We start from the raw sequence: 288,358 nt of genomic DNA, 5'->3' as shown, positions 1-288,358 counted from the left end.
AAGTATTTTTAAGGTTAATATGTTGAGTTGACACAGCTTTCCTGTCTTAAGTGTGACAATAATCCCCACTGTGGTGTCACAATTCTCATAGAATCATAAAGGAATAGAGGGAAAAAAATTATTTAATCCAAGTCTCTACAAATCCCTGTTTCTTCAAAATCTAAACTTTCTCTGTTGGAATGTCTGTACTTGTTGCCTGAAAAATTCAGAGGTGGAATTTTTTTTCTTTAGTCCCCACAGAAAAATATGCACATCCTCTTCTGTCAGTTTAAAGGTTTTTCATAATGTGCAACCTAAATCATTCTTTCTGCAGTTAAAGTTTACTATACAATATTCTAAGAACTGTAGCCATGGATAATTAACTATTTTCTCCATCTATGAAGTTCTGTTTTACATGTTTGAAGACACATCACGTGTCTTTCCACATTTCTTTTCTAAAGGGTAAACAAAACCTCTCCACTTGGTCTTTTTTTTTTTAATTCAATTCCATTGGACCATTCTCAATCTAGTTTATATGGCAGCCAAACCAAGTACATCCAACCTGCTGAAGGACAGGGTCAATCTTTGTCCTGAGGGTACAAACTGCCCTGGGCAGAACTCATCAAGTCAACTTTGGTGTAAAGTCCTGTGAACCAACAGTAATGGAATCCCCCCACAGCTGATTTCCAGACGCTTAAATGACTAGTCTGACCTCAGCAACCTGGTCACAACCATGTCAATGGAAATATTTCCAGTTGGAAATGGCAAATGTATTCACTATGAGATAATATTTGTTGTGTTATGTAATAAAATGCTTTTTAGAGAAAACAGAAAATTAAGTTCATTGAGGAAAAAAACCACCCACAAAACAATGCTGGATTTATACTCAAAGTCGAAGAAGAAATATAAAGAAATCCAGATACCTTTCATTACTCTGAGCTGCTAGTGCTGTTGCAAGATATGGTTCTGAAACTAGAAACATTCACTTCAAAACAGCATATAGACTACTCAGAATATCAGCTCTAGAGTGGGCCTGTTCCTGAGCACGATGCTTGATAGTGATATTTCTCATTTATTGGAAAATCACTGGGGTTTAGGGTATATTATGAGAATATAAACCCTATCAGAACAAATATCTTGCATCAGTAAATATTGCGTACAACAGATAAAAGAGCCAGTATTGCTCAGCACCAGGAAATGAATCCTTGAAATTGAGTTTAGTACTTGAATGAGAAAAGTTAATTTAAATGTACTGCCATTAAATTAAACTTCCATTTCACAAGAAGCTACTGTTTCTCTCCTCTAATATCTTAGGTTAAATTGGTGTCACAGCTGAATTCTAGCTCATGGTTAGGAATCATTGAGTAAAACACTACTACCCTAAGGTTGATCTATTAGCTTCTGTGTCTGGTCTTTCTCTCCAGTTAGAAGAGATTTCTCTATTTATTGTTCTGCTGTGGAGGGTATAAAGCAGTGCAGAAATTATGTGTTATAAAGCACTTAAATCCATACTGAGCAAAGGAACCGTTGCTTCTAAATGTGCTGGGACAGGGCACATTTCTATTACATGCATGTGTTCACACACAGTCATCTGAACTGAAAGGCTTTCTGAATCCTTTAGGGAGAGAATACCATTTCCAGGGCATTCATTCAAAGGAGATCCTAAAAAACAAATGCAGGTTCAACAGAAACTGCACTGAGACAGGCTGTTGTAAAAGGATAGCTCACTTAAGCAAGGCAATTCAACATAACTGTCTTCAGAACATAACTGACTCAGATCTTGAGAAGTTCATCCTTGCAAAACCACTTGTTACTGTACTTGTCATAGAATTAACTGCCTCACTTTGCCAATATAACCATTTGGGAAGTTGTGCTGTAAATTAAACTGACTTTGGGTCAAAACTGTCTACAAATGGTTTCTCAATGACCAAGAAAAATCCAACACTTCCTATTTGATAAGAAGAGTCTTGATATAAAGATTCTTTAAAACATTTTTTCCTTTTAGAAATTCACTAGATAGGCCCTCTCAGGTCCACTATATATCAGTGTTCTGACATATATGGTATGATCTTTTACCTAAGTTTTTGAAGTGTCTGGATGAAAAAAATTTTGTATCTATATGAAATAAACAATTATTTAATATTATTGACTTCAGATTCTACTGAGATAAATTAAGAAGTCTTTGTAGCATCTTAGACTTTCCTATTAAAATCTGTTTTGATGATATGTAAAACTAAATTGCTCCTTTTCAATATTTGCTCCAGCTCTATACTTCCATGGAATACCCACTAAAGGATGATTCCATTAATTATAAATTTGGTTGATTTACTTATTTTTTGTATAATTCAGAGAGCAAAGTTCTATTCCAAAATTGTCTGGGTCTAAAGTTGCCTTTCTTGGTTGGGGGATTTCTGTCATTGTAGAGTTTAGTCAGGTTACAGTTTGCCACATTCTGCAATCTTGTCAAAATCCTTTGACTAACAACCCTGGCTTCAAGTGTATTGACTGCATCCTCCTTGTGTGGCTTCACCTCCCTTTTGACAGGTATACTTTCTTTCTCCTTCTCCAGGATGATTAATTAGGATAAACAGAGAATAAGGAAGTTATTTCTCTAGAGAGATTCTGACTTTCTGTTCTTTTACCTCTGGTAATTCCTCACTTTCTTGAACCCTGACTCTGGGCATAAAAGAATAAAAACCCTGGCTGGTGAAGAGTCAGGTTAAAGGACATCTGCTATTTCAGCCATTGTTGTGATTGTGACTAATACACCTGCCTCATCGAGTAGTACCCCTCATTTCCCTTATGTTTTTTACGATAATATTGTGGCCCCTGATTTCCTTTGCTAGTTTTGTCTCCAGTTGTTGTTTGATTTTCCAGAACTTTTCCTATATGACGATGTTTCTTTATTCTTCATTCACAGTCCATTCTCACTTGCATCTCATATATGTATATATTTGCACTTATATTCATACATACACACACACATACACACACACACACTCAAACACAGAAACACACACTCACACACACACACACACACATATATATATATCATATATATAACTTTTCTGAATGGAATCTTCCCTTGAGACTTGCCTGCTTAGGCAAGTTTTTTCCTTACATTATCGTCTTGTTTTTCTTTGTACAGGATAGACCAATACTCATTCCACTTAGAGGAAGTTGTCCATAAAAGACCTGAGATTTTTTTTTCCCTTTAGAACTGCCTCCCCACAAGACCTAATCTAATTCTCTTAATAAGCAAACATCTGTTTTCCAGAAGTCCGAAGTACATACTCTGCTAATTTATTTTCTAATTACAGGACCTTGAAATCCCCAATTTCTGTCACTACCTTTAGAAGAAACCTATATTCTGTGGAGAGAGAAGACATTAAATACAGAAAACCATACAGAAGCTTTAGTTTATCCAACTGCATTTCCCTAGTAGTAAATGACATTTTCCTCTCCAAGATAAATATTTCAAAACCAAACTCGATCTGAACACAAATTCACAGTCCATAAGGATACTCAGTTTCACTTAGTAGCCAGCCATGAAGATGAATGGAACTTGGAAGAGCACCTGAATTTTTAATGGTCAACAAGCTCACATCCTCATCTGCGGAAATTTAACACGGCTAGTCTGTCCCAATTAAATGGGGCATCTGCATTTTAAAATCTTGGAGCAAGACTTGATGAGAAAAAGAGAACATATATGAGGTTTGTTTATAGGTCAAAAAATAGGAAAGTCTCTTATAACTGACAATAAGTGGTTCACTGAAAACCAAAGAAGAAAATGTTATACGTTGCTTAACTCTGTGCATTGGTTATGAAAAGGAAAGCAGAAAACATTGTATTTGAACCACTCCACACCTGTGATGAGAAAAAATGCTTTTCAGTCAGACAATTGGGATTTAGCATCAGGAAAAAGTTTATGGGTACCTAAACTTCCACCAGAACCAATGAAAATCAGTCAAAGTTGTCATCAGATGTGGTCTGTGGAGCCCTTCAGATGACTAGCCAGTTAGGGCCTGTCTTAGGATGACCTGCAATCATCATCTTGGACCAGATGTGGATGGCTAAAAGTGAAGCCATATGCAAATGCCTCAACTGAATATTTAAATTTTAGAGTGAATCCCACAGAAGTAAATATACTTCACAGAAGTACTTACTAAGGAAAATGCACATTAGTTCTGTAAGAAAATTTAAGGTAAATTTATTTTGTTGTAAAGTACACTTTCCCGTTGCATATTTCAATACAGCATCTATTCTCTCTTCTCAGAGAAAAAGCAAAAAAAAAAACCCAAACCAAACACAAAAACACATAATTCCCCACCCCCACAAAACCCCACAAAAATAGCCCACTCCAGGCAATTTAGTGAGATACCTTTGTTAATTCCAGATTAAACTGCCTCAGTTATGCACCTGAAGGAATGAGAACAAATGCAACAAAATGACATTTGCATTCAAGGCAATCAAGAGAAAAGAGCAAGTAGCACCTGTGTTTCACTTCCCACTACGTGGAAAATCACTCAGGATGATACACACATAACTGGTGAGGCTGGTAGGGATTTCTGGCTGTTGTCTAGTCCACCTCGTGCTGCTCAAAGCAGGGACAACTACATCAGATAACAGAGAGCCATATCCAGTCAAGTTTGGAAAGCCTCCAAGGACAGGGACTTGACAAAATCTCTTGGCAAAGTTTCAGGTGTTTGGCCATCCTCATTTACTTAAATTCGAATGTAATTTCCTGGTTTTAGTTGGTGCTCATTGCCACTTGTCCTATACCTGGATACTACCACTGAGAGGCATATGACTCCAATCTCCTTTATTTCCTCACAAGGTACTTATACACATTGATAAAATCCCTGCCTGAGCCCTCTCTTCTCCAGATGATGGATGCAGCTGGGATCCAGAGAGATCTCAGTTCTCTCACCCTCTTCTCACATGAAAGATGCTTCAGTCAATTAACCATATTTGTGCCCTAAACTGGACTTGCCTCAATAATTCCATGGCTTTCTTGCAGTGGGTAGCCCAGAACTGGACACTGTAGGACACATGGGATCTCCCTGGTGCTGAGGAGAGAGGAAATATCACCTCCAATGACTTGCTGCTCTTCCTAACACAGCCCAGGTTATTGTTGGATTTTTTAATCTCAAGGGCATGCTCCTAGTTCATATTTACCTTCTTGTCCACTCACATGCCCTGGTCCTCTTCTGCAAAGTTGTTCTGCAGCCATTTGGCTCTCAGACTGCACAGTTGCATGGGGTTATTTCTATACATTTCCTGTATTAAACCTCATGCAGTTCCCATTTCTCCAGTCTGTCAAAATCCCCCCAAATGGCAATGCAGCCATTTGGTAAATCAGTCACTTCTCCAGGTTTTGTACCACCTGCAAATTTGCTGAGGACGCACTCTGCCCGACCATCCAGGTCATTAATGAAGATGTTAAAAAGTGTTGATTCAATATTGATCCTTGAGGTACACCATTAGCAATTGGCCTCCATCTGGATTTCACTCTGCTGATCACAGCAGTTCAGTCAGTTTGCATTCCACATCACTGTTGATTTGTTTAGCCCATACTTCACCAGATTGCCAAGGAGGATGTTATAGGAGACAGGATCAAAAGCCTTACTCATTTTGAATTACTGTTTGAAAAGTCTAATTATTTAAATGGAAAAAAAAAATCATGCAGTCAAAAATTCAAGAAGTACAAGGATTATTTTAGTTCCACTTGCTCATCAGAGTGTACTCTCTTAAGTTCTGAAGGAAAATATCTAAGTGTAACTTGCACATTACAGTGAACAGGTAGACTATATTTTTGTTTTCTATCCATCACATAGTACAAAAAATTTCCTGAGTTACTAGAGATCCGTTTCATTAATAGGCAATAAAAAGAAAGAAATTCAACAATGCCCATCAATTTGTCTCGGAAAAAACCTACAGTAAAATGTATATATTTCTGTTATCCCAGGAATAGCTAAAATTTTTTAGCAAGAGAAATTATGCATTTAAAGAGAAAAGACATTTGTGACAGTATAAAAAATTCAATGTGCAATATCAATACAAAGAAACTATCTCACCTAGGACTTCTTTTCAGATTGATACACAAGAATGCAGTGTCTCAGTTCTATTGATGGAAAACATGCAGTAAAAAGAGAAATTCTCAAACAAGAAAGAGAAATGAAAATATAATATTGAAAAAATCTGAAGACTGTGAATTTAAGTAATATTTTTAATTTTTCAAGGAAGACAGCTTGAAAGATCCAAAAGTAGATTTTCACCTAGAGAAAACTAGTTAATGCAGCAACAGAGTAACTACAGTCAGCATATGACTCCAGGGTTTTTGTCTAAGATATCCCAATATCTAAGATTTCCCAAGATCCTAACTGTCCATTACTAGTGCAAAGTAAAGCTTTTTGTATGTCTCCAAAAGCAAATACATTAGGGTGGAGATCAGTAAGCCTAAACAACAAAGAATCAGAATATTAAACCTGACTACATGCAGATAAATTAGGAAAACTGCTATTAAACATTATTTAAGTAGATTCATTCATATCAAGGAGAGTAACACCCTTTTCCAAACTTATGTCCTTTCCAGTTGTGGGTTGTAAGATGTCTTAAGATCACAGTAACTTAATATGACATTGCATATGACATTGATAACTATTATGCAAAACCCCATTCAAAAATCACTGCATTTATGGGTCATCTTAATCACAGAATCACAGAACATGTTGAGTTGAATGGGATCCACAAAGATCACCATGTCCAGCTCCTGATCTGCATAGGAAGATCCCCAGGAGTCACACCATGTGCTCGAGTGTATTGTCCAAATGCTTGAACACCCTTCAGGCGTGGAGGGTTGACCACCTCCTTTGTGTCTGACCTGTGAGAAGGCTGCTCACCCACTACAGGTTGTGTTTATCCAGCTGTGTGCTGGATATTTTGTCCAGAAGGATTCTGTGAGACACAGTATTGAAAACTTTGCTGAAATCCAAAAATATCCCATCAACAGGCTTCCTTGCTAACTGGGTGGGACACATTGGCACAAAAGGAAATCAGGTTTGACAAGCAGGACTTTTTCTCTCATGAAGCCATGCTAGCTGTGACCAGTGACTACATTGTCTTTCAGGTGTTTTTCAATGCTTCACAGAATAATCTTCCCCATAACTCTGCCAAGCACAGAAGTGAAACTCACAGGCCCTGTAGTTTCCAGGGTCCTCCTTCTTGTTCTTTTTAAAAACCAGGACATTAGCCAGTTTCCAGTAAGCTGGGACCTCTCTGGATTCCCAAGACCACACAAAAAGCACTGAGAGAGGTTTTTTGATGACATTAGATAGATCCTTGAGGATTCTTGGATGGATCCTATCAGGTCCCACACATTTGTAGAGATACAGCTGAAGCAGAAGATCCTCCACAATTTCAGAGTCAACTGGGAGCCTTGTACATATCTATTTTGTCTTACATATAGTTGCCTTTACCCAGAATAATTAAATTGATTATTTGGTATTTGCCTCCTTCCCATGCATCTGTAGAAACACTGGCCCACATTTTGGAACTTATTATTATTATACATCCTATGCTGTACAAACCCAGCTTGGGCAAATCAAACAATGGCCCCCAGTTTTGTTGCCCCATCTGCATCATTTTCACCAGTGTTATCCAGTGTTACCAAGCATTGCTCAGCACAGGAGTAGCCCTCCAGCAGAGGGGCACTTATCTGATAGTTCCCTTGATTTTATGAGTGGTCTGTCATAGGCCTAGAAAAGATCTCAGACAAGGCCAAAAACAAGTTTGATTTTCTTATATTTGCAGAGGTAGTTGTAGAAAAATTAACCACATATTTGAAACATGACCAATTAGATTACAGTAAAATTACCTCTAATTAACTCTCTTGGAACGGGTGAATTATTTACCAGCAGTTGGAATGACATTCAAAATAAATCCCTCTCTGCTTTCAAAAAAATTAAACAAGTTTCAGGAGTAATAAATGCATTTCTTGACTTGTACCTATACATGAAAGCCATGTTGATCAGTTTAAGATCAGAGACATTAGCTTTTAGATAAAAAAATGCATCCCTAAAAGTCAAATGAGATCTCAAGTCCCTACCAAAGTTACCAACTCTTTCACACATCTGATGTAAATATATACATAAAGCAAATTTCACCCATGCCCTATACAGGTGGATTAAAACATTCATTAACCCCTTCTTTTTTTTTTTTTCCCTCATCAGCTAGTCAATTTTCCAAGTTGCAAATCAGCCAACATTCCAATTCAAAATTCCTCCAAGCTAGGTCCCATGTGTGACTGAGGATACTAACAAGGCAAGACCAGCAGTTGCTTTTTTTTTTCCACGGCAAGTGAAGGGATGCAGAAGCTCCTGTAGGCCAATCAAGCACAACAAACTGATCCCTGGCATATTCCACTGCAAGTTGAACTCTTTTCAAGAAACTGTAATGGAAAACAAAAAACCTGTTCTTCACAATAACTGAGAAAGCATGTTTAATTAACTCAGCTTTTATTTACTGCAATTTCCTGAAGAAAAGTTAATTGTATTGGTTAGCAGCCTGTTGCAGCAACAAGGCATTACAAAAAAATATTACATAAGCACTAATAGGAGCTTGGACAATACCCAGGGTTTATTACATTGCTTATCCCTATCCTCTCTGACTTAAGCAAGCCATCCTTTCAGTTCTCCTTGTTTAATCTTTGCAGAATTTTCCCTTTCTTTAGTGGCTCAGTACCAAGCAATAGAGAAAATGGAGAAACTTTTCCCCTTAGCATCTCTCCCAGGCTGGTGGTTTCTGATTGTGCTGGGAATCTGGAAACTGTGGTCCAGACTTCCTCTGCCTAAATGTAATAAATGTGTGCTTCTCATTTCATAAAATGTGTGCTCGTTTCCTCAGTTGAGTGTTCAAGTCACAAGGCAACCCCTAAAAACAACTCTGGCTCTTCTCACATTCCATATGAGGAGTCATCAGAGTCCACACACTAGAGAGACAGCTTGGGCACTCAGATCTAGGACTGGCATTTCAGTCAAGAATCCAGCCTTGAATAAAGACTTTTATTGCCAAATATAGGTCAGAGCTTACTTTAGCAAAGCTGCTTTTGTGTTACTTGTTGGCTGATGTGAGAACCCAACTTCATATGCTCATAGTCACACATCTGATTTGAAAAGTTAAAGTAACCATTGATATGATTCTAAATTGATTGTTTTCATATTTCATGCATTCCAATGTTGATATATTTTACAAAATGGAAAAACAAAGGGTCTGAGTAAGTCGATAGTTCATCCTTATAACAATGTGGCTGATTTTATAAAGCACAAAAATACCTTAGTCACAAAGGAGCTTTTTTCACTGAGTTGTATCATGATCCTGTGCATATCACTTAACACCTGAGACTGAATTTCTTTACTGATGAAGTGGAAGTTGCTATGTTTGCATGCTAAACCACAAGCACTGTGAGTAACGTTGGTTGGAACACCCTTTTACTGTAGGGTATTTGAAAAAATGAACCTTTTTTCAAGAGAAGATGATTTGCAAAAAAAAAAAAAAAAAGCACATTTGTTGAAAGAGAAGAGAAGAACAGATTGATTATTTAAGGAACTAGAGGCAAAATCCTTAGCCTGTCTGATTCAACATGTTCTAGCAGGAAAAAATCTGTTTTGGTTCACATAGAACAATGTAATTGGAGCTGGATTTCCCCTGTGCCAGGCCAGTTCCCAAATCACATCCACATGTTTTGATACATAAACATTTATTTTGATAATTCCATTTCAGCTGAAGTGTTCCAAAAGGTTTTGGTCTTGTTCCAAGGTGGAATGAAAACAAATGTTATAGTTTCCATGGAATGGAATTGCTCTAACTGTGACACACAGCATAATACATTTTAACAAAGTATATTATATATAAATATTAGCTAAGGGTGCTTATGTAATGCAGTGTTTGGGTGCTCTACATAGGTGTAAAAGACAATTTAGACCAAAATATAAATTGTAGGTACTAGCTTAGCTTGATGTGATGTCTCTGACAAAAAAAAAAAAAAAAAAAAAAAAGACTACTTTGATACCTCCACAATTTTGTTAAAATCTACTTTGTATTCTACTTAGCAGACATGCTTATTCTCACTGTGTTCTCTGGCAAATACAATAAAAACCAGGATTCAAAGAATCTTGTTCACTAATTTGACCATTAGTGTACTAAATAAACATCAGTAAGGTACATCTGTTCCTGGATATACCTGAATAGGAAATTTTTCCAGAATAACAAAATATTGTTGAAGTTTAGTCTGGTAATGGATGATGGTATTGGAAAAGGGCAAAACAGGGGGAAGTAGGAAGACGTGGTTGTTGTCCCATCGTTGTCATGACATAAGCCTCCTCCTACAAGAGCAGTACAGGAACAGTGGGAAAATTTCCAAATATTTTCGAGGAATAGTTAAGATGTTCACACAGTTAAACACAAATACACTTCAGAGTGTTCTGGTTTTAGGTTCCAGCGATGTTTCTTTCTAGTCCCTGCCGCCTCAAATTATGCTGCTCTGTTCAATGCATTTTTCTCCATCTAGCAGTTTTTTCAACCTGGATGCATTCACTTACAGGTTTTCTGCAGGAAATCTTGGTCTCAACTGTACCCATGCAGTTGTATGTAATCTCAGTAAAAAGAGTGCCTTGAGAACTGGAACTTAGCAAGGGCAGATAGAGCATTGCTGGATGTGTCTGTGATGAATTCTAATTTTTTGGTGTAATGACAGCTCTTGTCAAAGCTAGCAGTAAAGCAGGTCTCATTCAACTATCTCCATGAGGCCCTACTCTGAGACATGGTGACAATCTGGTTAAAAAAAAAAAATAGACTTTTAAGGAAATTAAATGAATTGTAACATTTGTCCATATGAAATAGCTAATGACAGAGTAAGAAAAATTCTGACATATATACAAGATTCATTATTATTCAAAGAATAAGACAACTACCTAGCCATTTATAAACACAGGTGTGGGCATATGAACTTGCTTTCTCTTATAAGAAAGTATTTTCTTTTACTTTTAGGGATTTGTGTAAAACCATAGTTCAAACCATCTTTAAATTTGTCTTTGAATGAATAAAATCTTTTCTTTTGTGTCACATCTGTTTTTGTTGTTCTTAAAGTTATTTTGTGTTTTTCTTCTAGAAGAAAACCATAACTATTGAGAAGTAATCTTCTCGTACATTAAACTATATATTGCATGTTCAACAGCTCAGTGCATAAAATCTTAATCTTAGTTAAGACAGTTAAACAAACATATATTTCGCCCATATATGCTGTAATTTTTACTGTAATCTAACACAGACACCGAACCTTCTTGAGAGCAGAGGGGCGAGAATGGAAAATAAGAAAAATGAGAAATGGTAAAGAGAGGAAGTCTTGTATTTTTGTAATAAGTACCCTACATTACTCTTGAATTTGAAAAATAATCATAAAAATCCAGTTGATAAGGACATATTTGATTTTAACAAAAGACTTTTTTAAAGTTTCTACATTCTTCTAGAATTAAAAAAGATTTATGAATATAATGAATTACTATCCATAATATTATTTGGTTTTTTTCTGTAGACTTCTCAGTTCTTAGGAAATCACCACCCTGAATTTCTGAATGTGCATGAGAAACAGATCAGAATAATTGAAAATTGGACTGAAATACATTCATATCTATTTTTTCCACTGACCTAAGCATGATTAACACATAAGCATCTACATTTATTTCCCCTTCCTGTCAGTAACCATTAGCATCCTGTAGATTCTGAACAGATAATCAGTAACTGAAGTGGAAAATCTACATCTGTCACTGAAAGTTATCACCTGTAATTACAGAAAAGCTTCCAAAATTGATATTATTCTCTTCATATTTAAAAATTTTGCAGCCAGGAAAGGGTTCACTTTGGAAGGATGTAGTATTACTTTATTACAGGTGGGAATGATAGAAGACTCAGATTTTCATAGAATCACCAAGCAGACCAGAATTAGAGCTGGTGACAGAAAGTGATTCTCCTCAATGTGAATGGTCATGTGCCGTACCCAAGTCACACTGAATTTGAACAAGAGAAGAGTGTGTTGTTTGTTAACTGTGACTATCAGACCAAGGTTGGAGGTTTTGTGTTTGGCACCCCTGAAACAGAAAGCTCAGAGGCTGTCTAGAAGATGTAGGAGGACTTGTCTTTTTTGTCTGCTTTGAATTAGGCACATTTATTTAAATTCAAACGAATCTCAGATTAACTTTTTACTATAGTTGTTAGGAAATGTGACTTCCACAGGAATCTCATGAGAAAGAGCATTCCTGCTATCCTGGTTTTCCATTATGTCTTGATCGGGAAATACTTTATCATTGCTGGAGTAACTGCACTGAAGACACCATACCCTTCAAGAACTAGAAAGGAAGTGGTTGAATGTTCAGATATTTCCTTAATTTTGGAAAAAAATTGCTTAAAGAATACCATCAGGTCTTCTGTGCAAAAATTCTTTGGAAAGTGATAGTAAACATTATTGCTGTGTTATCTTGAGATTGGTAAAAATTCCTTCAGCTAAACATTTATATCAAAATCCGTCTCAAGCCATAAGAAAACTTTCATTGACCACAGCAGGCTTTCAATCAAATCTGTACTCTGAGTTTCAGGATCCAAAATAGATTGATCATTTTAGTCAAATATCTAACCACAAAAGGCATACACTCTCCAGCATTTATCAAGCTGACCTGGACTTTGTTTCTAGCATCAGAATGTCATGTTAGGAGCACAACTTCATATTTATGAAAAGTAATCTAACCCTAATAATGTTTATTTTAGTGGAAGTGAGTTAATTTTCTGTTTAGCTTTCTATATCAGTGTGTTTGTTTGTACCTATACATAGCTATAGGCACATATACCTGTAACATACAGAGGCCAATGCATTACAATACTGTAGCACTTGCCAGAGCATCAAACTGACATGTTTTCTGAAGCAAGCTACAAGTAATTTAACTAAATTTTGGACTAGGAATGGTATATTTGTATAAGTAGGCTCCTAAACTTCAAATTTGGTCCATTTTGTATATTCATAAAAACATTACAATACATAATATTACTCAGATTCAAAATTCCAAATGTTATTACCTCTTACATCCTGTCCACAGTCTAACACTATATTTGCCATAAATAGACAGAAGCTCAGCTCTCAGAAGACAAGTGAATGAGTATTTTCTTTCTGACCTAGGATGGACACTCAAAAACCCCTTGTTCACCAGTTTTGGCAAAAGTATAAAAATACAACATAAATTACAAAATATGTTGTGATAGGAGAAAAATAAAAATGTGCAAATAGAGAAGTCAAAATTATATTTTAGACTTATCAATGCCACCAAAGAGAGTTTTAAAAATCTGGGACTGACAAACCAGAGCATTCCAAAATTCCTAGTTTTTATTTTTGCAGCTTCATTGGAAATCTGTCTTAGAATTGACCATAATTACATAATTATGAGTATGGTTTATATCTATACTTGAAGCAGTAATCCCACTTTTAGAGTTGAGAGAGAGAGAATTTCTCTTATCTGAATAATCAGATTTTATAAGTTTTATCTTTTCCATATGCTCATGGACAGGAAAAACATGAAGTCACTTGTGAAAAGATTTCTTAATCCTTTGCCTTACTGCTTTTTCTTGTATTAAATTTTGATCTTTTAATACTCTTGAGCTTAACATCTAACTTCATATTCTAATTACATCATTAGGTTTCTTATAGTGTAATGTATTCCCCTGAAGATTTAGGCTAATATATAGTACAGAATTTCTTGATCACCCGTTGTCAACACCCAGTAAATTCTCATAGGAAAGTTCATAGATGCAGGCTTAGGCCATACAGCTAAAAAGTATTTTTTTCTAACTGAATTTTTATCCAGAGGCATCTTAGTTGCCAAACATTTGCCAAGTGAAAATCAAACAAAAACAAAACTGTTTCTGCCAAAAAATGAGTAGTTGGTGACAAAAAAATTACTCATCTCTTTGAATTCATAGTATAGTAATACATACTTTTTTAAATGTACTTGTTAAAAAATATTTTCAAAATTTATAATTGAAAAAATATCCATTTTAAATGTAAAACCTTAAAGTGTATTCCACTCACAGAAACATGTTTCCGTCTAAAAGCAAAGAGAGAAGAGAATACGTAATAACTTCCTGACTACCTGAATCTGGCTTTAGATTTTAAAAGTGAAAAAAAAAATTAAACTGTCAAACCAGAAGAAAATTAACGAAATCAACAAAAAAAAAAAGCATCAATCTATATGTACAAATCAAGTCAGGTTAATGTATCTTTGTAAATCTCCCTTGAAAGCATCCAAATGCAAACCTACTCTTCTAGATAAAAGATCAGGGAGGAAGATCAGACACTGAGGCCCTAACCACCCATGTGGTCAGGAAATTAACCCACCCCTGACCCTGCTCTGAACTCATGCAGGCAACAATTTACAATAAAATTTTTCTACAGCTACCAGTTATCAGGCTAAGAGTTAAGCAATGCAGATATTAACTCTTGGTCCTCATTTTCTATTCAGGAATATAGATGTTGGCAGGGTGTTTCCCTGCACGCCAGTTACAGTTCTGAGCAGAACACACACTCTGTGTGCATACAGGCTGAAGGACCATTTTTCTAGTCATAAAGTATTTGAGTACTACAATAATAAGCACTAGAAGACACAAAGAGGCACTAAAATCTACACCATTACTCAAAAAGTCCGGGCCATGCACTCCACTCTAGAAGTCACATTTGTGAAATACAGTCATTTAAAGCCAACATTTTGAAGAGTGTCTCAGTCACTGAGACATAAATGAGTTTTTTGTGAATTATAAATTACCAGAAAAGGGGGAATATTGTGTTATTTGATGTGTGTATAGAATGAAAAGCAGTTATGAGCAGTGATGAATGAGATGAAGTTCCTCAGCCACTGGAGATGGCAGTTCTTTGCACTACATAAGCCATTCAGACCTCTACTTATACTGATTATGTCTATTATCACAGCTATAGCTACAGCTCATTCCTGGTTTTGTGTCAGACCATAATCCTACAAGAGCAAAAAAAGTTATAGAATACCTTAAGCCATATTTGCAAGTACACTTTAAGCCCAGTGCCTGGGCTGCAGATGAAACTGAAAACTGTGGTACAGTTTAATATATAGTATCCAGCTGCTAATTTTGTAAGGCTTCTAACTAGTCACATCAGCAAGTCCTTGTGTATCAAAGACTGCAGATCATCTGTACCCTCCAGCATTCTTCTGCTTGTAACTTTGGGTGACAGAACATTTGTATCGAGACCTGTCAGATGAAAAGTATCCTCTCATCTGACTGGGCTTCTACCTGGAAAATGTAAAGTCTTTTGATTCTTGTCTTTTAAACAGAACGTATTGTCAAGCATTTTTATGACACAGTAATAGATGCATACCAGTCAAATATCTTAGTTTGATGTAAGCTCCTCCTTTCATGCATTAAAATGTTTTTTCTCACCAGTGCAATTCAGTTGTGTCAAAACTTGGTGGCATGCTAAAGACTAGAACAATAGATATTTCTTTTTGTAAATCAAGTGCAATATGAAACCAAAAATTGCATAAGCTACTGTTTGATTTTATTGCTCATTCTCTATGCACTAATCATAAAAGGAACAGTCTAATTACAATCTAGACCACATTCATGTTTCCATTCATGGTTTGATAAATGGATTATGTAGCACAAGCCACCAAGACATCCACTTCCTCTCTTTTCTCTCTTTCTGAAACTGTGTTTGTAAAGCTTTTTTTTTATTGTTGTCGCTTTTTAAAAAAGTGTCCTGAAATCATCAAATTACCTCTCTGCCCTTGGAAGCGTTGATAATAATGAAGATCTTATGCAGAAATAATTGCCAGACTCCAGTAAAATACACAGTATATGAATAGGAATTATTTCATGTGTTTATATATAAATTAACAAAAGTTCTTGTAATGAATGTAGAACTGGAAGAATATTATAATGAGACACAGATTTCATCTGAAGCTGTGTGTTGCCTGTCTCTACATGCAGAGCAATGGGAACGACAAGTCTTCCTGCTCTAGAAGGTATTCACAGCCCTTTACTGAGGAGACCCTCAAGTTGTCTTCTCTACAAAATAATAGACTTATTCTGTATATCTTTTTAGTGGACCATTTTTATGTTCTTTTCCATGGAATATTTTAGACGCATTCTGCCAAACAGTCACATACAGAATATTTGTAAAGTGAGGAGAGAGGGAGAAGGGAGAGCAGATAAGAGAAAGGGAGAGCTCAGGCCTTCTTTCCATAACAGAAAAAAGGTGTCAAGTGCACATGGGAACAACAGATGTTGTTAATATTCCAGCACTAAGAAAATGAGTTAATCTAATACTCTTATTACAGGAAACTATGAAGCTGTGAAAGTGCTTTATCTGCAAGCAAATGGAATCCTTAACAATATAAGATTCTGGCTGTGCCAAAACCGACCGTGATAAATTAGAAGAGATGTTGAATCTCTTGAAAGGACATATGCTGAAGAGATTTTAGGGCTTCTGTGGCTAGTGATTAAAACACCCATGACATTTCATAATGAAGCTGAACTGTCAAAATCTTCAGAATAAATTTAAAAAATAGAACTATTTACAGTTTACTGCAAGTGTGCCTGTACACAAAGGGATTGCAAGCCTTTTGTATGCTGTAGCCTCAAATAGGCAATAAGATTTTCTCCAGTGAAGCTTTAAAACCCAACAGAGTTAGGGTTTCTCAAGGGTCCACGCTTGTGAATCCAATCGTAGTGTCAGGATTTATTCTTGTTCTCTCATTACCCAGCCCAACAAATTGTGCTGCTAAGCAAGAGGTTAATCACAGCTTTTCATCAAAGATAGGCCTGAGTTGCATCAGACAATATTATAGTGATTATAGTATGTCAGACTAATTCTATATGCTGGCAAGGGTCAGTATTATATTATATATAACCAAGATAATTCATAAGAAAATTGTTTACAAGACGTAATTGCTAAAATTTGAGAAAATGCTCGGTTCTCAGTCCAATGAATTTTGATTTTACAATGCAGTATTGATTCTGCATTAAAGTCCCCAGTCCCACTTGCTGCTGTAATCTCTTTATCTCACTTCAATGAACAAGTGACAACCTTAGGAGAATCATTAGTCAAAAAAAAAAAAAAAAAAAAAGCACTGAATACTGTTACTTACCCCACTTCCTCTGCTGTAAACCAGTTTAACAGGAGACCATAACTACAGATTAAAATGACAACCAATTTTAGCTGCTTTGCTTCTGTTCCTGTTCCTTCTCATACGTAAGCAGTAAATATTCTGGGTGATATTAGAAGTAATGGCTTACTGGTTTCATACAAACTAAAAGCCCAAAGCATTATTTAATTAATATGCAATCAGAAGGCTTAGATGGGCAGTTGCATATTTGTTACAGCCATTCTTACACAAGAACACTGAGTTAAGAATAATTTGGAAAATACTTGTATTTTTATACATTCTTCACTCAAGAACCCCTTTATAAATCTGAGATAGCATTTTCCAACATTAGCAGCTTTACCTCTGGTTTTAGCATAGATACAGATTAAACTTTCAAGTATAATAAAGCATGTTCATGTCCCTGCAACATAAGGCAATTCAAGCATCAAGACATTAGAAAACAAAAAAATTAGGTGGCCTTGATTCAAGGTATTTTATGCAAAATCTAGTTTAAGGGTAACTAATGTCATGATGATTTTGAATTTTGATATTACATTATTTTCACAGAACCTTTTGTTTCATTCAGAATTTAGTGGGCAGGCAGCTTAAAATACCTTGTTTTCTGACCACTCAGTGATTGCCCACTCACGGGTTGTTTGCAACACGTGCACATTCTGTAATGGAGTACAGGATTAGAATTTCTTTTCAAGAATTGCCATGATACATTTATTATGCATATGCTTCACAAATATTAAATGTCTTCTGGAACCTGGTCTTATAAATTTCTGTCTCTGTAGCTGTTTAGGGTATTCTGTGTTTAGCTATTTAGCTGAAACTTTTGGTGTGGTATGGTCTTCATCAGTCCCCAGTAGTTCTTCATTCTGCCTCATCACTCACTATTTCATATTCTAGAGTCATGAATTTGACTCTTAGACACAAGAACTATACATTGAATTTATTAATTTATTATTAATTATTTTCACTTCTTTTGCAGCTGCAGTTCATTATAAAATACCATTGCCTATTAATCAGTGTCTGTGGGTAGTTCATATAAATTAATCAAGGAACATATTTTCTTACTTGAGCTTAAACAGTCAAACATCTGTCTTGTGTTTATGGGTGACATAGGTCAAAGATGGAAAATTAAAATATGTACACACACACTGAAGTTCAACACCAGCTTCAAAACAAATACACCCATAACTTATATTCCTCCTCCTTATTCCTTGCTCTTTTTCCTTTCCAATGAAGATTTTGTTTCTGCTTCTTCCCCTTCCCTGTCCAGGAATCATAATTGAAAGAGGGGGACCAGGAGGGAGTGAGGCTATCAGGGAGAAAAGGCAAAAAGGAAAAAACAACTCCCTTTTCTCTGTCTGCTCTCCCAAAGGAGATGGTGACAGGCACTGTTTAGTTTGGAAAGAAAATTTAGGATTTTACTTAATGAGAATCAGAATTTTTATTCAGTCACACCATTTTAAGTTATAATTGGATATGTACCCTTTCTAAACTATCTTCCACCTGGAAAGAAAATCATTTTACATGCATCTGTAAAGAATCCAGCAGTCATAATTTCCTTCCCTGTTCATACGAGCAGAAAGCCATCTCTGTATTCCCAAACAGCCTATTGCCATGAAAACTGCTTGATTTTCAAAAAATAAAAAGGAAAAAAAAAATTAAATACAATTAGATTTAATAAATTAAGTTTTTAAAAAAGAAGTTGACTTAGACTAGCTATAAGGAAGAAATTCTTTACTGTGAGGATGATGAGACACTGGCGCATTGCTGCCCAGAGAAGTCATGGGTGGCCCATCCTTGGGGAGGGTTCAAGTAATGTCAGATGGGCTTAGAGCAGCCTTCTCCAGTGAAAGGTGGTCCTGCCCAAAGCAGGAGGTTAGACTAGGTGACCTTTAAGGTTCCTTCCAACACAAACAATTCTTTGATTTTATTTTTGCATTGATACTTTAAATTCAGTAAGAAAAAAACAGAGAAAATCGAACGACTGACCACAGGATACAACCAACTAATAAAAAAGAAGACAGGTTTATATGAAATGGCAGAATTATATAAACAATTAACTAAGAGTGACAAATTTTTCAAATAAAAGGGAAAGGAAGACTTACCTTTCATGATTTTATAAACACATAAGGGCCTGCTTTTATTAGAATGGAAGAACATGCATATATGTACATATATATATATATATATATATATATATATATATATATATATCTTTTCCCATTTTCTTGTCCTTAAGATACCAATAAAAAGCCATGCATATTATAAAAAAATACATAATTTCTGGTTGTTGGCCTATGTCTTCTACGTCTGAAAGAATTTAAATATATTATTTTCTGCTTCTTAGAACACCAACAACTTTCACTCTGAATGAAGAGATGTGTCAGTGGACATGAGAAAAAGAAGCTTCATAAATAGACAAGCAAAACTAAAAATTCTAGGAAAACATCATATGACATTGAAAAAGGAGAGGGCAAATCTGTATCTAATATTTGCTTGCTTTCCTCCTTGTCATATTCTCGTGCTGGGGAAGAGATGAAATACAGTAGAGCTGATTGATTCAGACAGGCTAAAAGTGAGTGTAGTACTGTTTGAGAGACTCACAGGAAAAAAGGTGCACGTCAGGTCAATCTGCGCTGACTGCTAGCAAGGGTAATGACACCTGAATATTCTTTTATTTACCACCCCTGAAATTCTGGTTCTGAATGTGACGTTTTGACGTTCCCCACTGAACTGTTTGATCTGATATGAGGCAGAGCATTGTGATCCTCTGCTTTCTTAGGAAGAGAGATGCTCATCAAGGAGCTGAACAATCACAGCAAACAAACCACATTTCCTTATATATAAGAATGGAACAGTTATCACATATCTTGCCTTTAAAAAACCTTTTCCTCATGTTGAATACAAGCTGGGAAAAATTGTCTCTGTGATATGTGTATACAAAATTACTTGAATAATATACACAGAAACTATCATCAGCGTTTGTCAACACTCCTTTAAAGCACTACGGATTCTTTGAGGTTAAACAGGGATATAGAAGGAGAAATTTGATCAATCAGTACAAGCCCAAATTTGGATATTTCCTTCACTGAAGAAGAAAGCATCAAAATGAAAAGAATGTAAAGAAGAGCTCCTTTTCTTTGACAGGCATAGGGAGAATCCTTCTCTGGGCTAGCTTTTAGGAGATGGCTTGTTCTTCCTTCCCTTATAATGATAAATAATGCATACACAGTGCAAGAGTAAAGTTATTAGGTAAAATGATGTGACTTTCAATTTTATAAAATTTCAATTTTATAAAGTTAATAGAACTGTGACACACTCCCATTTCCACTAAGAAATATACAAAGACTGGTAGAGATGATGTCTAAAAATTATGACTCACTCAGTTACAATTCCAGTTTTACTAAAGTCAAGTAAATGGTAAACAAAAAGAAATAGAACACTGTGAAAAGCAAGTTTAGATTCTGTAAGGATGGTGATTGAATGCTGTTAATATTTTAGAACATTAAATTCACAATTTTGAATTAAATAATTTCATTTCTTCAAAACTGAAGAAGAAATAAAAAGGACAAATAAAATGAAACAAAATTAAGAAAATTGGCAGTAAATTAATTAGGCCATAGTTTTTTAATAGCTGTGGTTTTTAATGCAGCTTTGTAAATTTAAAACTGAAAAAAAAAGCAAATTGGAAAGATTCCGTGATTGAGGTTACAAGAATAATTAAGAATTTAGAAGAATAACCTCTTAAGGAAGTTGAAGGACTTTGTTTAGTCTAGAAAAGAGAAGACTGAGGAAGGAAGGACATTGATAACAATCTTCTAATAACTAAGCTGTCATTAAGAGAGAGACAATCGTTTTCCACGTGTCTGGAAGCAGAATATGAAAGAATCAGCATAATTTGTAGTAAAAATTATTTATGTTAGATAGCTCGGACATTTTTTCCCTCCCTGAAACATACCAGTAGGTACTCTGGAGACACTGTGACATCTCACTTTTGAGGTTTAGAAGGCCACCACCTACGCTAAGTAAACTCAATCCCGCCACTTGCAATGAACTGCATCACTTCTTGAGGTTTTTCCCTGGCTCTTCATATTTTTTCATCATTCCTCAAAAAGCTATCACAGCAAACTAAGAGAAACTACATACTTACTCCTCTAAGCCCCTTTCAAGTGCTTAGGGACAAAACTAGGAAATTGTCACAACATACATTGATTTAGCTTACAAGTAACAACAGGCTTTCCTGCTAGTGGTGAATACACTGTCAATTGGAAATAGAAACCTACCTCTTTCTGTCTCAGAAAACACTCAGAGGAAAACAAAAGTGGGATTTAAACATGTACAGTAGGCCTTCTGGCTCTTCTACGCTAAAATAAATTTCCTTCAGTCTATAAAATCATAGTATTCTTCCTTAATTAGAAAACATGTTGAAAACAAGCAAAAAAATAAAAAAAAATCCACCAAAAAAAAAAAAAAAGGAGAAAGATGGGAACTATAAATATTGTCACTTACCTTAACTTTAAATAAATAAACGTTTGCTGGAAGTAACCTTTATGCTTAGATCTTCCCAGAAGATTTTACTGGGAAGTCATTAGTACACAGTTGTTTGCAACTTCATTATGGCTTTGCTTTTGCAAGAAATTATTCTGAGAGTGACCACAAATATACAACAAAGCATATTGACTCCTTGTGTTTTAAATCTTTTATGCAGTAATTACTTTGACCAAGTTTAAGAATAGAGCCAACAAACTAAGAGCAGAAAGCAAAACAACTAAAAAAAAATAAAATCAAACAGATTTGCTTCCATGTTTTTTGAGGAGTATCAGACATCAAGTAATTCTAACAAAGCATCTTCACTAATTAAGGCAGTAGTGAAGTATTCCAACTTATTGTGTTAGTAAAACTACTTGCTATTCAAGACTGTAACAAATAATGGTTAAAATGTTAAAGTGATTCTTGAACTAATATTTAAATAAGAAAATTTAGGTTTTGACTAAGATATTTGCATAAATACATACAAGAGCTTTTAAGGACAGAATTTGTGAATTTATCTAAGTGAAATACAGTATTTTGATATATGAAGGTCAACAAAAAGTTAACTTAAACTAAATTAACATAAAAATACTCTGTTGACATTAGTCACAAAATTATTGTCAGCTTATTTGAAAATGCATGTTTATCAACTCATCCAAACCAGAAAACTAAGCAAGAATCTTCTTCCCAGCACATAACCCTTTGAGTTGGTCAGTGTTTTATGGGGACCCAACAGGTACTTGTATTCTTGCTTCTCACAAAACCCCTGAATTCAGACCACACTGTATTCCCTTTAACAATCTTTAACAGACTAGAAAGAACTCTTAAACAAGACCCCAGTTAGCCCCTAGTCTAGGTAGTTGCATAATAAAATATAGAATATGAGGACGTGAAATGTCATCACTCATAGAAGGAGAAAGGCACATGAGAATTCTGAACTAGGGAGATTGTGCTGGAAGATGTCTATTAGTTTTTCTTATTAGGAAAGGACTAAGATGTGAGGACTAAAATGTGTTTTAATATGTTTTCAGTAGTTTACACTAAGCAATGTAGCAGCATCATTTATTTAGAAAAATAAATCAAGGGTTTGGATTATGGTTTTGATTTTTTGTTGAGAGCATTTTTACAAAATGTGTTCTTCTGTGCTATTTTAGTAGAGTATTTAAAAATATGAGATAAACAAGCATTATTCAACACTGAAGTTCATTATAAAAAGTGTTCAAGAGGCATCTGGATTTGGCACTTGCAGACATGATTTAGGAATGATAATGATGGTGCTGGGTTGATTATTGGATTAAATGGTCTTGAAGATCATCCAGTCTTGATGATTCTATAACTTTGTAAAGTGCAAAAATGTCATGCATTGAGAAATATGTGAATAAAAGAACATGAACAACACTAAGAAAAAAAAACATCCAGCCCTGAGAGAGCAGTGACAATAAAGATATTTCCCAAGGCATGAAGAAGTACAGAGTTGGGGAACATGACTAGGGAAAAACACAAAAAATGCTCATTCTTTGACAAAACAACCTTCAAACTACAGACTTGGATATGCCTTCAAAAGAGAGCAAGTGTTGTGGATCAAAGCATCAAATCTCTGGACTGTGCTGTTAGCATAAATTTAAGAAAAATCTAAATCTCTGCATAGGAAGGAAAATTTTTGTTACTATACATAAATTTTAAGGATTTATAAACATTAAATGGCAAAATCTAGCCTTCTTTAGCTCTCAGAATGAAATAGTTATACTTACATAGCTTTGAGATTTATCAGATTGTATCTCTATGAGACCACTCTTTCTTTCTCCATGTTTCATTGCTGTTTTCATATTCTCTTGTTTTAAGTCCCTTAAAGACTAAATCCAAACCGCCATGGACTTGTGAGATCACAGACTTAGATCTGATCTGCCTTTTATGAATTTCATTTAGTGAAGTGACATTATTCAGTTTCCAAGATCATTTTGTAAGAACATCAGATAAATTATCAAGATGTTAGCTAGGTGTCCTCTGCTAGTCTTCATTCTTATTAAGAACCAACTACTCCATCAAATATTACTAATTCTGTTCACTATCTAAGCCTTTCCTCCAATATAACTTAGTGTTAATTGTAAAATAAATAGCTTATTTATTCTTTTACTGGACCAGGCAAGACTACAACTGAGCAGTACATAATGTATGGCTGGTTTTTTCCTTCTTTTATCTTTTTGAATACAAAACTTGTTCAAAGACACTTTTGAAATTGAAAACTGCAATATGAATGAAATTTTGATTAATTTCTTCAGATGATACTAATCTAGAAAAATAACATCTGGAAAAGCTTGTAAATGCTACAGGTATAAAATAATAAAAAATACTTTAATAAGAAAAGTATTTTTCAAACTTCTAACAAAAAGTATCTAGGACAAGAAGAGTAATTGCGATAAAAAAGACATGGCTTAGAACTAATTTAACAAATGCAGAGTAAAATATGGGTACTGATAAGATATAAAAAAACCTAACAAATTTATTCAGGAGACTATAATAGTGGGTATTAAAGGTATCATTGCTGTGAATAATTCTCCAGAATTTCTTATCACTAAGCAGTAAGACCCAAGTATATGTAGAATCCCATTGCTTTTATTTGCATTTTCTAAAATATTCATGAAATATAGTAATGACAAAATAGACCCATAAATGTAAAAATCTAACCTACCTTGGACTTTTGTAATCATTCCTATCTCATGGGACCAGTAACTTAATAGTGCAAACATGAAAGGAAAAACAAGAGACTGAGAAAACTCATGCCTGGTAACAGCTCTGACAGTGGAAAAATTGAAGACTTGCCTCACAGAAAGGTTTTAGAAAATGTTACAAGGATCAATTCTATACATTTCTATAGTAACGTATTTTTACAAATGCTGACTAAGAAGTTTTGATTGTTTCTACTCATTCCAAATGTTACATTTTTTGAACATTGGCTCCCAGATGACTGATACTCAGGTCTCGCTGAACATCTTAATTTTCCAAATTCTGTTTTAGTTCAAATACCCCAAAATAACCAGCTATTTGCTCCAAATCTCAACCTGGGTAGGCTGTGGTCATTATAGAATATTGTCATCATTATTTTTCTGTCCACCAAGCTAATGATCAGATAAAATATCACATAAATGAAATTTTTTTCAAAAAAAGGTCACATTTTCTGACTTGGCGTATGACAACCAAAGGGAATACAAGAGAAGAGACAGAGCAGTGCACTCATGTCTGTCAGTCGTGTCTGAATACCTGTTTAATTTATTAAACTGAGATTCACCAACAGATTTAAAACTTATCAGGAGAAACCAAAGGCACAGAATTCATTGCCACATGCATTGCTTCTTTCTTGAGAATTTGGCTGAAAATAAAATCATGCATTTCAGTTACAGTACAATGTGATGGTTCCATAAGGAAAAATAACATTTAGTTAGGAGATTTAATAATTTGATGCTTACTGGTATATTTTTCTTCTGATTTTAATGAACTCAGAAGCTCCATACTGGTATGGCAACCCATACTATTTAGAAATAAATGAAAAAGTCCTTTTGTTCAAATTGTCTTGCCAAAGCATCATGATTTTCATTGCAGTACATTTTCTTAATACACAGTGTTGTTTTAAAAAACAGATAGAGACCACTTTGTCAAAATTATTTCGGCTTTTTATATCCAGTGATAAGTTTTGTGACACTCACTAATCAACAAAAGTTAATCTCCCGAAAGCTCATTAGCATTCTTATTTCACCATGTAGAGCAGAAAAAAACATAATGGAGAGAAAAAGTTTCTCTTCCACACATTTAAGAAAGATTGTCAAAGAGCATAATCTGAATGGAAAGAAAGATTGCAAACACTCCTTTGAGGCCTTGCTCTGAGACCAGACACAATACATGGAAACAAATGTAAGTACTGCGTATTCTGCACTGGATGTCTCAAAATGACACGGCTGGGAAGCCCTGGAAAAGAAGTTCACTTGTTGAGTGTTAACTCTCCACACAGGAATAACAGATAAGTCTCTTAATGAAGAGATAACTAATAAAGTGTTCACTCTCAATAGCCTTTACTCTCCAATTCCTGAACCACTGAATTGCTTTTTAATCAAACCAGAACCAGAAAAATTAGGAAAAAAACTCTTACAACTTAGATGTCTGTGTTGTTAAAGAGCAAGGGTTAACTACATTATTTGAGCAATAAGAATATACTCCAAAGAGGACTAAAATAGTGTCTTTGCACATAGGGAATTTTCAAAGATGGAAGTGTATTGAAAAATAACATACCCTGTACAATAAAAACATAAAGACAGCCAAAATCTTCTTCCAACTTCACGGGAGCTGCAGGAGCTTAAATATGAAATGAAATGCATTTAGGAGAGTTGCCAGAACAGGTCTGAGAAACAAAGGTGGTTCACCCTGCTTAGATATGGTCTTGAAATAAAGGCCCCTTATCCACAATATACATACACAAGTCTAACAACACCCTGAAACATGGGAAAAACAGTGCAACACAGATAAAAAAGCAAAATTCTCAAGCATAGAAGCAGTGTCATTTACTGACAGAGGTTTTGTTGGGGGTTTTGGGGGGACTTGTTTTTTTCTGTTGAGTGGCAATTTCTTATCCAAAGTAGAATTCATTGCTATAATAAAAATATTTGAGTGAGTACAGATTAAAGCAAATCTCTGCCATATAGAGGCCGCACTACTCCTTTAATAAAGGTCATGATGACCTAAAGTGTGGTATTGTATTGGATGAAAAGAAAAAGGCAAAGTGGAGGAAATTGAAAATAGACTAATACACAGAATTAATTGCTATCCTTGATGGAGCTGAACTTGAGGTGTGTTGTATTTGCTTTCTTCCACTCAGATGCAGGATAAAAATGACAAACCACAAGCTCCTGCTTCAATGGACTGTGCACTGAGGACGGTTCTTCTCCCACCAAAATATTTCCTTAAAATCATCAGTACTAGTTCTTCATTGAAAATTTTTTATATAGTTGTGTAAATTATATTAAGAAATTTCCCCTCAATTTCATATCATTTTCTCAGAGAATCACACACCTACAGCTACTTCTGTCACTTCTGGTAGCAACCAGAAATTGAGTGTCAAACAGGTGCTGCTGGCTGAATACAGATATAATAAAAAAATGCAAGTGAGAATAAGGCTGTGTCTGCCATACTTCCAATCATCCAGCAGGGAAACAGAAACTAAAACATGCAGAGCTTTTCCTTTTTTCATAATCCATTTTTTTCTATTTTTCTGTATATCTTCACCAAACAACTGCAAAATGTTTGTTTAATACTCAAGAGCCATATTTTGTATGACTATGATAGTTTTTGTGGCTTCTGCTGGATTCCCTGCAGCCAGTCTCCCTTTCTTCAACAGCAGCACTCAAAAATGAGCACAGTATCTCTGCTTAGAAGGGTGGGAAGATCACCCATAAGCAATTTTTCTACTTATGCTTTCTGTTCTCTAGCATCTTTCAAAATCACAATTTCCTGACTCCTGTACCTTTAACCACTTTCAGAAAAATTGTTGTTCATACCTGTTTCATTCTATAACTCCATAATAGTTTGTGAGAGCAATTTTTTCTGTCATCTTCCAGCCAAACAATTAAACACCAGATAAAAAAATTATTGTCCAGAAAATGGTGCTCTAGTGGTTATAGATAGAAGCACTAGGCTAAGCTGCTAGAGGGTGACAGGTATTCCATGGGTAAAAAAATAATATTAACAAAACAAAGCTTTACATGTGATTAATGAGTCAACTAAAGGGGAAAGGAGCACTATTTATACTTGCCTGTTGTTTCCCTGGAGGGAAACAAACACAAAGTGCTGCAAACTGAGTCACCTCTGTTTGCTACTGCTGCTGACAGTACAAGCCTGAAGACATGTGAACTGACCCAAAGAACAGAGAAAAAGTTTCTGAGAACTATGATTCCCATAATTTTTCCCTTTAAGCTGTATTTTTTTTTCGAACAAGAATTCTGAAGCAAAACCAATCCACTCAGACTTTACCAGCTTCAGCAAGCTAGAAAATGAAAGGACACAGCTTCCTTTTTCTTGGCCTTCCCAGATCCCCTGAACTTTAGTGTTCCATTTATTGCTCCTGTATAGGAGGCAGGAAGCCCTCTATCTGGCTTCCTGCAGGGTAGACCTCTATTATCATTCCTGAGCAAATAGCCTGAAAGTTGTTTTGATGGGGCCCCAGGGACAACAAAATCTCACTGGATTGTGCACACCCAGGCAGGCCCAGAGTTCTGCTGGGAAAATCATTTAGAAATATTGGCATTGGAATCAACCTCCATGAGTTGCCAGAAGTATGCTGATGGTAAAAATTCAAAACAGGATAAAAAAAGTCAGATCTTTCATCCTATGCTTTTGATGACACAAAGGAGAAAAAATGCCTGAAATTGCTGACAAGAATAATTGAAAAGAGATAAGATCTTAGTGGATAAAAGAAAGTCACAGGTGGGGTGAAAATAGATGACCTCTTGAGAAAATTTTTTTACAAAACCATAAAGATTACTTTCTGGAGCCTTGTTAGGGCTTTTGTGTTGGCCTTTTTTTCTGAAAAACCAAACCACACATGGCAAGGGGCATATGATGGCACTGTTGTGTAATCACTAAACAGTTTAGTGATTACACAACAGTGCCATCAAATGTTCAAAGTTCATGCATTTCAAATGTCATTTGAGAATCAAAGTGAGACAAACTAACTAAAATAAAACAAATAAAATGAAATAAAATGAAATAAAATAAAATAAAATAAAATAAAATAAAATAAAATAAAATAAAATAAAATAAAATAAAATAAAATAAAATAAAATAATGAAATACTATGAAATAAAATAAAATAAAATAAAATAATGAAATACTATGTTTTAAGTAACTATGACTGGTGTAACACAAATAGATTTTGTGCAATCAAAAGTTATACATTTGATGATGGAAACAGTTCTGCTGGGTCAGTAATAAAACCCAATTTCTATTTAGCTCAAAAAGCTCATAGGAGACTCAGAATTGAAGATCTGTGTGCACAAAAACCTGATGAGCACAGTCTCTGGAGAGAAATCCCCTATGTGTGCAACCTAGAAATAACAGAAACCAATCAGCCAAGGAACAAACAATCCCTCCACACATAGTTTGTATTCTTCTCTTTGTAATTGTTCTCTGTGTTATTGCTAGAGCTGAGAAATTTCGTAGGTGTTCCTATTCCAAGAATTCCTGAAGCTTGGAAACATCCCCGTATTGGGCTCTGTTGTTGCTTTCCCTAAAGAGCCAAACCTGTGGCCACAAAGAAAAGCAACCCCAATGCCACTGAGACTTCTCAATTCGACCAACTCTGGAAGATCTTCATGGCAGTCTAAGATCTGTTAAGGAAAAAGGATTCTCTATAAATGACTTGAACATGAATAATCAAACCAGCAGATAAACCTTAAGCTTTTTTTTTAGTTGGTTTTAGACTCTTCCTGGCATATTCAACCTTAGATCTTCCATAAGGTTTTTATAATTGATAAAGTTTGCTGTTTCATAAAAGCTGCCAGGGGAAATTGAAGATTTTCTCAGTAGGATATTGGGCAGCTGGACTTTTTGGCACCTAAAAAAGCAAGGAAAACAGCTTGCAATTGAGAGATAAGCATGCTAGTTGGATTCTTCTGCTCAAACATTTGGAATAGAAATTGTAAGCAAGAGTGACATTTCTCTTGTCATTATGAAGTTCCAGAACAGCTACACAATACAGCAACAAACACCGCTCACATATTCATTCTTTCAGGTTTGAAGTGGGTTTGGGTTTTTTCCAAATTCAAGAAGTCATTACTGTTCCAGTAATGGTGGTTCAGATTTTCGTTTTCACTTTCTGATATTTTCAAAATTATAATTCTTGATAAGTTGTTCTGAAACAGCTGCATTTATAACTAAGGGAGTCCACTGCATATACTAGGGAATACTTAAATCTTTAGGTTTCATTCAAACCTAACATACCCAACCCAAAGTGTGCTGAATACATGGTTCCCCACTTTAAGTGCTTCTCAAATTTAAAAGTAGAAACTGTAAAAACAAATATTTGACATAAGGCATGGCAAGTGACAAATTGACAAAATTTTCCCCACAAGTTGAGATAAAAGACTGGGAACTTATTTACAAACAAAAACATGTACATGTTGTGTTCTGGAGTATATATAGCCTATAAGTGTTTATAAGTTTTATTTAACAGTTGCAGCATTATTATTATTGTTAATAATAATAATAATAATAATAATAATAATAATAATAATAATAATAATAGTTTGAGAAGCTGGTTACAATATATATTTTCTACAGGATTGTAAAGATAGATTAATAAGCCTTCAGCATGATAGCAGTTCCATATTATGTGGTGGACTTACTCTGACTTACATTAGATAAAAAACGTAACAACCAGCATAACTCAACTGCATACAATTTCTGATAAATGAATAAATTTAAACACTACATCATGCAATTTGCTCAGTTGAAGGTAAACTATGTCAGAAAGTTTTTCCAACAACAGATTTGACACCTGCTTTGCTGTGATGATGTTAGAGCAAGGATATTAATGTCAACTTGTAACTAGTTCAGTAATGAAGGGATCAAAAAAATTCAAAGACAAATCTTAATCTTCAAAAGAAAGTGAAATAAAACACAGGTCAATGTAAATTTTCTAAATTGTAAAGATTATTCAAAATTACTGCTCTGCCCACAATTTCATGAGGTAAGGTGTCTTGTCCACCAGTATCTAACTTGATAAAGCCAGAATCCTGCCTAACAGTTCAAACATAGTGTCAGAGAAACAAAAAGGAAATAAATAAGCATTTGTACAAGTATCTCAGCAGAATTTCATGTTTTCTGTTGGGTTAAAAAAAAAAAAAAAAGTGGTGATGGTGAGAAAATATTAATTCTAGTCCTACTGTAAGCTGTCTGTTTTCCAATTATTCTCCTCAAAATATTTATGCTTCCCAGTGCAAAGAAGACAGGACTTTTATATGTGGGATTGCACACATAGTTGCTTTGTTATGTGTTTGCTGGACAGATTAGGTGTTTCCAGAAGAGTAAGGGATCCACAGTACTTCAGAGAGCAAGAAACACTGCTTTGATAGTGCCAATCACTAGCAGCTGGATTTGGCTAGTTAAGTCAGTTGTTACTCCTATTTGTCCCACTATCCAAAGAGGAATAGTTATTATCATGGAATAAGGGAGTGCAAAATTTTAATATTAGGGAGAAGAATACTTTAAATTGGTGAACTTCATAAACTTTATAAACATTTTTCTTACTCTCTAACATATACTGAACCAACCAAATTGCACACGGTTACTCTAATGAGAAAACCTGATTTATATTACAAGGCTAGATACCTAAGTCAATATACTGCTATGATATTTTGATTTTCATTTTCTGTTTAAACTGTGTTTAAGGATCAATCTATATAGTAACAATTTAATAGGCAAGGTTATCCATCATCTCAAAGCCACAGCTCCAGTACAAAACTGTAATAGTATCAAGCCTGTATTATAATTTAACACAGTATGAATCAGCTAGATTTGTATGATTCATGGTATCAATAATTATTACTCTCAAGAATGCAAAACATAAACTTTTACTTCAGCAAATAAGAAGGAGTTTTTAGGGGTAAAAGATCATGGCAAACTTAATTTGTGTTGTGGGAAAAAACACAACTGAATGTGTTTTACTCAAACACAGTTTGAGTGAAACATATCCAATTAGTAGTGACCAGGAACAGATTTTGAACAAAAGATATCTAAGCAATCAAAGTAGATTACAAAAATAGCAAGGGACTACCTTTCATATCATTTCAGAAATTAGCATGTAATTGTCAATTTCCAGAACTTTTTCTCTCAGATAACACAAATGCCTTCATCCTATCCCCGCTCATGTGAGGCAGCATATGCTCATCTCATGAGAATTGTACCTACCAAAGGCCTGGATTCTCACCTAAACTACAAAACTTAGTATGAGCAGCTAAGATTTAGTCTAACTTTTATAGAGGAAAACCACAGAAAGATGTTTTCCTTTCAAATATTTTTATTTTTTCATCATGCTTTTGGCTTTGGGCATTGAGGGTTTATGTACTTTCATAAAGACTTGAATTACAGCCCTGGAAGTGTGAATTCACTCTCAGTTATGTATAGTTTTTTTCAGCAATGCTGTTAGATAACTTTTGAAGAAGTGAAATTTGATCTAAAGGCTTTGCTGATGTGGAAATGTTTTGCTAATACACCCTGTGGGAACAGCTGACTACTGCCTAGGCTGTGGGAATGACTGTGATTTTTGGATGGCGCTCTTCAGAATTACTCCATCCTGAACATTCTGGTGTCTCAAGCTATTAAACTTATCCAGAAAAGCAATTCAGAAATGTGCAAAATGGTTTTTTACCTCTTCTCATATAGCAGATCACCTATGTTCCCCAGGTTTTCCACAAGATTTAGTGTGATTGTTTGCTGTTTTGTTTTGGGTTTTTTTCCAGGGGGTGAGGGCTAGAGGTTAATATCATCTGGAACTCTATACACATGGATTCATGCATGTAAATTCTTAGGTATATAATCATGCTGCCAGAAAGGCTTAGTCAAAAATAAAAATCCTCTAGAAAATCACATCCATTCCAGAAAAAAAAAAAAAGGAGGGATAAAAATATCAATGTTGATGTGTTGAAGAGCCATTCTGAACTCTGGGGTGCATAAGACAGGATTTTTACAGGAAATTAAGCACCTAACAGTGACTGGGAAAAAGCTTCATAGGAGAAACAACCACAGATTAACTCTAAAGAAGACAGAAGAATGAAGAAGTTATTAACCACTGAAAAGAATTTCATTACTCCTTTTTCCTTACACTACTTAGAAACTTACTGAATTTATTAGGCCACTGGCAAGGTTAAAGACTATATTTTTTTTCCTAGACATGTTAATGATTCCAGTGTCGCAAAATTTTTGCTTCAGTATCACCACTGTGGTAACCACTATAAATTCCTAATAACGATCTTTCTGTTTAACCATAATCAGATATTTAATGTATTTTACAAGTAAAGGTCAAAGAGCCTACTTGGTACTTTTTTGTCATGATTGGAAAGGTGAATTTAGAAGACTAAGACATCATTTCAGAAAAAATATTGAAAAAACATTTTCAAACACAGTTCTCTAAAAGGTTTTGAAATAGACAATTTTTCTGAGGCCTTCAGAAAAATTAATTCCCATATTAGTTCTGCAAATGTCTGTACGATTTCCAAAATGATTGTTACTAAAATAGGATGTTAAGGAAAGTATTTAATAATTTAATTTAATAGAGCCACAGAAATAAAAGACATGAATTTCAATAATTATCACATAACACCAAAAAACTCAACCCATCTTTAAACAGAATTGGGTTCAAGAGAAACAGAAAATAATCTTATCATTTATACTGCACTAAGTGAGGAAATACCTTTTCACAGGAACACCAAAATTATTGTATTAGCCATGCAAAGAAGGTTGGCCTCAATATATGGAGAAATAGGCTGATGAAAACATCATGAATTTCAATGAAGTGCAAAGTCCTGCTCCTGGGGAGGACAACTCCAAGCTCAGGGCATGTGCTCAGGGCAATCCACCTGGAAAGCAGCTTGGCAGAACAGGGCCTGGAGCTCATGGTGTGCACCAAACTGAACATAAGCCAGCAATCTGCCCTTGCACCAGAGAAGGTGAGTGATGCCCAGAGCTGCTTTAGACAAAGAACTGCCTATAGAAAGTGATCCTGCCCCTCTGCTCAGCGCTGGTGAAGCCACACCTGGACTGTGATCCGGACTTTTCAATATGAGAAATACATGGAGATACCAGAGGGAGTCTTACAAAGGGCTACAGAGGTGATTAATGATCTGGAACATCTGTCTTGTGAGAAAAGGCTGAGAGAACTGAGTCCCTTTAGCCTGGAGAAGAGAAGGTTCTCATCAATGGTTATAAAGACTCAGGGGATGATCTACAGAGACAGGCTCTGTTGAGTACTATTTCCAGTCAGTTTAGGAAAGTTTAAATTCCATTCTTAGAGGTTTAGAAGAAAAGAAAAAAAGGGGAGGGAGGGAAGGGAATTCCCTCTGTCACTATGGAACTGCCCCAAACACAATATCAACAATAGAACTTTTATTTAATATAATATAATAATGAGGAATATGCTTGAATATTCCATAATTTAATCCTTTACACAGACTAGCCAATTTACAAAGAGATCCAGCCTCTGTTTTGAGGTGATTTTTAAGTCTGGGATGTTTTGTGGCTTTTATATGGACCTAATTATCAGTTGTGTAACAAGTAGATTTGCAGCTGAGGAACTTTATAACAAGAAAGAGCCTTTTCAGAGAGATCAAGAAGTCTTTTGACACTGCATTTCCACTAAAAGTTTTACTTGGGAGGTCAGAAACTGAGACAGTCTAGAACCGTGGGAGTTCAGAAGAATCTTAGTGTTGGATGCCCACAAACATGAAAATAATTAGCTGTTTCAAGGGGATTGTTTTTGGGGGTAGAGAATGGGTTTGTGTAATCCCCTTTTTACTAGCTCAACTGAAGCAATTTTTAGAAGCTCCAAATATATTCATTTACCAAAGGAAGCCAGAAGAAAGAAGGATAAATATCACCAGAAAGTAATATTGTAAGATCAAAGAATAAAATACACAGGGAGAAATCCTGAAGTTGTTATTCATCCTTCTGTTCAGGGAAGTCAAAAAACCACATGTTGAGCAGAATTTGAAGAGGACAATTTTTTTTTTTTAATAATCAGTTCAATTTTATGAAAACTTTACTGTCTCAAGCTATTCTTCTAGTTCCTCTGAAAGGAAGGATTTCCAGAAGCACTTAACATAATTTCGCCTTGCTTCAGCTGAAATTAGTAAAAGAGCAGAGGCAGGTCAACAGTGAAGAACTCTGAAAAACTCCTTGCCATAACTTCAATGGATTCTATTTTACATGCTGTAGTCAGGAATACCAACCAAAGCTGGGTGAGAAAATGTCCAGAATCCTACAGTAAAATTAATATGCAATTCCTTTGTGTAACTAGAAGAGCACCGAAAAGTCACTGGAAATTTTTCATTCTTTGTTTGGTTTAGATTTTAATAGAAGAGAACAAAAGACTAAAGCTCTCAGTAAGACAATTTTATGAATTTACAAGATTAATCAGAGTAATTAATTTTAATTGCACTTTATACTGATTGTGAATCAATTGTGGAACTTTTTGTTTTGTTTTGTTTTGTTATTTTAGAAACTGCACATACAAAACCTGGTTTTACCACTCCATAAAAAAAGACCTGTGGCAAGATCACTAGGGAAATAAACTGGGGTAGAAATTACATTCCCACAAATGCTTACACAAATATTTCTGCTGGGAACAAGGATAAGCAGGGTGGAGACCAACATGCTTTTTCAGAGCTACATATCTGTGCCCCATGAATTTTCTAAAGAAAATAAAGAGTACTGAAGAAAATAATGAATTTTCTGGGTAAAAAAGAGAGCTTCAGAGATCCCAAATTAATCATCAGTTTGGGTTTAATTTAGGTAATAATTTCAGTGGTGGGAAAAATTAAATGCACGTATAATGTTATTATCATCAGAGTTTTCTGAGTGAGAGAAAATTTTAGTTGAAAATATTTTCTTGCATGTTTTGCACCAAAGTAATGTTCTTTGTTTAAAACAGGAAATACATTTAAAATCAATGTTTAGCTAATAATGAAAAAATGTATGCTTTCTGGTCAATGAAAGAATTTCAAGTGGCATTTCTTAAATACAATTTTTAATTTTTTTTAATATTTATCTCTGAAAAATTGTCCAAACTCTCTAGCACTAGATTTTTAAAAATTGCCCAGGTTTGCTAGTCAGAGGGCATCTGGACCAGCTCAGTGTATATTCTGGAGAAACTGATCCATGCCAGGGTCCCCTAGGACCATTACAACAACCTTGCATTACAGTTTTGGGGATAAATGGAATTTTCTTCCATAGGAAGTTCTTTCCTATCCTTGATTTGTATTTGAACCTGAGTCTGGTCTTCAACATTGGCTCAACCTTCAAATTACATATGCAAATGGTCCATCCTCACCAAACTAGGTAGTCTGTTTCTCCCTTCTGCCCAAACAAGGCAGGAAAATCTCAAAAGAATCTTTGAAAGAAAGAAAGAAAGGCAGTAAAATGCATCAGCTTACAGGCAGCAAAACAATGATCTGCTGGCTAAAGGGAAGCCTCCCTCAGACCCCTGGGACTGTCAGCAGGATCTACAGCCACAGGCACATCCACCACCAAAGATCCCTTGTCTTCTCCCAGCCAGTAGGAATTTCTGAACAAGTGTCACCCATCCCTTCTGCATCCATCATGACCAGAGTCTGAACTCTCAACTCTTGGTATCCCTGGCACTCGTTCTTTGGAGGAGTTCCTTGAAAAAGACTTGTGTCATCATGCTACAGGAAGATAATGATCTTTGGATTTGTCATCCTCATACAGAAAGTCTTAAACTGGTTGGAGTAAAAGAGAATTTTTTTCCTCTTTTCTCTCAGAGGGTCTGAATCTTCCTGACATATTGAAAAGGCAAGAGAATTTATAACCTCATGGTATGCAGAAAGCTCAAACTGTATATTTTCACAACCAATTTATGAATTCATATTCGCTCCAAAATAAGTTACAGAAATTTATCCAGAAATAATTCAAAAAATTAAGAAAAAATGTGCCTCCTTTTTGTAATAGCAAAACAGCTTTTCACAGCCACAAAGGTCATAGAGCCATGCTTTTGATCATCTTCATTTTCAGGAAACTGATTTTTATACACTGTGTTTGGCTGCATAAAGAAATTATACCAGAAAAATTATTTCTTTCACTAATGTTGACTCTGATCACTGATTTCTTCTACTTTGTTAAGACTTGGAAATGGCAGATTAATATTATGCCAGTTTTATTTTCACTTATTTGCAATGCAGGGCTAGAATTCTAGGTGTCATAAAAGAGAGACTCTAAACAGGAAAGAACTAGTCAAATTGTTTTTTTCTCTCCAAAATAAAAATACTAAAATCATGTGGCTGTTTGTGCCTGGGACACCAGGGAAGCTCCAGAGAAGTGTTTTTTCTTACTTTCATCAACCCACGGTAGGTACATTTCAGGATGAAATTCACTGGTTGCCTGAACAGATTTAAAATCAGAACTACCACAGTCAGAGCTCTTACTCTTTCCCTTGCTAGTCACCTGATAAAGCAATGAAGTAATTTGAGAAGTCATATGGTCTAAAAGCCATTTTTAGAATAGATTTTTTTTAAAACAAATTACTTCTCTGAACTTGGTTGCCATGATCATCTCACAGGAATACTAGCCCAGGTATAAGGGAAGATGCAGCATGAATGCTGAAGTTGTGTTTTAGTTTAGATTAAGATGCTTTACAGTTATATCCTAAATCCAAGGCTTTGTATGTACTTTAAACAAGCAACCCTGTTGTGAAGAGCAGCCTCACTTTAGTCCTGGCTGTTAAATCCTTCTCTGCACCATCCTTTCCCTTACAGCAGGGCATGAGTTTGCATCAGTTTGGTAAACTTGATCCAGACTAGAAATACCACAGGTCAGCTCTTTAGCTCCACATTATTGCCACACAGATGTTCATGCTGACAGGAAGGGAGGGAAGTGGGCTGAGGGTGAGATTGTGTCTTCCAGAACATGACAGCATGTTTGGAGAAACTGTGAGCTGTCACTGAGCAGGGTGGTCTCTTCCCCAGCCCCAGCTGCTGTTTCATTTCCGTGCATGAGATGTAACTAATCCCCAGCTGCAGGATGAGTCACTTTAGCAACCTGATCTAGTGGCAAACTAATTTTTTGTTTGCTTTGGGTTTATTCTTTTAGTGGTGGGCTAAATTTCTGTCATTGGATCTGGCTCAAGGGAAATACTGGACACTTGCAGCCAAAGGCAGGAGCAGAGAAGGGAAGGAGTTTCTTTTAACTCAGCTCACTTCTACCACATTAGGGATAACGTACTATCTGATACTGAAAGACAGAAAGTATCTGTTGACTACTCTATGCTCTCCAGTCAATTTCAGGCAAGCTGAACTCAATGATAGATTGCTACTATACTCATTATAAAGATGGAATTGTGGTGTTACTGAGGGCTGGCATCATCTCCAACAATTTCCATTTTCCCTTTTTTTGGAATGTAACAGTCTGTTTATACCAAATATATAAGATATTTCAAAAATATATCAAACTTATTTCTCAGCAACAAAGAGGTTTATATCATTATCACCTCTCACCCATTGTCAGCTGTTTGCTCCCACATTTCTCTCCTGCCAGTTATGTAGCCACAACTGTTTAACCCTTCCCTAACGAAGATCTGTGAAATTATCTCGGTTAAGGAAAACAAACACTGCTTTAAAACACCTCAAACTTAAGTAAATATTTGTTTTCTTCTAGACAGATTATTTGTATATGCATTTGAATACGCAATTCAATATGTACTTTTGTCAGCAGAAGTGTGGGGATAGAAATCTCCAGCAGAGTTACAGAAATATTGGGGGCAAGAAGGCAAAAGACATCTTTGATCCCATTTGGTTTTGATTCCAATAGAATCATTCATATGTCCTGAATGTGACTTTTATTACTAAAGCTGTACAAATACAAACCACCTTTCTAACCACTTATAAAGTGACTGAGGGTTTATACCACTTATTTTTTAGTGACAAAGTTGAGAAATATGACTTCTGAGGCAATCCTGTCTAACTTACAGGACTCTGACAGCTGTGTTGAAGTTATAAGAAATCAAAAATACTATTTGCCTTGTACTTTGCTCTCCTCATTTACTGACAAGTCAAATCTACTTGTGATATATTAAAATATATTAAATACTAAAATATTAAATATTAAATCTTTCAGATATTATAAATTCAAAGTTCCATTCACAATGTCACTAACACAATTTTCCTCATGATTCCCACCTCCTTACAAAATCACACACACAAAGCTCAGCACAGACACAGACTGGTAAACAACAGTGGCAACAGCACTGTCTGACATGTCTGGAGGACAGATTATTCATCATCTTGGAATAAACAATACATCATGACTATGAGCATGAAAATAAGAACAATTTAGCTATTTAAGTGAAAAATATTTTGAAAGTAAAAATAGCTACTTAAAGTGATAGAACTGTCAGTTACATCAAACATTTGGCTCATACTGTGTATAATACAGTAAGATCTCTTAAGACTCCACAGACTAGAAAAAAATGGGCCAACCAGAAAGGGGAAAGCAAACAGCCAAATTAAGGCTCACTCTGTTTCTAGTACAAGAACAATATAGTCAAAATGTTAAATATAATTTGAGTCAGTAGAATCGCTGTTATAAGAAATAGACCATGTCCTAACAATAGTGGTTAATGGATCAGTTCTTCAGCACTGACAAATTCAATAACGTTAAGTTTTAAAAAAAATCATCTGTATGAAACATTCAGTTTCTCCAGTAGTGTGCTTTTTCTAAAAGTAGAAATCACTTAGAATAATAAAATATGCGCTTCCAGTGCAGTCTAAGTATCAGGTTTTCCTTTTTTTTTTAATATTGGTGACACTAAGACAGTGTGTACTGCACTAATGGGTGTGAATCCAAGATACTTCTTTCTAAATAATTTGCAGCCTAAAGATGTAATCAGAGCAAGAGGAACTGATAAAAAAAGGAAGACAATTGCTGAAAATTCCAGATCATGTTCCATATGTTACTATTACGCTTTTCTCATGCTTGGAATTTCCCCTTAGATCTATTTAAAAATATTTTTCCCTTAAAAATCAGTGGCAAAATTTATTTTTTATCCTAATACTTGCAGTTTCTCAAATATTCTTATTAAGGTCTCTATCCTAAAAGGACTCATACTCAGCTTTTAAACATCTCCAAACTTCTTAAGGTAAGTATCTGTATCATAAATTTACATCTACACACTGACCAGATGATTTTGGTGCACTAAAACATAAAAGGAAGCTTTAGAAATGCACCTAAGAAAACACAGCTGTACACCATTCAGGCCACTCAAGGCCTTCTGTTTTAAACTTCGATTTTTTTAACTCTTTAAATTCTTTTTTAAAACTTTAATTTAAAGTGTATAAGTAACTCTAATACTATATAAAAAAGGAAAGGAAAATATCATTAGTGAAAGAAAGAGATGTATATTTTGAAAGGGTTGTCTGCATTTTGGTAAGAAATCTAATTTCTTTAGCTAGCCAGCAATTTGAAATACAAGAAAAGGTCATCTCTCCAGTGAGTACAAAAGTGTACTGAATAAAACTGTCCAACTTTTGCCCAAAGTTACTTCTCCTATTCCAGAAGTAGCTCACAGGTAAGCTTTTTTGCTTACAATGTCACGGAGCTCATGTTTGGGCTTAAAAATGAAGTAGTTTGTTTGTTAACTACATTCTTTTGGAAATTAAATCAACTACCTTATATAAAAAGGTTTTACTACTGATTCTTATTCAGAGCTTGCCTCATTGGTATTCTCCTCCAGACACTGCAACAAAATGACACATCTGTTTTAATTTTTCTATTACTACAATTATGTTCATTGTGGGTTGGTTTTGGGGGTTTTTTTCCTGTTGACACTGTGTGGCAAAAGAAAAGATTTGGCTCTAAGCTATATTTGGATCACATGGCTTGCATCACAGTGGACCTCACAGATCCTCGGCTATTCAGGGCACCATCATACCTTCAGGCATCCTGCATAAAAAAACACCAATCATTTTCCATACCAGAACAACCCACCACTCAGGCAGCCTGAAAGAAGTTCTTAGTGGAGAACAGTACATCAATTTTATGTTTTTAGACTCTAAAATGTTTTTTTGTTGAAGTCTGTGCTTAGATCACTTTTAGTAACTTTTTTATTCCTTCTATGTGCTCCTTCAAGATGAGTCTTTGAGAGCTTATAAAAAATATTACTCAATATTGTGTGCTGGGAAGAAATTTCCAGAGCTTCTGGAACTTTAAGTTTCGGCAAACTTCACAGCATCAGGTTCAAAACAGCAAAGCCAACTAGTAAAAGTGACCAGTTCTGAATTGTTCATAAGACTGATGAAGACATGCGATTATCGGACACTGAGAACCTTGTGATATATGAACTACAGGTAACAGTAACTGTAAAATCCAGCTCTGAATTTAAGTTTCACTTACAATTTTTGAGGTGTGAGTACACACACCTAATTCAGCCTATTACTGAAAGCAGAAAAATTTTGCAATTTTACACAGTATACGCCAAAATTGAATAATCTTCAGAATTAGGGGCTGCTCATTGAGGTATGCAGGTCTGAATCTACATCAAATCTACATCACCCTGCATCCTGAGCTGAAAAAACCCTGTGCAATGTGTCCCCAAGCCATCATGTAGCATCCGGGTTGCGCTGTATAATTGATGACAGAGGCCTCTAGGAAACAGAATCAGCCTTAGCACCCACTCACACATTTTGCATAAATTGACTTTGAACTGCATCTTTTCCTTGTGGTTAAAATTTTCATCTGTCTGTATGTCAGTGGCTACTCAATAAAACCCTTCCCACAGGAACTTCTCAAGCACATCAGATTCTTCAGGCAACCAAGTTTGATTTCTCACGTATTTGTTCTTTTTCCATTTGCATTCAAATATTGAGAATAAATCCCTGCAAATCAGTGTCAAAGTTCCTCAATTTTATATTTTAGCACTGCAGATTAATACCCATCATTAGTCAAGGCCTAAGGGTCTCATCCAGGATCCATCTGCAATGTGCTATCAAAGCACATTGCAAATGTTACTGTTGCTTAAAGAGCTGATTGCATTACATTTGTCAGAACTGTGAAGAGAATGAATGATACACAGAAACTTTCTGCTTGGAATGGAGTGAGTTTTCTCCATAATAGCTAGCATGATGCTTTGTTTGGGATTTGCAGCCAAAGCAGTGTTGAGAATGCAGGGAAGTTTTGGTTACTGCTGAGCAGTGCTTGCACAGCACCAGGGCGAAGAGGATGGGGTTGCACAAGGGTGGGCAGGGGACACAGCCCTGAAAACTGGTTCCAACTGACCAGAGGAATGTTTCACACCATGTAGCATCATACTTCTTAAAAAACCTACAGGAAAGAAGGGGGAACATAAGGATTTCTAGTGTTTGTCTTCACAAGTAAAAGCTACACATGATGAAGATCTGCTTTCCTGGAAATGACTATGAACTACTTGCCAATGGGAAGTAGCGAATAAATTCCTCATTTTACTTGGCTTGTGCACACAGTTTTCTTTCCCTATTAAGCTGGGGTTTTTTTCAGTTGGCAAATTTTCACACTTTTACCATACAAATTCACCCCTGAGGAGGTGTGAGGGAGCAGCTGGATGAGGCCTGATTCCTCCTCAGAGGTAACCCACAAGGGTATTTTCTGTTGTCTTTGAAATCTGTTAGGTGACATAGTGACTTGCTCATCTAATTCTTTTCATCTATCACCACCACATTTTACCATTCCCCCATTTATAAAATACATAATTCTGAAATGTTTTCTCTTTATCTAAAACAAACACTCATTTCATCTTTTAAGTCACTGTAAAACCTTTGCAATATATAAACATATGTACTTTGCTATAAAAAGGTAAAAAAACTGAACATTATTTTATGAGCTGAACATCATCACTTATAGTTTTGCAGTATTAATAAGATGCTTCATTAAGTCCTAAATTTAACAAAGGGAAGCTAAAACCATGTGTTTCATCACTTGCCCATAGAAAGAAGCAAATTAATGGGACAGAAGGAAGATGTTAAAGAATGTAAATGCCTGAATAAATTTTAAAAATGTAAAGAAGACCATCTAAAATTATCAAATGGAATTTTCAAAGGATGCTCCTTTCTCTAAGAGCTTATAGTAGATTTAAATGATACATTTCTGGCTTGCAGAACGCCAAACAAACAAGACACTATAACACCAAAATGATGGATTTTGATTCAAGCCCTAAAGCAAACATGATGCAAGTTTATCTATTGTTTTTCTCCTTACTGTTTCCCACAGGTTTCTAAGACAATAGGCCAATGAAAAGGAGATTTAAAGTTTCTCTTTGGTAAATTTAATCACTGCAGATTTTCTTAAAGTTTCTCTCCCTTCTGCTTTTTTTCTACTGGCATTGTATAACTGTCACTTCTATATCCTGTATAACCTGAAGATGAATTTAAAAAGAGGCACTGACTAGACAGAAATAAAGACACTTAATTAAGTAATTATATACCCAGCCTGGCTCACCTACTATACCCTCTCTCCCTCATTTTTATTTTGACCATGACCATTACCTTGTCAGGTTTTACAAACCACAGACCAAACTAGCTCCTCCCTTGGAGAGACAGTCTGTTTGCTCTCACTTGGGAAATAAATCCGTTCCCACTTATTTATTTCTTATATTACTGCTCTTCATCTTCTTTAAAAGAGAGAAAAAAGAAGATTAATTAAGCCCAGTGGTGCCAATACAATTTGTGTTTCACTTGATATAGATTCACCAGAGGAAGCTATTTGCACATACATGAAAAATGAAATAACTACACAGGAAAAAAAAGGTTGCAGCATGCTGAACAGAAGTTATAGATGCCTCAGAAAAAGGCAGCAGTATTTTTAAGATATCAGTTAAATTAAACATTGACTCAAAGTCATTGATGGTAGGGAAATTATCATCTATTGACACTATAGCCATGTCAGGATTTAATTTAACCTTCAATATAGTGTCTTCATCAGAGTTTTGTAATTCTTAATAAAAAAATATATGCCAAGAGTTCTGATATAAGTATAGTGGTATAGCTCCCATCACAATGTTTATTTTGGTTCTAAAATATTTCTTCCTTGTATCCAGTATGAATTTATCTTCTATTAATTTAAAACTGCTACCACTTCCCTTACAGGAATAGGCCCTATTAAAAAGTTTTTCTCTATCTTATAGCACCCTTTAAGTACTCAAAGACCAGGCAGACGCATCTCTTCTCCAGGCTGAACTCCAAATCTCAGCTTTTCCTCACAGGAGAGGCACTCCATCCTTTGGATCACCTATTTGTCCTCCTCTGGTCCTGCTACAACAGATCCTTATCTTTCCCATTCTGAGGACCTCAGAGGTGGATGTGGTTTTCCAGATGGGTCTAAGAGCACAGTGGAGGGTCAGAATCACCCCGTTGAAGTACTGGTCACACTCCTTTTGATGCAGCCCAGGATGCCGCTGGCTTTTCAGATGTGGGTGCACGCTGTTGACTTAAACACAGATTGTCATTTACAAAAATTAGACTAAAATAAACGTTTTAATTCCCTCCCCTTACCCACATAAAAGGATCCCAGATTTCAAAAATGGCCTTGTGTTTCTTCCTTGGTAGTCAGATTTGTGCAGCATGGTTTTCAATTCCCCTTCTGAAACACCTCAAGGTAAACATGACAGTCAGTCACTGTGTGCTTTAAAAGTTGTGAACTACCACCAACTGCAAATGGTTGAAACCAGTTTTGCACTGATAGCCAAGAGACAGTCTGTTATGGAAATTTTGTCTGTCAAAACAGTGCACTGTCAACTCCTGGGTGTCCAAAGTCATATGGCACCTCTTTTCTTCTCATGGCTGTTTGCTCCAAGTGGCTTGCAGAAGCAACTATGAATCTGAGAAAACTGGAGGGCACTGCTACTAGTAACAGGGACAAAAATCAGAGCAGAAGACTAACAGGGAGGAAGCCAGAGAATTAATAGTGAGCCTCTACACAATAACTGTACATTCCATTCACAAAGTAAATACATAAAGTGCTTGGCAATGATCTTATCTCTGTATTGCAATAGTTTTGTGTCCTTTTTGCTAGAAGGTGAAATATTTGTTATGTGAAAGATAAGAAAGGTGGGAAAGTGGGTAAACAGGAATAAGTGAGTGACTACAAACATCAACATTTGGAAGTTGTCACTAACATGCAAACAAGAAAAGCTGCTAGCAGCAGTTAGAGCCTGGATGTCAGAAATGTTTGTTTTTCACTCTTGTAAAGGGCTCTTTCTGTGAAATTTAATTACACAATTAAAATCGTAAGTGTTTTCTGCACATGTAAGATCCACAATCTGCTGAGCAGAGCAGCTCTGTTTTGCAGCTTTATACTAGACAAACTCTGCTGTAGATATTGTCTCAAGCTAAGCCAAATGAAATGCTTATATCTGACTGGGGTCTCTGATAGCTAGTAAATAAAGACACTCCTTTTACAAATTCCACAGCATAAATGGTGGTACTGGGAAATAAACACACATTTCCTGATACATCTACAACAAATGTATTAAGTTTGCATAACAAAATCACATTAACACCTCTGCTAAGGCAAGACTCACTTGGGAGAAAAGCAAGCTGTGGCACTTGCGTATGAGATGAGGATAATTCTCCAAATGCTATCAGAAAGACTGAGAATTGAATTTATCAAATGTAAATTTAACTCTATTTAACTCTATGTCATTCTAGTACCAGGAGTTTTCCTGGCCAGTTGCATCAAGTGTGATGCTGTGTACATGAGAAATGGAGCCTTAATAACATGAGTAAAGATCTGCAATTCAATATATAGATCTGAAGACTTTGCTGCCTATCATATTACATCATCATAGTTCACTCACAAGTACAAATATCAGTTGCATTTTAAAAAAAATTATTAAAGACAGGGACCACAGCAGGAAAATGGCTCAAAAGGCTGCACATGCATGGAGTATGGAACAAAAGTGAGAAGGCAAAGTAGTTTCTTAGTAGTTTGCAAAGGTGGCAAAGGTTTAACATAAATTGCTATATAGATTCACATTTAAATTTTGAATTGGGTATGTCTTTTAAATTTGGACTTACATTCAAGCCCACTTAAACCAGCCCAGGATAACTTTGTCTTCCACTCGACAAGTAAGCATTATTTTTTAAAAAGTCTCAAGACAAAGCTTCTAACAGCATGGATTTTATGCTATCACAAGCATATCTTTTTTCTCAAAGTTTAATTTAACTTTCCAACATTTGGGAAGCATTGTTGGAATCTGTTGGAAACTGTTGGAATTTAACAGTTGCAGACTAGGAGAGCCTTTGACTACATCTATTTCACTTTGATTAAACAGATAGCAATATAGATATTTGTTTAAAGGAAGGGATTTCTACAGCTGTGAACAGGCTTGCATAGTGCAAAAACATGGTTTTCCAGCTAACAAAAAAGACTTAAACCAGTTCAAAAACCTTTATCTGAACAAAAGCTGAATTTGTTGACATAGCACTCAGCTAGTGTCCATAAATTGCAGTGATGAATATTAACCAGCTGTTACTGTCCTACTCTGGGGAATGCTGTTTAATAAAGCTGTCGTCCTTATGAAACTGTTTTACTGGTACCTTTGACACTGCTTTTGAGAAAATGTGTCAAGAGTTTAAAAACTGGCAAAACACAACAGGCAACTTGAAAAAAAAAGGCATAAAGTCAATTTCCCAAACCCATTCTTTCTAGTCTTTCAGATTCATTAAATTTCCTATATCTTTAATTCTTAAAATTCTAATGGTTTTATCTGAATTGTGATTTGTCCTTTTAGGGCTTTTTTTATTTTTAATGTAAGGCATTTGAAAAACAACAACCAACTTCATTTCTTTTTTTATGAAAAAAGACTGTGTAAACATTTTCCCTGTAATGTGGAAACCGCTCCTCTAATCTTGCAAAATATGTGACCGGTTTCTGCTTTCATCTCCAATAAGCTGCTCTCCCTTTTTCAGTTTGAGAAAGTTTATTAAAACATTGTCTTTATGTTTATTCTTTGGAGGGTAAAACTTTGAATTTGGTTTGATTAAGAAGACTGGTGTAGATTTTTTTCAGTATTTGAGCATTGTCATTAGGATCATTTATATTCCTCAGAGAAAATTAGAAAAAAAGAATAACATTTCTACTTTCCCAATTCCCCTGACATCTAACAGGATAGTCCACCAAACAATAAACAAATTATGTATATCTTCATTTATTCATTATACCCTGGATTTAATATGCCTATAAAATTGTTAGCTTGTTTATCTTCTGTTCAATTGTAAACTCAACCACACAGGATGTACAACAATGATTTAATAGATTATCCAGAATATATTTCAGAGACATCTTTCAGTGCATCAGGAAGAGTCAAGGCTTCTGCTTCAAAATACATGGATATATAATTCTTCTGTCTGAATCTTGGACAAAATCATCACTGCTGATACTCTTCTAATCTTGTAAGGAAATAAGTAACAGTGCCTGGAGTGCTGTCATTTATTGAATATCTTCCTGAAAGGAAGGGGATTGACTGACTATGACTGCTACAAAATTCCATAACTGTAAATACTAGAATAGATTATATTCCAAATAATAAATTTCCACAAAGGAATTAATTCTGTCTGACATCCATCTCCCTCTGAGATATGTTAGCTTAAGGCTATTGACTGGGCTGATTACTGCTAAATATATAATACATTCTGAATGCTCTTTAAGAATAAAAATTGAGAACAGTTTTGATGCTGTGTTCTCTGTATCTGCCAATATATCTTAGCATATTAAAAGTGCCAAAGTAACACCAGATTTTAAAACTTTCCTTGTAGGAGGCAGAACTTGCAAGTTTGAATCAACTTCTCTACCCTTACATTCCTACCTTGGGGTCTTCCCATTGCAATAATCAACTCCACTCAATTGTAAAAAACTAGTAAATTCATACGGGGTAGGCTTGATTTTTCTCGATCAAGCTACAAGTTGTGGGCTTAACTGAGACCTTAGATAGAATATAAATGAAGATTTTTTTCCACTTGATGAAAAATAGTGTGGCCAGCAGTACCGGGCAGAGATCCCCCTGTACTCAGCATAGGTACAGTCTGCACATCAAATCCTGTGTTCAGTTTTGAGCCCCTCACTACAAGAAGGACATTGAGGTGTTGGAGTGTGTCCAGAGAAGAGCAACAAAGCTGGTGAAGGATCTGGAGCACAAGTCTTATGAGGAATAGCTGAAGGAGCTGGGGATGTTTAGTCTGGAGAAAATCAAACTCAGTGGTGACCTTATTGCCCCCTACAACTCCCAGATAGGAGGGTGTAACCAAGTGGTGGTCAGCCTCCTCCCAAGCAACAAGTGACAGGACAAGAGGAAATCAATTCTAGTTGTCACAGGAGAGGTTTAAATTGGATATTGGGAAAAATTTCTTCAGTTGTCAAGCACTGGAAGAGACTGGTCTGGAAAGAGGTTGGATCACTAACTCTTGAGGTATTTAAAATACCTGTAGATATGGCACTAAAGGAAGTGGTTTATACATTAATCATTAGATACAATTATATTCTAGTCTATCTCAGCCTAAATGATGCTTTAATTCTATGACTCTTTGTTTCTCCTGCATTTGGACTACTTAAACATCTGCAGATACATACTTGTCGGATCTGGAGATACACTGATGTAATTTGGATTATTGAAGATGTCAGAATTCTAAAAGACTTGAGAGAAGAAGAATACAAACACCTTTATTTATCTATCTATCTATCTATTTATTTATTTATTTTAAACTTGTAAACCATAACTATCATAGGCCATATGCCCATTTCTCAACATTCAAATCTTATTTCTTACTTCAGGCTGGAGACCAAGTCATTGAACCACTGACCCAGGTTGAACTGCTGACCAGGTTCTACTGCTGGCTGTGGCTCCCACTTAGTGGAAGTTGTAATGATAAAAATTCCCAGCTGTATCTTTGCTGCATGTTGCAGTACTACTTAAGCAGCCCCAGGATAACAAATCTTTTCACTCTTCTCACCTGGCATATTTGTATGAGAATCTGTATGACTCAGCCCAAAGAAACATGGCTAATTTTTAGTAGCAGAAAGATCACAAAGAGGTCACAAAAATATGCTGTGCCATCCAGTGTGCATTCCAGGCCGCAAGCATAGGGAGCAATAAGAATTTAACCATGATAACTGTGCATAGTTCCATGATGAATGGTGCAGACTGTCAAGTCATTCTCTACCCTACATGCTGATGGCTGAGTCTGCCATCCAAGTCTTCATTAAGTAGACTTAAAACACACTTATCCACTGGGCTGATGTGGCACTATCAGCGAGACATCAAAGACAATAATCTGAAATTAGCTAGAAAGCCCAGGAGAAAGGAGGGGGTGAGGGAGAGAAAACTCACAAGCATGGGAACTCTCAAGACACTGGACTCCTGGTGTTGGCCCAGGGTCAGCAGAACAGAATTGGGTTAAAAAACTTCATTTGCTGCAGTCAAAAGACTTGGATGCCGTGAAACAGCAGCTCCAAAGGTACAATCAAGAGTACTACCTCCCAAAATACCATGTAAACTACAAGACAGAAGACAGAAAATCATTTCAGAAATCCCTCCTCGCAGATGCATGAAGACTCCATAAGAGAAATTACTTCTTTTTTTCTACCTTTAAGTCCTCTCCAGAAAGAAAGGATAGATGGATATATGTCTGTTTAAGAGGAGTCTTCAGATTCACAGCCTTGAAGCCTTTCCTGAAATTAACTGCCTAAATTCCTACAGCAGCAAAAATCTCCAAACTCTTTGAAAGTGTAAAATGATGACACTTGCAGCACTTCAGGCCTTCTGATGGACTCTTTATTTGACATATTAAGTGTGACTTCTCATTTTCATATTAATCTGGGTTTTCAAATTAGTGATGGCAGCATTTTCTAACTCCAAGTACCATAGAAGTTTTTTGTTCCCTTTCCTCATGCTGCTGTAGGCCGTTGCATCATCCCCCACCAGGTTAACTGTGGGATCTAGTTCACTGGTTTTCCTTTAATCTTGACCTGTCTTGTGACAGAGTTTTTCACAACATGGGGACCAAAAGAGACCTTTAACAAGTCTGTTGTAGAGAACTAACTGAATTATGTATGAAAAAATAACAGTATCGTGTTGGCCACTAACATTCGAACTGCTTTTTGGTATATATGAAGTGCAGCTTTCAAAGAATGCCCCTCTTAGGATTCCAGGGTTGACCTCCATCCTTTCTCATGTGTCATATAATGATTTATTAAGCAAGATACTGTATTGGTCATATTTTTATTGCAGTAATTCCACATGCTGAACATAGACATCAAAGGCAGAAATCAAAGGCAGAACACAGCAGTACATTAAAAAAAAAAAACATTCATATGATCATATCGGAGTTTTATAGGAGGAGGAAATGTTTGGGGCAGGAAATCTTCTGGACATTTTGCTTCCATAAGACAGGGAAGAGACCTTCCCAAAATATTGGGAAGCAGTAAAGCAGTAGCAAAATATTCTAAGTTGGATGCAGTTTGCGCATAATTAAGACCTTGCATTCTAACTTCAACAGCTCCTGAAGAAAACAATCACACATTGCCTCAAAGCCTGAATTCAGTGGCAGGAAAATCTAAATATGCAAATACAAGACTGCTTTGTTCAGTGCTATTGCTGTAAGGCTCTTGTCTATAATCTAGCAATTTGCCTACTACTATAAACAATTCTCTATACAGCACTCTGCAGCTCAGCCTGATGCAAACAAGCTTAAGTCTTGATGCCAGATTTTGTCATTTTGTCTTGAGATGCACATGCAATAATTCCTCTGATACACGTAAGACAAACTTCTTCCGAAGGAAAAAATGAGAAATTTTTCACAGGCTTGAATCCCAGTCTCTGTCAGCAGTAACAAGAGTAAGGTAGAGAAAGAAACAGAGAAAGCAATGTCACTAACCCTCTGTAAATAAAATTATAAAACATAAAATAAATAAAATAATAAAGTTAAATACATTTGAGAAAGCTAATAGTGCGAGGATGAAAGTTACAGCGCTTAATTTAAAATGTGTTAACACAGCTATTTCACACCTTGAAGTTTTATAAGAGAATCACACTCAGCAAGATTTGTAGCTCTCCTTGGAAGGCTGTGAATCTGTAAATCAGGGTATAATTTGATCAATGGCCTAAAAATGTAGGGGTTTTCTTTCCACCCAAACTGTAGCTGTAAAATACCAACAATTTTCTTTTCACTTGTGTTTTATAGAGGGCTGTTTCTGTGAGAAAACATGATAGGACATAAAAAAACCCAAAATGAGCAGAGCTAGAAATAATTCATCATTAAATTAAGATATCAAAAGCAATACTTCTACAAAATGTACTTTTTAATTAAAAGAAAGGAATCAAGGTTGACATTTAAGACAGAATAATCAGCATCTATGAACAGTGATTCCTCAAAGCAGATCTTTATTCAGCAGTCTTAAGAGTAATTGAAATAAAAATTAAAAGGATACCTTCACATGAAGTTTTATACTGTATTTTCTAAACAAAAGTGAAAATTTTGGCTAAAAAATTTCTAGAGGTATCTAAGAGAAGGCAACTAGATATTTGCCTGAGGTTCAATTACTCAAAAGCATATACATTTTTGATTAGCAACTAACAGAAATAATTATTAAAAATAAGTCTTAATTGTATATAATATTTTCAGATTTCATCTTCTACACATGTTTACAGCAGGCACACTTGCAGACTAAGTGCTGAGCATAACGTATTTCTGAGGCATCTTTTCTTCACTGATATTTTAATACCAATTTAAATGTCCCTTTTAGTCCAGACTCCCTACTGAATTTCAGAAATACACTCCCAAGTATCCATATTTTTTTCTGCATGTGAAAAGTGCAAGATTTACTTTTATCACTTGGTTAAAAAATTCACTAAATTGTTCTTCTTTGAAAAATCTGACTTTAAAGGAAAATAACTAATCATTCCTATGTACAAGAAAGTATTGTATTGTGTAAGAAAGAAGGGAAAAAAATCGAACAGAGACAGAAGTTACCACCACTTAGTAGACCACATGAAAAGTAATGCTTGTCAAGGGTTACAACTCAGGTGCAAAATATGATGTGACTACAGTGACATATGTGTACTTTCTCATCTGCTATGTTCTTTCTATACAGCTCACATTTTTTGCAAACAAAATTCAATAAATAAAAGCAGCCACACTTTAATCTTTCCTTCCAACACAGAAATTCAGCTTCATGCTGAGAAGTGGGCATGTATAACCAAAGTTTTGAAAGGTTGGACAAATGAACATCTCAGCAATGAACAGATGTTTCTGCTCATGCAGAAAATGCATTTACCACTAGCTACTCATCTTTGTCTCCTCCAGCTGCTCAGTAGTAAAGCTTGACCAGATAATATCTTATGTTCTTCCTTTGCAATATCCCTCAAGAGCATCAAGAAAAGAAAGAAAAAGAACATTCCACTAAAAAAAAAAAAAAAAAAGAAGAAAGAAAAAGATCAAAAGGATTTTTATTGCCTTTTGAGATGTGCTTTAGTAATTCTTGGCAAGACATTATTTTCTCTCTAGAACACTTTAGGATAAAGTTGAGTAAACTTTTGCTTAGCTCCTTGCACGTACTGTTTTTAAAAGTTTGTTTCTCCGGAGGAAATACAACTACTATCTTAAGACTAGAGTTCCCATAAGAATATTAAGTAGTTGACAAAAGTATTTCAAAAATAGCCTTTACAGGGCACTAAAGAGTTCAGGAAAAACAGTACTCATCTCTCATTCAAGTGTGTATGGAAACTGTTAGTGTCATCTCTGGACACCTACAAACCATGAAAAAATTGTGGTGTCCTGCCAGGGTACAAAGACACAGAAGACTGTCAGCTGTCATCAGTACAATTCCACAGTTGTTCTATGCCGTACATTCCCAGCAGGTGTGCAGTGATATAACCATGAGAAAGTAATGAAAAAAATTGAAAAACAGTGGTGGATGTTACAAAGAAACTACTAGATGGCAGTTCTAAGCCTAAAAAGGAGGGAAAATTCTGCCATTATAGTTGATTCTGAAAGGAATTTTTGAATTTCCCAGGAACATTGTTTTTTCCTCATTTCTCCAGTCAGCCTAACAAAAGACACTGAGAAATTTCTTCTGTTATGTTTCACAGATATTTTTTTTTGTAATTCCCTCTCAGAGGAGGTAACACTTTATAATATAACAGACAAGCACAATTTCTATGCATTATTAAGTAAATTTATTCAACTACTAAAATTAATAAAAAAGTTATGCTCATAAAAAAAAATCATAACATCGTATCGAGCAATCCTGTGAAAATCAACAGACTTGAAGTTGTTAAGATCAGTCTGGTATAGTTATAGGTATATAGATATATATATATCTTTCTTTACATGCTAAGATGATCCTTCAAACATGTTAGATATAAAAATAGTCCAGAAAAGAGCATATTTTATTGAAAGAGGAGAGGGAAATTAAAATCTATACCTTCCACTTCAAGAAAAAAAATCCAAAACAAAACCATAAAAAATAGACTAACTAACTAACTAACTAACTAACTAACAAACTAACTAACTAACTAACTAACTAACAAAAAGTTTCATATAATTTAAAAAACATCTTAATATACCCATAGCTGGATTATTTTGTCTAGATCCTATCTTGAATAAACTTTTATTGGAATTATTTAATGAAAAGGTCCTAAGATGTTCCAAATTAAAAGGTTATTACCATCAATAAATTATTCAGACACAATTTAAAATTCATGCTGTTTCCAAAGCATTTAATTTGGATACATGTGGTACTATAAATTTTCTCAGTTTGTGGTAGAAAATCAGAGCCTGTATGGTTACCAAGAGAAATTTATTTTTTCACTTGATAAAATGAAAGCTCTGCTAGTCAGAGTAGTTGCAGGAATTTAGTTCAAGTATCAAATCTACTCTCCAATACAGTGGGATTGTTAGGAATTCATAAGAAAATGGTTCTAAGGTACCAGGCACAGTTGTGGATCTTAGTTTTCTTTGCTCTACAAATATTTGAAAACTGCATTCTCCAATACCTATCATAAACACAACAATGAATTATATCTTTTTCCCCATCTGAGAAGCTCATTAATAAGGAAAATTCAAAATTTTGTAGTCAAGACCAAGCAATTACTCTCATAAACATCACCAGTTTGATGTTTCCCCTGGCAAACCATCAAATAGCCTTTTTTCTTTCAGGAAAAGGAGAACCAAATAGGCAAGCTCTGCATGAAATATGTGAATGTGAATTAGTTTATGAACTAACTCAGTCTAGACTGCAAATTTCATAAATATACTACAAATTCTCTTCAATCTCTCTGATTTTCATACTGACAGACCTATGGCTGCTCTGGCTCTCTATATGAAGGACTCCTCAAAGGCAGTGAAAATAACAAGTGTGTTGAACCAAAACAAAGATGTCTGTGCCATAAGAAGCATACATTATTGAGTAAAAATAATTACATCCTTACAGTTTCTGTTGGGAAGCTTTTTTTGATAGGCTGGTTTGCTGGTTTGATGGGGCTTTTTGATGGGGCTGGATTAATATTTTTCCTTTTTTTTCTTTTTACTTAAGAAAAGAAAAAAACTTATCACCATGCAAATGGCAAAAGAATAAAACTGATGAAGATGTATGTTTGTTGTGTAGCTGTTAGTCTCTTCTTATCCCCAATTCCCCTCACTAATTATCTGAAAGACCATGGGACTACTTTATGAAAAGTAAGTTGTTTGGAGAGCTGTTGGCATGCCTCTAAACATGGCATTAATTAATGTATGGGGTGTTTTTTATTTTCTCAGATGAAGCAAAAACGTTATTTAGAATTCCAGATTTTTGCTAGCATCAGGCTAAATTGCAGAGCTGCTTTCATACTATCTTTTGTGCCATGTATTCTGTGGTAATTGCAACCTTGGGTCACATTAGGCAGACTACATTCTGTATCTTCTAAGCTGAAAAACAATGAATAGAGAGAAAGGCTCATAGATGGCTAGATTACTGATTTTCCAACAGTGTAATTCCCGCAGATTTTTGTGGGCAGATCTGTCATGTAAGAGTCCATATTTAAAATTTAAAAAAAAAAAAAAAATCAAACAGGAATGCTGCTGCAGCAGAGAGAATATTTGCTTTTCCGTTGGACGGCATACTGGTATATAACAGTTCTATCTAAACATTGCCAGCACTGATGAGGCCATTTCCTAGTAAAATTCAATCTCTCCATTCCCAGTCTTTTCTTACCTAGATTTCCTGATACCAGGAGGACTGACAGATTTTAGCAGAAAGAGTAATTCACTCATATCTTCAATATCAGGGTTCAGGGTAAACTCTACATGACACGGTAGCATTAACTGAAGCGTGATCCATAGGAGACGTATGCATGTCATGCTGGAGCTCTCGTGTGGGTGACAAGAGTTTTCTTGGAACCTGACATAACACATGGAAAGCATTTGTATTTTTATGGTGTCCTGGTTCCAGTAAGGACAGGGTTGGTTTTTGCAGTAGCCAGGTGAATAATAAATAATGTCTTCAGAGAAGGGGTTCCTTCGAGTTGGGTAAGGGTGGGGAGGGAGAGAGTGGGTAACGCCAGATCTGAGCAGCCACATTTGAAGCCTGTGCCTCCCTTGTACACTTTGTTATTGATATTGCAGCTGTTACAGTCATTTTCTTATCTCATTGCTGTTTCCAGCAACCTCTTTTCATCCCAATCTATGATTTTTACCTTTTTTGTCTCCAATTCTCCTCCCCAGCCCACCACAGGGAAGGGAGAGGGAGACCAAGGGAACAGCACATGGTGTCAGTGGCCACAATAATTTGGGGAATAACATTCCTAAACCACAACATAAGGATGCCTAAAAAAGAAAATAAAGTTGGAAATAAAGTTCCATTTCTTAGTACAAGACATCCTTCCAAGCAAACTGCTCATACTTTTTCCTAAGTTTCCTAACAAATGGCCAGAGAGAGGAATGACATTAGCGATCAATTTAGCCTGTGTGTGTCTGGACAGCTGTTCTAACACATTTTTAATATATTTACACATAGGAAAATAATCAAAATTAGTCTCATTCACAACAAATTTCCAGAGTGTGAACAGGATGAATGCACATGTGTATCTAATTCCCTTGTTGCTGCTGTTTTAATCTGCATTTTGCTATTTATAAGAGTCCGGGAAGAAATGCATTTAATTCCCAAGACTCAGAAACTGAGAATCCCTATTTGTCTTCCTGAAGGAAAAAATACTGTAACACAAAGCACCAAGCATTACTACTTGAAGCAAAAAACTACATCTGTCCTATTGAGTGCTGTCTATTTTAATTGATCCTATATAAAATAAAAATCCATTCCTGCAATACTTCTTGCTTGCTCTAAGGATTTATGCTGTATATTTGTAGCAAGTAACAAACCCATCAAGTTAAAAATGAGGCACCTTTTCTTTGAGTAGCTGATTCTGCTAATGGATTGCTGATTTTCAGAGTGAAAAAGCCACCCTGAATATTCATGAAATATAACATGTTCATAGAAAGGTTCAGGTAGGAAGGGATGTTTATATATGATCTAGTTCCAACCATAGGAACTAGTCCCAGCCATAGGCAGGGTCACCATGCAGCAATTAGGTTGCTCAAAGCTCCACCTAAACTCATGTTAAAGACTTCCACAAATGGGGCATCTACAACTTCTCTGGGCAACCTGTACTAGTGTCTCATTACCTTCATTATAAAAAATTTCTTCCAGATGTCTACAGGCCCCAGATATTTAAAAAAAAAGAAAAAAAGAAGTCTCTCTTCATCTTTTTTTTAAATCTCCTTTAAATATTGAAAGGCGATAATAATATGTTCCTAGACTGTTCTCTTCTTCAGGCTGAATGATTCCAGCTCTCTCAGATGTTCTTCTCAAGCAAAATGTTTAACAGGTCCATGCCTTTCTTATGCTGGAGACCCTGAGCTGGATGCAGCATTGCAGGTGGGGTCTCACCACAGCAAAGGAGAGGGGAAGAATGGCCTCCCTTGACCTGCTAGCCACCCTGCTTTTGATGAAGCCTCAGCTACAACTGGACTGAAAGCACATTTTTGATGGCTCAGGTCCAGTTTTTCGTGTACCAATATCTCCAAGACCTTCTCTGCAGGGCTTCTCTCAATGCTTTAATTCCTCAGCCTTTACTGATATTGGGGATTTTTTCATCTCAACTGCAGCACCCTATATTTGGTTTTATTGAAATTCATGAGACTATGAGATTAATATGGACCCACACCTTAATCTTGTCAAGGTTCCTCCAGAAAGCATCCCTTCCTTCCAGTGAATCAGCTGCACCACTTACCTGATGTCATCTGCAAAGTTGCTAAGGGGGCACTCAATGACATCATCCATATCATTGAGAAAGGTATTAAGTAGTGTTGGTTCCAGTACGGATCTCTGAGGGACACCACTTTTTAATGGTTTTCACTTGGACCTTAAGCCACTGACTATAACTCCTTGGATGTGACCATCCAGCCAATTCCTTATCCGTCTAATAGTACATCTGTCAAACTCTTCTCTCTCCAGTTTAGTAGCCAAAATGCTGTATGGAACTACAGAAAAGGCTTTACAGAAGTGTAAGTAGATTACAGGGAAGTTATTACCTTGTCTACTGATGCAGTCAGTCCATTGAAGTTGCTGTTTTACTAGAAATAAAATAAAAATTTGAATGATATTCTAGTTTCTACCACTGTTGTACCACTGGGGTTCTATTAAAGGCATAACAATACTGAAGATAGGGAGAACACAAGTGTGCTGGTCTTGCATTGGAGCCAACCATGGAAGTGATTTCTTCTGAGGGAAGCTGTTTAGAGCATCCTCTGTGCCAAAAACTGGCTAGCTCTGAGAATTGACAACCAATTAAACCATTAAGAAAGCTAGATCTGCCTCTGTGAGATTCACATTTTAAAGATGGGCAAGCCCAGGAAAAGCTCATTTTCTTCTGACCTGGGAACAGGACACTGGCCCTGCCGAGGCCTGCAAGGCCTGGCAGGACCGGGCCAGGCCCCAGCGGCTGCTGGGCAGGGGGAGGGGAGGCCATCGGCCCCGGTGGGCTGCAGCTGAGCCCTAGCCTGGCTGATAAGATCCTAGCTGCTCCCGTCCCCCCTTTCCTCCCAGCACAGCTGCTGAAGGAACTTCCACCTTAAACAGCTCTGGGGCTGGCTGGGCAGTGGCCCAGGCTGTTGTCATATTGCCGAGGGGCTGTCCCGGTGAGACAGAAAATCACGCAGCTGAAACAAGATGAAGAGAGCAGGGGCTGGGCCCTTCTCAGGGAGCCCGCCAGGTCCTGGGAGCGGCCCTGGGCCTCCTCCAGGAGATTCTGACACAGCCCCCCCAGTGCAGCCTGAAAACCCATCACCGTGAGTGCTCCAACCACCACCCAGCAAAAATCACATGAACATATGCAGGCCTGGGCAAGATTACTCCTTTCAGTGCTGTAGAACTCCCCAAAACAGATGAGACTTGCAAACACCAATCCTCTCTCAAGCGAGAGAAAAGGACAGAGTGAACACATGTAGAGAAACAACACGAAGACATCAAGGTCAGTAAAGAAGGGGTCAAGTTCTGGGTGGGAGGAGAATGAGGAGATGCCTTAATCTTAGGCTGAAATTCTTTTGGTAAGGCCATGGTGACAGACTATGAAACACTAGAATATCCCTTTAATTCATGAAAAAGCATGGGGAGATGAAGCTTTCAAACTGTAGACATGAGCAAAAACATTCATACTGAGGCAAGCAGATGTTGAAGTAGTTGTGATCCAAATGAGAAGCTTGAACAGAGAGAGATAAAAGTGATGAAGACCCTTTTTCCCCAGGGAAAGAAGAAGACCACCTCTGTTTCCAGAGATAAAGATGATCTCAGAAGTAGCTAAAGAGAACCTTTGATTTGAATAGCTCATCCTTAGAATAGTACCCCATAAGCTTAACATGGCCCATGAAAGCAGCTGTGGGAAGGCTGGAAAAGACAGGAGGAACTTCATGATTGCAGATTTGTGGGTGGTAGCTATTCATTGAAATTAAAAGCCACAAGACAGCTGTTTCTTCTGGAGAAGTCTCCACGGCATGACAAGAGAGACTCCTTTCCCTACCAGAACTGACAAAAGACTATTTTAGAGGTGGTAAACTGACAGAAAATCCCAGGTTTTGTCTCTACATTGTCAGTGGGAAAGGAAGGAGCTGTGGTGGTGAGAAGTGTTCTGAAGGTTTTATTCTGATTATTATTTTTTTAGTTTTGTTAATAAAGTTTTCTTTATACCCTTTAAAGTTTTGAGCCTACTTTGCTCTTCTCCTAATCTTATCTTGCAGAAAAGGAGTAAATAATTCTAGTGGGTGCATAGGCATTTGGCCAAAACTAAACCCACTACAACAAGGATCAGTTGAAAGTGCTTCTGAAAACAAAAAGAGAAGTTTGCAAGAGTATGAACATACAAGACTGGAAAACACATTTATTTTTACTACATATCAGACTTGTCTTTTAGAATTATCTTAGAAGTCTCCTAACACCAGATTTAAAACAATTCTGAATATGACTGGAGATTGCTGGAAAATGACAGCACATATGCCTAACAGAAGTTGCTGCAATTTCCTACCTACCTCACCTGACTACCTTCATCTCTTGGATTTCTCTCTCACTGGTGTCCCTGCTGGGTTTAGGTATAAATGTTTAGATGTCCCCTCTTCTATTAATTCCATCTTTATTCTTGCTGCTGATCATGACCTGCTTATCATGGAGCAATATAGTTATGATATCTTCAGTATGCTAGTCAGTCACAGCAATGTGAAACTTATTTACCACTTTTTGCATAATGCAATCTCTCTGCTTAATATGCCTTTAATCTTATTTTTAATTAGAAAATCAAAATCTTAAATTTAAAATTTTTGGATCTCTTCACATCTATAGCAAAAAAAAAAAAAGTGATTTTCATGATATTTATCTCATCCAGAAATCAGAAAAGTAACTCATTGCACATGCAAACAAGTGAGCTTTGGCATAATCAATGAAATCACTGCATTAATGAAATCTGTGCCTGAGGTACTTCATGTTTACAAACCTTGACAATCTAAGACTTCTATTTTTCTTTAAGGACAGAATTCTGTGTACTTATGTTGTTTTACAAGACCATATTGCATTAAAGCATTTCATACAAAACACATCTATATGTGTGCAGGACTTAAGACACGATGTTGTAACTTTATTAATACAACCAGCTATATTTTTGTTATCACTAGATTCATTAGTAGCACAGATTTCATTATCATGAGAGTTTATTTCTCAAGAAAGTATTGTCAAGTAATTGAATCTGTAAAAATATTTATTGATGTGACACACCCTGACTTGCACACTCTATTTTTATCAGGGTTGCCATTTTAAGCAGTGTGTATTGGAAGAGATTATCTTCTCCTAAATAGCATTGAAGGATTTTATGAGTATTAGAGAAGTGAAGAAATATATGTGTGCTAGAATACATGTCAGTTTTAAAAAGCTGTCCTATTTCTTTAGTGTTTCTCAGTATAAATACTCCCAGCCTCAAAGTGAAAATTTTGCACATTAACACAGGTGGATTAAGAAACTGAATGCAGAATTAGTCCAAATATGTGCTCCGCAATCAAGAAAATCTCCTGGAAGTGCGGGTGTGGATTGATGTCCAGCCCTGAAAAGGCACCTGCAAAGAATGTCCTGGTTTGGTGGCTTTGCATATCTGGTTTCCCTGTGACATAGCTCGCAACAGACTAGACTGGAACCATACAGTCTCAACATGCTACTCTTAGCAAAGAAACAGATCAAAAATTCCCATCTTTCTTAATCTCATCCCTGTTTCTGCCCATATGTTGCTTTCTGTGCTTTTTTTCAGAAGGTTGTCTTTTAGCTTAGATCAGCCTAGTGATTCAGTTCTTACTGAAGACGGAAAAAACCTGCCAGCACAGCCAAGGAGATTGAGAATTCTTACAGAGGGATCAGAAGAAGAAGTAGGACAAATTCTTTCATAAATTACTTCATAAACTACCTTTGCTGTTAAATCCAGCATATCTTGAAGTACAGTCCTGAAGAAGAGAACACAAGAGAAGCAACACAGCAACTAAGGCAGACCTATCTAGGTCATCAATCAACAGAACTCATAATTCTGCTAAGGTATATTGCATGTGGCGGCAAAAAAGAGGGAAGCATGATATTCTGGCATCCCAGGAGCTGAGTGAACAGACCAGGGACTTAATAGCTTTCATTCACTTTTGGCTCAAAGCTTTTCAAGACTACAGCCAAACAAGCAAATACAGGTAAAATAAAAGTAAATCCTCTTACAACTGAAGCCAAACTCAAGTCTTTATAGAACACAGCAGGAGCACCAGAGGTATTTAAATCTTTTGCAATTTAGATGATACCATCATTTTCACAGCCTGATAACATAAAGCTCTTCTCTTGCTACCATTAGAACAGCTTTTTGTGGACTGCTGAGCCCAAAGTGTGCAAGACTATAGTGAAAGGCTTTAAAAAACCAAAAAAGGCTGTTATTTTCTAAGCCCAAAAAGAGCTGCTTTGTCACTTTCCACCCAGTGCTCCTCACAGAGAACGGTACAGACCCCCTGGGATGTTCTCAATTCCAAAATGATAAAGTGAAAAACCTAATATCCCCAAACAGCTACCACTTTTTATTTTGTATTTTTAGATAATGATAATTTTGCCTTGGTACACATTAAAAATCTTAATGGGAAGATAGAGTTGTCTACAAATTAATCAGCAATGACAGATGCCACGGTCTAATTATAGCACTGAAATGTGCAAAGGACTGTAATGAAAACTGATTACTATCCACATAATTTCTACAATTTTAATTAAAATAAATACTTTAAATTACTAATTATACAAGTAAGTCACATTTGCCTACTCCATTTCTCATCATAAAATTTATACAGCAATGGAGTTGCTATGCTATATTTTTGTTGCATTAGTTCATTTATTCCATTATGACCTATTTGAAATGTTTTTTCTGAATCAGAAAATTTAATTTGCATGTTATTTCTCTAGGAAGATGCTTAAAGAAGTAACACACAATACATTTAATACTAAGTAACAATTTAATACTATTAATATTTAAGCCACAAATAATACAGAAGAAATATATCTTTGACATAACATTGAATGGACAAGAGGAAATGGCTTCAAGTTGAAGATTTAAACAAGGTAGTAGGACAAATTTCTTCACCAAAGGGTGGTCTGGTCAGGCACTGACAAAAATTGTCCAGGAAAGTGGTCAAGTGGTTCCAGAGACCATTTCCAGTGATCTCTGGAAATGTACAAAAAATGTGAAGATGTGCCACTTGTGGGCATGGTGCAGTTGTGAACATAGCGGTGTTAACAGTAGGGCTTGATGATCTTAAAGGCCTTGTCCAACCACATCCTATGATTCCATCTTCTCACTTTACAGGTAGAAACAGTCAATAAACAACCTAAGATAAACACCCTGCAAAAAAATTCCCTCTTTTTATTAGCCTAAGAATATCTGGCAAGTCCTGATAGATGTCCGCCATGAAAGGCTGATTTCAGGCTATGTGAGAGAAATTACATGAGAGGGCAAATTGCAGAACTCAGGAACTCTTCATGAAAGTGATAAGAAGCATCTTCTAAGCTATCTTCAGTTAAAACACTTAAGGATGATGATTGATAGAGGAAGTGGGGCTAAGAAACCCTAGAAAAGCCCTGAAAAGAGCAAAATGTATACCAAACAGAAAAAAAAAAACCTCCAAAAGTGTAGAATTTCCTTCCAAAAGAGGAATATTACCTCCTGCAAAGATAGAGTTGAAAGAACGATACTCACATGGGCACTGAAGTTCTAATTGTAGTTAGAATTCTCATTACCACCTTAAAGTAGGACACTCAAGCAAACAAACCAATTTCTGGTGAAAACAGTGGTACATAAAAACTCTCTTGTGCATCTTAGCGTCTTAGTATACTGCCTTAAGAGTTAAAGTTTCTTGGTAATTGTGGAGAAAATGGCTGGATAGAATCCCAAGTGGGCACTGAGTCCCTTATGAGATACTAAATCAATTTTAACAAAACCAAATTTAAATAGAAGCAGATCTCCTAATACACAGAGGGCAAGGCATGCAAGCAATACCTATGCAAGGATATACACACACACACACACACACACACACACACACACACACACACACACATAAAAGTCATTTTTGTCAAATGTAACATTTTCCCTGCACACTTTTGGACATATCAGGTAGGAGTATCAACCCCTTCTGCAGCCCTCCTCTAAGTGCAGTTGCACCCTCACTCTGCATATACACACCCTCACATGCAAGGAATTTGTATGTACACGCTAATTCAAGCCTATACAAAAATAGCATTCTAGTGGTAATGCCTCTAGCTTTCAGAGGCTGGCCCACAAATCTTTATTGCTTGATAAAACATGCACTTCACCAAGACAGCCTTTGCACATAGTTGAATATGTGTCTCCTTTGAAAACAACCCTGAGTATCCTCCAAGTGTTCAAGTCACTTTTTTGAGATTCATTCACATTGAACTATATTCTGCATATGCTAACACCTGTTCTGGAACTGAAAGAGAGAAGAATGTTCTAATGAGAGAGGGAGAAGGGTGGAGAGAGATGCAAAATGTTTAAGGCAAAAGTTCTGAAAACATAAAAATCTAAATTGGCCCAGATGCTTAACTGCCTTGAGGATCCCTGGGCATGCAGCTTGTGCCTAATGAAGCAGCATTAGTTTAGCCTTTGGATGTGAGCAACACATTCAGTCACCCCTGACACATCACTGGAAATAATTGGACCATGCTACAGGATATCAGATGAGTGCCAGAAATATATGTCATTCAACATATAAATGTCATAATTATTTCAACTAGGAGAAGAAATGCCAAAAATAAAACATTTATAAAGGCTGGTAAAAAAAGGTGTTTTCTCATTTTGAATATAAATGAATTTAAAAATAAAACGGTTCATTTTCTTCTTAGATTTGCAGTGCTCCCTGTTTTTATCCATAATTTACTGTCATTCATTGCTTAATTTACTTTAATTCTGGTAAATTAGAAGGCTAGTCAGTTAAACAGACAGAAAACTGTCAGTATTAGAAATATTCTTCACTGTTCAGGGTTTTTAATGTGTTTTCCAAACAAGAATGGATGGAATAATGTCCTTCTTGTACAAGATGATGACCCAGAAAGAAGCAGTAGGCACTTGACAGCATTAAAAATAAAATGTTGAGGGTAAAATCTTATCTCTCCTGTTGCTGGTGAACTGGATGCAAGTTTTGTCACAGACACAAAGAAGTCTTAATCCAATAATTTCAAAGTAACCATGAAACTTCAGCTCATAAAAATTCTGCTTCCTCAGCACTCTTCACTGCAGTCAGGTCTACTCTGCCTGATGCTCCATCTAAGGACAGCAAGGAGCCTACTGCAGCCTTGAAAAAAGTGGGTGCAACAGCTTAGCAGGTGCAACACCTTAGCACAAGCACTAGCTGTTGATTATTCTAGGTGTAAATTTTTCAGATATGATCCTCCCAGCCTGTGAGATTCTTGTGCAAGCATTTCACTTCATCAGGGTGCATAGACAGAGCCAGAGAGACAACAGGCATAATTTGAAACAAGGAGGTTCAGACTGGACATAAGCTGCATTTTTTTCCCTCTGACACTGCTTGGAGTAGGAGGCTGGATAGACTAGAGAATTTTTGAGGTCCCTTCCAACCTGAATCGTGGTTATGAACATGCCAAAGAAATAGGAATATGGTTATTTCTAGGACTTGCTTAGTGCATTCAAATGAATTGATACAGCAATAGTTACTGCTTCTCCATCTGACTACGTCCCTTTTTGCTAAACATTCTGATAAAAGCTGATTTCTAGCACACATGGATTTTTTAAAATGTTTATATGAATTTTTAGAATTTATGAAAATGAAGATCATCACACAGAATAAAACATATGTACACCTTGCACAGGCCTGAATTGCTACTATTTCTTCAATAGCCATAAAAGTATTTCAGGCTGTTTGAAGGAATACTACATCAGGGAAATCAGACCTTGAAATATCTTTGGCTGCAAAGGAAACATTCAATTAGAGTCAAGCATCATATTAGGTACTGTATATTGTTTGAGTCTCAAGCCAAGACATTGTTAAGGTGGGGTTTTTGTGGTTTGGTTTGGTTTTCTTCCAAATGTAAAAGTTCCTTTCTGTTCCTTTCTCTTTCCCAATTCTATTTCAATGATTTGAACAAAAAACTAGCTATAGAGGACAGTCAATGTGCCACAAATATATAATGAATTTGGAATAGGTAAAAGGTAATTATTTTCTTGCTCTCTTGATTATTATTCAAAAAAATCTATGCTGTTATTTTTTAAAAAGCAAGGAACTGCATAAGAATGAATGTGATTTTAAAGTTAACAAATCACCCAAATGGTTTGATACTTATGTATTACAAATAATTTAACAAGAGACATAATTTTCTCAAAAGGAACTGTTGACTCAGATTCCTAGAAGTATTTCTTCAGGAGTAAGCATGTATCTTCAATCCTATCTAACATCTAGAAGTCAGTCTGGCTAGGATATTAAATGCTTACTTTGAGCACATAGATTTTCAGCTTGTGTTAGAAAAGAATAAATCTAGTGTTTTATGCTGCAGTCCTTAACACTGGACTGGGGTGTAAGAGGCCACAATGCCAGTGTTGGGGCCTTTATGTCACACCCATTGCTCAGTGTGACAGTAATGGATGTTCAGTGAGGGGAATGAGCAGGAAGAGGATACAGGCTCTGACCGCAGCCTGAGATGTCAGAACCTGCAGCAAAAAGCATAAAATAGGTAGTAGGATTTCAGTTTGGGGGGAGTGCAGGGTGATGAGGTGTTGAAATGTGAATGTATGTCTTTTCTTAGCCTAGAAGGCATGGGCTGTTTTGTTGCATAGTGACAGACTTCTAAAGAATAGCATGTGCTCCAGGGTATTCTTCAAGTAAGGGCAAATATGGGTGGAAATATCACAAGCAGAAGCAAGCTTCAGACTTGGTCTATCACATAGAAATCAGATTTTAACATCCTGGTGATTCATGATGACACTCTGCTAAACCGCCAGAACTGAACCCTAGACAGAGTCATCAGAAGGTTGTGAGGTAGGGTAGAACACTGCCTCCAAACTAGTTGAAGGCCTCAAAATAAAGATTTAAAGACTAAAAATTAACAGTGGTATTGGGACACAATAATTTCTCAAAGATCCATTATTAAGCTATTAAAAAAAAAAATCCAAGCAGGCATTTTGCTGCCATACAAGATTTAAAATCTTCACATGATGAACAGTTCATGAGTAAAAAACAACAGGTTGTGACAGCCATTGCCTGTTTAAATCTTCAGAAGGATCAAAGACCTCTTTGTCTTTTGCTTTATGCTCCTGGAATTGGTTTCAGACACTGTCAACACAAATTAAGATGATGAATTTATTGTTTCCAATCCATAGTAGTGATCAAAACATTTCTATTCTTGACAAAGATTTCTCAAGAAACAAGACTAAACCACTTACATATTCTAGCAGAGGAAGAGAGTCAAAGAGAAGGCCAAGGTCTCAGCAGAGTATTCTGAGGACGGAGATGAATGAAAGCACATGCTTCCAATTACAAATGCAGAAACAAGTAAGTGAAATCCTAGAAGTTTTATTAACTGATGTTATTCTAAAGCATTTTCTTTTCACAGATTGAACATCTCATAGTTACAAACTCGTAGCTAATGGGAATCAGTGTCTTGACATGCAGTTTCTGCTTTGGAACTGCAATAGGCAGGGCCCCCTGAGGTTTCCCCTAAAATTACAGGAGTGGAGGGGAGGGATTGTTATTCAGAGCAACCTCTTCCCAGTTTTACCATCTGCTATCTCATGTTTAATATTTACATAAAGCTTAGAGAAAAAAGTAATTATGCATCCAGTAAGAAAGCCATGCATAAACATTTCTCATAACATTTTACCAGTTTCTTCTCAGAAGTCAGTAAAAGAAGAAAGAAGCTTGAAGCCAGGAATATGCTAATTGAGGTACCCAGATATTAATCAAGAGACTTAAGAAGAAGAGAGAAAGGAAAGGATTTGGTTTCCTGCACTGGAAGATGATATCCTGGTGTTAATTCACAGGAAATTACAGGAAATAAACAAGAAAGAGAAATGCAGATAATATCATCTGGGACTGAAGAAGAAAAGACTTGCCCCAAACCTTAACCTGAATGACTTCAATAAATGCCTTCCAAAACAGAAGTCAGGCAACTGCAGTTTCAAGAACTCCCAAAGATATATCAATCCCTAAATTATTTTTTGGCCTGTTTGAAGAGTTTGAAGAGCTGTCATAGATACAGAAACTACTAGGGAGAATCTCATTGTTAAATACATTTAAATAATTTATTTATAATCTTTCGAATTATTTGATTAAGTTTTCTACAGCTAAATCTATTTAATTTCAAATCCTGCTACATGCAACATGACTAAATAAGCAAGGCATTTCTTCAAATTGAGTAGATAATTTTGGAAAACATCCTGCATCACCTTCTTCTGTTTCCCCTGCGTACCAAGCTGTAACAAGATTTCCTATCTCCCAGCTGCACAGTCAGGCTCTGTACAGCTCCAACCACTTCAAGGGCTGAAGGATCATCAAGGAAAGCTATTACTTGTAACAAAGCATGACTGGGAAGATGGAGACTTCCTAGGTTTCATTTTGCCAAAGTTCAGTATAGAAAGTAGTACCCCTGGGAAAAACTGAGGAAAGAAGTGTTCCTTCACTACCCCATAAAAGCACCTAATATAAAAATACTCAAAGAATAAGTGTTTAATAAATACGATGCAGCAGATCTGCTGTCCTTTGCTACAGGCAGCTGTGAGAGTGGGGCAGGAACCAAATTACAACTGACACTGAGCAGCACCAATATTTCCAAGTTTGCCAGCAAAACTTCCTCAACTTTCTAAACTTCCAGGTGCAACTCTGCTAATAAAATGCTTGTCTGGTCTTTTAATCTTTACACATCATTAATCCCTACTCACACAAGAATCTTAGCTCTTATCTCTCTTGTTTCTGAACAAAGAGTAGTTCTGGAAGAGTAAACAAAGAGAGCAGAGAAGCTGAGATCATAGTTGGGCCAATTAATGTGAAGTTTTAATTTCAATCAAAGTGCCAATCACATATTGCTGTTTGTGTATTTTTCCTCCCTCTCTCCTACCTTAGTCTTTATTATGTGCAATTCACAAAGCTTCCCCCAGATTTCTCCACCAAAATGTATTTCTTATTTGGACTTCATCCTAAAAAATTATATTTTTCTGTGACATCCAGGAATACAATGCTAAAATGTTTGTGATGAAGCCAAATACTTTACTCACATTGTTGCAGGATGGATTCAGGGTCTGAACATTTCACTTGAAAGGGCTTACAGAGTCTCATTGTTACCATGGAACACCTGCTCCCAGTCCACAGCCCAGAATCCTTCACTGAACATCTCCTAGGATATCAAGAGCAGAAAAGGTTCTACTTTTAAAGCGTAAAGAAAACAGTTCCCCTTTTTGGGCACAGGCTTAAAACCAGTGGTTTTATACATAGACTTAGAAAAGTGTACCTTTTTTCATAGGATTTTCCCAGTAAAGGATGTAAATGTCTAAACAAACATTGAAGAATGTACTTATGAATGTAAGCTCTGGACCTTAACCGGGGATTAAATGAAACTGAGGTTTATTGAAAAATAAAGTATTTGTGTGCATTTTCTGAGTCTTTATTACATCTCAGTGCACATTGGAAGTTTAAGTGTCAGAATCTTAGTAAAAATATCAAGAATTTTTCAGTCTTAACATTTTGAATTCAGATTTAAGCCACAGGAATCTCAGTTTATGGGAAGGATTGAGGAATGGCATAATTAAAATCTAATTAACTCCACAAAGGAGGCTGCTATGGATGAACAAAAGACACTCCTTGATGTCAGAGACTATAAAATACAGATTAATTTGGAAAGTTTAGATATTTTCTTTAGCTATTTTGAATTATAAGATATCCTACATATGAAAGATAAACATTAATTTGTAGAAAACAGTTTCAGCAGAAGTTGAATAACAATGCAATTATAGAGCTGCAGTAATCTAAATTCTCTTTATCTATTGCTGTAGAAGGTATGCACTATAAAATTGTAGCAGTTATGCTTAATAGAAGCCCAAAGCTATTACAATCAGAGGGCAACTTAGTCTTCCAAAGCAGCCTATTATAAGTGAAATTACTAGAAGAGTGGAAAAAAATTACACACTTGCTTTGTGGGGGAGGGCGTTATGGTCTGTATGTGTCTTTTGTCTGGGGCTTTGGAAAGGAGTGTTGCATGAAAGTCAGGATAATTAAATTGATCCAATAAAAGGTGAAGTTTCTTGGACAGTTTTTGATTCATTAAGAATGTTTTCATTCGGTGTTTGTTCATAAGTCCAACATTCACAGTCATCAAAATAGCCTCAAGCCAGAAATGTTTACTTTTTTATTTTCCGTAGTATCTCATGATCAGGAAGGCAGACATCCTGCATGCATAAAGATGATAATGTTGGAGATATTATCCTGTGAAGGAGAAATATATAAGAGGCCTAAACAGCCTCAGAAGCAGCTATAAATCTCATAAATTAATGCAAGAGGAATAGAGGAGAAATCTGGAGAAAATAGAATTAGGTACTGTCTTTTCAGCTCATGCAGCTTCCGGCTTCCAATACCTTTTTCACTGTCTCAGCCACAAAAAAGTATTATCCTGGGCATTTACTAATATTTCAGAAGATTAAACTGAAGAATGATCACATATACCTTACCACTGAATACCAAAACACTTTGGTATAATCTAAAAGCACCTTCTAAAATATATTAATATATCTCAAAAATTTACCAATAGCTCTGTGACTCATGTTGCATTTTGACAGAATAAATATTCTATAGACACTTTAATAATAATTAAAATTTTGAAAGCAAGTGTACTAAAGCAAGCATGTTACTATGCTAATTATCTTAGTAAAGTAACTCCCTCAGCCAAAGATAGGCTACAGTTTCAAAGTAAGGTCACAAGGAAGACTACATTCATAAATAAAATTGGCAGATAATCAAGCTAAATGTTGCTCTTCATGCTACAAGGCAAGGGATCCTGAGTGCTCCTTTGCCTTTGTAGTGTTCAGTTTTCCATCTCCTCTGCCTCAGGGACCGCCTTTTTACCTTTGGATTAACCAAGCAAATATAAATGTTGGAAAAAAAAGCAACCAACAAAACAAAAAAACCTGCTGCAAATCCAAATCCTCCTATGGTGTTTGTTCCACTGATTAATTATAAGTTTCATCACTTGAGAAAGAACTCAAGCCACTAAAGATTATGGAAGATTTAGAGACTATTCAATTTGGAAAATAGCTAGAATATATTCTTAGAAAACACACCTTCACCTTCTAGTTGACTTTATCAGTTGACAGTAGCACTAATTTGATTTAAAAAAATAATACTCTAATGAATGCATTTTCTCTGCAAGTTTTGGCCATGGCTTTAAGTGCGTTTTCAGAATTTCCCAATATGATCTGGACTTCTGACTGATAAATTAAGGGAAATAACAGCACTAAATTCGTTGCTTCTCAGGGTGGCATGTGTTCTGAAAATATAAGCTGCCTTTTATCTTTTATCAAAGCAAAGTCTATTGAAAAACAATTAAAGTTCTCCCAGGTTTAGATCATATTGGATTCAAATCTCACAAGGGTGTACACTAGCACTAGAGTGACATATGAAATACTATCAGCAACTGAAGAATTTCAGAAGGAGAAAAACTGTGGAAAAGAGTCCTTTGGATAATAGAAAAGAGAGATGACATTCTCATAGCAAGCAGAAACCCGCTGAACAGCTGTCCACGCCAGAGAACTTACTTAGAGAGACAAAGAAACCAGGACATGGTTTAAAGAACATGTATTTCATGAGTCCAAAAAATGGTATGTTAGCTACAGATAAATAGAAAATTCATCAGAAGCAAAATCGCAACAAAAGAAAAATCCTCAATACTGCAAAGAAACATCTAAGTTATGACTATATTTATTTATTTATTTATTTATCATTAATAATTTTATTTCTTTCAAGGGTTTCGGATTATTTATAAGCCTTGTAAATAACCAACCTCCTGAGAAGAATATCTTTAAAATAAGAAAATCGAGGGAGCCTAAAAAGTATTTGTTTATTTGGCAAGACAAAAATTAAACCCAATATGCAGTTCTTTGTAGGTCAGACGAAGACTTGCCCCATAATTTGAAAGTTATTACAGATTTGCCTGTTTACTACTCTTTCAGGCCAGAGAATAAGAATGAACAAAATTATTCTTGCTGTGCTGAATAAAAGTTGCGTAAGAATTATAATTTATATATAAATATATTTATATTTTCATATAGATATATACTTTATGTGACACTTTGGACAGATGACATGACTTTGGAATTATTCTTTCATGAGAAGACACTGGCAGCCAAGGGAGCTGTCCAGATACAGATTGGGGTTTAATATTTTCAGCACATTAATTAAAAGGTCTAAATAGCATTAATTTATCCCTCTTCTGCAGAACAGACTTTCGTGACAGACAGGTATAAGAATGATTTATTTTAAGGAGCTTCCAAGAGAAGCTGTTGTTTTTACAATAATGAACTCTGAAAGTGTGCAAGCAAGATGACCTTCAAGGTCCCTTCTAACCCAAACAATTCTATGGTTGAATGACTTTGTCCCCACTTGGCCTAACAACACATACCCCATCAAACTCGACATAAGCTGATGGTTGCCTAGAAGAGCTAAATCTCTTAATTTCAAGGCTAAAGTTTTAGATTTCTGATAGAAAACATAAGATTCATCAGGTCAGTAAGGGGAAGTTTCTTACCCAGCAACTCCTTTCTGGACATGACACCTGCAAGGCAGTGATCCCTGGGATCAGCCTTTACATAGTGCTTTCTCATTGCTGAACTTGCTTAGTGCCTTATGGCTTAAAGCTACTTCTCACATGTGTCCTTTATGACACAAAAATGAGATCTTAGAGGCAATATTGGGAGAGAAGCTGTTTTATACCTCCTTGCTGAAGATGGGGGACTAACCTAGAAGATAAATCTGAAATACCTCCATGGTTAGGTGCAACTAGTAAGAGCCTGATAGACTCTATAGCTCTAAAATGCTTTCTTAGACTTCAATTCATACTTGTTTTTTGCTCTTTAACTAAAAAACATAAACTTGTCATGTAATATCAATCAGATGCTTCAAAGTATAACCATGTCTCTTTATGAGAAAAAAAAGTATTTTGAGACAACAGATAGACAATAGATTTTTTTTTTATGTAGGCCTTTTAGATTGTCTGCAGGAATTAACAGAGAAGTTCACTGCAAAACATAATTATTCACATTTTGAACATCCTGATCATGGAAAATGTCAAACTCCTATGCAGTTAAGAGGAAACAGACCAATTACTTCTCTGCTCTACTATCTATAAACACTGAATTTTCTTCATTAAAGGCAAGCAAAAATAACTGGAATGAAGATGTGTCAGGAGTTTTAGGCTAGAAATTAAGAAAAGGTTCTTTGCCCATGGGGTTGTTGGACAGTAGAACAGGCTCCTTAGGGAGGGGGTCGCAGCACCAAGCCTGAGAGAGTTGAAGTGTTTGGACAACACTCTCAGGCATATGGTGAGATTCTTGGGGATGGTGTTGTGCAGGGCCAGGAGTTGACTTTGATAGTCCCTGTGGGTCTCTTCCAACTCCAGATATTCTATGATTCTGATATTTAATCCATATCAACCTTCGCTTTGTCTATGGACAAAAAATTATTACTGTTTAAATGCATTGCATTTTTGCTCATAATATTTTTAAAGAGATAATTTCTTAGGATTTCAAGTTCCAACTTTTTATTGGAATAATTAGATCCAGTTGAAAAGAGTTCCCTTCTCATAATGATACTCTGATCCAGAGAATAAAAAATGAAAAGCAAAATTTGATCTTGAGAAGACAGACAACTTGACAAACATGTTGTTGTACAAAAATAGAATTCATCTTTTAAAATTGGTTACCACTCTGCTGTGTATGGCAGTAGAGATCAAGAGGGCATTTACAAATTATGGAAAGCAGAATGCCAGTAGATAGTGAATTTTTATAGATGCGCTTGACTAGAAAGAAAGATGAATTTATAATTAATAATTTATAAAAAGGATCCTTTTCCTGGACTTATTATTCAAAGATAGCTGTGGGGGTATAACATCCAGGAATAGTTTTCAGTGGAGCAGTGAAGCTGTCTAAGCATCATTTTAAGAACAAAATTGAAATGTTTCATGGCAAAAGACTCTAAATGTTTTATGCTCCCTTAGAAGTTTTCCAACATTATAAACACAATGTATAGACATTTTTCTATCAGAAGAGTACTAAAGCATAAAGTCTCATTCAAAAGATTTCTGAGGGTTCTTCAATAGAAGTCTAATCATTTAGTCTAAATAGAAAAGCTAATTTAAAAACTGTAAAACAAAAAATCTGGGTTACCTGTTAGTCTTACTACTTTGTAATAGAATAAACAGCCAAATGTTGTCATGTAGATAAAAGATATGTTGAAAAATACATTTCTTCATGAAAAATTTCTTTAATGAAAATCATATTTTTATGCATATGGTAATCCTGTAGTTTAAGCATAGTAACAAATACTTGGGGCACAAAATTTTATTTCACATTTTAAAATTTTAGTTATTTTAACTTGTAAATTATTCATCATGAATAATTTACTGCTTCATTAAGCTGGTGGAATTTGGAAAGTATATTTTTTTCATTATAAAACTTTCTATCACATACTCAGCACCACCTTAAATAACTTTATGTTATATTCCATTACTTTTTAAGGCATGGTCAGACCTTACCTCAGTCTCCAAACTGATGATGAAACTGCTCTCCGTTGCTTTTATGCTATTGTGATTTTTAAGTCAGAGTGTAGAGTGATAATATGGGAAAAATAATCTAAACATGTAGGGGAAAAAAAGGTAGAGAATTTAAATTATCTAGAAGATGTAGTGAATGTACATAAGAAAGAATATATCCTTTCTTGCACTGCATTCTATGAGATGTTATTTTCCAGCCATCTCAGAAAATCTTAGAAATTTTCACTGGAGCTGAGAAATTTTCTCTTTTCACTGAGTTATACCCACATAAACCAGGGCCAGACTTCCATTAAAGGGTAGCTTTATTCAGTATTATTAATCTGGTGAAGAGCTGTGGAGGTGACAATTTTAAACACATACACACACAAACACACAAACACATACACACGCAAACTTTTTGTTTTTCTCAATTTTATAATATCGCACTTATAAAATGCAATGAGTCTTGACAACAAAAAATATTTATATAAGTGACTCACATCAAGCAGAGAAGCAGCATTTGTTTTGAAATTTAAGGATAAAGGACTTTTCTGGAGTCTCTGCATTCAGATCCTACATCCAATGGGAAGTTCATTTTGATATTTCCAGGACAGAATTTTTAAAATGATTTTGAAGCAGATGTAATTTCCTTCAGAAGCACAATAAAAAGGAAACAAAAATAACTTGAGTACCAAAGATCACTATTTGGCTATTTCTAACATTATACATTGATAAATTTCCTTGAAAATTGGAGCAGCAGAACAAGAATTCAAGCACCTATCAAAGGGCATTTGGGATAGATTTTCTGCTTTTACTGAATAATATACCCAATTGCTTTATGTGAGATCCTCCCATTAAACTTCAGTTGTCACCAGACAAAAAAAATAAATATAATGTGGGGCTTGTGCAATTACCTTGATTTTACCGGACTCCTATGAGGGCATTGTTGTGTTTTGGCCTTTTTTTTTTTTCCTTCTTTTATGTGCAATGAATACATTTCCACAAATAAGTATCTCAAAAGCACCATTCACAACTGGCTTTCAGCATGAAACAGCACAACACACAAAACATGTTGGAACATTAGTCTGGTTTCATACGGTGCTTTTCAAATGTTGTGCTAAGAGGTCTTTTCCTAACCAAAGACTGAATGATGAAAGCATATTGACTTGAAGGAAAGATCTGCCTTTTTTGTTATTCCATGTGTCATTACAAGCTTTAGACATTAGAACAAGGTTTATATAAATGATGCACTCTGCAAGAACTGCCTTTACTCTAAGAAAAATATCAGAAGTCAGGTAAGATAGCTAGGCAAAAAGCAGTCTAATTTAGAATCTGTCAGAAATAGTCTCCTGGTGAGATACTCTGTGACAAGGTCTTAGATAGGCAATCACATCCAAACCACAACTTCTGTATACGAGTAACAGCTTCAATTCAATTGCTTTTATAGCCCCTTATTTACACCAGAATTGAATTATATCTACTAAAGAGCAAGCCTTATCACTCCCTGTGGCTGAAGAAGCGCGTGCTGCTGAGTTGTGCAGAGACTTAACTAAGACAGTAACCAGGGTGATTCCCCTTAGTGTTCACCTGGCAAAGGCAGCAGAATACTGTAATCAAAGCCAATAGGATTACACCAGCAACCAGGACTAGAGAGTTAGATTCTCTGCTATGCTATACCCAGCAGATTTGTTCATCTACAGAAAGTCTACATGGGGAATTTTCAATAAGATCTGAATGGTGCCATTTTATTTTGTGGTGTAAGCATAAGAAGCATATCACATATAAAAATTGTATTCCCTTTTTTACAGCCTTCCTGAATGACAAATCTGTTTTCCTGGTTGAACATTTTGCATCAGAAAGTCCAGTTCCCTGTTAACACAGACACCTATCGCTCTCTCACTTGTGTGTAGCACCATCTGTACAGCAGCTCGTCTCTTTTCTCCAGTGCTGTGACCCAGAACCCCCCTGCCATTGCAAATACAAACTTTTTTGTGGCCAGTCTACACCTAACATGAATTAAGATAACGCAAAAAAGCAAAGACCTTCATCATCATCATCATCGTCATCATCATCATCATTATTATTATTATTATCCTTAACAAGTATTTATTATAAACAAAAATATTTTTTGAAGCGATCACACTAAAGTCCAGGTTTTATTTCTTACATAACCTACAAAATATTTCAGGTTCATTAATGGCTGGTATAAGTTATTCTGCTCTTTCATGTTGGTATGTTATCAAGTGGATACCAGAGCCCAGAAGCTTCCTCTTCTTTTCTGTTGTAGAACAGAAGTATTTTTCCTCTGTCATGGAGAAAGGCAATTATTTCAATGATAGACTAGAGAACATAGGCTGCATCAGCAACAAAGATAAGGTGAGCTCTCCAGTATTCACAGCCATTCCTGTTTGACTGTAAGCTCTGAAAATCCCCACCAGAGTGCAAATTCCTCATAAACTCTAACCTATGGGAAGTACTAGGGTGCTGGAGAAGGACATCTTGTTCTTTCAAAATCACCAGAATTCTCTCACAAAATCTTAGTGTACCTTTAATCACAAAACTTGTTCTACCTCAGATTTCTCATCCATCCTCAGATTTCTCATCCCATTTTCTGCTGACTCAGAAATGGTATGAAAATTATTTGTATATCTGCCCAGTTAGAGCAGTTGCCTGAGACTTGACAATTTTCCTTACACAACGAGCATAACAGTATATATGCTTTACTCAAAGCATAAGAGTATATTTTAAAACGTAACAAAGCCTATAAGTACAGGAAAATTAAAATCTTCTTCACTTGTGAAGAAAAAACAGAAGTCTTAATGACACTCCATGCTGATTTCTTTTCGAGGACGATAAAGTTTTACATATAAAATGAAAGTGATTATGAGATCCATGACAATTTAATTCATACGCTTAGGCTGGTATGCATTCAAAGTCATCTGACCTGTTTTAGGAGTTGAAAAAGCCCATAAATACACTTTTTTCTTTATTTTTATTTCCATCAGAGGGAGCTGATACAGGAATCTAAGACTTAGACATTCAGGTTTTAAATGTCTAAGCTCTAAGACATGACTCATGGTCAAGATGCTGTCACTCAGAGGAAGAGAATGGTAGAATTCAGCTTATCCTTATTCATTTACCTTCTTCTCAGATGGTCCTCTGAAGCTAACAGTAACAGTGCCTCAGATGTTACACATTTGAAGACAGCCATCAAAAGGTATATCAGTGAATTGAAGGCTTGTGAAAACAACCATCAAATCCACTATTAAACCAGACTTGTTTCTTTCTTCAGTTGATTCTGTGCATACTTCAGTTGATTCTGTGCTACTCCAACTGCAGTTCTGCTGTTCCCAAGACTTTTTACAGATCTGAGGGCTTTAGTTCAGATGTTTCTCCCAAGTTTCACTGGTATACAAGTGAGAAAAATCCATGCTAATCCTGGGCCTGAAATTCAAGTATCTGGAGACCACAGAATTCTGTGCTAAAGTTTTGCAGCAATCCCACATTGTCATCACTGTCAATGTCGGGATGGTGGGGAAAACAAGACACTACTGTCTTCAATACTGTGATTCTGTCCTCAAAAACTAATAACATTGGTACTGTCGTTATCTTATTTTAAGACAGAGAATAAGCCATAAACTGGGATCATAGCACTGGAAAGTGGAGTCAAAGGAGACCACAGATCTTAAGTAAGATCTCCTTTCCTGTTCTGGACAAGAATGTGCTATGTCCCTGTACTTTCCCCACAAAAATTACTGAATTTATTCCAGCAGAGCAAAGGAAGGAGATGTCTAACCCCACTGTAATCAGAAAACACCTTTTTACATTCTTTTTACCAAATTTCTAAGACAATCCAGATCCCAGCATCCAAATTCAAGAAATTCCATAGATGTTGAGAAAGATCAAGCAACATGCATAGCCATGCAATAGTCCCAGTGCACTTTGAATTAATTACAAACCCAGCAGGAACTCATAAAGCATCACACTGAACAGCAACAACAATTATTCTTAACTGTAGGCCCAGCTGGCTCCCAATCTTAAACCAGCACGAGTTTTGCTAATAACCATGGCAATACCAGAAAAATAAATACCTTTGCTTAATACAATCATTATTTACTTGCATCCACCCCACTGATGTAATTTAACTTGGACTCCTTATTTTATGTGCTCTCTTCTCTCAACAATGCAGTTGTTCAGCATATACTTTAGTGTCATATGTCCTGGATACCCAACCAGGGTATCCAGGACATATGACACTAAAGTATATGCTGAACAACTGCATTGTTCCCACACTGCAGAAAATCCAGCAGCTAGAGCTGGGAGCACTGAATTGAAAAGTAACATGCAAAAGTCTGTATAGGTCTCTCTTATTTAATTAGTTTACCTCATAGACTGAATATAAACTTTTGTATAATGTTAGGAATATCATCAGTCATGACAGCATTGGGGGCTATGATTTTTATCAGGAAAGATGATCCCATAGCAAGTATCTAGAATTTAATTTTTATAAAATGAATAAAAAATACAGTTTGCCACTCATAACCCTAAAGTTTTCAAGGAATGGGAGAAAAAAATACCAAAATCAGCGTGCAACTGAGTAAGAATATGAAATTTTCATGTCTCCAGGCTGTTAACTCAAGAGAAGGTGTAGACTGGTAATTGCTAGAAATCAAATGGAAAGTAAGTTGTGACATTCTGTCAAATTTCACCTGCAAGTGCAAAATACTGGTAAAAATAAACTCAGCTCAACCCTTCTGTTTCCACAATGCATCAAAAACAGAAGATTGAGGTTACTTTCTCAGTGTAATAAAAATGAATCTCTTTAATAAATTCAAACTGAAAAATGTGGTTTTCAATTCTAACTACAGTATTTGTCACACTTCCTGCATTCAGGAATGCAGAGTAACATTTTCAAAAGTGTCCAAGATTTTTCACTGACCAGACTTTTAAATTCTCTTTAAAAGTTTGGTTTTAGATCAAAGGAAATGTGCAGAACAGCAGTTCCCAGCCATCACTGGAACAATTCTGTGAAAGCAGCATTTTCGTAGCAGCTCTGCATTGTGTCCTTCCGTGATCAATTTTAAGTTTTCAGTTTCCTCTGAATGCGAGCAATATCACAGGATCATAGACAGCATTTCCCCTCAATCTACAAACTGGCTTTGAATCAACCTCAAGAGAAGCAAAGAAATTAAGTTAAATATATCAGTTTTACTAAAGGCATCTTAGACTACTAGAGCTTTACTTTTAGTGTGTATTCATTGCTCACACCCAGCCATCCAAGGTGATACAGGAAGATGGGCTCTAATTCTTCCATGGAGCCCCACCAATTTCCGTGAAACTTTTTTCAAGCATCTAGTAATATGACTAACACAGACTAACAGCTCTTTGCACCTCATTCTTTCTGAAACAAAAACAGATTTGAAAGTACCAGTTTTCTTTATGTTTGCCTTTTATTGGCTCTAATATAGCAACATTTCTCTTAAGATTCATTGTACTACCGTCTGTCTGTTTACATGTTTAATATGATGGAATTTTTTAAGATAAACACCAACATGATTCTCTTCATATAACACTTCTTTAACTCACTCTTGATCATCCTTTGTGCTTTTTTTCTGTAAAGTTTTGCAATGATATATTTTAAATTTTTTGCATAATTATTTGGCAGAATGTCATTGTAGTGACTTCTGCAATTGTGTAAGATCTTTGGAAAGTATTATTAATTCTGGAAAACAGGACTTTTTGTGACCCAGAGGAGTGAAGATCTCTAGTTTGTTTAAAAGTAAAAAAGATTTTTTGAGAAAAAAAAAAATTGCACTTTGTTTCCCACTCAGACAAAAAGGGAAGGGGGGCAAACAGAAAGGAAGTTTTTGAAGTTTCCATCAGATGGTTTTGAAGTTTCCATCAGATGGTTTTGAAGTTTCCATCAGATGGTTTTGAAGTTTCCATGCCCTTTGCAGCCGTTTCTGGTGAGATGGTACTACACAAATCAGTTCTTCTCAGATAAGTTATGACTCTCCCCTCTCTACCTGAGATTAACTGCTGTAATCTTTCTTTTGTAAGTAAAATACTTTACTGGACAGAATATGGGCACATGTCACTGCATGTATCTCACATGTTACTATACTCTTATAGTAGGGGAAGAGGAATTGAGAGGGAGTGGATTAGTTCACTTATTGCACTAACTTTAAATCAGTATGAATTTCTAGTGTAAGCAACACCTTACCTGGCTTCAGCAATCACACTCTAGTGTGTAGGAGGAGCTTTTCACACAGGAGAGCCAGACTGCTCGAAACTCTTGCAAGCTCTGAGAAGGCATTGGGAAAACTGGGACTGAGAAAACACAACAATGAGAAACATTTGAGCTTTGTGAGCAACCAGCAAACTCCTGAGTGCAGAATGCCAGTTATTGGAAGTAGACTACCCAGCGAAAATACCCAGAAGGACTTTGGTTTTGTGTGCAAGAAGAGTAAAATCTATTTTCATATACTTTAAAAAATAAAAAAGTATATGCAATAAAGTGGCTTATATCCAAAACCAGAAAGTTTTTCTTTCACAAACCAAGATCAGTGCTGCAGCTGACCTATATTCCTAAAGGATGATTAGATCAAATGTCAGATTTAAGTAACCTAAATTTCCCTGGATGATGCAGACAGTCAGAACTGCACCATTGAACAAGGAACATATCCTGATAATGTTAAATTAATGTGAAATAATGCTAAATTGATGCTGGAAAACATTCATTGCTATTGCATTTCTTTCAGATAGTCCATTAAATAGCTTGTAAGTAGCAAACCACCTACCTTCAGATGGAAAATTGAGAATTAAAAATTACATTAAAATACTCCAAAATTAGGACATTATAGAATTAAGATTGCCCATCAAATCTTGATACACAGTCTTCGCTGTGTATGGTGAAAAGATCCCTTGGTCCTCAGGACATCTGTCTCATTCATTCCTAAAAGGAGACTACTAATTAATTTAAAGAGCATACATACCATGCCTTGTTTTGCCATAACTGCAATTTTTTTCTAGTTATTTTTAATTTGGTAACTGTACAGACTTAAAAATCACTGTTGTCTGTCTCATACACTGTTAATACCACAGAAGAACTTTGCAGAACGGAGCAGCAGGGTGGCACTGGTTGCATACAAGGGTTCCCTCTATGGCAAACTGGGTGGAACAGCAGCTGCTGTTACTCATATCACTGGTATCACCCCAAGTTATGGGACTAATGGCACCCGCGACCACCGGAGCTCCCCTCCCCATACGCACTCACTGCTGTTACCAAATATGCCTCCGTGGATTCCTGGAACCTGAACTATAAATTAAGCCACCTGACAAGAACATGAGATAACATAATGGTGATACCGTCGACCAAATCTTTTGTGGTTTAAGCCCAGCCAGCAGCCAAGACCCAGGCAGCAACTTGTGGGGAGCTGATGCCTATGGGATAGACTCACATTGAAGAAGCTCATGGAGAGCCATCTCCTGTAGAACGGCCCCCCCAGTGGAGCAGGGCAAAGACTCTTCTCCCTGAGTAGCAGCAGAAAAACAGGTGATGAACCGACCATAACACCCATTCTGTGTGTCCCTGCATTGCTGCTGCAGAGCAGGTAGAGTTGAGAGGAAGGAGAAGTGAGAGAGAGGTGGGGTTATTAAAGTCTTGTTTTACTTGTCATTATCCTGCTCTGATTTTGTTAGCAAAAACCTCAATTAATATCTCTAATTCTAGCCTGTCTTACCTGTACTTGTATGTGGTGAGTTATCTAAACTCATGAACTCTTTTTTATATTTTCTCTCCCCTTTTCAGCTGAGGAGAGCAGTGAGAGAATGGCCTTGTAGGATCCTGGGCAGCCAGCCAGGGTCAACCCACTACATGATTTTGGCATATGGTCTCATCCATACCTAAATTCAGGTAGAGGCATCTCTCAATAATTGGATCATCACACTAACCTTAAAACTGTTCTCTGAAGGGGGTGATTAAATTCCTCTGCTCATCCTGTGGTGCTCTTCCTTCTGACAGGTGCCTGAGAACTGATACTTTTTTCCCTTAAACTTTCTCTGTCTGAAAATGACTGAGGATAATCCCCATTTTACAAATAGAGAAGGCAATGAGCCAAATGTCACCAATTCTGTACACTTGGTGATGTCCTAAACAGTTGAATCCTCTCCTAGGGGTTCCACGAGCACTTCCCCACACTATGCACATATCTCAGAGGGTGACAAGCATCTGCAAACTACAGTTCAAGGCCTTCAGTCAGGCCCCAGGAGACAAAATATGAGACATTTGGGGATCAAAACAGGACTGGCTTCAGTGGCTTGCCTACTATCAAATGGAGCTCTGTGAACCAGGCAGAATCAGCAGCCACTTCTTCAAGGTGAATGCGTATCATTTGGAAGAAGGCTTGGCTTGCAATGCCATCTTATTCCATACTTTGTTTATAACTGAGGTGCGGAAACCGTAAACTGCAGTGTCCTTCCCACACATTACAAACCTGAATCATGATTACACTGGTCACCACCCAACACTACATACTGAATAATTAATCCTAACCTATCTAAATCCTAACCAATTAATCCTAACCAATCTTAATCCTAACCTATTCTATAATTTCCAAAGTTAAGAGTTCACGCATGAATTTAAAAAAAGCCAGAACAGACGAATCTCACTGTGGGACACCCCACACAGCTTTTTGGCAGTGTTTTGGAGAGGCATTAGGACTTTCACGAAGTCCTGCATTAAAACACTGCTTGTTTCAAATCAGCCTATTATATAATTCAGAATCTCCCACTGCAAAGCATCCGATTTTCTAAAATACATGTAGAGATGCTGTATGTAAGTTTTTAATTGATATAGAACTGCCTAGTTGAGGAAATGGGATCATTTTTATTTGCTCCAAGCAGGCTTGGATTTAAGACTTTAAGGATTCATAGTCTTAAGAAACAAGTCTCCCAAACTTTTCTGGTCATTTCTGAGATCTATTTAGAGACAAGTCACAGAGAGAATCATTTTAAATGGTCTCACCACAACCTCAAGTTACTCTCCTAAAATATCCCTCAAGTATTTTCTTCTAAAGCTGGCCTATAAGCCTCTGACCATAAGAATGTCTTTGAAGCTCAATAGCAGGAACTGTGGAGTCTCTTGCTGGTGTTACTCAGAAATCCAGTAATTTGAGGAGCAGATCTTGAAAACAGTTCTGTAAAACTCCAGACAGCTGCTTTGTTTTCTCCCAGTGCAGATTTATCAGGCTTGTTTGTTGCTCATGGATTTTGCATTCCTAAAACTGTCCTAGTTTTAGGAATGGAGGAAAGAGCTTGGGACAATTAATTATTTCAGATGGTCCACAGAGATGCAGGAATACTTTCTTTCACCAAGTAGGCCATTTGTCATTATAGACATTTCCCAGATCCCCTGCACAATACTGGCTGACAGATAAGTTGCACCCACACAGCCTTCTGCCTAAAGATACCAACATATAGTAGGGATGGTTTTCTTTTCAGAACGTTCTTCATCAACCTATTAAGATAAGATCTGATAGAACTAGTAGAAAGTTATATAAACATGCTAAAGAGCAGTCCAAAAGGCAAATCAATATGAGTCCCTGAGTCAAGAGTAACTCTGTACCATTCCATTCCAATAAATGGAATTCATTTGCTTTATGTATTGGTACATGGCGTTGGTTTGGTACCATGCAGGACCGTGTACATTGCACAGTTTATAGATGTCTGTCCAGTTCATCATGGCATCCTTGACAAAAAACATGTCCCGCACCAGGCTGACAATTATCTGAAGAGGTGGCAATAGAAAATGAATTGATGAAATGTTGTTTCTGATTCTTTTTGGGGAATCAAATCTGTCTCAAATGATGTTAATGTAAATTACTGTGGCAAATGTGACATCTCTGTCTGAGAGCATGTTAATGTAATTTACTACAGTGAATATCACATCTCCATCTGCTAAAGCAATCTGTTAAAATTCACTAAGATTATTATCTTCAAGAGGAAGAGGTTTTTAATCTTCCAGGTTGTTGCTTTTAAGTTTCTTCCGATGGAAGTATTATCTAACATGTGATGCTGACAGACAGCCTTTGATTAAATTAAAAATGGAGTATGTAAATTCCTAGCTCTTACCAGATCACTGTAAAACAGCAGCTGGTAGAAAGTTAAGGCCAGAATTTCAATAGCCCAAAACATTTTAATTTCAGACAGGACTTCTTCATGAGTGGTAGGTAGACACCAGTGCTATGAGAGTAATATGATACATTTTACATTTGCCTAAATTGCGTCAACTTTTCACAAGTCTTTGCTTGGTATCAGAGACCAGAAAAATTTCAAAGTAAAATGTTCTACCTCAATAGGCTACACAAAAATAAAAAAAAAAAAAAGTGAAACAATGCAATGGATATGAATATTTCATTATTAGAGTTATGCAGTGTCTAAAACATAAGGATAAATCTTGCAGGCCCTACCACTGTGAAAATCAGGAATAAAATTCTGAAATATGTCAAGGATCCACATTCCTTTCCTGAGAGCTACCCAATCTGTGTTCATTATCTAATCTATAAAAATATGGGAAGAAAGATGTTTTTACTACTAACTGAAGATATTTTATAGCTGAGTCTAGAAGGACATAATGTAACTACACAAAATATTATAAAATTCTATTTCACAAAGGCCTAAAATGGGTTAAAAAAAAGGAAATACTTAAATTCTGACATTTTTTGTTGAAAGCAAATTTCATTTCAGAATTTTTTTTTTTATTTTAGCAATGAACAGGTATCACAGAAAACATCCAACAGTATGGATTAGAATAACATTTTCAGGAGAAAAACATATAGGATGCAATAAAACATCAACAGCTTTGATTAAAGTACATTGCACTGATCAAAATCACCAAGTATCCCACTTTTAGATGCTTTTCCACTGTTTGGCTCTGGATTTGGCTAGGATGGATAGGGAGCACAGAGGGGCTTGAAGACTGAAGTCAGAGACCACAAAGCTAAGCAGTTCTGGGGATGGAGAATGAAAATGCTAGGGTCAGTAGGAAAAGAAACTAAGAGGTTTGCTATGGGACTGGAGGATTTGCTTAATTTCCCTCTCCTCTTTCTCCTCAAAAGACGACTTCCTTTAAGGTAGTGACAAAGCACTTCACAAAGTCACTTTCAAAGTGAGACATCCGAAATACTTACACCCCCCGTTCCAGCCTCTTTCTAACTGGATCCGCCTGCTGGGCAGCATCTTCACTTTGGGGTATTGACACCTGCTGGCCGACGTAAAAATAGCAAACTGTTTTTTTCTCAGGAACAGTCCCAGTGCTGGGTGCATATGGTTTCATGTTCTCTCTCTGCCATATGTTAGAAACTTTCTGATTCAAACTGGTTGCAAGCAAAAATCATAATTTTAAAAATATCTTTAAAAAATGTCTGGCTTGGATTTTGTTTTACTACAAATGCCAAGACACAGTGAACAATGGAAACATTACCAAGTTCTCTCAAAATTCTCCAGAATGATATAAACATCAAAATTATTCCTTAGTTTCTGATTTTCACGAATTCCAATAAATCCAAAAAACCACATACTCTGAATTTTGCTGGAAGATAATCTGAAATTAAAGAAAAGGTACATATACTGATTTTTATATTTCTGCTCTTCCTATGTTTATGAAAACCTTCACCTCTTCAAATGATTTACATTTATTTAGTTTTAGAATTTAAATGAAGGACAACATCCTTTTAAACATAAGTGAAATATTTTCAGTGAAAGGCTAGAGAGATTCATGAGGGAAAAACCACCAAGGGTCAGTAATTGCACAGGAATTACATTTGGCTAAATTTTAAAAATTTAGAATCTGAGATATCATCAGATATATTGATGTTATTTCTGCTTTCACTCTTTGTACAAGTTTTCCTGGGCATCCTCTTCTGGTTATTCTCAATGGCAGGATTTAGGTTAAATTGCGTTTTGGTATGGTCCCATATGAACATTCTTGACAACTGACAAATATCTATTAACAAATACATGATAAATGCCATTACCAGTGTCCTACATCTTGCAAGTTTGGGCTTAAGGATAAATTGATTTATATTCCTCTATAATCCCACCAAAATCTGAAGTGCAAAAGAATTTTCTCCTTAACTCTATGTCAAATATTCTCCCAGTAAGTGTCATTCCAAATTCCAAAAATAAAGTTTTACACGAGATATCCTACTATTGATAGTCACTTGCTCCTATTTTAAAGAATGAATATTAGATATTCAAAACGGTAAGACAAACACATCAAGGATGTAAATTCTGTTCTCATCTTTAATGTATGTTAAATCCCTATGCAAACATCTTCATTTAAGAGATTGAAGAGTAAAATGATTTAAATTAAATGCAGAATAATCTTTAGAGCATTGACACTGCCTTCATGATTTTCATAAATTTTCTTCAACATTTCTGAATGTTCCTTTTAAACAAAGCAAAAAAACAAACAAACAAAAAAAAAAAAAACCGAAAAAAAAAACCCTTAAGAATGTTACCTTTGTTTCTCTTGATTTTTATTTTGGATAAACTATTGTATTCAGAGACTATAAAAGTTAATTAGCCATGTTGCTGAGGAAGATTGTAAGATGATTTTCATCATATTTTTACTGCAGGCAAGATGGAACTACTCATTTTCACCATTTCAGCTCACTTTATCTCATCCAAACATTCTGAGCTACTGCAAACTGAAATGTCATGATGCATGACTGAAGGGACATTGCAGCGCAGTAAATTTTTAATGCCAGCTTTTTACATTTAAATTTATACAGAATTTTCTCCACCTCCTCTAGCATTAGCAGACTAGTTCTGTACCCTCTTTCATGAGAAGAAAGAGAAAGAATTATAGTCTTTCCTAGACTGATAGGCAAGAATTGAAACATTGATCAGAATAAGGTAAAAGAGGAGATGAAAGACAAAGAAAATTTATTTTCAACCTTCATAAGTGATAATAAAATGTTTAAATAATCAATGTAAATCCAGACTGTGAAAATATATAGCTGTCTTGTTCCTCATTGTTAAAAACTCATAGTCTAAAAGAGGACAGGACAAATAAAAATCAATAGCATATATGCAATATTAATAAGGTGAGGGACAGAAGAATCCTAAGGAAGAGTAGAGTGGTCAGGAGTGGTACACTGGTCATCAGCAACCTGAACAATCAAAACCACTGTGTATTTTAGCAGAATTTTGTAGATGGAAGAAACACCCTTTTAATACTCACAGAGATTGAATAAGTTTCTCCATCAGCATCATCAAGAGGATCTGCCTGTAAAAGTGCTCTTAAAAACAAATGAATAAATAAAGCCCAGAAATGAACTGATTCCTTGCAATACAAAACACTGGTTAGTGGCTTAGCAAAAATACAGACATGAAAGGATGGCTGACTGAAAAATAAGCTCAAACATGGCATGTGATAAATATTACTGCAAACCACTGTGACTGGAAAGATAAGTAACTTATATGAATGATTCTGATTATCACAATGCTCTTCTCACTTAATTTAATTTGTAATTCTTTTACCACACAGTTCAGAATATAGCACTGTTTCACCCCAATAATGATGTCAGGTTCCAGGTCTTGCTGAAACCGACCAGAATTGTCAGAGGGGACCCAAGGGGAAGTAAATGCATAATCATGACATTTGGGGAGTTAGCTGAATTTTCAGTCTGGTGTTAGAAACTCTCTGAAGAGCCAAATTCTCTCAGTTATCTTTCCCTGCTTCTTAGCTGATCTGTTCTTGCAATAAATGGAAAGGAATGGCATTTGGTTGTGTGTCATAGGTGGAACAATCCTAGATGATGCTTAAATATTCATTGTTAGAAGAAAAGAGTTCTGGTAACACTGTTGATTTGCTAATATTTTTGTTATCCCTGATACCCTTACTGAGACAAAGAAACAAGGAGTGAGAAGACATGAATTTAATACACTTATCTAATTCAAACTTGACATACCACTTGAAAGATGGTAGTTTTCCACCTCAGTTTGCAGCATGTATTTCCACAACATTTTTTCACAGTTAGAGAATACTATTTCTTGCATTATTCTTCATACTTCTAAGGATGATAGCAAGCAGCTGCACTGTTTGTAACTAAAAAATCCTCAACATACTGTGTGAAAGTTCACTGGTATGGAAGCAACTATATGAAAAAATGCTAACTACTAACATCATACCTTAGGAAAATTCTGTATATATCAAGTTTTGCTAATGTTTATGGTCCACCCCTTTGGTTTCCTGTCTCTTGATAGGTGTGCCTCCTCATTCACATGCAGGCTATTTTGGTGTTCAAAAGCTAGGTGTCCCAGCCCTATAGAAATGCTAAGCTTCAGCTGTCCCCATTAAACACACGGATGTAAGAGAAAGAAGTGCTGCCAACATGATACCCTAACCCAGAACTTTCCTCTAGAGAGCAGGACACCTGAGCTTTCCAGATAGCAGAGACTTGTCACCAGACAAGTGAGGCTAGGGTGCTGTCACTGCCCCCAAAAGAATGCTGTGGTTACCAAACTGTTCTCACAAGTACATGAGGACTTTTTCAGTAACTGCTTGGTTTAAAATGCATAAAATATCCTTAGGGGCAAGGAATTTGGAGTAGCCTTTTCACCATTATGCACCATAACATTAATGCAAAGGCATGCTCCCTCATGCATGTCTTCTTATACTGCCCTGGAATCTTGTATTCCCAACGGCGTAGTGGTTCAGACTTTCCAAAAGATGGGAAAACTACCATTTCTGCCTACCCTGCCTATACTGGTGCTCTTCCACAACACAGTAGATGTGACTAGAACACACAGTACCAAGGAGTGCACCGACCCTAAAATGACTGTTTTGCTGGGTTTCAATGACTCTCTTACATGCCAAGAATAATATCACTTTGCTTTGGATTAAAGGAGCCAGGGATGATCCAGACAGTCCTGCCCAAATGCATTTCCCCAGTAATGAAATTCAAGCAAGGCAGAATTTCAGCAAGGTCCTACAGTGTGACACAAGCTGCTGGCCTATTTAGGCACCTGGCCCTTGGCATGTGCCTGTAAGTCTCAGTGTAGGTCTTGTGAAGGCATGTGCATCAGAGTACTTATATATCTTTTTGCATCCAGAACTTCTGAAACCTTAACCTATATCTACCTAGCTGTATTATCAAGCTGATTTAAAAATATTAATTTTAACTGTTCTGTCCCATAATATACTCTGAAATGTCTTGTTTCAGCAGCTCAGAATTTTACAACTTGGTTTTAACTACCCTTGGATTATAATTTTCATGTCTTCTCTAATGTTACTAATATGAAGAGACACAAGAATGCCAGAGGGGAGAAAAGAAAATAATGTATTTACAAATGCAATAATTAGAGAGCTTATATATCAAGAAGGGTCCTGTGTTTATTTTGTATATTTTGTTTGATTGCTCACCTGTCTGCATGCAGGCTTTGCTTTTTGCCTTTCTGAATATCCAGGAGGATTTTGTAAATATACACATTGACATTTTGCAAATAATGTAGGGAGAAAGGGGGAAACACCTAATTAGTTCGATATAAATTTCAATCACTTCAAATGATTCATGCAACCCACAAAATATATATCCTAAAATGAAGGTTGCTAATCTATGTTGGTGATGTGAGGTGTAATACAACAGCCATCTATAAGCTTGATTTGCAGAATGTGGATTTATAATCACTATTTCTCTTATCCTTGATAAAATACACGGCTTTGTGAAAGAGAAGATTTTTCTATTCTTTGGAGCTTCTGCTTTGGAAGCATTTTGCATGCAGTAAGGGAGTGAAAAGGAACCTGAAGTTTATTTCTGATGCTTTGGCGGGTTAATACAACTAACTTATTTTGCAAAACATTATGAAGAGATTCCTGATGGCCTTTCCCGTGTAGCTCTAGGCTTTGAGAGTGTCATAGGAAGCAAAGTTCAGTTTTCACAACATGGCTGCATGTACCTCTAGCTATAAGTCACTGAAAAATTGCACAAAATATGTGTGTGAAGATTTGGGATAATTTTTTCTACTACAAGGAAGTCTTACTTAGAGTGGAACTTAACCTTTTTTGTGTTCTGACACTACACAAAACCATATACCTCTGGTTATAACGTTTTACTGGTTTTGAACTCTGGTTAAATTAAGTGGTTTAACTAGTATATTTGATCTTTCTTTGCAAATGGTGTAGGGCAGAATTATGATTATGTAATTTTCTTGGATAAGTATTTCATACTTTTACATAGCTGGATCTAAACTCATTCCTCCCTCTGAACTCCCTGGATAAACAACATTTGGCTTCCTAGCAACCTCATTTGTCCTCATCCATTCAGACAAATTATTGCAACTCAGTTTTAAAACAATATGATTTGAAATTATAAAAAAATACCTGTGTTGTGAATGTGCAGTTTCTGTTACTGCAAAATTCTTGCACTATGCCATAGAAAAAGGCAGGAAGAGAGGCTTTATGTACCCTCTTCTGTTAATTTCTCTCCTGCTCCTTACCTTCAGTAAGAGGAAGTTGGAAGCATACACAGAAAAAGAAAAAAACAGAAAGAAACATTCATTGCCCTTTGTGCATAACAGAAACTTTAGGAGGGATACAGAGAAGTGAGCTCAGCAGAGGCCAGACAGATGGACAGTGGGCTGAAGTCCACGGCATGCAGAGTGAAGCTGAGAGCCAGGTTTGTTCAGTTTTCAGGAAAAGGCAAATGGTGACCTAGCTGGAGATGCTGCCCAACAAGGCAGCAGGACAATGGAGTGTGATAGCCCTTGGTGGTGCACAGCAATAACGTGATGGGTGACAGACACAGGATGTTGTGAAAAAATCACAAAGCCGATCAGCCACAAGAACAGCTTACCCAGCTGACTAATGTTCTTCCTTGAAGGTACTCGAAACTTGACTGGACAAGGCCATGAACAAATGTCTTAGGCCATCCTGGATTTGAGTAGGGATTGGATGAGATAAGCTAAAGAAACCCCATAGTTATTTTAGAATTCCAGTTTTTGAACATGCTGCTTTGTCTGATACAGCTGTGTTTTAACTACATGGATGTGCTAGACAGCGCTTACTGTACCAAGCAGGTCCCTCACTTTGAACACTAGAGTCAATTTGGGGTCTGCACCTGACTTCAGCAAAAGCAGACCCTAGTTTCTGTTTCAAATATTTGCATTTATTCATTGACGCAAATTTACAACTTCTGATGCTCATAAAGAAATGCTTGAAGTTGTTTACTAACTGTTCTACTTGATTTAAGGCATATGCAAGAGCAAAGTAATCCAAATTGAAGAGGCTTGAAACTGCTGTTAATCTCTCTCCAAGATGAAATAGTCTTTTCATTTCAAAACTCATTTAATAGCTTTGCTTTTCTGTCCTGCATTTGCCTCCATCCCTACACTTCGTTTTTTGCCATGGTTTTTCTCTGACACTTCAAAGAAGGAAAATAGAGCATGCAGTATAAATCAAAATAAGTTTTGCCCTGGTACCTACATTAAAAAAAGACGAACTAGTACAGAATTCCATAGTTTCCATGGCTGATACTATCCTACTGAGATCAATACCTCAAGTGAACTCTTATAGAAATTCCAATAGTCAAACACAGGAGCCTGTGTACTCCTAAGTCTGAGTTTACAACATTTGCTATTGCATTACTTGGGCTATGTGTTGCCATTGTTTTATGCAAATATGCCTCAAACCTCACTCAGACTTAAAATGACTCTGGAAAGATGCACAGAATTTAGAAGCTCAAGTTTTTATGACACTCTTTTACATCTTTTTGAACTCCTTCACTCCACTGAGATATAAAAAAAGCAAAAATTTAGATTGTAATGACACAAAAAGATCAGAATTTCTCCCAACAAATATACACCAGGCAGAGAAGGAGAACAAAAATATGTGCATAACCAGCACAGAAGCATTCCCCAGATATGTTGCCTCATGATCAGAAACAGTATCAGTTTAGATTGAGTCGGTTGTCATTGCAGCACCTATAAGTCAATGAAAATATGACCAGTTGCTTTAGGAAGAGGGGGAAAGTGACATGGTTACACTGGGGGCATTGCACCCCACGTGAGCATCCACTTTGTTTCAATAGATTTCCAGAGTAATGTGTACATAAAGGTCATCCCTCTCCAGGGCAGGCTGCCACTCTGAGAGACTGAGGAAAATCTGTATTCTCCCTGTTTCTCAGTGTAAAATATGAACACATCAAGTATGCTAAAATTTATAGAATCAAGCAATATTTCATGTGTGTATTTGGACAGTGTAATTCAAAGTCAGCTTTTGTTTCAGCATAGTACTATTTTCTATCTAAAGATGTTAATAAATAAGGCATTTCTGAATGTGTTAATGACATTTTAAAGAGGCAGCTAATTTGTTTCTGGTTCACTGAATCATATTTGTTTGAAATTTGCATTTCACAATTTCACATTAGTTCCCTAAAAATGATACTTTAGGAATATCTTTGTAAACATTTTCTCACTACTGCTAAACATAATAACTTCTTGGCATTTATACACAAACACAGTTGTAACCATGAGTAGAGTTCTGACTAGTGAATTACTGCACTGCTGTCAAGGACAAGGACATAGTAGAAACCAGATGAGATGGAGCTTTTTGCCACCAGCTTAACAAGTGTGCCTGATGGGTGCATATTCAAAGGAACATCCAAAACAGAAGACTGCAGTTCTCTCTGCGTTCATGTTTCCTACAGCAAGACCTGCTAAATCTTACTGCTTTCAGTAACTTACCTAGCCTAATTCCACCATAGATATTCTGAGTATTGCTACATTGCCGTGGACAGACCCCAGGTTACTAGGTTTTCTTGCTACTGGGGTAGGAACAAGAAAATTCAGTCCTAAGGAGGAAAGTTTTACTACTGTTTCTACTCACCCAAACTTATTTCTGCACTCTGCAGAGCTTAGGCAGAAAAGAGAACCTGACAGAAAATCGAACATTAAATACTTTTCTAGTGATAACTGAATTTTTTATAGTGACAAATTAGATATATACAGATTTTTTCAGATGAGGAAGCAGAGCAATTACCCTATTCACATAACACAAGTAGTACTGAGAAACCCGTCTGAAACTCTGAATGCTGAGGTACACAATTTAAATGAAAGATTAGTAATCTTCTCACATTAAAAAATGGTGATAATGATCTTTTAAAGAGGGTTACTGGAGAGACCTAGGGAAAGCTGTCTCCAATCTTAGCTGGACTATTTATTTCCTGGTCTTACTCTCTACTTTTCTCACTGAAATAAGTGAGAAAACTTTTTATGCCTATTTGCCATCCTTTGAATCTCAGTATGCAGGGCTGCACATCTCACCTTTAAATGCTCTGAACACTAGAAACTCAAACCACTAATAACTGCCTTTTGTAAGTGTCATTTTCAGAATGTGACCAAGGTATTTATTCTATTGACTGCACACTTTGAAGTGCATAGAGAGATATCCTGCAGAGACTAAAGCAACTATATATACTTCCCATGGGTAAAACTGCTGTCATCTTTCTTGTATGGCCACTAACTGCCCTGGTTACCCTCACAATGGAGCAAATTTTGCACTGGAACTATTCCACTATCTTCAGAGAAGGTTGTCTTCATTTAAATTTAATCTGAGAAGGAGTGTCAGGCTCCAAATATGATTTAATCCACAGAAGGTTGAAGTGAGTCTGTTTAAATCTTAAGCTATTTGATTCTATCTCTTTTAAAAGAAAAAAAATTCTTCTAGCCCTGATGAAGTAAAGTCAAGAATTTTACCCACAATAATCATTTGAGTTACATAGGCTGTTTTCTCCACCCTATACTCCAATGTTACTAAGTTCCTTCAGTTTTCTGCTTTTTTACTTTACTTCAAGGGAAATGAAGTTAGCACTGAAAAAATTTGTATTTTTCAGGCTTGATGTCTCAAACACAAAGCATTTTGAATTCTCAGCAGAAATTCTCTAGAGTTATAAAAGTATTGCAGAAGTTCATCAAGGCAGAACAGAAAAAAACTGGCAAGGATCACTTAAAATAAATTAATGAGACAAGAACTCTAGTACTGGGATGTACCTTATATTAGATATATTTATTAGTCTTTCAGGGCTTCCTTTTCTCTTTCCAAAATGTTGATGTGACTTTTTGAGTAGAATCAGTGTGGTTCTGAGCATTGACAACACAGAAATTGCTTCAAAGCCCAAATTACTACAAAATTATATTAGACACACGATGAAAGTCCTAAAGATAAATCTAAATAATTCTTTTTTGGGGTGGGAGGGTGGCGGATGTAGTAAAGAAGAGTGTAGCCACTACTTGCATCCCAAATTATTTTCTAAGGAGAATAGCAAACCTCTTTGATCACAGAGTGTGTGCAACACAGCACCTCTCCCAACGAACAGCAGCAGCATATTTTGTTTTCATCTTCTAGATTCCAGTCCAGTCCTGCCTCCTGCCCAACCACTTTGACGAAGCACAATCCACCATGCAGTTGGTTGATTCAGAGCTATGGACATAATACCTGTTCATAGATTTCTTGGCTGGCTGATTTCCATTTGATCAGCTCACAGTTAACATCTACCTGCACCATCAGCAGGAACACAAATTCAGACCTCTCTCCAACACCCTGAGAGGTTTATACCTATAAGTTTATTTCAGATTTGTCCACACAACCCAACAAAACAAAAATTACTGCGGTGAACTAAAGACAGGCAACATGTCTGTATAAGCCAGATACTATTAAAAAGTTAGGCTAAAAGCATTATCCCTTTGTTGTTGCAATCAATGCTATTCTGTTACACTTTGTCTCATTTGTATTGGGTAACTGAAAACTGCAAAATTACAGAAATTCTGAATGGGTATATCCTGAAAATCCCAACAAAACACAGTTAATCATCCACTGAAAGTACTTTCTTCTTCTGATTCTGGGAAAAATTTTCATGATGTTCTAACAGCTTAATGCAATGGTCTGTGTAACCTAAGCCTTAAATTAAAACAGAACAATGGAAATGCTATATTTGCAGTATTATTTATTTGACCTGAGATTGCCTTGGGGTTTTATTGTAAGTTTGGAGGCTGCAGAGCTCTGAAAGAAGCTTTTAGCAATTAGCTAATTTACTGTCTTTGGACATATCCTGAAAGGTAGAGATACACAATTCATTTTTATTTCTTAGCTCAGACTTGGAGTCTTTTATGCTTACATTGGCAAACACAAAATCATTTATAAGCAGAATAAATAACAACTTTCCAAGAAAGTAGTGAGGCTCAAAAATGAAAGGGCTACAGCAGTTAGCTAGAAAAGATTGTATGTAGGACTATTATTACTTAATTTCACAGTGAGTGATACCTTCAGAAAAAAATCAAAACATTATTTTTAAGTATTAGAAATAGAATAGAACACATCAAGAAATTTTATACCTGTGGAGAGAGGAGAACTAAAAAGCTATTCTTACATAAAGTATTAGTCACCTTATCCATAAGCACGTCTAATGGTCACCGGGCACATATTTCCTACTTCCATCATGTCTTAAATAATTCAAATTCTATGGTTGAAGTTACTTTTCTTAAAATTCCATATCATAACTCAAGGAGATTAACCCACTTGAAAGAAAATATGAAATTGATCCTGACATAACCTCTTTGCCAGGTCTCCCTCCTACTCTTCTTTTTTTTTTTTTTTTTTTGATTAAAAAAATCATCCCTTGATTAAATAATAGTTCCTGTCAGATTCTCCATGTGTTTTCCCAGAAAAAGTTCCATTTTCTTGAAGTAACGCATTCCCATGTAAAAAGCCTTTCCTGTGGAAAATTCCACACTATCTCTAATCCAACTCTCTTCCTTGAGGTCCCAACAAGATTCATTCTTGCTATGCTTTCACCATAATTTTAAATTGGTCATGTTGCTGTCCTAGAAGCCCCGAGTTTCTCAGGTATTTTCCCCATCTAAAAGCCAGCTAAAGCTGAAGCTTTCACCCTCCCTGTGTTAAAATTCCTGTTCTTGATCAGACAAGGTTTAGCTTCTTGCCATCTGCCCTCAGCTGTGGTGCCTCTTCCAATCTAGTTCAGCCATCCTATGGATCTGGGAGAAGTCGCAGCAATGAATTCCTCCTCACGGATACTTGCAAGGCTGGCATACTTATATCAGAAGCTGCTGCAACGCACAGGTAAAAATTCTTTTAAAAGGCACAGGTTTTTTTTCTTCAGAGCCTTTTTTCCCTCCTACACTGCTTCATTACAGCCTAATTCTGATTTTGTGACATTGCAAGTTTCAACAGGTTTGTGCTACCAATAAACTAGGAAGTCTACAAGACCCTTGAGATGCAGCAAAGATGGAAGATGACCAGGCTTGTCTCTTCAAATTTTTGGCACAGTAATAAGGAAGAGTTCTACAAAATATTTGGTCAAAATAATATATTTTCATTGTTTCTTATTGAAAAAATAGCCAAAAAATCTACTTTGAAACTGAATTGAGACATACCACCATCCAAGTTCAATCAAAAAGGAAAGAAATTCAGCACTCAATGAGTAGCAGTCAAACAATTTGCTTTGTTGGCAGATATAAACCGCTGAAAATATAGCACTCAATATGTATGGCATGTGCAATACAATGCCATGTGAAAGCTTATGTATCTGACAGTGTCCTTAAGGATAAATAAAATGGACTTGACAAGGACAGACTTAATGATGTGGCTCTTCATTCAAACTACTCTTCTGTCTCAGGACAATGGATAAGAATTCATCCATTCCTAAATGGGTCCTTCTACTAAGAACTCCTATTAACCTCTTGTGAACCTTTTTTAAACTGAAGAGTATTGAAAATGTTCTAAACCAGTAAATGGGGAAAATGTGAAAGAAATGTTGCAGAAACACAAATCCACTGAGATTTTTGTTTTGAAATTTTTCACTTTTCGCAGATTTGAAGGCAAGAACTTTTTTCCTTCACAATAGGTATAATTTGATTGGTTGCATAGTTAAAAATTAAGCTGAGTAATTTTGAAATATGCATTGTTTAAGACCCTAATTTATTCGAGCCTACTTCTGTTTATAGCTCAGTAACTGCTCCACTATCTTGCTTTCCAAGATGCAGCAATTTTTTCCCTCTGCTTATTGTCAGTTTCTCTAGAAAACTATGACTCTTGTTTAATGATTTTCTTCTCAAAATATCTGTCAAGTAATTTAAAACTTTTTCTCTTGAATAAAAAAGTATATGAAGAAATGCTATATAAAAATTCTTATCCCAAGGGATTGCAAGACTTATGTTCCTATCCAAGTACAAATTCTCATCACGAATACAGTAGAGTCCTTGATTCACGAATCCTAAGGGATTATTGGAAAGCATTAAAAATATATACACACAGTCATACTTCTAGTCAGTAAAACTACCAAGAGAAAAATTATATAGAACAGAGAAGAGCCACAACTCCTGAGTTTAAGGCTTCATAGAATGAAACATCATACACAGAGAAACAAAGTGTTTTATATGTTTAATTGGGTTTTTTCTCCCAGAAAGACATTTACTGAACAATTAAACAAACTCCAAAACAGTGTGAGAGCCCACTCACCGTGTGTTTAAACCACAGCAGAAATGGAGGGACAGTTTTTAAGTTTAAGATGCAGTCCAGGATTAAGATGCCACTGTAAGCAAGTGAAAAGATGAAGGAAGTTATTCCTCTTTTTCTCACAAGCAGACTTCATAGCATCTGGATCTATCAGGACTCTATCTATCATGAGTCACATTTACCTGTTTGTCCTAAAGTGCAGCCATGTATAATCATCATGCTGTCTATGGAACTTTCTCTATAGAAAATTCTCTCTTCACAATATATAAATGTCTCGTTATTTTTACCTTCAAAATTCTGTGAAAATTGCTCTCTTGTCTTAGATTGTTTTTTATACTGATTATCCAAATAGCCTCTTAGCTCTTGCAGTCCTTGCAGTCTCATTTCCAATGGCTTATTTAATTGCTACTTCCATTCTCCTTTCAATCATTCATACTGTGATCAACTCAGGCATGGAACATAACATGTTCTCTTCAGCTAAGTCTCTGCTAAATTCAAGTGAGAACACTTCATTAATTTTTTTCACATATGTGCGTATTTCTTGAATTTTTAAAAATATCCTGTCCCTTTGACTACTTTTTATACCATTAACTCTTTTTAGCAGACACCATGTTTAATTTGTCTATTCAGAAGCTGAATAAATATTTGTACATCCTGTAAAACCATAATGTCCTTTATATATGTTGGATCATAAAGTGAACTCTGCACTTTCTGATCACAAGGATTTCGGGTAGTTTTCAGTTTCCAGTACATATTTGGCACATTGGTGTTAGGAAGTGTGGGTCTGTTAAGAGATACTGTGGCTTTTGAGGAGCTGGTCAAATGAGAAGATAAGTGACATAACATTCACAGCCTGCATATTATGGGGATGTTTTTAGCTCATGTCACAGACAATAATATTTTGGAAGTCTAAGGCAGGCAGCCAATGGAGATCTGCATATGCAAAAGGGCAGCCATCTAAGATGGTGTGACATTGACAGTAACCTTTCCCACACTAAGCTGCCCTGACTTCTGCACCTGAGAAAGTAACAAGAATGCATGTCAGTTCCTAATAGGAGTAAGGAGAGAGAACGTCCCAGAAATAGCCTCAATTCTTCCATATGTCCACAATGCAAGACCAGCAAACTTGATCATCTAATGGGATCTCAATCCTAACCCACAGACTTGCCATGATAGTATGGAATAGATCCACCTCCTTGAAGCACTAAAATTCAATTTTAACAACTTTTCTGATAGATCATAATCCAACATTTTCCACACATTTGTATTGCATATACCCAGTAACCATGCCTGGTATCAAGAGTATAATAATTCTTTAGAGCAATTAAACATCCAAAGTTAGCAGCCATTTTTGGATTTTTTTCAGTCTACATTAGGAAAGGAAGACCCAGGGAACTACAGGCTGGTCAGTCTAACCTCCATGTCCACCAAGTTTATGGAGCAGACTGTCCTCGAAATTATGCCAAGGCAGATGGGAAATAAGGAAGTGACTGGTGACAGCATCTCTAAGGGAAAATTGTTCCTGGTAAATTTAGTGGCATTCTATGATGTGGCTGTGGATTTGGTGGATAAGGGAAAAGCAATCGATGTCATCCACCTGGACTTGCATAAAGAATTTGACACTGTCGTACAGTGTCAAATTTTCCTTTCTCTAACCTGGAAAAACTTGAATTTGCATTTGATGGATTGACCAACTGGGAGATAAGGAACTGACCCGATGGTCACTTTCAAAGAGTTGTGTTCAACAGCTCAATGTCCAAGCAGAGACTGGCGATGAATGGCTGAGTTGACAAGCAGGAAGCTACAACAACCACAAAATCACAGCTGAAATGTAAACAGTGCATTTATTTCCTTACCTTGTTAACCAGAGGATCCTTAAGCAGTGCCCAGGCAGACACACAAGAGGGAATGCAGGTCCCACCAGGCTTAGTCTATCCTAGTGAAAGGAGGGGCTGTTCTTCCCACCAGTTTATCAAGGGCCCATGCACTCGTAATTTGCCAGCATGCTGTGACCTCCCCTGTGTTTTTTATGATCTCTGAGCTTTGATCTTCTTCCTCCTTCTTCCTCCGAGAATAGAGAGCTTGAGCATGCCCATGAGAGTGCCTCCAAGTTTCTCAGAACACCTACATTATCTCTATGTAGAAATTCCACTTCTCAAAACAGAGGAGAAAGAGCAATAGGCATAAAATATGGGCTTTCCCACACCCTTATTCTCCATGCTTTGGCATTCCCAGCTACAAGGCCATTCAAGCAAGTCTAACATCCTCTTTAACATTCTTCCACTTTTAACCCTTTTGTCCCAAAAGTGACATTCCTCAAGGATTGGTGCTGGGACCTACAACATCTATGTCAGAAGCACAGTCAGTGGGATTCAATGCAGCCTCAGCAAGTTTGCCAAAAACACCAAGTTGAGAGGTGAGATCAAAACCCCAGTAGAAAGGGATGCATCCAGAGGACTCTGACAGGCTTGAGATGTGGGCCTGTGAGAATCCAATGATGTTCAACAAGAACAAATGCAAGGTCTTGCACCTGGATTGGGCCAATCTCAATCACAAATACAGGATGAGGAATGAATTGAGATCAGACCTTGGCAAAAGGACTGGGAGATGTTGGTTGAATAGAAGCTTGACATGCCTTGCCATCACATGCTTGAGCCCAGAAAGCCAGCCGTACCCTGCACCAAAAAAAATGTGACCAGCAGGATGTGGACTGGCTGCAGCAAGTCCAGATGAGAGCCATGAAGATGGTCAGAGGGATGGAACACTGGAACAAATTGACCAGAGATGCTGTGGATGCCCCATTCCTGAAAGTGTTTAAGACTAAGTTGGAGGGGACTTTGAGCAAGCTGGCCTAGTGGAAGATGTCCCTGTCCATGGTAGGGCACTGGAATTATATAATCTTACCTTTCCTTCAAACCCAGGCCATTCTGTGATTCTATGATTAACAGCCCATCTTTTAACAAATGAAAGTACAGGAAAAATGCAGACACCTCACCGCAACCCCCCCCTCCAAGTTATTCTTTGGATTATCTTTGCAAAAATAGCAAAATATTGAAGAGCAGCTGTGGCCCTCCATTTCACAGAGAGGAAAAGACATAAGAAGATGATGCAGGAGAACTCTACAATGCAAATTATACTAAGAGCAGGACTTGGTGACTCAGTCCAGAACACAGAAAAGCTGTGCATCTTCCAAGATGAGACAGAAATAGAGGACACTCTCATCCTTGAGTGCTACTGCAGTATCATGCCTTCTGTGCTATGACATTATAGAGTTAATATGCATCACTGAGCAAAATTTGCCCATCTGTTAGAGAAGAAATCTCTATATTTAAATTCTTGTGGCTTTGCTACAAGACCTCTAAGAGACTATGCCAGACACTCACCTGCATTGTCCAACTCCAGAATTCATTTGTCCTGATGCCTTTCATAATGCTGTGAGAAGAAAGGCACAAATGAGCCTAATCTCCCTTCAGGAGGCCTACTGCTCCCCCTTCAGATAGTTAGGATGAATCTCAGAATCTCAGTCTCTGCACTTTAAGACGAAGCAAAGACATGAGAATAAACATGTTACATTTAGATGACCATACAGAGAGTTTTTTTAATACAATGTTTATTGCCAAATAAAATTCTTTTCCACTTTTTCAATTTTAAACTCATTGGACAGGTGTGTGTGACCAAGAGAAAATCAATGTAATAGAGCAAATAAAATATAAAACCGGATTAAGAAACAATTAATAAAACAAAAACTGTTGGCAGCAAAGTGACAGATTATTTGGAGCCTGATATTTACCAAAGGCTAAAGCATAGTAGGTGGCTGAGGTTATTGTATTTTCTATTAAGAAAGAACAGTTTCCAGTCAGATTCTGTAGGCAGTAAGCATCTCAAAGCCATTTTTAGCTTTGCATGCAATTAGGCTGCTGAATTTAGTGGGGATGCATGAACTCCCCTGTGCAGCTCATCTTGTAGAACGTATTTATCTCATGTTTTTGTGTTACATAGCAGTACAGCAAAAAGTGCTTGCTCCTATTTAAAAAAAACTTAGGAAACATCTATATTGAAATGTTTACATATTCTGTATGAAATACTTTTTTTACATACAGAAACCGCAAAATGTAATTTTCAGTCTATGTTAAAAGAAACTGTAAAGACATTACGTTATCCTAACAAACAGGCTGCTTCTCCTGTGAGTCCAGGATCATATTTGCACAGAGAAAATGGGTGGGATTTTTTACCACTTTTTGTCTATCAAAATACAGACAGCTGAGCGTATATGAAAAAAGTACGCTCTTGTCCAGCTGACAGTGGTGCAATTATCTGACAAATTTCCCATCACTTGTGCTTGAGGACACCACTAAAGCAGGAGCAGTGCTGAAAGCAGAGATTGGTTATTTGTAAAAAAGAGCAGGACAAATCCATAATTTAACTACAGGCTACACAGCTTTTTAGAAAAACCTTGAGATGGGAGAGTGTAAACCTAAATTTTACTAGTGCCTAAGATGAAGTTTGATTAATTTCCAGAAGACTGCAATACATACCCATAAACTTTAATAAGGAGGCAAGACCTCAATGACACAAGAGGTACCTTCTCACGCAACATTACCTACTAGAATAAATTAATACAAGGAGAGTTTTAAGTAGTACTCAGCAGGAGAGTAGAGGCTGCAGCAGGAAGCTCTAAATCTGTAGCATTTGATTGTAAATTCAGCAGATCTGGTCCCTAAACATTCAGGATTACAATCATGAAAGGTATTTCTGTGTGCCTTATGCTGTAATAGCCAATCAGTATTTATTGACCTGAAAGGGAGGTAAGCAATGAAACTTCTTTGCAGATGTAACACTTAGCTCTTAATCAAAGAATAGAGCACTCTAAATTACTGACATGGAAAGCATGTACTCAGTCTTTTGCTGGGGCTGTAGCACTACCTTCAAAACTGCTCAATGTGTGTATTTTTAAATAGCAGGACTTTCCAACTCATGGTCTGCAAACCAGTTTTGCTCAATTCTCAGAAAAAAAACATATCTGTCCACAAGACCATTTTCATCCCTTGCATGGTCTAAATACACTTCTTATACAAAAACCTGTCTGAAGAGCACTGACTGTGATTTGCTTTGTGTATTAGCAGTGCAAGAAGCTCCACTTACTACTAGAAATTGCTGCTGCTCTTGCTAATAAACCACCAGTGGATATCCCAAAAAAACACAACCATCAGCTTGTACAGGTGGCTGTCTCTCTGACAGATTTGACAGACCAAAAGTAAAAAGGTTATAGAAGATTAACAGAAAATAAATGTTGGTGTGTTCATATTTGTTCATATATATGTTACAGCAGGTCTCCTTCACCTGAAGTAATTCAAAAATTCATATTTTGAATTACTTCAGGTGAAGGAGACCTGCTGTAACATCTGGTGTGATTTTTAAGCAGGACACAGCATTGAAGGTCTGACAGGAGGAGCAGGTCTAGTGGTCTCAGAACAAAGTGACCCTGGATCTCAGGATTCTCTGGCACTGGCATGGTAGGAACGAACATGAAATACCCAAGTAAGAATATAATGTTTATGGATTTTAAACAAGGTGAAGAGGGAAATCAGAAGATTGAGGAGACATGAAAGAAGGAAAATATAGATCATTATGCAAGTAAAAATTAATAACTGTATGGCTGATAGCATGACTCATGGGTTTTCTGGGTTGATACTAAGCTGGAGGTGAAAAGGGAGGAAGTTTTGGTAATCTAATGAAGAAACATGGTTCTTACAATACAAAGGTGCTGAGGATGCAAAAGGCATGGGAGGTATGAGTAGATGCCATCCTCCATGTTCTTATACACTCACATGAAGGAAGTAGAAGAATGGGATTACCCTGGAGCTCACAGTTTCTAGTCCCTCTCTGTCAGGTGCTCTTAAAAATATGAGGTCTTTGCTAAAGACCAAACAGAGATTTATAAACAAACAGGATAGTTATAACTAAGTACTTTTCCAGGATTTTATCTGAAGGAAAAGCAACTACTGATCTGCTGCTTTATAACTGGAAAAACTATAATTTTAAAGAGAAATATAAATCTTCTCTCGCCTTGATAAAATTTACTGCTCTTCATAAACTGCTTAATCATTAACTTACTAGTGCTTTTGATTAATGGCTGGGGAGAGAAAAAAAGTCATATTTTATCTGAATAAGAAATGGCAGTTTTGCAGCAGTAAGAGCCATAACCAAGTTAAATCTATAACAGAAAGGAAATGGCTTCTTTCCAGCTTGTACAGCACTGATTGAGCTTTTAAATACTAAATAAATCTATTTGCCTAAACTGCAAGAACTTTCATTTTTCCAAGAACAAGCTTAAACCTGATATCAAATATATTAGCAAAGTCTAATGCAGGAGGGGAGAAAATAGGTGCTCTATTTTATTCCTTTAAATTCTTCAGGTGTTCTTTAAAAGTTTATTTTTTCCTCCTTAAATAGAAGTACTAGTGACTTAGAAAAACAAATATTTTACTGCATTTTACCTCCAAACATGTATATCACCTTTAGAATCTCTTTATCTAGGTTTCTGTCCACACACTACTGCAGTCTAAGAATGTTCATGTATAACTTCTAACATTTAAGACAGTTTTTCAAAGATTTATGGACATAGTGAACTTTAAACAGAAAATTAATTACATCACTTTTTTTTTCATTTACAACTTCAGTGAAAGAATTCACCTTTTTTTAAATTATCCATATACACGTACCCCAGGAGAACAGAATCAAGAAGTGTGACAGATGATGACAAGAAGAAAAATCACTTGTGCAAGTAACTGTCTTTCACAACTGTTGTATGCCAACAAGAACCTTTCCAGTGGTACACAGGAACACGGGAGACAGACTGACATTTCAAATGGGTGCAAGCTTACTTCAGCACATTGAGTTAAAGAAAGTTAAGCCACCCTTCTCCTTAAATTATCCGGCAGGTGTGTAGAGGAAACCTTAACACTAATGAAAGATGCTTTTGGAGAGAAGTGGAAATATTGAGGTTAAAGAGATAGTGAACTGAAATTAAGAGAAATCATGTAAATTTTAAAATATTGTTGTGACTAGCAGGCCCCAATAGATGTAGGATTTTCTTACCTGTAGAATGGAAATGTCAAAATTTGATTAATTATATTTCATTAGGAGAGGATGTGCAAGTAACAACGTATCAATTTAAAATTTGCAAATAAAGAACACCTTTTCATTCACATTGCCCCCAAAACATATTAGTAAAATGGAAATATGTATTTTTCATAGCATTACCTAAACATAAGTAAACCCCTTCCTGCAGACATAAAGTGAATAGAATAGGTCAACCAAGCCAATAAAGGACTTTTAGTTTTGTCATTCAATACCCTTTTCAAATCTACCTCACTGTATGATGGGAGTGTCTCTAGCAACACTAGCCTATACTGCTTCCCTTGGAGCTGATCACATTTTACCAGAAGTATAATCAATGTTATACTTGCAAAAGAGAGGTGCAGGACAAACTAGAAATAGAGTCTGGCTTGCTTATGGAGTCATTGTTCTCCTGCCTTTTATTACTGAATCAAATGAGTTGCTAAATCAAGTCCATCATTAACATCAGACCCTCGTGAACTGCAGGTCAGTCAGGTCATGATTACTCTAGAGTCAAGGCTTATTAAAAGATATTTCCATTTGATTTTCACTCCTACAAGTTTTATGTATTTTATGCAGTAAGTGGAAATGAAATTATTTATATAAAATTCCCCATCTTTACAGGGGAAGTTACCAGTCTGCTCTATGCTTCCCAAATGATGGAAGTGCAGGGCTGACACTTCCTCTGGCTCTCCTTCTAATCTTTGAGTTATAATAGATACAGCTATTCAACAGCAGATGTTGAGGATAGTTATTTTCATCTTTACCAAAGGTCAGCTTAGTATTACAAAAGATTGGGAACTGTGAATATGAATCCCTTTATGTCAAAGGTCATTACCAAAGACAGGTCCTGGATTTAAGCTTATGATAAAATTCACTAGATAATTGCATTAAAATATTCTCAATGCTCCCTTTTAAAAGAAGATGAAAAGAGAAAGCAGAAGCCTGTACAGCACTTGGAACAGTTTAATTATGTTAGACACTACTTTTCTGAGCCAAGCTACTTACATAAAGAGTTAATATTTCCTAATGTGAATGTTTTCATAATGTACTATCTCATCAGCGGAAACTGCAACGTTAAGTACCATTAATAATGAATTAAAATAATAATAACTCCTATTCCTTCCACCAGAGGTTTCCCCATCCAAACAACTTATTTGTCAACCATGGCAACTCTAAAATTCGCAAAAAAAGGGTTGGAATTTTTAAAAAAATACGTAAGTCTTGGTTTCTGCATGACAGGGAAAGCCTCCTCACACAGTAATTACTTTTAAGGAGGGGAAAGTGCACAAAGGAAAAATGCAAACTGCAAAAATGCAGTTTGATGGACTGACTGAAACTGGGGTAAGTCCCAGTTCAATGCTTTATTAATTATATCAAACTACCTCCATGTTTAAGGTGCTTAGGTTTTTTCTCTGCTAAGGCACTGTTTTTGCAGTACTCACTTTGCAGTTTGTTGCCATGTTGTTGACTAGATGAGGTAGTTTGTGTTGGTGGCATGCTTTAAATATTTATGTTAGCAGAAACAGAAGTCTTAGCACCACTGCAGTGGGAATAGGATGCTCTGAGGGTACATAGAAAATATGATGCTTTTAGAGGAATACATTACACACTTCTGAGAGTTTTTCTTCTTTTGATTGCACAATGAATTTCAGTTTTCCAGAAGGGATGCAATTTATAACCAAATTTTTATTTCCATTTCCCACAGATAAAGTGTTAACATACACAAGTGTTAGCATGGCTGGCATGAAAGACTCTAAGTGTACAACCCTCTAATCCTCCCCTCCCCACAGTGATCATTTGCTTGCAAGATAGTACAGTGGCCACAGATGTTTTTCCCCCACACTTATTTCTGCTCTTCCCCAGATACCTGTCTTGCACCTCTGGGTCCTTTTTCATCTAAATCAAGCCATGGTACCATCTCCACACTGCCTCTTCAAGAAAGTATGTCAAGCTCTTATAACTGAATTGAGAAGTAGTCTTAAGAAAAAAAAAAAAATAAAATAGGGGGACTGCATCACTTAAGTTATCACATTTGCTTCTGTTTCTCAAAATTCTCATTTTTATTAGAAAGGAAATTTTCAAAAGCCCACAGATATTGAACATGAAATTGCGAATCTATTCTGATCACCTTCAGATATTTTTCAGTGTAAGAAACTATTTCCTTCTCTCTTTCTCCCCACCCCCACTTTACTCCTATAAGATAATATGATTGCAAAAAGTTGAGATGATATTGGACAGAAACCTGGCACCAAGAATGAGATTATGTACTTCAAGTATTCTGAGCAAAAGACACTTATTTCATTGGTTTTATTTGTTTTTTGTGTTCTTTTGGTTGGTTTGTTGTCTGTGGATTTTTTGGTTTTGTGCAGTGATTTTTTTGAAAGAAAAAAATTCCTTTTTTTAATGGGGGGTTCCTTTTCACCTCATATTAGATGGTTCTGAATTCCAAAATGAAGGATTTAGACTTAAACCTTATCAAAATTTGAGATCCAGGTGTTCAAGAATATCTCTTCTTATCATGTACAATGAAGTTTCGTTTTCCTGATACACTCACACATGTGAAGAACAAACTCACCCAATGTTTTCTTAGAGTTTTATTTAAGGTAATGAAATTCTTTTCTATCACTCTACCACCCTTGTTATCCATGGTATTCTACATAAGAGAAGCAATGATCAGTGGTTAAATAAGTAAATGACAACCTGCTAGTCTGGTGTGAAATCATAGTTTACTATATAAATATAGTTTTTCTTTTGAGTTTTAAGATACACATAAAGCAGTGGTTCTGAAACCAACATCACAATATCAAATTTTTTAATAAGAATTATTCCAGATTAATGCTATTTTATAAGGCTTGAAAACAAAGCAGCAGAAACACATTTTTTGGGAGTTTTGACATTTTACTGAAATTTTCGACAGCCTATTACTTTAGTGTGTGCTTGCACAGTTCAGAGATCTTATTGCTCCTACTAGCATTTGAGGGAAAATAATTTTACCAAAGTGGCTCAGTTTTCTAACTCTTGATGTAAATACCCTTCAGGCAGAAGAAAACTACTAGTCCAGTAGTTTTCAGTAAAAGTTTTTAAATTTGGTGCAAACCCAGTCCATGCAGCTCCACACTGAAATGCAGGCTCCAGTCCAGGAGTCAGAATTTTCAAAGGACAGGGTTGTGTCCCCTCCCTGTTTTCCTCCTGGGGCTTCCTGCTGAAGACATTCAGCAAAAGAGCCCTTGTCAACTTCCCTACTGTAAACAGGTACAGTGTGTATTCACCAAAAAAATTCACAGTTCAGAATGATGTTTGAGCTCATCTCACGTTGTTGTTTGAGAGACAAGTGTTTCTTGTACAGTTCCTAGCACTGTTTAATTCTGTACCTGTAACATCATGGCATGGTTTCAGCAGAGGCCAGTCTTCGTTTTTGCCTTTAGGAAAACCACACCAGGCATTGTCTTCAGCAGGTGTTTTTTTGTTTTGTGGTAAATACCCTTTTGTGGGTAAAACACTCTCTCTTTTGTACACTCTTTTATTCATATTGTTGTGGTTATTGCAATTTATTAGCAAATTGTGCTTCCATCTTCTACTCTCTCAAAGTGTTTCATCCACTATTGGATGGGAGGAAAGGGGAGCAGCTTGAGTGGGTCTGAAGCTCCCACTGGGTTTTTAACCAGCACAAGCATATTTTTAAAAACTCTAGCACTTGAACTTCATATTTTGAATTACTTCAGTTTCCCTTGAAGTGCCTTACAGACAGAGGGTTTCCCCTGGGAAATATCCAGCAGACCCCATACAGGCAATTTCCCATCTAAATGTTGTGACAGAAAATTAATTTCCTTTTATAGCAATCTATTGTTTTTCATGGAGATGAAAAATAAAAGAAAAGAAAGGGGACTATGACCTCAGCAGTATAAGGTTACTAAATGGCTGAATGTGGCATGAGACTAATCTTTTTTAGGTTTTGTTTGCTTCTGACACGAGAGTGACCCCTTTCACATCCCAGACAAGTACTGTGCACCCATGAAGGTACTTGAGGAGTCCCCAACTTGCTGGTTTGAGATTACGTGGTCTTTGTGGGGGGGCTGCAGGACACCTCATTCTTTCAGTGATGTAGCCCAGGCTGAGAATCCTCCAAGTAGCTTTTGCAGCTACTTTTCTGGAGGGTCTGCTCCTTTTTGGCTCTAGGTTCAGAGACTAATTTTGAATACTCATTTAAGTGAGACACTTTTGAGCTCTAGCTTAGCAGATAAGGCTTTCTCATGTGATGAGTCACATTTTAGGCAGTGACAATGATGTTACTAAAGAAATTCTGCCCATAAGGACATTTAAGAAATACAGATATAAACATCTATTTATGGTGCCTGGGTTTGGTTTTTGTTTTTGTTTTTTTTTTTTTTGCTCTGAGGGAAAAAAAGAAATGCCAAAAAGGTAGGGGAAAAAATAAGAAAAAAAGCCAGACATGCTAGGGGAAGTGTACCTTCTACTAATAGACAAGAACCTTTCCTCAGCTTTTATTATGCCTGCAGATGAATGTCATACCTAAACCTAAAGCGGTTTGCATTTTTCCTCTGTCTTAAATCCCACTCCTTTAACTCAAATGTCACTTTCATCAAAAGCGGTCACTAGCAAAAAGTGGCATCAGCCATTATAACTTTGGCTGGCTGACAGTCCATTTTGTCACCTCCTACAACCCACACATCACATTACAGCATGATTCTGTGATCATACTCAAAGCTAGCCAGGATCTGGTGCAGGCTCTAGAAAATGAGCCTTTAGCATATGGCTCTCAACTTAACTAAGCCATTTCATACAGTGGACTGTGAAAGGGAATAGGAAATAACAACATTTTCTCTCTTTTCAGCATATTGCCAAAGAACTGCTCTGATCTCTTCTTTGTTGCAAGCTGAATAAATCCTATGATCAGATTTTACAAATAAAACTGAATTTAAAAGGAAAGTCTGCATTCCTAGAAGTCCAAACAATCAAGATTATTACAAATTTTCAGATTCCTCCAGACCATAAGACTTATTACTGCCTCAAACTTAGGATGCAGAAGATTTGTGGCAGCATATAAACTGCAACATATGAAAAGCCTTATGAATCAATGCAAAATTAGATATATTAAAATGGTGAAGGAATCATCATGTAAGAAATCTTTGTAATTTCTTTAGATATCTCACTGAATACTAAGTTTTAATGCATGCATCTAGCCATGACTGTCATAATATTCCTAAGGAAATAGATTTCCATTGAAAGCATGAATTCATTTTCTTTATTAAGGTAGAGTTAGTTAGAAGATATTATCACCTCCATTTAGAAAAGAAGACAAGAAGTAGATATGAATAATCTGAGCTCCAAAACCAATTTTAATCTGAGGAAAAAATAAACTAAGTCTTTTAACAAAAACCCCGGCATTAAGGAAGATGGATAAATTACTGTTATAATTTTCATTAGTCCACAAAAATAGTGAAAAATTTTCAAATATTACACTGTGAAGAGGCAAAGATTATGAAAAGAGCTAGATTCAGCTTTTGTCTGAGTACTATTACAGAGCTCTAAAGAAAGATGTGCTACTCTCAGCTGTCAAGATCCTTAAATCACAAAGATAAACTGAAGAAAGATACCTATGAAAAACATCTGCACACTACATTTTGCATCTAGAGAATATCTGAACAGAAGTGGAACCCAGGCATTGATCTTTCTTAAATGTTACACATGACTTAATACAAAATAAATATTCCAAGTGATAGCTATTGATCTGTACATTCAAACAAATGGAGCAACTGACACTACCTTGGGAGGGATGAAAATCAGTCCCTGGAATTCAGTCTGTGCCTATTAACTACATTGGGAGCAAAATCTGTGCTTACAGAGCTTTCAAACATTTTATTACAAGTTCCAGGCAATAAAAGACCAACAAAAACCAAACCACTTCAAAAAATAGTCCTGAAAAAAAAGGAATCTCTTCCTGTTAACAACTCTCCTAATTATTCAGAAAAAGAAGTCATGCTTCCTTTTGCACATTCTTATTATTTAAGTATTGCACTCTTTAAGATTAAAAATAAAATCCTTTGAATAAGAATCGTATGAAAAGTTTGAAAAGCCAATGCATATGTCACATTTTTTACTGGAAGACAAATATTTCCTTGAAGAAAACAAAAAAAGAGATAGGAGGCAAATCAATAATTGATACATGATATAGTCATCCTGTAGCTAGAGAATATATGAGAGAGGCTTGAAATCTCTGTACCCTCTGGTGTTTACCATAAATACAGCACCTAGTAAGCCCTGGCTAAAGCCAATGCAGCTAAGAAGCTAACTGCACAGAGTCTATCTTCTTTTCTGCTGCACTCTTAATCTTCTTACTTACCAGTGCATCGCAGTGTTCAATTCCCTGATGTGCTTTTAGTATGTTCAAAATGTGGTAAAAATACCTAAATAGCCATTTCACATAGAACAAAATAGATACATTGAAGCAGATCAGTCATTTTATCAGGGTCAGACATGAATTTGTACCTCTGTTGGTATCAAAATACATGTTTTGTTGTAATCTGCTTATTCTTTACAAAATCAGATCACATGAAGGGGTTTTGAACACTTGTTTAATTAGTCACAGACTAAGCAAATATAACATTCATTAACAGTGGACATCCATAGTATGAACATATTCCCAATGGCCCTTTCCTTTTAATGTTTGCTACATGCCTTTTTCATGCTTCTTAATTATAAATTATATACTGGCATAAACACTATATTTACAAAAAAACATTTAAACATATTGTTTCACATTTTTAAAAAGATGACTGGGCATAATTTTGCAGGAATTCTTGAGAGATACATATTTTCTTGTGAGAGATTACATCTGAATGCTACATATTTTCATTTCATTATGGTTTTTTATGCAGAACTTAACCATTTTTAATAGACAAGGAACAAAACTACCTGTTCTAAAAGATTTTAGAAATTAGGATTTTTTTTAATGAGAAAATGGTTACTGTCAAAAAGGCTCAGTATTCAAATATGGTTTGGATGTGGCTATTGTTTAAAGTTACCTTAACTGGTCAATTTAATCCACTGAAATGCTTAATATTCAATACATAAAAGATTAGACATTGGCTTATTCTAAAAAAAAAAAAAAAAAAAAAAACAAAATCACTCTCCTCTGACTTTTTGCATTAAAAGTGGAACTGTATATTGTGTAACTGTTAAGACTAAAAATAATTTACAAATAAATTATTCTACAAAATAAAAAGAAAATGTGCTAATGCTGACCAAAACAATGTCACTGAAATAGACTGTGCAAGAAATTTCTCTAAGGCACTAATCAGACCTAAACCTGATTAACTGTCTAATTGGCTTGATTACTGATGGCAAGAAAACATGTGCTATAAACCTGTTCCTGGTAAAAGAGTCATAGAGGCTTCAGGGGAGCTGAAGAGGCAAGATGTTTAGAAAACTAAAATCAGTATTTTCTAGACCAAAATTAGCACCTGAGATAGCAGATTGCAAGAATGAAGGTGCCCCTCCACCACCAAAGGCACCAACAGGCCAGGTATGGTTTTCCTTGTCTATTATAGACTCATTAATACTATCTTTTTGTTTAGAAGGTATTTATGTAAGCAAATACCAAAGGTGAGAATTTCAAATATACTTACTGAATATGGTATCAATCTTTATTTAGAAAAATGAAATAAATGTTTTCATTCTCCTCCACCCTACCATCTTTCCTTTATGAAGAAAATATAATTTTTTACTTTTGAAAGCTGCTTTCTGACTAGGGCTCACCTGAAATAGTACAGGCTTATGAGAGGTCGTGATCAACATTGCAAATGGAGAATTAGAGATACAGGCACTGCTGCTTTACATATGATGATATATTTTATGCATCCTGTTTCCTTCTGGCAGGAAATGTCAGTGTGTCCTTTCTGAATATTAGAATGTCATGCAGGTATATATCAGCCTGCTTCCTGATAAGCACTGGAAAGACAAAGTAATTTAGTAGCTGTTTAAAGAAGCCCTTTTTTCAGCTTGGTTTTGATAATGTAAATCCTCTTGGAAAAATGAAGTAAGTCATGTTAGTCTACAGTCAATATTTTTATATAGTATTTCTTCACCTTAAAAGTTAATTCATTCTTTTCCATTTAATTAATGAAACATTTTAAATAGGAGCAAAACAATAAGTACTTTTTCTCTCATTGCCTTTGAATTTTTATCTTTTCCCAATAATTTCAAAAAATAATTTTTGTTTTTTCCAACTCGACATAATCCAAATTTTACAAGACAAAATGGCAACAATTTATGGCTTCACCAAATAATTTATGTGAAGTGAAGTGACAAAGGTTCTTTAGTATCAGCCTGAGCTATTAAACATTCATGCCTGTTGAAACAGTCAAAACCCCTCTATTACAAAGTTAATTTTAAGTGTGCATATGCATACTGTCATCCAATGGCAGTAAAAATGTCTAAAAATATGGCAAAAATGTCTATGTTCATTAACCTTTATATACTGCAGATCTACAGACATTGTTCATGCTTTTACACTTCAGTATTCTTGCGTCAATAAAATAATGTTTTGAAAGAAGAAAACTCCTGAATATTGACAGGTTAGTTCTGTGCAGACTGATGCCTCACTTGGCAAAGTGCTCTAGTAAAACAGATCTATTTAGTTTTCACTGGAGACAGGGATTACTTGTTTGGAGAGAATAATTTCGTACATCAGTGCAACATTCAGGTTGAATCACCATCAGCCTACACTCTTCAAAACACTGCTAAAATGGAGGCACATGAATGAATTAAGGATTAAGACATTTCCTGCCTGCAAGGAGATACTGTCTAAAAAATAAAGAAGAAAGAGAAGAAAGTACATAATATCTGGTAAATAGTTAGTATACTAATTAATGCACTAATTAATGCACTTACGCTATTAGGAGGGAGCCTGAAACAAAGAAAACAACCTTAACAACAAAATATCATGCAAAAACCTTCAGTATGCACAGACCTTTACTGGAATTTTAATATACTTATATATAAATATGTATATAAAATTTGTAATTTAGTTCTCTATACATATGTATATTAGAACTTCAGTGCCTGGTTCTTCGAATAAAAATGGACAGGAAAAATATTTTCCTAGGAAAAAACCACAAAAACCAAACCAATTTATTCTCAGAAACACAACCTAAAAGGTCACTGACCTAGGAAAGGAAAAAAAAAGTGCCTGAAGGTCTGAAAGATCCTAATGTCAAATAATTTTTCCATATGTTGATACAACCCAACACCCTTCTCTATTAATAAGCATGCTGCACACCGGGAAAACTCATTCTGTGTGGGATAACAAATGCTGATGGGCTTGATTAACACAAAGCTGTTACATAGTGTTGTGAAGGCCTCGGACTCCCCATGCACATCTCACTCCTTCCACCAAAGGCCACTCTGTTAAAACTGACGTGAGTCAAGGTACAGGTACACAAGGATTTGGTTAATGGATCTAAGTCAGCAAGAATGGGAGGAAGTTAATTCTTTTGCAGTGAAAGCTGATACTATTTCAGTATTTTGCAGAGATTGAGGTATGTCATTGTGGTAAGGTAACTCAAAATATACCAGGTATGTTAGCCCAGAAGAAGGTTTAGGCAGAATCATGACTAACTCAGAGATGCACACTGCCTTGTGAGAGGCAGCACTGAACAAGACAGCTCTGCAAACTCTAAGCAAAGCAGCCGGGTTTGCACCGAGGATGTGAAGATAGCAGTGTTTGATTTCAACATCCATCACAAGGCCTTTGGCAAATCCATCTGGAAACACACAGAACACCCAGGAACAATGGTCCGTGTGTGGCGGCTTAATCAAATTCCTACAAAAATGTTGCAGATATCAAACTACCCTTATCATTTTCAACAGTGACAATCTACAGCTTCTAATCTTGTGTGTTTTTTTAAGGATGAAAATAAGACAACAAATGAACCACAGAAAACAGAGGTCAATAATAAAGCAGAGCCTAAACCAAAGCAACAAGGTCAGTAATAAGCTATTTATGAGTTTTCAAAGATTATCTGGACATATTATATGTATACTCTATAGGATTGCAAATGAAACTGTTGTTCTTCCTAGTGCTCTGACAGGAACTCTTATTTTTTATTTGTAGAAGAAATTAAGATCTCTGAATTGTCATTGACCCCAGGCCAATGATTTGTTACAAATATAGGAACAGTATCCAACAATAACAAAAGGCAACAAGCCTTCAAGCACACAGTGCCTTCATGAGCTTGCCCCCTCTGATCAGCTAGTCTAGGAAGCTTTATTTCCTCTTACTGCAATTTGACTCCTTAGAAATCCTAAAATAAAGGTATTTAGTGCCTTAAGAAAAAAAAAAAAAATAGAGCATATTTTTAATGTCTCTTTAAGTCACTTTTCTCACCAGAAGAGATACCGGAAAAGATAAGAGGTACCAGAAAAGATAAGACAGACTTTAAACTATCTGATATTCAAATATTTCCCTGAACAACCAGTCCAAACTTAAAAAAAAAAAAAAAAAACAAAAAACAAAAAACTTAAAAACAAACAAGAAACACCAAAAAAAGAATGAAAAAAAAAAAAGAAAAGCTGTTATAAATATTTGCCATCCCCGTTCAGAAGCTTTTCAGGACTATTCAGGACTGGTATTTGGGACCACAGAACTCAGGGCAGTAAAACAAGGTAATTTTCTGCCTAAGCAGCTGGTTTCTGGAGACAGAGGCTGCTGGTCATGGCTATCCTGCCCCTCTCTCCCCCCACCTCCAATAGCCAAGCCTGTTTTGTGTATACCAGAGCACGAATGATTGCTTAAACCTGCTGCCAAAATAAAGGCTCAGGATGGGTGAAGCAACAACTCCTGCTGGGCCATACCCCCTCCTCCCTCCCTCACAGCATGAGGGGTGCAGCCCTTTCCTTTTCCATCCTCCACTTCTGGAGAAAAACAGAGTCCAATCTTCCTGTCACCTCATGCTTTTCCTTTAGGAGAGCAGTTCATGTTCCTGTTCATTTCACTGAAGCAGCAAAGCAAAGACTGAGGAGTCTCCAACTTTCTGTGATAAAAAATAACTAAGAGTGAAGCAACTGGAAAAAGATTAAAAGGAAATTTTCATAAACATGACTTGTGTTTGTGTAATCATAGCAAGTGTCACAATTTGTTTCCTCATATAATGAAATTTTAAAAAAAGTTCATTTAGAGCAATTGTCTTGTTATATAATGGCTGTAGCATGAAATTAAGAGAAAACAAAGTCTGACCTGAATTAACTGTAGCAGCAATGGAAAAAACCAAATTTGATATTTGGCTTTTTTAGCAACACTAAGTCACAGATACTACCCCATGACAGAATGGACTATCAGTACAGAAACTCTTTATTTCCATTAAAAACTTAATCTGATTTTACAGAAGAATATATCTCATTAAGATATATTTTGGCATAATAAACTACTTTTTTTCCTTCTAAAATAGAAGCATGGTGGTGATATAGTAGCAACTACACCATTAGTTACTTCATGAAATTATAATAGCAGAGTTAGAGTCCATGTGTTTTGGGGTTATTTTTAAATCTACCATTCTTTTGGAAGGTATTTCAAATCTCATTTTCAAATAGCTGCAACAAGACAGGAAGAGTATTAATTAATTAGATAGACAATGGCTATACAAGTCAGAAAATTTACTGAGACCACGCCTCAGGAGAAGCTTATGATTTTCACCACTCTGAATGTAAGTCCCTGTCATCTGACCCAAATAAGGAACTTCTTTATCTGCGGACAGAAAACGGAAGCTAATCTAAAGCAGTTCACAGGAGGGTCTAGATAAACTTCTGTAAAATTTTGTGAACTTTGTGTCAGACCTAAAATGGTGTGGTTATCTTCTGGAAGAAGAGAATTTGTGTGGTAAGCAGAGGATGAGAGATTAGAGAAAGCATTTTATGCTGTATGTACAAATCTGGAGTACAGCCAGAGCTCAAACAACATTAGTTAAGGCAGATCAGCTTAATGGAGAACTTCAAATGTGTTAGAGAAAAGCCTTTCCAAGGTCTCTCATTACTTTCTCTGGTATAATCAAAATAAAATAGACCAGGAAAACCCTTAATCATAGTATCAGTTTGCAATTCAATAGTGTTAAATACAAACCAACAGACTGAGTAGAGCTTATCTTCACCCCCTTCTTTTCAAATCACCAAAACCAGCCATTACCTTCTCCCTTTCTCTATGTACTTCACAAAGCAGCATGATGTTTCCAGCACACATGAGAGTCCAGCAGGAGGTACCATTGGAGCCTGCTTGACTAAAACTTGGCCACTTAGGTCAGTCAGGAACACCTGGTACTTTTGGGTTCTTTGTTGGCTACTCACTGCCCTATCTCTACATCCTCAGTTGCCCTCTATAGCACTAACTTGTTTTATGCATAATTACTCCACTCTGTAATTAATTCTCTGTGCTTAGTCAGTTTGTTCCATAATGGATTCATTTTTTAAATTTATTCCCTGCATTTTTTTGTGTACTTAACAAAGTGTGATTCACCTAATTACAGGTTCTCTGTGATATTGAATCCAATTGCTATAATTTCCTTGCATATTTATCACGTCCCATAATTGACTGGCTATACAAATGCTTCCCTTGCTTTACCCACTGCTATTCAATAGCTCTGTTGGTGGTTATGTTCTTTAGGAGGACATATCCAGCCTCCACCTGCTAGCTGGTGACTGCATTATTGTTCTCTGTTTTGTAATTTCTTTCATCCTCCTGACATATAATTCCAGTTTGACTCTTTTCAACTACATTTTAGTATTTCCCAGAAGTCTGTCTTCATCTTTACATTTTTCCCATACTAGAAACTTGACTGTTTCCAATATTTCGGGTTTTGATCTTCTACTAAATCAACAAGTGTCTCAAAGATGTTTTCCAGAATCACAGTCCCATTTATCCAGCTTTTACTAAAGAATATACTGACATTGCTTTGTTCTTGGTAGGACTTGAGTGAAAAAGCTAAAGTAAAACTACTATAGGTATTTCTATGCATGCTGGAATTGCACTTCTACTCCCTTCTGGGTGATTACCATGTTAATGTTCAGTAATATTTAAGATATTCAAAGCCTAGATGCTTTGGAAGGTATCTCAAGTAAACAGTGCAGAACCACAGAGGAAGGGCTGCTCAGAAGGAACTTCAATTCACTCCAGACTCCCTCTTCTGTTCAGGTACCTCAGGAACACTTTTCCACTAAGAAAACAAGTAAAAGCAGAAGCTGTTGATAGCTGTCCCCTGTGATATATTAGCCTACCTGTTATACCTTGCATCTTTCATCATAAAAGGGTTCAAACCCATGTCTCTCCCACTCCTGTAGAGCTGCCTAACTACCTGTGTAAAACCTAGACTAGAGGAGAGGAAGGAAGTTCCATAGCCTTCTTAGCTCCTGGGCCATTGTGCAGAAAAGAATGCAAAACCCCGTGGAATCTGAGAAATTAGAATGGAGCATGTAACTGACCTACACATGGATCATGGAAGGAACCTAGCAGTTAATCAAAACAGTAATAATGCAGGAAGAATGAAGGACTTTTATTTCAGTATGTATTTATATTGTAATTGTTGAATCTTTTAAAAATGGGGGGAAAATCCTCTCACCATGTATTTGACCCTCTTGCAAATAAATAGGGCCCAGAGCCAAGAGGAGAGTCTTGATCACTAGTTGTTATACAAAATATGGTTGCTCTCCTTCTTGGAGACAAAAATAAAGCAGATGTATTTATTGAGGGTACCAAAATCCTATACTGTAAAACCTTGGCTAATTCTGTTTAATTAGGTACCAACTAACTCTGTATGGATTACAACTGAGTTAAAACTCTGAGAAGGGTGATTTGAATTAAATGTGAAATTTTGGGAAAACCTCTGTTTGGCCTGTTATGAAACTGACTTCTAAGTTGCCCTTAAGCAGCAAGAAAAGACCTGTCTCTTAGCACCAGGAAATCCAGACTTAAATAAGTGGTTTTTATTTCAAAAAATACAAATGAAATATGTGATTTTATAAGCTGCAGCCCAATAGACTAAACCTGCCAAGCCAAAGACACTTTGAAATAATCTTATTCCTTGTCACCTTATCCTTTATGCTGGTCACTGGCACTCAGAAAACAGGCAGCTATTATTCCTATAAAACAATATAAAAAATAACATATTTTTTTCAAAGGTTACCAAGGGCTTGAATATGTTTAATCGGCTTTAATCACTCCTGCTGATGTGAAGTCTTTTAACTCCTCTCAGATCTTCATTTTTCACATGAGTGACATATCTAAATGTTAGGAAAACAAACTCAACTTCTTCATACAATCTTTCTTTCCTAGAAAATAAATGTAAATAATACTTTTGTTAGCCACTGAAGTTGAGGGTTAAGATGGACCTACTTACTGATTTTTTATTTCACCTCTGCTGATTTCTGAACTTTTTTTCCCCTGCACATAGCATTTGTTCAAGAAATGTTCCTTCAATAAATGCCATGCTCTAACTGTTCATATCAGAAGAAGAAGATTACAAAGGTGTGCATTTTGTAATGTCAGAGCTGAAGTCTTTTCTCTCTTTCATCCATAGGTTTTCTATGGTTTTATATTTTCTTGAGATCTTTGTGACCCTATAGCCATTTTCAGATATTTTGGATAGCTCAAGAACACCTCTGTGAAGCAAGGATAATCAGGCAAATAACTATGTCAGAAATATCACACAGAGTTTGTAGACTGGTTCTCTTATTCCCATTGCATTGGTCCAAATACAAAGTCAGTCTAAACTCCAGCTATTCAAGAGAACCTGCTCTCTATGCTAGTTTGCAGGCAATACCACTTAAAAGCCAATCTGTGACTTCTAACATATTTTGAAATGTCTAACACTTTGCAAAAAAAGAGGAAATGTCAAAAAAAAAATCACTGATTTTAAGTGCTTAAAATTATGTTTCTAAGGCATATGATACGTCACTGCTAAAAAGATTACTCAAACATTAGTCACTCTGCCTCCTACTAGCAGATTCTAACCATGTCTTTATACACCTTTTCCTGTTTCAATGCTGTCTACCCTCAAGTGTTTCCATGCACCATTAAAATTGGCACCATTGTTTGTATATTAACTAAATTAATTTTATCATGTAAGCATGTTGCAGTTTAACCCCAGCCAGTACCAAGCCCCACACAGCTCCTTACTTACTCCCTGACCTCTGGGGAGAGAATCAGAAGGATAAAAGCTAGAAAACTCAACTTGGGTTGAGATATTTTATCAGCTTATTAGGAAAGCCAAAAGGCAAGCACACAAACAAAGCAAAACAAGGAACTAATTCAGTTCCCATTGACAAGTAGGTATTCAGCCACTTCCAGGAAAGCAGGGTTCCAATTGTGTGCAATGGTTACTTGGGAAGTTAGATACAACCACTCCCAACTTCCTTCCTACTTCTTTCCCGTAGTTTACATACTGAGCATGGTTAGTATATAAAGTTTCATATGGCCTGGAATATCTCTTTGGCCAGTTAGGGTCAGCTGTTCCATCTATGTCTTTCCCAGGCTTCCATGAATCCCCAGTCTCCTCACTACTGTGTAAGCCCTGCCTAGCAAAACCAAAATCATCTCTCTGTTATCAGCACTGTGTTCAGCCCAGATCCAAATGCAGCCCTAGCACCAGCCACTGTGAAGAAAATTAACTCTACCCCAGCTGAAACCAGCACAGAGCACAAACATCAAGCTACACAAAGTTTTCAAGTAACCATAAAATATATATTCCACAGAAGAAATAGGAAGTATTCCTTTATCTTTGTCTTTTTGTTCTTCTGCCAAGTATTGGAAAGCAGGTCAAGATAGCTCAGGCCAACCAGATTTGCAGGATTATTTTTCATTACTGAAAGAACAAAAAAAGAGCAACATTAAATGTTCTTTAAATCAACATTGCTTACACTAATCCTGGTAATAAACATCAGAAATGAGTGGTAACATTTACAACTGCATCACATACACAGCAACTAAACTGTAATTAGTACTACACTATCATTGTGCAATCATATAGTAGTTTTTAAGCAACAGTGTATTTTAAAATGACTATGTTTTTGTAAAAGTCACTAAGAAGTTAACAGTAGAAGGAAGTATTTCACCATATATATTTAATTAATATGAAATAGACACTATGCGTGGGTGTTCTGATGGAAATATTGTTTCCACAGATGAAAAAGAAGATTAAGGTGAGTCAATGTTTTGTGAATCACCCCATAAAACAAGATATTGTGGATTCAAAATTAAATAAGATTATGTCAGTGGATGATTAAGTTGAACTAAAATGTGCTTTTGAGCAGACAAAAGAAGCAGCTCAGGAAACTCTTGCTTCTTATATTAGTAACTGCTAGCCATGACAAGTTCTACATTTATGTATATCCAACCAGTAGAGACAGGAGGGGAAGCATAAATGTGACACTGGTCAGACTGCTAGTGCAAGGCAGTGGACCTGGCTGGGAATTCTAGGAAATAAATTCTTCCCTTCCTGAACTATAGCATAGCAACAGAAAGTAAAAGCACTTTTTCTGTTCTGTACTCAGACTGCCACTATTCAGTAGCTGACATTTATTCATATCTTAATATCCAAAAAATTTATCTAAGAGAGGTAAGCAAATAGGTTTTATAAATTGCATCTTGTTCCTTTCTCCTTGGAGTCCTAGGCAGGTCACTGGTATGATGAGGTTTCAGTGGGCTTAGAAATTTAATCAGATTTATTTGGAGTGATTCCATTATGCAGTGTTTTTTCCACAAAATGATGCTTCCACAACTGTCACTTTCCCTTTCCATCTTAAAATAGAACCAGCAACATTTATCCCAACACAGTTTTAAACTACATTATGCTTATGGGAAGGCCAAATAATTACAATGTGTAGACTCCAGTGGGCTTCATTCCTTCAGCTCCCACTAGGAATGCATTGGGAACTTCATCCACCTATATGCCAGTAGAGTGGGAATGCAAATAATTCAGAAAAACTCAAACCCTTTATTTTGTTGGGTAAGCACGGATCTGTATGTTTTGAAAATTGCATTCACTGTTGGTGCCTTGGCATGGTTTTGCCTTTTTTCTCATGATTTCACTACAATGATCAAAGTTATGCAAAGCTGTCCTGCAAACCTGCCACTTGCCTTCTGGATCAGTATTTATTCTGGAAACAAACAGTTGTAGTCTAAATTTTCCTTAAAATGACTACCACACTGTTATTAAGGGCAGTCCATTGGGCCTGGGTTCAAGAGATAAAAGACAGTGAAGAGCAAAGGGTTTGGTTTTTCAATATGTGACTATGCAGACAGCCCTCTCAATTTCACACAGAAAGGAAAAACTAAAATTTGACACACAGCTAGTACTGGTGCTAGGCCCTGATATTCTAATATTAATGCAAATAAGCCCTGCTAGAAATTTATTAATCTTTGTGTGTAAAAATTTGGAATATTCATGGGATTGCAAGGTTTTCCTTCAGGCTGAATGCAATCAGCATTTGATGGTCAGTGTGGGTTCAGACATCAGACTGAATACCTTGATAATATTTATCAAGCTCAGAAGTTATAATCCTCTGCACAGGAGTGTTTATGTGCAAGCACCATATATTTCTTTGTGCTTTCTGCTTCTCATACATGTTGTCATTCCAAAGATGGATTATCTTATTCAGTAGCCTGTTACACTAAACAGTGTAACTACACTGGCATTTTGTTTCAATGAAGAATGCCCTTCTGAAAAAAAAAAGCCCTCTTGATTGTCCACTGATTTCCTCTTTTTTTTTCCCCCCAAAAAACCCCAAAACCCTTTAGGAACTCATAATTGGATTCCTTTAGAATAAAATCAAACCAGAAGAATAAGTCCATGATTCAAACTATTTTATTCGAGCTGCTGATTGTCACTCATTTCAGTGGATATCAATGTACCTCATTTGAAATTTATCTGCCAGATATGCCAGATATTTATGTGTGACAGATATAAATTCAATGTCATGCTTTCAGCACCATTTCCCTGTTCTAATTGTTCTTATCAGATTGTAGCCCATAGATACAGCTAGCAGTAACTACTAAAACAAAAAAAAATTCCCAAAGTGAGGTGATTACAGAAATGTTGAGGTTAACTTTACTCTCACTCTTGATTGAGTACTTGGCTTTTTGGATTTTGGAGTCAAGGCAGGGAGAACTGGGATACTACAAACCATTAATTCAAAAGGAAGCAGAAACTGCAACAAGTGCTGGAATTTTTTACTTATTTTAAAGGAATAACTCTCTAAATATGGAGTTTAACTATCAGGAAAGTAACTTTACCCTATCCATGTAAAATATTCAAAGTTTGTTTTTCTTTGAGCTGTCTCAAGCTTAAAATACAGCACATATAACAGGCTCCTGATTTATTTGTTGCCATGTTTTGCTGCCAAGTTTTTCCTCTATCATCATCTTACTTAAAGTATTTGTGAAGGCTGAGCTTGTTCCTACATTATGCAAAGCATCAGACTGATGAGAGCTATCAAATTATTTTTCAACATGAAAGTTTAAAAAAGGATATGGAACTAATTATAAGAAAGCATCACTTAAGGCCACTTAAATGGCCTTAAGAGACCATGCCATTTGCTTCAAATTCTACAGACTTCCTACTTAGATGACTTCAAAAAAGTTACTAGTAACAGAAAGGAAGAAATAGACTAGACAAAGTACAACATACTCACATCCTTAATGATATATTTCATTTATGATTTACTCAGCAATGAACAGTACTGTCATGGTAGCTGAAGCAACATCTTTGATGCAGTACAAACACTGAAGCCTAGATAATTTTATTACCATTTCTATTTATAAAAAAATTAGCTACTCTTTACTCCTCTTCCTGTATTTCACAAGGCATTTCTGGACAGATCTACCTGTCCTCTACCTTGCGGTATCACTTCTTGCCCCTCATAAATAGAGAAGAGCTCTGACTTGACCATTGTTGAGCTGGCTACTGATGAATTTATTTAAAAACCACAAGCAGATTACATATTCTAAAAGATGAACTTATCATAAATGCTGTGCACAGTTATCACTGAAACAGATTTAGGCAGGATATTGTTCAGAGGTCAGTTTCCAGAAGTTGTGTCTTTTAGTGCTTATCTACTGAAGAAATAATGTCAGAGAGACTGTGATTCCTTCAAAAGTATTAATATAATTATTTAAAAATTTATTTTTAAAAATTAAAACCTTTTTTTCTAGATGCAGAATCAGCAAAAGCACCTGAGCCTTCAAAACCTGAAAACTCAACTGAACCACCTAAGACAACTCAACAGGAAGAGCATGAACTCAAAGATGGGAAAGAAGATGTTAAGTGAGTAAATGCAATTTAAAAATTTGAAGATTCTACCTGGAATCCTGACTTAACATTTCTGTGTGCCATATATCCATTCTTTAAAAGTCCATCGTGTAAGGATCTGAAGAGCTTTATTTCAATTTCAAGGCAGTATATATATGAGGCATTCATTTACTATGTGATTTTGATAATTTGTTGTGTACATCATCCTAAATTGCAGGAATGAGGAAAAGGATTTTCTCAGCTACAGTTATATGCAAATTTTAGCAGTGCTGCTGCTTAATTATTACTATATCTTAGCAAAGAAGAAAGTCCCAGAGTGCTGCCCTGAGTACCTAGGATGTTTGTCACATCATTTCAACTTGAAACTTTTTACCCTGCACATTTTTTTCCTGAGCTATGCCATTAAATCAGCATTAGTCTCCACAATCAGAAGATTAGTACTATCTCTTGTGGAGAAGAGACAAACAAATTAAACAGTAGTATTCCTTCAGGAGAGAATCTAGGGTCGTTCAACCTTTGTAAAAAGCTGAGGTGACTGTTTTGCAAAAATAAAAACAAATATGAAGTCTAGAAAACAATAAGCTTTGAATAGTTTATAGTCATTTCAGAAGCAGAGATTCATAGATTCATAGAATCATAGAATTCTTTGGGTTGGTAGGAACTTTTAAAGGTCATCAAGTCCAACCCCTATGTAATGAGCAGGGACAGCTATAAGCGGATCAGACTGCTCAAAGCCCCATCCCAGCTGACCTTGAACGTTTGCAGGGATAGGGCATCCAACACCTCTGCCTAACAGATGCCAGTGTTCCACCAGTCACACTGTAAAAAATTTCTTCTTTAATCTAAATCCACCATCTCTATGTTTAAAGATGTTAAATCTTGTCATGTCACTACCCCTGCTAAAATGTTTCCCCACATCTTTCTTGCAGGCCCCATTCAAATACTGAAAGGCTACCAATAAGGTCTCCCTGAAGCTTTCTCTTCCCCAGGCTGAAAAACCTCAACTTTCTCAGCCTTTCCTCATAGGAGAAGTGCCCCAGACTTCTGATCATATTTTTGGCTCTCCTTTAGTCCTGCAGATGACACCACCCAGCTTGGTGTCATCTGCAAACTTGCTGTGTGCACTAGATGACACTCTCTGTGTCACCATGGAAAATAAAGATCTTGATAGAACAGCTCAGGTTTGAAGGCTTCTCCAGAGGGAATGAGGTCCAAACTCCAGCTGAAAATATTTAGAGGTTAGACCCAGCTCCCAGGTTAGATCAAGGCACCCAAAATTTTTTCAGTAGAATTGTCAATCTGTGTCACCAAGAATGGAGGTCCATGGTTTCTCTGGGTCATCTGGTCCACCCTTTGACCACTGTTATGAAAATGAAATGGAATTCAATTTTCCTTTGCTGTGACTTGCTTCTTTTGCCTCTCATACTCTTGCTGTGCACCTCTGGTGTTCTTTGTAAATGAGAATGTGTAGTTAGCCCTCATTACTTACTAGAACACAGTGTGGATTCATGTTCAATTTGTTGTCCACCAGGACCCCCAGATCCTCTTATGCAAAGCTGTTATCTAGTCAGTCAGCTCCAAGTCTTTATTCTCACATGGCCCATTGCTATGCATCATGAAGGTTCTGCCTTTTGAGATAACTTTGAGTGGAGAAAAACTGATACACTCAATACAGAACAGGTAGAAATTCCTCCTGCTTGTTTTTGCCTTCTATTATTTTGATTGTCCTAATGACACAAAGAAAAATCTTTCCCTGACATGGACTTAATTTATAAAGATGATAAATTAACTACCTACTTCCTCCCCTTTACTAAGACAGACTTCATGTCTGGAAATAATCAAGCAAAATGCTACTGCACATGCCTCTATAAAATAATAGATGCAATTAAAAATAACTCTGACTAGAAAGAATGGAAAAGTTATTTATAACTTAGTCACTCCAATGTGAATCAGTAGGTCAAAAATGAAAACCAAGATAAGAATCTCCTTTTTTTTCTCATCATACAATATGCTATTCAATGCTTACAGTTCCACTGGTAAATCTTGTAACCATGGTTAACCCAATTATGTGCTTGTGAAACAAAAGGGTATGTTTCTTATTAGTAGAAACAAAATCTGTCTGTTAAAAGAAAATTAAAAATATTTACATTAAACATTGCTTTCTCAGAGGTGTTCTGACTCAGTGTCACATGTCTATCCAGATATACCTAGTCAGTCTAATTTGAGCAACAGATTCTAAAAATACAGCAAATATTTGTTAAAGTCTCCTGCCAAAATAGTTACTCACTAAATTCTGCAGCAGAGTCTGGAAGTCATGGTACTGGTGTCATTGCACTGGCATGAAACTAAACAGATCTGTTGTATGACTGTCGGAGCTGAAGGGAGAATGAATTTTAAAATGTGCATTTGAGAGAATTTAATTCATTACTTCTTAAGGTTCATGAAAGTCTATTAAGACACCACTCCTTATCAAGGTTACTGCCTTATTGAATCTATGTGTTCAAATTTGCCCACTAAAATATTTTTAGGGAAATCAACTGCCATTATCACATTGAGAAAAGATGAGAATCTGAGTCAAATAGATACATGTGATCTACAAAAGTAGCAGTAAATGAAACATGCTCAAACCACTGTCTAGCGCTGAGGCCAACTAGAACAATAAAATATGCCTCCTGAAGTGTTTGGTCATTGCTAATTTCTAGGTATTTCCATACCTGGGAGTTATTTGGAAAAGTGCTAGTTTTGTTAGTCAAAGCTGTTTCAAGGACTGTTAGGATAGTCAGGATAGTCAACTAAGAGTCCAATTGACCAGGAATTTTTCATTACTGTTTAACCCATGTTTGGATACTTCTCAAACAGAGGTTAGTAACGAGTGCTACCCATTGGCCAACACCAGATTGTGTGGTGCAGCCTACAAACTGGAGAGAATGGATGCCATCCAGAGGGACCTTGACAGGCTTGAGAGGTGGGCCTACACAAACCTCTTGGAGCTCAAAAGGACCAAGTGCAATGTTCTGCACATGGGTCACGTTACTCACCCCTTCCCGCAGAGCCTGCATGATGAACAGACTGAGAGCAGCCCTACAGAGAAGGATGTGGAGATATATTGGTGAATGAAAAATTAGATGTGGGATGGCAATGTGTGCTCAGATTTCAGAGAGCCAACAGTACCCCAAGCTGCACCAAAAAAAGTGTGGGCAGCATGTCAAGGGGAGGTGATTTACCTTTGTCTACTCCAGCCTGCTGAGATTCCACCAGAAGTGCTGCATCCAGCTCTGGAGTCCTCGGTACAGGAGAGACATTGACCTGGTCTAGAGAGAGCCAAAATAACCAGAGAAGTGGAGCACCTCTCCTATGAGGAAAGGCTAAGAGAATTGTGATCTTGCAATTCCACCGGGGGTGATGATTTTAAAGAAGGCAAATTTAGACTAGATATGAGGATGAAACTTTTTGTGATGAGAGTGGTAAGACACTGGTTTGTCAGAGAAGTTATGGATGTCCCATTGTTGGAAGTTGTTCAAGCTCAAGGTTGGACATGGCTCTGAGCAACTTGATCTAGTGGGCAATGTCCCTGTCCAAAGTAGATGGGATGCACTAAATGATCTTTAAAGGTCTATTGGAAATCAAACAATTCTATGATTCTATGATATTGTTATGGAAATCAAGATTGGCAAAACCAGTGGTAGAATTTTCTTAACTGGAATTTTAGACTTTGTCCAGATGTATTTCAGGTTGCCACAAGGGCTCTCTGAGAGAAGAGGGGATGCGAGCCAAGATAACCTCAGCAAAAACCTGTTCTTACCAACAGGGTTCAGCCTCACAGGGTTTGAACACAGCAAGCACAGCAGCATCCTAGCAACAGGCTCCATCAACAAGGCCAAGTGGTGGACCAGGTTTAGAGTCCATCCAGGGAGTCCAGAGACAGGGCTGGAGACAAGGCTACAAGGCAGGCCCAAAATCTGTCTGGGGGACAGGACCAGAGACAGAACTGGAGGCAGACACATTTAAACAACCCTCAAGCAGTGACCAAAGCCTGACCTGAAGTGGACAACAGAGATCCATGGGCATAGAGTGTGGGTGGAAGTCCTGCTGGGAGTCTCAGGGCAATTAATTTATGTAGATTATTTTCTTATGCTAATTATCTTTCAAGAGTCAAAGTTTAATCATAAGTCACCTGATTTGCAAGAAATCATCAGTATGGCCATATGCCTGAGTAATGTAGAAAATGAAATAAGGTTCATGGATATATATTTTTTTCACAAATCATATGCATCCAGAGCTCATCAATTTTCATGGAAATGTTAATAGAAAAGTTTTCTCCTTATCCACTGTTACTGTGGCATTTAATTTTTTAAAATACATCTGTACAGGCTCAGATACATAGAGTAAGGAAGAGGGAAGGAAGGCAATTTTACTGTTAGGAACAGCACATTTCATTTTCTATAAAAGAGCAAATACTTTTTTTGCTTGCTTTCTAAGTGAATGAAACTTTGACAAATTCTGCATTTGCTCCTAAAAATTCCCATAGAAATTGTTCGTCCGCAAAAAAAAATTTAAAAAAAAACCAACAAACCAACAGTCTTCCTTTCCCCCTCAGCACGTCCTCATTTTTTAAAATACTCCAGTACACGGTGATGGACTTTAATAAAGACTAGACAGACACAGCACTGGTCTCAACCACCTGAACACTGTGTCTGAAAGAAGAAACCCACAAGAATGGATGATGTACAAAGCACTGAATTAGGCCCTAGTGACTGAAACATTTAATATCTTTTTCCTAATGGCTTGGATAGAATTGCACACAAATTGGTTGTGTCTGCCAGTATTTTTCTCCCCTCTATCTTTATTGATAATGTAACAGAGCAACAGGTAATTTTCATTAATGGCTAATTGCTGAGCAAGAATAAGCTCTGGAAGGGTGGGCTAGGACTACTCTGTCTCTTCACAGCAAGAAATAAGGGAGCAGAGGAACACTCAGCACCACATTTGCGCTCTAATAGAGGAGTGCAACAGGGGAGCCTTATTAACAAGAAGCTTCAAGGTATGAGACAAAGTTACACCAAGTCCTGGAAAACACAGAGTATGGAAGAAGGTAAACAAAGCATCTGGGGGTAGAGATCAGAGGAAATGGAGAGACAAAAAGAGCTTTTGTGACCTCTTCTCTTTTCTGCATCTTTTAAAAGCCTTTAAGCCCTGTTGAATTTGTAAGAGTATTTCATCTTCCCAGATTACCAAAGAGATTACAATGTACTATTTATACTAAGGCAGCACACTGAAACCCCCAGTCAAAGATCACAAGCCCTGCCGTGCAAAATACTGCATAAAAAAATAATCCATATTTGGAGGCTAAATAGTCAAGACCACAGAAAGGAAAAAAAATGCAGTAGGTAACTGGGACTTTCTTTTCATCTCAAAATCTTTCACATTCTCAGTTATGTTTAGAGAGTAACAAAACATTATATTTGATATGCCACCTTCAGAATCTAGCTATTGCAAACAAAATATAAAAATAAAATATAAAATGCATTAAATACATTTTAATAAAATAATAAACTTATTTTTAAAATATCAATCCCACTCAGAAAGCATACTCATCTGTTTTTGTTTTTTCAAATGCAGAAACACAGCTTTCAAAGTTTTCAAAACAAAGGAAATCCAGTACTGCAAGCTTCCATATGACCATGGGTGGTTCGGGCAAACTGAACTTCACGCTTGTGGTTTGCCTTTTTCATAGCCACATCCTATTACTTAATAGACTCTACCAGTCTTTCTAAAAAGATTTTTTTTTCTTTTTTAATTTGCCTAATAGCAAGAAAAGAAAACAAAACAAAGATTAAGAGGCAATTTGATACGTAGTGCACAGCCAGGTTAATAAAGAGAACTCCTGCTGGTGGCATGTTCTTAAGTGAGTAATGCACTTCATTTACCACAATAACCTCGAAAAAGAAAATTACTGAGCCTATTAGTGCTTGCTATCCACTAGTTACAACACATCAATTCACCCAGTAGATGCACCTTAGAGAAACTATGTCCCACCACAAGCACAAAATCTCAGCACATTAGTGAGACAGACTTGGCATCAACCCTCTGCAGAGTCTCTAGAAATCCTTGATTACTGTAGGAACACCAGGGATGTTCCAAAACGACACTCATGGCAATAAACTCCAATCAAATTGAGATGAAGTAAAACAAGGCCAGTGCTGGGCCTTACGAAAAATCCCAGTTTAAACACAGTTACAAGTACATTTTATGGAGAGGCTAATACATTTCCTTAGTGGTTTTCAGCTAATCACTGCAGTACTTAAAATCACAAACAGATGGAATGCATCTAGTATACTTATTAAGCCTGACTGAAAATACATTATTGTGTTAAAAAATAAAAATAGTTTTCTTAGCACTTATATTCCCTCTGCTTAGGCCCTTTTTTCAGAGCCTTCTACTTCTTGGACTTGAGTTTCTGAAATGACTACATTGAGAACCTGCAAATTAAATAGAAAGGTGATGGTGTACTGTCTGTACCAAAATGGATTAAACTTGCTGTAATCTTTGCTGACATGTATTTTCGCAGAGCCTTTAAATTCTATCTGATCTGCAGGATGCAGTTACCCTTGCTATTTAATTTCACTCACTCTGCATGGCAATCGAGTAGGTAGCCTGAAATTAAAAAGTAGTGAATTCAGAAGTTCTTCATTGAAGAATAAATGAAGTGAGGAAAGGATAAGAATGTCATTACAGAGACTGAAACGCAGGAATTTTTTACCCTTACATTGTTTCAAATAATATAATATTCATACATATTTATTGCTAACTATATCAATGGAAGAATTTGGGCTTTTTTGAATATGTAATAAAGTAAGGGTATTATTTGTCATAATTTGCTGCTGATTGATTTGTTTGGTTAAAGGCAATTTCTGTGCATTTTGTGTAAATCCTCCATTCACTTAATATTTCTTAAAGTAAGAAGAAACATTTTTGTAAAGGGAGAAATGATAATGTATTCAAAATTTTATCTCCGGTATTATATGTTAAGTCATTTTCAGGGAAAAAAGCAAAGCAATGAGCATTGTGACACGTACACTACTATGTGTAATATAAAACATTTACATTTAAATTGCATTTGTAGTTAAATCACATTTGTACAAAACAATTGCAAATATATCAAGGCCTTTATTGATAAATCTAAGAGGAATTTAAATCTAAGACATAATGCTTATCATTTAGTAAAAGAAAACTGATTATTACTTCATGACAAGTGTAAGTATTCATGCCTATGTTTAATCTTGTCCAACATATTTTATTAAAACACCCCATCTATTAGAGTTATTAATAAAGAGTTATTTACTCTTTTTCCAAATCTTAGCAATTTAGGATGAAAACATTCCATGTTGTACAGCCCAAGAGAGGAACAGAAGAAACAGTGACAGGTGGAGATATGAGGGTCAGATGAGAAGCCAAACACATCAGGCAGCCCAGTTTTATTCAGTACCCTGGGTAAATGATACTCAGGAGGAGAAGTGTGATGAGCAGGGTCTGCAGGGAGCACACCTGCTTTGCTGCTGCTTTTGGAAAGGAATGTGTCAGGATCTTGCAGAAGGGGAAAGGATGGTCTTAAAAAGCAGTAATTTGAAGTCATCTCAGAGGAATAGGTTCTTTGTCTCCAAGTTTCTTTGTGATCCTGGGAAAGGTCCATGTAGTCAGGTCCTACACAGGTGGCTGTACAGCAGTTTACCCTAATGAAGGTAGATTTGCAACAAAGATGGTCACACCAAGGGAATTTTATATAATTAGCATAGGCAACAATGGCCCATGGCATGAAGTTTGGGAACACACAATCATAGAATTAACTGATATTCTTAGTAATAATTGTATCATCATAATTGTATGATGATACAATTATTACCCTTGTACCAAATCCTTTTCGTTTGGGGAAAAAAAAAATTAGAAAATGAAAAAATAAAATGTGTAGATGGACAAAAAGTGAGAAAAAAGAGAAGGGACCATAAATTTTACCCCATGCATGGTACAAATTATACCAAAAGAGATTTACATTGAGGAAAAAGATGAAGCTAGTGAAGCACAGAAATAAATTCTTTAGGAAAATTATGGTATAGCCATGACTAGATATGTTTAAGAAAAGGTTAGATAAGAATCTTTCAGGTGTACCTCATCCTGCTTTGAGCTGTGAGGACAGGATATCTAAAACTTCTCTAGATCCTTATGGTTTTATCATTATTTTAGGGACTCTATGAAAACAGATGACAAATGAAAGCATGTATTGGAAATGAATTTTTCAAATTGGAGACTTTTTTCTTACCTTTGAAAACATTCACAGTGGGAAATTTTATGGCATATTTATTTTAGTTTTTAATTCCCTGCATATTAAGAGAAACTGAAAGTTAGAAAATAGGAAGTATTTGTGCTGTGCTCATGAATTCTGTACAAACATACTTTGATTAAATTATTTTACATAGTCATAAATTAAAGGCTTATGTAGATAAGATATGTGTTTGTATTTAAATGCTAAAATGTTAAAAATTCCTGATAAATGGTGGATGACCGAGACAGATTTAATTACTTACAGATAAGAAAGCCCCAATGACATAACAGCACCAGATAAGGAAATAAATGAGAATGACTTCCTTGGACTATCATACCTTTGTTCTAAAGCAATTAGTATTAGAAATTATTCTGTCCTTATTTCTCACATCATAATAAATAGTGCAATTAAAAACCAGTATATCACCAATTACCTTAAGGAAAGTTGATTTTTTAGCGAATTGATACTTTCAACATTCCTACTACTTTCTTTATTCTTCTTTTATAGTTCCTACTGTAGAATTTTTAATTAAAATAAAATCTTTTTCACATTTTAATCTGGTACCTCAGTGAGAGTTCCATGTGTTCAGCACTGACACAGACTTCTCCTTAGAGAGTACTGTAAAGAAGATTAGAGGATTCACAGATTGCTGTGACTGAATAACTAGGAAGATTGTCAGAGAAGCTGCTGTGAAAAAAAATAATTGAGCTAAAAACCAGGAATCTCTGCAGCCTAGATTATGAGATTTCAGTCTGCATTTCATCAAGTTTATTCTGAGTTCAATAACAGTGGGTAAATCTGAAAGATAGTACCTTCCTTGAACACTGTTTCTTCTGTACCTATTTTGCTTTATGAACACAACATGAGGTCTGGGAAATGGATGATCTATGCATTTTTTTTTAAGAACATTTGTAGGGCCCAAACAAGCATGATCTCTGTACAAAGATTCTGAACTAAGGGAAAGTAATGAATTCCAATGGAAAGATTTTCTTATATGTTGTCTGCATAAATGCCTATGGTCCATTCTTGTTTATACATACATAAAACCAAAACCAACCAAAATATTATGGTATCACTATGTTTAAATTAATGAAACAGGTAATAAAATATATAGTAAGACAAAGGAACATCAGTATAAATTAAAATTGTGTTGTGAAGAACAACTCAATCCTAAAATGAAGTTAAATAAAAATGTGATTTATTCTGTTTTATTGCAAAGAAAAGTCAACATAACATCAGTATTTAAAAAATGCAGCAAATTGAAAAGGACATAATCTTCTCTATCAGAAAATGGGTCTTTATCAGACACCTTCCCTTGCTAGGAGTGGTTCAGATTTGGTATTAGGAAAAAAAAAATCATCAGTGAAAGGCATTGGAGTCTGGATGTGGCACTTGGTTTAGGGATAATTATGATGACGGTAATTATGGATTGACTGTTGGATTAGATGATCTTGAAGTTCTCTTCCAACTTTGATGATTCTGTGATTAAAGGAAAAGATGATTGATCAGAGGAAGACACTTGTTTCAAGACAGTTAAGGAAAATTACAATTTAATTAAGAGCTTTTTGAAAGTCCATGGAATCTAATGTGTGAACAGCCTGTTCCAAGACTTCAGGATAATCTATATATCTTCGAAACTTACTTTCTTAGGACTTGAGCTGTTAAGATTTTTGGAAGAAGAAGTAGGTGCTAAATATACAGGTGAAGTCACTTATCCACTTCCCAAACCTTTATATATGTCAGGTTTGTTTGCTGAAAAGGATTTCATGTCATGCTGCATACATTCTTTTGCTGTCTTGGGAATCACAGCCTACAAAAGTCTTCATGATTTTAGCTAATGTAATCTTGAAGTCTATCACACTTGCTTCAACTGCTCCTCACTCATAATGAAAGCTGCCCAGAATTCTGTCATTAAAGGCTTGGAAACTTTCTTTGGACCTTTAACTCACGATAATTCACTGTTCCTCTATTCACATTTCTTCTTCTCACAACAGTTTTTCTCAGCTCAAATACCTATTTTCCCATGATTCAGCACCGAAATTTGATCTCAAGAGAGTGATCTTATTATGTCTCAATCTATTTTTTTGTCCTTTTCAAAGCCATGTTCCCAGTAACCTTGGCCATTCTAAGACACTTTCTAGTGTCTTAGACTCTGGGAATGCACCTTTTGAGTATAGTTGGTCAGAATAATTTTCACATTGGCCTATATTCTAATATTAATATTTACTTCTTGTCAGTATGTAATATGCATTCTACAATTATATTTGCACCAGTGTTTTTCATAGCCAGATTATGTATGGCTCATAGGCAACTTCCCTTTGACTAAACACTTGGACATTTATCCTTTTGTCACCTGCAACTGATGATCCCAGCATTTACAAATAAAATTCTTAAAATTTGATTCTAAGTATGTGTCTGTAGGATGGGGCATTAGATTTGTCCTCATTTCTATTACTTGGACTAAATAACTCAAATTTTCCTGTATAGGAATCATTCCTACTTTTAATCTTCCAAATCCAATGTCCCATTAAACATACTACACTACTGTAGTACACTACTAGATTTTGTACCAAAATCATGAAGGAGACTATTGAAGCTCACTTCTAAAATCCCGTCAGCATTCTGTGCAGATAAAGGAGAAAAATAGTCTCTCTTCACAGGCAATTCAGAGCAGAAAGCTACCTCAGTCATTCTGAACCTCTCCTCAGGGAAGCCTTCTTTGGACTATAAAGACAGTATAATAAAAATAGGGGAATTTAGCTTTTTGGAATACCTCTCTGGCTGTACCAAGCAAGTGACTTATATGTTGGATTTTTTATATTACTAGTTTTCCTAGTAATTTAGGATGACTGATCTTAGACTTGGAACTCGGGGCTTCTATACTATTACTCACACTGGGATTGTCAGCAAAAATTGAGGATGTATTTTTGAATCAATCCAATTCATGATGCCTGGAATTATGTTTTTCTGTCTCTCCAAAATCTTTCACATCTGTGCCATCATGTTTTTTGTATTAACATATCCTTCTGAAATCTGATTATCTGAGTCAGAGATTTTCCCTAATTTATTCAGAAATTACTTTTTTTATTTTCATGACACAGATTGTGAATGCAATCATAAATCACAACATCAGAGCTCAATAAAAGCATTGAAAGATCTATTGCAGGACCAAGAACTCTATTTCCATGTAATTAGCAGAAAGTTTCTTAGGTGCTGCAAAAAAATAGGGTTATAACTGAAATCAGCAAAAAGTATTATGATATTTTCCAGGCAGCATACATTTATGAAATACATTTGCTCAGGGGTCACCGGGTAGATTAAACATGAAATTGAACTCAGGTATTTGTTTTTCAAGGCCGGAAACAGAGAAGAATTAAAACCCTAGATTGCAACTTAGAAAAGGGCAAATCTTTTGAACTATTGCATTTCTTATAACTGTTTATTTGAGCTCTTAACACAGAAAACTTTCAAGCCACATTACTTAACAGCTGTTGTATACATTAGTATACTCAATACAGTATTTCCATAGCCTATTTCAAGGTAATATTCTTTAACTATGCTATAGGTGTCTAAATCTTCTCTTGTGGCTTGGGGAGAAAAATGGCACTGCAATTTTATCACTAAATAAACAAGCTCAAATCTACATGTTACAAAAAATAAAATCTAGAAGTGAAAAAATCAGAAAACTATATTATTATTATTATACTTCTCATGTTACATATATTGCTATCATCAAACAAAATATGTTTGAGGTATTAACAAGACTGTGTGCATAGTACATGAGTTGCCATCCTGATTTTCATTTCCTAGGCCACATGAATTTACTCGCCCAGGGAATAAGCATTTCCCCTCTGTAAAGGACTACATGGAGAGTAAGTAATATAGAACTAGGCCTGCTGCAACATACTGCACAAAGGTCAAAGATAAAATGCGACAGAAGGAGTCAAGTTTAATTAAAAGTAATTTAGTGAAGTTTAAATGGCCTTCATTTGCCCAGGCAATTTAAAGTGCACCCCCACACAAAGTACATATACAATAAACATCCTCAAATTAGCAGTGTTCAACATGCAGTCTCTTCCATCTGTATTAACCAAAGAAAATTTAAAGTAAGCATTTAATTACAAGACAATAATGGAGTAGGAGGCAATGCAAGCCAGATGAGAAGTAGGGCAAGGAAAATCAATTTCTCATCAACTGCAGGGCAAATAACTTTAAACTAAGTCACATAGATTCTAATGGCAACACGGTTCCTCTGTGCTACATTGCACCAAAATCATGATAGAGGAGACTTTAACTTTTGTTGGAAAAAATCTGTGCAATAAGAGGAAGATCTCAATCAATTTGCAGCTTATTCCTAGAAAGAATTTATGAGGGGCATTCGGCATGACACTTGTGGTAAGGGTACCTAACTATAAGATAGGTAACAACCTGAGCAAATACAGCAACAGCAAAGACTAAGATCTATTTTAAATTCTTTGCATAGAAGCAAAAAATGAATTGTAAGATGTTAGCTCAAAACCAGAAAGGATGTCATTACATTGCAGATGGCCTGAGCAAGGGACAATGTGACACCAAAGGAACTGTGATGAAATTACAAAATGTATCAGAACTGTTTTGACTGATCTCCTATCTGAGGAGTTTTAAGAAAAAGACAATATACAAGGCTTAAAATAGAGGAATGATAAGCATATACTTTCAAACCTTTGCTTCTGCTTCTAAGTGGAGCATATCTCCACTTTATCCAATGATTTTATTGCTGAAGGATTTTTATATGTTTAAATTATACTTCCTTGGGCACTGTGATTTGTGTTTTGTCTCCAGAAAACTGCTTCTCAAAAAGCTAGACACATCCCACTCTGACACTCTCCTTTATTTAGCTACAGCTCCTTCTGTTAGACATTTCAAAGTAGGTTTAGGTCTTGAGGAGACATGGTGTTTATTCAAAGAGCACATTGCAGTGGTGTTCATTTCTTCCCAAGGTACTGTCATGCCACTTTTTCCCTATTCACATTTGTGAAGATTTTCTCAAGAATCTGGGCACTTCAAGCATATGTCACTTTTGATCTGCCGCTACTCTTGCTGTTGCCACATCCCTGTGGTACTTGGGACAGAGTTGAAAAACTGTTAAGAAAGAAAGAACCATTTCCTGCTGTATCTCCTATATTAGCTTTCAGAATTTCAGTACAGGGTGGCAACTGTGACCTGTGGCAATTGGGAGGAGACCTCAAACTGCCCTGTGCTAGGCACAGCTATTTCCAGCCATCTCTGACATACATCCATGTGTCACATCAGCTGAGAAGGGTTGAGTCAAGGATACAGAAAAAATTTCCATGTCCTGGTCACTACATAGAGGAAGTCCACATGTGTGGCCCAGCTGCCAGCTGAGCTGCACTCAAAAAAAAAAAAACCCCAGTCTGCAAAATCAGACAGAAGCAAATAATCAAGGATGAAATTTCAAGTAAGAATAAACACAGAAGAGTTGATCAAGAATCACTTTCATCTGAATTTTCCATTTGATTGCCCAGCATGCATAAAACTTAATGAAAGCATTAGTTTCAGTGCAGAGTATGAGTCTGCAGGTGTTTGAAAATCAATAGTTCTCAGGTTTGAACAAATGCTGTGTGTGCTGCAATATCAGCTTAGTGTTACTATGAGTCTGAGCAAACTCTTAGCAGAAAAAGAAGAAACCATAAAAATCATAGATGAAATAAATTTTCCCAACATCAGAAAGTTTAAAGCAAGCATAAGTCCCTCCTCCTCCACCTGCATTTCCTGTCATCACTAGGATATTGTTATATCACAACGAGAACATTTTTATACAGAGATATGAAGAGGATGCCTCATAACCTAGTGAACACATCAGGAAAGCTCTAGGCCTGACACAGCCACAGTAGAACTTTGTGAAAAGCAGCAGTGGGAAGCCATTAGTGCAGCAGGCTGAACAGGGTACCCTGACCTCTGCCTGAAATAACACACAGACTGCTGCTGACATGAGCAGGAGGCAAGAGGAGGTAACTTAGGTTTCCATGTAGCATAAATTAAGTGATCTGAATAAGCTCTGTGCTCAATAAAGATCCAGTCTCAATGTCTGACTTCAGTTCAGAAATAGAATTACCAGTTTCCTTCCATTGATTCCAGTACATGAAGCCTTTTCCCCCCTTTTGTTTTATCCAGCTCACAGAAGCCAACACATCCAGGTCCCCAAACAAATGAGTTCGCTGACGCCCAGCTTCAAGAGATTGTTAAAAAATTGCGTGAAAGGGCAAATGTCTACAAGGAAAAGCTGAATGACCCAGTGATATCTTCACCTGAAGCAAGTCCACCAGCTTGTAAGTGCCTCTAGAAATAGCTGTGCATTTGTTCAGTTTTAAACTGAAAATAATTTTGTGGTAACAGCAAATACTGCGATAATTTTTTTGGAAGTATAGTGTGTTTATCCACTGGAAAGGATCACTTTGTGCCCCATGAAGTCAATGTATCCCTATTTCTCTACAGTAAGCCAGAATCCTTAAGTACAACCTCCCTTTGAAGGACATCACTGAAGAATTTGGGGAAAAACCTTATAGAGGCAGTATCTAGAATCATTCATGTCAAGAATTTTTCTGTACTTTGAAATAGCCCCAGAGATGTTTATTTATGGAGATGAATCTGAAACATATGAAGAAACATATATCTTATGAGTGGATGTTAGTCACTTTGATATGAGATCTTCTGTGTAAATAAAGTAAATGAAATTTTAGTCTTGACAGAAATCTGGACACACTGAAGACCTAAAGTCCACACCTTAAATACAGCAAACTCATCTGACATTAATTAATTAATTAATCATTGACTTTTGACAAAATGTGAAACATAAATCCATTTTTCTCCTCTTCGGAGGAAAGTTTGACTTTCCTTTTCCTTTCCACAAAGAACTGAGTGTGGTGGGTTCATGTTCTGGCACTTTTTAGAAGCTGTTCATTGCATTTGTAGTTTTTAAAAAGCTGTAAAAATGGTGCCTGAAGAAAAATAAACTATACCAAGTGATAAAGGATTTTTTTTCCTAAATCATATACTTGCTGATCTACATCTTTTGTTCTCTTTGTAGAACTTATAACCTTTATTTCCTAACTAATTATAGATCCAGTTTGTCAGTTTACTGCTAAGACCTTGTATCCTAATCAGAGGTAAAGCCACCAGAATTAATAGGACACATGTGCAAACAAGATTATCCAGCTCAAAGATGGAAGAACTGGGTTCAAAGGAGTGCTACAAGACTTTTAAAAGCCTAGAAATGTAAAAAAACTATAGGCTTCCCACAAGTTTCACCTGCTGCATCTTGCATATCAGATCTCAGAAAAGGGGAGAGATCAGCCCATGGCACAGGTGTCTTTTCTTATCTCCATCCTCACTGCATTCATTCTTTGCAACAGTCATGTAAAGAGAAATGCTCAGTTGTGTTAATTAATGCTAAATTATGAATTAACAATTTTCTTGTCAGTTTTGTAAAAGGTATAACTTGTAAGCATTGTCCAGGGAAATTCAGCAATATAGATATTGCACTCTAAAACATAAGTGCCCTGTTCAGAATGCAGATGTACATGTTCATACCAGTGGTGATTTTATTCTTCAAGTGTTTTTCTATGTTTCCTATTTTCATTCTTCAAGTGTTTTTCTGTGTATTTCATATAATGAATTTAGTCACTGCCCAGTGTTTTTAGAAGATATTTTAACATGATGAAGCTTTTCTTCATGTTAAAACAGGGTGAATTATTTGAGCCATTATTAAAATGCCAATGTTTTTGGTAATCTATGTGTCTAGCACCAAAAAAGCCTCCACCTGAAAAAAAAGATGAAAAAAAAGATGAAAAAAAGGATGAAAAAAAAGAAGAAAAAAAAGAGGAGGCAGAAGCAAAGCCAGAGGAGGATCATTACTGCGATATGCTGTGCTGTAAATTCAAAAAACCTCCACTGAAAAAATACATGGAGTATATGAAGCTACCAGATACCATTGACTCATACACAGGTAAATTTAAAGCTGTGTAATAGAATGGGGTAAAGTCATACTGAAGTGACCTGGTATTATATGCTGGCTTACACAGGCTCACACCAGTGAGGCACCATAAGATACACATTCTAGTTTGCTGCTCCCAGGGATACAGAGGTCCTGTCCTTAACAACAAACAGGGAAAAGTGACATCAGTTTTAAAGATGGTATGCAAAACAGTGTAATGCAAACTGGTGAGAATTAGAACCCAAGCCTTCTGTTTCTTGATGTGGAATTTGTACCATTCATTAGGGCCAAATAATTCTTTTGTCAGTTATAATATACATGAGCAAGATGCAATATCTTATATGCAATAATTGTATTTGATCATATAAGTTTCTTCAGATGCATTGAATATGCTCTCATTTTTGCAAATTCCTTCTGTGACTCCTATTTCCAAGCTGCATCACTTTAGCAGCCTTCCACTTGCAAAAGGGAGAATGGTAGGTTGGTCTGGGCTGAAGCATTCCCGGAGACTGCAGCAGAATGAACATGTCTAAAAACCTGGAAACAGGCTCTGAGTTCACCCCTGTCTGTTCAACCTTCTTCCTTTCAGATCGCCGTTACGTGGCGTGGCTCATGCTCGTGACAATCGCCTACAACTGGAACTGCTGGTTCATTCCCCTGCGCTACGTGTTCCCCTACCAAACCCCCAGTAACACCATATACTGGTTTGTCATTGATGTCATCTGTGACATCTGCTACCTCTGCGACTTGGTGATTTTCCAGCCCCGAGTGCGGTTTATCAAAGGGGGAGATATAATAGTAAGTATTGAAGTGGGACTTCCATGGGCAGTAGTGGTGTGTTAGAGCATAGATATTCATCAGAGCTGACCCTTCTTTCTATCACAAGGTCAAATCTATGTCACTTTTTTTAACTATCAAAGGATACACATATTTTAATCATTGACCTTCCATTCTAGACTGACATTCCATTATCCTATGTAGGAGGAAACATATCCATGACCTGAATTCTTAAAAATTGAAAAAACTCAAGATTTCAGATTTGAAAGTAACAGATGAGAACAAGTGAAACAGGCATACAGTTCAAAACAGATTCCTCACTGGAATCAGTTGTCATATGTACTTGTGCATATATATATCTGTTTGTATATTTGTGTGAAACTTTCACCTATTTGCCTTGTACCAGAATCACAGTTGAAGACAGGGCATATTCTGCTAGGGTTGGACAGGATATGCATGCTTAGTAACAGATTGTGACATGGTGGTTTTATTTTTTTCCGAAATCAGAACAAATCCCTGTAATTTTAGGATACTTTGAAAATAATTTATTTGAGATAATCTTTTTGGGGGAAATAAGTATGTTCAATTTTGATTCTTGCTGCAATTTTTGTGTTATCTTTTCATAGAAAATGTAAAATAAAATTTTAAACAAGTATCTGAAAGTTTGCCTTTAATCTACCAAAGGGTATCTAGAATGTTAACTTTTTTTTAAAGTCTTCCCTGCTTTTGATTCTTTGACATGTTACAGAAAAAAGATACCTAATTCAGAAAAATAAAAAATTTGATAACTTCAGCCTGACATTACTATACCCAACAGACAGAAAATTCAAATTTATATATCTTCAAATCTAATTTGGAACTAGCTTTACTTCAATGCTTTTACCAAAAAATTTATACATCACATATATACGATATTGCTGATACCTTTACAGACCAAGCTGTGCAAATATAATTTCAATAGGTATTAAATGCAGTTCAGTGGAATGTATTTTTCCACACTAAGACATTCAGTAACTAGATCTTGCCTAAATCCACAAAACTCAATTTTTATGAACAAAGTTAAATCTCTGACAAACGAAGCTCAGCTTGTATTTCCCTTGAAGCTGTTTCTACATTTCACAGATTTTAGTGCACAGAAACCATTTCCTGCCTGATCTCTTGCATTTAGTTTAATGTTTAAACTGATAATAGTGAAAGTTGGAATGGAAATACAATTAAGATCTTAAAGCTATTTTTAAAGTTTCCCTGATATAAATACAGAAAGTACAAAAATAGATAAATTTCTTGATATAGTTGTGATTATCTTTTCTTATTATATTAGGATCAGTTCCCGTGAAGAACAATTTAAAAATAAAAAGCTAATCATTACTAATGAATGCAGTGTTGATTATTGTAATGCTAGTAATGCTAGCATGTTAATGTTGGCTTTCAAAGAGCTAATTTTGTATGGCATCATTTGAAAAACTCTTTGAGGTTTTTTCTTGGAATCACTGCAGATAAATGCATTTTTTGCCATGAAATTGAAGGGGGTTGGGTTGAACATAAAGTCGTACAAATGTCTTGAGAGGGAAGTTTTGTGGAAAAAATATAATGCACTTTTCTAGACCAACATCCAGATTGGAAAAAATCAGACAAACCCCAAATCTCATTTTTTCAAGTCATTCTAATACAATCTGATCTAATGTAAGCTAGACTAATAACAGTACTTTTTCTGAGAAATACCTACAGATATTTCTCCATTCATACTTTTAGACCATCATTAATTTAACAGTCATCACTCCTACTGTACCGTGGAGTAGCAGAGGCTCATCCTTGACATTTTGATCTTGACTGTGTCTTTTTCTCCTTTCATCATCACTGTAGTCAGACAGAGCGGAAACAGAGAAATTCTACCGCAGCTCTGTGAAGTTTCGGGTAAGTAGAACCTGTGTGACTGATACCAATATAGAGGTTCTGGCTGTTCACAGGAATTTCATTTTTTCATTCACTGAAAATCACTGTTGGTTTAAGAATACCACCAGAAAACATTGGCCCAATTGCATATAATGTAATGGCATATAATGTAACAATGTCTCAGCTGAAGACTGACATCTTCGTAAAAAGTCTTTAACTGGAAGAGAGAATAGTTGTAAATGCAATTCTAAATATTATTTTGGAATTATAATAAATTAATAAAATAGAATTTGATTAGTTTTTGAGAGGTCATCCCAGCACACACTAAAGACAATAATACCATTTGTCAGAGATTCATTAAAAAAAAATTAAAACTCCTCAAGAGAGGTGATAACTCTTTTCTGTAAATGCTTTTGAAGTACCTCATTGAACTGTACATTTCATCACTCACAGGAGGCAAAAATTCAAATCAAATTTTTTTTATAGTCATGACACTTTACAAAGACAAATATCCATTTCATTTAGGAAAATTCTTAATGTTTCTCCTAAATGTTGGGGTCTTTTGTCAATTGAAAATAGGTAGTTTACTGAATTCCTGATGAACTTACAACTCTGTTACAACAAGCACACATCTCAGTTATTGCCCTCTCCTCTTCTCTACTTTTGCACCTGCCTTGTTCAGAGTTATTGTTTTCTCAGTGACTGTGGTATCATTATTTAAATACTTGATATTAAGCTATCCAAAAGTGCAGGATATACCCCATACAGTCAAATATGTTCAACAGAGTGAAACTTAAATCAAGAGACCAAAGTGAATTTGTATGGGTTTATTTTAAGTTCACACTTGCTGTATGTTTAGGGCTCTTGATTTCTGAAAAAACTAATGAAATTTGAGTGTACTCATGACATGCAAGACATAGATATAATGTGGGAATTTCTCAGATGATTAAGTACTAATTAGCAGTTACTGATATTAATGCACTTTTGACTAAATTTTCTCTCCTCTTAGACATACGTCTGAGAGATGGAGAGAAAGAGAGACCATAAGAGGCTGTATCTCTCAATCCATTTTTTAGTTTGCTTTGAACACTGTTCAGGTATTAATTTCCTCTTTCCTGCATCTAATAAAATGTCAGAGCTGCAGGCTGGTTGCTGACAACACGATTTACACCCCTCAGAGCAAAGGCATTTCTGATTCAGTGAGATGAAGCCCAGAATTCCACATCCCTCTCTTCCTTCCAAGCAATAACAGCAACAAAGCAAAGTATCCCAAGATCTTTAAAAAGGAAAAGATAAATTTGTCACAGCTTTCCTTCTCTACCTTAGGAAAGAATAAACATACACATAAGAAGAGTAATCACATAGTTGATGGACTGCAGGGAGATATTGAAAAGCTTAGTGGTATGGGAAGAAGCAGCATACAAATTTGATAGAAGAAAAATCTATTTAAAAAAACCCCAAACCAACCAAACAAACAAACAAAAATAGCCCAGCCAAACTTATCATCCTACGATGAATCTGTTGTTTGCAACACATGCCTTCTGCAGGTTGCAAGCAAGAAATCTAACCCATTGTGCTACCAAATTTTTTTAGGTAGCCTTGTTTTAAAAACTTTTAAGAAAGACTTTTAAGAATTGCTTTTAAGAAGTGTTTTAAAGGACTTTTAAGATGTGCTAGTGTAGTGGCCTTCCCACCTGCACTCACCAGCTCCATGCCAAACTTTTTAGTCTGATCAGAACTACAACTGAAAAAACAGAATGTATTAATAATCAAATATATGAGATACTGTTAATAATCCACATGAAACAGATTAAAATCTCTGGCACAAGGGATTCAAAAGCAGAGCAGAGCCAAGCTGTTGGTGTTTTCAAGGAGATAATCTTACCTGCCAGTACCTAGGAAGCTACATGCTTAGCATGCTGGCTCTTCAAGTATTATCACCGTCATGATTCAGTCTAAGCAAGTTTTTGGCAGCAAATAAATACATTATGATTACTTTGAAGTTTAAATTGACCTCTCTGCTCTTTAACAGCTTGATGTGATATCAGTGTTTCCATTTGACATTTTATACTTCTTCTTTGGATTTAATCCAGCACTTCGAGCAAACAGGATGCTAAAGGTAAGAACTGTGTTAGTGATGGTTGGCTAACCATGCCTAGATGTTTTTGCAATGCAACAGAAATTTTTTTATAATATTTAGGAATATGAAATTTAGAAACTGTAAAACATCTTCAGGCTAAGGTACAACATAACTTAATAAAGAAACAAAAAATACAAGTCATAGTCTAGCCAAATTAAGCCCTTATTTTCTTTATTTTTTTTTCTGGCTTTATTATTTCTTAATATCAAAAAAGTATTTTTTGATTAAAGCTAGGTTTTTCACATTATTTAAATTAGTTTAATCTCAAATTACCTGCTTAGTTTTCAAAGATTAAAAAAAAATCACTAAGTAATGCCAATGTACCTTCCCCTTATGCTGCTTATGTCAGGTGCTTAAAAACATAGGACGTAATTCTGAGGACAAAAACTATACACAAAATACCTATCAAGCACAAACCTACTTTTGTTATCAACTCCAAAGACCTTAGAGTTGTGTAATAAAAGGTCTGAGGAGGGATTAGAACACAGGCCACTGTGTGGCTCAATGCATTTCTCTGCACACAATCAACATGTTGACAAATAATTGGTTTTCATTTAAAGCTGGAGGGGGATACAATAAAAAATAAAATAAAGGTGAAAATAAAACGAAAATGCTCTTCACTTTGGTGTTCCTTAAAACTTCAAAATTCCTTAAATAAGAATGAAAATAATATGAAAAACAGAAAAATTAAATAGTACCTTGCATTAGGCAACCAGCTGTGTATTCAATAAAAACAAAGAAAAAATCTACATGCGATCACTAATGATCCACTGCAAATACTAAACAGGAAGAATTCTATACAGCTGCCATTGATGCAACAGAGCATCCTCTAGTATGTGGCTGTTGATACATATGATCACTTACAGGAAAATTACTGGAATTTCAGGACGAGACAAAATGCATATAATTCTTTGTGATCATGTTGCCCAAGCAATTATAAATATATGAGGAAGTAGAAGTCGTTCACCTGCAGTACTCTGACCAAAACAGCAAGGTTATTTCTGTAATCACTCATCCAGAAAAACACTTGACTCAAATTTATCTTTGTTTTTCAGCTCATATTTTTGTTACATGTTTGTCATGGTTTAGGAATAGTGTTCTCCAATTTAGTACTCCCACTAAAACTGTATGCCTGGTCCCTCTCCCCCTTCAACAGGAGGCACAAAAGGCAATGATCACAGGTAAATTGCTCATAAGAGCAATTTACTGGAAACAACAATGAGACAAGAAGAGGAACACTAACAACAGCATTGCTAGTGACAGAGGGTGTGAGAAAAGAAGTGATTCACATGGAAAAACTCCCCACTAACAAAAAATACCAGACAGCTCCCTCTGCTAGATTTTCTCAACAGGAAGGAACACCTTTCTTCCCTAGAAGTAACAGACCTTTTATCCCACTCCCAGCAATTACCTGAGACTGTATAGAATAACATGAGTCCTAGCCATGCCCCTCCCAGCTACTGCAAAAATTAACCCTGTCCAGGCCAGAACCAACATTTATAGAAAGTCTGATTACTGAAAAATCCATTTTCAAAATGTGTATGATGCCAGTACTATTATAAAAAAAAGGTGCACTGAAAAATAATGATTGGATTGCTTTCATTTGTTTTCCATTCAGCATAACACATTCTTTGAGTTTAATGATCGTTTGGAAGCTATTATGGAAAAAGCATACATCTACAGGTATGTGCTGATAAAACTCAAGTAGCATGCAAAGCTTGGCAAAGAATGCATTTCAAATGATTTCATGAGCTGTCAGTTAAGCATTGGGTGGAATATGATACATCTTTAACTGTTTCATTTAAAGAGTTTTTTAAAATATCTGCCTTTATGGCAATCATTAAAATAATATATATATAAGGCCTCACTTATGTATTAAATCTAGCTCAGTTCAGCTGGCCTGGTTCTGGCAAAATGTTCCCCGAGCTGAAGCTTCTGCCAAATTTAATTGATCAGCAGTTTCAGAAATTTTTTTTACTGAAAGAGCTAAAGAACACTTTCTTTAAGTTGCTAATAGTGGTTCCAAATCCTCAGAAGCTGTTTATTTGTACTTAATAGGAGTTATGAGCCTGAGCCTGTGTCAACATTTTTCTTCAAACATGCTCTCCCCATGAACCTGGCATATACAGAAACTTGATCCTGCACTGCACTGACTGCAGCTGCAATGAGGATCAATTCAGCACAGTTCACAAATAGTGATTATAACCATAGCCTGCTGAACTGTGTTCTCACCTTCTGCAATGACAGAAAGAATTTTGGATCCAACTCAAGTAGTCCACAGACATAGCTATGGCAAGTTTCATAGGCTCCTCAGCTGCCAGTGAGGCTGCTAAGATCCAGTGAACCCATCTGCTTTGTCATCATCATTGTCAATGTCATCAGGACTGGTTTACCTTGCATAATTCCTACACCAACAAATCCTTTTCCCTATCCCAGTTTTGGGGCATGCATTGTTCCTGTCTGTTGGTGCTGTAGAAATATGTTGGTCACCATCTTATTTCATTTCAGAGATTATTGCCCTTAAATAGTACACTTGATATTAATACATTCAAATGAGATACTTTATGAGATTTTAAAACAAGACAAAGTTCAAAAGGAGGTTCAAATATCTGCTTTTTCATTTTTTCATGTACCTGTGAAATAAAACAAAACTTAAAAGTTTGAAAGTTCTACTAAAATATTTTTGAGATGCTGACCTTCACAAAACTTATATTTACCTCTCTTTTAACTTATGGAAGATTCCATTGTCATTTGATTTGGGTTTTCTTTGGTTTGTTTGGTTTTTTGATTTTTTTTTTAATTATTTTGGTTCAAGAGAGGACTGAATTTCCACAAGATGAAGAAATTTCTTGTCAGTTTCTGAATCTCTGCCTTCTTCAGTTTCTAATTTCATTTTTTAAAAAATGTGCCTTCATCTGCTTATGGTGTTTAATTTTTTCTAATATTGATAAGAATTTAAAATTAATGGTTTTAAAATTAATTATTTTACATATTATATCCTTTGCTTTTTGGAGTCATAATTCAATATTTTTTCTGTATCTCCTATAATACTTGCAGTGAGTATTGAGAGATACAGAACATATAATATAGATAATATATAATATTATAGACAATTCTGAATCAAGTAATTAGCTTTTATGTAACCATACTGTAGTATGTATATGGATTTCAAAGAAATAGGAACAAATTTAAAACTCATTTTCACCCAAATAAAGTTTTTCAAGGGTCAGAGTTTCACATCATTATGAAAATATGGAATGGGAGATGAACATTCAAAGAACAAGTTGTAAAGGGCATGCGTATATCCTCAAGCTAGACCAGCTTTGAAGGATGTGATGTTTATTTACATGTCAAAAACAGGAAAGATGCTCATTTGAAAAGGCTAAGACACACAGAGCAAGATCTGACTGGTCCTGTAAAATGTATGCAGCAGTAGAGCCAGCTACTCTGCCCTGTCAGAGGTTTTTTAGCGTGATATTGGTTAAGAACTACAACTGTGTTTGCTGCTTGTGTCTTTGCTTCCTGGCCAAAGGTCCATTCAGATCTCCACTATTAAATCACTTGCAGAATGTAAACTGCAGAATCTAAATGTTTCAAAGTGAATCTATTTTTTGCTTCATGCTTCAGAAAACACTGACTCCTGGTTTTCTCATTGACAAATGGAGAACAGAGGTAGTTATAGAGGACAGTACAAGCAGGAGCTAAAAAACCTTTAAACTGTAGCCTTTTTGTGCAAACTGCTATATTTAATCTTAATGTGGCAATCTTGCTTTGGTCTGAGATTGGTATAACCACACTTTGAGCAATAAGGCACCAATTAACAAGATAATATCAAACTAAATTTCTACAGCAAGTGGGATTCTCTTTTCAAACTAACTAGTTTGAGTTTGTAGAAATAGAGCTAGTAGGAGTCACTTACATCTCATTGTGATATAGTCAACGTATGTCTGGAGAACTATAACACAGCAAAGTTTTCTTGAATCTTCACTCAGACCTCAGGAGTCCACTTTCATGGATTCAAACTTGAACAGAAGATCTAGCATGGAGAATGTTGCAAGAATACAAGATCACAACAGCTCTCTGCTGTTCTCTGTAGCTTGAAATCCTAAACAGAGATGTCCTGGAAGCACACCAACTTTTAAACAGAGAAATAGCATTCATTTGTGAGCATCATAAAGAAGAAGAATACACTTAGGTAGATTATCTAATGGCATGGAAGGGCCAAGGAGGGCATAAAAAGGCACCTGAAGAAGCAGCAAAGGAGTGCTTAATGAAGTAACCACAGAGATATTAGTTCCTATTACCTTTGTTTATAGACCCAATTTAGTTAGATCTTATTAAATTCTCAACAAACCACTTACTCATTTATTCGGTATTGCATCCTGCATTGAATTCTAGCTGCAGCAGATAAACTCATTAACTATTGCCATGTGTTTAGGCAAGTCTTGCACTTTTCCTGCTTATTTAGCCCCTGCTTATATGAATATTTCAAAAGAGATCTAAATCCAGGAGACATTTCTTTTGATCCCCATGCTCTGAACAGAGGTTACACAATGAGATCATTATTGTATTAAGCAGAAAGCTGCTTGATGCTTAATCATTGGTATTCTTCAAAACACCGGCCACAAGCATAAGAACTGGGATTAGGAATGATATAACTCCTGCTGTAGTGACTAAATCATGCTATTTAGAGGATCTACTGCAGGTTTTATACTAGAGGTCTTGTAAATCAGTTAATTTCTGACCTCAGACATTTCTTGGCTTTTGTGCACAAGTCTAGAGCCTATCTTGGATAGAGTTTGGGAAACACAATATTTTTTACCCTGTACCCTCATAAATATAGCTTCAAATTTCTGGAAATATTCATAGCCATTTAAAGAAGTGGACAATAAACTCCTCAGGGAACCATAATTTAAAAATTACCCCATGTCAAATATTCTAGGGAAGATATTTATTTGACCTTGGACACATGTGAGAGATGGGTAACTGCCAGCTATTTTTTTCATAGACTCAATACAGGTGGGGAACCACTTAGCTAATGCTTAACATTACCATTGTTAATCCAAAAAAGTTATGGGCTCTATATGAAAAAAAAAAAAAAAAGGAAAAATTTAAGTTGCTTTACAGGAATCTGTTGACTTTTATAGGGTCATTCGAACAACTGGATACTTGCTGTTTATCTTGCACATTAATGCATGCCTCTATTACTGGGCTTCAGACTATGAAGGAATTGGCAGCACTAGATGGGTGTACGATGGCGAAGGAAACATGTAAGTCCTTTTCTTTTTCAAGAGATTTTTTTTTTTATTATTTTGCTCATTCCTGCCTCCCCATCCTTCTCCCATGCCACTGCTTACTTTTTAAGTGCTTGGATAGCAAACTTTTAGTATCATGACTGCTGATAAGCAGCTTTCAATACTAACACATATTTGGAGGCCAGGTGCAGTGAATAATCAGTTCACCACTTTCAGCTTTTATAGGTTTATGAGTCAGTGCTAAGTGCTGTCTTAATTAAACATTTAGAAAGCAACAAGGGTCATAAATTGAACTTGCCTATTGCATATGCATGTGGGAACTGTCAGAAGGATTGTATAGCAATCCCTCAAAGGAAACACAGGGACAGTTTGGGAGGTTTTTTTCGTTGTCACACAGCATTGTGTCATTAAAGTGCAACATTTTAGTCCCTCTACACGATGGTGATTGGTCTGAAAAAATTCCACCAGCTCTCTCTCATCTTTTAAGAAGGTCATGTTTAAACATGTGGCAGAGTGTCTTCAGAGGAAACTAGTGGATTTTGGCACAAATTTCCACAAACTCCTTGTGACAGAACGGGTTGGGTGCAAAGGACCATTTATTAAGATAATAGAGGGGAAGTAAGAGAAAAAAGCAAAATCATAATATTTTCTATGTCTAGTTTTGTAAAGATATATCTAGTAGGTTCAATTGTATGAAATTTCATTTCTTTCAAAGGCTATAATATAGTTACAGCTACAGAAGCTCCATTTGTTCTTTGATTACATTCCTTGCAAAACCACATATAGTATCCTACTGCTGTCATAAATTGCCCTCTAAACAACTTTTCACCTTTCGCTTGGACGTGCTCCTCTTGTTTGTAGTTTTGTCAGACTTCACAAGTTTGGTGTCAAGTCACCTCTTTGAAGAGCAAACCACACGTTATGTAAACCAGCACCAATTTTTTATATATAGGGTTATCTCTTGAAAAAAAAAAAAGACATATCTGAAGTCTCCACACACCATTAAAATGCAGCTTGAGTACTGAAGTCAGACATGTGCAAGCAGGATCATGGAGCTTAGCGGAACCATTTATGTAAGAGAAGCTATGGATGGGTGTTTATTTGCAGGATTGAGGTTTCCAGAAATCTGACAAGAAAAATGCAGAAGCAATTTCCATTATAGCTCTTTTTTTGTTAATGTGATTCTTGGGAACACTTGCCACATACCCAAAAAGTAAGGTACATAAGAATAAGAAACCTGCAAACTCTGAAAGTAGAGAGTCTTCTAGTTTTTAATGCTTCTTTAGAACAGTCGAGAGAACAGGCAAGAAAGAATTTGTCTGTTTTTCACAGAAAAAATATTTCACCCTTTTCTCAGAAAAACAATTGGTCAAAATTATTTACTGGCTTTACCAGAGACAATGCCTTGTGCATTCACAGTGGCCAGGTTTTCTAATATTTTGTGCTACTTTTTCTGTGAGGAGACAAAAAAAAGTTCTCAAATGAAGTCACACTGCAATCACATGGAATTTAGAGCAGATTTCTTTTATAAAAAGTGATAATAAAATGATAATTCAAGTTCTTCATTAAACTGAGATTCTTAAAAAAAATTCATGTTTGGATATCCAAATAGCCAAATACAAGAAAAACATTGATCTGTTGGAATGAGTCCAGATGAGGCCACTAAGTTAATCACAGGGCTGGAGCACCTCTCCTGTGAAGACAGGCTGGGGAAGTTGAGACTGTTCAGCCTGGAGAAGAGAAGACATGGGAAGAGCTTATAGCACCTTCCAGGACCTAAAGGGGAGCCTACAAGAAGGCAGCACAGGGAATTTTTGCAAGGGCATGCAGAGATAGAACAAGGGGGAATGGCTTAAAACTGAAAGAGGACACATTTAAATTAGATATTAGGAAGAAATTCCTTACTATGAGGGGAGTAAGGCACTGGAGCACATTGCCCAGAGAGGCTGTGGACTCCCAATCCATGAAGGTGTTCAAGGCCAGGCTGGATGGGGCTCTGAGCAACCTAATCTAGTGGAAGGTGTCCCTCCCCATGGTAGGAGGGTTGGATCTGAAAAATTTTTAACATCCCTTCCAACCCAAACTATTCAATATTTCTATGATATATCCATCTAAACCTCATTAAGACATTAATCCACTTCATCTTGACAATTGTTTGGTGCGTGTACGATTTTATTCTTTTGCCTGTATCTAACTCACACTGAAATATATAGTGCCATGAACATGGAACCCCAAAGAGTATTCTACAATGAGCTGCATTTCATGAAGTATAGCTTTGTATTCCACTAACAGCAAATGCTGACTATGTGGAATAGTGATTCCCTTAGAGAACTAGGCGTGACATAAAATCTAATCATCAAATGTTTGAGGATTTTTTCACACACAGAGGCATTGTGTGAACATTAGTTATAATTGGAGATGTAAGTGTATTTAAACTTATCAGACAAGATACTTCTAGGTATATTCATTTATAAGAAAGCAGATATAAGAACAATTTGTAAGCAGAAGTGACTAGTACTGCAGCATATATTATGGAACAGCAGTGAACTTATAATTTTTCTTTCACAGAGCATTCAGGATTGACAATATTTGAAGCAAAATATGCCAGTAGTCTCACAAAGAATGGTAACATATTCAGGAAGAATATTAGGGATACATAACTACTTAGATAATTTTGAAAAATGACAGTAAGCAGTTTGACAAGTAAACCAAAATTCTAGCTGTCTCGGATTTCATTGATTCACAGAAAATTATCTGGCACAGATTTAGTGGCCCTAATGCTTTATCTGGAATTCCTGCTTTGTCCATAAAATGTTGCTAGTTATGGCCAAAGCCAGTTCTTAAAAATGTCAACACTCCTAGGATTTTTTTTCCTTTTCCAGGCTAAAAAGAATTAACAGACAGTAGTTCCCGTTATTAGTTTGATTACATACATGTTCCTGAACAGGCACACTAGCTTGTGAACTAAATCCATAACTAACAGCCATACACAACATTCAAACCACAAGCAAAATTATCAAAGTAGCTCTTCTGCAAATTTCTTCAAGCCCTACTCTCTTCTGGTTCTTGTCCAGGCTGTAAAGTGCTGGTGTCAGTCCAAGATTTGAGCTCTTTTTGCATAGCAGCCCTCAGTCAAGGCCTCTGACTTGAGATATAAAAGGCAGTCAACTTTACCTATGTGCAACACACCCAAATTAGCCACACAGGCTGTTTCCAGCATTAAAAGAGCACAGCTTGAGTTAGGCAAGACCTCAGTCCCTCCTAAAGCAGAAGCACAGAATCACTAATGCTACACCAAAGTGTAGAGTGTATGCAAGGACAGTAGCAGATATTGAAAAGGTCTCTTAAGTGGACAATTTCAACTATATGTATTTATTTACAATCTAATTTAACTACCTAAATAAAAGAGCCATCTCCCTAATTCCTGAGGAAAATGCACAAATCTTTTTTCAGGGATTCAACGTAATGTCATTGTTCTGAATTTTTCCAAGGGAGTATCTCTCTTTCATCACTGTTCACAGAGAAACTAAAACTAGGGATCTGAAATTCTCATGCAAACCCTCCAGGTCAGCAGTAAGTTTAGGGAAAACAAATAATTTCACTTTGCTCATGGTGTACGTCTGCTGTTTGCAAGTCATCCACAAGAAGTCTGCAAAATTCTCTGGCAAATCTGAGACATCTATTTTCATCCCAAACATGTTTCTCTGTAGTGTGCTGCCTTCCTGTTCTGGGCACAGACTTAGTGGATATCTCTAAGTCCCAGAAAATGGTCACTGTCAGTGTCTAGAACAAATCCACTCCTTTGGTATGCATTGCCCAATTCTCAGTGAGACTGGCAAATCTTGAAACATGTCGTGTCCTGTGGCTTTCAGCTGTGCATTGCTCTTGCAATGGGTCTGATGTGTCACGATCTCAGTGCTTGCAAAGACGGTTTTGTGCCGCCAGGCAAGCTGTGAATGCACAGCCTAGCTCATATGTCAGACCTTCAGACTTGCTACCCACAGCCATACTTTTTAAAGTAAAAGCTTTGCAGTTTGCTCTGCTGTGTCTGAGTTTATCAGACCCACAGGAACCTGATGAACACACCACTCTAGAAGAAGTACCAAGAAGGAAGTCATTCATTTATAAAGGCTGCTGCTTTCCTCTGCTTAAACTCATCCTGGCTGTAATCTGAGAGGGGTCAAACATGATAGGCCTGAAACAATGCCTCCCTGGGCTGAAATGAATATGTGAATGCCACCTTGAAAGCTGAGAGAAATATGCACAAAGACGTGATTTACCTGCACTAACCAAAACCAGGAAAGAAGTTTCGTGCACCCTGAAATGGACTTTTCTGAACACAGATATTTCTATTGGCATAATACTACAAGGTATCTTATTTGCAGTGTTTCTGAATGTTTTCATACCTATGAATTTTTTTTAGGTAAAAATCTAGTACTTTGATTGCCTGAAGGATAAACATACTCTCTATGATGTGCAGAGGAAAAAATCTCTTTCTTGTCTCATGACTGTTGTTTACTTCAACAGTAATTTTATAGCAGGCTGGTAAGCCGTAGAGTGAACAGTGATAGTTTCCAGACACATGCTGGTAGGAAGCACAGCTGCTAATACTGTTGAAATAGGAGTTGTTTTTTCTGGCTTTCCTCAAACAAAATTTACAATCTCATTTCCCCCCTTGTTAGGGAAGAAAAAAGCTGCTCTGTATTTCAGCTGTGCAACTTCCATTTCAGATTAAAATAAAAACAAAAATGCATAAATGGAGAAAACATGTTCCAAAGAGATAGAGAATATCATGTACCTTGCCAATAGAAAGTTTCTTTTGAAGTAAAATCACAGAAGAATACAGTATATTAACCAAATCTCAAGAAAGGGTAAAAAAGATATTAAAAAATCCTCACATTTTGGACATACAACACTGCAAAGAAGAATGTGACCCCTAAATTGTTCTGAGGAGCTGCTTTCATTCTTTGTAGACATTCCCAGAATAAAGATTATATTGTCTGGCATGGTGGAGTTTGCAAACTTGGCACACAGAGCCATTGAGGGTGAGTGATTTGCTTAATTACTTTTTTTCCTAAAGTAAGTACCACAGAAATATTGCTAATTTCTTTACTTATATTACCCAATTATACATGTTTCAAGCACCACAGCATTCTCAGTTATGGCAAATCAATATATTAATGTGCTTTACATAATTCCCCTCAGCCCAAGCTAGAAGCATCATTTTATGCTTAAATCTGTAATTCTTCCAAAATGGACCTCAGTCTTTTTCTTATTATTTGTTTATGCTACAGAAGTCTATGAAAAAGCTGCCACTTTGCTAGAAACATGCATATGTGATTCTTTTTTATCTCAAGTGAAAATATTAATGTGGCATAATCCAGCAGTTCATTTTGCATCCCTAACAAGCAAAAATATTAAGATAGAAAATATGCAATGAATTTTTTATTTTAGGACTCTGAACTAAAATGGCCAGTTCTGACTGTTAACATCTAAAACTAGAAAACTGTGGTAAAAGTGATTATTTTTACTGTATTTTCTTAATCTGCAACCAAGAAAAAATGGGACTTTGTAATGAAAAGCACATAATAATTGCTTGGTAAAGCCTCGTATTTTGGGTAAAAAAACTTGAAAACACTTTCAAGTGATTTAGGAAAAAACAAACTTCATTGGAATTGGTTGTTTTTGTGAGTTAATTTTCTCATATTTGCACAAAACAGACCTTGCAGCTGTACTATTACATGAACCTCGTATTATAGTGGAGTTCATATCTTATAAAGAGAGAAGTCTGAAGTACACCTAATGTCTGCAAGCAGACCAGGTGTCCTCAGGTTCAGAGCAGGCATGAGAAGATGCACATGAGACTTTCTATTTCAAAACAATCTCCAAAAGTATTTCTTCTGTGTCTTAGTGCTGGGCGTGGGGGGGTGTCTGGGTTTTTTAATTATTATTTAAAATGCAACAAAATTCAACACACATCATTCAACATCATTGCATCAGAAGCAGTAGTCACAGCTGAAGTAATAGAAAATCCCAGTTTATAATTAAGGGAAATGAAGTTCCATTCCTAATCATCAGCAAAGATGAAGTCTAATTGTACAGAAACTTGAGAAGTCGAATTCTAATCAATAGCAGGCTTTTAAAAATATATCTAAACCAATTACTTGTTTGCTCTGAAAAGAAGGAAATTATAGCATTCTCCCAACAATAATTTGAACTAGTTATTCCCCACAGCAATGCTGCATTCCTTGTGTACCATGTTCTGAAAAGTGATTTAAAACAGAATTTTAGACATGGCAAGGCACTTTTTTAAAGCCTTCTGTCCAGGTCCTTTGCTGCTTTCATAAATTTGTAGTAGAAATACACGACTTGAAGGCAAAAGGCTCTGTAGTGAAAAAGGCAAGATTTTGTTAAGGTGACAGAAGGAGTTGTGGAGACCAGCAGCTGGGAGATATTAACAGAGAAATCAACCTTTCAGTGCTGAATTAGTGGTTCGGAAAAGCTGCATTAACACACAGCTTGTGGAAATGTGTAATTTTTTTGACATAACCAAGGAGGTAGAGCCACTGAAGGGTGCTCAGAGGCAGGGTGGAAGGAAGACCAGCGCAGCAAAAGGAGTAAAAATGGACACAAGAAGAACAATATTGCATTTGTCATTCCCACCATAGGGCTTTGCACTGGTGTCATCACACTAAAGCCATGAAGGGGACCTTCAGGTGTTTGAGCATCTACTGTGCTGCTACAGAGACACTCTGGGAAGTCTCCAACACTTTTACACTGCTTTTGACCATCTTCACTGGTAGCATTCTAACACTGTAATGTCCATCTTGGCACTTCTGCACACAAGTCTTCTTTAATGCTACCCAGAATTACTAGAGAACAGTAAATTTTAGCTGCATGTCCCATACATTCTTATTCTTCTGTGAGTGAGGATATTCAACTCAACCTGACCTATGTAATTGTATCATTTATAAATTCACAACCCTTTATAAAATGCTGAAAGTCCTTTGGACTGAAAAGCATCACTGAAAGGCCCAGCTCAGGTAGGCAAAGGCTTAACTTCAAACACATCAGTAGCTACAGTCTAACAGAAATGCTCTTTGTACCCACAGGTACCTGAGGTGTTACTACTGGGCAGTTCGCAGCTTAATCACCATCGGTGGCCTTGCAGAACCACAAACCCTGTTTGAGATAATTTTTCAACTGCTGAATTATTTCATGGGTGTCTTTGTCTTCTCCAGCTTAATTGGTCAGGTACATAAAAAATCAGTAACAAGTTAGATTCAAATTACTGTCATGTAGTGATAATATATTCAATTTAATGGGCTTTAGTTCTGAGAAAAAGTTTCGTTTCCATCCTCTATTTTAACGTCAAACATACTTATTTTTCTGATCGATACACATGTTTAATCAGTTCCCTGTTTTGTAGCTCTTTTGCACACCAGCTGATTAAAAGCCAAGCCTCTGCAGGACACAGATGAAACTATGTATGATTCCTTTTTTTTCCTTACTCATAGCCAAGGAGACAAATTCTTGACATTCAAACTATACTTTTAAATCTGAAATAAAAATTGTGATTGTTGAATAAGTCATGCTCAGAATTACTACTGATAGGATTCTGTTAATGGAAATCCCATTATTTTTGTCGAAATAGAATTCAGGTCTCTTCCACAAATTACAATATATTTGTCAATATGAAAACTAACTGGTTTTTATTTCTCTTAGTTCCCATTTGGCAGAAGGGAAAAAAAAAAGCCCATAGCACAGCAAATCAGTTATATTTCCAAATGAACATAATTGAAATATTTCTAGTTTGTAACTATTAAACTTGGGCTTTAGAACATGGGTTTTAAAACACATTGCCTACAGAAAAGTAAATGCTGAGGATTCTGAGTGACACTGTTCCTTATGAATTTCTGTAGAAACCATTCCAGACTTTTTGATTTCTCCATGTCTGTTATAAAATTAGTTATTAAAAAAAAAAGAAACCAAATTAAAACTGAAATTTAATTCTTATTTTGAATATAGCATTTGAAAAGTTCAATCAAGCAGCTAGAGACTGCATATGTATCTTGTTCTTCAGAACTGTAAGAAGGGGTCACTGCCACTGAAGAGACTCTTCCTTACAGGATTTAAAATTCCTCCAGAATAAACCAGAATTACCAAAAATAAAACATATAAATATCAACATACATATAAACATTTAAGTATAAACATATATATAAAATATTTCTTCTGGAAAACTAATGAATTCAAGTATATAGAACTAAACTTCAGAGTTTGCATATTTATAACTTTTCCCTGAATTGTTGTAACTATCAATGAAAGCCTCATTTCCCCAGGAGGATTCTACAGATGACTTTTTGTAACTTTTTGTGTAGTCATTTGCAGTCTCAAACTTTAAGCCTTAACACACAAGCTGCTTCATTGCAGTGTGTTTGTTATAATTCCTGTTTACAAAGAACCCTTAAAATTATTGAGTTATTCCTGCTTTAGCACACTTGCCTAAAAATTGTTCTTCCCATTGAAATCAACTGCATTTCTGTAATAAAGAGCAAAATTCAGCCTATGGCACATTAATCCTTGGCAGCTGCCACATGAAGCCATTCCACTAAAATCGCATCTTATTCTTTTGAAGAGGAACATCTATGAAAATTAACTCATCCACGTTCTTAAAACTGAATCCCATTTGAGTTGAAATGTTAAATGATGTTCCTGCGCTAAAAGCTTTAAGGTCACCTTTCAGCTCTCAGAGCTTAGCACTGATCTCAACTATTCAAACAGCAGCACAATCTTAGCTCTAGTGGTGTCAGAGGATGCTATTACAGAAATTCAGCCCAGTTTGCTTTGCTTCTGGACTTGCATTGCATGCCAAATACAGAGTAGCTTTACTATGGATTTTTAAGAAAAGTATTATCTACAATTTGCATCCATGTCCAGAAATACAAGACATAAGAATAAGCTAAAACCTGGAAACAATTCCTCTAAAATCATGCTACATATCAGACAATCAGACTAATTCTGTAATGTTTCTGGAAAAAGCGGATGAAGCACCAATTCAAAACATGCAGCTGAATGCATAATTTTTTGCAAAAAAGTGTTTTATTTCATAAGTTACTGACAAGATAAAATCAAGACTATTTTTTCTGAAATGTGTGGTAACAACAATTGATGTTTGCAGATGAGAGACGTAATTGGAGCAGCAACAGCAGGGCAGAACTACTTTCGTTCCTGTGTGGACAACACTGTCTCCTACATGAACACCTATTCTATCCCAAAATTGGTGCAGAATCGTGTTCGAACGTGGTATGAGTACACATGGGACTCTCAAGGAATGCTGGGTGAGGATTTCCAGTTCCAGTCACTTAGCATGTCTCAGTGAGAGTGGTTGTACAGATACAGATATAGGGTGAAATTCACATTTCTCCTTCTCTGAATTGTATGGGGGAAGTGAGAGAAGGCTGCTCAACTTACTTTGGAAAAGAAAGAAACTACAAAGCAATATGATTCTTACTACTCCACAAACTCCATTCATTAATATAATGTTTTGGAATAATTTTAGACAAGATTTATTAAGCATCTTAGTAAAAGCATATTAGCTGCTTCCTCACTTGAACTCATAAGTGTTAGAATAACTCCATAAAGTTATTTTTGCTCATTTTTGTTCTCATTCCTTAATTTTTTTTTTCCAGATGAATCAGAATTACTGGAGCAGATGCCAACCAAAATGCATTTAGCTGTTGCAATTGATGTGAACTTTGCCATTGTCAACAAAGTGGACTTATTCAAAGCAAGTAGTTTTACAGGAGAATGCAGAAATATGTGGTATTCTGTACAGAAACCTTGTTTTGTACATCTTGCAACTCTTAAGTACATGTTTGTTAGTTTGCAAGGCAAAATAAGTCAAAGAAATATCTCAGTGAATGGAGACATCATAACAAACCGAAGTGCCTGCATTTGGATTTCTTTTGTGTCGATGCAGTGATCTTGAAAGAAACAAATGAGATTACAACAAAGTCCTGTTATGACCACATCCTATAGCTGATGGTATGGTCAGACTGTGAGTGAGTTCGGAGTATAACTCCTCTCAACACTCAGAGAATAATCTAATTTTTGACACAGTTCACCTTGCTGTGGCCACCCAGGTGTGCCTGAGAGATCACGCATGCTCTATGTTCTGGCAATGTAACGCCGGTGTAGAGGATGCTGCATCTCAGTTTTTGTGCAAAGGAGCTTTCTCTTTACTTACCATGGTAGTTTTCCAGAGCTGATTTTTAAATGTGTACTTAAAATTGGATTTCTGGGACAAAAGCAAGGAGACCCTGAATTTTTAGAAGTACACACAGAAAATTTTCTTGTTAGGATATTTGTAAGAAATCACATGATACACCTATATAAGAATTACATGGCTCTACATTTTTTCCTACATCTACTGAAGACATGGAATTCATAGATTCATATGAGCATTTGACAGAATCTGTTGTTTTCCCCTGGACTGGTTTAAAAAATAATCCCATAACATCCCCATAAAAGACACATAAAGCTCTGAACATAACACTAACTGAGCTTTCTCAGAAAATCTAGATGTACAGAAACTCACGTTATAAAAAAATGAAAATATGTTTAACCTATAGAGAACTTCATCAGTATTAGAAATAACAATTTTCAGTCCTTTCTAAGCTCTAGTAGCTGATCTTTATGGTGTTTTGAGTTTGCATTCCAATTATGGAATCCCTGGGTTATTCCTGTATTGTTGGCTTTGGAGGCACTAAAAATCACTTTTAACACTGAATTAGCAGAGTGACCAACTCTTTTTTAACAGGGCTGTGATACCCAGATGATATATGACATGCTGCTAAGGCTGAAATCTATTGTATATTTACCCGGTGACTTTGTCTGCAAAAAGGTGAGAATTCTTGTTTTATTCAAATAGGAATTATGTGGTTTAGAAAAAGAGTTCAGGTATCGGTCAACAATGTCCTTGAAATAAACTTAATCCTGACTGAATTAGAAAGCATAAAATTAATTAAGCTAGTCTGTGTAATAACAACAAATATGCTCTCAAATTTCAATCTAGAATAAGACAATATGAATTTTATTACTTACATTACCAACCATGAAATTATAGTAATATGGGAAAGTATTTAACGTAAATATGGCTTATCTAATGATACCTCATAAAATTTTAATATTTAAAATGGATCAAACATAATGTTTCTATACTTCTATGCATTCAAACCCAGCCTGCAGGTCTCAGCCTATCACACTTTGTCTGTGCCTCATTTGTGTACTCAGACACACTTAAGTAGAATTATTTAAGAATGTAAAACACACACTTCATCCCGTAGGCTCCTTCCAGCAGGATCTGCTCTGCCTTCGCTCACAGCTCTGAGCCATCTCCAGGTTTCCAGCTGAATGCTATCACACTGTCTCTTAGCAAAGATGTCTATCTTGTCTCAGCTTTTTGGCTTAAATCTGGCTAGACAGATAGTTCACAGGTAAATAGCTCAGCTTCTGACCAGGGAGCCCATGTCTCTTTCCAGAAGGCATGTAAACATAGGCAAAGTCAGATGCAATCAAAGCTTGGGGGGATGAACAGTAATCCATACTACTACTGCTCTGGCAAGTGACCCACAGGTCCCAGCACCTACACAAGTGACCATCAGAGGCCCTTAACTTGTCTTCAGCAGTTCTGGTCCAACGTGCTCACTAAGGTTCTGCTCCCTCCCAGAGTTAAGCTCACAATCCTCCTCCAGAATGCTGGGCTAGCTCCACTGACTGCACTGTGCAGAAGTTAAACATTTGTGAATGCACCAAAGGATCTTTGTGTCCCTTCAAAGACCAACCCCAGAACTGCTAATTGCTATTGGCTAAGAAGAGTGGAGGAGTAGTTTGGTGTGTTTGCTTATACAATGCACAGCATGAAAGGATCTCAGACTACAGCTGGGATTCTGACACAACAGAGGGAATAAAGGACAGCAACAGATTCAATGTCTTGATACTGCAGTCTGATGGAAACATTTCTTAACAAAGACAGGCCATGAGAAATTGATCAACTAACTACAGCTTGATTCAGAGCTAAAAGGCCTCTCACTTGTATGTCTACTATGTGATCAACAACCATGGCAATCTTATGAATGCTGCAACATGTAGTAGGGAATGTTGGAGCCACCTTCCCCCTGGATGAATGTTGGTCTCACCCTGTTCACCAAGGAGAGGCTGCATGCAAGCTTGGAGCACCAAGTGAAGAGATCAGAAGTGCAAGTCCCTTCATTTTCAGTCCTGGCTCTGTTGCTGCTGCTTTTTCACTTTTAAAAATAAATTGCCACTTTGCCTCATAATAGTGGCACACCCTCTGCTCAGGAGAGAGTAGAAAGATATTTAAAGAAGAACCTGTAATGTGATTCTAATAACAAACACCATTGCTAAAACATGGGCTCTTTATGTGTTTGTATGCCCAGGGAGAGATTGGCAGAGAGATGTACATCATCAAACAAGGTGAAGTTCAAGTCCTCGGAGGCCCTGATGGTACCAAAGTCCTGGTTACACTAAGAGCAGGAGCTGTATTTGGGGAGATCAGGTAGGTCCATCACAGTTTTAATACTTTTTTTTAGAACTTGTCAAATAATCAGTGGTTGTTTAACTTCTCTGTGGTAAGTGTGACAGTGGGGAGGCTAGAAAGTGGGTAGGATCAACAAAGAAGACACTGAGCAAGGAGATGCATGTAAATGAAGGAAAATCTAAGTGAAGCATTAGTGATTAATAGGGTAAGATCTGAGACCAGTGTTTTGATCAGTGCACACAGGGATATAGAGACAAATTTCTTCTTTAGCATGTTAAAGATTAACACATCTCCTTGTCATGCTGTCTGCAACACAGTAGGACCAAATGCATTTCATTGTCTGTATGATAAGTCTAGGTGCTCTCAAACGGCAGATGGCAAAGATGAAAATCTCTAACAAAATAGATACAAAAATTTAAAATAGCAATTAAAAATAGTTCATTTAAGAGCTAATTAAATTGCTGAAAATCAGACAACCCAATTTGAAAAAGTATTTATTTAAAAGTATACAAGACAAGAAAAAAAGTGGATAGACCAGATATTTTGCCTGAATTTATCTGGATGAGAATTATTTTGCTGGTGACTACAAATGGTTTTTATATTCTGCATGTACTTTCTATGCAAAATCCATCAACAGTTATGTGCTAAGTTCCCCCGTTAGCCAATCAAGTGCTAGTTTTTAGGCACTGCATCCCTCTGCTGAGGTTGGCCCAAGGAAAAGTAATAAAATAAATGTGCTGCTGCATGTGATAAACTGGATCCTTGGTTTCTTCCAGCTGCCTTCCTGTTATTGTTAATGCTCTTGCTGGTAGCTTTAATCTGCCTTTTGAAAAGCAATAATCAGCTCTGGTCCAGGTTTACATTTGTCCTCTAGTTGTGTCTCCCTTTGTAGTAGGGGAAACATTCCTGTTTATCCAGTGATGTGAGTACAGACTTGCTTAGACCTCAAGTGGAAAACATCTGATACTTCTCAGTTACAGAACTTGTGCATTAAGTGGGAAAGTGAAATTATATCAGTACTTGGAGAAGGTTATTTGGAAGGTATTTCTCTGTGTGACAATATAATTACCTGAGCAAAGCCTCCAATAAAAAGGCTGTATTCTAAGTTATGCAGAAAGACTGAGGATGAACTCATCAATAAGGTCTGACTAATGAAAAGACAGAAGAAAATCTAAAGCAGCCCCCATATGTAACACACACATGGTTCTCAATTATTTATTAGTCTGGTATTTGAAGTGAGAACTTTGTATTATAAACTGAGAAATGATAACTGTTGGCTTCAAAACAAGGAAGAGACTTTTACACTTTTGATCTAACACAGGTGAGCTCTTGTTTCCACGTGAGAACCACACAACGACCTTTAAAGATTAATTTCCCTGTACTTGTTACTCTTTACATAATTGCCAATATGGCCAGCAAAACCCTCAGCAATGCTATAACACTACACTTCTAGTTTTGTTTTATTCATCACTGACCTACTGCAACAGCAAACCCATTCAGCCACGTGTAATTTGCATATAAAACATCAGGCAGTGGATAAACTCAAGGAGAAAAAACCACAGCAACTGGCAGACACGATGCACTAAGCTTATCAGTAGAGATATGCTCTTCCTAGTGGCAAGGTGCTAGAAAATAATGAGTTTGCATTGTGCCTTTCTATATAAATTTTTTCAAGGTCTTCTGAAAAGAGAATCCTGCAGGCAAATAGAAAAGAATATTCTTTAATAGATTAAGTACTACTTTTTCTAGGACATCCAAGTTTTCCTCTCACTTTATAATGGTTATAACCCTATATCAGGCTGATTTCCTTCTGATTTCCAATTCAAGATTTGTTTGGAGAAATATGTCAGCTTCCTTCTGAATGGTTTAGGTACATGATTTATAAGATGCTTGCTATTTAATCTCACTCTGTTCAAAATGCATGTCAATGATGCTTAAAAGTCTCCAGGAGTAAAGGAATTGAAGAAAATAAAAACTGTTTATTTCCAAAAATTCCCAGAATTATGCTAGAAAGCCAATGTAAGAGTAACAAGCAAACATGTCCCTTGACAATTTCATCCTTGAAAATTATTACAGAAAGGGATTAAGTAATAGGAGTTCCAATTAACATTTTACCCTCATTGTTACTTTCCAGTATAGATATCAGTTTCGTAAAATAATAATTTCAGAATCAGAAGCAAACAGATTGTTGTCCTAATGAGAGCCCGTCAGCAAAGACAATTCAGAACAAGAGAAAATCAGTTATAAAAACATTTCACTAGCCCAGAGAAAGTTACGCCTGAAACAAGGTGTCCTCATTCACCCATTTACTGGTATTGCACTAGAGCTATTTCCTATCAGAAAATGTTAATTCTGGAAAAACTAAAACATTTCTCCATTTTATGTAAATTTTTGACAGGAAGATCTCTAAATGCTTGATCTCAGCATCAGCTTTCTGTTGTTTTGTAATTTTAAACTTTATATAAAAAATCCAAATTACGGGCACTATTTAATTTTGTGAAAGATGACATTTTCCAGTACTTTGGTCCAGGATTTCCCTCAAAGTAGTAGCTGCTGTTTTTGATGGGCTCTGCCCTTTGGAGTTTGACATCCTTATCAGAGGCAAGATCCAGACCTATTTCCCTTTCCTGACTTACCAGTTCTCCTCATATGCACATAGGTGCCCAGTTGAGCCACCACAACCCTGTATGTTCAGCTGATAACACAAGCCATTCCCCAGTTTCTATTAACAGCAGCTTTCCACAGAGATCAGCTATAAAAACAATAGGTAAGCTGAGTCATCACTTTGAAAACTTTATAGATTGAAATTTAATTTCTACATAAGAATTCTAAGGTTATCAACTTCTACTATTATTAGAGCATGTGATGCTCAAAACTGGAGTAAAAAATGTTAGGTAAAAAAGCAAATTTTTTGGTTAATATAGATATTGCCTTACCAAGAACCCCTGCAAGGCAAATGTATCTGTTTTAAAAAATTTGGTCATGTAACTCTTCACATGGTAACCAAATCAGATTGAATGCTGAAGTACCATAACTCTGTCCTCAGTCAAAGATGAGTCTGTTTGAGCAAAGACTGCCTTACTTGTAAAATTCACCTCACATCATCACCATAATGAAAAAGCTGATCTCTTTAGCCTCCGTCTACCTTGATAAAATGAGCTTTCTGTTAGGAAAGACTAAAAATGATTGTTCAATGACTTGATGAGAAGTGATTCATCAGAGCTCAAAAGGTATTTGCAATTTTCTTTAGCAGCTTTTTCTGTTGTGCAAAGAGTTTTATTCTGTCTGAGGAATCATAGAGAATTGTTTAAAAAGAAGATGATAAACTGCAGTTTCAGCTTCAGTCCATGTATTGATTGCTGTCTTGAGTTGCAGAAAAACACTCTGTGGGCATGTAAAACTAGCCTTGCACACACAGTTGCAGAGGTCTCCTACTATCCTTTATAAATTAAATATATTATCTATATGATTCAATACTTAGAAATATGTTTTATAAATATCTTTAATATTGAAACCAATATTAAACCATCCTTTATTATTACTTCAGATGGGTATTAATTCCTTTTTACTGGGGTTCAGAATGTCTTTTTTAAATTACTTTTAAATTTAGATAATACTAAATGCTCTCTAAAAATATTAATTCACTGGGAAATCTTTAAAGGACAAATTTTGGGGTAGATCTTGAATAAAGTGATAGAGCAATTTTATTACTAAGAACAAGATGCAAATTCTCTTACTTACCAGCAGAGCTGAGAAGTGAAGTCTCTTCAATTGCTTGGTGCAGGATGAACAATTTATTTTTATTTGTACATCTAATTTTTTCTTACTCGCTCCTGCTAGCTAAACTGGTCTAATGTCTTACAAAATAGCCCTCTTTTTCTGGCAGCCACATTTGTAACTGTCAGCCTAAAAGACCTTCCTAAACTGTATCATTCAACTGGCCAACATTTAAACGTGAGATGTTGTATATGAGAAAACCAAAAACTAGAGCCCCGAAGAAGTTACTCGCTCAGGAAAAAAAATCCTTGGGGGAGAATCATTCATTCACTGTAAATAATGCTGCTCTACTACTGATCCAAATAATTTTCAGCAATAAAACTGAGGAAATGCCGAGTTCACATGAGAACTAAAACAAGCGCAGCCTGAGCTGTGGGTATCTCTAATAGGAAAACTTTTCACAGTCCTTAGGCATCTACATATGCCTATGACCACCAGTGACAGTCTGCCTTCCGGAGATGGAATTTCTAATCCTAACTGCACAGGGCCTTTACAGAACACTGGATAGAACAGCCAGCTCCATAAAAGAGCTTTCTCCATTGATTTTAATGGAGAAGCAAAAGCAGAGAGATTCCTCACCAGGGCAAGTGTAACCCTGTGACTGATGGAGTTTATTTTCATTCCAGCCTACTAGCTGCGGGTGGAGGAAATCGAAGGACTGCCAACGTGGTGGCTCATGGTTTTGCCAACCTTTTCATTCTGGACAAGAAAACACTCAATGAAATCTTGGTGAACTATCCTGACTCAGAAAAACTTCTCATGAAGAAAGCTAAGTATGTCCTAACAACAGTTTTTAAATCATATCATATAGCTGCAGGATGGACAGTTGTGACTTCTAGATGATCTGCATTCCTTTCTTGGAAAAGTAAACAGTTGCCAACACATTTGGTGTTAGGGGTCAGATTTGCCGGGTAGTTTATAGCTGAAAGAATGGTCTTGGAAGGAATGCCAAGGGATGTGGAAATGTGGTAAGTAGAATGAAACCCTGAATGTAGTTGCCTTATGCATTATATTTAAGGTAACATTAAAAAAAATAGGAGATAAGGATACATATCAGGACTTCTTACATCATCAAGAAAGAAACTCTAGGGAAGATATCAGAAAAGGAATAAGCTTTTAAAGATGTAACGAAACATTTGCAATTAATTCTACAGAGATATGCTTCAATGCATCCACAGACTTGTATGCATTTCTGAAACCTTAAGCAGCAGTTAGGAATGGATTTAAAGCAAGGCCTGACAAGATGGAACTACACAGATTAGATATCTGTGCATTTTATTCAAAAAGCATTCCGAAACGGGATTTCAAACCAAGATTGCTTTTCACCTTCTTTTGGCTGTAGCTTGCAAGGATCAGCATTTTCACAGCTTTGAAAGGGCAAAGTATTGTCAGATTTTGCCATAAAATTATGACAAAATCAGCACCTTGCTACCTTGTCAAAGATCCAAATATTTGAATTAGTTTGTCATTATTAGCATACTTCAGCACCCCTGCTGGTCTTTACTTGTCTGGAATTGCTACCAAAGGTTGGAAGGTTGGTCGCAGACTTGAAATTCCCCCAGAGAAGACTAAACATACCACAGGAGAGACATTTGTTTTTTGGAAGGGCTAGCACATGGCTGCATTCATCATGTTGTAACAGCCCAGACAGTCAAACAACAGTATCTTGACAACAAGGAAACCAGACTGCTCAATTTTCAATGGGCTGACTGCTCAATTTTCAAAACTAGCATTAACAGGTAGAAAAGGGGAACAAATGCATGGACCAATGATCCCCAGTAACAATCATTACTGACTTTTCTCCAGCTTCTCTCTAAACAGTAGTATGACCTTGTTATTCCTGTCTCTCTGTCCCATGCTGCCTCTGCTGCTTTCTTGCCCACCTAGGCATATTCTGCCCATCCATTAAATTCTGCTTCCTCCAGACAGCCTTTCTCAAACACGGAGCTTAATCATACACCTTTTGCATCTCCCAGTTGAGCTCAAAGACCTCTCTAGATATTGACTAAAAAACAAGATATTCTGTTTGATTTTAAAGATATGCAATACCTCCCCTAAGGCCATGTTCCTTACCAGTCTAGGCATCCACAAATTCTGTCAAAACTAGGCACAAAGAGGAAATTTGTGCACTGTTCTTATGAAGGTTGTGGCTATGCTCAGTTTTGGAATGAAGTTACCAGTTGCTCTGTCCTGGAAGGTTCCCATTAGAGTTTGTTTTGGTCACCTGACACCCTTAAAGGTCTCCTTGAAATAAACTGAAAGGATTTAGTCAAGAAAGAAATTTGTTCTATTATCACCTGCCCAATAACCCCTGTATGTTTTTTGCATAATAAAGCCATGCGAGCTGCTAAAGTACATCTTTTTTTCAACTGTGGCAATTAAATTAAAGAAAAAGAAAAAAAAAAAGTAAGGAAACCCTTCACTTCTGAAATTCCCGAAGTACAAGATGCTGGAGAAAAGTGTAGTATTTTGGGATTTACTACACTTCAGACTGAGAATATAGTCCTCACTCATAAAGAGCCTTAAGTCAGGGCTTTTGCAAGGATAGAAAACTGGCCTTGGAACCTGTACAGTAATCTAAAAGAAACTGAAAGCATGGGAACCCTCTGCTTTTTACTGGTCCCACCTATCTGAGATCTTTCATCTAATCTTTACCCTCAGTATTCATTCTCAGTTCTTGTCACTATGGCTGCAAATCAGTACAGCTACAGAACAGTGTGAAAATCTAGTCTGCCACAAGGCTGGCAGTAGTGTTTGCATAGTCAGGGTGTCTTCTTCTACTGAAGAGGACCAAAACTAAGTACCACTGTCTAACCTGACCTATGAGAGATGAGCCAGGCTGGAAGTTAGTTTGGTAAAGTATTTCCTCCGAAAGTGCCAACTGGAGTCCTGGTGGAGCACCAAATGCTGTCTGAATACACATCCAGAAGGCCAGATAAGAGACTGCCATCTCAGGATGGGGCACCCATCCCCCTCCACACCTCTTCTTTCCTTATCTTTCTCTTTGATCTCTTTTGTAACTCCTTAATTTGAGCCAGCCCTTGTTTATACTCCAGGATATAGGTAAGCAACTCCAGATTTGAACAGTTGCCTCCATCTCTACCAGAGCCTAGAGCAAAACCTTTACTGTTTCCAATTTTGCTCTTGTCACTTGACCTGGGAACTAAGTAAGAGCCATCTGATCTTCAATACCATAAATGTGGTATTTCAGCTTTGCAGGAACTTCACTCAGTTTCACAGCACTGCTGTGTGTTCTTATCCCCTTCTTCCTACAGGGTGCTGCTGAAACAGAAGGGGAAACCTCCTCCAGGACCACCAGTGCAACAACCACGGGGCTTGGCCAGTCTCTTTGGGCAGAAACAGGAAACTCCAAAATTGTTTAAAGCAATGCTTGGAGGAAAAGGAAAAGAAGGCCTTGCTAAGCTTCTGCAGCTGAAGAAACAAGAAACTCAGGTAAAGCCACAGAAAACAGAGTAGGATCTACTCAGAGGGCTTGGGCAAACAGAGTAAATGAAAATTCAGCCTTGCTGCAATCAACAGCAAAAACTCCCAGTAGCTGAGATATAACCACTTCTCCTAATCTCTGTAAACACCGATTCTAAAATTTGGCTCGATCTTTCTTAACCTGGACTTTATGCAGACCAGAGAAAACAAAAGCAAGTAAAAAAGCAAGCAAACAAAAAATCCTCTAAGAAAGTAAGGATAAATGGATTTTACAAAGGCCTTAAAGGAATCTGATCTTCTAATTTTATGTAAACAACAGTAAATGCAGAAATACCCAAACACGGTAATCTGATCCAACTGACTTGGGCACATGGCGAACTTTCCAATTCAGTGTCAGATCTCTGGTTGTTAAAAATCCTGAAGACAAAATATGAAGTGTAGCCCACACAGCTAAAACTGATTAAATCTCTAATATCTTGCACTTATGAGAAAACTGTTGTTTTAAGTGATGAAAAATAATTCCCACATAATACTTTGTTCTGAGAAACGTTAATAAGAACCTGCTCACTTCTACATATTTACCCAAAGGTAGTAGAATTCTTTTCTTTATAGCTGAAATAGCTGTGGTTATATTTAAGTTAGATAAAGAACTTTGCACTTTGCTCACACCAATGACTATCACAATACTTTTGGAGGAGAAATAAAGCTCATTTTAGTGTGTATTTGTGAACTTCTTAGCAAATAGGCTTGGCCAAGGAATGGGGGCAGTATGAAGTATGTCAAGGTTTACGTAAAACTCTCTCTTTCTCCACTAGTTTAAGGACATAAAGGAAGGCAAGACCTAAGGAAGGGTTCTGTGCCCCAAAACGGGTCTGTTTCATCCTCCTATATTAGTAAGAAGCAGATACTATTAATATCCACAAGTGTTTCCTAGGTTTTATACTGATATTCTGATTCTGAAATTGCATTTTTCATTTAGAAATCAATTTTCAGCATCTGAATAGAAGTTTACATGTGTTGCATACCATTAATACAGTCGTCATGCTCTGCCTTTCCATGGCATGTGCAGACCAGAACTACTTCCTGAATTTCTTTGGTATTCTCTCCAGTACTGGAAAACATTAAACTTCTTGTTTCTAGGAAACTAAAGCTGAAACAGAGACCAAGCCTAAAGAAGAGGAGAAGAAACCTGTGGAGCCTGAAGCCCCCCCTGCACCCCCTGCTAAAAAGGAAAAGCCACAGGAGGATGCTAAGCCTGCAGTTATGCAGAGAGCAACCAGTAAGGAGTCCCTGATCATTAGTATGACACCATCCCCCAGAGCAGGAGAAGGAGAGATCCTTAAAGTTGAAATTAAAGAGAAAGAAAAGAAATAGATGGCGCTGTGGGGTGTGGCCCCACCTTTTTGTCTTGCTACATTCAGACAGCTTGCCGGACATTGCTTCTGGGTATAGAATATAAAAGTAGAGACTACGTGTGAGAAAAATCTACTCCAGCTCCTCGTCTTCCTGCCCTCCTCTCCTGCCACAACTGCACAAATTATTCATATTCTTAACCTTGACACTGGAGAACTTTTGGTGTATTAGAAATTACGGCCCAGACTGTATTTCACGACCACTTTTTCCTTGTTTTATTCATGCTCTCCCTTTTCTCTTACTCTGTCTTGTTCCTACTTCTCCTCTTCCCTCTCCTCTTTATCCTTGCTTTCTTCCTGTTGTTCCTGTTGCTCAGTTTGCTCTTAGCTTTTGTGTGTATTCTTTTCTGTTTTCTCCTCTGCCTTCCCATAGTTATCCTTTTCCTTGCTACGGCCCTACTGTTGCTAAGGTTCCTTATGTTTCTCTCTATCCTCCTCCCTCCTCCCCTTATACTTCTAATTGGTGACCTGGGTTTGTGACCAGCATGGGTCAGAGCAGACAGCAGGTGCTGTGTTGGGATGTTTTACCTTGGGACAGAGGGCAACAAACCATTGTCAAAAAATGAATCCCAAAAATATGCAAGAGGGAAACAGATTATAGAATTATTGCCAGCCCTCTGAAAGCATAAACATCTGCTCCAGCTGTCTTTGATTCTGACAAATTAACATGGGAAAGAGTTCACCATCCAGAAGTGATGTATAATTTTGGGCTGCTGATTTACTTGCTTGATCTTGTCAAGGGGATGGGCGCACCCTCTGTTACATCTCATCAAGTAAGCACTCGATACAGCTGTCTGAATAACCTCGGTATCTAAACCAGCTACTTCAAAAATAAAGGCTATTTTATAAAAAGCAGGAATTACACTTTCTGGCTCTGCATTGCCAAGTTGCTATCAATGCTACAATTGCTCATCTACATCGAACTTAGTCTAATGGTGCAAAGAGAAACCCGTGTCTCCGTGTCTTAGCTACATCACGTTTGTGAACTACAGTAAATCCTTCATGAGTGCCACAGCTGTGGGATACAACCTCCCATGCAGGAGCTCCCACACTGCCAACCTTCTTCACTGACTCATCAGTCTCAAATGCAGTATTACACAAAAGCTTGAAGCTGTGTTTGAAGGTAAACTCCCAACTATATTCTTTTCTTCTATGGGTTTGCATCTCCTCTCTCTCCCAATCCCCTTTCAGATACCACTGGAGGAACAGTTTTGTAAACTGAAAAACATTATGCAGAGGCCAAGCCAAGTAGTGGCAAAGGCAGACTTTACAGTCTCCTTGGCTGACCAGCCAACCAAGGCATCATGCCAAAATAAAACACTCACTTTGCAGGCTATATATGACCTTACAGGCTATGCATTCTGTAGGCCTGTTCTTTAAAGCCTTTCAACTTCTGTAATCACAGGCAAAACTGGAAGCCTACCCAGAATCAGTGGGAAGTTTGCTCAAATAGAAGCTGGATGAGTGAATTCCATATGTTGCATATTCCACAATCCTCTGACGAGACCAAAACCATAATCTCTTTCAAAAGAATGTTCTGCTGCATTAGCAGAGACGTGAAGGTTCAACTGCTTTGTGGAGAGAACCATCTTTATTTGTATGCTACTTGTTATCTGATATGTAAGAAAAAACAACATCACAACAGGGGGAGAAAATTTTAAATTGTTTCATAAAAAAATTATTCATCTATTGCACATCCAGGACTGTCTCAATGAAATCTCAAGATTAGAAATACTGCTGAACTGTTCCATGAATGAGACCTTCTATGAATAATAATACTCTATGAATTGCAATATATAGTTTCACTTTTTTTTTTTTTTGAGAGAGTTGTCAAAGTATTATGAAAGGGGGGAAAATATTCCCCATATTTTAACATTTTTATATGAATGAGTACAGCTCACTCTCATTGAAAAGAACCGATTCCCTTCTGCCTACATAAATGCTACCAGGTAATTTTGAACGTTTTCTCTGTGCGCATATTTAAGTTCATCAATCACACACTGACATAAATTACAAAGTAAAGACTGAGACTGCAGCACCAAGCACTTCATTGCAGTGACAGAGCTTCCCACAAATTGCTGCTTTGCTACAGCTCGTAACAGCCCAGGTCTGCAGAAAAGTTTGACAGTTCTGTCTGCAAGACTACTGTTATGCACAGCTCTTGAGTTCCTTAGACCCAAAAGAAACTAGGGGAAGTATCAGTGCAGAAGACACTGGCCACACATAAATAACAACCATCTGGTTTTCTGTGACATCCTATATTTCTGTTGTTGGGGTATTTTCCTCTTCCTACAATTCCTCCATTCTCAGGGTTGGCAGGCACAAGAAGGCTGCACATACTGAAGTTGCAACTATTTGTATGGTTTTCACCAGACAGAATGACACAAGAAAGGTGTATATTTACTATAGGTGTTTATTTATTATATCCTACAAGATGTAAGATGTAATAAATTCTTTCAGGAACTAATTCTACCCTGTAGATTCTTGACTAGTGAAGAAGCAGAATTACTCTGGTGCACTTAGAAGATGCAGTTTCCAGTATCACAGTTGTCTCTGTGTGGCATCACATTCCACTGCAACACTGTCTCCTGTACCTTAGTGTCCTAATTCAGTCCCTCAGATTTGACTACACTTGAATGTAAAGAAACTGAAGAGGAGAGTAGGATAATGTATTTGAAAACGACAAGTAACCATCTCTCTATGCTTCTCTAACTAAAATGTAGAGATTGTTCTGGGAAAAAGTTTTTTGGAAAATCTGATAATAATTGTATGAAATAACATGCATGGGAGAACTCCAATATGGCACAGAGCATGAAACACTCACAGTTAAAACTCTCCAACTTCAGAGTATCATCTTGCTAGAAGCCTGTTTAAGATGCTTTATGAAGAGTAAACTGCAGAGTCATTACCACTAAGTGGAAATGCATTTTTCCTCTCCCCTTTTATACTCTTTATAAATCTGTGGCATACTCACCATAGGACTCACAAAAGCAGCATTTAGCATTACACAGGATATGCTGAATACAAAAGCACCACAGAACAGTATATTGAAATGATCATTTTAATGCACAGGCAATGTAAATCAGTTAACTTCATCAGAACTGAAATACATATAAAAGTAAAAAATTCTGGTTACAGGTGAGCTCTCTGCTGTACATATGTATATATTATGACCAATACACGGCAAAAAGCATCTGATGACAAAGACTGCCATACATCACTTTTATCACAAGGTGGTGCCAGTGACCTACAAGCACATTCACTTTACAAAACTTGGACAATGTTTTGCTTTGTCACCCGCAAGCTAGTAGTGCATTTTTTACATGTAAAAATGAAAAAAAAAAACAAAAACAGAAGGCAAAACAGCAGAATAATTCCCCTTCTCCTTGACTCACAATTTGCTGCATTTCTTCACTCAAAATATCACTTCAGCCTACCCAGGAAGTTTTCAACGGGCATTAGCTGTACACCTCTAAGTTATACCAGTTCTTGCCACAGTCCTGTCTAAAACATTTAACTTACAAAGAATAGGGCACATTGAGAATTAGGTGTTGTTGATATGCTATTTAACTCCCTAAGCCTGAGGAACATGGGAGCAATTCTCTAATAAGAGATAATGAAGTCTTTACTGTAGAAACTAAGAATTTATGTATAGAATACAGACAAAACAACAGGTTTTCCTCTACATGCAGCAGATACTTAGTATAATACATACTAACACATTTAAATGCACTTCCATGGCAACTTAGAATTGGTAGCACACAACTCAGGTGCAGCACTGTATCTTTGGCAGACAGCTCAGAGGAACTTCAGTAGTATCCTGTACTCCTATCAGTAGTACTCATCCACTACAATTAATGAAGACAAAGCACTAATACTGCATCCAGTTCTCTCTGTACATGAAGCAGGTAGCTGTGAAACAGTTTACTCTTCCAAAATCATACTCTCTCAATTTGCAACAGTGTGATTTAGGTTTATTATAGTAACTTCCTTGATCTCAATATTTTGAGTTGCATATCTGATATGACACTTCATTGTAATTTATACATAAAGTAGTAACAGATTTTCACTACACTGATAAAAAGATGATTACAGGTTTTTTTACATAAATATATGAATTGCATTTTAAAAACAGAAAGAGCTTGGCCTAACATCAAACAAACTCTCTTCCTTAGCATGAGAGTATTTAGGATCCCCTTCCACCAAGAAAAAAGGAGTGGAGATAATATATCCATTCACGATTGACTGAAAAATGTCAACTGTCAACAAAGCATTTGGTATGTCTTGTGTAAAATAATCTCGATATATCCTTCATCCATCAACATTAATGTGAATTCAGACTTTCAACAGGATTATACATATAAAACAAAACAAAACAAAAAAACACAAAAAAACCCACCAAAAAAAACAAAACAAAAAAAGCAGCACACTAAGCAGCTCCAGCAACTGAAAGTCAAATACACTATGACCTGGTGAAATCTTGAGTGTCCAAGTGTGCTAAATTTAGCAGTAGCCCATTCTGTTCTTACATACTACAGCCAGTCCATCTACATGAGATAAGCTGGATGCCTAACTCGAAACCACTTCAAAGGTGAAACTGCAAAATTAATGTTCAAGACTGGCATTTCAGAGTGATAAATGTGACCTTTCCATCCACTTATGTTACACACAGTGACAGACTCGGAAGAGATCCTCAGCAAGCAGAACACAGCTGGAGGTCAAGAAACCTTCATTTATCCACTAAGCAAACGTGTGATTTACACTTGGTATAAAAGGTGAAGGGAAAACTCAACCCAAGTAAATAAATCAGAAATTGTTAACCCTAGAGAAATGCAGTATGATTATAGGATTAGGGCTTGAGAGACTTGACTTTCTTGTGTCTTCCTAAAAGGAGAGAAAGAGGGAATATAGTTTTTTTTGCAGGCACTTTTCATTAGTGGGCTCATGGAAAAGCAGCAGGATTCAAAATATGACAAAAGTAACTACAAGTAGCAATTTGAAGAACTTACTTTACCTCAAAATATACAGTTCTAAATCAGAGAAAACTTTTAAACTAAAAACCAAATTCCTATTTCACAAAAAGCCCTTTAAAGATCGATAGTCATGACTGTTTTATGGGGGAGATGGGACCCCAAAACAAAACCCCTACCAAAATAAATCTGGAATTTCCATTTTCCAGTACACTGCACATTGAACACATCTTACAGCCTCTACAATAGTAGCTTCATAGGCCAGCAGTACTATTCTGAGATGTTAGAGGTTTACCTTGATTCACCCTAGTTATTCCCATACTACATTAGGAGAAGGCATAGTATAAAAGAATATATACTTCAATGACTTCTTTGGCTTATGTTCAGACAGCCCTGAATCCCAGGCATTGCCCAAAGGCACTGAAGTGGCAAACAAGAAGCAGCTGTGCAAGGAGGGCCTTTACACTCTGTGGCACTTTTCTGAATATGAAACACCTGTATCAAAATTTTATTATCGTGGCTTAATAAAAACTCTTTTTTTCACTCTTCAAAATCAAATGCATCCATGTAAGCACTCTCTCTCAAATCAACATCAAACTTAAATACCATTACAATTTTGGCCCTTAAAAGGCACGCTTGGCAAAGTGATTTGTAGACAAAAGCTAACAGATGTTATGATACAGAGGTGTGTGTACACATATACAGAAGTATATTGAGAACCAACAGATACAGCAAGTAAAGCAAGCAAAGTCTTTCCACTGCTCAGCCCATTCATTTTGCAGCAGGATTCTTAGGAGGCTGAAGTTTGTAGGTGCTGAAGTAGTTCACCACTTGCTGAGGGACTTCTGCCAGGACACACTGAGCCAGAGCTTCTTTGGGAGACTTATAAAAAAAGAACACCAAGCTTCAGTTTCCACCAACTGTTAATGAGGATTCTCAAGCAAGTAATAAGCACCTCCTCTAGAAGGCCAACTTAAAGTCTGACATTTTACAGAGGACTTTACACAGCGCCCTTCCCTGTCAGCTTTACCTTCTCACTCCTGTTACCATGAATCAGATGGCTGTCTTGTGCCACTGAAACAACAATAGCTGAGTGTACAAAGGGCTGCCATCCCTGAAGACACCTTCTGTCACATGAAATACACAGTAGAGATCTCAGACTTCAGCCATGTAAACATACTTCCACTATCTGCTTAAGATGACCCTTCAGAGATTTGTCTAAATCATCTGCAATCTTTTGCACCAAGTCTCATCCAGAATAACTGTATTTCTATGGAGCAGCTCTTCTGCAGATACTGTTTTTACTGTAAGACTAAGGACCCATAAGAAGAAAAAAATCTCTTTTTCTAGAAACTGAGAAGCATTTGAATATATAATATTATACTGAGCATTGACCCTAGTTAATCTACATCCAAGTGCATTACTTGATAAGCATATTCTGTATTGATTTTGCTCTCATTTAAGTTTGCCTGAGTTTCACTCTGAGAGTAAACAAAGAATTTGTATGAAAAGTAAAAATATAAAAGCAAAATAAGAAGTTGTAAGGAGTATTATTAACAAGCTAATACTAAGACATGAAACAAAATTAAAATACATATGGATGGAAATAAAAAATATTGATCTTATTTGCCCATCCTGAGGAAATTTTGGTGTTTTTTATTAAGTCAACTCTTGTCAACATTATGATGCTTAAAAATTGACTTCCATTAGCCTACACATACTTTATTGGATTTTACAGAAATTAAAAAATATCAGGACTTCATTCTTTTACCAACTTTTTTTTTTGTACTTACTTTTATGAGAATGAAAACTATCACCACTACTGTGGCCAGAGTGTTTCTACAGATTTTGACGTCCCTGATTATGACTTAGCCTTGAATTTTAATACTACACTAAATCATGAGACTAATCCACGTTCATAAATGGGCATCCACAATAAAAAGGAAAATTACCACAAGAAAAAAGTCATAGTAAGTTTTTCCTCACAAATAAAAAAACCCCATCCATTTGTTTAATCAAGTCTGAGGGAGTTTTACAAAGGTCACTCAGGTGCAGAAACTAGCCAGAAATGCAGTGCTGGAACTAGAAACGGAGGGATTTGGGGCTTTTTTTAGCATTTGATAAAGAATTGTCTTAAGAGTACATATTGGATGCACCACAAAAGCTTAGGACTAGATGTAAGACATCCTAGCAAGCCCAGCATACCTCTACTTCCAGTAAAATTACTTACATTTTGGAACTTCCTGAATGGCACGAACTGGACAATGTCTCTGACAGCTGGTTCTCCCGACGAGGACCTAAGAACTCCATCGTCACCATCAAGAAACTCCATGGCATCAAAGTCTGCTCCTCCCACACCAACAATGATAATGGACATGGGCAACTTGGAGGCATTGACTATGGCAGTCCGAGTTTGATCAAGGTCTGTTATCACACCGTCCGTTATGATCAGAAGTATAAAGTATTGCTGTCAAATCAATAAACACTGTGTCATGACAAAGAAATAGCAAACATTTAGCCATGTACATTTAGAAAAACCCACATACAGACGACACAGTGTTGTCACTTCGGCATGTTCATTGTGCTCACTGAATTTTACAATCAAACATCTGATTTGTAGTCAGGCTTCACCTGTACAGTCTGAAAATCTTGTAAGGACAACACAATCTTTTAAAAGAAGGCATCAATAAACAACACCATCCAAAACTCTGCTGGTATCACCCTTCTCTCCTCCAAAATCCCCAGACAAACCAACAGTTAACCTATTTTTCCATTATTTGTTCTGGGATAGAAGGCAGTTTACTGATGTTTTGGAAAGGCAACATCTTTGAAACTTGAATTTTTTTCCTTTCTGGTCTATCAATACCTTTATGAAACACTACCCTTTACTTCATTCATTGTATCCAGAAAATCCTAAATCACACCTTTCAGTGTTGAAACACACAGCCATTTTCAAATTCCTCTAATCACATTTTCTAGCTGCTTCATGAAGTTAATTATCAAGGTGTCTTTGTAGTACATCAGTAACTTAATTAAGTACCATCTGAGTTGCTTCTACTATTCTGTCAGGGCTTCTAGAAGTTGGCATCCTAGCTTCTGTTCTGGATTGGAGCACCAAAAATGAGCAAGAAGTACTAAGTCTGGACATTATCAAACGCTTTTTGAATTTCCAGTCTTCCCTCACTTAATTTCAGATGATTACTGAATAGCATAAATTCAAGTCCCAAAGATACTCCCAGTATTCTTAGAAGTCTCTCTTCACTAATTTCCTTCCCATCTGCCTTCAAATAATTGTTCTTTGCTTATCTTGTCTGTTTAGGTACCAGCTTTTCCTCCTGCTTTCTGCTACTCTGTTGCCCCACAAAAGCAGGAACATCTGTAAAGCAGTTATCACCACAGAAAGCTATAAGCAACTGCAGCAGGATAGCACATAACAGTGGATTTATTTCTCTCTTCTCATACTTCCTCCATACTGGAAAAAAACCAGCATCAGAACCAAAAGCCAATCCAAAATGTCTATGATATGTATTAAATGTCAAGCTAGCAAATTATCTTCAATACATCCATTCAGGCAGGAAAGAGAAATCTCTTGCTAGGCACACCACATGAAATAAAATATAAAAAAAACCCAAACAAAAACAAGACCAGCAAGAGGTTTGCTCCTTTCCTAAGATATAGACATACATAGACATATATTTATACATACATGCTTTTTTTTTTTACAGCTATTAGTGAAAGACTACCAAGGTAAAACCTTACCAGCCTCATGGCATATGAAAATCCACAGCTCTTATACAAATTGGTTTCTACAGATAAATTTACATTTAAAATAGTTCATTTTATTTCCTGATTTTACATGACATCGAATACACCAGTATTTGCTGTCATCAGTAGTTTAGGATTTTGTGAACTTCCATGCATTATCAACATGACTGAATACTCAAAAACTCGGTCTTCAGAATTTCTATTTTTAATATGGTCAACAATTCATGCATAAAATTTTAATATAGAGGAGGGCAGAGCCCATACAGTACCTAAACCTTTACTGTACAGTTAATTATCTGTGCTGGTACCTAGATGTCAGGAGCTATACCATCCACTTCTTCACTACCTTCGTTAATCCTCTCTCCCAGCTATCTAAAGTAAAACAAGGGCTAGCAGAATTTTTTTCTCAGCTGAGGTTAAATCACTCTCTTAGATACAAAGGCCTAAATTAGACTTTAGCAACTGTATAGCACTGCAAGAGCTTTCAACAGAAGATACCATAAAGGTGTTGTGTACTTTTAAGTTTCTATTTCAAATCTGAAGAGTTTATTTAGTTAATTGATGAAGAGGACTGTTATATACAATGTGCAAAAAACAACTAGTTTTTCTCTCGTTTTAAGGGTAACAAACATTTATTCACAAGGTAAAAGACCAACAGTCAAATGAATACATTCACAAATTTAAAAGAGAAAAAAGTATTTATAAACAAGAAGGAAAATAAAAAAGTAGAGAAACACAGAGAGTACCATAAAGAACTTACTGATGCTGTTTGCTGCTGAGTAGCTGCAGCAGCAAATCTTGCCACATGATTTATAATTGGAGAAAAATTTGTTGGTCCATATAACTTCACTTGAGGAAGACAGGCTCGATATGCATCAACAATGCCTTGGATCCCTAGAGAACAGAAATAAATAATTTTTTTTTTCCATATTAGATTCAGCATATTTTGAAGTACCTGATTTTCCTAAAGCTGTATTAATCAGTTACTTGCAGTGATGATGCAAAGATTTAAAACTAACCATGGTAGAAAAAACCCAAATTATTCATGAGCAATGGAAGCTTTCAGTTTGACCAACACTTAAGGCACATACATAACATGATTTGCCTTGTGTGAACAGAAAGGCAAAATACTCTATGCTCAAGGGTGTGAAACTGAACTACAGTAGTTCTCTTCACCTGGCAGCTTGTCATGGTTGGTAGTCTGATCAGAGAGGCCACACTGAACAGGCATTAGCAGCACCACACTCAAACCAGACAACTCCACACCAGCAGCAAAGCAGCATAAAGTGTCTTGACAGCACAAAAGAACTGCTCCCAGCCCTGTGCCCTGGCTGTTCAAACCACTTCTTTAACAAATCACTACAGAAGACAGATGCAATGCTATTTCTCCTAAGTAAGAAATTGGTTGTAAAAGTTTTCCTGCTACAGGAGTAAAGTAATTATTTAATTAGAACAACATGCTTCAGTTCACTTTTCAAGTGTCTTTATGCTGTCAGCTTAGGTATTTTACTCTCTAGGTCTGATGTTACTTTCTCAGACTTACCATTACAGAATGGGTTTGAAGGGTTAAAATTTATTGGGAACTCATGAGATACCTGTGAAGACACAGAAAACACAGTCAGGATTGCATATACAATCTCCTCCTGGAGTAAGTGCTTTCAGCACTTACTGTCTTAGGTAGTGCATTTACACATGCCATTACCTGAAAGGAAGGAGGAATTTGAGCACCAAATCCAAAGGCTGGAAACATCTTATCTCTGAAGAAGCAATTTTAAAGAAAACAAAGTAAGTGCCTTCCATTAAAAGCTGCCATAGTTCAGTAAGTGCAGTTATCAGTGCTGCTTTTCATCACTAAAAATACTATTTAAGAGGCTAAATTAAATGGAAGTTCCCCACTGTAATTGTTTCTGGGACCAAAAGTAGTCTTTAACAGCGAACTGGCAAGAATGCAAGCATATATTTAAATCAATGCTGCTCTTTTTATCAATTATGAATAGCCCTGATTGTCTGCAGCAAACAAACTTATACTTGCAATTATATTATGGTATTTTAGTTCTACAACTTAGCTCAGAAGTTTCATTCCAGTCTATCTGCAGGCATCTTCAACACTGGTTTAAAAAGATACCATAAGTGTCTATACATATCTAAAAACATGATCCAAATAAAAATCTAACACTTACGTATCATAATCCTGAATGACCATCCCGACAGACCAAATGGCTGTTAGGTATTCATTAACTCCATTAGGGCTGAGGTAATGCAGAGAGTCTGGAGAGCGAGGGTCTCCATTGGAGCCTGTAAAATCTATCCCCACCTGTCAAATGCAGCATTTATATCGCATTGCTCTTAAAGGTTAAATTATGCTTCTTATCTCCGGCAAAGCCAAAGTGAAAACCATGAAAGAGTAGCAAACAGGACATCTACAAATCTAACAGGCACAGTACTTGGATGCAGGTTTCTTGGAATATTAACACTCTTCAAACAACGTCACAACAAAACCCTCAAAAGCTTTGCATCTCTCCAGAAGGGCCGAAATTACTTTCATCTGAGTCATAGAATGGTTTGGCTTGGAAGAGGCCTTCAAGATCATCTAGTTCCAACCTCCCTGCCATGGGCAGAGACAGCTTCCACACGGCCAGGTTGTTGAAAGCCCTATCCAACTTGGCCTTGAACACTTTCAGAGATGGGGCATCTACAGCTTTTCTGGGCATGCTGTCAGGTTTTCACTGTGTTTACTTTCAGTTACTATTCACAGCAGCTCTTCAAAATCTGGTAAATTAATCTCATTCTCTATCTTGCCTTTCTTCTCAGAAGTACAACTAGTCAGGCTCCACAGAAGGCCAGAGAGCTCTTTCTCTGACTTCAATAGGGCTTCTTTGCCTTGGTGATGAAGCATGTTAATAAGGCGAAGACACCATAGCGTTACTTGCGCTGCATTTGGTTCACAAATTACATAACTTAAGGGTTCTAACCCATATGATGACCTCTGCCTGTTGCTTTCAAAGAACAGTAAATTTGTCATTGGGCTCTATCCACACAACTTAGCTAGTTCCTAATGAACATAACCTGAGGTTCAGAACCATTTGCCAAGAGTAAAGAATATTTTTTTCTGAACAGACTAGACGCACTCTGGCAAAACAGCTTCCTGCTCCATGCTACAGAACAAAAACGAAGTTGACAAGAAAAAAAAAATGCAATAATCAAATAAAGTGCAGAGCCAATTAATTCTATACTTCAATTTGCTCCAAAACTCAAAAAGTATTCATATAAATGATTTAACTTACAGTAAAATTCAGCTGACACCCACCCATGATGTAATCAAGGAATGTGCATTCTACAATGATCTAAAAATAGAAGACAGAAATTTTGTTTTTTTCAATGGGAGAAAACCCAGCTAATATTACTGTAGCAACTTCTAAGGTTCCAAATATGCTGTCTTTACCCATTAAAAGCATTAGTTTTGCCCTAGAGCTATTCCACCCACCCACTGCAACCAGGATATTTGCAACAAACACCACCATACAGTCAGTGCATCAGAATCAGGCCTTTAAGAAAACTACAGACAGACACCAAAGCAGCTCCAAAACAACTTTCATTTATAAAATAACACATTATGACAGAGCTTTTTACTTTGCCACAAAACAGTGAGTTGGGAAATGCAGAAGTTCAGAAATTATTTAAACTGGTAAGTGACCTTTCTCTTCAAGATAAAGTCAAGGGACAAGGGAGGATAGGTATGTAATTCAGCTCTCAATTTGTCTTCTTGTACGAATCAAGAGTCCCTTAAATATTTACTGTGTGTGGAACTTTCAGACATTTTAAAGTTTTTTACAGTGTGAGGATGAAGATATACTAAATGAGAGTTGTTATACCTTAACACTTAAAACCAGAATCATTCCAGAATATATTACTGACCTCACAATGCTTAACGCTCACAATGCCAGAGTTTTTATAGTTCTTTTTCTTCTGTCTTTTCTTTTCATTGATGCACTCAAATTCAACCTGCATGAAAGCAAACAAATCCAACAAAAATATTATAGTATAATTTATGCAACAAGTTTAAAAATCTTTTATTTCAGGACTGATACTTTGGGCTTATAGTAAAAATGAAGTTAATTTCACAATCCAGATAAATTAAACCCAGCCTGCCCAATATCAGCAAGAAAAAAATATATTCTCAAGACAGAAATACCCTCTTACCCAAAAGTCTACAAACACATTTGTTTTGACAAGTGTATTTCAAACAGAGAAAGAAATTCTGTACCATTCTCCCTCTGAGGATTCTGCTAACAGCTTTCTTTTTGGTAAAGACATAGCAATTCAAACAAAGCATCAGTGTTTCCAGAAGCTGTGGCTGGAATTATTATTTTTATTATTTAGTATAAATACAACACTGAAAATATTAGGAAAGTACAAGAATGCACTCTTGTATATTAATCCCAGTATTTTTAATACAGAAATAGTGCTGGAGGTTTTACAGGACCAAAGGAAAATATGGTAAAACATCTTAATAACACGCATATCCACAAAACAAATACTTTTATGTTATATTTGCTATGGCAACTTTTGTCTTCGACACGTAAACCCTGCCCATTAAAAGGCAGGATTTGGAAACTATTACAGTTCATAAGATCAGGAATAGTAGTAACACTTTAGAAAAAAGCCACCTAATGTAACATAGCTGCATTTTTGTGCAGTGGCATAAATACTGAATTTTTTCATATTCACTGAAGTATACATAATAGTTGATAAGTGCCACATTTTAAAATAAAGGATTAAATATTATTTGAAAAAAATACTACAAGCTTTGGTTTTTTTACGGTAGTTAAATTTGTGCTGTATTCTGTCTTTTGAAAATCCAGTGGATTCTATTTCTGTATTTTTATGATTAGTGAAATTTTTTTGTGCTGATGGTGTGGCATTTAGATACATAATAATAAACTGTAACCAAGACATTAATCCTAGGAAAATGGATGAGCAATGCAAATGCTGTTTCAGCCTCAACTACAGTAGCAATGTCAAGGTGTAGCCTAGCCCAACTTGGAGGTCACCTGTGGCCAGGTGACCTAGTTTTTGCTGCAATAGGAATGAAACAGCTTATCAAGAACACAGAGGCAGCTTAGACTGTGTAACACTTACAGGTGATGACCGAGATGCTTCCTTCAGTTTTGACATCGTTGTTTGAAAACTTCCTATGAGATCATGAGACCCATCACTATCATAGTCATAGCACTCAACCTAAAATGCAGCATTACTTAGTGTTAGTAACAGAAATGGCCCTACAAAAACAATGAACACTGAAATGGCAAACCTGAACATCCCAAACATTCCTGTACCATTTATATCACAGAGTTTTTCTCACATTGAAGTCTTAGAACTGCATAGGGTTGGAATTAAAACAGATTAAAATTGGGTAGATGCCAATACACTCAGTTTTTGAATCTAATCTTCTACTCAAGTGAAGGAGAGATAAGAATACTAAGTAGTGTCAGGTCTTAGATGAGCAAGTAACATTAATTATATTGAACTATGTTTTAGGAGTTATGGGGTGCTGGGAAGAGTAGGAAAACAATGTAGGGTTTTTTACATTCATCATGAATCTTAGCATCCAGCTAAAAATTTAGTAAATCAGTTATATAAGCAATCACGAGAGTTTTAGCAACAGTTTAATAGTACTTCATTAATCCTCAAAATAACACAGAATTCATAAGCATATGAAGGTTCAGCCCTAAAGCTAGAAAAAAAATTTGAATTTTTACTTTTTAAGATTAGCAAATTTAAACAGTGGATCTGTTAAACTATGATCTACACTTCATGGATCTGAATGTCAACTAAAAATCTCTTTTCCTATGGTGAGAGTTTAATGATAAGCTTTATTATTTAATCAATGCACTCTTTTAACAGTCCAATCTACCAAAGAAGGCAGAAGTGAAAAACACTTTTTATTTCTCTTTGAAAACATGATCAAACTGCCTTTCTACATAAAAAACTGGTTATTCATCTATAAAAGCTTATGTTAATTACATCCACTTCTGATATTTTATTTCAGTTCAGCAACACAGACCACATAAAACATACTATAATCATTTAACAATGATGATGATAAATTGAAACAATAATAAATCAAGAGTCAGGTAGGTATCCCACATGATTTGGACTCAAAATGCAAACATCAAGAAAAAAACTCAGAGTACGTATGGCTTAAACTGAACAGCTATTTGCATGTCCATCGTTCAAGTCTAAAAATATTGTACCTAACATTCAAGGATCAATTTATCTGATTACTTGAGCATTTCAGTTAGAAATAAAAAAGCAAAACAAACAACTTCAACATACACTCAAGCTTCTGAAAGAAATTAAGTTTCTGAAAACAAACAGGAATATTAAATTACAAAACATGATGTGTAGATTGGGAGTTCTACTGCACAGAACATACCTCTATCTTGCACTACTACAACAGTTTGAATTCACTAATAAATAAAAAAATGCATGCGCATGCACTGAACAGCACCTTAAATTATGCAAGCAGCCACAGAACCAACAGGCTAATCAATGTTCATGGCAGATGCTATGTAAATTCTTCTGAATGCCATAAATTATGCCAATCAAATACTCAGTGAGGTGCTTCACTAGCTGAAATTAAAAATTGAACATATTTCCTGACCCAATAGTTCTGATACCTGTCAGCAGAGTTAGTAATGAATCTCCTTTTTATTTCAAAGGCATAAAAATTTGTCTTGCTTGATATGTTTGACCCATTTAAGCCAATTTTTAATATTTATTCCAGACAAGAGATAAGTTTTTCCTTTTTTTCTATATATTCCCTCCTGGACATGCAATAGCAGTAGGGAACAATGTGATTTATCATATTTTTCCCAGCAGAATTAGGCATGCCTAATGCTCCAGATGAAAGCCTCACATTTGAGACACAGAAAAACTTCACTGACTGCAAACACACTCACATGGAACATAACCAAGAATCCAGAAGATAAAGGATCAACTTGGTTTGTGCACTGCTGGGCATACACAAACTAAGCCATTAAAGAGGTGAAAAGCCACTCATAGAAAAATTGCTGGTTTTACTTACTATGCCAAACAGCCCATTACACATGCAACTGTGTGCGTATAAAAGTGTTAAAGGCATTATTAAAGGCACTGTTTAATCCTTCAATAACATTCCATAATACAATCCTGACTACATTTTAATGTTTGAAATGATAGGTCCTGCATTTCTAAGTTAAGGCATAATCAAACTGCCTGTCTGCAAGTCTATAACTATTCCAAATAAAGTCTATTTCCTCTGGATATAAACCTGCACTTCCCAAATAAGATTTCAAAGAACAGACTTTATTAAAATGATGATAGAGCTGAGAATAACTCTTCAGAGATACATTTAGATCAATGGTCTATAGCTTTAGTATGGCTCTTTACTGAAAAGGAGAAATATATTAATAGTATATAGAGATGTAAGAGCTGTCACAGCTGTTTTGGAGACAAGGGAAGCAGAAAGGAATAACATGAAAAAAACATTGAAGCAGCAAGGGAAGAAGGTTCTGGGCTTCTAAAGTTGATCATTAGTGTCCTCTATAAATATGTATTTAAATCCATCCAGGTGCTGGTAACACCCAGATCCCCGTGCCAGTTAAGGATTTTCCAGGACTGCCTCAAGTCATATGACTAATACCCATTACATGCAAATCATGCTCTAAGTTTTCCTTCCCAGAGGAGGAACATCAAATACAGCAGTTTCCTGCATTTGGGTTTTCAGGTTTATTTTTCAAATGCTAAAATACCAGGTTTCTAACATAATCATAACAGCTTATAAATGGCATTTTGATTTTCTGTTTAGCTTCAGTTCCACCCATAAAGGGAATTCCTGAAGAAAAATAATCAGTAGCTAAACACAATTTATTCAAGATAAAATTGGAAAATAGAAAACATTAAAGCCCTGGTAGAATCATTACTTCACAGGTTTGATTAACTTTCTGACAGAAAATTCAGTTTTATATGAAAAGAAAACATTGCTAAAACTGGTATTCACAAGTTGTATCTGACCCACATCTGTTAGCTAGTATATTATGTGTAATTTATTTTATCAGGCGGTATATTAAAAATGCTAGAACTGTACAATAAAAACAAGAAACTGCATTGGACATTTCAAAGATACTTGTGTTCAGCTGGCTTCCCAGACTTTCAAAGACCAGCTTCTACCACACAATACATCACAAATGTGCAGTGTTTACCTTTTTCCCCTTAAAACATGTATCTGTGTCTTTCAAATAAGAAACCTAATACTTTCAATTAAATTTGAAACAAAAAACCCACAGTAAGTAGAATAACATATCTTCCCCATGTTACACATTTAAACTTTTAATGCATTAATTTATACACACATTTAAGATACGTTACCTTGATTGACTTATCCATGTCACTGTAACACAGAGAATTGAGAGAGATTTTAAAGGGCCTCCAAACAGGATTCAGGTTGTTTTTAATAATCTGATGGAAAAAAAAAAAAAGGCAGAACACCATTGTTCACAGGGGCAGAAAGCAGTCATCGTAATGGGTCATACCTCATGCCATGATTTTTGTATGCAAACAACAATTGACTAATGCTGCTGTCAATGCACTCCAAATCCCAATACACAGGATATGAATCAAACTAATCTTAACATGCCATTGTTCAAAAAGAGATTATTCTCAGCTCCATTTTTTGCTAGACTTCACAAACACCAACTTATATCCTTCAGCTACTGCACTATAAAAAGTTAAACTTATCATTACAGAAATAAGATACTGGTTGCTTTCTTTTAATAAGCACACATTTATATATACACATATAAATGCATGCATCACCAAAAACACATGGAAAATATTACATTGGAATTTCTGAATACATCAGGGCTCCAGAGATTACAATTCACTCCCACATATTATTTATTCTGAAATGTCATTTATGGAAATATGCCCTCAAGAAATTCATGGTGTAGTAAAGTAAAAACAGTGCATGAGGATAAAAGGCCTCTCAAGCTGAACACTAAAGTGTTATTTACAAATAATACTGGAAGATCTTCAAAATTTGTCAACTGTTAACTGTAAATATACCCAGTACACCCAATAATGATCTTACAAAAGTACAAGAAACTACACATAATATGAACTATTTAATTAATAGCTCCTAACAATAGTAATACTGCCAACACTGTAGGAGTGCTGAGAAAAATCTCTCTTGAAAATGAAATCAATAAAAACAGTAATTAGAAAAAAAAAAAAAGGAGTTTTTTTAGACCGGTAACATAAAGAACTAATCCAACTAGACATTTCTAGGCTGAAACACCAAATTCTGGATATATCCCTAAAGTTGATGACTGAAATCATAATAGAAAAGATGCATCTTAAGAAGAAGAATCACCTCATAAGAGAAACTGTAAGTCTGACAAAAAGAATTTATAGTTCTCCAACCTCCATACTTCAAAAGGAATATACAGTCCCCACTTCCTATGGGCACTGCACCTCAGCTGTAACAGGGCCCTGAGGTGCCACTACTGTGAGACATTCTGAAACTACTCTTAGCCTGCCAGTTGCTGTCACAGGACCCCTACACCTCCTCCTGGGTGAAAGGCTGCTGCTGCTCAAGCACATTTTCCCTCACTCTGCATTCTCCTTGGCTTGCCCTTGCTACACAAGCATTTAGCACCATTACTTTCACTAGTAAAGGGTACAGCCAGGTGACACTTGCCTAAGAACTGCAGAGTCAGTAATGCCCAAGTGCTACCCCAGCACTTGGTAGAACTGAGCAAATGTCTCTGTCTGAGTATGCAGTTCTTTTTCAAAATATTTGTTTTCTCCTAGATTGCTGAAAGTTAGAGGGGAAAAAAAAAGAGTTTTCTTTCCAAACACAATGGTATATATCAAAATCAGCATAGAGAGAATAAGGTAGATTTCCCATAAAAGTCAGTGGAAAAGATGATGCAATTTTTAACTAGTCTGTACATCAACTCCAGGCCAGTCAATTCTTTTTGTAAGGCATTCTATCTCTGGTGCTGTGACACACTGGAAATTCAATAACCTTAACCTCTTTGTTGTTAACTGAAAATATCCTACCTCTGTTCTGTGAACCATCACCCAGTTTCCATCTCCAGTCTGTTTGTGGAATTCCAGATAAGGATCTGACTTTCCAAAAAAATCCTGTATTTAAATAACATGCAATTATTTCAGAACAGCCTGTAGAGTGAATACCATTAAATTCCACTTAACACACACTTAGATTAACAAAAAGTAAATTCAGGGAACAAAAGCTTTAGATGATGAAATGCAAATGTGATTGCATTACCACCTGTGAAAGGGGAAAAGAAAGGGGCAAATGTCCTTCAATTTTGAAGAAAAATGTCCACACATCAAATACCTGACAGTTCAAGCAAAATAGCTAGAAGTACTTATACCTAGAAGTACTACAGTGGATAGACAGGAAACTAAGGACTTCATCCAGTTCAAAAAAAAATATCATGAAATCGAAAGGTAAAAATAAAAACATTTTTCTATTATTTTTTAAATTTTATTTTGAAACTCTCTATAGCCAGCCCTATAGTAAACATAACAAATTCATACACACCAAGTACACTTTTCAACATTTATTTCAGAGAGGTAATGGGCAACCATTTATATATCCATTGAAACCAATGGATATACAAAACTCCCTTTTATTTATGAATAAATGTAAGGATTTACATTTAAATGGGAACATATTGCTCATGGACTACCCCTGAAATGCATTTATCTTACTTAGAAATACATTACAATTCATTTCAAAACAGTCAATGAAGTTACTCTGCAGGAATCTTACTTTAATTTATTTCTTAGTGTAAGTAAAATGTTAATGGATTTTATAAGCAAAAAAGAGAATGAATACTCAAATGTTTCCTGCTTTGACAAAACTCTGATTTACTACTTTATCAGAGAAACAGCAATCACTTAAATACCTTATTGTCCAGTTTCCTTGCTTCTAATTCCAATACAACCACTCTGTTATCCTTTACTTCTTCTGCTGTAATCTAGGTAGGCAAACAAAATATTTCGTTTTTATTCAGGATCTACATTTCAGTTCTCATATTCACAGAATTCCTATGACATGCCCATTAAATAGCCCCTATGTTTTCTCACAAGTGAAGCACTAAAAAATGGGAGTGGGAAGGAGAGGAACAATTTGATTTGGCACTGGGATTCCATTCCATCTATTTACCATAAATGATGACACTGACAAAGATCTGCCCCAAACAGTAGCCCACTGGATGCCCTAATGATGTTTGCAATGGGACTTACAATTCAGAAGGCAGGCTGCTATTTGATGACAAAGATAGATTAGTGGAGGGAAAAAATATCCTTTACAGCACTATAGAACAGACTCACTGCATTCAAGCCACTAACTAAAGATAAAACCCAGAAACAATTAAGGATGAACTCTGAAGACATTTATTTCTTAACTCTCTTACCGTAATGCTTCCTCTTCCAGCAGGTTTGCCATTTTTAAGTACTAATGGTTTTGTCAGTGTCCTGCTAGAAACTATCTGCCAAGATAAAATTTGAGTATCAAGCATTATTAACACAATTTTATAGATTTTCAAAGGAATTAAGCGAGTTAGTGAGGTATTTTCATTTTAGTAATTTTCCTTTTTTTTGTGAAGATGACAGCATTACATTTACTTACCATAATCCTCTATAAATAAATAGGTAATACTTTATTCACTTCAAAATTTTAAAACACACATGCAGATGAACATATGCAGAGCTTCAGGAGTAATAAGAATTAAAATGTTTTCTAGTAACATGACACACATTCACAGACAAAGGTAATACCTTAGGTTCCAATTTCAAATTGTTCTTTAAGTTCTCCATACATACCTTTAAAATGCATGCAAGGCATATTTCATAAATGGATTCAGGAAATATATTTATAAACACAATGTCTGTCACTCAAAAAAATCATCAGCCTTCCCCAGCACAGTTTCCAGATGATTTGGTTTTACCCTCTTCAGGCAATGCTTCCTCAGAAGTGTGTCTACTCCTTCTTTACATTAAGAATGAATTATTAATTATTAATTTTTAATTGACATTGAGTTTCAGTTCACAATGCCTCTTTATTTTAAGTCCATTAAAAGGATAAATGCTTAAAATATAGGGCAGGAAAAATCCCAAGACAATTCTTCTGAAAAGGGCCTTTGAAGGATCTATTCAAAAGAACAAGTTAAAAAGAAGCTGCCCAATTGTCATAGCATCAATAGCAGAATATGAGTGAGAAATAGAAGGAAATCAACAGCTGGCAGAACTAGGATCATTGCCTGAATTGAGCAGAAAGTAGATTACAAGGATAACATGGTGCTTGTGAGCACTCATACATTGTTCTACACTAATTCTCTTTTTTGGGAGCATAAAAATAGGAATTTGAGTATTAGAGTAAATAAATAGAAATTACTACAGCTTTGTGCTCATTGACAGCCCACTTACTTTTAGATAGCAATCCAACAGTCACCATCCCAGAGCACATTTCAGGGCATCATCTCAAGACCTTTTGCAAATAAAATGCATATACACTGAACTGAGGCTTGAAAAAACAAATGAAGAGCATCCTATTCAACTTAAGAGTACTCCAACTACACAAAAACATAGTGATAAATTCAAGGAAAAAGTGGCTAATGATTTTCAGTAATTTAATTCTAAAGGAAATCATCTGCATGCTTACCTGTCCCAGTGTACATTCCAATTCTCCTAAGAAGTCATCATCACTCAGATCATAGGTTTTGTTATCAATGTCATATATTCCAAACTTAAGTTTCTGAACAAGCTCAAAATAATAATCAATTAAGAATTTCTTGGCAAACTTTGGGTTCAAGGAATTCTTAACTCTTTCTGTGCGATCAACCTGAAATTAGAAAGATACCACTTTTTCCAGTATTTCATAAACTAAACAAGCAAGCAAATCAAATAACATATTATTAACTATATTCAAAAGTACTTAAAGTACAAAGGAGTATCTTCCTATAAATCTTTCATCAAATATAAGTTATATTACAAATATTATATATACACACACATAAAATCCACTGCTCTAAGTCAGGATACCTTACCTAATTTTCATCACTCCCGCTAAGGTGGGACCTATTCCTGAACAGGGAAGACCAATATAAAATACTGTATTGTCAAATCCAGGATGAGACCCTAGTTTTGGAGTACTGTATTTATAAAAGCACATTAAAGCACTTAGAAGGCTTCCTCTGTTGGTCCACACATGGCTGGGGAACAGTACTAAAAATGAGACAGTTGTAAGTGTTTAATAGCAAATGATTACTCATGTGCTGTCCATGTAACTATTTGTTGTGGTTTGACATAGCTTGGTTTTTACTTAAGGGAAAAATCCAAACCTACTACACTATTAGAGATATCATCTAATAAAAAGTGTTCAAAAGTGCTGGCACAAAATTTAAGTATTTTAATGAAACCATATGCTATAGTGTTTTAAAATGTCCAACATGCAGATTTGTGAAAAGCATCAGGCTGTACCTCATACCACTGCTGACCACTTGTGTTCTGAAGAAGCACACACAGAGGGTCTGACTTGGAACCAACATCTTTATCCAGGAGATTGGTGCAGGCAATAGTCAGCTCCACCTTTGTCACACACTGCGCCGCCATTTGTTACACTAGAAAGCAGCAACAGAAATCATCATTAAAATGGACAAAAAAGCAAACAATATGATTGTCACAATGCATTAACTCTCTAACTGAACACAAGAAGTGTTAGCTTGTCGAAACTGATAATTTCAGGTTACAAATGCAAATTTTACAATTTATGATGTGTAGTATTGTCCACAAGGGTCCCAGGATGAAGGAAGAGACGAGAAAGTTGACTCCATGTATCAGCAAGCTAGGTTTATTATTTTATGATAGAAAATATATTAAAACTATACTAAAAGAACAGAGAGAAAAGATTTCATCAGAAGGCTAAGCTAAGAATAGGAAAGGAATGAATAACAAAGGCTTGTCTCCGACCGAGACGGTCTGGACAGGTGAACTGTGGTTGGCCGTTAATTCCAAACAACCAGATGAGACCAATCACAGATTCCCCCTGTTGCATTCCACAGCAGCAGATAAGAATTGTTTACAGTTTGTTCCTGAGGCCTCTCAGCTTCTCAGGAGGGAAAAATCCTAAGGAAAGGATTTTTCCTAAAACATGTCGGTGACAATGATGTACCAACATTATTACAGCATTATTACTGTCACACTCTTGTCTTTTCCACACAGGTATAAAAATTAACTTCAAAATCTGCACATTAAAAAAAAAAAAAAAAATCAGGTTTCTGAGAACACCTGAGGAACCAAATGAAAAATGAGATATACCTCAAAGGAGACACAGTGGTTTGAATTGCTGACAATAAAACTTCAGAAGCTTTAAATGAAATCCAAAAGCCCACACAGGAATGCCAGTATCTTATAATGTAGATATTATTAATAATTCCATTAATAAGGAAAACACATTGCATTATATACTCCTCTACCAAATGTTTGTAACAAAATGCTGAAACCATAAGCAGGACAGAATAGGAAAAGCCATTTAAGCAGGTAACAGGTTATCTTGCTTTAGTAAATCTAAAAAAACACCTACAGATTTTATTAATCAGGATAAACACTTAGAAGTCAAGTAATAGCTGAGAAATTGGGAAAACTATTCTTTCTGAAGATCCATTAAAAAAAAAAGAATAACTGAAAGCATTTTTACATTTCTCTTAAAATACCCCCATCACTGTCCACTGGACAATGTCCACTAAGACCAGGAGATAGGAAAAAACTACAGAAACAACCTGATTATCAGTTATGAATCCCACACTGGTATAACATGCATTTGCAAGCCCAAGAAGATCTGAGCACCAGATTATTTTCTACAGACATATATATATACATATATATGTAAATATATATGTAAAATCTCTATAATTATACATTTCAAGGATAGAGTTGATAATTTCCAACAACTCTTAGGGAAGTAAACCTCTACAGTATAGTTGTCCTTGACTCAGACTAAAACTTCCAAACCTTTCCACAAGTAGCCTACCCTGGAAGCTCCCAAGTCTCTTTAGTTTCAGGTCTGCCTTTTCTCCAGTAAACTCATAGTCTAGACCAAGTATTCCTCTGGATTAATTTATCTTGAAAGTGCATGAGACACCAAAGAGAACAAGGCAGAAGGAAAGGCATCTGCTTCTACCTCGTCAGTTCCCTAGCAACATACATATTCATATTTGAATATGAAACTGTACTTAACCCAACCCAGCTCTATTCCTTCCACTCTATTCGTAAGACTTTTCATGAAAAGGAGTGATTTTTTAGAGGCAAAAAGGAAAAGGAACATGGAAAAGACAAAGAACAAGCTGAAAATAGGAGAAAGAAAACTTTGTGAGGTCTGAGGGAATTTTCCTCAGGCTTCTTGTATTCCACTAGGGCACAATTCACATGTTGTCTCATCTTCATTTTGCTATCTCAGTGAACAGTGAAGTACATATAAATTATCTGTAAAATAAACACTCAAACATCCATGCATATATTTTAAGAAGCATGTCAGATTCGTAGAAGTCCTCACGCACCTCCCAAACTCCTAAATGTGATTTCTTCCTTGAGTATCTTTTTGCTCCCATGACTTTGATGAAGTTTAATTCATTGACCTTGAAGGTCTAAGTACTAAAATAATTTTTACACCAATGGTTTTTAGGCTTAGAAAGCACACATCTTAAAAGCAGTCCGCCCCTTTATTCCTGGTTCTCTTTTCATACTGGTATTTTCCACTCCCTACTGCTTTCCTGGCTGCCAGATCGAGCTCATTAACAGTCAGTGCCTTTCCCACAGAATCCAGTGCAGACCAGTATATGACCCCTTAATGACAGTTTTCAGAAACAACTTTCTGCTGACAAAATGATGCTCTAACTCCCACTGATACTGCAACAGCAAGTAGAAAGGGTTTGCATGAAACGCAACAGAATTTAAACTTGAATTGAGATGCATTTTCAAACCAGTCAAAATTTTCTTGCTTCAACTTGTCTGAAACTCCGCATTATTTAGAGTTCTAGAAAGCACCCATTTCTTTTGTCAAGGTAATATTTCCAAAATCACTGGTAAATGGATAGCATTGAGTCAACCTAAAAATATGGTCGGCTTTTCCCTCTTTGTCTGTGCGTGCACTCACACTTCTTGTACAACTCAAGTACTTTCTCAGATGAACACATCAATTCTGTTACTTCCTCTCCTCCTCCATGTCACCAGCTCTCCCACTATGCATCTAACGCAGGAAAAGAGAAGATTAAGAAAGAGGTGCTGTGCAAAAAGCATCCTTTAGCATAGAGAAAGGAAGAATAAATAGGCTGATTCCCTTCCCTGAAATGCAAATGTTCATTTGAGATGCAACAATTGCATCCATAATAGATAGAAGCCAACTTAACTTATAACAAGAACACGCATTTATTTAAGTGGAGGACACTTAAAATTCAGATAAGGAGCAAAACTTCACAAATCACAAGACAGTCCTTTAATCTTTACCATCTCCAGTTTTGAAAAATCCAAGATGAAAAATAATGCAAGCCATTTTTCTAAGAAGTTTTGAGACTATTAGGAATATATATTTGTATAATAGGTTGAAGAGGTCTTAATACAAATACATTTCCAGAAATAATTTTGCTATTTTACTCCAAAAAAAATGTTTCTCCATAAAACTGACACATTTTACTGCAAATAGTTATAGTGATTTTCAGTGACATTATAAATGTTAAAAGTTAGTAAAATACTTATTAACAAGAAAAGTCACATCTCATTAACCCAAAGCAGTATTTAAGGTAATGAAACTCAGTAAATAAACAAGAGATACCTCTCTTACTACATTGCACACCTTACAGAATTTGCAGAGGGCAGACATGCTTCACATGTAGTGAGTCAGGAGCTTTCAAACAGCACTATCTGCTAGGGTTCTGCTCACGCTGCAAAAAACCCTCTTCATCCCAAATGCATGAAAGGAAGAATTACACCAGCTCCACGAAATTCTCCTCACTTCTAAAAGCTCATGTTAGCTGAAAAGTTCCCATGACTTGAGAGGTGGATGGTAGGGTTTCTAAAGACGACAAACATCCTCAAGGATCAGTCACTGCCAGGTAAGCAAGCAACCTCTTCTTGCGGACTTGATGTAATAGAGTCTGGCAAATTTTCAAGACAGTGAAAATAAATCATGGGTGCACTAGTGCATTACCTCTTGAAATACCATTCTACAACAAATCTAGTAGGCAAACCAAATGTAAAATAGCCTAGATACTGTCGCCGTGCCTCTCCGAGGGTGTGCTCGGAGTCACCCTGGCTTGCTCTGGCACAGTGAGCAGCAGGGGCCACTGTTCCGTTCCTCGGGAGATCGGGAGAGCAGCTAAGGCTTTCACCTTTAGGATGAGACAGCAGCACGACGTTGGGAGAAGGAGGAGAGCGGACTCCAGTTGGGGGCAAAGTCCAGGTTTATTCTGGAGCTCAAACTAGATTTCCCCAGGCAATCCAGCCAGCTGAAGACCCCAAAAAGCGGCGTGCAGGGTATTATAAAGGGGGGAGTAAACCAGGGAGGGGTGTGCCTGCCAATGGGGATACAGGAGGGCATGGGGATCAGGGAAACGAGCAGGCAGGGGGACTAATAGGGACCAGCCGAGGGAGGGGTCCCAGTGCCTGAACCTATCACTCCACGCCCTTGGTAGAAGTTCCTGGAGGGAGGGGATGGGCCGTTGAGTGAAGGACAGGACACCAGGGAGGGGTTAAGGGAAGGGTTCAGCCACTTTTGGGGAACAGGGGGAGGAGGTAGGGGGATTGACATTAAAAGGATGGGAGGAGGCAGCAGGGGCAGAACCATTCTAACAGGAGGGAACTGGGATAAACCAAAGTACAACTTAATGCAACTAAAACATATAAGAACACAATACAACAAGATACATTACGAGATTACTTGAACATTTGGAATTCTGGAATAACTTAACATGGACAGATTATATTGTTCAGGCTATGGTAGGATAAGCCTTGACTGCCAGTAAGTTACAACACATAACAAGAGATTTAGTTTTTAAATTAGTTGGTGTTATTAAAGTAGCTGTGCTCCATGCTGGTCATATTTAATTAAAACCTTTGCTTTTGTCAAGCTATCAACTTGCCCTCCATGCAGGGTACCATAAAGGGAGGAAAAGCACATCAGAATGTGTGCAGGTGACAGCCCTGTCATCCTTTTTATTGAAATAGCTTTTATAATTGCAGAAGCCAGGCTTTAAAAAGTATATCTGGACAGGAAAAGACTGAAAATTACTATATTTAATGTACAGTGATGTACAGTGATGTACTATATATAACTGCAGTGATGTACAGCCACAAGGGACCCTCTGTCATGTCTAGGTTGCTCGAGAGCATGATTAGGTCAACTAAGAATATGTCAAGTCTTTCTGCTTGAGCTGTAATTATCAAAGCAAAAATCTAAGTCAAGGACTAGTCTTGTCTTGCAGTTTTATAGATCAGAATGTTCTTTGAACTCCAGTGATGATTCTAATGAAGATAAGTGACAGACATCAAACAACTGAGTCATTGTTTTCCAACAGAAACTGCAAGCATGGCATTCTACCTGGAAAGGAACAGATCTATTATCAGAATGATCTAGCAGCGCAGTTGGGAACTGCTAGACTGTAGCAATCCTCTCTGTGCTGCAATGTCAGAGGACAGTATTGGCTTGCCCAGATAACCTTGCAGAGCATTACAATGACATGTTCCCAATTATAGGTGCATCCAATCTGACAAGCAGAGATACCCAACTAAAACACAGAAAAACTAATGAAATGAGTTTGGCATCACTGTCTTTAGTCACAAGCCTCAAACCTGTTCTGATGGAAACTATTTCTGTCATGGAACATTTCCTAGCTCCTGTGAACTGCTAATGGCATTACACCAAAAATCTATAGTTTTTAGATTTCTTAGGGCCCCAAATGAACACAGAATGACAAACCAGAAACTTGCAAATGAAGTCTATTTCTGATCAGCTAATCTTGCCATAATGCTACACCTAAGCCAGCTGTGTGCCAGACTGAAAAAGGCAGAAAATGCTATGTCTGCTGCAAAAGCTGACAATTAAATTATGACAAATTGATGCTTCTTCTCACTGATAAGGCTGGTAGCAACACAATTGCTAGTGATCTTGGGCTACATGCACATAAATATACATTTTTTTAAATCTCAAGGTAACCATTCAGTTCTCTAGGAAACAGACCGTTTCACAGGAAACAGACATTTCATACAAGGTTACAAAAGCTAAGACTGTTTCACAACCTAATTTCATCACTGCATTTGAAAAAATCCCCAAGAAACAGCTTCTCTAAAAATCCTACCTCCAAACTGGAATTATGACTCCTCTTTTCAGTTCGTTTACAGGCAATACAGCTGGAAAAATTGTCCAGCTGATGTGCTGTCAAGCTAAGTACCAGAAGCAGCTTGAGTCATTCTGAATTTGAAGAATCACACAAAATCCTGAGTGTAAGCTTTATCTTCTACTAGTACTGATACAGCTATCACTTCCTGAGTAATAGCTCAGGAAGTATGTATGAGGTTCACTAACGTCAAGTACTGCATCCTGCACTTGGGTCACAATAACTCCATGCAGCACCACAGGCTTGGGAAAGACTGGCTGAAAATCTGCCCAGTCGAAAAGGACTTGGGCATACTGGTCAACAGCTGGCTGAACATGAGCCAGTGTGTGTCCAGATGGCCAAGAAGCCCAAAGGTATCCTGGCTTGTAGCAAAACAAGAGTGGCCAGCAGGACAAGAGCTGTAATTCTGTAGTTGTCCCACTGCACTTGGCACTGGTGAGGGCACACCTTGAATCCTGTGTCCGCTTCTGGCCCCCTCAGTTCAGGAAGGACACTGAGGTGCTGGAGCATGTCCAGAGAAGGGCAACAGAGCTGGTGAAGGGTCTACAGAATAAGTCATATGTTGAATGGCAGAACGAGCTGGGGGTGTTAAGCCTGGAGAAAAGGAGGCTCAGGGATGACTTTATTGCTCTGTACAACTCCCTGAAAGGAGGCTGTAGCCAGGTGGGGATTGGCCTCCTCTGAAGCAACAAGTGACAGGACAAGAGAACATAACTTCGAGCTGTGCCAGGGGAGGGTCAGGCTGGACATCAGGCAGAATTTCTCCATGGAAAGTGCTGATAAGCATTGGGATGGAGGTCCCAGTGAGGGGGTGGAGTCACCAGTCTCAGAGATGTTCAAGAAGCATCTCAATGTAGCACTTAGTGCTATGGTCTAGTTCACACTGATAGGTCACACGTTGGACTTGATGATCTTGGAGGTCTTTTTCAACCTAAATGACTCCATGATTCTCATATTCACAATTCAGTATAAAGGAAGGAATTAGAGCATTCTGAGCTAAACAAGTAAGATTAGGCTGATAAAACCCTAATGACCACACCACTCATTTTACTGGGGATTATGCCAATCAAAAACACATGCTAAATCTGAGGTACATGCATACATGAGACTGGAAGCATCTATTTATACAAGCTTTATGATACTCTATTGGATTGGTAGCACACTGGTGTAACAAGTCCGACAACTATTTGCAGGTTGTTTCCGTATATAAAAAAATCAATCAGTAAGTTACACTGCCAAAGAACAAGTTTAGAATTCTATTTTTAAATTAAAAATCCACTGCAAAGAAAATATCGACTCATAGGACACTTGCTCACAAAATTACTTCAAAACAGTTATTTCTAAAGAAATATCTTTCTGTTGGTCTTTTTTTTTTATATTTTATTTTTTTAATCCTGTATACATGCGTTTGCCCTTTAGGCACATCTTTAAGGCTTAGTTCTTCCCAGCATCTTCCTCACACAAAAGTATTTAGGTGATGTTTCAAGTGAGCTAAACTATAAAAGGTAATATTGTGCCTTGAACAAGAAAATTAAGAAATACAGATCTCCTGACTTCAAAATTCAATTATTTTAAGCACAAAGCAGCAAACCAGAGGAACACGTGTTCCTTGCATATATGTTCATACTTTATCAGAGTATCTTTATACCAATTACTTAATGTAAAACCATCAATCAACTATGCAACAGGAATAGTATCTTAAATTGTGTGTTCTTCACTGCCATTTCCCTGTGTAGAGCCACTGACTGATTGACTACATAATTAACATTACCCACAAGAAAAAACCTTTATCTCACTAAAACTTGCTGTACTTTACTGTAGAAACAAGATGCGGGTGAACACATGCTTTAAACTAATCCTTTTTACAGTTCTTTTCAAGGGATGTTGTGCCTCTTCACTATTACAAATATTAGTTCTAAAAAGAAGTTACAGTAACTTACCACAGAAGTCTGCCTCGGGGCCTCTCAGCAAAAGGCTTCAACCAAAAGTAGCACTAAAATATGAAATGAAAGGAAATTAAAACCAAGAATAGTTATTCCCACAGATCAATCAAAGTAAGAGGTTTGAGGAACTACAGTGCCTCTTAAAATAAATAACCTGTCCAACAGCTTTATGTGCCCATGACAGCAGCACTGTAAGGATTACTCAAGGGTAACTCAGAGCCTTTGTTAGGAGAATAATACATACTAAATATTACAAAAGTCCATCAAGAAAAAAGCCCTTTAAGATTTTAATAACAAAGACCTGATTACTTGTTTTGTCCTATTTGTTAATTTATTTAATTTTTTTTTCAACAAGGTGACAGTGGATTAGAGTAAGTAGATCAAAATCAGTAGCCCCCAATGTTGTTTATGCTCTAACCTGTGCATCCTTACAGCTAAAGGATGACAAAGAAAATCCATTTAATCAGTATTCCACAGTGGTCCAGCACATCTCAGTATAAACAGTAACATTTGAAAACCAACAATCACACAATTGCACTTTACTGTATCCCAGAAGTTTTCAAACCTTCCTGTATGCAAATCAAGTGCTCAGCTGCCCTCCAGGTCTGTATCACAGCAGCTACTTGCACTCAGCATTCCCTGTGCCTGGGAGGCATCATTCATGCTCTGCATATCCACAGGCTCCTAAGAGGCACACAGTTATCATGCTAATTCCTGGAACCATCACATATGCTAGTCACCTGCCATGAGGATTTTTTTAAAAACCCTTCTGGGTAGAGGAAGTACCAGAAGCAAACTGCCACAACTAGGACTAATTCAGCTGCCTCCTAACTGTGCCTTTGATAAAGCACTGAGTGAAAGTACACTTGGTCCATCTACAAGATGGAATGGATCTAAAGGATATAGTCTCCTTCCATCAGAGAACAAAGTATGATTCAAGCCATTAAAGACTATTCCTTAAACAGAAGCTTGGATCCAGCAACCAAGCTCCTAAATTTGCTCTATTCATAAATCCTTCAGACACTTAATAATGCCCTTTCAAAATGTCTGAGCAAAAGCATCTCATCTAAAGCATTATTAAAGATAAACCGAAGAAATCAAACAGAATCAGAGTTAATGGAAAAGACCTTTAAGATTATAAAAAAAAAAAAACCACACCACAATTCTACTTCCTGCCTACTTGCTTGCACAAGCCATTCCACACCTTCAAATGTCATGCTAGGAGGGGCCAGTATTAATCTTTGCCTAACTGATCTATGAACAGAAGTTAATATTCTTGGGTTTAACAGGAACTAATATCCTGGATATTAGTCAGGAGCATCCAGACTTTCACAGGAAAAAAAACAGGAAGGAATAGAAGGTATCTTACTCCCTAACTTTGTCCCTGAAGGTATTTCATTTAGGAAACCATGTAATGACAGCATTTGTTCCTAAATCAAATTAAGGTCAAAAAAAAAAATTAAATTCCATCCCAAATATGTCTACGGTTGAGATTTTAGTTTTATTACCCCTAACACTACGGCTTCACTTTAGCATTCAATTCTGGAGAAAAATTTGTCATAAAAGAAGACTGTACAAACACTGTGGTACCAATTGTGCTACTTTGGGTCTCTGGACATTTAATAATAGCTTAGTTATTCAGCCTACCAGAAACAGCTTTTTGCTTTTGTTACCTGAAGTGAAATTAGTCTAACAGTCACCTACAATGAATCTGTACAGTTTAATTTTAAGACATTTAGCACAAACATACTTGTTGCATAAACACTGCATTCTTCCTAACACCACAACAGAAAAACAAAAGAACCTCTATCTCTTACTCCTTTAACATCTTTCCCACTTTTTCTCCCTTCAAATGCTTTTTGGTATTCTGCATGCACTTGGAAACCTCTTCCCTCTAGGATCATATACATATAATGTGAAAATTTAAAGCTCCAGCTGAAGAAAAAAAAAAAAAAAAAAGAAAAACTGGGATTAAGTTTGACTGTATTTACTTTTACTAAACAAACTTTTTGCACCACCACAAAAATGTTTTTAACTCGAACCTTCCGGGACAAAACCCTCCAGGAAAATAAATCTAAGTGTTGGAGGCAAGGCAATACATATTACTTTGAGGATACTTAACGTACTTTGAAAATAGGAGTACGTAAGCAAAACTGAAGAGGTTTCACATTTTAAAACTTTTCCCTAGTGGAAGAGTAAGTTATGACAACACGAACGTTACCTAAGATTTGTCTTGAATATATTATGCAACTACAGTGAAGAAAGAAAACAACCACCCACTCAACTAGCAGCTCAGAAAGAACAGCACGCGGTTTTCAGGAACGATGCTGACTCTCGAAAGCCTCCTCTCCCAGAGGTAAGGGCGCTTTTCAGAGCGGCGTTTAGACCGCCACAGAGACAGGCACTACGGACTCAAACCTGCAGGCCTACAGCTTTAACTTCACCGAGTTCCACTACCTGCGGGACGCCGGATGGGGCAGCGATTCCTGGACCCCCGCAGCAGCGGCAGCTGGCAGCGCGCTCCGCGTTGCCCCGCAGAAAGCGGGGCCGCAGCTGCGGGGACGTTTCACGCGAGGAAGGGCTAGGATAGCAACCGCCCGGAGCGCTGCCCTGCCGCCCCAGCCCCGCACGGATCCCACTGGACGGGGCAGAGGGGCCAAGAGCTAAAGCAGCGCGGGACACGGCGGCCCAAAGGCACGGCCGGACCCCACCCTCACCTGCAGCGCGGCGCCTCCGCACCCCCGACCCGCGGCGGCCACACCCGCGCAGCCGGACACGCCCCGCCCCAGGGCGCGGGCGCAGGCGCAGAGCCCCCGTGCGCGCCCCCGTGCGCGCCCCCCCCGCCCCGGCCGGGCCAGGCGGCCGCTCGGGCCCGGCGTGGCTCGGGGCCCAGCCGCGCAATGTCCGGCCCGCGGCACGGCGGGCTGCCCGGCCGGGCGGCCGGCCCTTGCCCTTGTGTGCCCCCGAGCCCGGGCAGGGCCGTGGGGCGGAGCGGCTCCTCCGCAGGCGGGGGGCGGTGCTGGCGACGGCGATGGCGACGCTCATGGCGGCGCTGGCGCGGCCCTTCCGCCGCGGCCCCGCCGGCCTCGGGACAGCGCTCCGGCGAGAGGCGATGGGCGGCCCCTGCGGCCGGGGGCGGCCGGAGACTCAGGTAGCCAGGGTGCCGCTCGCTGCGGGGAGCGCGGCCGCTTCCAGGGACTGCCTGGAATGCGCTGCCCGGGGGGCTGGGGAGTCACCGAGCCTGGAGGTGTTTAAGGAAAGACTGGACGTGGCGCTTAGTGCCGTGCTGTGTTTTACGTGGTGGGGTTCGGTCGTAGGTTGGACTCGGTGATCTCAGAGGCCTCTTCCAGCCTAATTCCCTCCGATTCCCACGGGTGTGGCCGCCGCTCGCCCCCGCGGAGCCGCTCCGCCGGCATGAGGGAGGCGGGTGGCGGCTCCGGCACCGCGGGGCGTAGCGAAGGACTGGTTTGTTTGTGCGAAAACAGAGTCCTGGGCTCGTTTGAGCAGCACGCATTTGATTTTTTTGTTTAAAACCTTGTGTTTGCTCCGGACTTACGGTTTATGTCCATTCTAGTGCTCTGCTCATTTTCAGGCATAATCGTGAGCTTCTGTTGAATATACTTCAAATCCTCGCTTGATGAAGTGACATTTTGTCTTATGAGGACTTTTTAAAATTTTAAAGTCTTTTTTTTGCTCAGAATCTGAAATATAACCGGTGATAACACAAGAAAAACCTTTTTTAACTCGGAGTGATAATGTTCATTAATGCCTATCTTATCCTACACAGGTGCTTAGGAAAAGCCTTCAGAGAGGAGTTGTGCTTTCAACAGGCTCCTTTTTGGTTTATGAAGCTCATAAGCTGATTTCTGGCTTTGCTGAGGTTCATGCAAGCTTCAAAGGTAGTATTTTCAAATTTTGAAGTATTTTGGTTATTCTGATATGAAACTTAAAATTTTTAGTACCAGAATTATAGAGGAAAATGGTGTAATGCTTTTGATTTTTTCCATTAAGACTGCACGCAGTGTCATTTCATGATAGGATGCTTTTGAATTGGTTATGGGTGATGTGGTAGCACTTCAACAGGTGATTATTTCAGGTATAACTGAAAGCAGATTAGTAGCTCACCCTGTCAGGGATAGTACACATGCGCAAGGTGGATAATAACTAATTTGTTGCCCAATCTTTAATTACTCTTATTTACTCTAATTGAGTAGTATTGAAAAGATATGGGTTTTTTAGGAATGCAGACAAAAACTTAATCTATTTCTAGAAACTTTTGCTAGTTCAGGTTTTCAGTATGAACACTGTGTAATTTCTGTTTAATCTAGTTAAGCAACACTAAGATAGCTCTTCATATAAAATTGAGAAATGTCTTCTACCTCCCTAACACTAAAAGCCAGAAGCAAAGCCTTGCTTTACCGACTAGAAAACAATTTAACAAGTGGTAAAATGTTTTTTTTTGTATCCTTTGCATAAGAATAGACTCACTGTGGGAAGGACAGTAACAATATCTTAAAAGGGGATATTGTTGCAGACTTTAAACTTGTCCATCTAAATAAGGAATTTCAGACTGAAAGGAGCGGCCTAGACTGGATGCGTGCTCACTGCACAGCTGAGGTAGTAGCCAGTTCAGGTAATCTGTTTCTCTGCGTCTTCAAAAGAGGAAGATCTTAGATGTTTATGCAGATAGAAATAAAAATTCAGTTAATAAATTTTTGAATGGATAAGGAGCTGTTTCATGTGCAGAAGGAGTATCAGTGAGTAGATTTGAAGTAGCTACTGTACACAATTAAGAAATAATAATAATGAGGAATAAAGAATTCATCATTTCTCATGAGAAGCATAAATAACACTGCTTAGTTGGTCTTTTCAGTGCTCCCATGTGAATCTGACATTTACATTGCCAAGAAAAGCAATGCTAATAGGCTTTCTATACAAGACATGTAATAAATATGGTAAAAACAAGGGGAAAATAGAAATACCTGGAAAATATTCTAAAGTAATAAAAGTATAATAATTTGCATAAAACACCTTGTGGGAAATGAATTCAGAAGTTTTGAGTTGTGAGCATTTAGTCTTTAGATATGTTAGTAGTATTCAGGTCAGCAAGCAAACATAACCATTTAGTGAAGATCCTCCTGAAGATGTACCATGAAGCTCATTTTGGACACTAAAATCCAAAGCCCACATAGACCATTATCTTATCTTTGAAAGGGTTAAAAATTAAAAATTAAAAGGTTAAAAATTATCTAGAATGCACTGATTTATATTCTAGAATGTTTTTAAGCTGAAGAGGAGGCTTTTGTATTCAGTAGCCTTCAATGTTTTGCTTATTCTTTAAAGTGTGCTGACTTTAAATATGGCTACCATATTTAGTGGGTGACTCGAAAAAAGAAACTTTATTAACATGATTAATTTTTATGAAAGGGGTTAGAACTTTTATTTTGACTTCTAAGTTTGATCATGGACCCAGGAGTAATACCAAAGAGACAATAAGCACAGGTAGGTCTGTAAAAATTAGACAAGGTTTTTGACTTGAAAGATACTTTTTTAATGCTTTAATGTTGTCAGAAGAGTAAACTTAACGTTTGTTCTTCTCCTGTACAGTTACATGCATCCAAAATTACCCCTCTGCTCCCCTTTGGGCATTTTTCCTTCTAATTCTATCCTTTTTCATGCTATAGTCCCTATAGTGTGGTGTTTGATACTTCTGTTTCTTGTATGCTGTTCCAAGTACTATATTTATTTATATATATATATTATTAATATATTATTGTATTCATGCAGTTGTGGATATTATATTTCCCCACCACTGTTGTGTTTCAGAGTATTTTCTAGAAAAAGAAAGCATAAAAATAATGGTACTTAGTTCATAAATTGATATTTTAGAAAGCCAATCCTGATTTTCAAAGTTATTTTTGCTGTTAGTATCTTGAACACACAGGAGTTTTGGTAGATTGTCTTTTTTGGGGTTGTATTTGGGATAATCCTAGGGACTTTGGTCAGAAAACCTTTAAGCAATGTTTTGTTTTGGCTTGTGAGTAAACAATGGGACCCAATCAAACTGCAGTAATGTTCTGGCTAAACTGTGGAACCATATTGAGAATGAAGAATATTTGTAAAAGTTGAGGTATTGTCATTGTTATTGAAGACTGAAATTCTTTACATATACTAATGAAGGGGCTTTGTTACTCTCAGCTCTGTACTGCGCTTGCTCTACTTGTCCATTTTCCATACTTTTTTTTTTCTTTTCTGCCATTCTCGCAAGAAATAACTTTTTTCTGGTAGTCTGATGCACTGAGAAAGACACCTTGGGATGTTAAATCTGTCCAGCAACCAAAGCTGTCATGCTGAAAGCTGTTATAGTCTCACTGGAGAGGCACCAGTTGTCAACCTCATTGCGCATTTGTACAAGTTACTTACTCAATCCTGCTGTGCTTCTAAGTTTGAAATGAGCTCATTTTAAGCTTCTGGCTTAAAAATGAGCTACATAATTTTCAGCTACGTTGTCTTGCTCTAAAATGTTTTGGTGATAATGTCTTAACTAACTATAATTTGTTCTTCTGTTTCCACAATTTTAATTCCTTCATAAGTGGAAGATGTGATAGAACAAGCGGACTACCTGTATGGGAGTGGAGAAACTGAAAAGCTGTATCGGTTGCTGGTTCAGCATAAAAACAGGTACTTCATTACCTTGGGACATTACTGTAGCTTCTTTTCTGTGCTCTTCTGTATCAGTTTTTCTGATTTACTCCTTGTGGAATGCTGGAGAACCTATTTTTCAGCCTTATGTAAGTAGGAAAGAAGGACTTGTGATCTTTTTCCTCCTAATGGAAAAATGTATGAAGAAAGAACTGATAGTTGTAGGTGAGGGTTTACCCTCAGATTTTTCAGTCAAGGTTGTTTGTTTTATTACTGTAAGAATCCCTTAAAATACACTGCAAAATAATGAAGTGTCAGCAGTGTTCCAAAGCAGTATGTTAATAAAATGAAATTTAAGATCCTTAAGCTTGAACTGTAACCTACATTACACCATTTGATAAAATGATATAAATAAACACATAAATGTACAGGTTTATATGCTGGTGGTATGGCTAATCTGTGGTTTTTTTCACTGTTTTCTAGGAAGAATTTAATAATTTAAGTACAAGTAGAGAAAAAAAAAAAAGCACAATAATTTAAGCATTCCAAGTAAACATCAATACCAATCAGCAGAGTGCTGGAAAAATACCATCTAGCTAAGAAGAGAATACCTCTCCTTTTCCTTCTGGTGTTTTGAGTGGTACCATTGGGGTTTCTTAAATCTCTGGGTTTTTTTGAGAAAACAAAATCCTGTCCTGCAGATGGGTTTGCTTTGCAGACCAGAATAGCAGAACAAAGGTATTGTTAAACAGTCTGTAATAGTGGGCTTTCATTTCCTGTTTGTTACCTTGGAGTTGTGCATAGCATAGCATGACAGATGATTCACTGTTGTCCTACCACCCACTTGAGATATACTTTAAAAGACTCTTTTTTTGCTTTGTTTCCCTGAATGCTTTAAAACATCAGTGTTTCTGTTCTTAACCAGCGATGATGCAGAGTTGTTATGGCGGCTGGCACGGTCATCACGGGATCTGGCTCAGCTTGGTAGTACTTCTGCAGAGGAGAAGAAAAAACTGACATATGACTCCCTTGAGTATGCAAAAAAGGCACTTGAAAAAAATGAATCAAATTTTGCAGCACACAAGGTGAGCCATGCAGAATAACTGAAATCTGGTTTGATTTCTGCTTACAGAAAACAGAACAAATGTCATTGTGCTGTTTTAGGAAACTTCAGCATAATTTAACTTTTCAGTTGCGAATGAATAAGATTTCTAATTCTTCCTAAAGTTTTTGGAAGATCTGAGTTCAGACTTTTACAGGTAAACTTCTTCTAGGGAGGCAGAAATACTAAGTTGTGTGCGGGACCATGGAAAGAAGTGACTGATCATGATGACAGCTGATGTAGTCAGCTCCTCCTGCCCCGATGTTGCCTTAAAAATATTGTACATCCCACATTCAGCATGCCTTCTTTGGGCTCTGTAGAGTTTCACTGGAAATATTTCAGGCCCTGACTGCATTCTGCCCCCACCCACCCCCCCCCCCCCCTTTTTTTTTTTTTTTTTGGTGCTGTTTTTCTCACAGGCAAAGAGGTAGCAAAATGTAGTCGCTTGCCTTGGTATCTCGGATCAGTAGAGGACATTGATTCCCTTTACACATGCAGACCAGCAGCTTGCTCTGATGTTGATTGAGCGGTTCACAACAAATACTTTACTGCTTTGCCAAAGCCTACTGGAAGCCAGGCTAGCTCTGTACACTCTGGTAGCCACAACAGGAATGGGGAACAGCTGGGGATTGGGGTTTGCCCACAGCTGAACCTAAAGAGCTGCAGGTTCTACAGTGCATGCTGCTACAGCCACGGCAGGGACCAGGAGAAGGAGGAAGGAGGAGACTCTTCATCTTAAGGTTCCATGGGGATAGTTTATTCCAGGTGGAGGGAGCAGGACAAAAACAGCGCCTCGCCTTCATAGGCACAGGGTTTTGTTCAGATACAAGTCAGAGGGTGGATACAAACAGCTAACCAACAGGGAATCCTCAGGGGTGGAGTGAGGGGATTGCATCAACACTGTGGGACCAATCAGGATAGGGGAGGAGAGGGAAAGGTCACATGGGCCAATAGGGTATCCTGGATTAGGGGATTCCTAAATGGGTGTGCAATCAGGGTTTGGCCCAGGGGTGAGTGGCAGGGAACATTCTGGAAAAGGGGCAGAGTTACTTTGACAGGCAGGGAAGGAACTAGAACAAAGGGAGGGGAATAGCTTGAAGGAGAGTTTTAAAGGAGGGTACAACTTAGAGAAAAACCAACTTGGGGAAAATGTGGGGGGGATAACAGAATGAACCATTTAACAATAACTTAATGAAATAAACATGAACTGCCACACTGCTTGTGGTTCTTTGTGGTGGTGGCAGCTGTTTTGGTTGCAAATGTTTTAAAATGTACTGTTCATATGGTGCTGTATTAAATGGGGTTTTTTTGTTATTTGAATTACAGTGGTATGGAATTTGTCTCAGTGATGTTGGGGACTATGAAGGAATCAAGACTAAAATTGGAAATGCTGTTATCATCAAAGAGCATTTCCAGGTAATGCAGTTTTTTTTATATGACAAGATTAATGTGTCCAGTATGTAGATTGTATGACAGCTGGTAACTAATTTTTTGGTGAAATATTGAAAGCATACTTCTGTTCAGACTCCCTAGTAGCACCTTGTTTTTTGGGTTACTGTGACATATGTTCCAGAAATGCCCCAGTAACACGGAGTACAAATTCTCTCCTGCAGTAAACTGAGTCACTCTAGAAGGGAGTCTTGAAATAGCTAAAGTGCTTTAGACACCTCTTAGGACTAGATCAGTTGTTACTGTGATATTGAGAAATGGCAGTGTCCTTTTAACTGTGGATTATGTAACAGTAAAGGACAAATACTGGAGAAGATGAAGAACTACTAATTTTATATCACCAGAGATTATATCAAAATCTGAACATGCCATGTCTCAAATGCAACATTTCATAACCTACTAAAAAGATGTGCTTAGACATCTTAGACATCTGTCAGTGTCATCAGACTTTTGGAGGTGAGCTGATTAAGTTGTGCACTGAGTAAGTGGTGTGTTGCCTTGAAATTCTACACACCACAGTCTGGTTTAATTAACAGTATGCTAACAAGTCTATTTTTAAATGTATTTTAATCCGTCAGAACAACTTCTTTACATATTGTGTTGTTTTTTCTTCCCACACCAGAGAGCCATTGAACTGAATCCAAAAGATGCTACAACAATTCATCTTATAGGGATTTGGTAAGATGTATTTTCAAACTAAAGTTAGCACATGGCACAGAAAAATGCAAGAGCATAAAATATTTTGCATTAATTACAGAACTGCTTGGAATAATTTAGAATGTACTTACAATTGATGCAAGCATGAAAACACATTGAACAGATGTAGGATGTCATGCCTTGAAAAAGTCTAGCTATTCTTATGCAGTTGTAAAAGATGATAAATAATTATTCATTTAATTTATTTGTATGGAACTGTTAACTCCCTTTGCAGATGTGAAGTTTGCTTCATGGAATCCATACTAGGCATCAATGATAGCAAGTAGTAGCTCATTTTTTTCTGGAGTATGAATGGAGTCAAAACTCAGCACTGACTTTACACTGAATTTCAGTGATAGCTGCAACTTAATGCAGTCCCTGAAAAGCTATCAAAAATGAGATGTATTCTGAAAATATTTTTGTTACTATCTGTCAGGATACAGTATTTTAAAAGTTACACTAAATAAAGGGGGCTTATAAATGCATATGTATTAACCAAAAATCATTGAAATAGAATTTACTGCTCAGTGAAAATGATACTAAGAATTACTGTTACATAACAGGCAAATGGACTGGAAATAGAACTTTCCACACTAACCAGGGTATTCTATGCAAGTGGTGAGATGGAAAGCTCTATCATGTATGTGTTAGTGAGAGACTCTAGACAGCTCTTTTGGTTATTTGTCTGAAAAAAAACAAAGGTGTTACATCGTTTTACCAGAGATCTCTATTTTAAGATTAAGAGATTGAAAATAAAGAAAGGCAATGTATTTTCAGCTTAAAAAAATACTAAAACCCACAGTCAATTTTTCTATGTTTTTTTTTTTGATCCTAAGTATCAAAGAAAATTAGAATGATACATGCTCCAGAGTTTTTTACTAGTTCGGAAACTTTGGCATCCACCATTCATTCCTTCATATCTAACGATTGCAATAGTCCAGATTTTTAAGCAGAAGTATATGCTACCAACTGACTAAACCTAAGTCCATTTTGAGATAGAAAGCTTGTTCTAGAAAGTAGTTCAGACATTGTTCCCAAGGAAAATTAGAACATATTATCAGAAATGTTAGATTAATACTGCTCTTGGCTCTCAAATATTCCCATGTTGTATATTTAAATGTACTCATTACTGAATTCCAGAGCCATTTTGATCTGAAACTGGCTTTTAGTATCAGCCAGTTCTTGAGTATTTTTTTCTTTTCTCTTTCTAATCTGTTCTGGACTAAATCTATTTCTGATAAGGTGCATCTAATGACAGAATTTCAACTCCGGCAGTGTATACCATGTCTTGCCTGCCTCTCCTCCAAACATTTACAATTACCAATTTTTCACCTCCTCTAGAATGCTCTGTTTTACTCAGTGAATAACAATTGTAATCTCATTGTGGGAGGCTGCTAAAGTAAATATCGTTGTTTAATGTTTGCACCCAGAATGTTCTATGCACATGAAATGCTTCAATAAAAATGTTTAATCCTTTCAGCACCAGTAAGATAGGTGACTGATTGATTACCTGTGTTATTTAGTAGATAGAAAACCAGCATAGCATGGCTTAGCCTAGAGCACAGTGGTTTGATTCTTTAATTTATTTTCATTCTTATAGATCAGAGTCTCAGGAATGTACTGCAGATCTACATTATATTAATAATTGAGAAAAGCAAAGTAGTGTTGAGGTAAGGCAATGACATTATTCAGTTACGTTGCTTTTGCAAATACATTAGAACAAAATACACATAAATCATTAAAATCATTCAAGCTCAAAATCTGTCTTATGTCTGGTAATTGTCCCAGTTTTAGCTAACGTAGTTAGTTCCCAGTAAAGCACACACCAAAGCTTCTTTAGCAGCAGCTTCAGACATCTTGCTATTTTTGTTTACAGGTGTAAGAACGTGCTTATAGAACTTGCAGTGTGTCTGCGGTTTCGACTCTTGGAATCAAACAATTATGACATCCAGTTTTTATGTCCAACAACAATTCTGAGACTATTGCTTGAAAATAAATGAAATGTGACGGCTGGATATAAATGTTTCTTTTTCCTTTAGGTGTTACTCTTTTGCTGAGATGCCATGGTACCAAAGAAAAATAGCTGCAACACTGTTTGCCACACCACCAACTTCCACTTTTCAAGAGGTACAGTATGAAAATATTTCACACTTGTTATTCCCCCCACAGAGCTGATGATACACTTTGTACTTATTTTCCTGACAAAGCTGACCTCTGATTATGGAATAAGCATGGAGTTGTGAGTTTACAACTGTCAATAATAAAATGAAAATGGAACAGAAGAGTGAGGGGTATCTAAAAACACAAAAACCTTCAATTTTTCTTCAGCTGTAGCACACAGAATAGTGTAAATTATTTTGTGTAGTTTTTGCATGAGAAAATAATAAACTATACCAGCTAAGTTACATAGCTTGTACTTACTGTTGTGCTCTGTTGCAGATAACTGTCTGTACTAGGCCAGTGCTGATGTCTTATATGGTGGTGTTATGCCATGTACCTATTTGCTAATTAATAGAATTTGTCCCCTTATATTAAATGCAAAAAGCAACAGTTTGCTTGTTGCTTAAGATGAACAAATACCCTTTAATTCTCTGGCCACATATGGTGTGAGGGTTTTTCAGTTGATAGTACTTTTGTTCCTCTTTTCTGTGAAGATTCCTGCTGTCATACACCCTACAACATAATATCCAGATGTTAATCCTTTAAAATAGTGCATCTAAACCAGTGTGCATCTTATTTAAACACCCATACATATTGGAATTATTACCAGTATATCCCGATGGGACATGCCTGGGCTTGTCTGGCCTTTGCTGCTTGACCAAAGGCAGCAACTGTGGTGTTTTCACCTCAGAGGTACCTTTGGCTATCTGGATGTTGCAGCTGGGCGCTAGAGACAAGTCCAGCCAGACATGCAGGAGCTCAGTTTTACCTTGGTGGAGAAGCTTTAAGGCGAGGTGAAGGAAAAGGAGTGAGGTTCTGCTGGAGGATTTCTATCCAGAGCTTTATTCTGGCCCACAGGTCTCTGAATCCGGTGACAGCTCCAACAGAGCTTTTCGAACTGCATGGTTGCTGTTCTTTTAACCCTGGGGAGAAGGGTAGGGAAGGGGTAGGGATCCTGCCAACCAGGTGCAGGGCAGGCAGGCCTCAGGTGCAAGGGACACCTGGATGGGCCAATGGCTCCCAGAGATGCAGAGCATCTTTTGAACTCTGCAAATCACTCCATGCCCTTCTGGAATGCCAGGATTGACAGACAGCACCCAGCAGGGGTCAGGGTGGGGGAAAGGAGAGGTGATTGGCACCTGGGGAAGGACTGGAATAACTGAGGCAAGCTATGACATCACACCGCAACACATACATATATAAAAGCTTGACAATTAAATTGATAATAGAAAAGTTTGGTGCAGCTGTTTTAATGTTTGTTTAGAGCAACCAATAACTGTTTTTTTCTCTTAAAGTCGGGAGCTGGGGGAGGGGAACGACAGGCTGCTTGCTGTTACACAGAAAGCAAATTAAGGGCTGTTTAGAAAATAAATAAAACTCTTGAATGGAATGTGAAGCTTGTAAGTTTTCCTGAAAAACCACTCCCAGAAGAACACAAAGTGTCAGCCAGGATTTCACATACTGCCAGAATAATGCCAGTCCCAGCATTCAGTTCTGTAGCACTTAAACTAGCTGAAGAAGCAAAGTTGTACTGGTAAGATTTCTGCAGTTTCAGTACAAAAACTGTTTTGTAGATATGTCCATACTTTCAAGTTTTGTGAGAGCTTTTTCCCTCCCCCTGCTACCATTAGGAAAAGGTAGGGATGGACTGAAATTTTGGATGGGAAACTTACTGAAAATGTGTGGATATCATAGATGTTTGTCCTTATGTAAGAGAGGTTACTGACTGGTGCTCTGTGGAAGTCTGTTCTCCCTCAAATATTTATTAATGACCCGAATCATTGTATTTTTTTTTCATCTATTAAATTTATACATGAGAAATAGATGGGGAAAACTTTAGATGTGCTGGATAGTACAAACCAAATTCAAAATTTATCTTGACAAGTTGAATTGAAAAAACACAATCCAGTTTAATAGGAACAAGTAGGAGGTACTATATTTTTGGAAAAAGTGGTTGGCTAAGTACTAGTTCTTTTGAGATGATGTCAAATCTAATTGGACATCAGTAGCATGCTGAATTAATAAAAAATAATAGAATGGACAGGAAGTCCTTCTTGAGGTATGTGCATAAAAGACTTTAGTTTGACTCTTGTGTTGAGTTTATTCTTCACTTTAAAGAATACAACTTTGTCTTTTACAGGCTCTTCATTACTTCCACATGGCAGAAGAAGGTAAGACCTGTGGCTCATTTTGACTGAAAAATATCTTTTAGGATTGATGACTCCCGGTAAACCTGTAGCTGTCTGTATTACCTTAGTAACTGTAGCCACCAAAGCCAAAACAGTATGATCAGCTGATAAATGTGGTGTGCCAGTCAGCACACTGAGCTCTTACATTGCAGCATTTTATCTGTATGTTACACATCTAGAATCCATCACTTACAGTGTAATGTGAACACTTTTTCAGAGTAAATACTAAAGTGAAATTTATACCTTCCTGAGAATAAAGTAGTACTCTTCCCTAAGGAATTGAACAGTAGTGCAGGGAGGTAGAAGAAATAAAAAAAGGGAATTCTGTGTTACTTTTTCAGAATTTTCCTAGAGTTCGAAAGTCCTCAGTATTCTAAATAGAAAACAGAAAAAGCAGGCTTTTTATTATTTCAGAAGGTATTATGCCAATCGGACAGTTAAACTGTACACATGATATAAAATAAAATATGAATGTGTTATTTCTCCAGGAGTGAAGCCATAAGCAAACTCACTAGCTGAAAGATAAAGGAACGCAAGGGAAGACAGTGATCTATGAAACATAGTTAAATTATTGAAGATTAGAGGAAAGGCTCATAGTGTGTCTTCCTGAGTGTCAGGTAATGCAGCTGTGAACTGGAACAGTGAACTTCATCTCAAAATTTGCCTCCAAAACACCTCCATATGTTTTGAAACTTGACCTTAAATCCTGCAGTAGAGAAAGCCTGTGTTGTAAGTATGAACACCAGGCAAGATTAGTCTCTAATAATGAATGATGCTTTATAAAAGCAAGGTTTAAATCTCTCCTTAAAAAATGTTCACTGTGGATGCAAATAGTCTTGTTTTCTTCTGTGCAGCGCAAATTAAGCTGGTATCTGTATGGGCTAGAAAATGTGCCCAATTTTCCCTTGCCTATACCTACTGAGCTGGTTGCATTGCCTGTTGTACCTACCTTTTCTACCTAGGTCCAGAAAAGCCCAAAACCTGCAAAGCAAAGCTGTTAATGCATTAAGCTCACTGCTTTGCTCTTTGTGAGGAATCTAGTGTCATCTAGTATATTAACTAGCAAGCTGCTAATTAATAGAACTGTTTATGAGGAAGAAAAATCCAGCAAGTGAAAGTTTTACATTTGCTTCCTTCTGACCCAAAGCCAAACTATGTTTTCTAAAACAAGTATCAAAGTATAGTATGCTGTTAATTCTCATCTGAAGCTTTTCTCCTGTCTCTATGCAGCTGATCCAAATTTCTACAGCAAAAATTTGCTCTTTTTGGGGAAAACATACTTGAAGTTAAACAACAAGAAGATGGCTCTTCTGTGGTTAAGCAAAGCAAAGGAGTATCCTGCACAGACAGAGGAGGACAAACAGGTGGGAAGTTAAGAACTGTGATCATACAATCATATATTGTATCCAACATGTATGATATCATGGCAGTGGAATGTTTTATAAATTTAACTCAGGGCAATTCATAGTTCAGCACCTTTAACTCAGAATCACATCAACACCAAAAAATTCTAGTATGTTACTAGCCACCTCTGGAAATTATGGTTGGAAATACTCTGTTTTATTCATATTAGAGAACTGTTACCCTTTCTTCTTCATGGTAGTTCCACAGTGCCAACAACGACCCAGCCTTAGCTGTGTTACTGAAGGTCACGCAGGCACCTCACCAGCCTGTTTCTGTGTGAACACAGAATCACCTTTCATATGACTGAAATGGGTAAGGTAGGAATTACATTTTGGAATGGCTCACACTCATGTGACCACAAGGAAAAAAAAAGATGTACCAAAACCTTAACACTGCAGTCCTTTTCAGGCACCTAGGGAGAGATTCAGATGATCTGAGTAAGACAAATTAAGGTAATGTATCTTTGACAGCAGATCTCCAGTGCTAGACATGGTGAGTCACTTAATTACCCTTTGGAACTGTGCAGAAGGATTTTGGTTTGGAGGGTAGGCATCTGCTTCCTACCTAAACATTCAAAGTACTTCCAAGAGAGGTAATCCATTAGAGTTGTTCATACCTGACTATGCATTCAGGATAAACCAAAGCAATTGCAGTCACCTTTCAAAAACAATCCTGTTATCATCACGACTAACAAAGCCTCATTTCCATTTGATTTTTTTATGGTTGATTGACCTCTGTTTCATTTAGCATTAAGCTGCAGTTGAGATGCACATTCTGAATCTCCATACAACAATCTGAATATCCAATGTAAGAAATACTTTGGTAGGATTTTGCATTTCACATCTCAGAAAAAACACTACCGAGACAGTGTTTCAGAATCCCTCTGTAGATTTGCTAGTAATCCTCAAACTGTTTCGTCCAAAAGTGAGTTCCTTTAGTAACATCTTTCAGTGGAAATACAAGTCTTATATTCCTCCAGTGCTTTGCACAATGTTTAGGAATTTAATAGCCTAAATTTAATTTAAAGGAGTAGTGGTCTCAGGTGTGTAAGCAATTGGTCAGTTCTTCTGACAGTTACTAGTAGCCAGAGGCACACGTGAAACCAATGATCCCAAAAACTTGTCTTTCTTTAGGAACCATTCAAAAAGTATAGTCAGGAGTGAATTCTGTGCAGTAGCCAAGTTGTTAAACCACCAATCTGCTTCAGCTACTTGTGGCCCTCCTGGTACTGACATCAATTTCTTAATCTCTTAGAGGGGTGCAGAGCTGCTGAACCAAGAAAGGCAGCATTCTCTCCATTCTCAGGGTGAATGTGTAAAATGCAAAATTCATTGGGAACTAGACTTGACAGTCCCCTATAAAGGAAACTGGTCTATGCAAAGACATTTGAATTCTTGTCTCAGCATAAGTAGGTTTTCTGAACATTTGTTACCGCAGATACTCAGAGGTATCATGGCTTGCTATGTCATTACCGTTGTTGGGTTGGAGGTTTTTTTGTGGTTTGAGGAGGGAGAAGAGGGTGTTGAGATTTTTTTCCTGTTCAGTTTGTTGTTGTGGGGTGTTTTAATATGAATGTTAGAGACCATATTAAAATTTTATTAGGTTTTAACCAGAAACCTTAGGCAAACAGAGCCTCAGAAATGGTCTCACTTCTTAGCTGCTGTCTAAAGTGTTGAAATGCCTAGGTTGGTTTGGTGTGGTCAGAGGTAGTACAGTTTCCTGCATGCTCCTACTGGACTGCAGCAAATCAAGAACTAGTATGTGTATTCAACACAAATAAACTTAATTTATGTAGTAAGTGAATGACTGAATACACTGGCTTAAGTGATTTATTCTGATTCAAGTATTGAGCATCTTAAACTACGAAAGAAAAATTACTCATCCTAGGACTGTCACAGCTGCAGGGAAACATTTGGGTGCTTCTGAGGGAGGTTTTGCTAGAAGAGTCTGTAACTATTTGGGACTGTTATGTTACATTTATTTCTTTCAGGTGCAGAAAGAAGCTTTGGAACTGCTTAATTCTATATAAGAAGAAACAAGACAATGGGAAGTCAGTGCCTCAGGTTTGAGCAGCATAGGAAAAAGGCTCCAAATACTCCTTTGGTTTACTGAAGCTGTTACTAAAAGTACAGCTCAGACCTTCTGTCTCCCTCTCATTTCTATTAAAATCTGAACTGGAAGATCTGTTTCATTATGTGATCCTGTCTGTTCATTTACATGGGAGTGAAAGCAGCTTCATTCACAAGCAGGGTCAATAGTTATATAGAAAAGGCTGGCAGAGTGGTAGCCTGGTCTTTTAATTCAGTTTTTTACACTTCTAAACTCCAAGTTATTTATGAGGAGTAATGAGAGATGTGACAAGCATAAATTTAAAGAAAGGAGGGACAGGGTCGTGACATAATTAAAATCCTGCAGGTTTTTCTACAATGTTTTCCTATGAGGTTCAATGGCATTCACAAGTAATAGATGCTCCTACAGATCTATCATTAGGACTGCACCATCTTAATTCCAATTAAATGCTAGGGCAGAATGTTTTGTGGTTTAAAATAATAAGTGAAGGAAAAAAGAGCAAGTAGGGAACATCTACGAAAATCCCTTTATGGGTGATATCAACATGTGCAGTGAGAAGCTTTGTGATTTAGTGGCTGTAAATGTTTCCTGGGCACACACATTTTACCCTAGACTGTGATAACAGGAGGAATACACACTCCCAGTACATTAGAAAGGAACTACTGTGTGGAATGACATGGACTTCTGTTTGTAGACATAAATCTTTCTTCTTGGTCCTTCTACTGTGTTGGCAGGAATTTTCACCAGAAATAGAAAGTAATCTAAGTTAGGTGTCCAGCCAAACAGTATATTCCAATTACCCAAGAGAAAAAGCGGACCAAAGAATGAAGAAATAGTAGGCAATACCAAACGTGGTATTCTCAGTAGAACAGCCTAGAAAAAAATTGACTAGAAAATACCTAGTGTTTGCTTTACTAGGGAAGGGTATTGCAATTCTAGGAGGAAGACGAAGAACAGCATAAATTGATTAGACTAACAAACCAAGCCTGAGCTAAATCAGTAGTAAAAAATTCGCAGTTGAGAGAGAATCTGGGACTTGAATTAAAGCCTGGTCCCACAAAACCAATAGTTAAATCTGATTCTCTCAACTACCATAAAGTAATTACTATTTTTCTATTAGTAAAGCATCATAATGAAGTCTTCTGTGTTGCAGTGTCTCAGGGTAGGTGATAGAGTGTTTGAGAGAGAATTTTCTGCATTCATATTCCACAAAAACATCTGCATAGTTGCTTCTAGCAGCTTTGTGGCAGAGGCATGTTTACTTAGGTGCCTTTTCTGCTGCTGCACAAAGGAAAAATATCCAAAGTAATAGCTGTGAAGTGTGTAGTGAAAAGCAGCTGAGTTGCAGGAAGAAAGGAAACAACAAAACCCACAAACCACACAACAGCTCCTTTTAGTTGTATTACCTCCCTGGTCTGATTTCCAACCATTGCTGCCTTCCCTCTTTTTGCTGTCTTACTTACCCCACCAAGTACAGCTGAAATATGGGGAATTCAAGTGGGAAAAGAAAAAATAACAACACAGTCTTACTGAAATTCCCAGAAAATTCAAGTACTGTACACATGCACACAGGTATATTATTTTACTTTCTTTTCTTCCAGAGCCATTCTTTCAGTCAGGCCCTTGACACCAATTCACAGATCATACACATGGACAGAAATCTACTAAATTTGTTTTTTTCATGCTTACTAATCCTTAGTCCCAGGAAAAACCACTGCAGGTATGAGACAGCTAAAGTTACCAAAACAATAAAACAACTACATTCTTGTGGTGTGCTGTCTTTTTTATTTCGTTCAGTTACTCACAGATTCACAAAATTCAGCAGTTGGTAGTGGGTCACCAAGTCATTCATTAGTGCAAATTCATTAACTGTGACATTTAGCCCTCCTTGTCTTTTAGGCAAGTGACACACACACTCCTGGTGCCTGGCCTTTGACCTTCTTGTTTGTTTTCTTAAACTTCCTCCATTCGAACCAGCATAAGTGATAATTTATGTGGATTTGCACTTCAAATGAATTTAGTGCTATATAAAAATGGTTTTGCAAAAGATATTTGGTGGTGTATGAAAAACCCTCAAAGTGGTGGAAATTTCTGAAGCTCTTACAGAAAAGTTCATGTAAGACAGCAGTCTGTTTGGGCCCGCTGCACCACTGCTGTGACAAGAGCTCTGTACAGCTACAGCTCCAGGGTAAGCTGTGCATATTGAATACAAAGCCTTGAGACAACCCAATATGTAGAAAAATAAACTTTTGGCAGAATTCAGCTACTGCATTGGAAAGATACATGAACAGATATAGCTGGTTTTTTCTGCATGTACACTTTTAACAGTGCAATATGATATGTTAACACAAGTGTGTTGAATCATATTCTAAAATCATTTTCATGTGTGTACAAAATTCTGTGTAATTTAAATGAAATGGAATTTACAGGTAATATTTAAAGCATATTACAAATGGTGATTTAAAACACACTTTTACTCTATAATAAGGAAGCACAGTTGCTAAAAGTAGCATTTAATATAGTTCACTTGAATAGGGTGTTAAATTTTAGTAATTTTTTAAACATTTCTTTGCAGTTCAGCAAATATATGCCAATAAAATGCCAATAAAACTAATTTTAAAATGTTTTTATCTTATTGTGCACTTAGGACAAACTTGATCGACATAAAAGAATGACAGGCTTTAGATGTACTTTATTCAAATACATCTAAATTTTAGTTAAGAATTTTAGAGAAATGAGAGTATTTAATACTAAATAATATTTTTATCTGTGCAAAGCTTAAGTAACTTTCATTTTATTTGAGTTTACTAGATCCAGTATCTGAAACTGAACAAGAACACAGAAAGCAGCAAAATTCACATTACCTTTTGTATACCCTTATAGCTCAGTTTACACTAATATAACTCTACAAAGTTATAAAAAGGACATCACAGATTGAAAAGGGAAACCAAAAAAAACAAAATCAAATTAAAAAAAAAAAAGCCTGCAAGACACCAGACCAAGAAGAGAATGGGTAATATTTTCTCTTTTATTATTTTTTCTTTGAAGATTACCTAACATCCTCGTGTTAATAACCCAAGGTACTATGTAAACAAATTTCAATGCTGCTCAAATGAATTAAAATACTCTGTTCAGCTCCTGCAGTAAGTCAGAACAGTGGCACCAATTCCTTTCAACATTAAATCACATTCATCTCATTGTACATGACTTGTGCAAGTAGTAAAGGCTTTATTCATGACCTTGGCTACATCAGTAGAGAGGGATATATCAGCTATTTATGTATTTAAAAAAATTAAACTGACAGAAGAACAGATTCTGTAGTCTCAAATACCAGCAGCATCTTTCTACATATTTAGGATACGTTTGGCCTAAGCCTTTAACACCTTTTAGAACAGCCATGCAGTAAAACAAACTTGGAGATGTTTCTTTAGAGAACACTGAGCAGTTTAAACATTTTTCTGAATGATAAAGCCAAGATAAAGCAAATCCAGGCCTTTTTAAATGGCTGCAACTTTTCATACACTTAAAGCTCTATAAAACTAGAGCCCATTAGTATATATATTTATATTTTTATATATATATTTTTTAAATAAGTCTCTTGTCTGCTTTCAAAATTTATGGAGGGGTTTTTCTGGTCTTTTGAAAGGGCAATAAATAAAAGTAGAAAAGGCTGAACTGTTTTGCATATATTTGTGGAAGAACAGAGAACAATTAAACTTTTAGAGTTCCAGAAAGATCACTGTACAGAACAAAAAGCTTATATACAATTAAGTGTGCAATTTTAGTTGGCTGGGCCTTTTATTATTCAAGATATCCTTTTTGTCTAGAAGTCACTTCTACTCTTGTCCAAATCCCTCCGTTTCTTCAATGGCAAAGAGCAACTTCTCCTTTAGTTGTTCATAGCTTTTATATGGTGGCAAATCCAAACGATTAAAACTGAGCAGGAAAAAAAACAGAATTTTGTTAAGTTTACTTAAATCCCATGCAGAAGTCTACAGAACTCAATTGTTATAGTAGAAGTTATAAATGTTTTGATCTAACAACTAGAAAAAAAGAAGTAACAATCAGCACAATCTCACTGCCTTGGCATTTCTACAAGAAGGAAAAACAATCAATGTTTCAGAGGAATATTTTATGAAGCAAAAGACTATTATGAGATTAAAAACCAGAATGGTGAAAGACTAAAGACTGTCTAAGATACAGGGAACTATAATACTTTGAAAAAATATAATATAAAAACATGATACAATAATAATAGCTGATAATACTAATACATACAAAAGGAATTTTTCAGCATGAAGTTTACTATAATCCTAGTTTAGTGCATCTCCAAATTTCAACAACAGCATGAAAAAGCTGAACTTTTCTCCTTCCTACACATGCTTGGATATAGGTGGGTGTTTTTTCCCTCTAAACTTTGCCCTAAAAGCCTTCTGCCAAAACATTTAATTCCATGTCTTCCTCGAAATTATCCTTCGCAAGATATGTTATCTCTTGCAAACATCACTCGAAACAAAATCCAGTGGAGAAAATGTAAAATGGAGGATACCCTTAAGTAGTTTAAAAGTATGATGAATAATATTGTCACAGGTTACCAAAGGAAAGTGTGTCCATTTTGCAGCCCATACAAAAAACTGATCTGTGTACCTGATGCACCAGTTCAGTATGCATAGGCATGCCAAGCCAATAATGGCCCATCTGAAGCCTGGTGGGAAAAAGTATCAGCATTCTTGGCTAAGCATCCTTCTTTTGAAGGTTTGCTGTCATTTCTTTCATGCTACTTCTTCTCATGACTATACATTTTACCTTTTATAATGGTACTGCATAATAACTCCATCTAACAACTATGTGCCTACTACTAACATGACTTGTTCAGTTATTTAATATTCTCTAAAAGAATCAGGAAAACACCCTTCAGTTCTACACAAGGATGTTCTCATAATTTTGACAGATCTGACACTGACAAACTATTCAGCAGTTGCAAAATTTAAGAAGAGGGCAACTAGGAAAGTTTTCAAAACTGGCATGTCAGGTCAATCAAATGAAGCTGAAGATGGAGATAGAGAATTGATCCAAATTAGATTTCATTTGATTTGTGCAGTTCAAGCCTGGAAGAGATAAGCCAGTAAAGGTACAGAAAGTTTACACATAACAACTCACCAAGTGTGACTTCTTGGTAACCAGGTTTCCTTACCAACTTTTTCAATGCAGAATTTCTGAGGACCATTACTTCCTAAAAAATAAGATTTTGAAAAGTGTAATCTGTTCTTTTTAAGAACCATACATGATATATACATGAATACTAGATAACTCAGACACAGCAGAGTTCGTTAGTTACATGAATTTCCAAATAGTTCATAAACATATTCATGGGATTTATGATATAAAAAGCCCTTCTAGATCCAAGGTAATGAACATGAAGTTCCTCTTATCTGTACACTTGCACCATGGTTCATTTGCAAATGAAACAGTGACAATATAAAACAGTTCTGGTCACCTTTTACTTACCCATAAGTTCAGCAAATCCGCCCAGTGGTAATCTGCAAGTGCCAGTGACAAACTGCAGAAGTCGCATGCGAACCTCGTTGTCTGTTTCTTTTACAAACTAGACATAGAAATTCAAGTTACTTCATAAAAAGCTTTAACACAGCTGGACAAAACCAAAAACCCCATGAGATGGTTGAAAAAGTATAATTCCACTTAAAAAACCACCACCTTGTTTAGCACCTGTTTGTTAGCACCTGTTTGCATTTTTTTACTTTAGCAAAACTGGGTGGAGAGAAAAGAACAGTAATTTCAGATTATATGTACTGATGTCAGCCACTACAGTATGAAGGCTGGGAACAGCAAATAAGAATACTTACCTATTTTTTTCTACACTAAAATATAAATCATGTCAATGCTTTGTATAAAGACTACTGCCATTGTTATTAAACACAGCACTAGTCTAGCCACAGACTCTAGGGTATTTCAAGACAAGAAAAACTTGCATATAAATGTTGGTGCTTATAAGTTCTGGTTTAGATTCTTTTGGTACCAAGCATCTTAAAAAGACTTATCATCAGATCTTATGATATAAATAAGATAGGAAATGACTGATTTGCACCACTTTCCCAGAGAAACTTAGTCAAAAGCATCTCTAAAATGATGGTTTATCAAAAGATAGGAAGACCCTAGGTCTGACTTCTCTTTAGGAAAATTTGTAGAACAGTGCCGGAATAGCATTTGAGGGTTTTTCTTAGCCAACTTCATTAAAATGTGAGTGAAGTTTAGTCAGAGCTAGACTGCAACAGTTAATATGACAAATAATCATACGTACTAAGTGACATTTTTAGATCACTGAATCAGAATGGTTTGGGTTGAAAGGAACCTTAAAAGATCATCTAGTTTCAACTCCTCTGCCACAGCAGGCACACTTTCCCCTAGACCAGGTTGCTCAGAGCTCCATGCAGGCTGGCCTTTGAACACCTCCAGGGACATGGTACCCACAGCTTTTCTGGACAATCTATTTCAGTGCCTCACCACCCTCACAGCAAAGAACTTCCTCCTAATACCTAAGCTAAAGCTAACATCTCTTTGAATCCACTTCCCCTTCTCCTGTCACTACATGCTCTAGTAAAAAGTCACTCTCCTTCTCTCTTGTAGGCTCCCTTCAGGTACTGGAAAGTGAAAATGTACAGGTGTATTACATATAAGAACATTTAGAAGCTAGATGACTAAGAATTAAATAAACTTCACTGAATAATCAGTAAGGACAAGATACAGAAGAAAATTCATAAACCAGCATCCAAATGTAATGTGTCAATCTGTTTGCCATTTCTCATCCTAAAGTATTCTCTCTAAAGACCAGTAATCCTCCTTTCCTTCTCTGAAAAAAAGAAAGGAAGCTGTAAGAACCTTCATTTGGACAGCCTTCACTACACATGCCATTTGTGCTACAGAGGAAAACAAAACCTACAGAAGTCAAAAAATGTAACTGATTAACATACCTGCCAGAACCATATGATCTGCTTGCTATTCCTTGTGTAATGACGATAAACAGTGTTCCTCTGCCAGTCTGCTAAATCTACTTCTTGCATACCACAGAGCATAACCTAGAAAAGAGAACGATTCCTTTACATTAAACACAAAAATTAAGAGTATTTTCTATTTTTATGAGACATGGTAACAAAAATGAAATTTCTGCTCTGAAAAAAGGACTGCAAATTTTTTTCGTTTTACTACACAATTAGATTTTCCTTTATCCTAAGTTTACAGTTATCCAAAATTGTGTATGTATATAAGTGGTCTGAAAGACTGAATACGAGAGACTTGGTATCTTCCAACTTATAGCTCAGTAATAAAAGCTACTACCTTTTTCATAAGAGGAATTTTTATATTAAGGAATATATTAGCCTTTCCATTAGATCTTCACCTCATATTCCAAAACGATGATTAAATTGCTGCTACTACTAATAAAGATAAAACATACTAAAAAGTATAAGTCTGAAAATTATTCATTACAAGAAGCAATGAAAGCTGAAAGTTCTAAAGGCAAAGCCTTCTCCAAAACACAACATTGAATAAGACTGAGCAAAGTCTTCTTTTAGAAAAAAATCCTCCCTACTTTAACTTAAGAAGGTTTCAGAAAACTGCTCAATAAATACAGGGAAAGTTGTCAAGTCACACAGAAATAAATAAGCACAGCACTACAGAGCCTTTTGTCCCTACTCCAGATCACCACTCCAAGAGTGAACACAGGCCAGGCTGATTGTTAAGTAAACTTGGAGCATGCAAGCAATCCCTGTTAACAGCTCGTACACTGAGGATCTGCAAAGTTCCATTTCATGCCTTGTTGGTTCCTCCAAGCTTTAAATATAAGAACTCTAGAACCTGTCTTAGACGGTGTATTTGATCCTAAGCAATCACTATACACTACAATCAACTTCTGTGTCATCTGTTACACAGTAATTCTACCCATGTGCCACAGAGGGAAAAGTCTGTGACTCACAGATCCATCAGTGATCTCATACACTTTCACAGAAACTTTCAAAAATACATTTTAATGCTGAACACCAAAACACTGATTCAAGAACATTGATTCAATTTTTATCATGATTTAATCCCACTGCTCTTAATAAATTCTCCATGTTCCAGAAGCTATTAAATGCAGCATGGGCAGACGAGAAATTCAACCTGACTATCCATTTAATCTCTCCATATGTACTACTTTTTGTAAAAGGTAAAAATGCTGAATACAAAACCTTACCTCCAGCTCCTTTTCATCAAAATAATGTAGCCATTGTAAAGGAACTACTTCATTAAAACCATCAAGAAAAGCTTTGGTTTGTTCTCTAACTCCCCGAGAAAATCGCCACTCTGCCATTAGCCTGGGACAGAACAAAACCAAACATGAATTAAACATCAATTAGCAATCAGCATGAAGAAGTTCAAACACATGGGATTGTGTATGTGTTCCCATCAGGTAAGAATCCCTCAAGTTTCACTTCTTACACTGTTCAATTCCATTAACTATAAGGAACCTACTATACTATATTATCACAAATCTTCACATTTAGATAATAGTAAAGTAGCAAGAGGTAACTTAGATTACCATTCCAGTTAAAAAGATATATTATTATTAATAATAATTTATCTATATGCTATAGAAACTATTTCTCTGAGAAACTGAAGACTGCTAATTTAAGTGGAAACTTTATGTGCAGAACTGGACATACACTGTATCACAGAAAAGGGTCTGTGTACATCTGCTTTTGAGATCACTGAATATACAGATCAGAAACAGAGGTTCAGAAAAAGAAGGGCAGTGATAAAATAAGGAAATAAGCAGAAAAGAGTAGAAAAAGAGTTTAAAAAAACAGTTGAAATCACAGCATGTTACACACCATTCTGAATTTCAGTGTCCACATTTATAGCAAAGTTCTAAACAATTTTAGGATCTTCTGTCAAACAGACATCTTCCCTCTACCTGGATTTGTTACCTGAAGTTACTGAAAACAGGCTTGCTCATTTCAGTTTCACCTGTTCTCTCACTGTACATACAAGAGCATGACAGGTCATCTTCTCTCCACATGGACTCCTTTTGTACCAAGCAGTTTTGTATCATGTACCAAGATACCATTTCAATAACAGTCACAAGAATTACACGGTAACAGGGGAAGAAAAAGTAAAACAAAACAAAACCAAACCAACAGAAACCAAAGTGTCAAAAAAGACTAGAGCAACAGGAGAACATGGAACATTTTTTCAGCATCTACACCTTCCTACCCAATATATTCTTCTTTGTTCTCCTCAGTTACCAAGATATTTGAACCTCCTGATTTCAGTTCATGTGAGGTTACTTTCCCTAAGAGCTCCATATCCACACAGAAGTACATTTCCAAGTTACACTCCTCAATATTATTATCCCTGGATGAAAAGAAAAAAAAAATTGCATTGAATTCTATATTTAAAAAAATCCATAAAATATCATACACACACACATACAAGAAAATAAACTACAAACCTTATCCAAATTAGGGAGTTGTAAAATTCAGTATCAATAGATTCCAGGTCTTTAATAGTAAGCTTTTTGCTCAGCATTCGTTTGTAGAAAGGCAGAGAAAAACCAGTGTCAATAAATTTCCCATGAAACAACGCCTGTTCAACAGAAAAATGTGTTTCATTTTTATTGAACTACTGAATTATTAAAGTGCTTCTGGACTTGAAGTCTTTTTTTTCCTTTCTCCTTCAAATAATGAAAACACCAAACAGCAGTAGCAGCTTTATAAAGCCACACTTATAAAGAACAAAACATTAAATTAAATGGGAAGTAAAAAAAAAATTGACAAAATTTAATTCCATAATAACATATAATAATAATAATAACATATTATTACAATTTAGAAATTCTTTTATTTAAAATAAAACTTCTCATAAACGGACTTCATCCCTTCTTCCCTTAGTTATGTGAATAGGCATAATTGCCAAGTGTTACTTTATCCTATTTGATCAGAATATTTGATCCTACTTGAGTATTACTGCCATTTTTTACTACATACATACATCCAGCAACATCATCATTTACAGAATGCTACTACAGCCTTGTAAGAAAGAGCTTTGGGAACCACTTTTTTTTATATGTGAGTAACAGAACTGAGGAATTAAGTTCTCCACAAAACTGAAAAAAAAAATCCAACCCCAAAACATGGTCACACTGTCTCACCACACATGCACATAGGGTGTAAGCTGGATAATAATAGTACTGAAGCATAGCATTACACACACACACACAGTGTTAACCTCTACACTGACTCTGCATCTGAGAGCCCATGGAGCACAACCATAACCAGCTTAATCAAGTACACTTTCTCCACTAAAATAGCTATTTTAAAAAAAACCATCCTAAACATAGGCCATTGCTTCTCTTGGCATTCATTGCTTCTCTTTCCCCTCAGCTGAAATTCTAAGAGCAGAAGAGCCAATTAACAGCCATTTACCATTAACAGCCATTTAGCCATTTCATCTAGGCTCCATCTTTTTTCCCCACCTAATTTAGCCCCCTATAAGGCTTAGTCTGTTATGCATTTTCTTCTGCTTAAGGAGACCTTAAAGAAGTTCTCTTAAAGGTCTGTATTTGTTTGTTTATTTTTACTTTGAAACTAGTTTATTCTTCTCATGGGAGGCTGATCTGATAGAAATTCCACATCAAGTGCAGCATCTGAGCATGTGATTTTCTGCTTTTGCAAAATTAAGCTCTTAAAATCACGTTATTTGATGTGTATGATAATCTTACAGCAAAATATAAAAGTTGCCACAGCCAACTTCATTTAACAAGTTTTTATTATGAAGCAAGATGTGTATTCTTTATGTTTAATCCTGATTCAGTTGAAAACAACTGTGGCTACTTCAGTACTTAAAACTAAAAATCTCACAACTATTTTAGAACTGTGAGAAGAACAGAAACTGCCACTTCATTTCCCAGTTGCATTATTACCTGAGCTATCTTAAGCTGCTAGAGGCTATCCCAGGAAGCACTGCAGAAAGTTCCACCCAGTATAAACCATGAGTACTCAAACCTTGCAACAGTCCACATCAGGCAGCATTACATGGGTCTCTCTCTTGCCCCACTTAGAGAATTTAAAATATAAACACATAAATACTTTAGGAAATAAAAGTTTGTCTTTTAATTGCATTAATTACTTTAATTAGGTTCTCTGCTGTGATCTGTACTGTTATGAAATAACTTTCCTAAAGTTAACGCTTCTTACAGACAAGATCAAAAATCACCAGCAAAGAAACAGTGGCTCTAGCACCTAACTGGCTTTATCACACCTTCCTGCTAAGCAGCCCTGTAACTTGCTGAGGACTCTAAAATAAAGAAAAAAGGTGGCAGCCTATTGAAAGTGTAAACCCAATGAGGTAAATTTTCATGACAGCACAACAATTGTGAACTCAGCCATAAAATGATTGAAAACAGAGAAGTTATTGTCACAGCTGAATACATTTCTTAAGAAACACCTATAAGAAAAGCAGAACTAAGAAGCCACCCAAACCTGGTTTATTTTTAGTCTGAAAGTATTTTTTCATTTATGTTACACTTGGCTTGTGTTTATTCTAATTTTGTACAAAAAGCCTGAACAACACAAGGCAATAGTCTCTTCAGTATGAAATGCACTTATATCTACTCTTTTTGGTTTCACTATTCACCAGGTTGAGGGATGTTGCTGAGGACTACCTGTAGACATGATGATTATGTGGAAAGATGACTGTATCACTACATGGAGGGAAAGAAATGTGACAGAGCAGGAGTCACTATAGAAGACCGACTCAGTGATACCAAAGAAATGATACAACATGCCTGATCAGATTGTAGTTTAAGGGAAATCGGGTGGCAGAGAATCAGCTCCCTGACAGCTTCTGGTCTCCTCAGTGTCTGACTTTTATATACATTTAAATTAAGGCCCAGTGTACTCTGCAAAACATTCTAACTCATTTTTGCAAATATCCTCAGGTATATCAGGTCCAACTGAGGAGCGTTTTTCACAAAATATTTAGTCACATTTTTCAGAGCATCAGTATTCAGACACTCAGACAACAGTTTGCATGAAGTACACACATCCAATTGATGAAAATAAAATATTTTATCAAACGTCATATTAATTTTGATAACTCTCCCAGGAAACATGAGTGTGCAACAGACTTAACTCTCAGGGAATTGGCTCAATAAACTTATATGCCTTAATCTTCCATTTCTATGAGATTAATATAACCTTTAATAACTGTACAAACAAATACTGTTCAGGAGTAAATGTATAGCTACAACAAATATAAAACCTTAAAAATCTAACCTACCATGGCAATAAAGCGCCCAATGAAACAGAAATATGAAAGATGGTCAGGATTGATTGTTGATGCTGGATTTATCTGCAGGCAATAGTTGCTCTTGCCAGCATATTCAAATAGGCAGTACATAGGGTTCAGTACTTCATGGGAAAGCAAGAAAAACCATTCTCTAAGGAAAAAAAAACATGTATACACATAAAAACCATCAAATACAGATGTTTATCACCATTCCCCTTAGGTAACCAGCAAAATGGTCAAAATATATGCAAACTTTGAAAAATAATATAAACAGTGTTGTATTAGAATCACAGAATAATGTATGGTATTATATATTTCTTAAATATAGAAAATTAATTATTAGACCAAATATTGTTAGAAAATCATGGTTTCCAAAGTTTAGAAGTTATAGTTAAGATTTTCATCTTGAACACACCTTCATAGCACAGGTTTTAGCTGCCTAACAGTAAATTTTTGCTCTACACAGTCCTTGCCTCAACCAGTACACAGCATTTACCCTGGTCATGCCTACTTTACTGTCTACAACTCATCTTTACTCAAAAAAATCACAGATTATTCCGTGTTTATTATAAACAACTTAGATAACACAAAACAAAACAAACAAATTGAAACCTCAGCAAACCTTATTTGCTTTTCCAGTCTGACAGAAAAAACACATACTGAGTTACTGTTGTTTAACAAATTACCATGCATTGGTTAAGCCTACGCAACATGAAAGTGTAAAAGTATCTTTTTGCTGAGCTTAAATGAATACGTATTTTTCACCACCTGAAATAATACCAGAATCTGGTATTCAGTTCAGATAAGTGATTTTGATAATATTTCTTGCTTTATAATATTTGCATACAGTATTTGCAGAGACCTCAAAACAGTCATACATACTCAGGGGCTTTTGTATCAGGCAATAAATGTTTGGTACTAAACAACCAGGCCTAGGGATAACTCATAAAAACAGCTGAAAGTCTGTACTATAATAACTGTAGGGACTGAATTCCATTCTGACTGCCTTTCAGCTGTCATGGTTAAAAGGCATCTCTTCTATCCTTGTATTTACTCAAGATCAAGGAATAGAAATGAGATTTGCTGGCATGTTTCTCCTAACAGTGCCATGAAACTCAAGTCATGGATCATGAGTCACTGTGACAACACTTCCAACTCAAAGGCCAAGTAGAAAGAGTAGACAGAGAAAGGCAGCCAGGATCCAATAACCCTAACAGAGCTCCGTGTATCTTCCAGTAAGCATGAGAATGTTGTACAGCATTCCAGGCAAGTTTCATACTGAGACAATTACATTAACTACATAGAAGCATCAAATTTAATAGGCATTTGAATTAGAACAAGTCAGATAACAAGGGAGGAATAAACTAAATCAGTCATTAACAAGAAGTTGCAGAAGAAATGAATTTTTCATATTAACAGCTAAAAACTTGCCACACAACATCATGTCAGATTGGTCCTGCTACATGCAAGGTAAAAATCTGACAGGAACACTGAGTTTAGTCTGCTGAGACACAGCTGATCTATAATTGTATTAATGCTGTATTTCATTAGTCAGTACACGAACATTTATTTAGTGTCACTTAAGAACTCTCAGCTCAAGTTACAATGGCTGGTTCTCAGTTTCACATTAAAAATCTTGGGCAAGACTTAAATAACTATGGAACTATGAAACTACACTGCTTACATATTTTTTATTTATTCATTCATTTATTCATTCTCTACTTTCTTTGATTAGCACACTTCAGTTGAATTATTCTAACATCTTCTCTGTGGAAAGATCTATGAACTGTTCCAGCTCCCATCTTAAACCTATGGCACTCACAATAGGGACCCCAACCAGACAAAACCCATGCAAAGCAAAAATTGAATTCCTCCCTGAAATCACTCCCCAAAAATCTATGTGATACTGTAATGAGAAGCAAAACACCACATATTCAAAAGAAGCTCAACCTTTAGGGGGAAGCTTCCTTGCACATAATTACTACACATTTTCACTGAATTCAATTTTAATGCAGGAAGCTACATAAAACCAGAACAAAACCAAACCAGAACATCTTTACATATATATATATATATAAAAAAAAAAAACAAACCCAAAACAACCTAACAAGAAAAATTCTATCACCTATGACCTTTTCCTATTCCCTGGATATACAGTAGTACTAAAATTTTTTTCCAGGCAAAAACATTTCATTAAAGTAACTGGCAGCAGTAGTCAGTGGCTGTATTCTCTGTGTCAAGAAATGAAATCTTGTCTATGGTTTTCCTGTTATCAGATTTTTCCCCTCTGAGTTCCTCTTCAGATTCTAGAAAACTCATAGTCCAGCTGTTTCACATTCCAGTGGAGCCAACATAATCTGTCAGTTGTTCCTTCATGCCTGCACTACTCTCCTTTCGTTTATTTCCTTTCTGTTCTTATCAGCCCCAATAATCTGGTGTTTGCTTGCCATTTTTCCAAATAAGCAGAACCCTTTATTTTCCCACAGTTCCCACTTCTAGGGAAATTGAACTTTCTGATAGAAAGTTTTTGAAATAACTCAGACAAAGCAATTAATTTAATTCCAATTTAAACACCACTCTTTGTCAAAGAACTGAAAAACTGAGACCATAGTTTTACCAATGTGAAGTTATAACCTGTGACAATAGCCAGTGCTGCCAGTTCCACCTCCTTAATACACTTAGGGGGACTAAAAAGGTACCTAGGGTCAGACTGCAAGAGAAATCAAGGCTAGAGTGCTATTAAAAAAATAAAAACTATTTAAGAAAATTTCTTTTACCTTGCCAAGCCACCATAATCCAATCCTTCTTCTCCTCTAAATATAACATATAATCTTCTCCTCAAATCATAGGGCTTTAATGCCATAATCTATTAAAAAATAAATTAATGTTATAAATTATGCATTGTCACCACATCACTCATTCAGATTTAATTTGTGTTGATACAGAAATTGTATATATGTCAAATGTCACACAAATTTGAAAAGCAAGTAGACCATCTCATGGAACAAGCAGTCAATGAATTACACACAAAAATACCAACTTGGATTTAAAATCCATGAGCAGCAGACTGCTAGAAAATGGAAGGAATATCTGGAAAGTAATGCTGTATGGGTACCCTGTTCTTACATTCTTCCTAAGGCAGTCATTATTTAAGGAAAACCGGTGAAAAGGCACTTCATTTGATATATATGATTTTTGGTTTTAGGGAAATCACTTAAAAAAAGTAATTTAATCCAGACTAAGTTCAATATACTTTCATTTATAATATACTTTTTTTACTTATAGAGAATCCCTGCCTAGAGATCTTGTGGTGACAGCAGCAAGAATTTTCATCACTCATTGGCTGCAGACTGTAAGGGCTCAAGGACTGTAAGCTTCAATTACACAGATTTAATCTTTGAAGGACAAAGCAGTTTTAACTGGAGAAAACAACATATCGTAAGGTATCTAAACACACACTAGAAAAGCAAGTCCAATGTGGCTGATGCCACAGTAGGTTAAGCTATGGAACTCTACCACAGGAGGCTGCAGATGCAAAAAGTTCACAAGAGGAGCACAGACAAGCTCATAGAAGAGAAATCCCTTGAGGATTTTTAAAATACTCAGAAACCACTTCAAGCTCAAGAATCATTTCAATTGTATACAGCTGGAAAATGAAAGATCATATGGTAAAAGTATTATATACAATACTTCTTTTCTTACAGTCTTCCCTAAGAAAGCCCCACTAGCTAATACCAGAGGAAGATTACTGTGCCCAAAGCACCATTAGTCTGAACTAGCTATGGCCATTTTTGTTCTTCTGCTTTGTCTTGATAAATAAACACAATAATTTTTGCAGGCTTACTTGCTGGAAGGAATCCTCAAACAAAGTCTGTCTGGATACATTGATTTTCACATGACTTGGCAGTGCATTGGACTGTAATCATAAGGCAATAACATTAAAAAGTAGCACATACGTTTGTAAAAACTCATATAATTTCAATAAATAAATAATTACTAAATCAGTACCTGACACAAGTAACGGAAATGAGCAAGTTTCCACCTAAAGCTACGCTCGTAAGCAATCTGTGGCCCTTTATTTCTGTAAGGAAACATATTGGAGATTCATTAAGCATGCAGGCAACAAATCAATGCTAAACAACAGCATGACGATTTCAAAAATACACAAAAATTGTTATTGTAAGATATGATCAAATGCAGCTGGTGGTTTGGAATGCCAGTTTTCCTTTTCACCATCCCTTGCCCTTTTTTTTTTTTCAAGTCTATTTACCAAATTTGATAGAAAGATAAAAGATCAAGAGGGTGTCAAATCCCTATGAAATGTGTATAAATTACAAGTCACATAAAGGAGAAACATTATATTTATCATCTTCACTGTGAGAAAGACTGCTAAGTTAGGCTTTATAAATTCAGCTGCTTCTGGAACTATGAAGAATGTTCTAGTGCAACATTCTACAGGCTTGTTGAATAGTAAATCATTACTACGTTGACAGAAGTAAACCCTACCACATACAAAAGACATTAAAAGGCCACTATAGGTTGGGTCAGTACTTCTAATCAAAATAATGAAAAGAAGATTTGCATGTAAACTTTTCCAGAAGTATTTAGAACTACTTTGTTTAGACAATACTGTTGGTAGAGTGTGTGTATCATTATAAGCAATACTGTTAATGACCATTTGCTGTTACTTTAAAAATGCAACTATTAGTTACATTACTTCATTATTCAAGTTGACCTCATTGCCCCCCTCTACTTATAAAATTATTATAATCTTGGTATTTGAAAAGCATGTAAAAACTATTGAACATCAGAGCAGTACAGCAAAATGTGTCATAGATAAAGTCACAAAGAAAATTTTAAATATATTAAACTTATAATATAAAAACTTGTTCATAAGTTAGTGTGCAATTCCAGCTAAAAGTCTAGATCATTTTATAGTATGAGAAAACTTCACTATTTAATTATAAAAAGGTAAAGCATTCAAAAATCTATTTAATTTCTCACTTACACAGAAGATTTCCCAGTACGAGGATCATTGAAGGTGGTGGTTCTTGTATTGTGATCAACAAAGTATCTGACACCTTCTCGGGTATATCTGATTTCCCAGCCCTCTGGAAGAGGGTCCTCATTTTGTAAACTGCAAAAGAAATTGCAAGCAGTGCTTTTTCCCCCGTATCACGACATAAAAGAATTAAGCAAGATCTTTTGAATCTGCACAGTCATTATACACACCTACCCTTGAGTTCGAGGGTCCTCCCACTGTGTGGTCTTTGTGTTATGATTTACAAAATACACCCTATCATTTGAATCCACTCTTCTTTCTAAGGGAAAAAAAGGAAAAAATCCACTATACAATGACTGCAATCCAAATTTCTGTAACTGCCACTTCCTGAAATCCACAGCTAATTAACTTACCCCAGCCTGGTGGTAAAGGCCCAAGTGGATCATTTTCTGCTGACAACATCGAAGCCTATTTAAAAACAAGAGGACTTTCAGTTAGGCCAAATATTATTTATATTATTTTCTTCAGTGTGTTCTAAGATTACCACTAGTTCTGAAGACTATTCATCCTGAGGGAAAAAACCCATCATGCCATTTTTAAACTGGTTTTGCAAAGAAACTTAGATTATATGATAACAAGATAGGCTTTCCACACTTGTTTTCAATGCAATGTACCCTCCCTTTCCCTTCCTACAGCAAACTTGAGTACTCACACAAAGAGTTGCAATTCATACAGGTTTTGAGGAAGCATGGATCAGCAGATAAGCACAAAGTTCTTGCTTAAGAACATGTTTTACCATAATAAACATTTCCAAGCACAGTGACTACTGCCAACATAGGGGGTTTTACTTCCTCAATACATGATAACTTCCCTGGATGTTTGGCTATTTTCAAACATTGTCATTTTTTTAAAATGCAGCTGCACTCATATGTAGATGGATAAAATTATACTGACATACAGTAAGGTTAGAAGGGGGAAAAAAAGGGATTACATTTTTATGTAAACATATGCTAAGCTCATAATACACTGTAACCTTGCAGAAGTCCCCAAGAACTTCCCAAAAGTACAAAGCATGGAAAAAATAAAAATAAAAATAAAGGGCAGAAATCCCACAGATTATAGGATCCATGCTCCGAATTATAATTAAAAACATCCACTCCTAAAAATTTGTGGACGCTAACTTTTAGTATGTGTGGGTGGAGAATGAAATTTTGATAGAAGGGAACCAAGCTGTGTTTTCCAAAGTGTCTTAGGAACTAATACTGCTTTATATAGCATTTGCAATACAAAAATATCAAACAAGAGTTTACAGGAGCAAATTCAGGCAAAACAAACCTATGATATTTTTTCTCTGAAGGAGAAATAGATCAAGGATGAGAAGGAAATGCATTAGTTACACTTAAAATTTAGCTGTGTTGTTGCTTCAGCCACCAGCTACTACACGTGAACAGAGACTTTATCATTATTTCAGCAGCAAATGCAGTTAGTCTTTTCTACTTTAGGAGACCACACAATCACAATAATCCTCTAACCAAAGACTTCTCTGTGGTGACTGTAAAAGAATAGTGCACGAAAGGAAAAAGCTGTCTGCCAAGGAACTGAATGGTGGCACAGCTCAGATATTTCTGACCTTCTTAATGGGTCTGAGGATTTGTGGGTGGCTGCTGGCCACACAGAGCTGTATATTTAACAGAACACACTGAAAGACCAGGCAGATTCACTTCCAAAATGACTACGAAAAATTAATCCAGGTAAAAATGAAAGTAATTCAAATAGCCATATCTCATCCACTTTTCTTTCTTTACAAAGTTTAGCTTTGACCAGTCAAGGTAATTGAAACATTCTTCAACTGAAAGTATTAATCTACTTTTTCCAAAAAATAAAAGACAGTCTCACTCAAACTGCTTTATAGGCAGACTCATGATATGTCACCAGAGCATGAAAAGGTAGCTATCGTTTGACCTTAACTATTCTAGAAGAAAAGCATACAGAAGCACACTAAAGTAAAAAAGAAAAACAGCACTCTTTCTTCAATAAAATTACAATTTTCCCCCTCAATAAACTGTGAGTTCTACCTGTGCAACAGATATAATAGTTAGAAAACAGAATTCTAAACAGATGCAAGGAGTCAAGTTGTCTTTTCTCTTCCTTCACGTATATTCAGTCTCACTGACAAATCCTCATTTATTGATTCTAAAGGTCAAATGAGACATTTTAAGGAATGGGTCTGTGGTTTTCAGTAAGGTTGATCCTTTAAGGAAAGAAGTAACATAATTTAATTTTAAAAATATATTGTTTGCTGAAGGATAAATCTAGCCCAAAAAAAAAAAAATCTTGGCAACAGAAAAGTGAGAGTTTTCTCAGATGTATTATGCAACTGATCAAAGTAGTACACAAAAACACAAAGGTGGCCAAGCAAGAGTTTTTGGCTTGACGTGCTTCAGCTGTGATTCTTGAATTTGCATTAGAAGTTACCAGTGTTTAAATACCTGAAGGAGGGTGCAAAAAGGATGGAGCCAGGCTTTTCTCACTGGTTCACAGTGGCAAGACCAGAGGCAATGGCACACACTGAAACACAGGGGGTTCCCTCAAAACATCAGGAAACACTTTTTACTGGGAGGGTGACTAAGTGCTGGCGCACGTTTCCCAGAGGGGTTGTGGAGTCTCCATCCTTGGAAATACAAAACATTAGTCCTGGATGGCTGGCTCTAGGTGGCCTTTCCTGAGGAGGGACATTGGACCAAATAACCTTAAGAGGTCCCTTCTAGCCTTGACCATTCTACTTTTCTCTAATTGCATAAAATAAATTGAATTTGATGCACAGCCCTGGGAGTTCAGAAAATTAGTGGTGATGCATGTTTCTGCTATTGCTAGTGACAAGATATAATGTCTAATTCAATAATGAGAGGTTGAGAATTTTTAAATGTAGTCCTGAAGCATCCTTTACTTCAGAGTGGTGTGTGAATAAAGCCCATCAAATTTAAACTTAGGTCCGCACACGGAGAGGGTCCTATTCCAATGAAACTGTTTTAGACTTGTACTTCAAAGGTTTTGTCTTTAAAACACTCCAGCTTTTCTGCATATCACTTACAAAGTTCCTGGGATCAGATAAATTTTTTTAAGAAGCCAAGCACAATTCTTAAAGTGTTTACTGTGTGACAGGGACACACAGGCACCATCATTCTTAACTCTGAAGAAGTAACTATTCTACTTATCCAGTCACAGATAGGAAAATCTGACTCAAGAAATGGTCTCTGAAGCTACTCATATTTTCTTCAGGCAGAAGTTAGCAACCATGTGAGAGAAATGGAAAACCATGTAGGAAATTCCAGAGTTGAATCAGATGTATAACCTTCAAAGTAAAAGAATTGCCACTTGTATTAGTGAAGGAATTCGATCACCTAAACAGTTTTTAAGGCTATTTAATGCTCAAAATGACCCCTAACAGTATTTATATTCCTTTTCAGTTTAAGGGACAGTTTTAGCTGTACCTCTTACTACTGGCATTAAAAAGCCAGTTTTAGCTGTACCTCTTACTGCTGGCATTTTATGTAAAATTCAGTATACAAAGCTGATATCAGGAAACAAACTCAGAAGGGAGTACTTTCTGCCTGAAAGTACTTTTAGATTTTCATCCAATAAAAGGATGATTTTCAACTTTTTTCAAAATAATCAGAATCTAAATTACTGATGCTAAACATCTTTTAACACACATGACTGAATAGTTACAAAATCCCTTTCTTTAAAGCTAAATAGCAAAAAGTATAGCGATACCTCTGTACTAATTTGAGATGTTGTATACTTTACCGAATAGAGGTATCGTTGGTTGAATTGTTGCATAGCTCCCTGCAGTTGATTCCGTTGCGATTGCCATTGCTCAAAGTTCCTCACTGACTCCATTGTTGGTCGCTGCCACGTTGTCGTTCTGGTGTTGTGGTCCACATAGTAAACTCTCCCACGATCATCAACTCTCCTTTCCCAGCTTTCAAGAAACACAAATGTTAACAGTTAATTCTTTCAGTGGTGTTACTAACCGATTTTCTCTTTATGCCAAATTCCTAGGTGGTACTTCAATGAACCACTGGAGTCACAGGCATGATTTCATGTTCTAAAGGACACAAAAGAACCTCAACTTAATTGGTAGATAAACAACCACAATGAGCATACACAGACTTCAAGCAATTGCCTGTCACCTCATTCTTAATTTTGTAAACACCTGTGACTGCAAGTAACGTTGGCAGACTTCTTTGCTGGGAAATTTGAGGTTTGGAACCAGTGCACTACACTTAGTGGTGCCACCTAAATGAAAGTGATCAAATATGCATTATTTCATGCTTAAGTTTTAAAGGAAGAACAAAATACTTTAGTAGCTGTATTTGAACAAGTGATCAAAACTAGTGACATATCCAGTATCAACATTCCTGTAACAGCAGCTGTAATTTTATATCATTAAATGAAAGCTAGAATCTTTTAATCTATGATACAGAATTCAGTTTTGATGAGCTGCTGTTTGTTTCCAGCAACAAACAAACAAACAAAAACATAGTAAGTTAATCATATTTAATTCAAAAAGCCTACATTACCCAGGAGGTAAGGGCTGTGGTCTTTCCCATGTTGTAGTTCGTGTGTTGTGATCAACATAATAGGTTCTACCATGAGGATCCTTTCTTTGCTCCCACCTTCAAGACAAAGACACTTGCGCATAAGTGAAGATGCAAATACTCCCTTGGGACTTCCCACTAAGACAAAAAAGTACCTTGGCATTGAATAAAAATACCATGGTCCAAAGCCCATTCTCGAACACCAAAGAAAATTCACACCAGAATACAGATCAGTTACTTCCTATTTAACTGATATCACCATAAAGACTTTAAAGGATTTAGCACATAATGAGAATACATCAATATTCACAAGCATCTTTCCATGATATTCAAGTTCAGAACAAATTCAATTAAGTATCTGCTCAGTGCTCAGATGCTAAAAAAACCTCATTCCAAAAGTGCTTAGAGAGATGCATTCTTTGCATTTCCAAGTTCATGTCTTTCAAAAAATGAGAGTGTTTACATTTTGAAGCTCTGTTCCCTATATCCAACAAACAGCATCTTTCAGAGTGAACCCGAAGTGTGCGCTATCATCTGTTTTTCCTGTGTTTCTATTTCCTATCCAGGTGAATTCTGCATCTGATATCCCTGGGGATTACTTCATTTTGTGAAACAATCTTACATTGAAGATGGAGCTAGGCCAACAGCTGAAGTTTCATAATGCTGAGAACTACCATAATGCAATAAAAGTATGTATAAATGTCGAGGAAACCAGAATAAACATTAGATGAAAAGGTGAAGTGCTTGTCCACAGTTGATATATATTTATTTTTCTTACATAAACACTTAATTAGCTCCTAAAAATGTAGGCAGAACACCTGGCCTGCTACTACTAAAAGACTACTAAAGCAGTTTCTAACAATCTAGTAAAATTAAAATATTCCAGCTCTTCTTAGCACATAACTACATACACATCAAATCTTATTTTTAACTTATAACATTATAGAACTCATTATGACACAGCAAGCACCTACAAGCATTTATAGACTAGTCATTTTCACTTCTTTGTGCTTTGGTCCCTACTACTAAGAAACAAAGGAATAGTGAATTACGGCCCAAATAAGTTTGAAAATATCAAATGAAAAGTCTTTGCCAAGAGTTTGTCTGTTAAGAATCACAATACCATCTCAGCAAATCAGTTATCAGTTGTTTCTTTCTGGGACAAGAGTAGCCAGTTACAGCAGCAGAACAAATCCCATTTTAGATCAAATAACTCCACCTCAGCCAGCTGACCTGCATTTAACAGTCCCTGTATAGAATTTAGTTTCTGTTTCTTTATATGCACATTTAGATGACACAAAATGATAGCATTAAAGCAAAACAACATACCCAGGTGGCAAAGGTTCTGTACTGACACTACCAGGCTGCTGTCTTACGGGTTCTGCAGACGCACTGGGCGTGGAGGAGGATTCCCTCGGCTTTGCCGCATCTGCTGCTGTGCTGTTTCGAGCATTAGGCTGAGCACACTCTGTTGCAGCTGCAGGTTCTAGTCCAGCAGACACAACAGGTAATGCAGAAGCGTGGCTTTCAGAACAACTAGTTGCTTCTGTTGCTGACTGAGGTTCTGCTGTATCATTAGTGCAATCTGCTGAAGACACAGGAGCTTCGGCTGAACCCGTTGGAGCCTCGGAGACAGAGGAATCGCCAGCTTCGGGTGCAGAGGCAGATGACTCGCCATTAACTGAGAAATGGGAAATAGCATTTGTGTATCAGAATCTGATGAGATTTACTTCTCAAATAACCAACTTCCAGAGTAAATTACTTGAAAGGAATGTATTTAAGTTGCACCTGTATGCAATAAGCACCACTGTTGGATAAGATGACAAAAAGTCACACCACACTTGCCTTCAGTTAAAACTTTTAGTTTGAAAGCTGTTCTCTGTACTTCCCTGTTACATAGGGATATATATATATATATATATATATATATATATGAATAAAAGTATTTATTAGTTTCTCCACATCTCCATCAACTCAATGTTGCACCTCCGTCTAGATTAGCAAGAAGCACCCATCTGCTTTCCACAAAACTGTACAGCCTTTTTTAAAACTCTGAACTTATACTGAAGTTCAAAAAAGAATCTTGATCAGTAAGAAATGAAAACAAGTATTATGAGATTACTCTATGAGATTTGGAAAACTAAGAGGGATTTCCTACAGATAATTTCTTTTCTTTTTCAGAGCTAAGGTACCAAACCCTACAATTAACCCTACACCTGCGCAACTTGAAAAAATAAATCCCCCTCCAAAAGATGGATTAAAATATAAAAACTATTATTGGCTAACACAATTTACATAGTTCAATGACTGAAGAAAATTACTTTAGAATTACAAAGTAAATCAACCCTATCTTTTATAGAACAATAAAAATACCATCAAACTGAAGCAAGCACAATCTCGTAAAAGGTTTAAAGCAGGCATGGATTTAGCAGACAAAGGATGCTAAGAAGGCTTTATTAGTCCCAAGCCCACTTGGCAAACAATACACCAATCATCGGCAGAGCTTAACTGAACAGTCCCTCAGCACATCAAGATCTTGTCTAACTTAGACAAGTGACATCAGGTACAGCAGTTTGTAGGACATCCATTAAAAGTCAAGGCCCTATAAAAAGCAGTACAACATCATTCAGCACTTTCATTTTCTGCACCACTAATCAACATAAACCAGTGACAATTCTATTTATACTTAGTAGCTTGTACCTGTTTTAGAGTTGCAACAATTTTCTATGGACTAAGGATATGAAACACATGCTTCAAGCAATTTTCTTACCTTACAGTATATTATCATCTTACCCTGCTAAGCACTGAAACTAATTTAATTCTATACCCTTAACCTTATTGATACATATTTGCAAAATTTAATCCTACACTGGGGCCTATAAAATGTTGTTCCATTTTTTTAAAGAGTTCACTTATTTAATTCTGCCATCAGAATATAAATTAGCAAGTCAGTTTCCTTAAAGAATGCACCATATGAATTTCATGATATGCATAAGCATAAGCATGATTTTACAGGCAACATATTTTTAGGTTCTATAAAGGCACTACTTTTTGAACAAAACTTTTCCAGGGTAACACACACTGCTTCCAGATGGCACAAAAGAAATTAACTACATTAAGACATATCAAGATTATATATTGTTTCACCATGACATGAAAACTATGAACAATTTGATCAAGTTTCCTCAAATTTCTGCTTATACTAGCAACAACTTAATTGACACAAGAAAAAAGCCAACTGAAATTTCAACTTCCATTTAAAAAATTCAACTCATCTACACTTAAGAGTGAATAGGATTACATAACAAAGTTAGAAGCAAAATAATGAACAAATCATCTGCGCTATTAGTTAATTCATCTCCAAAACAGATGTATAAAACATTACATCAGATGATTACTTCACCAATTATGCCTAAAACAGCAATTCTAACAACATCATATAAAATTACAATCCTGCTAAAACACAACAGTGGGGAAAAAAGTGTCATTGAAAAATGTCAGAGACCTGTTTTATGCCTTGCCTTAAAAACATCTTCATCCACTGGTAGAGTAGTTGATTACTCCTATATCAATACCACAGTGCAAGGTCAGTGATGATTTCATCAATATTACCACTTGAACAAATCAATTATTTTTAAATTACCCTATCCTAATACAGATTTCAAATGGCTCTCTCTGCTGTTGAAGAAAAAGGGAGCAATGCCTTAATAATTTATATGCCCTCCTGCCTTGAGCTGAAAAGAGAAGGGAATCAAATTAAAGTTCTCCAAATAGAGAAAAGCTTCAGAGAAAACATAATTTAATTATAAGTTTTTAAAGTTCATAATTCTTTCTGTTATCTTCCAACCACACCAGCCTATTACAGAGAGTTTGACAGTCTCTGTTCTACCACTTAGAAACTTGCCTATTTCTATTTACGTTTTAATTTTCTCTCTGCTATCACTGTAATCTCTCCCAAACAGCTGAGAAAAGACAAAGGGCTTACAAAACACAGTCATTATTAGATGCCAGAGGAATGAAAAATTAAAAAACCTTTTTTTTAAATCAAAAACCTAGCTTCACTTCACCAAAAGTGAACTGTACTCAGAATCAATGTTTTTGTGTTTAAGATGAAAACAAAATTCAGTATTTGCCACTATCTGTTTTTAAATGGAATTTTTGAAAAATATTGAAGGCATGGAAAGTCTGCAACAGATCTCAACTTAGAGCACAGCAGTTCCCTGCCTAAATCAGATTTATGTAATGTCAGGAAAAGTTTAACCATAGTTACTCAAATTAATTGTGAAAGAAACCCGATTTTTCCTCCAGACAAAGAGTAATACGGTTTCATCATCCGGGACAGAAAAATTGAAAGTTTTGGACACTTTAATCTTCCTTCATCAGAGAAAAGAACTTATGATAAAGTGTGAAACTAAATATATTTAAGAATGGATCTACTACAAAAAAATTTATGGAAGTGGACACACAAAGTTATAAATTCAAGCCCCATCCTTTCAGTACTTTTGAATTCCAAGAAAAATTTTATAGAAAAAGTAGCTCAACTTGAGATACAACTAGACAAAAAAGCCTCATGGAACACATTCCCATAACTCTCCCATTCTTACCAGAGCTGTTGACAGGCTGAGCTTCGAGTGGTTTTGGTATTGGTGTATTTTTGGGTCTGGCTGCAACATGATTAGGAGATGGTGTGCTGTCTCCATTAACAGCTTCTACACAGAACGTATTTTGTATTACAGAGCTGGAAGGTACTTGATTGTCTATCCCATTAGAAACGTCACAAGCAGATCTTGGTAAAAATAAAAGATGATTTCAGGTTACTATAAGCAACATGTTAAATGGTTATACAACTAAACTAAATGCTACACTAAACCATGCTATAGAAACAAACAAAGAAATGGTGGCAAATTCACAACTGTTTAGAGCATGGTGTTTGCAGCCTAGATAATTATTTTGGTTTCACTCTTGACTGTTAAGAAAAAGGCAAGAATCGGTTTTAAGGAGTTCAGATACTTGTAACAGGTAAGAGTTTCCGTTTTTACTTTCTCTTTTACTTTTAATGACATATTAGAATTGAACTGAACAGACTGATGCACCTGTTACATCTTCAAAAACGGCCCTAGGGACCCTTCCAAAGTGCTGCTATGAGCAAGAAAGCCTTTTCTCTCATTAAGAAAGAGGAAGAACTGGTTTTGTTAGTCATATCACTAAAAATACTCATAACATAAGAAAGCAACAAAATTCTCCCTCAGTAAAAGGAAAATAAGATGAGCTTCTCTATGCATTGGCAGGATGGGTCATTGTGAGGACAAATACACACAGGCAGCTCTGTGTTTACAAGGCCACATGGAAATAAATGTATTTTAAGGGCTTGTGAATGGAGAGTTTTGTTCAGTTACAGTAGCACATTGGTTTTTTACTTAAATCTCTTTCAGAATACTCAAAGCCATCCCCACCAGAGACACGTATTTTGAAAATTACACTCTATCCCAACTACTTATCACTTCAAGGAGTAGAGGTTAGATAGTGGAATTATTCACTATTTTATCTCACAAAAAATGTGAGAACAATTAGAAGTCCAACTTTGTGGAGTAAGAAGGGAAGAAGCAGCATTTCCATGCTACCTTACCCAACTCCTAAGGATCAGTATAAACAGAGAATTGAAATATCCTTTTTCAGCTGTGGACTACAAACTCAATTTACCTCCAAAAGATATGGAGAGAAGCTACCTTAAATTTTTTCTTCATCTCTTAATTTTAAGACTGTAAATCAAAACAGCTAGATAGCTGTGTGGAAAACTGCAGTAAATTAAAATATCAACACCAAAAGCAGGATCCCAGTAAGAGAGATTATCTCCAGCAATAATAGCTGAATGAAAACAAGTGATTGTTACTACTGCTTCAAAATGGTATGCAGATATGTTTCAAATCACTTTTAGCAGTCCCAAATCTTTCTAATGAAAAAGAAAAAAGTAGAAGCAATATTTTATTCTCACTCTGTCATTTTCAGCACCCATTGGGGAAGAGAGACAAACATCCACAAATTCAAAAAAAGAATCAAGTCAAGCATACAAGGACAAATGTGTCCCTGTCACTCAAATGCATAGCAACTGGATGTTTTTTCACTCCAGTTAGTGTCAATAACTTAAACAGAAATGGGTTCAAACAAGGTAACTGAGCAGACCAGTAACATTAAATTGATCTATTTGTCTTACTAGAGATGAGGAGGCAAAAAAATCTATTCCTACTTCTCTCCAACCAGTCCTTAGCAGGTTAGAATGGGGGAGAAACCAAGAATTAAGCTCTTAATTGGTCTGAATGTCTTTTTCTTGTCACTTCAGGAGGAAACAGGCCTAGGCCTCAGTGTTACAAATACTGGTTGTGAAACTCAATACAAGTCTCTTAAGTTCCTGATTATGACCTTAAAAAGGCTGAGGAGGAAGTAATTCAGGCTTTTTTTTTCCTCTTCCTTCCGTTCAGGTGCTACATTGCAAAAGGCTGGTAGACATTAATAGAATTGGTTCTTAAGCAGCAAAAGAAAATAAATTGAGTAAGTACATAAAAACACACTGAGCCACTGCTCCCCTCATTTCTGCTGCAGCATTTTTATAGATTTCCAAATCAGTTAACTAAACTATGTAACTAACAAACAAATAAGGTTTCTAAAACCTGTGGCAACACAATTTAGACCTCAACAGCTAAAGTCTCTCATCTTCAAAACCATAAAAAAAACCAACAACAAAAAACCCACCAAAACACAAACAACCCAAACATTTCAACTGGTAAATTTGCTGATACACTTCATATCGCATAAAACACAAAAATAAATTCCAACCTGGATGAACTTCTTGCTGAAGCATCTCTGCTTTCATGTACAGCCTCGCCATTTTGCTGAACTTCTACTGAACAGTAAGAAACAAATTCAACAGAAATATTCTATTATATCTGTTTGAAATCTTAATCTAAATATTATCATCTGACTTAATTAATTTAACTTACTGGTTGCTGATGAACTGAGATTTGTAAGAGATTCTTGCTCAACAACCAAACCATCTAGCACAACAGTCAGTTCACCTGTTTGCACCATGCCACTCTTGTTTTCCAAAGAGAGTTTCAATTGTTCTTTCACCTTCTCCACTAAAAATGGAGTTGGGATGGGTAGGAGACAAGAAGGAAAGAAGGGATAAAGGAAAAATTAAATTCTAAATAATATTAAAAGAGACCTTCAACACAGAAATGTGATATATGCATTTAGTTCTATAAAACTGAACATCAGAGATATTCAAATCAAAGCAGAAATCACTATGGAGCTGTATACATTTACACCTGCTGTGTGTACATGCACTTTATTTTTAAAAAGAACTGTCTGTTTACATAGTATATTCTACAGGTATGCTAAAGAATCCACATGGATTCAGTACTTTGTTGTTAATGATTTCCCAGGTCTGCCATTTCCATTAAGCCCTTTGAAAAGTATGCACTACTTACATAACATGTGATGGCTTAAAATCAAACAACTTCTGACCCACACATCCAAGTATTAAAAAGTCACTGGGAACCTCTCATTTTACAACCAAAGCTTATATTAATTTCTCATAGCACCTCCCAAAACTAATTCTAAAAGACTACTGAAAAAAACATCTCTTTGAGGAAGAAATAAATGCATAGAGGACTGCATAGAATTCTCCCTCAATTTTAAAACTATTTTTAATGAATCTTTACTAGCATTTTCATAGATTGCAACTTCAAGGATTAAACAGTAAGAAAGGATGCCTCAGGTAACCAAAAGTTAAATAAGATACTATTTTCACCAAAAGAAAATTTGAGATAACTGATGGTGCAGTAAAATAATTTAATCTGACTGACAAGCAATACACACATTTATAGAGAGACATGTGTAATTCAGAGGTAAAACATGCTGGGGAAGCTATGTAATTCTCTCTAAATCAACTGCTACAAGTACAACAGTTAAAGCTACATGTCATAAATCCAAACACAGTCAGCTAGGAGTTCACATTAATCAGGTTAAAATGATTAAGACCTTTTAGTATTTGTGCTCTCAGATTAAAAGATTAGTTTTTAAAGACATGCCATCATATTTCCCTCCATATGATAGCATTCCAAGTTAAATTTAAACTAGGCACTTCTATGCATTAAACTAGTATTTCCAATATTTTTTCATTCTTAGCATGCATCATAAGTGAACAATAAACAGGGGAGGCTGCCATAACCTACTGCCAGATACCCCCAAGCTATTACTTGAAGGAGCAGGTTTGACAGCGTAGCTGGGCAGCAGTTACCAGCAGACACACACTGCTGTGCTACAATGGATTTTAAGGGACTTCAACCCTCTGCAGCAAGCACAAAGCTCCTAAATCTACAGGATTACTGATTTAGCAATATGCATTTTGGAAAAAAGTACTATCTCAAAGAAGAGAAGAAACTAGCCTACCACTGAATTGTTTAATTAACACATTTTTTAATTTTTGCAAAGGGTGGTTGGTTTAACTTCTGCTATTTTAATAGGTTATCTTCCTAAACCAGATCAGCTGTTGGCTGTAGCTTAATTGAGCTGGCAAGAAAATTGTGAGGTGTATGGGCAGCAATTTAATAGTCGTGGTGTTTAGCAGAAAAAGTAACCAAATTAATTCTAATGTTTCTGCATTTAGAGGACTTCCCATTCCATTTTCATCAGCAAAGAGCCTTCCAAGTGCTACATTTTAGAATAGGTATCAATAACTAAATGAATGAAGGATACCAATCAGATTATTCTACCAGTGAATTCTTAGAAAATCCAGTAAGTGTCTAACTACTGACTTGCCCAAATAAGAAACATTGCACATAAATTACTTTTGGTGCAATGTACAGCAAACTCAGTCAACTGAAAGAGTTTTTCAAGTTGTTATATCCTACCTCCCCTACAGTAATAAAATGTTAAATATTTTGTTAGAAATTTGCAGAAAGTATTTGGTAAAATAAAATTTTCTGCCTAACTATGAAATTTACTGCTGAATTGTTATAATACTGTTGAAGAAGACACCCTTAATTCTGGATTCTACTTCTGCTATTTCTGCTTTTTTTTTTTTTTTTGGTTCTCCTTTTCCCCCCACTGTTCTAAACATTCACCTCAGGTTTATTTATCTATATAAAAATTGTGAGAAAGGTTAAGATTGGTTTAGCTTTTAGCTGGAATTCTACTGCCACTCTGGAGTGGAATTTAAAGTGTGGATTCACCATCTTGTTGAACTAAACCAAAATTTTTTTGAAAAGCAAATCAGATATATTCTACTAAAATATTTAAAATATTTAGAAGTTACATGGAACAATCAATCTCTAATGTACTAAAAGGAAGATCACAATTGTTTCATTAAACAATGTTTTCTATTGCTCTCTGGGCAGCTAAATTATGAGGGACAAAAATCCAGTGTTTCTATTAGTGACTCCAGAGAAGGAAAACATGAAAAATTACACAGCTTTCCTGAAAGTTTAATTTTTTTTTTTGGTTACCAAATCTAAAACAGATCTTCTATCAAATTGGTTAGTAGCTTGCTACAAAACATGGTATTTAATCACTTCTGCCTTTACTTTCAGCAACTAATACACTACTGTTTGTTTCAAAAGTATTATATCCCATTGTTACATTTAAAATGCTCTCAATAGCACAGACATCTCTATAAGAGACAAGTAAAGATATCGACTGAAAGTCAGTTGTAATTACATATATAGTTAGTAGTCTGGTTGCCAGTTTGATATATAGATTAGTAATAATAATTTTACTTTATTCAAAATATCCTTCATGATAACTTACATTTTCTATTGTGTACTTCCAAAGCTTGTCTCAAGTCTACAGTGGCTCTTCCTAATAAAGCATCTGCTTTTAAAGTGTGATGGCTCCACACTCTAAATTCCAGCGTAGTCTGTGGAGTCACATGCCTGCATAAAAAATACATTTAAAAAAATATATACAGATCTTTAAGAATTAATTCTTGTTATTAGGAGTATTTGAACTTTATTCACTTTCTCATTGTATTTCTTGATACTAATGAAGCACAGTTTTGTATTGCAAGGGGAAATTTTTAACTAAGAACTGCAAACACTATGATATCTACACTTAGGATGAAACTTAAAGTACATTACTATGATAGCCTAAGGAATTCGAGAAGCATCAGAATAACCTACACTCAGCTCAAATCTCAGATATATAAAACAAATCCTGATTTATGAAAGGCTTATTTCCCCTATTCCTCCAGAGTTCTAGCTGAAAAGTTACATTATTAAATGTGGAGAAAAAGGTGGGAAGTATATTTGTCTGTCACTGAAAAGAAAAATACTAAATGTTTTTCAAAAAGGAAAAAAGCAACAAAGCATCTATTTTCAAGCAAGAGCCTACTCAACAGGTATCAGCCTGCCATGGAAGTGTTGATAAACATTTTTTCTGAATCCACAAATATATATAAAACCATAAGGCATACTCACAGAAATCAGAGGGGAAAATTCAAATGATGAAGCTAAAGTAAAAACTGGAGGGAAGCACAAGGTAAAGGACCCAATTGCAGTAATATTATGACAAGCTTTGGCATTGATCTCTCCCCTGCTCAAGCTACGCTAGGTCCTGGAGAGTAAGTTTTGTAATACAGGGTCTAGTATTGCAAAGGTGGTCCTGGCTGTGAAAAACAGGAGTAGAAGCACTTCATTGCAAAAAGTCAAAGGCCACATGTCCATCAGTTTTGACCTAACATATACAGAAAGTTGTATCAGTGATGATGAGAATAATAATAAAAACAAGCCCCACTCTCCCAACAATAGGACTAATTCTACAGTCACTTGAACATGTTGGACAAGGTGGATCATTTCTGCTGAAACACAAGCAAATGCATTTTTGCATTTTGAATAGGCTGCCTTTGGAGGGAGGTCTTAGTAAAAGAGCAGCTCAACAAAGTAAAGGAAAAAATCCCCAACACCTACACACACAAATATATTGCTGACTCATAGAAGTGAGGGGAATTTGGTAAGGCAGAGAGGTCACTTAACCTCAAATACCATTCCAATAGCCAGAGGAAAAGGGGGCCAGAATATCTTAGAAATACATATAAGGGTATGACCCTGAGTAAGCAATACTCATGAAATGAGTCTGTCATTACTATGCATTGCAATTTACCTAATTTCTCTCAGATCACCAAATCCTGCCAAAGCAAACCTGCCTCCTCAAGAGAAACTCAGGTCCCTGTGAGTATACTGATAGCTCTGTAATAGTTCTAGCTCTTGATCCTGGAAATCATCCTGAGGTCCAAGACTACATTATTCTCTTTTGCAACACTGCAAAGGACTAATAAGTTCACTAAACCTGAAATACCAAGAACTGAGGCACAGGAATACCTACTTGCTTATGACCAGTTTTGGAGTAAGTAAGTGTTCCCAAGCAAAGAGTTCCCCAAAGATGTACCACTCTCCACCCACCCAGCACCGACTGGAATCTAGCATGGCTCCTACTGCTAACAAAGCTGGATACTGCACACAGACATGTCAGATGCTGTGAAATGCACTGGCCCAGGCTCACTGGCACTTGATAGGAGCTATGCTGCTCCCAGATCCAAGTCTGAACCAATAAAATCTTGTTTGTGAATAAAGCATTCAAACCAAGTGCAAGACTGCCAGCTCTTCATGGAGTCCTATTCAGGTGGATCTACATCCCTAGCATAGTTAAACCAAACTAAACCACAAGAAGATTAAAACAGTCAAATATATGGGTAAGGTGCGAGGTAACTCTGCAGTTTTTGTGTGCATACACCTTCACTGGGAAATTCAAAGGAAGAAGTGACCTTCCTCATAACTATTATTTATCCAGTTGAGACTTTTTTGCTTCTAAAGTTGAAAATGACATGGTTACAATCAGAAAGTCTTTCTAGCACTGTATGCTAAATACAGTGCTAACAAATATCAAGACTGTATCACGTAGTGCCACTGTATGCAATCCATAGGAAAAAAATATTCTCAAAATATTGTAAGGATTCAGAAAAAAAATCATTTGAGATAAATACCAACGTACGTCTGCATTTAGACATCAACAGCCAGAGCAAACCATGTAGGCAGCCAAGCTTAGTAAATATTTGCCTGCAACGTCTGTCTAATAAATAGTATCAAACAACCAAAAAAATCTACTTACACTGTCAGCTGCTCATCCCATTTGGGATTTGAAGAACTACTTGATTTTGCGGTTTTCTTAATTTCTCCATCTGCGGTTAATTCCGTGTAGAAAGTTGTTCCAAACCAATTCTTTTTCCGTTTCAGTTTGGCACTAGAAACTAATAAAATACATTGCTTTATCTATAACAGCATGCTGTTGCTGAAAAACAGAAAATGTCCTGCCTACACACTGTATGAAATACTTTGCAAGGCAATGTTTTTCCTCACCTACTCTACTTCTGCTGTACAGAAAAAAGTCAACGCAAAAATTACCATTTTATTTTATTAGTAGCTTTTCTTTTCAAAAGCTGCCTTGTCAGATAGTTGAAACCAAGTGTCACATACTCTTTTCCCCACACTGGCAGGACTGGTTGTAGAGACAGCACAATTATTTTAGGGATAAACACTGGAAATAACGTAGGTTATTTTCTCATTGTTCTCCCTATTCTTCCCTTAACTGAAAAATGCCTAAGTATGATACATCTGATGATGCATCTGAGGGATTATGAGGCAGACTTTATTTTTTAGTTATATATTGTTATGAAAGTCAATGCAGTTCATGCCTATTTCAAAATGTCCCTGTATAGCAAAGCCTGCATACAGTGCTTCATTTCTTTGCCTGTATTCCTGCATGGTTGAATTTGTGGGTTTACACATCAGTTTGTCACAATTAAGAAAGCTACTCTTAGATTTCCCCTATTGAAACAGCTTTGCAGAGGAACTCAAAGGTTTTGGGTAAATATTCAAAAATTAAGAAACACCACTGACCAAAGAAGCTACTTTCACCTCCAAATCAGTGGTGAGTTCCTCTGAGCTCCTGAACATAAATCTGTTCTCCCTCTTCCATGCTCAGTTGAGGAAGTCACTATAAAAGCCAACAGCAGCCCAACTGCCAAGATTTTAAATTCTATTTCAGGCAGATGGTGTCTTGAAAAGACCACAAGATTGGACTCTCAACTATATTTACCTGCTGGCTCTGCCTTCTCTCTAATTGCTCCCTTGCTTCAGTGTGGTTCTTGTTCCCTCCACTTGCAAACTAAAACAAGGCTGAGTATTTTCAGCCATTTGGAAATAATTCTTCCCCGTTCCTTTCCTTTATGGTACTTGCTAACCCAACATGGAAGTTTACTAAACTGAAAGGGAGACATATTTCTGGATTGCAGTATTCTGAGACATATACATTAGTCAGTTAAAAGTTAGTGGGATGCAACCATCCAAGGTTCTAAAGGCTCCGGCCATGGACTTTTACTTGTTTCAAATAAAAGGTGCAAACTAAACTTCCTCACGTTTGTAAAGCCCAGTCCTAGTAATGCATCATAGGTCACAAAAGGCAACTGATAATGATGAAAGCTTTGTAGATTGTAGAAAACTAAACCTGCAATTCCACACACAAGTCATATTTTTTCATCTAAAATCATGATATATTTTTAAGCTTTGACAACCTCTACTTCTTCCACATTCTCCTCCACAATTTGTTTTCCAAAGGAAAATACAACATTTATTAAAACACAGGTATTTAGTAATGATATTCAAGCTTTCTCTTAATTTCCCCTCTTTTATCTGATTATGTTTAGTTAGTAAGTTTAGAGTCCCCCAAACATAAAAGGAGACCATTATCATCTTTTGGTTAGGACATCTTCTAAAAAAAACTATGAATAAGTAGTAATACCAGCAAGACTTCCAAAAGAATTAAGAAGACAAGATCTCAGCCAGAATGTTTGAGCAAATACTGATGGCAAAGCATGCCTACAACATGTTGTATCTGTCCAAACTCAAACAAGTCACCACTCCATACAAATTCCTTGTTTGCAAAATGAGTCTATGATACTTGCTCCCTTTTTAAAAGTGCTTTTTAAGTATAGTTCTTGAAATAATTATAGCTTCTACAGCAGCATAAACAAAATTACACATAAATATGCAGTGTAGGTCAGCAATACTACACTCCCACACTCCTCTGCCTCCTACTACTCAGAATGCCACTGGCATTCATTCCTGTGATCCTGCAATAAAGACTAGGTTTAGAGAACTAAACCTTGAGAAAACTAACCACAAATGTTGTAAGGACTTCTTCCCATTTGAGCCCTGACCCAGATTTCTTGGACTCAAAAAGAAGTCCCAGTACCAGAAAAATACAAGACTATTTACATAAGGAGGAGCTCAGCACAGGATAAAAAATTACCATTTCTGTAGACACAGATCTGAAATTAAGGGTCATTTGTATAAGCCAGTTTACAGTTATACATACACATTCTATCTACACGTGGCTCCATCGCTGCTATTAGTCATTGCCAGTTTTGATGATTCATCACATTATTGAGTAATGTGCTCCTTACATAAGGTTAATAATTTTTGAGGCTCCTCTCTTATCTAATTTCATAAAATATCAATTTGGAGGACTCTTCAACAATGTATTTTTTCTCAGATAACCTGGCCATCTTTGGATCATCCAGCAAGATGCATCTTTCTTTAGATGCAGCCTTTATTAAGACATGGTATCTTACTGATGTTTTTCCCCAACTTTTTTCAGGATAGCCTTAACATATTCCTAGCCATGCATCCATTTTTACTTCAGCATTCCCAGATTTCTCAAAATCCCTGGAAAGCTCAAGTTAGTTATCAATGGTAAAAAAATAATTATACACATAAATACACATATATATATTTATGGTAGGTGTATTTATGTACAGTACCTTACCTATGTGCTGGTAACATTTTTACTTTTAACTGCTGTAACACTGTCACTATTAGCTATCAAACTTGTTTACTTAGATGCACTTTGCTTATCTTCAGACTACCAGGAAGCCTCAGTTCTGTTCTGCCGTCCCACAGAGAGAGTAGCTAAGACTGACAATAATTGTCACATCTTTGACCAGTCCTTGCCCATCAGTAGCAAAACGCATAATCTACTTGGCCTGTTCAATATCTATTGAAAAAGTGTTCCCAACACAATTAGAAATTTCCAGGACTGTTTTCCAGAAATTTCCACGGATACTGGGATGGCTTATTTCTGCCTCAAACTATGACAACCAGCAGAGCAAAAGGAAAAAAGAGACAACAAAGCAAATTGTAACTGGATTGAAGGAAAAATATTCAAAGTGACATGGCTTATCACAAGGAAAGCTGGTAATTTCCAGACTTTAAGGTACTGAAAATTCAACTGGACAATATAATCAGCAACCTGATCCAACTTCAAAGGTAGCCCTGCCTTCATCATAAGAGTGTACTAGGGAAACACCAAAGGTCCCTTCCAACCTAAGTTATTCCATATGTCTGTTAAGTCTAACCTGTGGCCCTAAGGATATCATATTCAACTAATCTTTACCTGCTGTGTAATGAAAGAACTTAATCTTCTGAAGGGCTAGCAAATTTTGTGATCTCCTCCAGTTCTCCACCTTCACTAAAACATTTTCAGCTTGTTTACTACAACCACCAATCTTTTTCCTAAAATTTCAGTAATGTGTGCTCCCTCTTCAGAGTACATGTCATTAACCACTTGCTCCCAAGCAAAATTTCTTGCAACTGTCTGTACTGTCATACAGAATACCTATTTTTTTTTTTTTTATTTTGAGGATTTATTAAACCTTGTCATGCAACTCACTGTATAATCTCTATTTAGCCTCAAATCATCTACATATATTATAGTCACATTATTAACTGTAACATTCATATCATTAAATAAGATATTAACTAGATAATTTTTTCACTCACTTCCAGGACTGCTTTTGTAGAATACATATGTATTTTGTAGAATTCAAAATCTCTATGATACATATCACTACTTGCCTGTTACTTGCATCTGTAATCTTCCATTACAGTTGTGACTTGTATCAGATCTTGGTGAGGCTGTGGCCATGTCAGAGGTTTAGGCTTCAGCCTAAAAAAAGCAAACAGATAGCTTATTAAAAAGTACTCATCTCTGCATGTCAGCTACAGCTATTAAATAAAATGTTCAACTAATCAAGAAGTTACCAAATATTATTTAGGTATAGCACACATTATTTCATAACAGCAGCTAAAAAAAGCAATCACTTTGGAAATTTGTCCCACGTTACACCTCTAAGGATGCCAAGACACTTCACTAACATATATATTTACATAGCTTAGAACAACTGTAAGGCAAGAATAGAAATTCAGCTGTGATATATCAATAATTCTCTTTCTAGAAGACATACTTATGGTCTGATTTCAGATAAGCTGAGCACCAACATCTTCAAATTAACAAAACGGTTGAAATGTTTACAGGCCTGGAAATCATGCTGTCACCAGAACAATACACTCGAGCAGTGAGGAGAGCGATTCAGACAAACGTTTGCATTCTATCCCTACATCTGCCACCAGCTTCCTGCCCCACTGCTGTCCACCCACAAATCACTTCCCTCATCTATTGAGTCAGGAAGCACTTTACAAGGGCACCCCAGTTCACCACTCAGCAACTAAAACTGAGGGTGCATCCCAGCACATACCCGTGCACACAGCATCACTCCTGTCCTTCTGAACTACTACACCTGACTCACATCTAGAAGTAAAACATTCTGTTTCTATCAGACAACTACTTTTCACAAGAAAAGAATATATACATTGTAAAATAGACTTTCCCTGATCTGGATGAACTTCCACATATTTTTTTCTGTGAACACATTTGGTTTCAATAACAATATGGGAAGAGCTGTCACCAAGCCTTTTTGATCATACACTTCAATAAGGACGAAAATTTTGAGTACATACCCCCAACAAGGGTGTATTTATTTATAAATTAAATATATGTACCACTTTACTAATACACTCTGTATATATTACATATAAAACCAGAAATTTAAAAGAATGAAATGAAGATGAAATAAACATTATCTGTAAATATTTTTTAATGGTAAAAAACCCTTTTTGCTCTTACTAAAAAAAAATAAAGCTGGGTTTTTTTTGTGAGAGCCACGTTATTGAATATGCTTCAGCATTTTTTAAAATGTGGACTAAGCACTTCGTAATACAGTGATTTGAATGCCTAATTTTAAATTCAGTTTATTGGCTGTCATAGCTGAAAAACATAATTTACAAAGATACCTACATCCAAATCAAAGTGCATAACTGGCTAGACTTTCATGACACTCATTTTGCATCTCCATTCACTAATTATGCAACGTTTTTTCTTGAAATATGGCCATAAATTCCCATCTTCCCTGATATCAATCACTTGTTATTGAAAACCAATGGAAGGCACATTTTTATACTTCTATAAAATTTCCAGATTCTGAAAGTTTTAACTGGGAGGACTTTTAAGTAGATAAGGAAATTCTGTTTCTGAGTTTAAGTGTACAAATATGGAAGGTTTTACAGATGACACATCTTTTCTGGCAACAAAAATCACACAAGGAAACATTTCAAAACATCCGTTTTCAAAATGCTTTCTCAATAGCATCAGTTTATTTCAAAAAGCAATAAGTTTCTTGTCTGTTAAAATACCATCTTGAGCTTCAAGTGAGGGTGTCTTAAGGGTCTTTTTTTTTTTTTTAAATAACTGATAGTTAGCATACTGCTGACTGTTATCACCAAACAGGTTAGGAAATTCATAACACTTGTTTTTCTGTGAGATAAAACATGTAATTAATCTTCAAGTTTTACAACTCTTCTAAGCACTTTGCCATGATAACTAGTGATCCTCTGCACAGTGCACAAGATCTTCCTGGTCACACCCAGTGTCATTACAGATTATGTTAGATACTCTACTATTTAAAGCTTTTGTTTTCGTACAAAGAACCACAAAAATGACATCCTGCAGCACTTTGTGCTCTTGTGGCTCCAAGTTTCTTGTTGCTTGCCTATGCATGATGCAGTGAACAAATTCTGCAAGTCGTGCTCAACTTGTAACCTTAGCCAAGAACCTTTTTTACTTTGGTCAAATCAGCCACTCCATCTGCGGTTACTTCTATACAGTTTTTCCATTTAAAAAAAATTGGGGTTATTTAAGAAGACACAGTTTAGAATTTATGCTTAAGAGTGTCTCTTATCTGGTACATCTTTCCCTAATGACTTAGTTCTTTGTGGATTTCATTTTGGACCCAGAATCTAGCAATCACCATAAGTCGAGCCACACCACAAACACCTATACTTTCATCCAAATGTCTGTAGAGCAAGCCTCTCCCACTGTGTAATTTTTTCTGATATTTGTTTCTTCAGAACTTTGGCAATGTTTTCCAGACATCTTCCAACAGTATCTGCTGACAAAAGAATGTGTTTTAGTTTGTCATCACATTGTTTACCATGTGTTATTACCGCAGGAAGATGAAATGCTTCCCCCATAGTATCTGTGTCTTCTGCTACTGAGAAATCTCAAAAGATGCTTCTAATGATCTATCACTAAGCTTCGTGAAATCCTGTAAAATCTTGGATTGAGTACATCATGACTTCAACATTGCTGGAAAAAAACTGCAGATGCCTATCTTTATGTTTTGGGTGCATAGTTTTTAAATGCCTTGCTAATTGTGATGGCTTCATACTATCATCAGCTGATACCTCAAACAATGTTCATCATTTCCAATAGCGGATGTACATCCGTATTTGGAATACCATTCTTGATAAACCAAATTGTTTTGGCTGACTGCTTGTCACATATAACTGCCAATGGTTTTATCTCATAATACACCTGACCAAGAGCTCATGCTAGGAGTAGAAGAAGCATCAGCTCTGCCATGTTCTTATTATTCATATTATTAGTATTATCCTCAATCCATGGTCTCTTTGCAGGAAGTTTTTTTAAGCTACTTGCCTATTTTGTGAGGGTTTGCTTAGTAAAACCTAAATATTATAATCCACAAATCCTCCTAACTGGGCCCAAGTAAACTGCCTCCATCACAATACACTGGAAGTGAATTAACAAATGAAGGTGTTACTGTGACCCCCATCATACCGTGGATACTAAATTTGTTTTCAGGACACCTCACAAACCAAATGTAATACAGGACCATCCAACATACAGACCTACAGAGAGTACCAGTGTCAAAACTAATTAACACAGACCTACAGAGAGTACCAGTGTCAAAACTAAATAATTAATTTATTTATTATTTTTCAGGTAAAATATAAGTCCTAGATTTTCTTCACACATTCCACTGGATGGTCTTCAACACCTGACTTTGGCGTTCACTCATATGGAAATCGTCATAAAAGCAACACATTCAAACGACTCAAATAAGTTCAAATTCTTCCCAAGAAATCAAGATCTGCAATCTAGTTCTAAACATACTTTAAAAAAACTAGTTTAGGCATACTTCTGTAATTGACAAATTATGATTGTTCCTTTCCTTTAACTGTTTAACCTATGTAGATCTAAAATGCTGGGGTGGGAGGTTGGTTTTTATTTGGTTGGTTGGATGAGTTTTGTGCTTTTTTTTTGCACATCCTTTACATCAAGGATGTGCAAAGCAAAATAAACACAGAAATAAATAAATAAATAATGTCAGAATCCTCAGGTAGACAGTTCATTGTATAATATCCTCAAAATTCATGTGTTGATTTATCTGCAAGTAATACCACCTGCCCAAACCTGAGTTTCTGGCTCTGCAAGTTACTAAGCTGCTAACTGCATTTGGCAAACATGTTTGTCAATCTTCTGATAAGAGGGAAGCAAGAATTCACTACACTTAGCTTTGCATCTCTCCTCTTGAAAGAAAAAATGACCACGATACCTGGGAGAAATTATTGCACTGTGAGGGAGATCTCAATAGCTGACAGAGATGAAACAAAGTTAGGCTTGGGGTTGGCTGAGGGGCTGTAACCACATGACTGCCACCTACAATAACAGTCCCCTGATGTTCTGTTCTGACCCCGTTGAATTAACATCCTTCTTTAACAGAAATCTGCTTTATATTCTTGCCAGTAAGGTACACTTAGGTGCATTTACACCTAAGCAATTATTACAGTTCCACATTTTCAGTATGTTGTAAACGAAATACTAACATGCATGTCAAATACTATTTAGAAAAACATACTAAAATATAGGAAAATTTTAAAAAAAATAAACTTTTAATATTAAGCATTGATTTTTACCAAAAATACATTAAGTTTTGTGTCATAGTTTGTATTGAAAAGGGCTTTACTGAACAGAGCAAATTAGTTGAACTGACTGATTCTGTTTTCATCATGCTCCAAAGATTCTAAGTTTCCATCATGTTCCAAAGATTCTAACAGCTGCAGCCCATTCATTCTTTCTTAACTGATTAGAAATAAAGAACTTGTTAGGAATTAAGGAGAAAGGAAACATTGAATTTATTAAGGCTTCAGTCATCCAATATTTTCATCACTAACTCAGCTACTGACATTTTTAAATTAACAGGTTATTGCCTAATCAGCTCAGATGCAGGTTGGTTCTTTCAGGAGACAGCCTGCTCACCCGACAATGTTTGTCATTTTCATTCAAGATCCAAAAAGCCACTCTAATGTTAATATTAAAAAAAAAAAAAAAACAACAGTCTTCACTGCCTGATGCACATTGGCTCATACTCATTCCAGTCAAACATGTTTTTACTCCAGGTAAACAAAGCCTTCAAGAAGAAAAGTCAGCCAAACTAGATTGTACAAGATGAACTATTTTATCTAGAGCTTTGAACGGCTGGCTATTAGTCCCTAAAGGCCAGTCTGAACATCTGACAAATGCTGCTGCACAATTAAAAAATAGAAGCACAATCCAAAACTTGGCCCTTCAACCTCTGACAGAAAAATTACTGGTGCAGACATGGCAGGGGCAGAGGCGAGGTGAGACGCTGAACAAGAACTCTATCACAGGAACTGTTTGCAGTGCTGACAAAAACAGTATTACTGGTGTTTGTAAGGTACTAGTATGGATTGTCATACTCAAGAAAAAGACATGAAAAGCTCTCCTGGGATAATAGACCATGAAAGAGCAGTCCAAAATCCACAAAGACTGGAAGTAAAGAGTGTTGACATATATGTTCCCAAAAATCTCGGGTTTCTGGGGAGCAAGGCTGCTGCAAAGAGACCACACATATACTGAACAAAACTAAGCAGGGAAAATAAAGAAGTCACATAAAAATTGACAGACTTACATGAAGATGAGACTATCATCATTTTTTTACTTTACTAGAAGTAAAACCTTTTATAAGCTGAGGAAGATTTCTGAAAATTCTAGTAGGGATTCTTCCAATACTGGAAATCTGAAAGTTTCAAGGACTAGCAACCTTCTGGTCTTAATGAGCCAGAAGAAACTATATCTGCACGGCCAAAAATAACCAAAATTTCAACTAAACACATTGTCTGATCTGCAGAAATGCATGGGATGGCAATCAGACCAAGCAAAGTGAAAATACTCACTAAGAGGACTGAGTAAATTTCACATCCAGAGTAATATCAAAAGCAAAATACCTGTATTTTCTTGATCTCATTTATAAGAAAGTATCCATGAGAAAGAAAAACAGATGATGAAAAAACATTGAAAGATGAGGATTTTTAAACTAAATAATTTTAGAAGTTATATTTCAAATAATATAAGCCCTTACCACTAATGGACAAGGGAACACTATGTCATAGGGGCAATATTTACTGCTTTCTTGCATCATGGACCAACTTTTTTTTCCTCATCCCTAAATCCCTTTTTCTTGTCTCTCAAAAAAAATGCTCAGTTTAGCTCTTGAATATGTTGATTAAGGGTTAAAATCTTTGAGGTTATCTTTACATAATCTTAAAAAGAGGATTACATATAGCAACGTAAATCACCATCTTTGTAGTTACAATCTTCCTGAAAATGAGGGGATTAATTCTGACAGGGCTACAATCACCACACATTCCCAAATATGAACTTGCTACACCTCTTTATTCAAGCTCTAGGTTAAACTTCATTGGTCTGAAGGATGTGAAGCTTTACTTTCAGAACTGTTTCATCAATACATGTAAATACCACCCCCAGCCTCAAAATTCCTGGACAACAAAAATTCCCTGAGAGACTCTGGAGGGACCATGAAGACCACAGTGAGCACAAAACTTCTGACTAAACCAACCTCATCATATATAACTGTTTCATCAACTGGAAGAGTACAATCTAGTTATTAACTCCTACAGCTGATATTTTAATATTACTTCAGTTGTATATATTATTTTGGGTAACTACAGATTGATTAGGACAAAAGCAAAACCATGGAACGGACAACATAGAAGTCTATTAAAAAAAATTAAAGGATCATTTCCTACTTCATGTGACTCAACATGGAACTCAGTTTCATGGAAGTCAGTAACAATAACAACATTTATAAAATTTACACTTCTGTGAGCAATAGTCTCCAAATCTCAAAATGCTATTAAAACATCAGAAATCAAAGGGAACAACAACAGTGAATATTTCATTTATTTATTTTCTCAGTCATTAGTAGAATGATTACTTATTCATAGAATTTAAGCAGGTACATTTTAAATTGCATTACTCACTTGGAAATTAGTGCATCTTGTGCAGGTATTTCTTGTAAAGCTGAAAGTTAAGAAGTATCACTGGAGCAGCAAACACACATTTCTAAATTGCCTGATGCTGTGAACCAGTAATTGAGGAGATACTTAATGAAGAATCAAGGCACTCAGATGTAAAAGAGTACACCCACCAAGAGAGAAACCCATTTCCCTACTCATAGCATACCACAAGAATCAAGCTAGGAATAAGACAAACAAAAAAAAAAAGTACCAAGATAGTATGGTCCAATTACCTGTGATATCATTTCATAACATAGAAAAATACCATCACAGAAAACAATTTCTTTTTTCACTTTAATTCATTAATGTAAAAAGGTCAATTAATGCTGAAGGTTGGAGAACTGAACAGTGATTTCAGGAGGTTGTAGGTGTCAGAATCTCTGTACTGTAGCTGTTCTGATCTTCTGAGTGTGAGGTATAGGAAGGAAAGATTCTAGGGAAACTCTGCCCATGGTAGAGCATGCAGGGTGACAAAGCAACCCTGTGTGAGCATGCTGCAGGAAAAGACAGTTGTTCCATTTTGTTGGGTAGCACAGAAAATCATCCACACTTCTACTCCTGCCTCCAGGCCCTCTTCTTCCACCAAAGAAACAAGGGTGGGGGGAAGGGAGTTACCATGCCAATGAAAATCAGCAAGGATGGGATCGGAAGAAAGTTTATTGATGTAAAAATAAAAAGAAAAAAAAGGAAAAAATGCCTTTTCTTATGTCAGATGCAAGTAAGTTTCTTAATCAATTTCTTTCCATTAAGACTCTCAAAATCGAGAATTTTTATTCAGCACAATTCTGATTGAAAAGTCCATTTCACTATTTATCAACATTAAAATGATGATGATTTTGTCACAGCTAATTGAACACATGCCTAATTAACTAGGTTTAAAAAAAAAAAAGAACCAAAACTGTATTACTTCCAGAGAGAACCAGTAACTTTATTATCATTTAAAAAATTAAGGATTTCTCCCTTAGCCATCAGGAAACTTTCACCGCAGTAATCTGAGATGCACAAAGAGCTACCAGATCTGAAATAGATCTGGAGAAATATCTGTATACCCAAAAATGTGTTGGCCTTTCTCACACTGAGCAGGACATTAATGTCACTTCTACAATTCTTCTTGCCCTCTGCAACACTAACAAAAAAAAAAAAAATTAAGTCTTGACATTCCCTATATGGATAGTTTTGATCATCAAAAGCTAAAATTACAGTAATATTTACACATAGACAAATAGAGAACTAAAAGTTTTCTTCCCTTGAATGCCACAAACCTTAACACAAACCAAATGCCACTTTAAGAAGCAATGGAAATACTTATCACAAACACCAGTAGGGCCTTCTGAGAACTACTGAACATTTGCTTCATGTTGAAGACAAAACTAATTTGTTCTTCACAAAAATTTCATCTCTCCTCTTCCATTTGAGATGTTCTGTTCCTCTAAGATTTACTATTTCAGGCCAATTCAGAAAGTCTGCAGTTCTGTTCTCTTTTCTGAACAAATATATGTTAACCAGGAATATACAGTGAAGCCCAATACAAATTTTGGTTTAGGTGGGATGGACTAGGGATACAGACAAGACATCATGTAGGTCAAGGTATTAGATTTAATTAATCAGCAACTAATTGCTGTATGGGGGAAGGGGGAGGGGAAGAAAAAACAACCTTACTCCTGTGAACTCCTATAGCTCCTAGTAAAAAGCTATATTCAGGGACATCTTATACACTTAAGGAAAATACTTGCTGGTTTGATTCCTTTCAATAGAATGCCAGAATTTAAAATACTCATAAAGCTGGCAAAATGGTACCTTGACATGCTTCAGCCACTTAGAAAAAGTCTTTCACGTATGCACTCTGTTACACTCACTCTTAGGGAAGCAAAATTGCTTGAACATAAGAACAAACTTCAAGGAAAGGAAAATATTGCCTAGCTATACTATTGTTTTAATTATTTCACATTACAAATACTTCTAGCAGGCAAGGACTTTAAAAAGGGTATCTAAAGCTGTAAATGAACACATTGCAGGCAGTTAAACAGGCAATAAGTCCCACTTAAAATTACTAGAAGTTGCAAAAACATTGAAGAGATTTTTTTCAATGTCAAATAAAAGCCTTGACAAGCTTCAGTTAATTGAAATGAAATGAACTGAACAAGAACTATGGAGTAATGAAGCGCCATTAAGCAGCAGGTGGGTTTTTTTGTCATTCTTACAGATACACTGAAGGAAATGGTTCAGTAGAAAATGAATGTGTGACTCCTGCTAGACATATGAGAGAAAAGCAAAGTCCAAGTTACACAAACAGCACTAACCTTTAATTTTTAATCTGGATGCCTTACTCTGATGTCTTGGATTCTTTCAAATTATCTTAAAAGATCTGTTTATATGACACTGGAATATTTTTTTTTTTCACAGACTAAGCCAAGTTCCACGTCTGCTGGTATTCTGATTTTGCGCAAGCAGCCAATTCCCATACCTTTTTATCTGCATGAATTTAAACACTTCCTGGTTTTTGAACCCCTTGTTTTTTTGTTGTTTTCATCTTTACTACCTTTAAATTTCAGTCCTGTGTATATTTTTCTCTTTGCATTTTATACCAATATGATCTAAAATTTTTCTGGGAGATATTTTAATTATTCAATACAAAAGTACACATGAAACACATATGTTACAAAATACAAAATATTTAAGAATGGAACTAAGTAGCATTCATGCTTACCATCAGGTTTTCTACCTATGTCTTAAAATTATGCATGAAACTAAAGAACCTGAACATTACAAATCCTAATTTATTTAACAGTATGCTCAATAGGGAAAGATTATTAACTTTCAGAAGGAAAGATTATTAACTTTCAGAATCCCTGTGAAAACAACTTAAGCAACAGTTCTATGTTCAAAGTGAATGCAAAAGATGGTACTAAATGTATTCAGAATCATAAAGCATAGAGTAAGTTTTATAATTAGCCAGTAAATTTTTAAGATGCTGTGAGTAGTACTATACAGCCTCTTCACCTATGAGATACCATTTGTAAAAGTATTATAAATTGTAGCTAAAGTCATTGTTTAATAGCTTAGAAAATATCAGGAATAGAAATCAGTTTTTCCTGATCATTTAAAATAATGCTAAGAGCACTGATTTTACTTCTCACACAATGGAAACACACAGTGATAGTACTTCTAGGACAAGATTGTAGTAAAGACCATTGTTTGTTGAGCAACAAGTTATTTTCTGTGGTACCTACTGCTAAACATGAGTCAGACAAATACTGATGGACTGAAATGTAGGTCTCTACCTTAAATAAAAATCTAGGATAGTTTATAAAAATGCAAAGCTAACAACTTGAAACTATATAACAGAATAGCTACTTATCAAGATGATAACATTCCTTCAGATCCCTTTAGTATTTACTTTGTACTAATAGTTTCTCCAATTCCTTAGGTATTGATGAGTTTAAAATATGTATGTTAAAAAAGAATACCTATTTCATCAGGAAAATAAGTATCACCTATACAAAAAGACCTGGAAAACCTGAGAGGACAATAAAATGTACTGTTCAAAACATTTGTAACTGTAGGATATATTCTATCCTAATAGTGACTATTGGAATTTTATTTTTTTTAAGTAGAGGTGCTCCAGTGCCTTAATCATTTTGAAGATTCTTAATTAAACCCTCTCCAGCACATTCATGTCTTCTCTGTACTGAAGAGCCCAGTGCTGGGCACAGGACTACAAGTATGGCCTCATCACCAGTGCTGATTAAAAGGAAAAGACCACCTCCCTCAACCTGATGGAGATTCTTTGTCCAATGCAGCCCAGGAATCAGTCACCCTCTGTCTCCATGGCATATTGCTGCGTCATGTTCAACCTCATGTCCACCACGACCCCGAGATATCTTCTGCCAGCAGAATGTTTTGCTTCTCCTGTTAAAACTCAAATGTACTACCAAAGCCATCTTCAACTTACAATATCCCTCACTCCTTTATCTAAGAACAGCTTACAAGTGTTCTCCAAAAAAGGAGAATTACTCAAGGCTGCGAAGTCTGGAAAAGGACCCAAATTTGTTAATTAGTACTCCAAAAAAACAAATGAGAAGGAAACTATGAGAATATCTTCATACTTTCTGTTTTCATCAACATACTTTTGGGAGTGAATCTTCAGAGCAGCCGGAACAGTCAGGGATATAGGAGCATTTAATTTCTCATCTTTTTGCCAAGGCCACAGCACATACTGGTGGGTATTGATACAGCAGTGGCTTCCTTAGGATCTGCTTTCACAGAAGCAGAATTTCAGCTTCAGCACTCTCCTCCTCCAAGGTTTATCAGGCCTTGACAATAGGACAAGGCACTAGTTTTCCCTGACGGTAAACCAACAGCTTCTCCAGAGGTACTTCAATGTCCCTGATACACTGTAAATATTTTGTTACTAAGTTCCAAGTTGCCAACCTTGCAGCAGACCGACAGAGAAATGAACTGGAAAGCAAACTGTAACTCTTCTTAAAACACAGGAAATCCTCAGATGAAGAGAACCTCGAGGATCGACCCATCCAACTCCTGACTCCACACAGAACTATTTAAAAGTTTAACATCTTTTAACATAAAGTTAAAAGTATCTCAGAGCACTGTCTGAATGCTTCCTGAACAGGATGGATTGGTCAGTTCCCAGGGCTATTACTGGTGTTTGTAAGACTTGGTGGGATGAGTCTCATGGCTGGAGCACTAGGATGAAGGGCTACAGGCTTTTCAGGAGCAATAGGAAGAGCAGGCAAGGTGGAATAATTGCTCTGTTTGCGAGCAAGGGTTTGATTGCACAGCCTTACTGTTAGTCATTATGTGATTGCGAGCTCCCGAGAGAGGATTAGGGGTATGGAAGAAAAGGAGTTGCTGCAGTGGGTGTCTATAACTGATACCCCAGCCAGGAAATAATTATTGATTAATTATTCTCAAGGCAATTTAGGGGAAACCCATGAATTTGAAGCCCTTGCCCTTATAAAAGATTTCAATTAATATCATCCAGGAGTGCCATACCACTGTGATGGGGAAGTCCTGGAAATTCTTGACGTTGTAGGAGGTAATTTCTTGTCACAGGTACTCAGCGAGCCAGTTAGAAAAGATGCCCTCCAAGACTTGCTATTTGTGAATACAGAAGGACTCATGGGGGATGTGACAGTAGGTTACTGTCTTGGCAGCTGTGATCATGAAATGATCCCATTTAATTTTATATCCTTCTAGGATAAGGTCTCTGACCTTGTGGATGAAGGGAAGGTAGCAGATATAGTTCTGGATTTTAGCAAGGTTTTTGATACTGTTCCTGACAACATCCTTCAGGACAAGTTGCCCAACTGTGGGAAGAGCAGGTCCATGGTATGCTCAGTGAAGTACGGCCTGAAGGGCAGAGCTCGAAGGGTTGTACCAAATGGGACTACACCTGACTGGTGACCTATCCCAGTGCTGTTCCTCAAGTCTCAGTTCCAGGGCCAGTCCTGTTCAATATTTCTATCAATGATCTGGATACTGGAGTTGAACATACCAGTAGCAAGTCTGCTGACTGGAAACTGGGAAGGGAGGCTCTACTCTCCTCTCCAGATTGTTTAGTGACAGGACATGTAGAAATGGTTCAACATTGAGTCAGGGGAAGTTCAGACCTGACATTAGAAAGTATTTCCTCACTGAGAAGGTGGTCAAACACTGTGACAGGTTTCTTAGAGAGATAGTCTATGCCCCAGGCCTGTCAGTGTTTAAGAGACATTCAGACAGTGCCCTCAACAACATAGTTTACCTTGCTGTCAGTCCTGAACTGCTCAGGCAGGTGGACTAGATGATCACTGTAGGTCCCTGTCAATCGAAATACTGTACTGTTATTTTATTTTTGCAAACTGACAGCTTGGGGCCATGACCAATTCCCTGGGGAGCTTGTTCCAGTGCTTGATCCCACTTTTGCAATCCTTTCTAACATACGCCATTCAATGATTCAGCAAAGAACTCCTTATTAACCAATCAAACCAAAACAGTTTTAAGCAATTCCCTCATCTCCTATCAGGGGACACCAGAAGATCAGCACCTCCTTATCTGCTCCCCATCATAAGGGAGTTGAAGACAGCGATGACGTCACCTCTACGTTTCATCTTCTCTAAGCCGAGCAAACACTGTATCCTGAGCTGCCCCTCTTAAGTCATGCTCTCTACTCCTCCTTTGGACAAATTCTTCCATTCTTCACAGTGGGTCTGATATAAATATTACTGTATATTTATATACAGAATAAATCCTCCTTCTTAAGCCAAGCTGTATGCACATTCCACCCCTCCACCTCAGAAACGAAATCTTCATTTACTCCTATTGATATAGAGAGCAAGCTCTCTAGATAAACAGTATTTTCTGCATTTTTTCAAGTACATTCACTGACCATTGCTACAAATGTCATAGAATTGATCTGTGCATTATCTATAACATATTACCAGCCTCATATAAAGGTCTAAGAAAAAATATAGTACCGTTAGAGAAGTTTACAAAAAACTGTATTTCCAAGTGTTATGCAAGAGGCCTAGACAAATTACTATGATTCCACTGCACACATCTGCCTGTTCTGTTCTGCCTTATACTTGGACCTTAAAAAAGTTTTCCCAAGCAAACATCACATGCATGACTCATACTGTCCACCTGCCTCTTCCTCGTCTTCCTTTCATCTCCATCCCTCTAAGTGAATCTGTTCACCACCAGCTCCAGTTAAAATAAACTGAGAAGTAATATCTTCTGAAACACTAAGTTCCCATGAGTTTCACAAAGTTCAATAGCCTACCAGAAGAAAGAGACACAATTTCATGTGCTTGCTGAGCAAAGGCTGCAGCGTGAGTTCAAGCTCTCTACACTGCCTGACTCAAAAGCTACACAAACACCACAGAAAGCTCTGAATCAGTCTGAGCTGCAGCAGTGATAGTGCCTTTTTTATTACAAGGAAGAAGGGTCTAAAACAGCACACGAAGAAAAGAATTGTAACTGTAAGAAAGGTCTGTATGGAACCTAGTTCCACTGCTACAGAGAAACTTACAGCAAAATATTTACAGCATGCATTGCCTGTGAATCTTAATCACAATGATGCTTCTAGGTCCTACTACAATGTCAAATAATGAAAAATACCACAATGCCTCCTCTGCGTGTTACAGATAAAAATACACATACAGTGAAACAAACAGAGTAAACAACTTCCAGGTTTCTTGAACAGAACAATGGTAGCTAAAAGCCAACACATATGCCAAGAAATCAGGAAAGAATATTTTCTCCTTAATTTTAATATTTAGCTGAATAGTTCTCATATCTGCCAGAACATGATATATGCTAGCTACACAAGCCTTTCTGGGTTGACTTCTGTTATGGAGAATCCTAATGCTTGGTATAAATTATTGCTCATCAGACTTGCATCAAGAGCAATGTAAAGCAATATATTAAGATAGTTAAAATACGGGCAGATTTTAGTGTACCTACACTGCAAACAGAAGACTTTACCCCTAGTTACATACAGGTACTCCATATTAAACTATATAGGTAACCTATTTTCACCACATGGAAAATTGAGAAGTATGAGCTTCTGAACAGGCAGAGAGCCTAAGCACATACCAAGAGTGCCCAGATAGCTTATAAAATCCACTCACAGGAATTCATGTCTGTCAGCACCACCTTATTAGTTACAATAGCTTTGACTGCTGTAAACATATCTCTACTGCAGCCGTAGCAAAATTAGCAAACATGGAACAACTTTAAAGACATTAACCAAGAGTGCTGCTGTTACTGTTACATGCCCCCCACTATGTTTTTATGGGATATGAATAAAGGTGACTAAGGAATACCAATAATGGGAAATACATTATTACTGCTCCACAAAATAGTTTCCCAGCCTCCCCATTGTTTTGGTAAGTCACAGAAAAGCAATAATTCAAAGAGGGGAAGAGAAGCCTACTCAGTGTTATGAGAAAGTGGCAGAAAAGGTTTTGCACAATTTTTATCAGTAAGACATTTGATGTGATCCACCTCTCACCAGTAACTTTATCTCAAAAAATAGCTCAAAGAGGTGTAAGTAGAATTCACTGCATGTTCTCACTCTCTTTTCTCTGAATATTTGATTTTTTAAAAGTGCTATGCAAGGCTCTTTCCAGCTGTCAATCTCAGCAGTGTTAAAACACTAAAACATGTCTGTCCTACTTCCAGTCACAGACTGCACTAATCTTACCTACTGCTACCTGAGAGCATTCAGCCAAGCTTACTTTTTCAAAAATAGCCCTTCAGTCTCCACAGTGCTAGTGAATTCAACCTGATCCTTACCAGGGCTCTAAGCTGATAAAAAATTCACACATCTTAAAACAAAGAGTTGCCTGTTTCTGCTAATTATTTTCCGATCCAATTTTAGTCTGAGTTTATCTGATTCCAAAATTTAACTACAAAAAAAAAAAAATTACAAGCTGAGAACATGAAAATTAATAAAAAACAGAAGGGCCCAAAGTTGACTTCTCAAGGGCCAATACTGAACCACAATAATAACTTGCATAGTAAGTTTAACACATCATTACAAAAGCAACAGTGAATGAAAACACACTTTCATGAAGGTCAGTATCCTTTTTAGAGAAAGCTAAAGACTAAGTTATAAAACTTAAAATAATTAACAGCTTATTCTTGTGAGCAACTCTGCCTTGAAATCAGATGGCTACAAAAAGTACAGACCTTCCTACTGAAGGATGTCAAAGTCATTCCCTAATTCAGGTTGATTTTCGAGGGACTCGTTGGTGTTGATATGAGAGGAAAGATGAGCAAGAGAAAAGCATCTCCAGCATCCTTTGCAACAAAATATACACTTGCATGATACAGTCAACACACAGACCTTCAGCCTGAAGAGTATTAAAAATGCTTAGTCATTCACCAAGTCTTCATCCATATGAATTTCTTCTCCTCTTGCTGCTGTCCTTTCTTGTGCCTTGCCCAGTTGGACCATACAGCTTTCAAGACAGGGCAGAACATGGAAAAGTTGAAAAAATACACAAAGCATTCATTCAAGCTAGGAATGCACTGTGCTCAGAAACAGTGGCATGATGGCATTGTCTGTTTTATTCTTCAGTCTATTCCTACATCTTCTATATCAACCTTTAGAAACACCAGTTTTTAAGCTGTGGAGTGGCACTAAACATCTGGAAAAATTATCTTAGTTCCCCTCTGTTATAAGGGAGGGATTGAAACACAAAATGTTCAAATATGCAGGATTTGAACAGGAATATAAGGAAATATTCCTATTATATATTTCCTGAATATACAGGAAAACAAGCCCAAAGTATATGTCACTGCTAATAAAGATTTATTTAATAAATTTTGATTTCTTATAGCCTTTAAAGCTTTGAAACTGAAGCAACCAGCATGACAGATTTATACAAAAGAGACAAGAACAGCAACCAACTCTGAAAGTAGGCTGTCCCTGACAGTTATATTCAAAAAAACCAAACCAAAACATAAACAAACTGCAACAAAAAAAAGGTTACAGTGGGCAGTCAAGACTAACTTGCTCTTTGAAAGCATTTTAAAATGCATTTAGTTTATGTACTAAAGTATGATCTGTATGATATTTTTTATTAAAACCCCTCTTTCTTAGCAATGGATTTTCTCCTTGTCTATTTATTCCTTATTTTGAATCACACATCAGTTAATCTCAACTGAACTGTGCAAGAATTACTTCTTGATAGACTACCCTCCTCAACTTTTCAAAGTGTTCTCTAACACGTCTTTGTTTAGTTGTATGACACAGGATTAAAAGCATGGGCTGAAAGTTACATTTAATATATTTAATATTTAGGGTTCTGTGGGCCTCTGCTAGAGGCTTCGCTTCACTTTCTTTTAATGCTAAAAATTAACAACATTTTTCATTTTATTTGCACAGAAGCTGTACTACTCTAATAGTTTTCTCCTCAATCAGTTATATTTTCCTGATCAAATGCTGAATACAAACAACAAAGAAACCCAACAGTTCATTTGTAAAATATCTGGGAGATTTCCAAAACCATTTACCATAGAATAGTAACAAATATGCTTATGTAAGTAACATAAAAATAGCATGTAAGCTCATATATGTTATATTGTGAATACATTCCAACATTTAGATTTTTACTCCATTTCTGATGGGACATTTTCATAAAATAGTTCTTAACTATGTTTGGTTCTCGTTACCAAATACTTAATTACACTGCATTTGGAGGAACAGTTGTAGCCACTAGCTACTCTTTCCAACACTAGGTTTCCTATGTCAACACAGAAAATGTACCTATCACCAAATATTACACCACCCACTGTTATTTCCATCTGAAGGTTCAACTTTCACTACTCAACAAATAATTACCGATTTTGTCAGTTCATTAGCAGAAAACTTTTCATCATGTTATGAACTAAGATTCCAAATAGTTTTCTCTCCCATAGCTATTTCCTTAACAATGCAGTTTAATTCACCGTCCCATGACAACATTTTGTCAGCAATCTCTTTCAAGACAGTCAGGGATTTATTTTATTCTGGAATGACATACAGATATCAGTCTTCCATCAGATTTTCAATACTAACTGATTTTTTCCTGTCCTTGTATCTGGCATCTTGAAGTCAAAATCCATCTTCCTTTCCTTTCTTGTATTTTTTTTTAAGCCCAAAATCTTTTCAGCTACTAAGTAAAAAAAGTGATCATTTTTTAAAAAAGATAACACTGTACAAAGATAGCTGGAAGTGGAAAATAAATTGTGCCAAGAATGGAGGAAAAACGGGAACTGAAATTTAAGAAAAAGTAGCTTCCACAATTCTAACCTGAGGAGAAAAGGGAAGTTTGCCAATCCTATTACTATTCATCTTCTATTGAGCTTTTCTCTTATATTTTATTTTGCTTTTTAATTGTTATGCTTACAAACATAATTTTATGTCATCACAGATGCTTTGAAATACAAGAGAGAAGTGTGAATGCAATTTTGGTATGTCATATAATAAAAACAAGGTCAGCTTATAAGACAAAGGTATCATGATCTGTTCATCAGTTTTACTTCATCCTTATAAACAACAAACAAAAAAAAGTCTTTCTGAATTTATCAAGAACTACCACAGTACTCTGTTTCAAAACTGGGCATGTGTTATTTTTTCAGTTTTGATGCCAAAGCATATTGTGCAATTTTACAGATTATCAACTTTATCTTTCCTGTTTACTTTAGCCCATTCTAAAACTACAATTCATTTGATTTGATTTATACTGAGAAATTTCTGACTACCTTGAAATGCACATAAAATCCAAAGTCCTCCTATATTTTTCACCCACCTATATGAGGAACAGGTAAAAGTTTTTAGTTGCTTCCTTTTTTAAAGGATTCTTCTGCTAATCTCCAGCTCCATTCAGATCTTATAGCAAAAGATGTGGGTTAAAAACTCCAGTAATGAGAAATGTGTGCAGAGTATCCTGTTTACTGCTCTCTGTGCTCACAGCAACAAAGATGAGAGCTCTCCTCTGCCCACTTCAGGCTGCAAGGTGAAAACACTTAAATGCATAAACCAGAATTATTGTGCTGCTTATCTTTAGAATCCGACTTCCTCTTCTCATCAGTTTTTAAATTGCTTTCTTCTATCTTCAAGACAATATCCTGCAAAATAAGCCTAAAATCCTAATGGAATCGACATAGATGGGAGGAATTCTATGCTGTTTGAACTACTTGAGTGGTCAGTTACTAATATGCATTTGCATTCTCAATGCCATTTACACATAAGACAAGAGACTGTCCTACTGCTTAACAGATAATTTTATTTAGAAAAAAGTATTCGGGTTTTGAACTGGTTACATTTAAGTATGCTCACATGCTAGCCACTTAAAGCAGAACATAAGCATACCTAACACACTGCAATGAAAAGAAAAATGGTGGTTAATGAAAACCAAAGAACATTATCTGCTTTGTTAAACACATGCTTCACTCCAATTTTACTGATGACTTTATTTTAGTCAAAAGCCATTATAAAGTAACACAACCAGCTCAGTAAATTTCAGTTGACTCTTCAAAATCAGTAGAATTTGTAAATTAAATCCAAAGCCATACTCTCTTTTAACAGATTTTAAAAGTGATTTTTTGCCAGTACTGAATTATCAAACCGTACATTAGATGAACAATTTACACAGTCCTCAACACTGACTAAGAGGAGAGGGAATCAAAATATAATTGTTTCTTTGTCATACATAGGCTGCTATAGAACTACAGCAGTACAGTCATGTAAACCTGCAATGATAAATTACTTCTTACTATATGTGCAATAATTAGTAGATCTATATGTAAAAGAAACCTAAAGGTTCTCCTGACATACTTTCCCTGCAATGCTAAGAAATTGAAAAAAAAAAAAAAAAAAACCCAGAACAAAACAAAAACAAACCTAGCACGCTCCCCTGTAAACAATTCTGACATCCTATAACCACTCTGATGGCTGACGGCTTCCCTGAAATCTCCAGTGTTTCTCTCTAAAGCAACACTACACTTGGAAAACAGAGCTAAACTTCAACACGCTTCTGATTAAACTAGCAGCTCCTCAAACACAGCAAATACATATCACAAGCAGCAGTAGTTGGAGCTTTTCACTTACAAAAAGCAACTAAAAAAAAAAAAAAACTCCCTCTTACTATCTCTCAAAGGTAAATTTTAGCAAAAACTGTGCCATGTCAGTGTTCTATAGGGGAGAGGGCCAGGGCAGGGAAAGAGGGTGCACCACTCTAAGACTTCATCTTTTTTACAAGCCTTTGGAATGTCTCTTCTGGACACTCCCAACTCCTGCTTATAAGTAGAGGAGGTTTCTCTTTGCCAACTATATGATTTTTCTTCAAGAAAACAGTGGTGACACCTCCAGTATTTTCAACGATCCTTACCTATGGCCACTTTATGTAACCACAGGAGAACTCCAGCATACCACAGTAAAACAGAATGAACACCAAGACAGAAAGTGGCCTACTTATGCAATGGCAACAAACTTTGAAAGAAGGACCTGGATGTAACCCGCTCCTACTGCCAGCATTGGGACACAGACCTGAGAATATAGAAGAGAGTCACTGTATTGCACAACTCAGAATTCAAATGAAGAGTTCAGCAGTTCTGGTGTACAAGTTTTGCAAGGACAGGAAAAATAACAGGATTTGTGCTAATATGACACTACCATAGAAACTGGGGAATCCTGCCCCAGTTCACATACTTTATTAAAGGCACACTGGATCAGCTTTTCTGATTTTGAGTCACTATGCAACTGATTTTCTGGCAGAGCCAGAAGGGTTTTTTTCTTTTTTTTTTTTTCTTTTTTCTTTTTTTTTTTTAATTCAGGTGAATGTTACACTCTACAGAAGCAGGCAAGTGCAGTACAAGGTTTGCCTAAAACTTAGAACATTTTTATCAGTAGCTTCACTCCCTTTTAGTCTTCAGGAAGAGTCTTTTTAACACAGCTAAAAGTAACTTACAAGAATCACTTAAAGACAGCTTGCAGCAAGCACTAATTTTGGTTATCACTCCATTCATTACTTCACCTAGCCTCCACACTTCATTATGTCAACTCAATTCGAAAATGAACTTGGGGTTTTTTGTGGGGGATTTAGGTTGCAGGGGTTTTTTTAAGCTAACAATGAGTATTTGCTTTAAGTGCAAAAAGAGAAGCCATTTCCAATTAACAGACATGGCTTAGGTCACAATATTTTGATTATGGCACCTTAGTTTTCAAGTCTAATGTTTTAATGGCATAGGAAGTGCAAAGAAACTGAATGTGACACCAACTCCCTGTTGTAGATCCTTACTCCTGATTCTTCCTGTCCATAACCTAGAAGGAATCTCTTTCCCCACACACATTTTTTCATGAAAAATAACAGGGAAGTGGGGAGAAATTCCAACTTATCAAAATTTTCAACTCCATACTCAAAGATAAAAAGGAAGATGAAAAGCAGTAAAACTAGCAGACATTCCTCCTTCCAAGGGTTCCACAGACTCATGAAAAGGGGTTGGCTCTGAACTCCATCAGTATTCCTGTGATTTCAGAAGCACTTGTAGGCAAAGCAATTACTTAAAGTTTATTGAAAACCCTTTAACAAAAACATACTGGCTGACTTACAGTGTTTTTTTCACTGATAATAAACAACAAATGTAAACTATTTTACAAACAAAAATCATCCATATTCTTTTGGTAACAAAGTGCCCCATACCAAGAGAATAAATCAGTCCCAAAGCTCTCAAGCTTTCAAGTATAATTTTGTATTTAAGGGAATTATTTTACAGTGTCATTGGGAAAGTCCACGGATAGTACTAAGCTGCTCAAGCCAGAAGCACTTACAGGACTAGACCTTTAAAATATAGCTCAAAATCCACACTGAGGAGGTGATAAAGGGATTCTAAACACACAAGTTCACAAGCAGCATAAACCAAAAGTATTTGTCGTTGCCCTATTTGAAAACATCTTTGTCATGAATCCAAGTAAATTGCGCTTTTGCGGCTTTAAATTTTTTCTCAAAAGGATGAAAAATTCTCAGACTTTTTTCTGTAAGTAAATTTATTTAACCTTTATTAGTATTTAAATCAACCAGAAATAGTTATTCAGTTTAGACCTTGACCAACAGGGACTCAGATAAGGCAGCATAGAAAATTTTTTTAAAAAATACAACCAGTTCAAGTTAGCAAAGTTCATCACAGCCAATATCAGTCCCTTTTTTTCTATATTGCCAAGATTAAACCAGTATACCACTTTTTTTTAAAGAGCAGACTTATTACTATGAAGATCATACTATTTTTCATTGGTATGACTATATATAACCCAGCTACCTGCAGTCAGTGATTGCATCTCCTAGTAAACCAGTACTATTAAACTTGCATAACCTGAATTTTTTTTCAATGCATGGCATCCTGATTACTTTTTATAAGACACAGCTGCCCTGTGAAAATGCAACTGAAATATGAATACCTTTTTTTACAGTTTCACCCAAACATCGAAGAGCTCCCATTAAAATAATTAGATGGTGTTAAGTCCTTTTCTCTCTTTGATGTACAGTTTAAACATTTATAGATCTGGAAGCAGAGCTAGCTCATCCTAGTTAAACTGGGATGAGAATTGGTATCATTCCAAAAATAAGACAACTACAAATAAAATCAAGTAAATAAACACGCTGAGTTGTAACATTTTTTAACAACATAAACAAAAGATAAACGACACAAACAGGTCTTTTGAGGTCTTCAATTCACACAGTCTGCTCACCCAAACACCCATCACAGGGACCCCGAGAGACGAGCAGACACCCAAAACCTGAGCGCTGACCGAGAACACCCCGTGTTCCCTGCGCCTGGCACCGCGAGGGACGACAGCAGCGCACCGGGGAGGGGGCACGGCTCCTCACCTCCTCCCTCCCCGGCTTCACCAAAGGCAGGTGAACATAAACGTAACAATATCCTTCTCCTCTGCTTTCACCCCGCACATAAGCAAGCCAGGGCCAGCCGTGGAGCTGCCTGACTCCTGGCCACTAAAGCCTCTCGCAATCCACTCAGCGTTGACACAGGTCACGACTCAGCCCCCAGTCACCCTCTTAGAGGCCGTAGACAGGAATAAACAAGGTTATTCGCCTGACACCGGACACCGACGACACTCCCCCTCCCTCTCCCCCTGCCCCACAGAGACACAGGCTCACCACAGCCCCGACCCTCCCTCCCCTCGCCAGGTGCGGGCCCAGAGGCCCTCAGTCCTGTCCAGACGCGAGCCAGAGTGGGAGACGGCAGGGAAATAGCAATTCTCCGAACACCATGTGGGCCACCGGGAGGGGAGAAGCAACAGCCGCCGCCCCCCGGCAGCAGAGGCGGAGGGGGGCGACGAGTGGAAGTGCCGGAAAGGAGAGACCGAGACCTCACTACGGCTCCCTTCGCCATTTTAGCCCCCACGCCCATTCCCCTCCTCCCCGCCCCTCGGTGACAGGGGCAGATCGCACCCGTCCAGCGCCCACCCCCCTGGCTGCCCACGGCCGAGCGGCGGCGAGGAGCGAGGACGGCAGCCGTGTTTCTGCCGGGCCAGACCGCAAAGCGGCTGCGGCACAGCCTGTTTTGTGCCCTTACCGTGGCTCGCAGCCTCACAGCTGCTGCCGCCTCCTTCTCCTTCCTTCCACCTTTCTCTTCTTCTTCTTCTTCGCTTCCTCGCCGCCGCGGCGGCTCCCTCACCCCTCCGCGCCGCGCTCCGCCGCCGCCGCCGCGCAGAATGATGCCATCTCACAGCGGCATCGGCGGCTCCCGCACAACAGCCCTCCTCCCGCCCCTCCCGGCACCGCTCCCGCTGCCGCTCCCGCTCCCGCTGCTCCCGCCCGGCGCCCCCGACGGCCGGGCCAGCCTCGTGCGCGCGCCCGGGGCACGGGCAGCAGGAACTTGTGGAGCGGGAGCCGCTGGAGCCGCCCCGGCGGGAGGGCCCAGTCGGGACCGAGCAGTGCGCAGCGGCGGTGGGAGGGAAGAGGCGAGCCTGAACCGAGGCTCTTCAAAGGGGACAGGGCTTATTCCTAGCGCCTGCCCCGGGCTGAACCAAGTCGGGCGCCGCGGCGGGGAGAAGAGCCGAGAGCACGGAATCGACTTCGGGGGAGGCGGGGCCGGGCTGCAGCCCCGGGGCACGGTCCGCGGGACAGAGCCTGCTGGGGCAGGATAAGGAGGGCTCCTGCAAGTCGCTGTCCCCCGACAAGGCTCCTCTGCGGCGCGGAGAGCCAGCACACCCCGGTGCGGTGCGAGCGATAAAGGCGGGGGGTGTCTCCTGCACCCGCCTCCCGCCCTCCCTTCCCGGCCGTGCGGGCAGGGTGGGCTCCTGTGCCCCGCCGGGAGCCTCTGACGGCGTCGTGACAGGAGCCTGTGCCTGTGATCCCCCTGGCTGGTCCCTGTCCTCCACCGCCGAGCTTCTTCTCGCTCTCTGAGTAACGCAGCCCTTCCCGTTCTGGGGCGGACGGATGTGGGCAGGGGAGAGCAGCTCCGCGCAGCCCTCGGCAGCGGCGCAGAGCAGCCCCGCTGCCGGGCGAGACACCGCCCGCCCGGCGACACCTCCGACAGCCCCGGCATGGGCGCAGGGCCGGCTTTGCCCTGGCAGGAGGCACAGGCCTCCCCTGCGGATTTACAAACCCAGAAGTGGTTATATGCACAAGTATGTGGAGCTGAACTTATGTCTTACATTGAAGACTAATGAAGCTTTGTCTTCGTACCGTACAGCATAACGCTGTGGAGGCAGTGATAGCATGAACTTTCGAGCATAAACAAGGCCTTTGAGTGGTTGTCCCAGAAAGTCAAGCACTACTATTAATTGAAAGGAACAAAAGCTTACAGTATGAGACCCTGAAGCAAGTTTCAGCAACGTCTGGTATTTCATTATTCTTGAAAAACAACATGGGGGCTAGCAATCTGATTTGGGCATGTAAATTCCTTCAGGAAATAAAAAGAATGCTCTCAAAACTGCTTTCCAACCTATTCATTCTACTTAGAAAATCTACAGGAAAACAAAGTTTCCAAACAGAATTTGGAAAGGAAACAGTATTTACAGTTCAGCTTTAAAAGTATCTTAGAGTATTCTAGAATAAAAAATACTGGTCTTTTCTTGACTGGTAATTCTAGTACAAGTGACTGAAAACTGATGGTTTGAGCTTCTGTACACAGCAAATGTAACAGAATATATGGGCTGTACATTCACAAAATCTGGCACGGGCAGTAAGATGAGCTGTATGCAGTTAGCAACCAAGTTGCTAATTGCAAGGCAACCAAGTTAATCCATCTGACTTCCAGAATTCAGCATATACTATTTTCTCTACAACAACTTAATCTTATATTTAAAGAAAACTAGAGTCCCTCTTTAGTTCTGAGATTGTCCAAAATTAGGAACTTGCTTACAAAAGGAACCACTTTTACAATATTTTGGTAGCACTTCCAGAGTGTGGTAATAAGCTCCATCTCACTTTCCTGGTTGTTTGTTTTTCTAGTGTAAAACAATCTATTTGGAATGGATGTAGTATTATATTCCCAGCTGCAAAAGGTGGGTGAAGGTATACATGGCAACCTTCTATCTCTGGTCTTTGCAGAAGATATTAATTTCTCTTCTATAGAACTTTGCTTGTTACTAATCTGATGCTAATACTTCGTGGAAAATATGAGCCTTACTTCTTAGTATACGTGTAAAATTTCTAAGTGGTTCTTGCCTTATGAAGTATGAAAAGTGTGTAGTTGCTTAGTACTCTGTAGACAAGTTATGGGCTTCTTTGGCTTCCCTCCTCCCTATTTCAAAACAAATTTTGTTATACATTTGTCTCACTCTGGGGAACAGTGACATTGCAAGTATTCTTCCATCTTTAAAAGACATTTGATACCCTAATGAGTGCAAAATGTCATAAGTTTGTTAATGTCACAAGTTTGGTTTTAAATGTCTTATAAAACCTCTTCAATATTTCTGACTACTTTTAGAACAGTAGGTAATGGAAACATAGAATCATGGAATAGTTTAGATTGAAAAGGACCTTTAAGTTCATCCAGTTCCCCACCCTCTCTGCCACGAGCAAGGACAACTTCCGCTAGACCAGGTTTTACTCAGAGGCCCATCCTCTGTCCTTGCACACTTCCAGGGATGGGGCATCCACAACTTCTCTAGGCAACGTGTTCCAGTGTCTCACCACCCTCACAGTAAAGAATTTCTTCCTAATATCTAATCTACACCTACCATCCTTCAGCTTAAAGCTATTCCCTATTGTCCTATCTGGTAGGTAAAAAGTCCATCTCTGGTTTTCTTGTAGGCTAAGTCCCTTTCTTGTTTTCTTTAGGGACTAGAAGGTGCTATAAGGTCTCCCAAGAGCCTTTGTTCTCCAGGCTGAACAATGCCAATGCTCTCAGCCTGTCTTCATAGAAGAGCTGCCTCATGTTCCAGTCCCCTGATAATATTAAACACTTAATGGTTAAAAGCCATGCATTGACAGCTTGCTGAAAACATTCAAATTACAGAGTTATGCGTGTATATTTATACCTGAGAAAGTGTAAAGACAGTTGTCTTCATTTTGCAGATAAACACCTTTGTTTGTTTATTTGTTTCCTTTGTTTTGGCCAGAAAAGATTACAGGCTCTATCATACAGTGCTGAAGGCTAGCAGGAATTAATGCAGGTCTGGAGTGGTGTCCTTGTTACCTTAGAGCTTTAATCTCTGTAGGGTGAAATAAAGAGTTTTGATTAATCCCTTCACTATCCCTTTAGAAAAGTTAACCTCAGGTAAGGTTTGATAAGCCATTAAATTTACCAAAACAAATCAACCAAAGTTGGAATTTTGCAAGAGGTTCTGCATGAAGATTGAAATAAATATAAGAGTACCTTCTATACACAATATTCCTGAGATAGTAGTTTATGATACTAGCAAAATATTTTAACAGTATCTTTTTGTGTATTTCTTTTTTTTTTTTTTTTCTTTATTCTTTACAAAGTAAGGAGACTTTTGGAGAACTTTGATTCAGAACAGATCTCTATAAAACAGACTCCAGATACTGGGTTTATCCTCAGATTTTAATAGATCTTCTCTGGCATGCTTAAACAATGTACATTTGATAAGCATGGATTTTCAGACAGGCTATTGCAATATCTAGGTTTTAATAGACTAGAATGTGTCCAGTGGCTGGAATTGTATCTTACCTTTTCACTAATTGTTTCTCTGTCATAGCTGCACAAACAGGAGTGGCAATGAGCTCTGCTAGCCTTTAATTGGAAAGTCTGAGTGACACTAGTTTTGCTTAATTTATACTTCTGGAGAACTCTTGTAGACCTCAATAGGCAGTAAACCAGTACAATTGCGAATTAATGGCTTTTGCAGCCCATAAAATTACTGTACAATACCATCTATTTGCATTTCTGTCTGTCTTTAATTTCTCTAACATTTTACAAAAGCTTTGTGTTAAACTAAAATCCCTGAATGTTGCAGAATAGTTTAAAAACTTCTGTAGAAAAATGTAAGTCAAGTGCAATGATCCAACTTCCTTAACAGTAATGCAGTAGTAAAAGATGAGGCTGAAACCAAATCTTTCTGTCATTAGTAGACTCCAATGAAAGCTGATTTCACCTGAGCAAAGGCACACAAAACTAGTTGGTGTGGTTTCTGTTTGAAATGAGCAAAGTTTTATAATACAAGTCTTAAATGCTAATGGTTATGTTGATTGCTTATTCAGCCCTAACTTCCAAATAAGGGGGGGGGGGGGTATCTAATGAGAGTAGAAGGGAAATTTCCTTGGTGATTGGTTGGGATTTTTTTTTTACATGGAGACTTATTATTACAAAACTCATGCAGAGTAAGAAAATTTTTGGAAAAGTTTCTTTGGACCATATTCAAAAAAGCATTTAGGCATCTGAATTGTGGTTTAGATAAAAGATAAATTTTACCTTCAAGAGCACAAGCCACAAAACCCCGTGGATGTAGTCACCCAAGTCTGCCAGTGGATGTACTCTGTGTCCGTAGGCATTGGCAACAGGCACCTGATGTCTTCATTGCAGTAAAAAAAATACTGCTTGGCTTATGCCTAATTTGTTTGGGGTCCAGGTGGTGGGTAATATGTCATACAGAGTACAGAAGTTACAGCGAGGACAGAAGCAGGGAGGAACATGGTAGCAGTGATCACCCAGCATTAAAGTGTCATGGTTGGAGAACTCAGAACCTAAAACAATCTGTGTTCTGTGCCCTCCTAAACTCAAACCAATCTCTCTTCTCAAGTCAGGCTGTGACCAATTAGTGCTGTCTCATTTGGGGCCAGGATTATCCTTCCTGTGCCAGCTTTATGGAGCTGTGCAGAGGCACACTGAAGTAGTGCAGCAGAGTAATGCCGGGCAACTGAGCAGCTAGGGAACATGAGCTAGAACAGCTGGGAAGTTTTAGTTTCTGGTCCTGCTTCCCAACAGTGTTCAGACATTTTAATCAATGGTTTTTCAATGCACAATATTGGCTCCTATTCCAGGACAATAAACACTCTCTATAACAACTGAACGTCTGCACTTTTGGCATTCTGTCAGTCTTCTCATATTGCTCTCCCAGATTCCATTGTTGTTGTGTTCTGAGAGCAGAATCAGTATAGTTTTGTGTATGTTTGACTTATATACCTGCTTGTGTCTGTAATATTATACCTTAAACATATATTGCCCTTACAAAATATTTTATTTATATGGTAAGTAAGGGATAAGGATTTGTCCCTATGTTGTTATGTGGTTTTTTTGATGTTGCACTTAGAGTACAATCCTACTTTAGTCACTTTTTACTGTATATAATTAAAAGTCTCCAGTTTCACAGTGGTTAAGGAACTTGGTTTCTGCACCATCCAATTATTTAGTCCAATTTATTTATTTTGTTCCATCTGTCAGAGGTATGCATATGTTGCTTCTCATTTAAGGTGTGAGATATGCATTCTGCTATTATGTGTGCAATATTTGGCACAATCATGTTCGAGTTTGTAATATAAGGGGTTTTGTATATGTAGTAGTGTAAATAACACATTACAGTAATCAGCTTGGGTACACTTAATTTAACTTGATTCCTCACAACAATTTCATGTCTGATTGCATTAAAATGAGCAAGTCTTTAAAGCAGTATTGTGAAGAAATTAAAATGAAAAATTGTGAAGACTTGACTCCAGTTAGTATGAATCAGTAAAATTTCTTGCCTCTGGATTTAGACAATATTAGTTTCTTTGTCTACAAATTTGGAGTGAAAAGGAGATTCTTTTCCCTACACCTTTTCCAAGACCAAAAATTGTCAATTCAAAAGTTTTAAATTTTTAATGAATTAATTAATTATTGAGGCATTAAAACTCATTGATTTTCATCTACAGTTCCATAAAATGTATTTTTTTGTGTACAAATGTCTTCCAAGATGTATTCATGAATACAGTTATTTCAATACCTTGATACTGTCTGCTTTTCAGATCTGTTAATCATCATTGAGACATCAGTGAATCAGCAGCAATCAATTTATTGGTTTTCTTGTAAGTCTAGAGGTTTGTGTGCCAAATCCGAAAAAACTATGAAAACAACTTGTCAAAGGGTTGGTGTTTTCCGTGCTATCACTTAGTAGCACAGAGTATTAGATTTATTTTGGGGGGTGAGGGGAAATTTACAAACCAATACATCTCATTTTATATTCTAAAGAGATTGTGTTGTAATTTCCTTCAAGTCTGGTGCTGCACGGTCTTCTCTAAAATCAGAAACCCTAGATTTTATGTCAACATATTGTAATGTATTTGAAAGACAGCTAAAATATAATTATCTTTTAATGAAGTACTGTTTTCCCCCTGACATTAGCATTAAACATATTAATTTTAAATTTTCACTTCTGTCTTGAAATTGTAGCAGATAAATGTTGAGCCACTGTTGGAAGTCTCTTGTTGTGTACCGGGTTACTTTTTTGAAGTAAGCCTGCCCTCCTGAGTTGGAAGTGGGGCTGAGGTTGAGCACAAATATTGAGTAAGCTGAATGTGGCTTAGGTGCCTGAGATGAGTACAGAGACGGGTAATAGAGAATAAAGGACTCCAATCCCAGTGGAAGTGAGAAGTCACAGAAGAGTGTGGGAGCACAGCAGCTCACCTTGAGGTGGAGAATGGAAGAGAATAGGGTGGTTTAGAAGGCATGAGTTATGGGGAGGCCATTTAAATAAGGGAAGGCAAATAGTTTGGTTTATTCTGTTCATATTCCAGTGGCAATATTTTGTATTTTTTCTCACCAATAAATTTTCAATGAGTTTTGGAAAAAAAAAAAAATCAGAGTATGGCAAGTTATTTTATCCTCAATTCACATGGAAGGAAGATGCATGTTTACAAAGTCTGTGCAATGACTCTTAAATCTCCATAATAACTTTTTTGAGTTCACAGGCGAACTTCAAACTTGTCTAGTAAATCTGATAAATTCTTTTTCCTTGAGAAAATAGATGGCAGAGTATAGTAGAAAGCTTCTGTAAATGTTCCCTGGAAGGCCTGCAGACAAAGGAAAAGCTACATCATTAAATTGCACACTATTAACCGCTGGAGAATGGGGAGTAGGGAGAGAGTAAACAATAAACGGGGCAGCCTTTATAAATGCCTACAGTAAGAGAAGGCTTCAGTTGGAGTTTGCATTCTTAGGCACCAAAGTCAATCAACCATGAAAAACAAATCTTTAAGAGACCAAGCTTCATTAGTTCCAGTGCTCACTGGGTGATGTGATTTAATTGCAGCACTACCTAAAGCAATGCTATGCAACCCATAGTCTGTGGGTAATTGATGGTCAATAAAAATCAAAAGGGAGCTCAAAAAGCAAGTCAAAACCAGACATTCCTGCACAGCCATATTCTCTCATCTATACAAGCAGAAGAGAAGAGGAAAATGAGAATTACGTTAATTTTTTTACCTTTACTTTTACTTGTCTCTGAAAGGCCATTGTGAGTACTTTGGCACAGTAAGCACAGGATGGCTTTTGAATTTGTTTTGCTTCCAGAGGTTAAGTGCTCCTTCAGTTGAAAATGTTGAGAAATGTAGTGGTCTAGAGATCCCAGTCAGAGAATCAAGGTTTTGGTTGTTGTAAGAAACCCTATGCCCTTTTTCCTTTATTGCCCTATTTAGGTTGCATAACTGAAAATGATCAAGTGAATGTAATTTGTGTTTGTCCTTTGTCAGAGCATGGCCTAAGTGAACCAGTCAGCCACCAGTTTGAGTTGCAAATTGTTTTTGTCTTTTGTTTAACCTTCTCTGAGAATTGATCAGAAAAACTAAGAAATTGAAATCTTCAAATTCATATTTTCTGAGACTTAGCCATATATTAATCTTAGCATTGCAGTGGTTTGTATAGTGTTCATGCTTATTTAAGAGCTGAGATCTCTCTCTTCCTTTAATATAGACTGCTTATTGAACTTCTGTGCTGAACTCTTGCCATGACTTTCTTTTATTCTTAGGAAAAACAAAGGTCTTGAACCTCAGCTTTCTCCTGACCTGCCTTTCTGATCTTTCTTGGATTCTTACCTGCAGGCTTTTTTTGTTTCTCAAGCCTAGAACTTTTTTTGTCTCTGAAAATCCCCTCTTCTTTTTCTCAGCTGGACATAAGAATTAGACCTGGATATAAGAATTACACATACGGTTTTGCATATGTACTTGTAATAAAATAGACTTATAATTCCTGCATGTGTTTTAACAGCTTGGGAAAGTCCTTTTTTTGTTAAGTATTTACAGTACAGTACTGTTTGTTTCTTTATGAGTAGTCCCAGTGTTTAATGCAGTAAAATGCATTTCAGCTTTAGGACAATTCACCTCCTTGGTAGATCATGGCAATCTTGGTAAACCATTCCTTCCATGACTGTTTAAACTGATAATGGGAATAAACTAGGAAATGTTTAACTTTGCCACTTTTGATTTCCTTATTATTCTCTTTTAATGCCTCTGGGACATCTTGTCCCCAGATCGCTGTAACAATTTCACTTGCAATTTGTGCATGTTGTATGTTTTAAAATTAGATATAAAATTTATACTTATGTAAATGTAAACTGCTATTTGAAATCTTTTAGGCATAGATGGGAATCATAATATTTTTAAATAGTTGTTTTTAAAACTTCATTTTTCTTATGACTTATACAGGACAGTTTTAACCAATTAAATATTAATACAGAACATTGCAGTGTTTACTGTAAAAATCAGTGTACTGCTGCTCTTTAAAAGCCTTTAAAAATGCGTTGCTTTTTTTCTTCTACATAGTGCACATTCAGCTTAATGCGTAAAATTTTTAGCACAAATCTGGTGGAGTGACAAAAGACATGCTTGAAGGAGAGCTGCTTTTGTGCTCTTTTTAGTCTTCTGCCTTCAATTAGATGCTATCTGTTGCTTTGGTGGGCCAGTTTGTGACGTGGTCACTAAAATATTGGCAATGTCACATGTAATGCAACTAAGTCAAGGTCTGTATTTCCTGTTCAGCTGTTTGAGGTATTGCAGAGGGAAATGAGCTTCTGCCATGAGTAAAAACCCATGGATTTTAGTTTAGAAAACACAGGGTTTTCCATAGTTATTTCTCTGTCTGATGT

General features: G+C 36.7%; 4 protein-coding genes across 8 annotated transcripts; 2 read left to right on the top strand and 2 right to left on the bottom strand.

The window, feature by feature from the left end:
- Window positions 1-111,448: 111,448 nt before the first annotated feature.
- CNGB3 (cyclic nucleotide gated channel subunit beta 3) lies at window positions 111,449-171,726 on the top strand. The gene is made up of 18 exons (XM_059863251.1): window positions 111,449-111,556; window positions 113,941-114,016; window positions 123,224-123,335; window positions 137,812-137,966; window positions 139,439-139,642; window positions 140,220-140,428; window positions 142,271-142,321; window positions 144,333-144,419; window positions 146,059-146,123; window positions 149,588-149,710; window positions 156,808-156,949; window positions 158,877-159,036; window positions 159,388-159,485; window positions 160,518-160,601; window positions 162,157-162,275; window positions 166,661-166,807; window positions 169,310-169,487; window positions 170,619-171,726. The coding sequence occupies exons 1-18, from the start codon at window positions 111,449-111,451 to the stop codon at window positions 170,850-170,852; spliced, it is 2,352 nt and encodes a 783-aa protein (XP_059719234.1). The 3' UTR covers window positions 170,853-171,726.
- On the bottom strand, window positions 132,814-203,830 carry CPNE3 (copine 3). Of its 3 annotated transcripts, none has more exons than XM_059863224.1 (17): window positions 203,486-203,739; window positions 201,026-201,078; window positions 193,180-193,319; window positions 192,362-192,541; window positions 191,115-191,189; window positions 190,605-190,676; window positions 189,730-189,813; window positions 188,035-188,124; window positions 184,765-184,863; window positions 183,541-183,627; window positions 182,910-182,969; window positions 181,806-181,939; window positions 181,328-181,382; window positions 181,169-181,220; window positions 180,386-180,519; window positions 178,091-178,327; window positions 132,814-133,116 (listed from the first exon to the last, which is right to left on the bottom strand). In XM_059863224.1, the coding sequence occupies exons 3-17, from the start codon at window positions 193,309-193,311 to the stop codon at window positions 133,060-133,062; spliced, it is 1,548 nt and encodes a 515-aa protein (XP_059719207.1). In that variant the 5' UTR covers window positions 193,312-193,319; window positions 201,026-201,078; window positions 203,486-203,739; the 3' UTR covers window positions 132,814-133,059. The 3 variants fall into 3 exon arrangements, with proteins under 3 accessions (XP_059719207.1, XP_059719198.1, XP_059719189.1); XM_059863215.1 differs by lacking the exons at window positions 132,814-133,116; window positions 203,486-203,739 and adding exons at window positions 173,938-176,742; window positions 203,746-203,830; XM_059863206.1 differs by lacking the exon at window positions 132,814-133,116 and adding an exon at window positions 173,938-176,742.
- Window positions 203,831-204,023: 193 nt separating this feature from the next.
- RMDN1 (regulator of microtubule dynamics 1) lies at window positions 204,024-218,861 on the top strand. The gene is made up of 10 exons (XM_059863235.1): window positions 204,024-204,179; window positions 204,816-204,927; window positions 207,622-207,709; window positions 208,596-208,755; window positions 210,099-210,188; window positions 210,844-210,899; window positions 212,957-213,044; window positions 215,218-215,248; window positions 216,497-216,630; window positions 218,661-218,861. Exons 1-10 carry the CDS (start codon window positions 204,060-204,062, stop codon window positions 218,697-218,699), a joined length of 918 nt encoding a protein of 305 aa, XP_059719218.1. The 5' UTR covers window positions 204,024-204,059; the 3' UTR covers window positions 218,700-218,861.
- Window positions 218,862-220,502: 1,641 nt separating this feature from the next.
- WWP1 (WW domain containing E3 ubiquitin protein ligase 1) lies at window positions 220,503-279,546 on the bottom strand. Of its 3 annotated transcripts, none has more exons than XM_059863176.1 (24): window positions 279,409-279,546; window positions 256,648-256,738; window positions 252,845-252,983; window positions 250,490-250,614; window positions 247,681-247,818; window positions 247,517-247,583; window positions 245,290-245,471; window positions 242,015-242,366; window positions 240,668-240,763; window positions 239,892-240,066; window positions 236,498-236,552; window positions 236,319-236,403; window positions 236,091-236,219; window positions 235,091-235,163; window positions 234,927-234,998; window positions 233,860-233,948; window positions 231,074-231,233; window positions 228,246-228,379; window positions 228,008-228,148; window positions 226,989-227,109; window positions 225,730-225,834; window positions 224,249-224,345; window positions 223,901-223,973; window positions 220,503-222,676 (listed from the first exon to the last, which is right to left on the bottom strand). In XM_059863176.1, the coding sequence occupies exons 2-24, from the start codon at window positions 256,715-256,717 to the stop codon at window positions 222,577-222,579; spliced, it is 2,778 nt and encodes a 925-aa protein (XP_059719159.1). In that variant the 5' UTR covers window positions 256,718-256,738; window positions 279,409-279,546; the 3' UTR covers window positions 220,503-222,576. The 3 variants fall into 3 exon arrangements, with proteins under 3 accessions (XP_059719159.1, XP_059719168.1, XP_059719177.1); XM_059863185.1 differs by having other exon boundaries at window positions 247,517-247,580; XM_059863194.1 differs by lacking the exons at window positions 250,490-250,614; window positions 256,648-256,738; window positions 279,409-279,546 and having other exon boundaries at window positions 252,845-252,985.
- Between the last annotated feature and the right edge of the window lie 8,812 nt (window positions 279,547-288,358).

Source organism: Haemorhous mexicanus, chromosome 1 (genome assembly GCF_027477595.1).
Source record: "Haemorhous mexicanus isolate bHaeMex1 chromosome 1, bHaeMex1.pri, whole genome shotgun sequence".
Lineage (NCBI taxonomy): Eukaryota > Metazoa > Chordata > Aves > Passeriformes > Fringillidae > Haemorhous > Haemorhous mexicanus.
This window is presented reverse-complemented; position numbering and strand designations above follow the sequence as displayed.

Coding starts and splice junctions, on each gene's coding strand:
- CNGB3 (XM_059863251.1), top strand. CDS start 111,449: ATGTTTAGAAAACTAAAATCAGTATTTTCTAGACCAAAATTAGCACCT. Junction 156,950..158,876: donor TCTCCAGCTTAATTGGTCAG/GTACATAAAAAA, acceptor TGATGTTTGCAG/ATGAGAGACGTAATTGGAGC. Junction 159,486..160,517: donor ACAAAGTGGACTTATTCAAA/GCAAGTAGTTTT, acceptor CTTTTTTAACAG/GGCTGTGATACCCAGATGAT.
- RMDN1 (XM_059863235.1), top strand. CDS start 204,060: ATGGCGACGCTCATGGCGGCGCTGGCGCGGCCCTTCCGCCGCGGCCCC. Junction 204,180..204,815: donor GGGGGCGGCCGGAGACTCAG/GTAGCCAGGGTG, acceptor TATCCTACACAG/GTGCTTAGGAAAAGCCTTCA. Junction 207,710..208,595: donor CTGGTTCAGCATAAAAACAG/GTACTTCATTAC, acceptor GTTCTTAACCAG/CGATGATGCAGAGTTGTTAT.
- CPNE3 (XM_059863215.1), bottom strand. CDS start 193,311: ATGGCGGCGCAGTGTGTGACAAAGGTGGAGCTGACTATTGCCTGCACC. Junction 182,970..183,540: donor TGAGCGTTAAGCATTGTGAG/GTCAGTAATATA, acceptor TTCTATTTTTAG/ATCATTGTAGAATGCACATT. Junction 176,743..178,090: donor CATTCAGGAAGTTCCAAAAT/GTAAGTAATTTT, acceptor TTTTTTTATAAG/TCTCCCAAAGAAGCTCTGGC.
- WWP1 (XM_059863176.1), bottom strand. CDS start 256,717: ATGGCCACAGCCTCACCAAGATCTGATACAAGTCACAACTGTAATGGA. Junction 247,584..247,680: donor TCTCAGTTCATCAGCAACCA/GTAAGTTAAATT, acceptor CTTACTGTTCAG/TAGAAGTTCAGCAAAATGGC. Junction 236,553..239,891: donor ACCAACGATACCTCTATTCG/GTAAAGTATACA, acceptor GTTTTTAAATAG/GCTTCGATGTTGTCAGCAGA.